Raw genomic sequence first — 283,125 nt, forward strand, 5'->3', positions numbered from 1 at the left:
TGCTGCAATCGTGGACCATAAATCTAGTTAGTTATGTGATGAGAAGGACACACTTCTCCATAATCTCATTCCAAGGGCTGTGAATTTGCACCTCTGATACATCTCAGGACCTGGCCATTGTAGAGAGTAGAAGACCTGAGCTGTACTGCCTCTGAACCTCTAGGTTTACCTATAGATTTTTTTAAATAGATCTGAAGAAGAAGGGGTTACCTTCGGAAGCTACTCATAAAATGCATTGAGTTAATCCAATAAAAAAGGTATTACCTTATTCCCTTTGTTTTATTTCTATATACTACTTTTAACAGATAAGAAATTTGAGGGCAAAAGGTAGGCCTGAATCCAAAAGAAGGGAAGCTGAGTAGGAACATGAGAGGATGATGGGAAAGGCACAGAAGTACCTTTATGATAGGTAAAGGAAAGGTAACAAGAGAGAATGAGACGCGGCAGTATAAACAGGCAGATAGGAGCCACTTGCTTCACTGTATCTGCTCAGGTTTCTAAGTTCCTGAAACTACCAACCCCTTTTATTTTCAGTGGTAATTGTGCTCTTAACACACCAAGTTAAGCTCCTTTTACCTTCTCAAAGGGTCATTTTGAGGATTGAAGGCTCGATAATTAACACTTCAGAGATGACTGCTCCAGACCCCTTTCACCCACAAAGAGCACTAAAGCAGCTTTAGATACAGACTACAAAAGCAAGTGCATGAACATTGATTTACAGGGTTAATTCTAGTGATCCCTCCTTATGAATATGTTATGAAATTGGAAGCATTTATATAGAGAACTGTAAGGTTTCCCAAATTTTGTTCTTGGGCCCTTCAAGCAAATTATGTTGTCTGTAAATCAGCTTACACTACTTAGTTGCAAGACCAGGTTCATTGACATATTTTTGATATCAGTGCTGGTGAGAGTTGGGAGGCCCTGGATTACTGTAAGGTATTAATGTTTAGAATGGCTCCGTTTTCCTGGTGATTAAGGCAGTCTGCTCTGTGCTATGTACAAAAACCTGAAACCTCAGATGCTCATAATGAGGACGATTGTTCCTTTACTGGAGATGGCTTACTTTAGTTGGTTGGTTTGACTTTATGGTGGTTATGCTGTAATCTCATATATACAGTGGTGCCTCGCATAAAGAACGCCTCGCACAGCGAACGCTGCACACAACGAACTTCATGTCATGATTCATACAACGAACTTCGTTTCACACAACGAAGTCGCCCGAGCTTCCACGATCGCTGCCGATGTATTGCATCCTTCCGCGCAGGCACTGCAGGCAGTCGTTAGTCACTGCGCTTAACGTGTTTCACATAACGAACTTTTCGCATAACAAACTTGCTCCTGGAACGAATTAAGTTCGTTGTGTGAGGCACCACTATATATATATATATATATATATAAAATAAGATTTCTGATGAAGACTGTTGGTACAGGAGCCCAGATTATTTTTCAGAAAGAGAAGGTTTTGTAAACTGAAAACACTAATATTTCTTTGGGGATTAAATGAAAGTTTTTAAAAAGGAAATTAATTTGGCTAGCAGTTTAAAACAGAACTCTTTCAAAATGTTTGTGCTAATACTGCTGATTTGAGTATCTATTATTATATTCTTAATTTATTTTACGTAATCAGGATAGTCCTAGTGAAAGAAATGCCCCTGCTGCTTTTCCATACATCTCAGATGATTATATCCTGGAGTTAATTGGAGGCATATTTTATTTCTTTCTTCCTGGGAGAGCTATGATAGATCTCGGTTTCTTTAGGGCCCTATGTAACACACTAGAAAGCTCATCCAGAAGAATTCTTCCTCTATATTTAAAAAAGGCAATAGGGATAACCCATTAGATATTTTGTAGAAAGTTGCAAGTGTTTTCAGTAACTCATAGTGGAGAGAAGCCAGAATCGACATATAGCAGTCCCCATGCTGGTCTCCATCACAGCATTCATATTCAGATGAATAAAACTTCTGTTAAATTGTGAGGTGCTGTATTATCTCCTGCGAGACATGACATGAATTTTTCTGATGGTTCAGAAAGATGATGTACCTATGACCCTAGGAAAGTCCCAAGAAACAAGTAGGCAAGTTTGCTAGGTTCTGAAGGAAGGAAATCATAAGAGGTCTTAAAAAATCTTTATTAAAGTAGGTTAAAATCCTGGGCAGTATTTAACCTACTTTAATAAAAAAACAATGTTATGACCTCTTCAACTTTGACCATGTTTGCCTCCACAGTTTCCTTCCTGTGACCATAGGAGTCCGTTCTATGATGCCAGTATTGAGGAAGCTCCATCATTGCGTCCAGGAACAGGTAGTTTGCATTGTATTGACCACCCCCCTAATAATTTTCTAATGTTGGTATCTATATGGGGCTATAACATCCTCTTCCTCTGAACTAACTGCCTGGCCCCAAATATTACAATTTTACTTGAAAGTACTTAATAGACATTGTTATCTCCATATTTTAACTGATTTTATTATCTTAATTTTTGTGCAAAATACAGCAGTTTTGTGATTCTTACAATTCAGAAGAATTAATATATATCTATATATTTATACTAATATGTACATAGGTATAGAAAAAGTATATTCATCATGTTGGCCTGTGTATCTATAGAAACCTTAGCAGTTGGTTGTATGGAGACTGAGCTCTTCTAGCAGGGACAGGAGACTGTATAGTAGGTACAGTGAATCTGCAAATGACCTGCATATGAAACTGAACAGATGTGAAAGAAAGATGTACCCAAGGGTTTTGTTTTTTTTTTTTGCTCTTTTGGGCTGTGTCTTGATTTTATCCTTTAAAAAAAAATGAAATTTTAATAGAATTTTTAAAATTAGTTAAATCATTCCATATTTGAAGAAAAAAGCATAAGTTTTATCTGTATATATGTGTTATTAATATGTAAATATTTAGATACTTTTAAATTACTCTGTTTTATGGTTTTTTTAAGGGTGTGAAAATGTAGTATAACATTGTGATATCACCAGTCCCTGGAAAAGCATATGTTAATTTGAAAGCAAAAATAATAATTGTGTGATTTAATGGAACTGTGGTAGCAATGTCATGTGTGGTATGATGTGGGTGATAGTTGATCTTTGGCTCATAGGCCAGTATTTAATGGTCTTGGTGGTAAGTTTGTGAGAGAAACAGGTGGAGGCTTTTGACTGAAAAAGGTGGGTAAACCCAATCCCTTTCCTGAGGTACAGAATCGACTATTTCAATACATTTAAAAGGAACTGGAATGTATCCTTATCAATTTTTTAAAAAAATCTTTATTTCCTTTTGTTAAATCAATAACAAAATAAAAATACATCAAAATACAAACAACAAAGTTAATATAACAGAAAAATTAGTAGTACTGATCTAGTCCACATTATTGGGGCTGTCTTGCACCTTTGCACCAAGAAATAGCAATAAAAAAGAAAAAATCCTGTCGCACCAGGCAATAATAAGGCCTAAATGCCTGATTCTTTTTTTTTAATTCTTTATTATGATTATTCATTACAATAATAATAAATATTCATGAATATCCACAAAAACTCTGTATATAAAATTATATAAGGTTATAGGGATAGTCTGGGACGACTGCTCAGGCAATGGGCCTGATGGGCCGCCGCGGGAGCGGACCACTGGGCGAGATGGACCTCTAGTCTGCCTCAGCGGAGGCAACTTCTTATGTTCTTATATATGAGGTAATAAATCAACTTGATCTAGTCCACATTACACTAGTTGCCAGAATTTAAACTAGGAAATCAACTATACATAATCTACCATCATGGACAGGCTAAATTGTGGCTTATTTTATATATCATACATCATCCTCCCAAATGAAAATAGTGATAACAGAAATTAAACTTTTAACAAAGGTTTTCCTTTAATAAAATCTTCTAGCTGGGTTGGATCAAAGAACACATATTTATCACTTCCATATGAAATAAGGCATTTGTATGGGAATTTTAAAAAGAAAGTGGCTTCCACTGCCAAAGACTTGGGATTTAGCGGAAGGAATTGCTTCCTTTTAAACTGAGTATGTCTCGAGACATCTGGAAAAATTGTCACTCGTTGACCAAAAAACAGATCTTGTTTTTTTAAAAAAAATATCATTTCAAAATAGCCTGTTTTTCAAGATCCATCTTGAAGGCCACCAACAGAGTATCCCGTTTATGAATTATATCTTTAGAAGATTCGAGAAACTGTGATACATTCAAACTATCAGGTGAAACTAATTGGTCCATATCACCTTCTTCTACTATTTCCTTAGATACTCTTGGAATGTAATAAAGGTTAATATCTACTTCAAAAGGTATCCACATTAGCATATTGTAATATATCCCTCAAATACATTTTCAAGAGTTCTATTGGAGAAAGGTAATGTGTAATAGGAAAATTTAAAAGACGAAGGTTTTTAGCCCTAATAGAATTCTCCAGTTTCTCTAATTTAGCATGTATTATCATACCATCTTTAATGTTAGAAGCAGCATTAACTTGTAAAGTATTTACTACTTGGTCTAATTTTTCCAACTTTTTTGCTGTTTCTTCAAATTTAACTTCATACTCATTCATTTTAACAGTAACATCAGATGAAAATTGACATAAATTTGACACAGTTTTTTGTAAGGATGACTCTATTCTGTTGACAACTATCCATACATTGTTTAAGGTGATCACTTTGTCTTTAGGTTGGACATCAGGGTCCGTCCCCGTAAATATCTGAATGGGAATCAACCCTTTAGTTCCCCCTAAAGATTGTCCTAAGACCTCCAATCCCGATATTGTAGATGATTGTAGGGGCGAAACTGCTCCCTCAGACTGAAGGGAAGGGTCTACTGTCCCAGGGTAAAGTAGTGGCTGAGGAGGTGGTGAAGGTTCCCCTGAGGATACTGAAGCAGCTTGAATATCTAAAGTTACCTGCTCTTCTACTTGTGGCATAACAGGGGCCACAAGGTGACGATCCATCGGACCCGTCATCGAAGTAGATGAAATTACTTTGGCCTTCCTCTTGCCCATAGCAGAAGGATTCGATATAGCTGCTCCCTGCTCCTCTTGGGCTCCGAAGGGACTCAAAAGGGGCAAATCATGCCCCTTCAGTTTGCGACCACGGGCCGCGTTCCGCGGCCGTCCGGAGATTTTAAATGGGCCAGCAAGGATCCTCTCAGCTGGCTGGGGTGGTTGGCTGCGGGACTGCCTGTCCCGGTAGAGCAGTGCTGCAAAACCCTGGCGGGAAGTCTCCTCCGCAGCCGTCCAGAGATTTTAAATGGGCCAGCAAGGATCCTCTCAGCTGGCTGGGGCGGTTGGCTGCGGGACTCCCTGTCCCGGTAGAGCAGTGCTGCAAAATCCTGGCGGTTCACCTTTGTCACCAACCTCAACATTGGTCTTCTCAAGTAAAGGTTTATCTGTAAGAAAATGTTCTAATTGAGATGGATCTACAAATATAAATTGATCTGTTCCATAAGATATTAAACATTTACATGGAAATTTAAGGAAGAAAGAAGCTCCCACAGCAAGAACCTTAGGCTTAAGCTGTAAAAACTGTTTGCTCTGAGATTGAGTCTGTCTGGCAACATCAGGAAAAACTCTCAACTGCTGATCACAAAACAAGGACTGCTTTTTAAGAAAATATAATTTCAGAATCTCTTGCTTTTCTAACTCTGTCTTAAATGTAATCAACAAAGTTGCCCGTTTAGTTATAATATCCTTAGATGATTCCAAGAACTGAGAAATATTTAAACTGTCAGGAGATACCAACTGATCCATTTCTCCTTCTTCTGCCACTCCCCTGGAGCTCCTGGGGATGTAATATAAATTATCAGGTGTAAACGATTCCACATCCTCAGGAGCTCCAAGGGGGCCAGATAATGGGAAATAGGAAAATTTAAAAATCTAAGATTTTTAGCTCTCATCAAATTTTCCATTTTTTTTCCAACTGAACATGCAACAATGTATTTTTATATTGGATATTGCTGTCCGCTGCAATGTATCCTTATCAATTTAATTCAGACTAGGCATAATTTCTTTTGTGAACTATTGAAATATTAGCTATTCCTCAGCAGTGATTTTATTTTTAATGAGTTTACCCATAACTGAGATTCTTGAGATGCCTCACAAAGCAATGTCTGCCAGTTGGTGGAAGCGAACCATGAAATCCTAGGCTATCACTTTGAGCATTAAGGCAGAATATGCTGGAAGCTTCAGTTTTAATTGAATTAGGTGTCTTCATAATCTGCTCTTAAAAGGCTAAACTCCGCTGCTATGGAAACATCACACCCAAGAAGGGAAAGCCAGTCTTCCACGCTACGAAGTAAAATATCCTTTGGTAACTTAACTGGTGCACAGTCACATCTGTTCAACCTTAGAAGATAATGACTTGTTACAGCGTGCTCTTTGGTAATCGTCAATAAATTGCAGAGTCTACTGCAGTGGAGAGTGAACCCACTTATTACTTGTATGTTAGCTTCAAGAAAGGTAAAGCTGCTTAGTGCCAATAGACTATTCCAGGCAGAAAATGCTGTCTGTTAATAATTAAACTGAGGGATCATAAGATTGCACTTACAGGACCACCGTTCAGTCCTTCTGCACTTACTCACTGCTTGAAAAAAAATTGTTTTAGTAGTTATGGCTAAAGCTTTGTATTTTGTACACAGGGTCAAGAACCACAAACTTTAATACAGAAAAGCTCCTTCCTGGAGGTGTAATTCAGTCTCACAAAAAATTGCCAATTTATTTATTTTATTTTTTTTTGCAGCTTTACTACTTTGTATAATTTTACTATGTGCAAATAGCTAACAGCCTGCTTTGCATGGTTTGTCAACTTAGTAATGTGTCTGTAGAAGTTTTGCATTCACATGCACAAAATGCAGGGGAAAATCAGCCAATTTATCCACATTATTGCATTTGCCAATGAGCTTTACAACATTGGCTGCCTGTTTTATCAGAAAAATGTAATGCGTTTAGGGCCCCTTTTACAAAGCCATGGTAGCAAGTACTGGCGCAGTTAATGCAACATAGCCCATAGGAACTGAATAGTCTGCATTGCATTTACCATGTGGGGCTCGCTACACAACTTTGTGAAAGGGGCCCTTCCTATTGTTCAATCCTGTTGTGTGTAATAATTTTGAGCTGCAGAAAGAATCTGAAAAAGGAGTGGTAGCAACCAAACCAATAAAGCAGGAGAGAATAAAACACAGTTTTATTTAAATTTGACTCAAGTTCAAGAAGTATGGTACCTAGGGTTACCATATGGCTCCAGAAAAAAGAGGACGGATAGAGACATCCAGGTTTTATTTCCTTTGAAAGCCATGGAAGTAAGGAGACAGATTGATTGATTCAATGGAAGTAAAACCCAATGTCTTCCTCCTTTTTCTAGAGCAAGGGTTACCATATGGCTCCAGAAAAAGGAGCAGCTATCGGCTATATCACTTTATTAAATAATCTACTAAGGCTAGTTATAATACACATTCATATCCGAAAAAGCCTTAGAGCAAATTTACTTAGTCCTCAGCGATGCAGCAGAATGCATACAACACTTCATGCAGATCGCATGACAGCATCAAAATCGTCATTGGTCTTATTTTAACCTTTCTTTTTATATATCTTTTTTTCTTTCTTTTGTTTTATAGTAGAATAAATCTTTATAAGAGTAGAGTAATACTCATCTTTAGTCTACGTGGAAGGGGGTCACTCTGACATAGCACTATGTTTCGCCTAAATAGGCTTTATCAAGGAAATCCCCCTTTTAGCTCAGCAGTACATGTTCCCCCGTGCCAGATACTGCCGAGCTAAAAGGGGGATTTCCTTGATAAAGCCTATTTAGGCGAAACGTAGTGCTATGTCGGGGTGACCCCCTTCCGTGTAGACTAAAGATGAGTATTACTCTACTCTTATAAAGATTTATTCTACTATAAAACAAAATAAATAAAAAAATATATATATATATAAAAAGAAAGGTTAAAATAAGACCAATGACAATTTTGATGCTGTCATGCGATCTGCATGAAGTGTTGTATGCATTCTGCTGCATCGCTGAGGTCTAAGTAAATTTGCTCTAAGGCTTTTTCGGATATGAATGTCCAGAAAAAGGAGGACAGATTGAGACATCCAGGTTTTACTTCCATTGCTTTCAATGGAAGTAAAACTCAGGATCTCAGTCTGTCCTCCTTAACTTCCATTGCTTTCAGTAGAAGTAAAACCCAGACGTCTCAATCCGTTCTCCTTTTTCTGTAGCCATATGGTAACCCTAATGGTACCAAGCTTCAAAAATGGGCTCAACAACCTTCATCAGGGGTCCTCCATAAAAATAAGTTTAAAAAATGAACAGATTACAGTCAATACACTAAATAAGAAATGTCAACCTCTGCAGAAATGCAAATCAATCCAAAAAAAGAAGCAGAACAGTCCAGGTCTTCAAATATACAGCATTTTTCACTAATTGGCTTTCAATGCTGAATGTTTGTTTCATTTCTGTGGCAAAATCACACATGTTTTTAGATCTTATGTGAGTTGATTCATTTATCAGACTCTAGCACTCCTGAGGCAGGTTGTTTAGCCGAAACACAGCACGTGTCGCGTCTTGACATTGTTTTATTCATATGATGGACATTAGATTCCCTTGTGTTTGAAGACCTTGACAGATTACAGTCAATATACGTGTAAATAATTATATGCTATATATCCAAAAACAATATCCAATGTTATTAAGCACAACCTACAGTACCTAAAGAAAAAGGAGAAAAAGCCTCAGGGTCTAATAGGGGTTCCATAAAACTTCCCACATAGACAAGCCAATCTCAAAATCACCACTTTGAGACCAGCAGACACATCCTCGGTCAAAATTAGATTATAAAATAACAGTCTTTCAATATCATCACTTATCTGAAAATGTAGTGTTCCAAATGTTCTTTGACATAATGCTGAGACGTGGAAGCATGAAAAACCCGCACAGTGGAGCAAAAGCATACAGCACAGCAGCTAAACAGTCATCACCGCTGGCATAATGTTTCCACAACATCCAACAGAGCTCCCTGTTTCACAATCAAGCTTCTTCAGGGATCTGAGCGTCAGTTAACCCGCTTCATCTCCTGTTATATGCTGACATAAAGATTTGGGGAGTGTTTGGTACAGTGGTTAGAGCTACACTATCAGCACCCTGAGGTTGTGGGTTCAAATCCCATGCAACTCCTTGTGACCCTGGCAAGTCACTGAATCCACCTGCCTCAGGTACATTAGATAGAGTGTGAGTCCACCAGTACAGATAGGGAAAATGCTTGAGAACCTGAATGCAAACCACTTAGGCTATAAGTGGTATATAAATACTAAAAATAAATAAATAATAGAGGATGAGAAAACTGTGAAGCATAAGACTAAGTGCCCCTTTTGCAAAGTCCCAAGCGGCAAATGCAATAGAGCCCTTTCAATTCCTTTGGGTTGGGTTGCATGTGCCATGCCAGGACTCGCTACTGAGGCTTTGTAAAATAAGTCCTAAGTGGTGATTGTTCAAAATGTGAACAAGTGGTTATAATCGGGCTATTGAGAATGGTCAACATAAGACCCATGAAACTTGTTTTCCAAGCAAAAGATAATATGTGAAAAGATACCAATATAGAAAGTGAACTTAAAATTCTAGGCATTACAGTTGATAATATATTATGCTTTAAACCACATCTAAAGATGGTATCAACTAGGGTGTTCTTTGGAAGTTTAGAAGGATTAAGCCCTACTTTGAATGTATTGTCTTTCAATTATTAGTGCAATCCCTTACATTAGCACATTTAAACTTATGCAATTTAATTTATGTAAGATGTAATAAGACTCTCTTAAAGAGATTACAACTATTATAAAGCATGGGGGCAAGATTAATTTGTCAAATATCTAAATTTGTTTTATAAAGCTATGAGCAGTTGCCAAAATCCCTTTTCTTCCCTAAATCAATTTTTCATATATTTTCTCAAGGTCCTTCTTAAAATGTTTTCCAGAATTAATCTTAATATGATTCAGTTTTGGAAAAATTCACTGAAGTCTCCAGAATTCAATTAGTTTAAAATTTTCAAGGTTGTTCATTACATTATAAGCTCTGCTGAGCAGGGACAGTCTTTAAATATCAAAATGTAAAGTGTTGCATATGCCTTTCAGCACTATATAAATAAGTAGTAGTAGATATATGTTTAAATACCTACGTGGCATAAATGTGCATGAGGTAAGTCTCATTTGAAAGGAAGCTCCAGAATGAGAGGACATAGGGGTTGAAGTTAAGAGGCGAGAGGCTCAGGAGTAATCTACTTTTTTTTACAGAAAAGGTGGAAGCTGCATGGAATAGTCTCCCAGTAGAGGTGGTGGAGCTCAAGACTGAGTTCATGAATGTGTGGGATCTCTTAGGGAGAGGAGACAGTGAATGCGGTGGCTGGGCTATTTGGCCTTTATCTGCAAGTTTCAAGTTTAAGTTTATTAGGATTTTATATACCGCCTATCAAGGTTATCTAAGCAATTTTTGCAATCAGGTACTCAAGCATTTTCCCTCTCTGTCCCGGTGGGCTCACAATCTATCTATCGTACCTGAGGCTATGGAGGACTAAGTGACTTGCCCAGGGTCACAAGGAGCAGCGCGGGTTTGAACCTACAACCATCTAATGTACTTGTGGCAATGGAGGGACTAAGTGACTTCCCAGGGACACAAGGAGAAACGTGGGTTTGAGCCTTCAACCTCAGGGTGCTAAGGATGTAGCTCTAACCCTGCACCACATTCTCAGACATAATATGGTAGAAGATTGCATGGTAAACATTGACAAAGATGGTAAAACATAATATGACAAAACATGGTATGGTCACAGCAAGGTGAGCAGAGTATAGGAAACATATTATTACAAAGCATAGCTAACTATAACATGACTTGGCAAAAATGGTAAGGCCAGCATGCATGACATGAGAGATTGTAGCATGGCAAACAGTATAGCAAATAGGATGTAGAGTAGGTTAAGGATGGTGAATAGCATGACAGAGTGTGGAAGACATGGTCAGACAAGATGACGAAGCACATAGTGTTAGGGACAGTAGCAAGTTGGGGCACTTTGTCAGAAGGTTTGGGGAGTTTGGATTGGGGCACTCTCATAGAGGGGTGGGGAAAATATTTTATTGCCTTCCTGAAGGGCAGTTGGCCACCTCATGATTTTATGTGGCTACTAAGTTTGTTCCAAGGAGGGGTGGGGAGAGGTAGGTAGTGCGAGTAGGATCTTTTTCTCGAGTTTTCATACAGCAATGTAAGAGTAGCCTAATGGTTAATGTGAGGGACTGGGGGCTGGTGCTCCCTGTGACCCTTGCATCTAAATGCTTAGTAGTGGTCGTACTTGTGCTCATTGCTATTTGAAGATTTGGTGCAAGAGTCTTGAGGGCTCTATGAGACTTGCACACCTCTCTCCCCTACCAAGACTTTGCTACAATGCTAGGGCGAGAAAAAGGCACAGACTGTAAGAGGATTAGGCTGTTTTCATGCAGCGCTAAACGTTAACCATAGTGCTACAGGAAAATTGGGTTAGGTGACAGAAGAGACAAGATTTTGTCGCTATCCCTGTCCTGCCTTAACTTAGCATTTGAAAGCTTCCAGGAATGGAACGTGTCATCCTCGGGCTCGTTTTGCTTTGACTGGCCGTTCCATGTCGGAGCTTTCGGCAGCGCCCCCTCCCGGTGCATTATGGGAGGTGTAGTGCCCCCCCCCCATCCCTGCCGCCAATCCCAGACTGCTTTGGGAGCTAAGTTCAAAACCAGGCCTGGCCACAGGGACTCCAGGCCGGAACGGGGTAAGCCGCCGGGTCCGCCACCGGCAGAACCTTCAGGCCTGCGGAAGGGAAGGACGTTGGGGGGGGACGCGCGCGCAAAACGGAGAGCGAAGGGCAGCCCCCACCGAGCGCGCGACAACCTCTTAAAGGGAGGTAGCGCCACTTAAAGGACCCCGGGAGGGGGAGGGACAAGGCCCTTAAAGACACTATCAGACCCCCTCCCTTTTTTTAAATCCTGAGGGGGGGGGTTGCTCTTGCGCCCCCCCCCTCAGTTCTCCTTCCCGCCTCGACTTTTCCAGTCAGGCGGCGCCGAAGGGAGCCCGGGCACGGTGCATGCTGGGAGCCTGGGAGTCCCGTTCTCCGGGGGGGAGGCCGAGAGCCCAGCGCGCGCCGGTGAGAGCCAGGTGGAGGCGGGGGCGGGAGGGGAGGGGGGAGATGTCCTCGAAGGCGCGCTTCTGGAACGAGGGACCGCGGGAGGCGCGCGCCGGTGCCGCTTTAAGGGGAGGCGGGAGAGGCAGCGCAGGGGTTAATTAAGCTTTACAACCGCCGACACTTTTCCAGGTTCTTTTGAAACCGCGGCGGGGGGGGGGGGGAGAGAGGGAGCGAGTCCGTCCTCGGGCGGCGGGGGGGGGGGGTGGGAGGGAGGAAAGGAAGCTGTTTCGCCACTTGCCCCCCCCCTCCCCCGCTCCATTTAAAGGCGGCGGCGCCCATTGAAGGTCTCCCGCCCGCCCCCCCAAGGTAGAGCTCGGGAAAGCAGGGGTTAAAGGCTGCCTGGCAGCGTTCCTCGCGCCTTCAGCTGCAGGTCAAGGGTCAAGGGCCGGTTGTGCACGTTGCCCACGTTCAATAGACGGCGCGTGAGATTTGCTCCCTTGTCTGATGCATCTGCTGAATCGCTTCTGAGAGCGAACTAGGCCTAGTTTGGGGGGAAAAAACCCTGAAACATAAGTTTCTGCTTAACGTGGAATGAAAAATGCTCTTAGCACTCCCTAGTCTTTACCAATCTATCTTATTACATAAGCAATGCCTCCGCTGGGTCAGACCCGAGGTCCATCGTGCCCGGCGGCCCAACAGGTCCAGGACCTGTGCAGTAATCCTCTATCTCTACCCCTCTATCCCCTTTCCAGCAGGAAATTGTCCAATACTTTCTTTAACCCCAGTACCGTACTCTGCCCTATTACGCTCTCTGGAAGCGCATTCCAGGTGTCCACCACACGTTGGGTAAAGAAGAACTTCCTAGCATTCGTTTTGAATCTGTCCCCTTTCAACTTTTCTGCTTCTAAACCACCTCAAACTCCACTTGGTCGGGATTTGGCAGGATTTAAGACTGTCGCATACTGTGTAGGATAACATAATATCTAAGATTGGATGGGCTGTACAAGTCTTTATCTGGTGTCATCTACTATGTTGCTCTTTTGCATTAAACATGATTTATTTTTATTTTTTTTTGGGGGGGGGTCTTCCATTATGTTTTGAAGACTACAGTGTTACAGTAGTCTACATCTGAAGGAGACACCGATGTAGTCTACAGACTCTAGAAAACTCATTCATTGTAGTGGCAGATATCGCCATACAGAAAAAAAATGTTGGACATAACAGTTATCCCAGAGTCATAAAGTATTAGCTTCTCTTTTAGAGCACATACAGATTCTATAAAACATACCTCGGGTATAATTATGAGCAAAGACTTAGATTTGATTTCTGCAGGAAAAAAAAAAAAAAAGTGCGGAGAAAATAAGAAATCTGTATAAGATCCATGCTGAGACTGCAGCTTCATTATTATAGCATATGCAATTTTGCTTGTCCATCTCATAAACGATACTGTAATACTACTAAAACTATAAGGGTAACAATATTTGCTCTACCTGAATATACACCATTTTGATAGCTTTTGGGTTAAGTGAAAAGGATATTAGACGTCTCCAGTTGATCCAGAATACAGCTGTTAAAATGATTAGGAATTCAAAGAAAATACAATCACGTCTCTCCCTTGCATTGGTTTCCCCATCGCTCATCAAATTACGTACAAAATTGCTCTCCTTACTTTCAGATCTCTAAAGTCCAATGAGCCGGCATTTCTTAATAGACTCCTGATTCCATATGAGCCTTCTAGAATTCTTAAGATCTGCTTCGGAACATTAAAATGATTGGGTCACGCCGCGCTTTCATTTTTTCTGTCAGAGCAGAACAAAAATGTAGATAAATTTAAGGGCAATTTAAAATGTTTTCTTTTTAAAGATGCTTATTAGTAATTCACCATTTGGATATGTATATATATTTTTTTAACTTACCTACTTTCCCTCCTTGATGTTATTTCCTTTTTTTGTTTTCTTCTCTTTAATTAATGGAGTTCTCCCCCCTTTTATCTTGTGTTTATATCCCATCCTATGTTACATTAGTAGATCTGTACTAAGTCATGTTTGTTTTAATATTAATTCCCCCATTTATTTTAATGTGCAACGCTTTGAATTCTATGTTTAGCGTTTAATCAAAATGTTAATAAACTATGAAACTTATAGGGAGTATAGTAAAATTTAAAAAATGCTGAAGGGGACAGAATAGATACTTTATTAAAATCTAAAAGGTTAGGGCTCTTCAGCTTACAGAAAGGGGTGGGGGTTATAAAAACATGAAACTGTTGAAAAGGTTAATAGGGAGCAGTTCATAATTCTTTCAAATAGCACTAAGGGGAATGCTTCATGAAACCGATAGCAGATTTAAAAAGACATTTAAAACAATCCTTCAGTCATGATGCTATTAAACTGTGGCTTTTGCTACTTGAGGATGGAGTTATTGTATAGCTAAATTAAAAAAGTGTGGATAAATTTCTGGAGGACACATGCATTCATGACTAGGGAATGTTGTCTCTTGCTGTTGGGAGGAAATTAATCTCCTCAGAACAACTTGGATTGGTACCGCGATAAGATGCTGGATTCAGTCTGACCATGCATGTTTTTTTTTTAAATGTTATGCATGGATACTCTTTCAGTGGATATTATTTTCTGATGCTACTATGATTTCATTTATGGTGCCTTATGTTGTATTCGCTAGGAAAGCAGTTTCTTTGAGGTTATAAAAAGAACTTAATTTTCTCTTTAAACTAAAGCTGCATCGCTTATCTGATGACTGCTCAACCGAACCTCTGAAAGGAGATACTGTAGTCATTTTCCAAAACAGTAGAAAGAGTAGGTCCCGTCCTGACTATTATACAGTACTTTTAGAGCACATACTTATTTTGGATTTACAGTTTCTTGGCTACTGTTTATAAAAATTGAAGGTTTAGGATGCTGTGGATTTATCTTTTGCATGACTGTTGGACTTAAAGTTAGAAATACATTCAGTGAAAACAAGTAAATGACGACAGGTAAAAGACCTGCGTGGTCTGTCCAGTCTGCCCAACAGTCACACTCATCAATCAAGGCAATGTTGAACCTCTATAATAGGGTTGTTCAGCATCAGCCCTCGAGGGCCGCAGTCCAGTTGAGTTTTCAGGATTTTCCTCATTAATTTACATGAGATCTGTTTCAATGCACTGCTTCCATTGTATGGAAATAGATCTCATGCATATTAATTTGGGAAAACCTGACCTGGTGAGGGCTGAGATTGGACAGCCCTGCTCTATAAGATGTCCTCCTCTCCCTCCTGTAATAGGCAAAAACTGTATTCGGATGATATGAATATGCTTTAAAATGCGCATACAAATTGGCTTCATTCTCCTTGCTTATGACCTCAGCCATGAGCTGGCAGTTGTCTGATGTCATAATCGGAGGAAACAAAGCCCAACTTGGAACGATGTTCAATTTGACTAGAAAAAGGAATAGATAAGGAACAAGGCATGGTGCATCTGTTATGAGCTGTACTATCCTATTTTCTCATAGTAGTAGTAAATGTGCATTTTTTCTATCCAAGTAGAAAGATGAAACATAGAAAGATGACGGCAGATAAGGGCTATAGCCCATCAAGTCTGCCCTCTCTATTGATCCACCCCTTTAAGTCTACTGACCCCCTTAATCATACTGCCACTCTACTGACCTGCTCCTTCAAGTCTATACCCTAGCGACCCTATTCCTTGACTTGACCCTTGTAGAGATCCCACATAGGTATCCCATTTATTCTTAAAGTCTGGGATGCTGCTGGCTTCGATCACCTGCACTGGAAGCTTGTTCCAATGCTCAATCACTCTTTCCGTGAAGAAGTACTTCCTGGTGTCTCCACGAAACTTCCCTCCCCTGAGTTTGAGCGGATGCCCTCTTGTGGTCAAGGGTCCTTTGAGAAGAAAGATATCATCTTCCACCTCAACACGTCCTGTGATGTACTTAAATGTCTCAATCATGTCTCCCCTTTCCCTACGCTCTTTGAGAGTTTAGAGCTGCAATTTGTTCAGTCTTTCTTCGTACGAAAGACCCTTGAGCCCCGAGACCATCCTGGTGGCCATCTGCTGAACCGATTCAATTCTGAGCACATCTTTACGGTAATGTGGCCTCCAGAATTGCACACAGTATTCCAGATGAGGTCTCACCATGGCTCTGTACAATGGCATTATGACTTCAGGCTTCCTGCTGACAAAGCTTTTCTTGATACAACCTATCATCTGCCGTGCCTTAGATGAAGCCTTCTCCACTTGAGTGGCAGTTTTCATGTCAGCACTGACGATCACTCCTAAATCTCATTCTGCTGTAGTCCTACAAAAATGAAAATGTCCAGTCCAACTCCATAAATATACTCATTGTAAAGCAGTTTGGAATTCAGTTGTGAAAACAGACCAGATTCATCTGGAAGTTGCCCCCACTTTTGTTCTAACGTTTGCTTTGTTCATGTTGTGATACTGACGCGTAAGCTTTTGAGAGCACCTCCTAATTGGCTGGTGCTATCGTTAAGAATCTTAGGATCTAGAATCAGAAAATAATAGTAAATAGTGAAGAGCTAAGGCTAGTACTGGGCAGACTTGCACGGTCTGTGTCTGTATATGGCTGTTTGTGCAGTAATATTTGTAAGTTTTGTTGAGCTTATTATATAATGTACAAAATTGTGAATCATTTATTGCGCATTTGTAGCTTGAAAATCAATAAAGAAAAATAAAATAAAATGCTTGTTCAAATAAATATTTTTTCAACTGTTTCTAAGGCATAAGGTTGAGCCCTCTATATAAAAAAAATCCGTGACTGATAAATCAACTGATCTTCCTCTAATTGTACCTGATGAAATGATGGAACATCCAGTAGGCGCTATCCTTGAGACCTCAATGATCTAGATGGATTACAAATTTTTAAACATAGAGATATGCAAAGGTCTTCCTTATATAAGGCCTTAAATACTGGAATCATTATTTTAAATCTGATACACCATGTGATTGGAAACCAGTGAAGTTTAATAAATTAGGGGGTAATGTGATTCATTTTAATTATTCCTCCAATCATACGGACAGCAGAATTTTGGCCCAGTGCTCACATAATTCCCAGCTGCTCCTAACTCTGTCCCTGGAACATTCGGAGCCAATATTCATCGGCACTGTTTGGTTAAGTGTTGCCAAATATCTTCCAGCCTGCTCAGTGTGGTTTAAGAGGGCATGAGCATCTCATGCCTGCTTAATCAACCCAAGATTTCACCTTCTTGAAGCATGTTTGTTTTCAAATATTTTCAGAAGTTTCACATGTTATAAATTAATTATATTGTGTTTTCTGCGGAATGAAGAGATTTATTTTTTCTATCTTTCTTTCAGGTAATGTTATTACTTTTGTAACTAGATTGATTAAATAAAAAGGGATTCTTAGTCACCCTTTACTGACAAAAGAAATAAGCTACCCATGAACTATGTCTGTTCGAGAGTCCTTTAACCCAGAAAGTTATGAGCTGGACAAGAGCTTCCGCCTCACGCGTTTCACCGAGCTGAAAGGTACAGGCTGCAAAGTTCCCCAGGATGTCTTGCAAAAGCTTCTAGAGTCCTTACAGGAAAATCACTTCCAAGAAGATGAACAGTTTCTTGGCGCTGTCATGCCAAGGCTAGGTAAGGAAAGATTTTGCTTTCTGACATATGTAGTCCGTTATCATGTGGCATCCTACGCTGCTCCTTGTGACTCTAGACGGGTCGTCTGATCCCCCATTGCCCCAGGTACATTAGATAGATTGGATACCACCTGCCTTTATAGCCTAAAAAATAGAAGGAGCTCCGCATACACTGCAGGCTTCTTCCTGAGCATTTCCCCCCCCCCCCCCCACATACAACTAGGAGAATCCTTTAGTAACTAGGCCCCTGTGTTACATTGTATAACCATTCTTTTTACTCATATCCATTTATCACTTTAAATTAGACTTTCTTCCCTAAATGCTTTTTCTGTTAAGAACAATTTGTTGAATCATCTCTAGATTCTTTTTTTTTTATTTCATTGTGTTTTTGTTACAGGAATTGAGTTTGACAGGTGAAAGTAAATTGTATAAGGATTTTTCCTTCTTATTTATTGTTTGTCACTAATTTATTATGTATGTTTTTATGTAACCTGATATAATTTTTTTAAATAAATAAATATTGGGTCAATGTAAGAATTATCACCAATATGATTTCCAGTTTTCTTCACTAAAGAGCAACTACTGTGTTTTTGTCTGGCAGTCTTCTGCATTCCTAGGATTTGGATCAGTTTCTTCCTTTAATATTTTAGGCTACCTGGCTTTACACCCTGACTTATCTATCTGTTGCTGATTCCTGTCTTTTCAGGGATTGGGATGGACACATGTGTGATTCCTTTAAGGCATGGTGGTCTGTCCTTGGTCCAGACAACAGACTACATTTATCCAATTGTAGATGACCCATATATGATGGTAAGTCAGTGGCATAGATATTGCATTTAAGTATTGTTTGATCCTCAACCAACTCTGGTACTTCTGAATTCACCGTGCTGTTGGTTTTGCATTTAATCCAGCTGTATTAACAACAAATCAGAGCCATGGTAAATACAGTGTTTTAAATTTTTATGCTATATTCCTTATGAGTACAAGGGCTTAAATCCCCCCAAAAAAGTATTCTGTTTTGTAGCATACAAAATATTTCCCTTTTGGCTCTTGAGAGGAAAAAGAATTGATACCATCATTGAGGGATGTTAAGTGGCTCTATAGAGAGAGGCATGACCAGCAGAAGAAAGGAGGTGTTGATGCCCCTGTACAAGTCAGTGAGACCCCACTTTTGAAAGATATCTCTTGCTAAGACTTGAAATGGTCCATAGGAAGAAAAATGGTATGAGCTTGTACTAAAAGACATATGAGAAGTGACTGGAAGACCTGAATTATATATACCCTAGAAGAAAGGAGGGACAGAGGATATATAATTCAAGCGTTCCTTAAAAAGTTTTCTTTATAAGGATGCATTTGAAACATAGACAGCATAATTTACCAATCACTAAATCTTTTAGACCTTAATCAATCCTACGAGTAGGTCACAAAATTATCCTTTTTATTTCTTATGTGTCCCCACCAAATGTGCTCTTCCCTAAATGTTTCTTTTCTTTCTTTAAAGATTGTATTTCATCCCCCTTGCCTTCTGTACCAGTTATGTATTAGAACGTATTTAATTTGTATTCATTGTTTTGTTTTGTCCTCCCCTTTTTAAAAAATGTTATATGATATTGTGTAGATAACAAATCTTAATAAAACTTGAAACTTGATATAGAAACGTGATGATACAGATATTTAAATATTTGAAAGTGCTTTTTAGCTCAGGCCGGCATGCTGAATTCTCTGCACTGCTCCTGACACTCATAGAGTTCCTTTTCCAGAGAAGGGAAAACAGTAAAACACTTAAGACATGAATTGAGGTTGTGGGGTGATACACTTAGGAGTAATGTCAGGACTTTCTTTTTCATGGAGAGGGTAGTTGATGCCTGAAATGTCCTCTCGAGGGAGGTCGTGGAGACAAACGATGATGGAATTCAAAAAGGCGTGGGAGTAACACAGAGGATCTCTAATTAGAAATGAACGTTATAAAAAAACAAAAAAATTGCTGCATTTGTGTTGATGTCAAGTGGTGTTTAGATGGTGGCTCTGACTGTGAAGAACTAAGGCCAGTGCTAGACAGATGTATACAGTCTGTGGCCACGATGCACAAAAAGTTTTCTGTGCCAGTAAGACTCGTTAAAGTAGTCTTACTGGCAGGAAAACCCTCCTCCCAATGCACAAAAGAGTTCTCCGTGGCTACTACTGATTGTTGTAGCAGCCACTTAGAATCCTATGCTAATGCATTACAAGAAGCCCATTAGTATTCTAATGAGCACTCCGTGTAATGCACACACCCCCCCGACAAATAAATAAAAAGAAAGGATCCTAGATCTCTTCCTCTGATCCCCTTGCAGTCATCCATAGTCCACCCCCCTCCTATGATCTCCCTGATGCTGGGCCCCTACCAAGAAACCCTGGTGGTCTAATGGCTGGGACCCCCCAGCTCACAAGAGCCCTCCCATACTGGCCAGAATTCTCTCCCTGACACCATGACTATTTAGAAGTTCATCCCCTCTCAGTGCATCCTAGAATACACTGGAAAGAGGAAGCCCTGCCATTTTAAAGAGGCGAGCTTATCAGCAGGAGGGAGTGCCAAACTTACGGTATGGGGTTGTGTTGGAGGTGTAAGCACACTAAACCACCAAGGGGGTTCTATTGGAGGACTGGGAATTAATGTGTGAAGGTGCTACCAAGAAGGAACATTACTGGTGTGGTTGACTGTGAAGATTTATAAGCATTACATTTAAGGTGCCCCAGTTATTAGTAGCAGGTCTCGGTGCATAAAATTGGACCTGTGCTAAATTAGCACAAATTAGTAAAATAGCTCTTATTGTAACGCCTTATTTAAAGGCCTGCCACAAAAAGAAGTTAGACGTCTTCAAATTATTCAGAATGCCTCTATTAAAATAATTTACAAAGCTAAAAAATTCGATCATGTCTCACCATTACTCAAGGAGGCACACTGGCTACCTGTTGCACATCGCATTTTATTTAAATTATGTTTACTTACTTTTAAATCTTTAATATTTCAAACTCCCGCTTTTATTTTTTTTATTTATTTTTATTTATTTATTTAGATTTATATCCCGTTCTCCCAGTAGCTCAGAACGGTCTACAAGTAAACATACACAGTAGAAGTAATTAGGCAAATAAGATGTACAATAGGTTTAGGTGCTTGGACATACAAAATTGTGCAGTATTTATCAGGATACAAACAATTTTTCAGAGTACAGACAATTTATCAGAGTACAGACTAAGAGAGGACTATACTGAAATTTAGGAGAAGTTAAATAGGGGAGAGAAGAGAGAGGTGGGGTTTAAGGGGGGGTGTAGACTGAGGGAGATCTTTAGTTGAAGAGGAGGGTCTTTACCATTTTACGGAATGTCAATAAAGAGTTCTGTTGCCTGAGTTGGGGGGGGGAGTTTATTCCAGAGATGTGGGATGAAGTGGCTGTAGGATCGTTTGCGGGCAGTTTCTGAGATGAGGGACCTTCCAGGGGGAATGCATAGGCGTATTTCCGATTTTGAGCGGAGGGTGCGAGTGGGGGTGTAGATGGGAAGCTTAGATTTTATGTAGGAGGGGGTGGTGGCATAAATTCTCTTGTGGGCTACTGCTAGGGCCTTGAAAGCACAGCGCTGGCTAATTGGGAGCCAGTGTTCAGCGCGGAGTGCTGGGGAGACGGGATCATGGTAGTTGAGGTTGTGTAGGAGGTGGATAGCTGCATTTTGGACACGTTGGAGGCGTTTGAGATTATTTTTGGTTAGTCCATTAAATAGGGAGTTACAGTAATCCATTCTGGAGAGGACATATGCGTAGAGGAGTTGGGCGAGGTCAGGTGTGGAGATGTAGGGTTTGATCCTTTTCAGTTGGCGGAGGTAGTAGAAGGAGGTGGAGATTACTTGGGATATGTGGGCAGAACTTTGAGATCACAAGATCAACATTTATTGGCTATTCCCACACTGAAAGTCGTTAATACAAGGCGTCATACTATTTTTTCAGTGACTGCTCCTCAGTCTTGGAATGATCTCCCACTATATATTAGACAGGAAATGAATTTAGATAAATTCAAGACTAAACTCAAAAGTTTCCTTTTTAATGATGCTTTTAGTGAATAATTAATTCTTTCATCTCTTTTTATCTCATATTTCCTTTTTTCAATTTGTCTTCCCTCCTAATGTTTTTACCCTTATTATATGAAATTTATATTTATATTGATTGTAACCTTTAAATAATTTCCCTGGTGTTTTGATATTGTATTTCTTCCTTGAGATGCTCTTTCCCTCCTTCAGTCTCTTACAACTCCCTAGTGCCCACCGATTCCACTCCCACCCTAATGGTCTCCAAACCTATCCCAGCTGACAGATCCTGGACCACCTTTGAGCGTGTATCTGAATCCCTGGTCCTCAATCTCTGCCTCAAACTGAAATCTTGTAATTGCTCCTTGGACCCATTCCCCTCCTACCTATTTGAGAACATTCCCGCTCAGGCTATTTCTTCTATCACCATTCTCATAAATTCCGCCCTTCAGTCGGGCCATTTCTTCCCAGAAATGGATCATATCGCCTTGACCCCACTACTGAAAAAATCTGACCTTGACCCTTCCATACCATCCAGCTATCACCCAATTGCAAATATCCCTCTCCTAACCAAGATGCTAGAGTCCATCATTTCTTCCCAACTCTCATCATACTTAGAGAGATTCTCTATTCTTTTACCCTATCAATATGGCTTTCGTCCTAACTTCAGCACCGAATCCCTACTGTCTTCCCTGATTTCAAGGGTTCAACAACTTCACTCTCGAAACAAGTTCGCCATCCTCCTACAATTTGACCTTTCCGCTGCTTTTGACGTTGTTCACCATGATATTCTTGTTTACCAACTGTCTGAGATAGGTATCAACTCCACAGTCCTAGGTTGGTTCTCTAAATTCCTCCGCTCTCGTTCTTACATTGTTAACATGAATGGCACCTCATCCTCCCCCTGGAAACCGAATTGTGGAGTCCCGCAAGGCTCTCCACTATCCCCTATCCTTTTCAACATCTATATGTCCTCCCTAAAACTCCTCCACCTATCCCCCCTTGAAACAATTTACACTTATGCAGACGACATCCTCGTCCTCCTCGAGACCGATTCGAACCTCACTGACCTGTCTAAGAACATATCCTCTTGTATAATGAACCTACAATCCTGGGCCCACACTGTGCAAATGAAATTGAATGAGTCCAAAACAAGACTTCTTTGGCTCGGTCCAAAACTAGATCACCTACCCACCTTCATCCCACTACCCTCTGGCTCCTCTCTGCAGCTTGAGTTCTCGAGCAAGGTCTTGGGCATCATCATTGATTCCACATTGTCCTTCAATGACCACCTCCAATCCTTGGTAAAAAAATGCTTTTTCAGCCTTCACATGCTGAGGAAAGTTAGATCCTGCTTCCATCAAAAACATTTTACCCTCCTTGTCCAATCCATCATCCTCTCCAGATTGGACTATTGCAACTCTATCTACTTAAGCCTAACTAAGAAAAACCTCCACAGACTCCAACGGATTCAGAATGCCGCAGCCAAGCTCATCTTCGCTAAAAGTAAATTTGACCATGTCTCCCCGCTCCTGGCCAAGCTCCACTGGCTTCCGATAATCGCCAGGGTCCACTATAAATGCGCCTGTTTAACTTTCAAAATCCTATATGGTATCCTCCCTCCCTTTATCCCTCTTTCTTGGAATTCCTCAAACCCTAATACCACCAGATCCTCCCAGAAATTAAAACTATCCTTCCCCTCGCTAAAAGGCATTTCCCACACAGGAAAGCTAGGGACCTCCCACCACTTCAAAATCACTGAGCTCTGGAACAACCTTACCTCCCCTCTTCGGAACTTGAGCTCTCTCCAAGTTTTCCGCAAACATCTGAAAACCTGGCTTTTCTCAAAAAATGTAAGTCTCCCTCCAACTTAGGAATCAAGGAAACTCTTATATCTTGCCATCCCAAGTCCTGTAAATTTTCTTCCCACTTCTACCTCTAACCCTCTGTTGTAGTTCCTTCCTATTTCTCCTACTGTAAACCGCGTCGAGCTCTACGAACGTGGAGATGATGCGGTATACAAACCTAAGGATTAGATTAGATTAGATTTAACTTAAATGTTTTAAGCTATGTATTAGAAACTCAATATGAAAAATTGTATGTCTGTGTATTATGTTACCCATTTTTTTATATTTTTAACAATTTGTACATCGCCTAGAATGTTGAATAGGCGATTAATCAAACTATATAATAAACTTGGAAACTTGGAAACTTTTTAACCTTAGCCCCACATTGATAACTACAGCCCTAAACAGTCTGTGCTGTTAGAGAGAGAAAAATAGGCGACTGCAAGACTACTGATCTCGATTTACATCAAATTAAATCGATAAGATTTGTTGTGAGAACTGACTGCATTCATTTCTTTGAAACCCAACGTTTTGTGTTCTGTGCATAATGTGGTGGTTAAAACACTCGATTGGGTGATTCATACGCCCCCAATCTTTTTCTCTCTTCTGCACCTAACTCGATGAAACCCCTCCAGAATTGAGAAGAATGTGCAGCACTTTGAAGTTCATTCATTTCATGTTTTCATGTGTCTTTCACCTTCTCACAAAAGTAATTAAAACAAATTACAATGACAGATTGGATTAAAATTATAAATACAGCTCAAGTAACCCCCAACAAATTACAACTTTGACTAAAATCCATGCCTAGAATGAGGAGTCTGTAAACTCCAACGTATCCCAAAAATGCCTTAAAATCCCATATCAAGACATCTAAAGTCTTTGCTTCATCTTTTGCTGGCCACATCCCCTAATTCAGGGAATTATGTAGAAACATAAACCGAGAAACTGAGAGCACCCTCCCCTCCTCCAAGGGCCCAAAGATGTTTCCAGAAAGGTTTTCAAGATACATTCTGAAACCGATTCAACATGCCTGAGGAGAGATGGATTGAAGATAAGCTCCCCAAATGGATAAAACTATCTTTTGCCCCTTCAAATGATTTTGAACCCCCAAAACCTCCCAAACCATTACAGCGTGCACTTTTTTCTCTAGTACCAAAAGGAGCCAGATTTTATTCCATGCTTGAATAAAACAAAATTGTGAGCTGTACCTGTGCTTACTGTGCCTTTTATCCTTGCAGGGCCGTATAGCCTGTGCTAATGTTCTAAGTGACCTTTATGCGATGGGTGTTACGGAGTGTGACAATATGCTGATGCTTCTGGGAATCAGTAACAAACTGACAGACAGGGTAAGAGCAGCACTAACAGTCCATCTCGTAAGGACATTTGTCCATATTTTTGTTCCAACTAAAATGCCAAGATTAAAACACATAAAGGGAGCAATTCTGTAACATCGTGCCTAAATGTTGGAATGACAAATGAGGTGTGTTTAGTGCCAATTTTATAATTAGATTAAGGTGTGCCTAATCTGTTATAGAATAGTAGTGTAAAGCCAGTTTGATGTGCTGAAACTTCTACCAGTCAATGGCAAGCACAAGCTGTGTGTTAAGTGTGTGGATCTAATAACCATTCTATTAGGTGAACATAGAAACCCAAGAAGAATGAAGGCAGATAAAGACCGTACGGCCTATCCGGTCTGCCCAACCATGCCATCTATTCTCCCTTTGAGATCCTGTGTACTTGTCCCAAGCTTTCTTGAATTTAGGTACAGAAGATCATTCCATGAATTTACCTCCCTTTCCCCCTCATTCCAGTGCTTCCTTTTAATTGAAATTGACACCTCCTATGCATTCCTGTCACTTTGATATTTAAGAATATAAGAATAGCCTTACTGAATCCATCTAGCCCAGGATCCCGTCTTCATGGAGGCCAATCCAAGTCACAAGTTCACTCGATGAAGTTACAGGGAAATACTTTTAAAACCAATAGGATGAAATATTTTTTCACTCAGAGAACGTGTTGCCAGAGGTTGTGATAAGAGCGGATAGCGTAGCTGATTTTAAGAAAGGTTTGGAGAAAGACATGGGGGAAGCCACTGCTTGCCCTGGATCGATAGCATGGAATGTTGCTACTCTTTGGGATTCCGGAATCTTGCTACTCTTTGGGATTCTGTATGGAATGTTGCTACTCTTTGGGTTTTGTCCAGGTACTAGTGACCTGGATTGGCCACTGTGATTGATGGATTGGCTACTGGGCTTGATGGACCATTGGTCTGACCCAGTATGGCTATTCTTATGTACAGCGCTTGCATTTGTAAACCGCATAGAACTGAAAGATATTGTGGTATATAAATGGCTTGTTGTGTTATTTTCTATCTGTTTGGCCACTTTTAAGGTCATCACATATGATCGCACCCATGCTTCACCTACTGGTGTAGCCCTTTTACTGTTACATGCAATGCGAATAGTGTGTCAGCTTTAGAGAATAGAGCCTAGCATATAGGCAACGCATGTACTGATGGGAATGACCCAGAGATAAGACAACTCCGGTTTACTGATGGGGTTTTGACTCAAAATTTCTCAACTTATACATGTGTATATATGGTATGCCCTCTGGGAATGCCTGAAAACAAAGTAAGTGTTAAAAGTAGGTATACTTACTTTATACATGTGTAGACCCCCATGCAGTTTTATAAAAGTCCTCTTCCACATGTCTAATAAACTATAGAATTTCCCCCATTATTTTTGTTTTTGTAAGGCATTTTGCTCTAGTTTCAAGTGATAAAGTGGAATACACTTCCCCCTCTGTATTTGCGAATTCCGTATCTACGGATTCACGATTTTTGACCAGAAATTTTTTTTTTCATTTTTAGGGCTGTTTTTAGCCCTGTAAGCCCCCCCCCCCCCTTAAGCCTTACCTGGTGGTCTAACGGGTTTTCAGGCAGGAGCGATCTTCCCACACTCCTGCCCCATGCAGATCGCTCACAGGAAATGGCTCGAGAGATTACGGGAGCTCAAGGCAGCCATTTCCTGTGAGCAATCTGCACGGGGCAGGAGCGTGGGAAGATCGCTCCTGCCTGAAAACCCGTTAGACCACCAGGTAAGGCTTAAGGGGGGGGGGCTCACAGGGCTAAAAATAGGCGGGGGATAGGGCAGAACTGGCCCGAATATTATTTGCGGTTTTCCAATATGCGCGGGCCAGCTCTGCCCCTAACCCCCGTGAATATGGAGGGGGAAGTGTACAAAAATGTCCCATTAAATTTAAATTCTCTATCCTGTTTTTGTGCTTTGATACACTGGGTTCTGAGTTACCTGCAACTCATGCGTTGTATTTTTCACAAGTAGCAGGAGAAAGTCCTGATGATGCTTAACTTGTTTGGTGTGTTTGAGCACCTTTAAATACAATAAGAACTTTGGAGACACTTGTCTGAGAGCTAAAGTTAGCATCTGCTATAAATAGTGAAAGATGGGGCAGGGTGTGCTTTCATGCAACGTGCAACAGTGACCTGTTTGTTAATCCCATACTGCAACAATGCAAGTTCAGGAAACAAAATGTTAGTTAAGGATGTAGCCCAGGGGTGGGGAACTCCGGTCCTCGAGAGCTGTATGCCAGTCGGGTTTTCAGGATTTCCCCAATGAATATGCATTGAAAGCAGTGCATGCAAATAGATCTCATGCATAATCATTGGGGAAATCCTGAAAACCCGACTGGAATACGGCTCTCGTGGACTGGAGTTCCCTACCCCTGATGTAGCCCATTCAAAGAACTGCTTTAATCTTATGCCATTGAAAAGCTTAGAGTCTAGAGGTGTAGAATCTTGGTTCAACTCCTAAATCTATTTGTAATGTTCCATATGATCCCTGGGAAGTTACAAACGAAAGCAAAAAACAGTCAGAACAAACAAAGAAAAACTGCAGACAGGGGGTACAAGATGCAGGCATTGCTTCGGCGACCAGTTACGTTTTTTTACACAGGCCTAAGTTTATCTAAGTTGCGGTTTCTTTCGATACCTTTCAAATTAGGGACCCCTGATGAAGGCATGTTAACCGAAACACGGACCGTGTCAGGTCCCCTGATTTGTAGGTGGTGACACTAATCACAACATAATTGTTTAATAAACTTTGCCTGCATCTTGTATCCCTATCTGTTTGCCCTGGGAAGTTACATCAGCATTTTGTGTCAGATTCTAGCCAGGTATCATGCTTTGTGTCTCCAGATAGGTTGACAGCTGCACACTCTCCCTCCTAGCCTGTTTCTGAAATAGGATTGGGATACTGCTAGAATAAGAACAGTTGCTATACTGGGACCGACCAAAAGATCCATCAAGTCCACTATCCTGTTTCCAACAGTGGCCAATTCAAGTCACAAGTAGCCAGCAGGATCCCAAAAGAGTAAAACAGATTTTATGCTGCTTATTATAGAAATCAGCAGTGGATCTTTCCATGTCCATTTTAGTAAATGGATTTTTCATTTAGGAAATTATGCAAATCTTTTTTTAAAATTTGCTAAGCTAACTGCTTTCATCACATTCTCTGGCAATGAACTGCAGAGTTTTACTTACACTTCGGCGCCAGAGTGAAGAAATATTTTCTCCAGTTTGATTGAAATTTACTATTGAGTGACATTCTATATTTTACATTTTGTTTCACAGGAACGAGATAAGGTAATGCCCCTAATTATCCAGGGATTCAAAGATGCAGCAGAGGAGGCAGGCACATCAGTCACTGGTGGCCAGACAGTAGTCAACCCTTGGATTGTTCTGGGAGGTGTGGCCACCACTGTTTGTCAGCCTAATGAATTCATCATGTAAGTGGGATGTCAGCTATTGTGTTCTAATGTCTCTTCCAGTGCAATAGGTGAGACATTCTATAGACAACAGGGTTATTTCCCTAGAGCACATGCTGTTGCTGAAGGAATCCACTCCGGGTTTTTCACTCTGCCTCTGTTACACTTCACTGGGCTCTCTAGTGCCTCCTGTTTTTCCATCTGCACGTGTGCCCTAGGAGTGTGTGTTCTGCTCTCCCCATTTTATTTAATTTTTTTTTAAATTCAATGTAATTTCATCCACTTTTCGGGTAATCTAGTGCTTGGAGCAAATTTGAAGCTCTGTCTGCTTGAGAATTCACATACTTTGGTCTGTAGCTGATAGGCCGATCCCACTGGGTACCTGTTAGCCAGGCTGCATAGTTTTCTCTGGAACTCAGGGCTCTCCCTGAGGTGGTCAAGGGGTCAAGCACAGACGGTTAGGCACCCTTAGGAGGCTTGGCGGTGTCTCAATGGGTGCCGGCTGTGTCGTCGTGCTTCCGCCCATACTGGTTTGTACATCCATTGGTCCGCAGGGTGGAGGTGTAGTTGGACATAGGAGTCTGACTGGCAGCCTGAAGATCAGCTTTACAAAACCATTCCCAGCACTGTGGCAGTACATTTTCTCATCATGCTACTGCAAGAGAGCGCAGGCAACAGCACAGATCCTGACAGCCTGTGAGAGGAATTGGGGGGGGGGGGGAAAGTTTGAAAAGTGGGGTTTTGAATGTTCCCCCTCCTGAAACATTCTAAAATCACTGTTTTTAGAGTTTGGGAAGTGTGAAAATTATTGCAATTTTAGCATGAATTTTTTGATGGCAGCCATCTTGGATTTTTAGCTTCTTTAAAACTGCAAAGTTTGCCTAGAAACTTGCTGGGATGGAGTCCTTGGGCTCTCTTCTTGTGGATTCATGCCAGGATTGTGCATATTTGGCATTTTTAGAGTGTTTTTGCACCGCGTGGTGCAGCTGGGAGGGGGAGGGGCGCAGCAAGGCGGCTTTTGGGGCTCAGCACGATTGGTAATTCAGGCGCCAGGCTGCGGACCCTTCACACCCTAGGAAACACAAATTTTAATCACTTTAGGGTGATACTCTGCCCCAGGAGCCAGACACGTTTTCTGAATTGATTACATTTTTTTGTGGTCTGTAGCCCAGAACCAGTGTTCTCCCCCTGCGCAGTCCCTCTCTGCCTCCACGGCGTCTCTCAGTGGTGTTGCTCCTTTGGGTACATCCTTGATTCTCCCACCCACTGTGCTTGTGCTGCCTGACCCTGATCTGGGGGATCCTGATGCAGATGATTTGCTTGCTGACCCCTTATTTTCAGGTGCAATGCTTCCCGAGGTGGAACATCAGGGACCGTGTGCTGGATCTTTGGATCCCTCTGGGGGTTTTGGAACCTGGAACTGTTCTCTCGATCCTGCACTTATTTGTCCTTATTTCTGAATCTTTGCAGGAGTTCATATTGGTCACTCAGCCGTCTCCATCCACTTCTTTCTGCTGGCCTTTTTTGGTGTGTGCTTGCAGTCTACTACCTTCCTCTGGCACCCTATTATGTGCATTCTGGTCTCGGAGCAGTTTGATTCTCTGGAGGGTGCTCTGAAAATTGCTAGAGCTATGTCACACTGGTATTCTCTGGCACAAGTGTGTCAGCAACTTTTTGATCAGTCCAGGGTGGATTTTTTTGGTGGTGCAGGTGGCTAACTGCACTTCTTCCTAGTGTGGGTGGTGTCTTGTTAGAAGATATGAGGGACCATCGTGTGGATGTGGTCCTCAGGAAACTCTTTGACGCAGCTGCTTTAGGTGCTAAAGCTGCTTAGGTGATGTTTTTTGGTGCAGGTGCCTGTCTCTCTCAAATGCACACACTGGAGAGTGAGACAGTGGTTCCTCTTCCTCAATTTTTTTTTTGGCAGCGACAGATTATATGGCGATGCATTGTATAATCTTATGCAAGATTGGCAAAGGTGTTGGCGTCCTCCTTCTCTAATCGCAGAATGCTTTGGTTCAGACAGTGGGCTGGTGATTCCACTTCCAAGGCTTCTTTGGCTAGACTGCCTTTTCAGGAGCAGTTATTGTTTGACAAAGGTCTGGACAACCTTATGGCTTCTGAGATGGTCCGTTGCCCTGAGACTCTGCCTGATAGCATGCCCAGACCCTCCTGGTGTTCTGGTTGTTCTAATTTTGTGGCTCACAGCAATTCTGACCATAGGCAAGTGCCATGTCGCAGAGATTTTCACAGGGCTACCGATGACCGTATAATGGCTATAGGCGTTCCCAGCCTTCCACTTCCAGTTCTGTGCCCCCTGCTGAAGAGGTACAATGGCGCCAGACCAAGGGGTGGTCCTCTTCAGAGAGGTCTTGGACATTATTTGGTCAAGCTACAAGCTGGAATTTATTCAACCTCTGACAGATTGGTTTGTGGACTCTCCTTCAGGTTGCCCGGACAAAGCCCTTAGGATTTAAGCCACCATTCAGCATTTGCTGGATATTCAAGCTATAGTGACCCTACTGCCCAATCTCTTGGGCTCAGGCAGTTACTCCATATACTTTATCATGCCAAAATAAGGCTCAGAAGATTGACGGCCTATTCTTAATCTTCAGCACGTGAATACGGCTCTCAAGATTCCCCGCTTCCAAATGGCGTCCGTGTGTTCAGTCATTGCAGCAGTGGCCCCAGGAGAGTTTCTTACATAGTAACATAGTAGATGACGGCAGATAAAGACCCGAATGGTCCATCCAGTCTGCCCAACCTGATTCAATTTAAATTTTTTTCTTTTTTTCTTCTTAGCTATTTCTGGGCGAGAATCCAAAGCTTTACCCGGTACTGTGCTTGGGTTCCAACTGCCGAAATCTCTGTTAAGACTTACTCCAGCCCATCTACACCCTCCCAGCCATTGAAGCCCTCTCCTGCCCATCCTCCTCCAAACGGCCATGCACATACACAGACCGTACAAGTCTGCCCAGTAACTGGCCTAGTTCAATCTTTAATATTATTTTCTGATTCTAAATCTTCTGTGTTCATCCCACGCTTCTTTGAACTCAGTCACAGTTTTATTCTCCACCACCTCTCTCGGGAGCGCATTCCAGGCATCCACCACCCTCTCCGTAAAGTAGAATTTCCTAACATTGCCCCTGAATCTACCACCCCTCAACCTCAAATTATGTCCTCTGGTTTTACCATTTTCCTTTCTCTGGAAAAGATTTTGTTCTACGTTAATACCCTTTAAGTATTTGAACGTCTGAATCATATCTCCCCTGTCTCTCCTTTCCTCTAGGGTATACATATTCAGGGCTTCCAGTCTCTCCTCATACGTCTTCTGGCGCAAGCCTCCTATCATTTTCGTCGCCCTCCTCTGGACCGCCTCAAGTCTTCTTACGTCTTTCACCAGATACGGTCTCCAAAACTGAACACAATACTCCAAGTGGGGCCTCACCAATGACCTGTACAGGGGCATCAACACCTTCTTCCTTCTACTGACTACGCCTCTCTTTATACAGCCCAGAATCCTTCTGGCAGCAGCCACTGCCTTGTCACACTGTTTTTTCGCCTTTAGATCTTCGGACACTATCACCCCAAGGTCCCTCTCCCTGTCCGTGCATATCAGCTTCTCTCCTCCCAGCATATACGGTTCCTTCCTATTATTAATCCCCAAATGCATTACTCTGCATTTCTTTGCATTGAATTTTAGTTGCCAGGCATTAGACCATTCCTCTAACTTTTGCAGATCCTTTTTCATATTTTCCATTCCCTCTTCGGTGTCTACTCTGTTACAAATCTTGGTATCATCTGCAAAAAGGCACACTTTTCCTTCTAACCCTTCAGCAATGTCACTTACATACATATTGAACAGGATTGGCCCCAGCACCGAACCCTGAGGGACTCCACTAGTCACCTTTCCTTCCTTCGAGCGACTTCCATTAACCACCACCCTCTGGCGTCTGTCCGACAGCCAGTTTCTGACCCAGTTCACCACTTTGGGTCCTAACTTCAGCCCTTCAAGTTTGTTCAACAGCCTCCTATGAGGAACTGTATCAAAGGCTTTGCTGAAATCCAAGTAAATTACATCTAGCATATGTCCTCGATCCAGCTCTCTTGTCACCCAATCAAAAAATTCAATCAGGTTCGTTTGGCACGATTTACCTTTTGTAAAGCCATGTTGCCTCGGATCCTGTAACCCATTAGATTCAAGGAAATACACTATCCTTTCTTTCAGCAACACTTCCATTATTTTTCCAACAACTGAAGTGAGGCTCACCGGCCTGTAGTTTCCTGCTTCATCCCTGTGACCACTTTTATGAATAGGGACCACATCCACTCTCCTCCAATCCCCAGGAATCACTCCCGTCTCCAGAGATTTGTTGAACAAATCTTTAATAGGACTCGCCAGAACCTCTCTGAGTTCCCTTAGTATCCTGGGATGGATCCCGTCTGGTCCCATCGCTTTGTCCACCTTCAGTTTTTCAAGTTGCTCATAAACACCCTCCTCCGTGAATGGCGCAGAATCTACTCCATTTTCTCGTGTAACTTTGCCGGACAATCTCGGTCCTTCTCCAGGATTTTCTTCTGTGAACACAGAACAGAAGTATTTGTTTAGCACATTTGCTTTCTCCTCATCACTCTCCACATATTTGTTCCCAGCATCTTTTAGCCTAGCAATTCCATTTTTTATCTTCCTCCTTTCACTAATATATCTGAAAAAATTTTTATCTCCCTTTTTTACATTTTTAGCCATTTGTTCTTCCGCCTGTGCCTTCGCCAAACGTATTTCTCTCTTGGCTTCTTTCAGTTTCACCCTGTAGTCCTTTCTGCTCTCCTCTTCTTGGGTTTTTTTATATTTCATGAATGCCAACTCTTTCGCCTTTATTTTCTCAGCCACTAGGTTGGAGAACCATATCGGCTTCCTTTTTCTCTTGTTTTTATTGATTTTCTTCACATAAAGGTCCGTAGCCATTTTTATCGCTCCTTTCAGCTTAGACCACTGTCTTTCCACTTCTCTTATGTCCTCCCATCCTAACAGCTCTTTCTTCAGGTACTTTCCCATTGCATTAAAGTCCGTACGTTTGAAATCTAGGAAAACTAATGTTAATGGGATAAAAGATGATAACGGTACAATAACAAATCAAACAGATATAATTTTAAAACAATTTCTAAAATTTTATAAAGATCTGTATTCTTCCGAGCCTTATTTGGAGAGACAAAAAGATGGTAAAAATTTTTTAGATTTAATTAATGGACCTAAAGTTCCTGATCATATAAAACGGAGTTTAGATGAACCTATATCATTAAAAGAATTAGAAACAGCATTGAGATCTCTTAGAGTTGGATCCGCTCCAGGTGGTGATGGTTATACAGTAGAATTTTATAAAACATTTCAAAATATCCTTTCCCCATATTTACTAAATTTATATCAAACACAACTTATAAAAGGTGATATTAAAGGTACTATGGCTGAATCAATAATAATTGTTCTGCCTAAGCCAAATAAAGATCCTACTTTGGTTTCGAACTACAGGCCTATATCTTTAATAAATGTGGATAATAAACTTTTGGCAAAAATTTTGGCTTTGAGATTAGCCAAAGCTCTCCCACATATTATAGATATGCATCAGACGGGTTTCGTTGCTAAAAGACATTCCTCTAATAACTCTAGATTATTGTTTCATATGTTAAATTTATCAAAAAAAATAGATGAACCGACCTTTACAGTTTCCTTGGATGCAGAAAAAGCGTTTGATAGGGTAGAATGGAATTTTATGTATCACGCTTTAGAATGGTTTGGTATAGGTTCTGGATTTATACAAATGGTAAAAACTTTGTATAGCTTCCCGATTGCAAGATTAAATATTAATAATATGATATCTGATAGATTTCAATTGCGGAGGGGAGTTAGACAAGGTTGTCCTTTATCTCCTTTGTTATTTGATGTTATATTAGAACCCTTATTGTTAGCAATACAACAAACGGGGGAGATACAGGGTATTCCATACTCAGATATGGAATATAAAATTTCGGCTTATGCTGATGATATTTTGCTTTATTTGAAAAATCCAGAATCTACCTTATCTTCTTTATTAGAATTAATTGATAAGTTTGGTAAATTTTCAGGTTATAAAATTAATTGGAATAAATCTGAAATTATACCCTTAAATGTTCATTGTGTAAAAGGAATATTTAAAGATTTTCCGTTCATATGGAAGGAAGAAGGATTTAAATATCTTGGCATTCAAGTTAAAAATACAATTGAAGATACCGTAAAAGAAAATGAAAAATTTGTATTAAAAAAAGTTACGGAATTGTGTGAGCAATGGAACCCTTTACATATTTCTTGGTGGGGGAGAGTTCAAACTATTAAAATGATGATCTTGCCTGTAGTTTGCTACCAAATGAGTATGATACCTATTTATTTTCAGGGCTATGTTTGTGCTTTAATAAAAATGATTTAAACATAAAAAGATTAATAGCATTTTAACGAAATTTCTTTGGCTTGGTAGAACACCTAGAATAGCTTTAGTAACTTTGCAAAAATCAATTAAGGAGGGAGGGGTAAATTTTCCAAATTTTTATAGGTACCATCAAGCCTATATTCTACGTCAGGGTATGTATTGGATCCTCCCAGAACTTATAGATAATGCACCAGATTGGTTATATTTGGAATGGCGCCTTATGTTTCCCCTAAATTTAGTTCACCTTCCAAGTATTAACATGCCTAGAAGATATAGAGAAAATAAAATATTAATGGATACTTGGAAAACGTTGATATTTATTAGTAAATTAACACCTATCCCAATAAACAAATCAACTAATCAATCTTTATGGATAAACTCCAAGATCAAAATTGGAGGAGCTCAAATCCTTTGGAAGAACTGGATTATTGCAGGCATTAGATCTCTAGATGACGTTATTTCAGAAGGTAAACTGCTGGATTTTTCACAATTGCAACATAGATTTGGTCTTAGTAAAACACAAAGTTTTAAATGGTTGCAATTGAAGCAGGCCATTCAGGTTGGGTTCCCTGAATGGAAAACATTGAATAATCAATATAGTTTAAAGTTCTTATGTTTTCAAGCAGACTTCCTAGGACATCAAGCCGCATTGTGGTATAAATTAATATCTGGATATTTGAATAAAAAACCAAAAAATGGTCTAAGAGATATTTGGAGCATTGAGATTGGACATCAGATTAATGCATCTCAATGGCCACTAATTTGGTCTTGGAGAATGGGATGTACAGTGTCAGCATCTATGAGACAAACTTGGTTCTTTTTATTACATAGAGCTTTTTGGACCCCTACACGTTTGCAAAAATTAGACAGTTCTAAGTCCAATAAATGCTGGCACTGTAATCTGGAACCAGGGACATTAGATCACTTACTGTATCATTGTCCCTACATTAAAACTTTTTGGAATTCAATTTGGCCACAAATTAATAAATTGATGGAAAATCATATAGCAATATCATATGATACAGTATTATTTGGAATGATGATGAGGAAAAAAAGTCAAATTTCACCAGAAAATAACAAGCTTTTATTAATAATGACAGGGGTTGCCATTCAACATATAACCAATAATTGGAAGAATTATAATAACCTAAATTATACATTTTGGTGGAATACAATATGTCATATATTTAAAATGGAAAGAACAATTGCAATACAAAGAGGGACATATACTAAATTTATAAAAATATGGGGGCCATTGACAAAATATTGCAAAGAATAAATAGTAGGATTTTTCTTCTTCTTTTCTTCTTTTAAATATCTTCTTTGTGACACACATAGAGGGGGGGTAGTGAAAATAATTTTTACATAATAGACTATAATATGATATATAATATGTAATATATGATTAAAAAATAATAGAAGGGTGGGGGAGGGAGAGGGGGAAAAATATATTTAGAATATGATGTATTAGATATAAAAGTGATATTGTGTATTTATCAATTGTATTTTAATACTTTGTACACTTTATGTAAAACTTGAAAATAAAAAGGAAAAAAAAAGAAATCTAGGACTTTAAGTATCGTGCGGCCGCTCTCCACTTTAGCCGTTATATCAAACCAAACCGTTTGATGATCGCTACTACCCAGGTGAGCACCCACTCGAACATTAGAGATACTCTCTCCATTTGTGAGGACCAGATCCAATATCGCTTTTTCCCTTGTGGGTTCCGTCACCATTTGTCTGAGCAGAGCCTCTTGAAAGGCATCCACAATCTCCCTACTTCTTTCCGATTCCGCAGACGGAACATTCCAGTCCGCATCCGGCAGGTTGAAATCTCCCAACAGCAGAACCTCCTCTTTCCTTCCAAACTTTTGGATATCCACAATCAGATCCTTATCAATTTGCTGCGATTGAGTCGGAGGTCTGTAGACTACACCCACGTAGATAGACGTTCCATCTTCTCTTTTCAGAGCAATCCATATCGCTTCTTCCTCTCCCCAGGTCCCTTGCATTTCGGTCGCTTGGATATTGATCTTTACATAGAGAGCCACTCCTCCACCTTTATGACCATCTCTGTCCTTCCTAAAAAGATTATATCCCGGTATGTTTGCATCCCATCCATGTGATTCACTGAACCATGTCTCTGTGATAGCAACAATATCTAGATCTGCCTCTAATATCAGGGCTTGCAGATCATGAACTTTGTTGCTTAGACTGCGAGCATTTGTGGTCATCGCTTTCCAGCTATTTTTCAGCGATAATCTCCTTTTTCGTATGGATTTTTGTGTCGTTTCACTTTCCGTTGCAATACTAAGAAATGAGTTGCTGATATTGCTTATGTTGCAGCCTTTACTACTATCACATCTTTTCTTACCTCTCTGGATCTCACAGAGGCATACTTGCACATTCTCATTTTTCCTGCCCGCTTCAGATTTTTGCATTTTCATGTTCTGGAACAGCATTACCAGTTATCGGCCCTGCCCTGGATTGTGGTGTTGACAGATGCCAGCCTTCGTGGCTAAGGAGTCCATTGCAGTCCTCCTGTTCAGGGGAGTCAGACGCCCTCTCAGCAAAAATCGACCGGTTGGAGCTTAGAGCCATTCGGCTAACTGTGATGAGATTGCAGAAGACTCTGGGGAGTCAAGCAGTCGGGGTCTTCTTCGACAGTGCATCGATTGTAACCTACGTCAATCGCAAGGAAGGAATTAAGTGCACTCCTCTGGCTCAGGTGGCCTGCCTGCATTTCCTTTAGGCGTAAGTTACATCAGAAGGAGGGACTTGGCAGCAAGAAGGTTCCAGTCGGAGCAGCCTTGCATGCAGGAAACGTCTAAGAGGCTGATAGGTCACCCCCGGGAGGTGCAATGGGGCCGACCCAGCCAGGAGAGTCATAGGTTTGTTTGTTTTTTTGCTTTTTTTTTGCCACCAGCCATCGGGAGGGTGGGGAGCTTCTGGACTCGCAGGAGGGGGGGATTGTTGTTGCATCCGCAAAGGGGGGGAGGGGGCTGCTGGACACGCGATTGCGCCGAGGTGGGCAGCTGACTGGGTGGGATGAGAAGGGAGCAGGAGACAACTTGTGCCATGAGGCGGTGAATGGCCTTGTCTCTACCCACGGCAACCAGTCTTTTTTTCCTCCCTGTTCCTGTGGGTTACCTGTGGGTAACAGTCATTGTGTCATTCTCTACTAGAGAGCCCAGTGAAGTATAACAGAGGCAGAGCAGCACGCGGCTATAGGGAAATCATCCTACTGTCTAGAATGTCTCACCTGTCTACTGGAAAAGAGCTTACCAGGGTAAGTACATAATCTCTTTTTGTTGGCCCCTTTGCTGATGTAGCCATATTCTTAGATTTTGGGCAAGTAGTAGTATCTTAGACTGTGAAAACACGCACACACAATATAGATATAAGTATAGACACAGGTATTTGTCTTTGTTTGCTCAGGCAACCCAATAGAATTTGTAAAACCTTGGCCTACCTTTCCAGTACCTACTTTTGCCAGAGACGAGATTCTGTACCCGGTGCCGTTGAGTGATTAACACGTAATCAGTGGCCGCTTTTAAGGCAGATGACGCTGGTTACAGAATCTGGGCCTTAGAGTCTAGATTGATGCTCTAGTTTTAAAAATTCATGAGCACAAAAAAATAAGTGGCAACGGGTGGGTTTAGGTTAGGGATCAAAAAAAAAATTAGGTTTTAACTCTGTGCACTTACAGTAAATGGCAGACTTAAATTTAGGAGTATAGAGGTCAGTATTTAAAGTAGTTTAAGTGGGTCGGAGAGGCTGCTGCCCACTTGAATTGATTGTGCAGACCCAAGTCAGTGTAAGTTCACTGTTATAATATAAAGGAGGGGGGAAGGGAAAACAAAGCATTTTGTAGCTTTCTTACTGTTAAGGATATTCTTGTTTTAAATCAAAAAAATTGCTTGTGTGGGACTCTCCATTGATATTCTGCAGCACTTAACCAGAAAGCACCATTGAATATCGGCAGTAACTAGAAAACACGTAGCTGGCGATTTTGTTTGTGGTCTTGGGACAGAATTGGCTCTTACACAGTTAAGTGCCGATGTTCAGCAAATAACGAGACAAATAGAACTACAGAAACCACAGTCCGTTAAATGCTGAATATTGTTCTTAGTGATAGCTGAACACAAAGACTCAAATAGTCAATGCTGGTGCCAGTCCGTGGCCTGGAATTGAATACTGGGGCATAAAGCCAACAGCAGCTAAAAAAATGCTCACCACTATCGGGTAAATATTTACCTCATTTTTAAGCTTCTGAATTTAGGCTGCTATGTTTGACTGGAAATAAGAGAAAATATAGGAGCCTACAGTACATTAGGAACTCTGCCTTTTTGGGGGGATATCGGGCTCTAACTGGAGAGTTCCGTGGCCTGCCCAAGGTCACAAGAAAATTTGATGGGATTTGAATCCTGGTTTCCCTGGCTCTCAGCTTCTTGCTTTAACCTTGAGGCTTTTGCTTTGCTCCAAGCCAATCGAGGAACTGACTTGGGTGTATTGTGCTGGTCAGTGAGCTGTTGGACCTGCCTACCTCAACTCTGGACATTCTCCTTTTTAGTTAACTTGCCTTCTTTTGTTGGTTTTCCCAGTTTTTCTCTTGTCCTTCTCGCTTGAGAACTACAGCAGTAATCCAAAAATCCCAACTGATGGGAAGTTTCTGCTGTCGGGGAACACGCATGCCCCTTTCTGGAAGGGTGAGAAAACATTATCCCACTGATGATCCTTGTTCCCTAGGAGTCTTGGACACTGTTTTTCCTGTCCTTTTGCAGTTTAATTTCTATTTTCTTTATGTGCAGGCCAGACAACGCAGTGCCAGGAGATGTACTTGTGCTGACTAAACCTCTGGGAACACAAGTAGCTGTAGCTGTCCACCAGTGGTTAGATATTGTAAGTATGTGGTGGTTGAAGTGTAAATCCAAATCAGTAGCAAAAATGCATAGCAAGAAAAAGGATTCTTCTTCAAAACTTGTGATTGTAATGGAGTGTGTTTAGGATTGAAGGCCAAAATTAAAGAACCCAAGAGGATCAGACTATAAATGAGTTTTCAGGTCTGTGCCTTCCTCATGAGTCCTATTTGTTTCACAATTTGAACAAATGCATTGGAGAGAAACAATATTTAGTAGCGCTTGATGCGGTGTATTGATTTCTCAAAATCAAGCCATGTGGAAGTGAGATTGGAGGGGAAGATGTGTTTGGTGGGGACAGGAAAGTGATTGAAGCTTTGCAGATTTTGCTTATAAAAAAAGCTGTAAAGAACTGGGCCAAAAACTCATCCCCATAGCATACCAGTTGTAATCTCCCTTTCCTCAGAATGACCTCCATTTACTACTATCCTCTATTGGGTCAGACCAATGGTCCATCAAGCCCAGTAGCCATTCTCACGGTGGCCAATCCAGGTCGGGGAGTGTGTGGTGCAGTGGTTAGAGCACGCTGAGGCTGTGGGTTCAAATCCCACGCTACTCCTTGTGACCCTGGGCAAGTCACTTAATCCCTCTCTTGTTCCAATTTTCAAATTCTTAGTTAGAAACAGTGATGAAGTTTTCTCATATCAGACTTATCTCTGACAATCATACACTAAGAATTTGAAAATTGGAACAATAGAGGTTTTTTGGGTTTTTTTTAAATTCTTTATTCATTTTTAACTTTCATCAAGTGTACAGAAATTCATAATAAACACAATTAATTTAATCACTTGAACATCTTATCATTATAACTTATAAATACAAATGTAACCCCCCCACCCTCCCTCAAAGCCCATAAATCATTATAACATCATATACTTGAAACCCTCCCCCCACCCAATACTAAGTGGTATATAATTAATAGAAATTAATTAATTAATAATTATAATTAATAGAGAGGTATTTTTGTAAAGACAGACATAAAGAAAGAAAGACATGCCTAAGTCTACACATCTATTCTAGCACCTGTTAATGTAATGGGCTAAAAAACTAGTAACATAATAAAACAAAAATGAGAACCTCCTGTCAACATGGCTATTAGGGTGTTGAAAGGATAGGGGAAAGCCTTCTGAAAATAAATATGCTTTAGGCTGCTTTCTATAAAGTAAAGTAAAAAATGAATCTGTTTCATAGCTTATAGTTAGATATTTTATACCGCTTAGCCACAGTGAGATCACAGCGATTTACAATATGAAAATATGAAAAAGAACTACAAGGAGTTCCAAAGGTAATGAATTCTACAACTTGGAACCTCAAGCAAACATTTGCTGACTTTAAAGCTCTCATGGGTTTATAGATTTTCAAAGTAGTAGATAAAACAGATGGAGCTTTATTCTTCAAAACCTTGAAAACAAGAGTGGAAATCTTTTTTTTTTTTTAATTTTTTATTTATAAATTTTCCATTCTTACAATATTTAAATTATACAATATATATTAATTATTACATATCTGAAATATTATCATTATTAATTCATAATATTTAAAATATAATATGAAAAAGATTATTCAATATCATATAAAATATAATTCCCTCTCCCTTTTTATATAATATGTTTCCATTAATTAATCAAATCCCACCCCATTCATATACAATTTTTATCATTGTGCTAAGAAACTAATCATTAGAATAATTTGTCAATGGTTGCCATATTTTCTTGAAATTAAGAAGATTTCCCTGTTGTATCGCTAATATTTTTTCCATTTTGTAAATATGACAAACAGAGTTCCACCAGAATGTATAATTCAATTTGGTATAGTCTTTCCAATTTTGAGTAATTTGTTGCATGGCGACTCCTGTTAGTATTAATAATAGTTTATTATTATTTGCTGAAATCGGACTCTTAGTTCTCATTGCAGTTCCAAATAATATGGTGTCATATGAGAGTCCTACGTGATTTTCTAGTAAGTTATTAATTTGGGGCCAAATTGAATTCCAAAATGCATTTACATAGGGACAGAAAAAGATTAAATGATCTAACGTCCCTATTTCCAATTTACAATGCCAGCATCTATTTGATCTAGTACTATCTATTTTTTGCAGGCGCGTTGGGGTCCAAAATACTCTATGTAATAAGAATAACCATGTTTGATTCATAGATGCTGACCTTGTAGATCTTAATCTCCAGGACCAAAATCTTGGCCATTGAGATTCAGAAATTGTCTGACCAATCTCAATACTCCAAATATCCCTAAGACCTGTTTTCTTTTTTTTATTTATAAATCCATATATTAATTTGTACCATTTTGCGGCTTGGTGACCCAAAAAATCCGTCTGGAAACATAGAGCCTGTAAACTATATTGATTATTTAGATTTTTCCATTCAGGGAACCCTACCTGAATGGCCTGCTTCAATTGCATCCATTTAAAATATTGTGTTTTATTTAGTCCAAATTTATTTTGCAATTGTGAAAAACTAAGCAGTGATCCTTCTGATATGACATCATTCAATGTTCTTATTCCTGCATTTATCCATTGTTTCCAGACGATTTTAAATCCGCCAATCTTGATCCTGGAGTTTATCCATATTGATTGATTTAGAGATTTAGCAATAGGTTCTGATGATAAATTACTGATATATCTCAATGTTTTCCAAGTGTCAAATAAAATTCTGTGATCTTTGTATCTTTTAGGCATTGTTATAGTTATTAACTGTTCTGGATATATAGGGAACAGGAGCCGCCATTCTAAATATAGCCAATCTGGTACATTTTCTAAAAGGTCTGGGAGGATCCAATACATACCCTGTCTTAAGATATAGGCTTGATGATACCTATAAAAATTTGGAAAATTTACCCCCCCTTCCACAATTGGTCTTTGTAATGATACTAAAGCGATTCTTGGTCTTTTCCCACACCAAACAAATTTTGTAAGAACATTGTTAAGTTTTTTATAAAATGACCCCTGAAAAAATATTGGAATCATACTCATTTGGTAACAAACCACAGGCAATATCATCATTTTAACTGTTTGAATTCTTCCCCACCAAGAAAGATGTAGTGGATTCCATTGCTCACACATTTCTGTTATTTTTTTTAATAAAAGTTTTTCATTCTCTTTGACTGTATCTTCAATTGTGTTTTTGATCATAATTCCTAAGTATTTTATTCCATCTTCTTTCCAAATAAATGAATATGGATCAAATAATCCCTTGGTACAATGAACATTTATTGGGAGAATTTCAGATTTGTTCCAATTAATTTTATATCCAGAAAAAGTACCATATTTTTCTATTAAATTAAGTATACATGGAATAGTAGTTTCCGGTTCTCTTAAATATAATAATATATCATCTGCATATGCTGATAATTTAAATTCAAAATCGGTAAATGATATTCCCCTTATCTCCTTAGTTTTGTTTATTGCAATTAATAAAGGTTCTAGGACAATATCAAAAAGTAAAGGAGACAAAGGGCATCCTTGTCTAACTCCCCTATGCAAGTTAAATCTGTTTGATAAATTATTATTAATATATAGTCTTGCACCAGGAGAGCTATACAATGTCTGAATCATTTTAATAAAACCGGATCCTATGCCAAACCATTGTAAAGCTTGGTATATAAAATTCCATTCCACTCTGTCAAAGGCTTTTTCTGCATCTAAAGATATTAAAAAAACTGGATCATTTATATTTTTTGCTAAATTTAATGAGTGGAATGCTAATCTAGTATTATTTGATGAATGTCTTTTAGCAATAAATCCTGTTTGATGTACATCAATAATGAAAGGGAGAGCTTTTGCCAATCTTAATGCTAATACTTTTGCCATTAATTTGTTATCCACATTCAATAATGAAATAGGCCTGTAGTTTGAAACCAGAGTAGGATCTTTGTTTGGTTTTGGTAAGACTATAATTATCGATTCTGCCATAGTACCAGAAATGTTTTCATTCTTTATTTGATATTGATATAAATTTAACAGATATGGTAATATGATATTTTGGAAAAATTTATAAAATTCAACCGTATAACCATCTCCACCTGGAGCGGATCCAGCTCTAAGAGACTTCAATGCTGTTTCTAATTCTTTTAAAGATATAGGTTCTTCTAAACTTCCTTTTATGTGATCTGGAATATTTGGTCCAATATATGAATTTAAAAAAGTTAATCCGTCTTGTTCTTTATTTTTATAAGAATTGGAAGTATATAATTCTTTATAAAAATCAAGAAATTGTGTTATAATATCTTTTGTGTTGGTATGTGTGTTACCTTGTGTATCTTTAATTGCAATAATCTTAGATTTTCTTTTCTTTGCTTTTAGAAAGTTTGCTAATAATTTCCCCGCTTTATTTGAATTTCCATAATATTGTACTTGTTTGTTGAAAATGTCTTTCCTCACAATTTGAGAAGAAATCTCATTATATTTAACTTTTAATTTTAATAATTCTTGTAGTGTATTATTTTCCCATTTTTCAATTAATTTATTTTCTAATAATTTAATTTGCTTTCCCATCTCAATAAATTGTTTTTTTTTTTGTTTATTAATAAATGTTGAATATGAAATAATATTTCCTCTCATAGTTGCTTTAAAAGCATCCCATAAGATCTCAGCATTAATATCATCTGATTCATTAAATTGAAAGAATTCTTGCATTTTTATTTTAAAGTCTTCAAGAAATTTTGAATCCGCTAATAAATCATTATTAAATCTCCAAATTAAATCAAAGTTTTCAACATCATTATTTTGAAGATTAATCCACACACCAGCATGATCTGAAATTATAATAGAATCAATTGCTGCTTTTAAAACACGCTGCGCTATATTATTAGAAACAAATATATAATCAATTCGTGAAAAAGATTTATGAACCTGAGAACAAAAAGAAAATTCCTGATCATTAAAATGAAGAATTCGCTATATATCTATTAAATCACAAGATGTTATCAAATTATCTAAGCCTAATGATTTCATAACTTTACTTGGTTTTTTATCCAAAATCGGATCCATTACAGCATTGAAATCCCCTGCTACTATTAAATTAGATGTAGCCAGTGGTAAGAGCAATTGTTGAATTTGTTTAAAAAACTCCATTTGATTCGTATTAGGAGCATACAAATTGAATAAGTTCAGGGTTGTATTTCCCAGGACCATCTCGATATGTACCCATCTACCTAAGGGGTCATAATTAATTAATTTAAAATCTGCATTACATTTTTTGTTTATTAGAACAGCCACTCCAGCTTTTTTCTTTAAAGCCGGTGCAAATAAACATTTAGAAATCCAACCTCCAGATAATTTTTTTGATTCAATTTCCGAAAGATGGGTTTCTTGAATGAAGTAAATGTCCGCATTTTGATTTTTAAGGAACGATAATAATTTCTTCTTCTTAATAGGATGATTTAAACCATTGACATTCAGCGAATACATTTTTATATCCATCTGATTAATAATTATATTTTAACCAATATTCTATGATAATTTACACGATTATCTCCTAGCACATTCATTAATAATTCATGTTCTATCCCACCCATTATTTTCCCTCCCCTCCCACCCATTATCATATTCTGATTTGGAACACGCATTGGTCATGCAAAACCTACATCTCCATCTCCAGGCAACTAATAATTCATTATATTATTACTAAAAAAAAACACATTTCAAATTCAATATATTCTTTATACTTCCACCCTTATATAATTGGAATTTATATCCATTTAATCTATAATATTTTATAAATTTACTAAGAATTATATATATTATATATATCTAATTTATAAAATTAAAATCAATATCATGCATACATATAATATTATACTCTTCATAAATAAACATATTACAATATAGCTATATTTTTCAATATATATTTATATAGATCTTCATATAAATTATATATATTCATTTTATATAAATATATATATATTAATTTTAATAAAATTTCAAATCAATCATTTTCATATATCATCTTCATAATAAATTAATTTGAATAATTAGTTGAATAAAATATACATTTTATATCAATAAATAAGTTTTATAATAAATTTATATTTTATTAATTATCAAACAATCAGTTACTTATTTTCTTATTTTTCATTATCATTTAATATGTCTGAATAATTGATTCAAATAAAAATTTTATTTTCGATATCTATTTTATTAATTAATCTTGTCAATAATCAAATTATTTCCTTGTATATATTTCATAAACTTATAATTTTCTTATACAAATTTGAAATATTGTTTTTATAATAAATTAATATATTTCATTTTTTATTCTTATTTTCAATATATCAATAATAAAATTTTCCTATAAATATTTTTAATGATAATTTCTTTGTAAATCATTTCATTATTCCTTAATCATAATAAGTTAATATGCTATATGATTGAATAAATTTTCTATTTTGTTTAAAACATGTAATTTATATAAATTTTAAATTTTTTTTTATATATATATATTTTTTTTTTTATTTATTTATTTATTTTTTTTTTATATTAATATTAATGATTGTGGATGCTAATATTTTATTAATAATTAATTTAATAAAATACTATTATATTATTGCATCCACTATATCAATAAATATGAATTATTTTTCCAGTTAATACCTTTTATTATATCTTAATTTTTATTTATATTTTTTTTTTATTAATACTCTTCTTTATTTTCCCTTTTTTCCATCTTCTTTCTTCTTTCTTCTTTCTTCTTTCTTCTTTCTTCAACTGAATTGTTCTGTTTTTTATGTAAACTTAGGTTCTTTTTGTGTCAGAAATTCTTTCAGTTTTTCCGGGTCTTGAAAGTATATGGATTTATTTCCACTGGATATTCTCATAGTGGATGGATAATATAATCCATATATGTATCCTTTTTCTTTCAGCTGCTGTCTGTATGTAAGGAATTGTTTTCTTATGTTTGCTGTATATTTAGCAAAATCTGGTACTAAAATCAGTTTTGATCCTTTATAATTCAAGTTTTTATTTGCTTTTGCCATTTTTAATATTTCTTGAGCTTGTTGATATCTTAATACCTTGAATATCAAAGGTCTTGGAGCAGTCTGATTTACTGGCTTTCTTGTTGGAATTCTGTGGGCTCTTTCAATTTCTAACGGCCATTTTGAATTGAGCTGAAGCAGTTTAGGTAAAAGATTTTCCAGGAATAACACAGGATCTTCCCCTTCAATATTTTCAGCCAGCCCCAAAATTCTGATGTTCTTTCTTTTTCCTCGGTTTTCCATGTCCACCATTTGATTTTTTAAAGCTGTTACTTCTTTTTTATCTTTGTTATATTCCTGTGTGAAGGAATCAAACCTCTCCATTTTTTCTTCCAGCACTGTCATTCTCAGTCTCTCAGTTTGGATCTCTTGTTTCATAATAAGAAGTTCTTCTTTGACTTCAGATATTTTGTTGGCGTTTTCAGTCAGCATTAATTTTATTTTGAACAATTCTGTCATAATGTCTGACTTTTCAGTGAGTTCTTCAGTCTCCATCGGGAACGGCACACTCGATGGTGACAGAGGAGTAACTTTTGTTCTTTTTGCAGAGATACCCGATGTCGAAGGTTTTTCAGCTTTCCCCTGCTTCATATTCGCTATCTCCGACGTTGTTTTATGTGTTTTTAATCGCGATTCAAAAAAGTAGAAGTTTTATTTTTATTCCGTTTGTTGCCTGGATACGGGAGCGCTGCAGTTAGGCTGCCATATCGTGCGCGCTCCAAACCACGCCCCCCAAGAGTGGAAATCTTAAATTTGCATTGAAATTGGCAACCAATGGAAAGAAGATAACACTGGAAAAATATGCTTAAATCTGGGAGTTTTGGTAACCGGGCATGCTGCAGAGTTTTGTGCCACCCGCAATGATTTCAAGGCAAATACTGAAAGACCCATTAACAACGCATTAAATGGTCAAAATGTGGAGACAAGAAGCTCTCCAATATCATCCAAAAATTAGCTGGTGTCAAAAGGTGTAATATTTAATGACAGCAGATAACATAAGAAAGAGAGAAAAAGTTTTGCTCTGATTTTGAGTCTTGCCAGTGAACCAGGAATGTTCTTGATCCTGCCTGGGAGCTATCAGCTTCTGCCGAGTTTTCTTTGTAGCAAAGCCAATGGAAGATTATGGAGAAAAAGACTTCTTAATAGTCATTTCTTCATTTTGCCTTCAGACCAGTACAGATAAAATGGGTATGTGCTATCATAAAACCTGTAGTTCACAGTCTATCTGCTGACAGGACATCACCCTATAAGGAATCTATGCAGCCCTGAACCAGCCAGTATTTCTCAGTCTCCAGCAGATGGTAGGTGAGTAGCTGTGCAGCCTAGTTCTGGTCTGGAAAGATCATTTAGGGCTTATATTCTTTTAATTAGGGTGTGCCGGAGATGACTTGATGAAAAAAATTGAAGGAGACTGAGCTGTTTGCTGGTATGGCTTGGATTGATTGGGTTAGTCCTAGGAGCCTAGATGCACAAACTATTTCCTTTCTCTCCTTCACATTTGCAGCATCTTTCCTCCCCTCTCACCTATCCTCTTGTGCAGTATCTTTCTAGTCCTCCCTCCCATCCCTTGTGAAGCAGATATTTCACAGTTTCATATATTTGTTAGTCTTGGTTGTTTTCATGCTACTGGATTTTTGATTGGGGATCAGTTCTTCCTTCGTGCTTTGTCAATAGAAATACTGGCTGGTTCATGGCTGCATGGATTCCTTAGAAGGGGATATCATAGAACCAGTAATTCTCAGTCTCCATCTGCTAGCAGGAGAGCCCATATCTACTCATCTGGACTGGTCTGGAGGGATTCAAAGAAAGAAAATTTAGTAGGTAAGATCTAATTTCTCCTCCCTTTTCATGGGTGTGTACATTGATTGTGCAGGGCATTTTCAATTTGCAGGGAGTGTGTGGCACAGTGGTTAAAGCTACAACCTCAGCAGCCTGGTGTTGTGGGTTCAAACCCATGCTGTTCCTTGTGACCCTGGACAAGACACTTAATCCCCCATTGTCCCAGGTATATTAGATAGACAGGGGAAAATGTTTGCGTACCTGAATAAATTCATGTAAACCATTCTGAGCTCCCTAGAACAGTAAAGAAAATTTGAATTAATAAATAAATAAATTTAAGATCTAGCCAAATTGCTGTGTCTGATATTCCACCTAGCTCCTTGGTATTCACTCTCAGTCCTCAAGGGATGCCAGTGAGTTTTCAGAATTCATTAGGGAGATCCTAGATGCCTGACCTGTTGCTGGCCCTTGAGGACTGGGATTAAATATCAATTACCTATCTGGTGTTAACTTTTTCCAAATTAATTTCAACAGATTGCATAATTTTGTAAGTATGCTGTGGGATATTATATATTATTCTAAGACAAGGAGGCAGCATATTTTCATATGTGGGTGACGTCATCCATGGAGCCCGGTACAGACAGAGCAAAAGTGTTCTGTCACTTTAAAAGACAGAACTCTCGAGACTTCCTGTACCACATATGCATCAATGCCTTCCTGCCTGATGTTGGCTTGTGGGACCATCAGTTCTTTGTTTTCCACGGAGCTAAGATGCTGTTTTTCTTGGCGTCTCTCCAAGCATGTCAAACTATTGACTTTTTGCCTTCCCATTTGAATTTTGTCTCATTATTTTACTTTTTATTTTGTTTTCTTTCATTCAGGTTAAAATTTTTTCATTTTTAACCAAACATTTGTTTGGGGCCTTCAGGTTCCTCTCAGCCTGTTTTCAGGCCAGAAACATCAATCCTTTTTCAGCTTAACATTCACTCGACCTCCCTCGTCCATTGAGTCCTTTGATCTTGCGTCAGCAATGTTTCCTCAATGTCAAGGGCCCCAAGCAGCTTCTGATGGTGCACTCTGTGTAATTGGATCATTTCAGCCACTGAAGCACATAGTTGGTGAACACTCTGATATTTCTTGCACCCTTTATTCTAAACTATAAAAGAGGTTGTTCAAAGCCAGACAAGTCCAATACAAAAAACATTTTCTGGATAAGGGTGGGGATAAATAAACAAAAAAAAAAAAACATTTCAGGACCACTGATATCGGCACTGAGAACATTGATTCCTCTGACAACTACTGCTTCATCTCCTTTGCCTCCATCAGGAAAAATCCATAAGAAAGTTAAGAAGCACAGACATCCTTCTCCCTCCAGGCATTCATCTTGAGCCGTCCCAAGCAACTACTCCATCAACACATTTGAAACATAGATGCACCATCTCTACAACTAGTGTCTCCTCAGAGGTGTGCATCAACATTGAGGTCACCAACTCCTCAAAACCCAGTGCAGTCTGTGCCATCTATACCGACTATAGTAGCGATACCAGCACCATCTTTACAAGACCAGATGAAATAGCTGGTACAAAAAGAATTGTCAGAGGTGCTGAAGCTTCCCACGGTGCAGGTACTACACATCACATGTCAGCCAAGTCTGAGCAGTATCCTCATCTAACATTGAAAGATTGGTCTTGGACTCCAATCCATTGATGCTATCTGTAGAGAAGGCCTGCACTTCCAGGGAGCTTAGTGTTTCCTCCCATATGAGGTGCTCATCAGGCCGACGTCGAGATAAATCTTGTTGACCATCCAGACATTCTCCTCATCAATACAGTCGATGTTCTCCACAATCTCGAAGCCCACCTCAACTTTCTCAATGCCCTTTCCAATGGTCACCATCACTGAGGATATACGACTCAGATCTGTCGAAGGATTCTTTCTCAGATTATTCAGGCCTCTCTGCTGAGGAATCTTATAGGATCCCATCATACCCATCTCCACTACCTCCTTGCAAAAGGTCTCCACCTTGTCTTGGAGGAAGGAGTGGCTTAGTGGTTAGAGCTACAGCCTCAGCACCCTGAGGTTGTGGGTTCAAACCCCACACTGCTCCTTGTGACCCTGGGCAAGTCACTCAATCCTCCATTGCCCCAGGTACATTAGATAGATTGTGAGCCTGCCAGGACAGATAGGAAAAATGCTTGAGTACCTGATTGTAAAACTTAGATAACCTTGATAGGTGATATATAAATACATAATTTTCTTAAAAAAAAATTTTTCAAGATTTATCAGGCAGATGGGCCATGCTCTCCCCATAAAAATGGAGTCTGAACAGAGCCAAGAGCTGAGTTGATGGATGATCTAGATAAAATAGCCGAGACTGTGTAAAATTATCATTTCACAATTTATTGAGAGAAACAATGCTTAGGAACTGGGAAACACAACTTCTAATTCCAGTAGCACCAAGGAAATTAGATACTTTTTTATATAGAGTCTAGTCCTGTCCAGGTTTTGACAAACCTCAGCTCCAGCATTAGTCATCTTTAACTCATCTCTTTCCAGCAGACCACTAAAACTTGTTAATTCCTTCTCTACAGTGTCGCTAAAATGTGGCTTTTCCTTTCTGAGCACACCGCCAAGACCCTCATTCACACTCTCATCACCTCTCGCCTAGATTACTGCAATGTGCTCTTCGCAGGTCTTCTGCTAAGCCATCTCTCTCCCCTTTAGTCTGTTCAGAATGCTGCTGCATGTCTCGCAATCCATGAGGGTCGTTATGTTCACGTTACCTCTCCTAAAGTTGCTTCACTGACTCCCTGTCTGTTTCCACAGACAGTTCAAAACTCCTCTTACTGACCTACAATTGCATTTACTCTGTGGCTTCTCAGTATCTCTCATCTCTCCATTGAGGATCTCTGTAAAGCAGCAACCTGGTCCTCAATTCGTACCACATCCCACTACTGTTTGGAGAATCATTCCAGACGGAATAGTTTGTTCGGTCAAGCAGTTCTACAAAATTTATTCTCCATCTAAAAGTCAACTTCCCTCTAACCCTTTTTGGCTTTACCAGGCTCGGATCTTGATCCTGGCAGCTAGGGTGTCCTTACATGTTCTTGCTTGTCCAAGGATAAACCAGTTACTTTCCTGTAACAAGTGTTATTCGAGAACAGCAGGCAGATATTATCATAACTCTCCCTCCTCCCCTAGTTGACTTCTTATCTTTCTTACTGAACTGATGGTCCCTCAAGCCAACATTGGGTGGGAAGGCACCGGCACATGCGCGGTACGGGCAGTTTTGAGACTTCTCAGTCTTTTAAAGTGACAGAACACTTTTGCACTATACGTACCAGGCTCTGTGGATGATGTCACCCACATGCCTGCTGTCCTTGGATAACACCTGTTACAGGTAAGTAACTATGCTTTCTCATATATATATATATATATATTCATTGCTTATTTAAAGTACATTGATGTAAAAAAAACTTTGCAAGGTAATAAATTGAAGTTAAAAAAATATAGTGGCACAAGAAGATTATATTGAAATTTAGCAACAAACTTCTTGTATGTTGCTAATATCCATAATAACTCCTGCACTTGCTTTGTGTTCCCACAGCCTGAAAAATGGAATAAAATCAAGCTGGTGGTAACCCAGGAAGATGTAGAACTAGCATATCAGGAGGCAATGATGAACATGGCCAGACTGAACAGAACAGGTAGGAAGAAATAGTTAAAGAAAACTTGTATTTTGATTCAAGTTAAGCAGTGCACTTTCTACATGATTGCTTCTCGTATGTAATCGGGCACCTGTCATTCATTTGTAGAGTCTGGATGTTTAGGAATTCTCAACATCCTTTAGAGGATTAGTGCATCTTGTTCTGCTATGACTTGAGGCCAGAGTTTAGGGAGCCTTTTTTCAGGAGTTTGGAAGGAAGAGGAAGGCCAAAGCACATTGGCTACCTTCTCATTTCTCAGCTAAAGTGTAAGCATGTTATATTATTTTATGTTACCGTCTTATATCTTGCCAAATCTTCCTAAGATAGAGTTCTAGGCAGGTTACAGATATTTTTAGTATTACATATGGCTTTACATATAATGCATTATGTTGATAAGATTGTTGATTTAGTACCATGTTTCCCTGAAAATAAGCCCTAGCTTGATTTTTGGGGTAGGTCTTAATATAAGCCCTACCCCCGAAAATAAGCCCTAGTCGCCAGCAGCAGCAACGCAGCAGAGGAACGCCCGGGAGATAGAAGGCCGTGAAGCAGCCTGTGTAGATTGCTGCTGACGCTGTTGTAAGGTATTCCTGTCTCGCGGTTCAGATAGGAGGGAGAGATGGGTTGGCGAGGGTGGGGGGTGCGCGGCGGGCGGATAGAAAGATGTTGCATGGGGGGATGGGAGGGATAGAAGTTGCAAGGGTTCTGCTGCACCAGGGGGATGGGAGGGAGGGAGATACTGCACAAGGGGATGGGTGAGAGAGAAGGAAAGATGCTGCACATGTTGGGGAGAGAAAGGAAATAGGAAGAATTGGGGTGGAGGACAGGAAGGAAGAGATGATCATTAAATGAAAAAAATAAGACATCCCCGAAAATAAGACGTAGTGCCTTTTTTGGGCCCCAAATTCATATAAGACTGTCTTATTTTCGGGGAAACACGGTACATTGAGTTACTTGTTATATTTTCATAAAAAACAGTAGGCTACAAAAGTATTTTCAGTGAACCAAAACCAAGAAGACAAGTAAATGCATGCTAAAGGTTTGATTTTGTATTTGGTTAAGTTGGGTTGGGTTTGGGCAGCAGCAGCATGAATCTTTATGTATAGGAGGCAGGGGAAATAGCCTTCCCTAGCACACCTGTTGCATGATGATCCTTGATCAAAAGCAACACAACATGAATCCCCTAGAACTTGGTACTGTACACTTATGCCTCTTAAGTCCTCTAGGTGTCACCATTGGATAGTATAGTAACACTAGTGTTTTAGCCCGTTACATTCGTTACAGTAATGGGTGCTAGAATAGCCCCACCAATACCCTGACCCTGACTCTGACCCCACCCATGCCCCACCTCTATCATGCTCGGACCCTGCCTCCCACTGATCCCAGTCCCACCACCTCACCTTTCACCATTTCCTTTGTACCCTTTTGGCCCTCTTGACAGGGTCTTTACTTACCCAAGGTGGCAGCAGCAGTCCTGACGTACCAACCTTTCCTCCCTCAGTGCCCCAAAGCAGCAGTGGTCCTACCATTTCCATCTCTCCCTTTCCCCCTTTCACACCCTCTACCATCTCTCTCTGACCCTGTTTCACCCCTTTTGCCATATTTCCCTTTTCTGTCCCCCTCTGTGCTTCCCCAAGACCATCTCTCTCTCCTGCCCCCTCCACACTCCCTGAAGTCTATCTCTCCCTATCCCCTACCATCTCTCCTGGTCCCCCTAGTAGCCCCTCTGTCCTTCTCATCCATCTGTCTCTGTCTTTCTCTCCTCACCTCCTGCCTCTGCGGAACTCTCGCAGCTCCTCCTCCTCCAGCCAGGCTTCAGCCATCTGCCACTGCGGCCTTCAGCCGCCCACAGCCGCCGCGGCCGACATCCATCTCGGGGGATTATCACGCATGCGCACTCCTACCTGCGGTGCCCTACAGCGCACGGAAAACGGGAGCACGCAGGTGAGAGTGCGCATGCGCGCTTAGGGCTTTATTATATTAGATAGTAGATGACAGCAAATAAAGACCTGTATGGACCATCCAGTCCAGTGGTTTCAAACTCGTAGCCTTGAGGCCCTCGGTCTGTTTATCATAATCAGAAAAGTAAAATATGTCTCTTTAGCGTGAGCGGACTGCTGGGCATGATGGACCTATGGTCTGACTCAGCAGAGGCAATGCTTATGTGCTTATATTAAGACTTAGCCAAAAGGAAAGATTTATAAACTAGAAAGAGTTTGACCTCATTCTTTAATAAGACATGAACTATTTTTTTTCTGAGGCCCTCCAGGTACCTACAAATCCCAAATGTGGCCCTGCAAAGGGTTTGAGTTTGAGACCACAGATTCAGTCTGTCCCACAAAATAAACTCATAGCATAAGGTATGATGTGATGTTACATATGCATACTTGATTGTCTGTCATTTTCAGAGCACAGACTGTAGAAGTGGTCTTGCTCTGCAACTACTGAATTTGTCATTGAAGCCCCACTCCAGCCCATCCAAATCTGTCCAGCCTTCCCAGCTCTGACCTTGTTATCCAACGTGCTGTCTTTTTTTTTTTCTGTCTCTACAGCATCCAAAAACCATGGGGTGTCAGTACTATAAGGGCAGCCCACATTCTGAAGTTCTAACTTGACAATTAAATAATAAGTCCTCTCTTTCAGCACAGTCTGTTGTCTTCATCTCCTGCAGGCGAGTTGTAAGAAGGCAGCGGATGGAGTTGGTGCATAGTATAAAGTAAAGTTCTGCCAGTATTTCAGAGATGCGCTCTTGTGGTTTTTTTTTTGGGGGGGGGGGTTTCAAATCTTTATTCATTTTAACATCAAGTGTACAATAAATATAACTCATCATAGTACATTATCACTTGAAAATTCCATAACAATACATTTCCAAAATTTTTTTTATCCCACCCCCCTCCCATATCCATACATACATATTATAATTCCTGTGTATTAATCAGTTAAAATATGCAAATAACTCTTTTGAGAGAAAAACTTCACTTGGACCTTGGGGCTTACTTATTTTTCTTGCTATCTTATCCTGATTCAATTTTGTATCTAAAGTAATGCAGCAGGTGAATGTTTGGGAAGTGCAGTTGGAGTTTGCCTTGTATGTGAGTTGAAGAACAGATCGTAAAGCCTTGTGGATAGATTGGAGTTTTCACGATAATTCTGATGCTTGTTAGAACCTGTTATTATAAGATCACTAACATGAATTTATGGTCTTTACTGAGGCAGAGATGTTTCTTCTGACAATTTACTTTTCCTGATGTTCACATACAGGACTATATCTCAATAAACAACACATGGCATTTAAAGCTTGGACCTTCTTTGTTTCAGCTGCTGGTCTCATGCATACGTTCAATGCACATGCGGCTACAGATATTACGGGATTCGGGATCTTGGGACATGCACAGAATCTAGCCAAGCAGCAGAGGAATGAAGTGTCCTTTGTTATCCATAACCTACCAGTCCTGGCCAAGATGGCTGCTGTTAGCAAAGCCTGTGGAAATATGTTTGGCCTCATGCATGGAACCTGTCCTGAAACATCAGGTAAGAACTGGCCTCCTGTACCAGTGAAACATGGCGCATGCCAGTTTTTCAGGTACAGATAGGGTCTCTAATAATCTTTAGTACTTAGGTTTGTCTTAGCCTCTCACTAATATCCCCACTCCCCCCTTCTTGGGTTCCATACACTGGCTGCAAGTAATACATGGGGTAGCCTTTGTCCCTTTAAGTATGTCACCTGTACAAAAACAATATCCAGTTTTAACTTTTTGTTCTCTTTGAACAAATAACATCTTTTTACCCCCTGAATTAAGATCTTTAGTATTTATTAAGTTCATCTTCAAATGTGGCTTTTCCTCATTGCTGAACTTCACAATCTAACTAAATTTATTTGGGACACGTAGCCAAAATCCCTTTCTAGCCCACTTATTATTATTAATTCTGTCTCCTCTCTCTTTCTGAAACCCCACCCAATCTTCTGACCCCCCTCTTCTAGCCCCTTTCCCACCTCCCTATCCTTGAACCTCCATGAGACTAGAGAATGACACGGTGACAAAATTCATCACTGTTCTTGTCCCCGCAGATAACTGTGGGAAACAATCCCTGTGTCAATCTATAGTGTCTATCTCAAACTCGGTCCTTCTACACCAGCATTCTTTAATACAAAGCTTGAGGGTCAATGGTTGTATCCATTCATACTCTGATTCTTCCCTCTCTCCTTAAAGAATGACATGGAGATCAGGGACAGGAACGGTGATGAATTTTGTCACCATGTCATTCTCTACATGAGACACCTAGCCCTCTCTTTTCCATGTAGTGGGAGCGATTTTTATTTTTCAGGCAATTCCCAGCATAATAGCATGCAAATTATCGTATTTTTCACTCCATAAGACGTACTTTTTTCCCCAAAAAATTGGTGGAAATAAGGGTGCGACTTAAGGAGCAAATAACCAAACCACCCCCCACCACCCCGGTTACCTTATTTTAATTTTGTGCCCTCCCTCGCTGGACACGGCTGCCTCTCTAGTGGCAGAGCAGTGCACAAGGCTGCGGCTGCTTCCTTTTCCCTTCTCTAGCGGCAGAGCGGCACACAAGGCTGCCATTCTCGCGGGAAGCAGCACGGGACCAGGCAGGCAGCCTTGTGAGCCGCTCTGCCGCTAGAGAAGGGAAGAGGAGTCAGCCAACCAGGCAGGCAGGCAGCCAGCCATGCACGCCGCTAGAGAGGTAGCTGGAGACAGCGATTCCTGCTTCCCACACGAGCAGCAGCTTCCCCACGGGCCAGGCACAAGCAGCAGCCATTGGAACCAGAAGCCGCTGAGAGTCCCGGCATAGTGGTGCAGCCCTGACAAGAGAGCAAGCGGATACTGCAACAGCAGTAGCTGGTTCCGGCCTCCTACTTTCCTCCCTCCCTTCCCCCATGGCAGTGCTGGGCGGCACATCCGGGCCTCAGCCGCCTCCACCGCCGCTCCTCTGACTCCCTTCGCGTTCGCCTCAGCCCCCGCAGCAGGCGGGACATGGAGGAATGGACCCATCAAGCTGCACCAGAGGAACTAAAATAAGGTATAGGGGAGAGTTCGGAGAGGGTACAGGGGTGCCCTGCCTGCCTACGTGGGGGTGGGGATGAGGTGTACAGGAGGAAGGTAATGAAGTTTGACATGGGGAGGGAAAGAGGCAGCAAAGAAATGCTGAAAGAGGAGGAATAATGCTGGAAAGGGGAGGAATAAAGATACAGAGATGTGTTATTAAATGGTACACATGGATAGTGAAGAAGAGAAGAAAGATTATGCACTTTGGGGGGCCTTGCCTGCCTGCTTGCCTCAGGGTGGGGGGCCCTGCCTATCACTAGGCCTGCCTGCCATGTGCCCTGTCCATGTCTACCACTAGACCACCAGAAGGGGGACAGGGTGCAGAGCCTGGCAGGGAGGGAAGACAGGGTGCAGAGCCTGGCAGGAAGAATTTGGTTCAGAATGTTTTTTTTCATGTTTTCCTCCTCTAAATCTAGGGTGCGTCTTATGGAGCAAAAAAATACGGTATATATATGTATGTTATTTGTACGGAGAATCGCCAGTAAAGAGCAGGAGGAACTGTGCCTGGCACTTGCTCAGAAGAGCAATCGCTAAGCATAGCTCCTCCCTTCTGTCAAAGCTTCTCTCCCTGCCCCAATCAAATGAGCCACAGGTCTTCCCCAAGTCTTGCTGGCTCAGCTGATTGACTAGCAAGGAGAGCAGCAGAGGGAAATGTTCACCATCCCTCATCTGCCGCTGCCTGCCCCCCCCCCCCCCCACACACTCTGTTCAAGATTGGCAGCAGGGATGCCCACTCCCTCCTGCTGCCGGGGTGTCCCCCCTCCCCCCATACCTTTAAGATGAAGGCTGGTGGAGGGATCCCTACTCCCTGCGGCTGGCAGGCCTTCCCCTTCCCAGTGCATCTTGGGATGCACCGAGGAGGAGCCTAAGGCTCTGATTGGCCCAGGTGCCTGAGGCCTATGGGAGAGGTCTTAGGTGCCTAGAATTTGTATATAAAAGCATGTGTACAAACCACTCAACATACAATTAAGCATTGTTAAAGTATCCTTTTTTGGGGGTGGCGTTTTGGACTTTCCATTTTTGAAAGTACACATATTGGCACATTCTAGTGCAACAGGAATATCAATCTGACCAACGGGTATTTACCCTCCTTTACTCTAGAGACCTAAATTGCATATTTTTCTGCACCTCCTCCTCTCACTCTGTGTTGTGCTGGATTTCCTCAGTCTTGCTCTCTACAGCGAAGTTGTAGGAACTTCTACTACTGCTACTATTAATTATTTCTATAGCACTACCAGACGCACGCTGTTCTGCTTCTGTTTATTTTCTTTCTCTTTTGGGATTTTCCTCTTTACGCAAGGCTTTCAGTTCCCCTCAGACATCTCTGGCTGCGAAAAGATACAGTCTGCAGAGGCCTGTAGCCCGCAGGCTCATACTTTGCATGATTCCTCTGTGGCTAGCCTTCATTAACATCCTAGAGGTTCAGGGATTGTTCCCTTGGGAGCAGGTTTGCACCAGATTTCATCCTCAGTGGGCTTGAGTACAGGCTGCATGGCTTCCATGGCACTTTTGTACCATGATCGAGGCTGACTGCATTCCTCTCCCCACGATGTCTTGCGAGCTCCCGAGGGGGTCTGAGGGTCCGGTCTGGTCCCATGGATATGCTGGACGACAGTCTGAAGAAACAAGCCAGTTTCTCTTTGTCAGGCTTGTCTGAGGCAGAAATTTTCTCATACCTTTGACTAGAGGTTCCATGTGAGCAACTCCCAGCATCAAGCATGACACAGTGAGTAAGGCCTTTGAGAAAAATCAGGGGGGGGAGGGTGGAGATTCTCAAAAGTTAGTTTCAGAGGTTTCTGAGGCTAGGGACAGGGTCTTCCACCTCCAAGAACCCCTTCCCTGAATTTTTTTTCTTTCTTTTTTGCCTCCCTGGGCCATTTTAGTAGCTAAAATTTCATGGAGGAAAAGTCCATAGTCTGTTATTGAGAAAGACATGGGGGAAGCCACTAATTGCTCTGGATCGGTAGTATGGAATGGTGCTACTCCTTGAGTTTTGGCCAGGTACTTGGGACCTGGATTGGCCACCATGAGATTGGGCTTGATGGACCATTGGTCTCACCCAGTAAGGCTATTCTTATGTTAAAATTGCTATCACGGTGGCCATCTTTGCTTTCCCAATTCAATTTTAAAAGCCTCCATATGCTTCAGAACCCCTTGGTTTTTTATTGAAAAGGGCATAGATGGACTCCTTAGGTGGAGATTCTTTGGATTTGTGGCGGATTCCTGTCCGAGAGCGGTCATTATCCCATGTGTGACGTGGCATGTGAATTGGGGTGGAGGGGGCAGGAGCTTTGGGCTTTACCCCTCCTCATAACTTGGGGGGGGGGGGATTGGAGCCCATATTTCCTGGGCCAGAAATTTGGCTGGAGCCAAAAATGGGAGAGTTTGTGTCCCTGGCAATGTGTAGTTGCATGCTGTGGATAAACCCCAGAGTGCATCACGGGAGGTCCTGCCAGGTCCTTCCAGTCAACCTGGGCAGTACTTTGCTCCCAAATTCATACATATGATATATGAAGCTTTTATAAGCTACAGAAGCCGGTCTGGCCCCTTGGGATGCATGGGTTCCCTAGTCAAAGCCATGCTTAAGTGTCAGGGACTCCAGATAGTGCAGGATTCGGACAAAGATGGTGCAGAGTCCATGCTTCTGCTTTCTTAGTTGGGGTCCTCTGTACTTGGAGATTCAGCATCTCAGCATGGTGGGCTAGACTATGATCAGATGGCAGCCCTGGACCTTGGAGAAGACTTGACAGGGCGCAGGCTGTTAAACCATCCGCACTGCAGGGAATCGTTACAGGAGCCACCCAAGATCTCTACTATGCAGTGCTCATTCATGAGCAGCACAAAGGCGCAGGTGACATGCTTTCACTCACATCCAGACATTACCAGGATGCTAACTGACCCCGGGAGGTCCCAGAAGGGCCCCTGAGGGTCGCCAAGTCTATGACCAAGCTCTACCTGTTTAATATACCAAAGGTGGATTCCCTAGGGCACAAGTTACTTAATATACCTCTCTTCCCAGTGAAGGTGGAGTGGTTCTAAAGGACTCCCAGGACCACAGACTGGACTTTGTCATTAAGAGACAATTTTGAGGCCATGACGCTAGGCCTAAAAGTGGCAGCAGCTGCATCATTTGTCGCCCGATCATGCCATTAAAGCTCAGTCGGGCAGGAGACCCAGACAACAGCAGTGACCCCAGTTCCTTTTGGCAAGTTTCTTTATTCATTGGAACAAATGGATGCACTGTATGACTTTATTAGGATCTTGAATAAGGTCTTGGTATATGCCATCACCTGCAGAATGCTCTGGATCAGGCAATGGGCGGCAGATTCAACAAATTTCCCTTTAAAGGGCAATTACTCTTTGGCAAGTGTCTAGACGATCTGATGGCCAGTGTGGCGGATCGCAAGCCAAAATCCTTACTGGACAGCAGACAGACTGCAGGCTTCACAAGGGTCCAGGCAAGGAACTTTTCTGGCTCAAGGCGTTTTCGACTTGGGAGCATCAACTTCCCAGAGGACATTTCAAGGCCTGAGACAGAGGTTCAGGAGTGTCAGGTGCCCCTAGACATCTGGATTCCCACTCCACTGTAGCCCCCAAAAAGCAGCAATGAAACCAGGTCTGTTGCCCCTCCTCGGGTGGGAGGGAGGCTGGCAGTTTTCACATGTGTGGATATGGATCTCTTCAGACCGCTGGGTGCTGGACATCTTTCGGGAAGGGTACAAGCTAGAATTCTTTCAACCCCTACCGGATTTCTTCATAAATTCTTCTGTGGGAAAGCCAAACAAAGCAGACAGAATTCTGGTGACGATACCGAGGCTCTTAGCACTAGGAGCCATAGAGGCTGTACCAGAAGGCGAATAGGGTTGGACGAATACTCAAATATACTTTTATCATGCCCAAAAGAGACTTGGATGACAGGAGACCAATCCTGGATCTGAAGTAAGTCAATGCAGCCCGGAAGATCCCCATGGAAACGGTCCGGTTAGTCATTGCAGCGGTGGCAATGGGGGAATTCCTTTCGTCCCTAGGTTTGATGGAGGCTTATCTGCATATTCCCATCTTCCCGACTCACAAAAAGTTCCTGAGGTTTCATCTGCTAGAACGTCACCTCCAGTGCTCTGCTCTTCCATTTGGACTAGCTATAGCTCCATGCACCTTCACCAAGAATAATGGTCGTTGTAGTGGCACATCTCCACAAAGCGTGGATACAGATGCACCCTTACCTGGATGAGTGGCTAATAAGGGCACCGTCTGAAGCAGAGGGAAAAACAGCTAGAAAGGATGCAGAGTTTGGTTCTGTGTACAGGCAGCAGGCTCACTTGTCTCTTCCTAGGCACTGGGAACTGTTTTGGGATGTCCCGTTGGCCAAGACTTAAATTCCTGTTGCACTAGAATGGGAGACTTGATTCTTACCTTGCTAATCTTCTTTCTTGTAAACAAGAATATCAAACTTGATGCCCCTCCCATCAGTTTGTTAGCCTGCTTTCTGTCTCAGATGTGTCATAAGAACATAAGAATAGCCATACTGTTGGGGGAACTTTTTATCTCCGTCATCCTTGCAAATGTATAGTACAATATAATTCTCAGAAATATGTTTTCTTTGAGCCGCACCAGCTAACGGTTCTTCTTTCTATATCCCCCCTGGAGAAGGAAAAGAAATGAGGGCTTTGATATTGTGAGCCTGCCGGTGCTGGGTTTTGCAAATGGTCACCGTTCAGGGCACAGTAAAGACCGACCTTGACGTGCCCTCAAAGGAAGTTGAAGGTCCTGCTGGTTCTTAATAATATAAAGAAAAAACAAATGTCAGGATTCATAAAGTGTTTCAAAAGACCTTGAGTCCAACTTTATTTCTCCGGTAGCAAAACAGCTACAGTTTAGTCTTTGCACTCAAACATAAACATAAAACTTGGGCTTACAAAAATACAGCCCACACCTTGCTTGCAGGTAAGTCCAAAATGCTTCAATTGTAGCCTTGCCCTGTCAGTCTCACAGTCAAAAAGGGCAAAATACGGCTACCGGAACACCCAGCCTTCTCACTGGTCATTCACTATGGTTTTTAAACATGTTGGAATATGCTGCCTAGGCCTGGTTTTTAACAGGCCTTCCCCAACCACTTAACAAACAGCTGGTGGGGGCGTGGCTTTGGAGCGGACGAAGATGGCTGGGTAATGGAGTAGCTCTGTGAAGGCAAGCTAACTGACAGATAATATAGTCAGGAAAAATTTCAAATTTTGCTCTGAAAAGTGAATTGGAGATTGATTATGGCTTCGGGTAAGCAAAATAAAAATTTGACAGCGGGAAGCAGCTCAGGAAGTGTGAAGTGATCAAAACTTGATACGGCTTCCCCGCTGTCAGTTCTGTTGCCGCCGGAGGATGTAGAAAATAAAGACATAATGAAGGAAATCCAGGCGGTAAAAGAAATAGTTTTAGAATGTGCTAAAAGTATAAAAGAAGTAAAGGAAGAGATGGTGTGTTTGTCAAATAAACTGCAAGTGATGGAATTGAAAGTGGACCAAATAGAGAAAAGAGTGGAAAAGTGTGAGGAGGAAAGTGTACAGCATAAGGAACACAGTAAAGAAATTGAAGCGCTGAAAAGGGAGCTGGAAGATTTATCTAATAGGGAATGAAGGAGCAATTTAAGGATGCTTGGGGTCCCAGATCCGATTGGATTTTTGCTCAATTTTTTGCCAAAGGTGCTCCCAATAAAAAATAAATTTCCATTGGAAATCGAACGCGCGCACAGGGTCCCAACGAGATTGACAAGCAGCCAGAAAGGACCACGTCCACTGATTTTTAAGCTACTGAGATATCAGCAGGTAGCTGAAATAATTAAATTGGCCAAAGATAATAAAAATTTTAAATGTCAGGACTCTAAGATTTACATCGTTCCTGACTTTGCTAGAGCAACGGCACAAAAGAGGAAGCAGTTATTAGACCTGAGACCACAGCTTAGAAGTCTGGGAGCTAGATATGGTCTCATATACCCGGCAATTATGCGGGTCACTTATAAGAATAAAACTTTGAATTTTGAATCTGCAGCAAAACTTAAGGAGTTTCTGGAGCAGTGTGAATCACCAATGGCTACTTAAGAGAAGATCTGGATGAAAGTATTTACTTTCTTGGTTGTAATGTTTATTTTTGTTTGAGAAATTCATATGTTTAAAAAAGTTAATGTGATTCTGAAGGAAGGACTGCAGTTGGATTCAAAAACATTCCACATTCCATCTTGTCAGGAGGCAAATGGAAAGTAGCCTGTAAGAGTCTATGAGATGCAATATTACAGACTTTTTAAAGGACAGTGGTTGAATAGATGGACTGAATTGACTTGCTGATTGGAAAGACAGACTGAGGAAATGTTGGAGGATTGTGGAAAACAGTTTGAAGGAGATAAGTTATATATGATACTGAGAATGAGAAAGTATATTCTACAAGCAAGAGGACATTAATTAGAATGGATCTGCAAGCAAGATGTGTGTTGGAATGTGACTTTGTATGCCTTATAATTTTTAATTGAAAAAAAAAAAGGGGAAGTCTGCTGTGATATATGGAATAATGACATTGTAATGGAAAATCCATTAATGCAGCAGAGGATTTATTAAAGATGGTTCTGATATATAGTTGGCCTGGCATTAAAATAAAAATGACAGATATTGTGGTGGTCAATAATAAAGAAACAGGGATTATATATGTATGAGGTGAAGGATTTTTGATTGACACCATAAGTCTGAAATCGTGGCCGCTGCAAATCTTTATGAAAAATAGTTTGAAGAGGAGATTTTATATGGACCAAAGGATGTGAATGAGAATGTATAAGCAGAAAGTGAGAGGACACTTGTTGGTATGGATCTGCAAGCAAGAGGAGATTTGGAATGTGACTTTATGTGGCATACAGCACCTCATTTCAAGAAGAGGAAGTTTGATATTATGTATGGACTAAGGTTTTGCATTTGCAAATCTGTTAATTAACAGTGGTTATAATACTGTAGGTTTTGCTAAAAGTTGGTCTGACTTTAATATACTTTTTGAAAAGAAAAAGTTAGGAAGGATGATTTCTAATATATATTAAATAATATTTAAAGGTGTTAATTGACTTGAGGGTATGGGGTGTAATCTGCTCTAAAAGGTGGATATGGTTTGGATGATTGTAATTTTAAAAGTTTATTTGATTATTTATTTATTACAAAGATATCTTATTTGTAATGAGTGAGTAGGGAAAAGATGGTTTATGAGAGAAAGGAAAAAAAAAAAAAAAGGAGGAGGTAATCCTTGATAAAGAAGTCTTGTTTGATAAAGTGATTTTCATTTAATATTATAATGATCTGGCTAATGGATTAGAAATTATAAATATAGCTTGTGGGGAGTTTATCTATTGCCTAGTCAAGGTGTGTGTTTCAAAGCTGGCATGTAATTTAAGGGAGGGATACAGGGGAGGGGATGGGGTCTAATAATAATTTTAAAAAGGGGAAAAGAGGATATAATATTGATGTTGGGAATATTTTGGTTTATTGGTTTGATTTGACATAATGACTCTAAAGATTCTTTCACTAAATGTTAATGGTCTCAACCATCCGATAAAAAGAAAAAAAAACATTGCTATATTTAAAAAAACTGAATGCGGATGTCTATTTCATACAAGAGACTCACCTTAATGGAGATGAATCAAAAAAATTAATTGGTAATTGGGTGAAGGATTGTTTTTTTGCACCGGCAGTGGGGAAAAAAGCTGGGGTAGCTATTTTAATAAATAAAAAATGTTCAGCAGGATTTAGTATGGTGGCTGCAGATAAATTAGGAAGGTGGGTACATGTGAACATGAGTATGGGCAATAATACCGTGGCGTTATTTAATGTGTATGTCCCTAATTCGAATCAAATTGAATATTTTAAAACTCTACAACCAATAATTTTACCACTGGCTGCTAATAATTTGATAGTTAAAGAAAAGAGCTGACTCTGTATATTAACACACCTCAAGAGCAGAAACTGCTATGCAAAAATATTTGCTCAGAGAAATGTAACTCTAAAGAGGGAGAGGAAACCCCCTCTTGGACGAAAGAGTTTTATCTTCCAATCATTGCTTAATAAATGCAAAAGCAATTCCCACTCAAGGGTGCAAATAAGTGAAAAAACTGAACTGAATAAATCTCTTAATATTGCTGTATGCTTTCAAAAACTTTCAAAAACTTTCAAACGACTTCAATTCTTGCATTTAGGTTGACACTGGACACTTTACAGTCATGAGGTTGAAAAGTAAAGATACTTATCCCAGGACAAGCAGGCAGGTATTCTCACTAGTGGGTGATGTCATCAGACAGAGCCCCGGTACGGACGTCTCACAAGCACGTGTTGCTTGTAGAAACTTAAAGTTTCTAGATGCCCGCACCGCGCATGCGCCGGTGCCTTCCTACCCGGAGATCCGGGCGTGTCTCCTCAGTTCTTTCTTTTCCGCGGAGCTGAGAAGTTCAACTTCTTCATGCGCTAGCTGAATTCAGTTAAATTTGCCTTCCTTGTCCGCGTTTTCGTTTTCTTTTAATTACAGTTAACAGTTCTTTTCTTTTTCAGTAAAAAAAAAAAAAAAAAAAGAAGATTATTTCCTCCGGCAGGTCGAACGGGCCGGCCACGTGGCTCAGGCCCACTGGCTTCGACCTAGCGGCGGAGATTTTCCGGCCTATGTCCCGGCCAATCACCGGGTTTAAAAAGTGCAGCAAGTGCCAATGCGCGATTTCACTCACGGACCCTCACCGGCGCTGTTTGCAGTGTTTGGGCCCTGACCACATCCCGAAATCGTGCGGGCCTTGCTCTACCCTTACGGCACGCTCTTTCAAGCGGCGTTGCCTATTGTGGGAATCGATGTTCAAGATGGACGCAGCTAAGGATCCCTCAGCCTCCACTTCATCTGATACCTCCCCGGTTCGGGCGAAACCGGCATCGACCACTCCTGCATCGAGTGTGGTGAAACCGGCATCGCTCACCCCGACACCATCCACGAGCTCGACGTCGGTGCCTGCCCCGGTCTCCTCTGTTCAGGTACCTCTTCCTTCCACAGTGCCACCAATGGTCATCAAAGTGCCGAAAGCTACTAAGCAGAAGCACTCGGCCTCGAAGGAGCGCGATGTCCGTGCAGGAGGACCCCCTTTCGGTGCGGATCCCTCCTTATCGGCTTCGCTACGGTCCGTGCTGGAAGCTCAATTCGTTGAGCTCATGCAGACCATCGGACCCGGGCTCATCGCTGCCATACAGGGTGACCTCCCGGTACCGGTCCAAAGGGGCGGTCCGCCCCCTCCCCCTCCCCCACACCGTTCGACCTCGACAACCGACGAGGACGAACGGGGGAGGGCGGCGATGCCCACGCGGCAAGCCTCGATTACCGATATGCCGCCATTAGAACCCATTACGCCTCCGCGCCAACATGGGACCAGACCTCCGATCGATACTCGAAGCCCTGGGCATAGTCAGGAAGAGTTCTTCCGTACTCCTTACCAGACTTGGGTAGCATCGCAAGAACCCGCATCGCAAACCCAGTTGCGATCCACTGCTTCCAGCCCTATCCACTTGGGGGCCTCGGGAGACCATGCGATGCACAGACGATCCCGATCCCCGTCCCGCCACTGAGACGGGCACCGATCGAGACACTCATCCTGGCACTCCTCACGCCATTCGGAGGTGTCACCGCAGAAAAAACTGCAACGTAGGGGATACTCCTCATCAGAGGTGTCCCCCCCGAGGGGCCCGGAGTACGAGGAGACACTGGTGCCCGATTCTTCTTGTCACTCCCCGATGTCCACGGACCTGGAGGCCTCCTCCTCCTCCAGCCCGTCCCACAGACCGACGCTGGCGGAACAATTGTCCTTCTCATCATTCCTCCGACAAATGGCGGAGGATCTGGATGTGACCCTTGACACGGGCTCCCGATACTCCAAAGAGTATCTGGACACCATGCATTTACCTAACCCTCCAACGGAGTCGCTTCGGCTCCCCTTGCATAAATTACTGGACCAGACCTTCATGCAGTGCTTCGAAACGCCGTATTCCATACCGGCGATCCCCAGCAAACTCGATGCTCGATACTGCATCGTGCACCATAAAGGGTTCGAGGGCCCTCAACTCTCCCACCAATCCCTACTGGTCGAGTCCTCCCTTAAACGCTCTCATCCCTCCCAGGTCTACGCCTCTGTACCGCCGGGCCGAGAGGGGAGAACGATGGACAAATTTGGTAGAAAATTCTACCAAAACTCCATGATGGCGTCACGGGTGCTAAACTACAACTTCTTTTTCTCTTCCTACCTGGAGTTCTTCTTGCCGGTGCTCCGCAAGTTCACTCCGTTCATAGACAACCAAGCTCGATTAGAGTTCGAGGAAGTGGTAGCCTCCCTCTCCCAATTACGCCTCCAGCTGATGCAATCCTCCTTCGATGCATTCGAACTCTCGGCACGCGCCGCCGCAAGCGCGGTAGCTATGCGTCGCCTGGCATGGCTCCGTACTATCGATATGGATCCCAACCTACAGGACAGACTCGCCAACGTACCATGTGCTGGAGCTGACCTGTTCGATGAGTCTATCGAAACTGTTACCAAGAAGCTGTCGGATCATGAAAAATCCTTTCAATCCATCCTGCGGCCCAAACCCAAACCTCAACAGTCTCGACCTTCCAGGCCACCCCTGATTTACCAGCGGCGTTACATGCCCAGACAAATGCCTGCTGCGAGACAGCCTGCGAAGAGACAACCTCCCCAGAAGTCTCAGCAAAAACCTCAGCCACCGGCGGTACCTAAGGCTCCCCAGCCCTTTTGACGCCCCCCCCGGGAGCATAACCTCGGCCTCTCCCATAGGGGGCCGCCTCCATCTTTTTTACCATCGATGGGAGGCCATAACCACGGACCTATGGGTCCTCACCATCATAAGAGAAGGATACTCTCTTCAATTCCACCGGGTCCCCCCGGACCATCCTCCAAGAGAGTATCCTTCAAGCTCGACGCAGACCGCCCTGCTTCTTCAGGAAGTCCAAACCTTACTTCAGCTTCGGGCTGTCGAGCCGGTCCCGTCAGACCAATTGAACCGAGGGTTTTACTCCCGGTACTTCCTCGTCCCGAAGAAAACGGGCGACCTGCGACCCATTTTAGACCTTCGAGCCCTCAACAAGTTCCTGGTCAAAGAGAAGTTTCGCATGTTGACTTTGGCTTCTCTATACCCCCTCCTCGAGCAGAACGACTGGTTATGCTCCCTGGATCTCAAGGAGGCCTACACTCACATCCCCATTCACCCGGCCTCCCGAAAGTTCCTCAGATTTCGGGTGGGAAATCTGCACCTACAGTATCGAGTGCTACCATTCGGCCTATCTTCGTCCCCCAGAGTCTTCACAAAGTGCCTGGTGGTAGTGGCCGCGGCACTCCGGGACAGGGGTCTACAGGTATTCCCATACCTCGACGACTGGCTCATCAAGGCCCCGTCAGCCCCAGAGGTCACTTCGGCGGCCTTGGCTACAACCTACTTCCTCCAGAATTTGGGCTTCGAGATCAACTTCTCCAAGTCTCATCTACAACCCACCCAGTCCCTCCCCTTCATCGGAGCGGTCCTGGACACCACCCGACTCCGAGCATTCCTGCCTCGGCAACGCATGGAGTCTCTTCTTCATCTCAGCCAATCGGTGTCTACTCGCCAAACCCTACCGGCGAGACAACTGATGGTGCTCCTGGGCCATATGGCCTCCACAGTACATGTGACACCCTTTGCCAGACTCCACCTCAGGATCCCCCAGTGGACCCTGGCATCACAGTGGAATCAAACGTCCGATCCACTATCCAAACGCATCTTAGTCACACCTGCTCTTCGGCAGTCTCTACTTTGGTGGATGACCTCTTCGAATCTATCCAGAGGTTTGCTGATGCACTCTCCCCCCCATCAGAAAGTTCTCACAACCGATTCGTCGAACTACGCATGGGGGGCCCACCTGGAGGGTCTCCGCACCCAAGGATTCTTGACCAGTGCGGAAAGACTACACCAAATCAATCTACTGGAACTCAGAGCCATCTTCAATGCGCTCCAAGCTTTCCAACACCTACTCCACGACATGGTAATCCTCATTCGCACAGACAATCAGGCCGCCATGTATTATATCAACAAGCAAGGAGGCACGGGCTCGGCCCTCCTTTGCCAGGAAGCTCTACGAGTCTGGGACTGGGCGGTGCGCCACAACACCCTACTCAGAGCAGTATACATCCAGGGGGAGAACAACGTCTTAGCAGACAAACTAAGCCGTCTGCTACAACCGCACGAATGGACTCTCCATTCCAGCCCCCTTCACCAAATTTTCACGCAATGGGGGACGCCCCAGATAGACCTCTTTGCGGCTCCCCACAACGCCAAACTGCCTCAGTTTTGCTCCAGGATCTACACTCCTCATCGCCTCGAGGCAGATGCTTTTCTACTGAACTGGGGGAAACTATTTCTATATGCGTTCCCACCATTCCCGCTGATCCAGAAGACTCTGGTCAAGCTGAAACTCGAACGGGCCACCATGATTCTAATAGCTCCTCGGTGGCCCAGACAACCTTGGTTCTCCCTCCTACTTCAACTCAGCAGCAGGGAACCAGTACCACTTCCAGTGTTTCCTTCACTGCTTACTCAACATCAAGGATCACTACTTCATCCCAACCTGCAGGCTCTCCACCTGACAGCTTGGTTCCTCTCAACGTAACCCCTCACCAATTCTCACAAGAAGTGAGGGAGGTCTTGGAAGCTTCCAGGAAGCCCGCCACTCGACAATGCTACTCCCAAAAATGGACCAGATTCTCCTCATGGTGTGTTTCTAAGTCAACGGAACCTCAGCGAGCTTCCTTATCCTCCGTGCTGGACTATCTCCTACACCTATCTCAATCTGGGCTCAAGTCCACATCCATACGAGTCCACCTGAGCGCTATTGCGGCGTTCCACCAGCCCCTACAAGGGAAACCCCTCTCGGCCCATCCGGTGGTCGCCAGATTTATGAAAGGACTCTTCCATGTTAACCCTCCTCTCAAACCACCCCCAGTAGTTTGGGACCTCAATGTAGTCCTTTCCCACCTCATGAAGCCCCCGTTTGAACCACTCAACAGGGCCCCTCTGAAGTATCTCACCTGGAAAGTGCTTTTCCTTGTAGCCCTTACGTCCGCTCGCAGAGTCAGCGAACTCCAGGCATTGATGGCGGACCCACCATTCACAGTATTCCACCATGACAAGGTGGTCCTCCGCACTCACCCGAAATTCCTGCCTAAGGTGGTCTCCGAATTTCATCTCAACCAATCCATTGTACTTCCAGTATTCTTCCCTAAGCCTCATTCTCACCACGGAGAATCGGCCCTTCACACTCTAGACTGCAAACGTGCCTTGGCTTTCTACCTGGATCGCACCAAGCCACACAGAACCACTCCTCAACTTTTTGTCTCCTTCGACCCTAACAAGTTGGGAAGACCCGTATCAAAGCGCACCATCTCTAATTGGATGGCGGCTTGTATCTCTTCCTGCTATGCCCAGGCTGGATTATCACTTCCTTGTAAGGTCACAGCCCATAAGGTCAGAGCAATGGCAGCCTCAGTAGCATTCCTCAGATCAACACCAATCGAGGAAATTTGCAAGGCTGCCACCTGGTCCTCGGTTCACACATTCACCTCACATTATTGTCTGGATACCCTCTCCAGACGGGATGGACAGTTTGGCCAAACAGTATTGAAAAATTTATTCTCTTAAGTCGCCAACTCCCCCTCCATCCCACTGAGGTTAGCTTGGAGGTCACCCACTAGTGAGAATACCTGCCTGCTTGTCCTGGGATAAAGCAATGTTACTTACCGTAACAGTTGTTATCCAGGGACAGCAGGCAGCTATTCTCACGTCCCACCCACCTCCCCTGGGTTGGCTTCTCAGGCTAGCTACCTGAACTGAGGAGACACGCCCGGATCTCCGGGTAGGAAGGCACCGGCGCATGCGCGGTGCGGGCATCTAGAAACTTTAAGTTTCTACAAGCAACACGTGCTTGTGAGACGTCCGTACCGGGGCTCTGTCTGATGACATCACCCACTAGTGAGAATAGCTGCCTGCTGTCCCTGGATAACAACTGTTACGGTAAGTAACATTGCTTTATCAGGGTCCCGACGCGGCCCCGTTTCAGTATCTGCTTCAGGAGACCCCGTCTGATCAAAGCTGAAAAGGGTAACAACCATAAGACAATTCCAAAAAAGTGTCTGAAATACAAGAACAATCTTGTTAAAATGCAATAGATATGGGCTGGAACATTCAAAAGCCACAAACCCATGCATATCTCATGAAAAACTTGTAGCTAGCCAAAAGGACAGGAGCACAATACAGTACGTACCGTTCTTAAGATGAAACCTCTCTGTGCAACACAGAACGCCGGCACCCGCAGCCGTATTTAAACCGGCAAAAAAGGCGGGAAACCGGACGTGCAGAACGTGATGACATCACAAAAATACAAAAAAACAACACTTATTCATCACACTTACCAATGGGCAGTTTAATACCTCAATCTTTCGTAAACCCACAGACAGAAATAATTTGTTGCAATATGACAGCTTTCATCCCAAACACTTAAGAAACAACATACCCACGGGACAATTTTTACGTCTCCGTAGATTGTGTTCCACGGTGGAGGAATATGTGCACAAGGCAGATGAATTAAAACATAGATTTCTGGTGAAAGGCTATCCTTCGTCTGTGCTCAAGAAAGCCTATAAACGTGGGTTATACGCCAACAGATCTTTATTGTTGCAGCCACAACAAAAATCTGATGCTAGTCCGTTGGTATGTGTGTTGCCTTATTCTACTTATGCATTCCAAATAAAGAAAATCATCAAACATCATTGGCCTATTTTACAGTATCATGCAGCTTTTCATGAAATCCCTAGATTTGCTTTTTCTAAACCTCCCAATTTGAAACAACAACTTACTCATTCACAATTTTTGAGTACAGCGACTTCTGATTACATTAGGGGTCAGCATTCACCATGTGGCCATTGCACATATTGTCAGTTCAGTGTTACCATTCAACAAATGTCATTACCTTCCCGATGCAAGTATACTCAGCATGCCACCAACTGTAATTCTCATCATGTGATTTACGCTATATGTTGCCCGTGTCAACTTGTGTATGTGGGGAATACTACACGCAGCTTGAAACACCGGATTGGTGAACATATGAGCCGTATACGCACCGCAGTGCAAGAAGCCCCCCTTGTACAACATTGGCAAGTTAAACACCATGCCATAACTGATTTGAGATTTACAGTTCTGGATCATTACAACAATGTCAGGGGAGGGGACATAGCCCGTGCATTGTGGAGAAAGGAACAGAAATGGATCTATGATCTCAATACTCTCCATCCACAAGGTCTCAACAATGAGATCGAGTGGGCAGCTTTCCTTTGATCATGTCTGGCACTCGTGATTTACTTTTGGAGTTTTTTGCCTTTTTTTGTATTTTTGTGATGTCATCACGTTCTGCACGTCCGGTTTCCCGCCTTTTTTGCCGGTTTAAATACGGCTGCGGGTGCCGGCGTTCTGTGTTGCACAGAGAGGTTTCATCTTAAGAACGGTACGTACTGTATTGTGCTCCTGTCCTTTTGGCTAGCTACAAGTTTTTCATGAGATATGCATGGGTTTGTGGCTTTTGAATGTTCCAGCCCATATCTATTGCATTTTAACAAGATTGTTCTTGTATTTCAGACACTTTTTTGGAATTGTCTTATGGTTGTTACCCTTTTCAGCTTTGATCAGACGGGGTCTCCTGAAGCAGATACTGAAACGGGGCCGCGTCGGGACCCTGATAAGTATCTTTACTTTTCAACCTCATGACTGTAAAGTGTCCAGTGTCAACCTAAATGCAAGAATTGAAGTCGTTTGAAAGTTTTTGAAAGCATACAGCAATATTAAGAGATTTATTCAGTTCAGTTTTTTCACTTATTTGCACCCTTGAGTGGGAATTACTTTTGCATTTATTAAGCAATGATTGGAAGATAAAACTCTTTCGTCCAAGAGGGGGTTTCCTCTCCCTCTTTAGAGTTACATTTCTCTGAGCAAATATTTTTGCATAGCAGTTTCTGCTCTTGAGGTGTGTTAATATACAGAGTCAGCTCTTTTCTTTAGCTACATTTTTTCTGACTCCTTGGTTACTTTGTCCCTGCCATAGTGGAAAAATAATTTGATAGTGGCAGGAGATTTTAATGCTGTTATGGACCCTTTATTGGATAAAAAACCTAGTAAAATTTTAAAATCTTTAGGGTTGGAAAATTTTATAAATTCTTGTAATTTAAAGGATATTTGGAGAATTCTTCATTTTAATGATCGAGATTTTTCGTTTTATTCACATGTTCATAAATCTTTTTCCAGAATTGATTATATTTTTGTTTCTGATGGGCTAATACAAGATGTTACTCAAGCCTCTATAGAACCAATAATTTTATCAGATCATGGTGGAGTGTGGATTAATTTAAATTTTAATGATCCAGATAATGTTAGGCCTGTCTGGAGATTTAATAATGCATTGCTTGCATATCCAAAATTTTGTGAAGAATTTCAATCAAAAATTGATGAATATTTTCAAAATAATATTACAGAGGAAGTGTCTTTAGAAATAATATGGGATGCTTTTAAGGCAACGATGAGAGGGCAAATTATATCATTTTCAGCCTATTCTAAAAAACAACTAAATAAGCAATTTACTGAAGTGGAACAAGAAATAAGACTTAGAATCAAAATTGGTTAATAAGTGGGAGAATTCTCCAACAACTGTTGCCGGCGTTACTGGCACCGCACCTTCCGGTACAGGACTGGTCCGAGCCTCGCACCATTCCATCGGTGTCGACCCCCTCGGTACCGCTCAACACTTTCATGCCGGTCCTCTCGGCTGAGCCACATCTTTCTCAACCTAGGGTACAGACCCGCTCTGACGCCAATCCTTCTCGGTACCAGGTACGGCACCGGTCTTCCTCTCCCGGTACCGCCTTGGTCCGCTCTGGCAAGTCTCTCTCCAAAACTCGCCATGCCGAGCCCTCCACACCGATGTCCCGCCGTGCGCACCCCGACATCAGGGACCCAGACTTATGGGAAGAATCCCCACACGGTACCAAGGAAGACGCTTCCTCCACGGACGAGGAACCTTCAGTGACTGATACCGTTTCAAAACCTGAACAGTCCTCGTTCACCAAATTCCTCAGGGAGATGTCTGCTGCTCTTTCCATTCCCTTAGAGTCCGACTCTAAAAAGTCACAGGCCTTTCTCGATGCCCTAGACTTTGAGCAACCTCCCAAGGAATTCCTCAAGTTACCCGTACATGACATCCTACGGGAAACTTTTTATAAGAACTGGGAGAACCCCCTCACTGTCCCTGGGGCCCCTCGCAAATTGGATAGCTTGTATCGGGTCATTCCCATTCCAGGGTTTGACAAGCCTCAATTGCCCCATGAATCTCTCCTGGTGGAGTCCACCTTAAAGAAAACTCAGGGCTCCAGTGTCTATGCCTCCACCCCTCCTGGCAGAGAGGGAAAAACTATGGATAAGTTTGGCAAGCGCCTTTTCCAGAATGCAATGCTGGCCAACAGGTCAAATAATTACACCTTTCACTTCTCCTTCTACATGAAGCATCTGGTGCAACAACTCTCCGCCTTACAAAAATACATCCCTGAACGTAAGGTACCTCTTTTTCAACAACAAATTTCCAGTCTGCTCCAACTCCGGAAATTCATGGTGCGCTCCATTTATGACTCATTTGAGCTAACCTCTCGAGCGTCTGCCATGGCTGTTGCCATGCGGCGTCTGGCCTGGCTGAGAGTTTCTGACCTCGACATTAACCACCAAGACCGCCTGGCTAATGCACCTTGTCTTGGTGATGAACTCTTCGGAGAGTCCCTGGACTCAACAACCCAGAAACTCTCGGCTCACAAGACCAGGTGGGACACCCTGGTGAAGCCTAAAAAGAAGACTCCGCCGGCTCGCCCCTACCGACAGCAGTCTTCCTACCAACGCAGGTTCTCGGCCAGACCTCTCAACCCGCCTCAACAGCAGCCTCGCCGACCTCGGCAACAGCATCAAACTCAGGCTCGCTCACAGTCTCACCAACCTGCCAAGCCTCTCCCTCCGTCAAAACCATCTCAGCCCTTTTGACTTCTTCCTCCAGGGCATAGCCAGTCTCCCACCATCATTGCCTCTTCCTCAGCCTATCGGAGGTCGCCTCCAAATCTTCCTCAGCCGTTGGGAGGTCATCACATCAGACCAATGGGTTCTCAACATCATTCGCCACGGCTACTCTCTCACCTTCCAGACTCTTCCACCAGACAATCCTCCCGTAGAGTCTGCTTCTCACTCCTCCCAAACCCCCCTCCTCCTGAGGGAGGTCCAATCCCTCCTTCTTCTCAATGCCATCGAAGAGGTGCCTCCGGACCAAAGGGGTCAGGGATTCTACTCCCGCTACTTCCTGGTTCCCAAGAAGACTGGAGACCTCCGTCCCATCCTCGATCTCAGGGACCTCAACAAGTGTCTGGTCAAGGAGAAGTTCAGAATGCTCTCCCTTGCCACGCTTTACCCTCTTCTCTCTCAGCACGACTGGCTATGTTCCCTGGACCTCAAAGAGGCCTACACTCACATCCCAATCAATCCGACTTCATGTCGCTACCTACTGTTTCAGATACAGCACCGTCACTATCAGTACAAAGTGCTACCTTTTGGCCTCGCTTCATCGCCCAGGGTGTTCACCAAGTGCCTTATTGTGGTGGCGGCCTTCCTCAGGTCTCACGACCTCCAGGTGTTCCCCTACTTGGACGATTGGTTGGTGAAAGCACCTACGTCTCCACTTGTGCTACAAGCCACTCATCACACCATCTCTTTCCTTCATCTCCTGGGGTTCGAGATCAACTACCCCAAGTCGCATCTGCTTCCCACACAGCGACTTCAGTTCATTGGAGCAGTTCTCGACACCACTCTGATGAGGGCGTTTCTCCCCTCCGACCGTCAACGGACCCTGCTCCACCTCTGTCGTCAGGTGCTCCTTCATCACTCCATTCCAGCCTGACAGATGATGGTCCTCCTGGGCCACATGGCCTCGACGGTCCATGTGCTTCCTCTGGCGCGACTCCACCTCAGGACACCTCAATGGGCTCTTGCCAACCAATGGTCACAGAACACGGATCTTCTTTCTCATCCCATCTCTGTGACATCGTCTCTTCAGCAATCTCTTCAATGGTGGTTGAACTCCTTAAATCTTTCCAGGGGTCTGCTCTTTCATCTACCCCCTCACTCCATGATCATAACCACGGATGCCTCCCCCTATGCATGGGGAGCTCACCTGGGAGATCTTCGCACCCAGGGACTCTGGTCCCCTCAGGAGCGTCAACATCACATCAATTTCCTGGAACTCAGAGCCATGTTCTATGCTCTCAAGGCCTTCCAGCACCTTCTCTACCCTCAGGTTCTGCTCATGTGCACAGACAACCAAGTCGCCATGTACTACATAAACAAGCAAGGCGGCACCGGATCTCCCCTCCTCTGTCAGGAGGCCATCCGCATCTGGACCTGGGCCACGGCCCACAGTCTCTTCCTCAAGGCTGTCTATATCCAGGGAGAACAGAACTCCCTGGCCGACAATCTCAGCCGCATCCTTCAACCTCACGAGTGGACTCTGGATCCTCCCACACTCCACTCCATCTTTGCCCGCTGGGGCACTCCTCAGGTGGACCTCTTTGCAGCTCCTCACAACCATCAGCTGCCCCAGTTCTGTTCCAGACTCTTCTCTCCTCATCGTCTGGCCCCGGATGCATTCCTGCTCGACTGGATGGATCGGTTTCTCTATGCCTTTCCTCCACTGCCTCTGATGTTACGGACGTTATCCAAACTCCGCAGGGACAGAGCCACCATGATTCTCATCGCTCCTCGGTGGCCTCGCCAACACTGGTTCTCCCTCCTGCTTCAGCTCAGCTCCAGGGAACCCATTCCTCTTCCTGTGTTTCCTACTCTACTTACACAGCAGCATCAGTCTCTACTGCATCCCAATCTGTCTTCGCTCCACCTGACAGCTTGGTTTCTCTCGGGCTGAGCTCTCCAGACAATCTGTCTCAGCCTGTCCGTCGTATTTTGGCTGCCTCCAGTGTTACCATCAGCAGTGGACCAGGTTCTCCTCTTGGTGTCTCCTGCATCACCACGATCCCACCTCATTGGCGGTGGAAACTGTTCTGGACTATTTGCTCTCTCTCTGTCCGACGCTGGCCTCAAGTCTACCTCAATCAGAGTCCACCTCAGTGCCATCACTGCGTTTCATGAGCCTATCCTCGGAAAACCTCTCATGGCTCATCCACTGGTTTCCCGGTTCATGAGAGGTCTCTTCAATGTCAAACCACCTCTGAAGCCTCCTCCAGTCGTCTGGGACCTGAATGTGGTTTTATCAGCCCTCATGAAACCTCCTTTTGAGCCTCTTGCCACAAATTCACTCAAATTTCTTACGTGGAAGGTGCTTTTCCTCATTGCCATCACCTCTGCCAGGAGGGTTAGTGAGCTACATGCACTGGTTGCCGACCCCCCTTTCACTGTTTTTCACCATGACAAGGTGGTTCTGCGTACCCATCCTAGATTTCTCCCCAAGGTGGTCTCGGACTTCCACCTCAACCAGTCCATTGTGTTGCCTGTCTTTTTCCCTAAGCCCCATTCTCATCCTGGGGAGCAGGCGTTACACACGCTAGACTGTAAGCGCGCCCTTGCATACTACCTTGACCATACCAGGGCACACCGCTCGTCACCTCAGCTCTTTTTGTCCTTCGACCCTAACCGTTTAGGTCGTCCTGTCTCTAAACGGACGCTTTCCAACTGGCTTGCTGCCTGCATTGCGTTCTGTTATGCTCGGGCCGGTCTCTCACTGGAAGGTGCTGTCACGGCCCACAGGGTCAGAGCTATGGCTGCTTCTGTGGCTTTCCTTCGCTCCACGCCCATCGAGGAGATCTGCAAGGCTGCCACTTGGTCCTCAGTTCACACGTTCACTGCCCACTACTGTCTGGATGCCTTCTCCAGACGGGATGGACACTTCGGCCAATCTGTGTTACAAAATTTATTTTCCTAATGGCCAACCATCCCTCCTCCCTCTCTGTTAGCTTGGAGGTCACCCATGCGTTAAGAATATGCTGCCTGCTTGTCCTGGGATAAAGCACAGTTACTTACCGTAACAGGTGTTATCCAGGGACAGCAGGCAGATATTCTTACGTCCCACCCACCTCCCCGGGTTGGCTTCTTAGCTGGCTTATCTTAACTGGGGACCACGCACTCCTCCGTCGGGCGGGAAGGCACTCGCGCTTGCGCGGTGCGGCCAACTAGAACTTTCTAGTTAAATGTCCGTACCGGGACTCCGTCGGTGACGTCACCCATGCGTTAAGAATATCTGCCTGCTGTCCCTGGATAACACCTGTTACGGTAAGTAACTGTGCTTTAAAAAAAAAACAAAAAACAGCTGGTGGGGGAGGGGAGTAGCAGAATCCACTTATTTAAAGCTTGCCAAAAATTGGCCCCACAATCCCACCCAAGGATCTTGTGTGGATTCTCCCCAGTACTACCCCTTTCACCCGGTCAGTCACAAAGAAACATCCAAACAGAGAAAAAGGCAAAATTCAAAATGTTCAAGAAAAAAACCCCACTTTTTCCACTGTCTCAGATAATAAGGCACACCTGCAGCCGTGAACCTAGCACTGCTCACGCTGCTTGCACTCGCCTGGTGCTTCCAGACAGCCCCAAAAGAAAACCAGATTCAAAAGCAAAAACAGTCAGGAAATTCCACTTAACTCTCATCCATGTGTATTTCCTCAGGTTCCATGGAGGTATCCATCAGCTCTATGGCATCCTGGCTGGCTGGCTGGTTTGCCTCAGGGACAGTAGTTGCACCCAGCATTTCAATGTCCTGGTTCTGTGGGGATTCAGGAGCCCAATCCCTCGAGCCTCCTTCCTGGGCTGACCCAGGGTAGACTGAATTGTTCTTTCTCAGCTCAGCTTCTAAAGCCCTGAGCTGGACAAGCCCTAACCTGTGAGGGGGAAGGGCAACCTGCTGCTTCTGCTGAGTCTTCTGTTTAGCCTTAATTAGGCTCAACAGCTGTGAATTCTCTGAGCTAGGAGCCTGCCTCCTAGGCTGTCCCTTTTTGCAAGGCACCTCCTGTTGCTCCTGGCTGTTGTCCCAATATTCCTCCCCTCCCCAGGGTTCTGGATCATGCTGGTTCAATTTGAACTCAGAACCTCCTTGTTTGTCTGAGTAGAACCTGTTACACTGATCAGCCCTTTTCAGGGTAAGGGTTGGATTATGAGGAGATTCACCTAGCACAAGCTTAGCCTTAAGACTGGGGTTGTGACAGTATTAGACGCCTGAATATCAGTTAACCGTGTTCCACGTATCTTAAGTTATTAATTTATTCTTATTCCGTTTATACTACATCATGGATCTTAATTGTGGACTTGAGTGATTAAGCAATATTTATGTCCTTATATAAAATTGGAAGATGTATTGTTTTTCTTTTGCTGTGATCAGTTTCTGTACAAGTTAATCTTGAATTGATAGTTGAAATTTATAAATAAATAAAATTAAATAAAAATTAAAAAAAGAATAGCCATACTGGGTCAGGCCAATGGTCCATCAAGCCCAATAGCCTGTTCTCACGGCCAATCAAGGTCACTAGTACCTGGCCAAAACCCAAAGAGTAGCAACATTCCATGCTACCGATCCAGGGCAAGCAGTGGCTTCCCCCATGCCTTTCTCAATAAGACTATGGACTTTTCCTCCAGGAACTTGTCCAAACCTTTATTTTTTTTTTAATCAGTTACATTAACTGCTCTTACCACAACCTCTGGCAATGCGTTCCAGAGCTTAACTATTCTCCAAGTGAAAAAATATTTCCTCCTATTGATTTTAAAAGTATTTCCCTGTAACTTCAAGTGTCTCCTAGTCTTTGTAATTTTTGATGGTAAGATGTCTTTTTTTTTTTTACTTCCACTGGACCTTAGGTTCAGGGAGGATTAGAAATTTTATTGCAGTAGTGTCAAATTTGGAAATTGGGTAACTTTCAAATTGAGGAATTTAGGAAACGTCTAAAAACACACTTGTTCCTAAAGCATCTAGACAACTGATCCTCTCTTTTCTCTCCCCTCTATAGTGATTAACTTATCCTATTGATCACTCTCTCCTCAACAATGAATTTTCTGTCCTATTAATTCTCTCTCTTCCTCCCCTCTTAAAGTCAATCAATTTGTTACCTTTGCTTAATCTTCTGTAAACCGCATAGAACTTCACGGTATTGCGGTATATAAGCTGTTATTATTATTATTGCACACAGGTTTCTTTTCACCTCGTTAGATGTTGCAAAATGTTATAATTAAAGCTGTTTTTTTATTGAGCAGAACAGACTTGGGTTGTCTCGGGGAGAATCCCCATGTTCCCTCTCTCTTTGTGCACACTCTAGGAATGACTAACTGCTTTGATACAGACTGAGGAAATCCAGCACAGCGCAGAGGAGGAGGAGGAACAGAAAAAATATGTAAATTAGGCTTTCTATAGCAGTGGTTCTTAAACCTGTCCTGGAGGACTCCCAGCCAGGCTGGTTTTTGATATTCCTAATGAATATACATGAGGCAGATTTGCATATAACAGGTGGCAGACATGCAAATCTGCCTCATGCATATTCATTAGAGATATCTTGCAAACTCGACTGGCTGGGGGTCCCCCAGAGCAGGTTTAATAACCACCGCTCTACAGACTTTGCTGTAAAAGAGGGTAAATACCCGTTGGTCAAGACTGATATTCCTGTTTACAAGAAAGAAGATCAGGTGCAGCTTTATGCATTTATTTGGGAAAGTATGCACCCAAGAAAGCAGCACAGTACAGGGCTGCTTTAAGAGGAATGGAACCAGTAGGTGATCTTATCTGATCTTAAGGTGGCCAAATAGGTAAGAAGAATGCTTGGACGAACAGGCAGATGAATGATGAGCAGGAAAAACAAGGTGATGCCTCTGAATAAGTCTTTGGTGTGATCAGAGCATTCTGGAATTATGGGAGACTTCACATTCCACTAGGAAGACTGGTTTGCTTTCAGACTGAGACTCATTTTCTTACTTTGGCAAAAATAAAAATTAAGGTAACAGGAAAAGCTTGCAGTAATGCAGTGTTTTAGTTCTGATCCTTGTGATTTTCAAATAGGCCTGGTGATCAAAGTTCTCAAAATATGCAGATTAACTTGTTCACTGGGGATATCCTGAAAACCAACCTAGTTAGAAGCCCTGAGAAATGGAGCTGGAATTCTGGATCAGTACCAAGTGTTGATTATGGAGTCACAAATCACAATCAGGACAGATATTGCCCCTGTGAAGAGGACCTTTGACACCAAATATTCAAAAGCAGCTACTGTGATTGGCTAGACAAGAGTCTTATTGTAAGGAGCATTCCCAATTGTACGGGACCCTACTAAGTCTGCTGAATCTGCATAACTTGCTGATTACCCAGTCAGCTTTTACTTTTATTGGATGTTAAATCAGCTTGATCTTGGAGCATGACTTTTTTATTCTTTAATGTCATTGACAGAATTAACAACTAAGTTAACTTTGTTTTTTGCAGGCGGCCTTTTAATCTGTCTACCACGTGAACAAGCAGCACGCTTTTGTGCGGAAATAAAATCTCCAAAATATGGGGAAGGTCATCAAGCCTGGATTATTGGGATCGTAGAGAAGGGCAACCGCACCGCCAGAATTATAGACAAGCCACGAATCATTGAAGTAGCACCTCAGATGGCCACTCAAAATGTAAACCCAACGCCTGGAGCTACGTCTTAATCGAGAACAATATAGCTTTTGGTTTTAAATAGACCTATTCCCTTACTACCATACAATGAAATAATTGTAAAATATATATACATATATAGATATATATATATCTCTCTTATCTCATTGTGTCTGCCCATCCGATGGCCTTAGGTCAAGTTTGTGAGTGGGTATGATGAATAAAATCCATTGCCTTTTTTTCCCTGTTACAGTGAAGAAGATGTACCCGATCTTGTGGCAGCTTCTGAGTTGAAGAATTATATTGTAATCCAATAGTGTTGATTCATTTTGAATCTTTAGACACTTATCTCTTGCCGCGTAGGCGCTTTTAAAGGTGCTTTCACTCAGCATGGACATTACCATTTGTAGTGTCAAATAGCTGTTTGTGTCCGAACATATGTATATTTATCATTATAAGTCTAACGATTTTGGATACCTACAAGCGGTTGGTGTCCGTGATATACCTAACAGAAGGTTGCATGGTTATGTTTCAAATTTTGGTTTCTAAATTTTGTTTTATGATCCAGGATCATCTATGCCCACAACGTTTACATCAGAGTGCACTCCGCTAAACACACGTGTGTTGACTTGCATGGAAAGCACTTTGGTTGAAGGAAAAATCATTTATAATTTTCAGTCTTCGTAGACCTTGATGATATTTACTGTATTATCAATAATTGTTTTCTTTACTGGCAGTTTAAAACATAACTTGCCAGTCTGCAGAGGGATGAACTGTGCTATTGAACAGCACACAAAGGAAAAAAACATTCAATATAGGATGAACGATACATGCAATTTTTAAATATCAACGATAAAAAATCTGTTCTGTGGTTCATAGTGTTTAATACGTTTTATATTTTGTATAGTGAATATCTACATTTTCTTTAAAATCAGCAGCTCTTTAGTGTAACACTTTGCATTCTTTTTCTAGGCCCAAGTCCATTTTGTGCACGTTTTTGTGATCTGTGTTAAAATCTACATTGCCAGCACTGCGGCTTGAACTTAAAACTTGTTATTCAAATAAATATTTAATTTTTTTTATTGCTCTTGTATACGTGGCTGACCTTTTTATTTTGTGCTTGGACGTGGAGGGGACCCACATAGAATTAACTGTTCTGCAGTTCAGTGAGCAAAGTATCAACTTCTTCAGAACATTTCCCTCACAGAATTCAGCTCCTCCCTATCTGTACTGCAGTTAACTCTTAGAGGGTGATGGTTTCAGTTCTTAATGATGCCCTTTTCAGCATGTGCTTTTACTTAGCCTGTTGGTTTTCTTGTATGCCGGGAAAGAAGAATTCTAAGCTTCATCGAAAGGGTTCTGTAAAGAAATGACTTCCAACCTTAAATTCTGGCTGCTCAGAATATTGGTCTACATGCAAGAAGATTCTGGCTTTGACCTTCATAGAATCCCTGTTACAAAATGTGCAACATAAATGATCACTGAGCCAGCTTCAAGCTCGTATTCCTTTATTTAAAGATTTTTCTCCCTTAATGTCAAAAAGGAGAAATAAGGGCTTACCTGACAATTTTCTTATTTTCCAGACCAGTTCAGATGCTTAGGAAATATCCAAGCTGTACCTTTCCTAGTGAGAGACTTTTCCAAGTCTGTCCTTAATTTAAAACACTGGCACCAAATGCTTCATATCTATCTTATAATGTGACCAAGAGGCTGCACTGCAAATGTCCTCTGTTCTGCCCATAATGTATCCTGGACTCAGAGTGCTCAAACTCCCTCCAGATCCTTTGAAATGTGTGCTGCTATATGGCATCCTTCACTTACCAGGGCATTGTCACCGTCAAAACTTCGCCAAACACCACAAAAGATGATCCCGTTAATGAAATGACGGTCACTTTCAAATACCATTTCACCACTCTACAAACATCCCCAAAGGCACACCTATCTCTGACTTGCCAAAAACTGCTTTGTTCAAAATCAATAAAAATACTTGGGAGAGAATTCAAGGCAGCCCCTTATCTAGTTTAAACGTGCAAAAAATAAGTAAAAACAGGGCAAATGCGTGCAGAAATCCAATATTATCTAGTCAGGTCTGCAAAAATACTAGAATTTCTAGAAGAGATGCTGAGAAAGGGCCCAGCACCTAATTCCCACATCAAGCCTTGTAAATTCATCCACCAGATGCAAACATAAGAGAGGGAGATTGATCCTATTCCAGCTTAAAGCAAGGTGGCAATAACCTAGCTAAATACCCCTGTCTCCTCAGCTGAGCCCTTTCAGGATAAACTGCAGAGACAGAATAGAGTGAGATCCAGCATCAACACCAGACCCTGATGGACGACTCCTGTGTTCCTGGGAAAATGCAGAGGAGGATCTACCTATAGCCTTACCAGATTGGCATACTGTGACCGCTTCGGCCAATGCATGGCTGCGAGCACCTCCAAACTGGAGTGACTTTCTCTTCTCTGAACGACCCTGGCCACCAGAGACCACAGAAGGAAAACAGAAAGACTGCTTTGAGACAATAGATATATTAATGAATCTAATCTTTGAAATTCCACTATTTTCTGAAGCTTGTGTTCTGGATCCAGTGTATGCTTGCATAGGAATTCCGCCTGAACATTTTCCATGCTGGTCACATGAAACTCTCCACAAGCTTAACAAAAGCAGCCTGACCTGAGTGATGTGAATGCTTCTTGTACCTACTTGTCAATTCATATAAGCCACCACAGTAGTACTGGCTGACATGATTCAGATTGGTTTCTCATGAACCATTGGGAGGAAGGCCTGAAGGACCCACCTGATTGTCTTTGCCTCTAGATTAGAAGATTAATTGTTTTGATTCTTTGGTGGACCAGCTGTCCTGTGCCACCTTGTACCCACAATGCTCTCTCCAGTCCAAAAGGCTCACATCTGTAGTGATCGTGTGACCCATTTCACAGTCTAGAAATCCACCCTGGCCAATAGGTGATCCTTCAATAGCCACAAGGCCAGGCTGTCACTTGCTCTCCCTCTCTCCCCCAGCCCCTATCGAGAAGCAAGCTGACCTGTGCTTACTATTAAAGGGATTTCCACAAAGACAATATGTGAGCTCTGGACAAAGGAACCAAGTTTACTTCTGTTGCCATTGACCTCAAAATCTTCAAATGGTCCCCAGGTCCTAGACTGGCGGGCATGGAGCAAACTCTGCTTCTGGGGAATGCAACTTGCACATCTTCTCAGTCATGAATACCTTCCCTCTGTTAGTGTTGAATTGAATCTCCAGGTACTTGAGGTCTGGGTGGGCATCACTTGACAAAAATTTTCACCCATTGAAACCTAAAGGAGGCTAATCACCCTGTTACTTTGTCCTTCTCCAGTGACTTTGACTGGGTCAATCAAACATTGAGATTTGGGTGTACAAGAGTCCTTCCTTGACTGCAGTCACAACCACATCGCCTTTGAAAATGTCCTTGGTGCTGTAGCTAGGCTGAACATTAAAGTCTGAAATTGAAAATGCCCTCCTAAATCTATGACCCTTGGGTACCTCTGATGATCTCCCCTGATGGAGATGGGAAGATAGGCATCTGTGAGATTCCAGGAAGCTAAAAACTCCCCTTGTCTCACTGCCACTATTAGTGAGCTAACAATCTCCATATGGAAACATGGAACACATAGTGAAAAGCTCCTTCCTTTTTTTGGGAAAAATAAAAGTTTATTTCATTTTATTTTTTGATATACTGCAAATCATTAAAAAAAACAAATTAAGGGTTTGCTTGGTCAAATGGAATACCTTCCATGGCCTCACTTCCTCAGGGGCATTGGTACCACCACTTCTAAGTGTTTCAACCAAGCTAGGGTCAACCAGATTACTTCCCTTTTTGGAGGAGACCAAGAAGGTGACTCAATTAAAAAAAATAAAAAGGTGCAAACCAGAGGACACAACTGCAGTCAATAGCCTGTAGCACCTACTGGTTTGAAGTAACTTGAGTCCTTGTTCTGAAGAAATGAGACAGTTGCTTCCCTATGTGTGCTTATGGAACTTCTGGATTCTCTCTCCTCCCCCCCCACCCCCTACCTTCCCAAACCTCTCATTCTCTTTCTTTCCCCTGCAAAAGGATTTACTCTTAGAGGTACCCAAGAGGTCTCCCCCTGGATGAGAAAGATCACTCAACCCTCTATGGCTTATCCTCTGGGAGCCCTTATGAATATGAACTCCTTCAAAGCCTTTACAATCTTTAAGTTTTCTCCATACTGGAGCATATCCTGAAAGGACAGCTTACTCAACTGTGTCTTGGAAGCCACATTCACTACCCAATTACTGAGGCATAGTAACTTCTGAACCACTATTTTCATGACCATGTTCATACATTTTGGATCAAATCCTACAGAGCATCAGCTAAGAAGGCTGACCCTACTTTCTTATGAGCTGTCTCCTCAGTGTAACCTGCTATCCTTCTGAAGTAGAAGATGGAGGAGGGCCTTCATTGCAGTAGGTTTATTATAGGATCCAAGTCATATCATTCTCTTACATGCATTTTAGAAGATTAGTGAAAATTTATTTGTTTAGTAAATTTGGAAAATGATCATTGTATGGTTTTAATCTATTGTAAAGTCAACAGTTAATGTGCTGGTTTTATCTTTTGTGAATCGCAAAGCACCGTGAGGAATCTGCAATTCATAAATAAAGTTTTATGTTATGTTGTTAAATCATGAGTGCATTCTGAGGAGCTGCAGAAGTACTTTCCAGAGCCAGAGTCTAGGCATTGAAATGGCAGACAAAATTTAATGTGAACAACTGCGGAGTTATGCATAGGAAAAGAATCATGACTATAGAAACACAAGACTGTCCCCATTGGAGGGAAGGGGAGAGAGGGGAGAGATGTTTAAATACCTATGTGGCATAAATGTGCATGAGGTGAGTCTCATTCATTTGAAAAGAAGCTCTAGAATGTGAGGGAATAGGATGAAGTTAAGAGGTGATAGGCTCAGGAGTAATAAAAGCGAGTACTTAAGCTCTAAGACCTCACAATGCAGGTGTGAAGAGCCTTAGCCTATAGCAGGGGTGTCAAAGTCCCTCCTCAATGGTTGCAGTCCAGTCGGGTTTTCAGGATTTCCCCAATGAATATGCATGAGATCTATTTGCATGCACTGCTTTCATTGTATGCAAATAGATCTCATGCATATTCATTGGGGAAATCCTGAAAACCCGACTGGATTGCAGCCCTCGAGGAGGGACTTTGACACCCCTGGCCTCTAGGAAGAGGAGATGCAAATGTTAAGAGTCTTAGCCAATAGAAAGAGGAGAAGATAGTGGCTGTTGCAGATGGGCACACTGGATGGGCCTTTTAGCCTTTATCTGCCATTATGTTTCTATAATCATAAAGCTCTATGACCTCACAATGCAGGTGTAAAGAGCCTTAGCCAATAGAGAGAGGCGGAGGAGATGGATGGGCCATTTGGCCTTTATCTGCCATCATGTTTCTATAATCATAAAGCTCTATGACCTCACAATGCAGGTGTTAAGAGCCTTAGCCAATAGGGAGAAGCGGAGGAGATAGTGGATGGGCCATTTGGCCTTTATCTGCCATCATGTTTCTATAATCAAAAAGCTCTGAGACAAGTTTCAAGTTTTATTTTATCTTGATGGATCGCTTATTTACTTTACTAAGCGATTTACAAATTTTAAATTGGTATATGCTTATACCTTTTTTTGTCATTAAATATAATGGGTTCAACTTACAGACTAACAGATACATAAGGTAAGAAGGGCAGAACTACAATTGTATTTATTAGAATATAAGAGAAGACATGAATGGAAAGAACAATAGGGAGGGGGGGAGAGTAAAAAATAAAAAAGGACTAAAATGAACTTTAAGCATAGTTAAAGATTAAAAGCGTCTTTAAAAAGAAAACTCTTCAGATTGCCTTTAAAGTAGAGAGTTGCACGGGGACAGAAATCCCACCCGTCCCCGTGAGGAATCCCTCCCATCCCTGTGAGGAATCCCTCCATCCCCACCCGTCCCCACAAGGAATCCCCTCCGTCCTCACCCGTCCCCGTGAGGAATCCCCTCCGTCCCCGCCCGTCCCTATAAACTTCAGAAATAGTTATTTCATTTAATTATGCTATTGAATTAAAGGCTTTGGTAGAAACCCATTTACAAATAAGCAAAGAGATTTTATTTGGAAATATTAATTGGGAAGAATACATACTTTGTAAACGGGTTTCTACCAGAGCCTCTAATGTTTATAAATTTTTATCAACACAACTAATATACTACTTTATCCTGAAGCAAAAAAAAAGAAATAGAATTATTTTCCTACCTTTGTTGCCTGGTTTCTGCTTTCCTCATGTTCTCATTCAATTCCTTCCATCCACTGTCTCTCTTCGTCTTCCATTTGCTCTGTTACTGTGCCTCTCCCTTTCTCCCTTCTTCCAAATTGGTCTGGCATCCATCTTCTTCCCTCCGCTCCCCCCATAGTCTGGCATCTCTCTCTTCTTCCCTGCCAGCGTCTTCGCCCCACTCTCTCTTCCCCATTTCCTTTCAGCGTCCTTCTCCCCCCCATCTTCCCCATGTCCTATCAGCGTCCTTCTCCTTCCTCTGTCTTCCCCATGTGCTTTCAGCATCTTTCTCCCCCCCCTCTGTCTTCCCCATGTCCTTTCAGCATCCTTCTCCCCCTCCACCGTCTTCCCCATGTCCTTTCAGCGTCCTCCTCCCCCCTCTGTCTTCCCCAGTGCTTTCAGCGTCCTTCTCTTCCCTCAGTTTTACCCATTTCCCTTAAGCGTCTTTTCCTCTCCACTCCACCTTTCCTCCCTTTCTCCCTCCCTGCCCCTTACCTTCGTGGCGCTTCCCTGCCCGACCGACAACAGAACAGGCCCGGTCCGACAAACCTCCCTGCCCTGAATCCAGCTGCTGTAAGAAGGTAATTTAGATTTGCGGCTATAGGGCAGGGAGTTTTGTTGGACCAGGCCTGTTGTCGGTCGGGGGAAAGCGCCACGAAAGTAAGGGTATCTGGCTGGCTCTGCACCCCCCCTAAGGCTGCCCCGGGGTGGATCGCCCCCCCCCCCCTTGGTATGCCACTGCCTTGAGTTTTTCCTGCCGCAGCACACAGCCGACCAGAAGTCTTCCCGATGTCAGCACTGACGTCGGAGGGAGGGAGGGCTTTGCTTAAGCCCTCCCTCCGACATCAGTACTAACATCGTGGAAGACTTCCGGGTCGGCTGTGTGCTGCGGCAGGGCAGGTAGGGAAAGAAGATGAGCCTCGCGGCTCGAGTGAATCCAACCCCGCAGGAACCCCACGATCCTAGGGGGCGTCCCTACGGGATCCCTGTGACCCGGGTCCCCGCCATCCCCGTTCCCGTGCAGCTCTCTACTTTAAAGCGACTTAAGTCATTTTCTTCTCATATATCGAGGCAAGGTATTCCATAGTTGCGGAGCCATTACTGAGAACATATCATGTCGACGAGTTCCAATTACTTTCAATGAAGGAACTGCTGTAAGTTTTTGATTAATGGACCTAAGGGAGCGTGATGTATTATGAGGAATAAGTAGTTTGTTAATAAATTGAGGTTCATTGGAAGATAAAGTTTTAAATACTAAAAGTAAGATTTTGAAAGTAATGCAGTGATTAACTGGAAGCCATTGGGATTTAATCAAAAGGGGGTAACATGATCATATTTTTTGCCTTTGTGAATCAATTTAATGGCGGTATTTTGGATTGTCTGAAGACGCCTCTTTTCTTTTTGTGTAATATTTATTAATAAAGAGTTACAGTAGTCTAGTTTAGTGATAACTAGGGAATGAATTAGTATGTTGAGTGATTTTGGCTCAAGAAACTTAGAAATTGAGCAAATCATTCGTAGCCTATAAAAGCAAGATTTAACAGTGTTACTTACATGTTCATGGTAGGAAAGCCTTTCATCAATAGTGACACCCAATGCAGGTGTAAAGAGCCTTAGCCTATAGGAAGAGGAGATGCAAATGTTAAGAGCCTTAGCCAATAGGGAGAGGAGGAGATGGTGGATGGTGCGGATGGGCCATTTGGACCTTTATCTGCCATCATGTTTCTATAATCATAAAGCTATATGACCTCACAATGCAGGTGTAAAGAGCCTTAGCCAATAGGTAGAAGAGATGCAAATGTTAAGAGCCTTAGCCAATAGGGAGAGGAGGAGACAATGGATGCTGCGGATGGGCCAGTTGGCCTTTATCTGCCATCATGTTTCTATAATCATAAAGCTCTATGACCTCACAATGCAGGTATAAAGAGCCTTAGCCAATAGGTAGAAGAGATGCAAATGTTAAGAGCCTTAGCCAATAGGGAGAGGAGGAGATGGTGGATGGTGCAGATGGGCCATTTGGACCTTTATCTGCCATCATGTTTCTATAATCATAAAGCTCTATGACCTCACAATGCAGGTGTAAAGAGCCTTAGCCAATAGGTAGAAGAGATGCAAATGTTAAGAGCCTTAGCCAATAGGTAGAAGAGATGCAAATGTTAAGAGCCTTAGCCAATAGGTAGAAGAGATGAAAATGTTAAGAGCCTTAGCCAATAGGGAGAGGAGGAGATAGTGGATGCTGCGGATGGGCCATTTGGTCTTTATCTGCCATCATGTTTCTATGTTTCTATCTTTGGAGTTGCCATTAAGACAAAGGAAGTCTTGAGTCCTTGTGCCAAAGACATGCAATATTCTGTCCGTATTCAGCATTACCACCCAGAAAAAGATGTTGGAGTCATTGTGGAAGAGATTGAAATAATTAGCTTGGGGTTAGCAGGACAGACAAATAGAATGTTAGGAGATGTTCAGAAAGAAAGAAGAAAGACCAAACAGGAAATGTAAAAATGCGGGACGGGGTAAAACGCGGACCTCGCGGATCTAAACCTGTATGGCCTTAAAAATCTGAGGTCCGTATCCGTGTCCGTGGCGCTTGTAGTTTCTGTAGCTGACAGACCTTGATGAGATTTTAGCACTGACGGATCCGTCTCAGCAAAGGGAGGGAAAAGTGGTAGGATCCGTCAGCGCTAAAATCTCTTCCAGGTCTGTCAGAGCCAGAGACTAGTGCTGGAGCGGCATTGCAGAAGCCAAGAGAGCGGGGACATAGGTTTTGGACGTGCGTTATGGAAAAGAAGTCTCCAAACTCCTGCACTAGTCTCTGGCTCTGGCAGACCTCGAAGAGATTTTTAGCGCTGACGGATCCTAACACTTTTCCCTCCCTATGCTGAGACGGATCCGTCAATGCTGAAATCTCATCAAGGTCTGTCAGCGACAGAAACTACAAGCAGCAGGGACACGGACCTCAGATTTTTAAGGCTGTACGGGTTTAGATCCGCGAGGTCTGCGTTTTACCCCTTCCCTAAAAATGCCTCTGCTGCTCTATGGTCATATTGAATTGTGCACAGAATACCAGGTAAATGTTTCACCATAGTCCCAGCCATGCTCCTAGGATATATGTGACAATGTTCATTGATCAATGTAAGCATGTCAAATGTAAACATTGTATTTACCTTTGTGGGTGAGTAGCTGCTTGGAAGGACCGACATAGGGACAGGGTAGGAGTAAAGCCAGGTTGGGAGCGATTTCCTTTTGCTGGGCTATGCACGCTAAATGTGCTGAGTATCCTGGTCAAAGAAGGGAGGAACTGTGCCTGGCGTCTGCTCAGAAAAGCAAATTAGCAGGCACAGCTCCTTCCTTCCGAGCCATGATCAGATGAGCAGGTAGGGGAGAGCAGGGCTGCTTCATATCAGTATGAAATGTAATAAACCCTAGGCTGTGAAGGATTCTTCTTTGTTTGCATCTCAGCTTGAAATAAAACAAACCCTAGACTGTACTGAGCAAGGCTGCTGGCTCTGTGTCAGATTTTTTTTTGCCTGTGTTGCCTGGGCCTGTTAGGAGCATCACATACACTCATATAACACACTCACAAGAACTATGGCAGCTCCAGATCTGCCATAAAAAAGTTCCCCGTTAAGAAGTGGGCATTCCCTCCTCTCCCCTTTTGAGCATTACAAGGAGTGGTCATTTAAATACTAATGAGCTCCTTGTAATACTTTTGGCTGCTATCACTAGAAACCCCGGAGAACCCTTTTGAACATAGGAAGTGGAGCTTCCTGGTAAGCAAGACGGTTTTAACCACTCTTACTTGCAAGGAGAAACTTTTGAGCATCTGGGCCTGGGTGCAGCTACCAGAATAAACCCCCATCGTTATGCAGAATACAGAGGAGTGGCTGCATCAGACGTTGCACCAATTTTTTCCTATTTTGTTGCTGATGTTATGATAAAGTCCTATAAAAAATATAAACCTGAAACTGAAGAAGCTCTTTTATTGCCTAATGCAAACACACTGCAGTTGCAAGCTCACATTTAGTAAATCCTTGATCTCGATACCAACCTAGCATTAATTAGCAATTTGTTTAAAGATTTTACCGCTCCCCCTTCTCAACACTGCTGTTCAGTGGCCCTAAGAACAAACTACTAGGGAGCTAACCTACCGCATGATGGGTGTACCTGCTGATTGACTCATGTCTCAGAGGTCACGTTCAGGGCTGCAGATTGGTGGCCATTGTAAAGTAACGACATGGTTCTGCATCCCAAGCAGTCAAATCATACACGTATGACGCTAAATAACAACCTTTAGTCTCATGCTAAAGTATCAGTTTCCATGATTATAAATGCTGTCCTTTTGGTCATCCCTCATCTCGAGAGACAAATATCTCTTCTACAATTATTGTTTACTTCGAAGAACTGCCCACAAATTTCTACGAATTTTGCTATTTGTTAACAGACAATCGTAGGGCTTCATTACAAAATCACAGAGGTTTCTCAGTCTCGGCTCTTTCTTTGTGGCATGTGATTCTGTATAATAGAGAGAGTTTCCAAGTTTATTAAAAACTTTCTATCCCACTCATTATGGTAAAACCTTCTCGGTGGCTTACAGTACTCAAATTAATTTTAAGGGGTGTGCCAATATAATTAAATTAGACTGAAGGTAAACATTTGAAATACATCATTTAAAAAGTAAAGATGGGGAAGGATAAAACAAGGATATGTCTTTGTCTTCCAGATTTCCTCAATTTGCTGTTTTGAATCTTTAAAATTAATTGATAAATATTAAAAAAAAATAAAAAAAAGGTTTTAAATTTCCTGCTGCTTGTGATCTTGGGCAAGTCACTTAACCCTCTGTGGTTCAGGTACAAACTAAGACAGACAGTCAGCCCTTTCCAGGAGCAGAATAATACCCTCCGACATGCTACTATTATGAATTATTTCTATAGCACTACCGGACATATGCAGCACTGTACAGAGTCACAAAGAAGACAGTCCCTGCTCCAAAGAGCTTACAATCTAAACAGACAAATAGGATGCCATGGATACAGTTAAGGGGAACGGTTAATCTGGCTTTGGGTTATGGATTGAAGGCTAAATCAAAAAGGGGGGGTTTCATGTACTTGAATATTGATAGGTTTCAAGCTTTGCAGTAGTGTATGAATATAAAAAATTAAATATTCAGGTTTCAAGTTTATTAAAAATTCAGAGCAGTTTTTACATAATATAAAACCAGAATGTAGTAAAAACATACATTAAAAACAAATTACAAACAGTGTTACAAACAATCAAACTCACTGACGAACATAAACTTACCGATACAAGGTGGAGAGGGGGAGAAATACTCGAGAGGGTTCAGAGGAGAGTGACGCGTCTGATAAAGGGGATGGAAAACCTTTCATTCGCTGAGAGATTGGAGAAACTGGGTCTTTTTTCCCTGGAGAAGAGGAGACTTAGAGGGGATATGATAGAGACTTACAAGATCATGAAGGGCATAGAGAGAGTGGAGAGGGACAGAGAGAGAGAGATAGAAAGATAGAGAAGGAGAGAGACAGAAATAGACAGAGAGAGAAAGAGAGAGATATAAAGGGAAAGAGAGAGAGAGAGAGAGAAAGATTGGAGAAACTGGGTCTCTTTTCCCTGAGAGGAGACTTAGAGGGGATATGATAGAGACTTACAAGATCATGAAGGGCATAGAGTAGAGAGGGACAGATTCTTCAAACTTTCAAAGAATATAAGAACAAGAGGGCATTCGGAAAAGTTGAAAGGGGACAGATTCAAAACGAATGCTAGGAAGGTCTTCTTTACCCAACGTGTGGGGGACACCTGGAATGCGCTTCCAGAGGGTGTAATAGGGCAGAGTCCAGTACTGGGGTTCAAGAAAGGATGGGCAATTTCCTGCTGGAAAGGGGGATAGAAGGGTATAAATAGAGGATCACTGCACAGGTCCTGGACCTGTTGGGTCTGCCGCATGAGCAGGCTGCTGGGCACGATGGACCTCAGGTCTGACCCAGCGGAGGCATTGCTTATGTTCTTATGGGAGAGGAGGAGATAGTGGAAGCTGCGGATGGACCATTTGGCCTTTATCTGCCATCTAGGTTTCTATAACCATAAAGCTCTATGACCTCACAATGCAGGTGCAAAGAGCCTTAGCCAATGGGAAGAGGAGATGCAAATGTTAAGAGCCTTAGCCAATAGGGAGAGGAGGAGATAGTGGATGCTGCGGATGGACCATTTGGCCTTTATCTGCCATCATGTTTCTAGGTTTCTATAACCATAAAGCTCTATGACCTCACAATGCAGGTGCAAAGAGCCTTAGCCTATAGGAAGAGGAGATGCAAATGTTAAGAGCCTTAGCCAATGCGCTTCCAGAGAGCGTAATAGGGCAGAGTACGGTACTGGGGTTAAAGAAAGGATTGGACAATTTCCTGCTGGAAAAGGGAATAGAGGGGTATAGATAGAGGATTATTGCACAGGTCCTGGACCTGTTGGGCCACCGCATGAGCGGGCTTCTGGGCAGATGGACTTCAGGTCTGACCCAGCAGAGGCATTGCTTATGTTCTTATGTTCTCTGTTTAAAGCACTTCCAGCCACTCTCTGCCTGGAACCTTCATTTCCCATCCTGAATAGAAGTGAAGCATTTTGCTTTCATTGCGGTGCCTTTCTCTACATCAGGCCCACAGATGCTATAAGTTTATTCAGGAATTGTGGTTTCCTAGCTCTGTTCTTTTTACATAGCAGAGGGCTGGAATGCATTTAGCTAAGTGTTAACCCACAGAGCAGTTCCCTAATCCCTTATTTGTCTGTTTTGATTAGATTGTAAGCTCTGTTGATCAGGGACTGTTTCTTATGTGTTTAGTGTAAGCTCCCCCAAATATCCTTCTCACTATACCCTTTAACCTTATTGGAGTTCCTTTCTCTTTCAACTCTTGTAAACCGTGCCGAGCTCTACGATTGTGGAGATGATGCGGTATATAAACCTAAAGTTTAGTTTAGTGTACAGCGCTGGGTATGTCTTGCAGCGCTAGGGTTACCATATGGCTCCAGGAAAAGGAGGATGGATTGAGACACCCAGGTTCTACTTCCTTACTTTCAATAGAAATAAAATCCAGATGTCAGTATCCATCCTCCTTACTTCCATTGCTTTCAATGGATGTAAAACTCGAATGTCTCAATCCGTCCTCCTTTTTCTGGAGCCATATGCTAATCCGAAGCAGCACTATAGAAATGATAAGTAGTAGTGGTAGTATATTTTTAAATAATCCATTGATTTAAAATAGGCTTTGGTGTGGAAATGCAGTACGATCACGGGCGCAGTGGTTAAAGCTAAAGCCTCAACACCCTGAGGTTGTGGGTTCAGTAGAGTGGGCAGACTTGATGGGCTATAGCCCTTTTCTGCCGTCATCTTTCTATGTTTCTATGTTTCTCCTTCTGACCCTGGGCAAGTCACTTAATCCCCCCATTGCCCCAGGTACATTAGATAGATTGTGAGAGGGAAAAATGCTTGAGTACCTGAATAAATTCATGTAAACAGTTCTGGGAGAACGGTAGAGAAAATTGAATCAATAAATAACTAATCTTCCATTTGTGAGTCGCACAAACCTTTTCAACCTCTAGGTGACTGTATAGATTATTGCAATGCCCTTTATAAGGGCATTACTAAAAAGGAAATAAAACACCTTCAGATAGAAACATAGAAAGATGACGGCAGATAAGGGCTATAGCCCATCAAGTCTGCCTACTCTATTGACCCACCCCTTTAAGTCTACAGACCCCCTTAATCATACACCCACTCTACTGACTCGCTCCTTCAAGTCCATACCCTAGCAACCCTATTCCTTGACTTGACCCTCGTAGGGATCCCATTTATTCTTAAAGTCTGGGATGCTGCTGGCCTCGATCACCTGCACTGGAAGCTTGTTCCAATGCTCAATCACTCTATCCGTGAAGAAGTACTTCCTGGCGTCTCCACGAAACTTCCCTCCCCTGAGTTTGAGCGGATGTCCCCTTGTGGTCGAGGGTCCTTTGAGAAAAAAGATATCATCTTCCACCTCGACACGTCCCGTGATGTACTTAAATGTCTCAATCATGTCTCCCCTTTCCCTACGCTCTTCGAGGTAGTAGAGCTGCAGTTTGTTCAGTCTTTCTTCGTACGTGAGACCCTTGTGCAGAATCCAGCTATCAAGCTTATCTATAGAGCTAAGAAATATGATCACGTTTCACCTCCTGTTCAACACCCACTGGCAACACACACCTGTTGAACACGGAATTAGTTACAAAGTCCTACTCTTAAGTTTTACAACACGTTCAATCAACCAGAGTTCATCGATAGACTCTTAATTCCTTACCGTCCTTCTAAATTGCTTCGTTCAATGTCACAGAATCTCCTTGTCGGACCATCACTCAAATCAATCAACACGTTGAGATCTAACAATTTTGCTGTCACTGCACCTTCTCTTTGGAATTCGCTGCCTAATCATTTGCGCATCAAATTTAAATCAAAATGAAAAACATTCTTGTTCCAGGATGGTTTTGGACAATAACTGTCCTTTTAAGGACCAAAACAAAGCTTTACAGCTTTTTTCCCTTTTACTGTGCTCTTTTCCTCAAAGATTGTAGTTCTTGCCCTTCTTCCCTATCTGTGTGAAGTAAGTTCATATATTTTGTTATGTGTTTTATTAACCTACCCTGGTCTAATTTTATTTTGTTTTTATGGAATTTTTTTGCATTGTACACCACCTAGAAATTTGATTAAGCGGTATAAAATTTTTTAAAATAAATTTGATTGGAGATCACGAGAAGGGGCAAGGGGGGGGGGGGGGAGATAGGCCTAAGCAAAAAGCATTGATCTCTGTCCTGCTCTCCAACGTGTGGATTGTGCCTTATTGTGTGACTGTTTTCTGTTTTATTTTTCCTATCAAAAATAATAGAGAGGAATAAAGGTGATATCTTTTGTATTGGACTAACAGTGCATTGTTTGATTAGCTTTCAATGGTGACCTTTCTTATTTCTATTTATTAAAAAGCGGACTAACACGGCAGCCACATCATTTCACAGCTATCAAAAATGAAATTCCGCTCTGTTCACCTCCTTGTTATGCCTTCAGAAAAGGGAGATAAGCCCTAAATCGCAACCTCTTTGCCTACCCGAAGATCATAGGCTGCAAATACAGAACCTTTCTGGATAGAACTTTCAAGCCTGGCTCGGCAACTTCACCGACAAAGCCAGGCAGACCTATGGCGCCTTTCAGAAAGAAATCAAGAGCGCTCTATTCAATAGATTTATTTCCCAGTCAGATAAACCCCCCCCCCATCCTAAAACCTTTCTCTTTATGCTGATACTTCACTTCTTCACAAATGTATTCTGTAATAGAGAATGACACGGTGACATAGTAACATAGTAACATAGTAGATGACGGCAGATAAAGACCCGAATGGTCCATCCAGTCTGCCCAACCTGATTCAATTTAAAATTTTTTTTTTTTTTTTTTTTTTTTTTCTTCTTAGCTATTTCTGGGCGAGAATCCAAAGCTTTACCCGGTACTGTGCTTGGGTTCCAACTGCCGAAATCTCTGTTAAGACTTACTCCAGCCCATCTACACCCTCCCAGCCATTGAAGCCCTCCCCTGCCCATCCTCCTCAAACGGCCATACACAGACACAGACCGTACAAGTCTGCCCAGTAACTGGCCTAGTTCAATCTTTAATATTATTTTCTGATTCTAAATCTTCTGTGTTCATCCCACGCTTCTTTGAACTCAGTCACAGTTTTACTCTCCACCACCTCTCTCGGGAGCGCATTCCAGGCATCCACCACCCTCTCCGTAAAGTAGAATTTCCTAACATTGCCCCTGAATCTACCACCCCTCAACCTCAAATTATGTCCTCTGGTTTTACCATTTTCCTTTCTCTGGAAAAGATTTTGTTCTACGTTAATACCCTTTAAGTATTTGAACGTCTGAATCATATCTCCCCTGTCTCTCCTTTCCTCTAGGGTATACATATTCAGGGCTTCCAGTCTCTCCTCATATGTCTTCTAGTGCAAGCCTCCTATCATTTTCGTCGCCCTCCTCTGGACCGCCTCAAGTCTTCTTACGTCTTTCGCCAGATACGGTCTCCAAAACTGAACACAATACTCCAAGTGGGGCCTCACCAATGACCTGTACAGGGGCATCAACACCTTCTTTCTTCTACTGACTACGCCTCTCTTTATACAGCCCAGAATCCTTCTGGCAGCAGCCACTGCCTTGTCACACTGTTTTTTCGCCTTTAGATCTTCAGACACTATCACCCCAAGGTCCCTCTCCCCGTCCGTGCATATCAGCTTCTCTCCTCCCAGCATATACGGTTCCTTCCTATTATTAATCCCCAAATGCATTACTCTGCATTTCTTTGCATTGAATTTTAGTTGCCAGGCATTAGACCATTCCTCTAACTTTTGCAGATCCTTTTTCATATTTTCCACTCCCTCTTCGGTGTCTACTCTGTTACAAATCTTGGTATCATCTGCAAAAAGGCACACTTTTCCTTCTAACATACAAAATGGGGGGAATACCACTAGGGGTTAGTAACCTGGAGAGAGACCTGGGAGTGATGGTAGACGCAACACTGAAGGCATCGGCGCAATGCGCCACAGCCTCTAAGAAAGCAAACAGAATGCTGGGTATCATTAAGAAGGGTATTACGACCAGGACGAAGGAAGTCATCATGCCGCTGTATCGTGCAATGGTACGGCCGCATCTGGAGTACTGTGTCCAGTACTGGTCGCCGTACCTCAAGAAAGACATGGCGGTACTTGAGGGAGTACAAAGAAGAGCAACCAAACTGATAAAGGGAATGGAAAATCTCCCATATACCGACAGATTGAAGCAGTTGGGACTTTTCTCCCTGGAGAAGCGAAGACTTAGAGGAGACATGATAGAAACCTTCAAGATCCTGAAGGGCATAGAAAAAATAGACAGGGGCAGATTTTTCAAATTAAGGGGCGCCACAAGTACAAGGGGGCACTCGGAGAAATTGAAAGGGGACAGGTTTAGAACAAACGCTAGGAAGTTCTTTTTCACTCAGAGGGTGGTGGATACATGGAACGCGCTTCCAGAGGCTGTTGTAGACAAGAAAACATTAAATGGTTTCAAAGAAGGTTTGGATAGATTCCTAGAAGAAAAAGGGATTGGGGGATATAGATAGGTATAGACCATTGCTCAGGCAATGGGCCTGATGGGCTGCCGCGGGTGCGGACCGCTGAGCAGGATGGACCTATGGTCTGCCTCAGCGGAGGCAACTTCTTATGTTCTTATGTTCTTAACCCTTCAGCAATGTCACTTACATACATATTGAACAGGATTGGCCCCAGCACCGAACCCTGAGGGACTCCACTAGTCACCTTTCCTTCCTTCGAGCGACTTCCATTAACCACCACCCTCTGGCGTCTGTCCGACAGCCAGTTTCTGACCCAGTTCACCACTTTGGGTCCTAACTTCAGCCCTTCAAGTTTGTTCAACAGCCTCCTATGAGGAACTGTATCAAAGGCTTTGCTGAAATCCAAATAAATTACATCTAGCATATGTCCTCGATCCAGCTCTCTGGTCACCCAATCAAAAAATTCAATCAGGTTCGTTTGGCACGATTTACCTTTTGTAAAGCCATGTTGCCTCGGATCCTGTAACCCATTAGATTCAAGGAAATACACTATCCTTTCTTTCAGCAACACTTCCATTATTTTTCCAACAACTGAAGTGAGGCTCACCGGCCTGTAGTTTCCTGCTTCATCCCTGTGACCACTTTTATGAATAGGGACCACATCCGCTCTCCTCCAATCCCCAGGAATCACTCCCGTCTCCAGAGATTTGTTGAACAAGTCTTTAATAGGACTCGCCAGAACCTCTCTGAGTTCCCTTAGTATCCTGGGATGGATCCCGTCTGGTCCCATCGCTTTGTCCACCTTCAGTTTTTCAAGTTGCTCATAAACACCCTCCTCCGTGAACGGCGCAGAATCTACTCCATTTTCTCGTGTAACTTTGCCGGACAATCTCGGTCCTTCTCCAGGATTTTCTTCTGTGAACACAGAACAGAAGTATTTGTTTAGCACATTTGCTTTCTCCTCATCACTCTCCACATATTTGTTCCCAGCATCTTTTAGCCTAGCAATTCCATTTTTTATCTTCCTCCTTTCACTAATATATCTGAAAAAATTTTTATCTCCCTTTTTTACATTTTTAGCCATTTGTTCTTCCGCCTGTGCCTTCGCCAAGCGTATCTCTCTCTTGGCTTCTTTCAGTTTCACCCTGTAGTCTTTTCTGCTCTCCTCTTCTTGGGTTTTTTTATATTTCATGAACGCCAACTCTTTCGCCTTTATTTTCTCAGCCACTAGGTTGGAGAACCATATCGGCTTCCTTTTTCTTTTGTTTTTATTGATTTTCTTCACATAAAGGTCCGTAGCCATTTTTATCACTCCTTTCAGCTTAGACCACTGTCTTTCCACTTCTCTTATGTCCTCCCATCCTAACAGCTCTTTCTTCAGGTACTTTCCCATTGCATTAAAGTCCGTACGTTTGAAATCTAGGACTTTAAGTATCGTGCGGCCGCTCTCCACTTTAGCCGTTATATCAAACCAAACCGTTTGATGATCGCTACTACCCAGGTGAGCACCCACTCGAACATTAGAGATACTCTCTCCATTTGTGAGGACCAGATCCAATATCGCTTTTTCCCTTGTGGGTTCCGTCACCATTTGTCTGAGCAGAGCCTCTTGAAAGGCATCCACAATCTCCCTACTTCTTTCCGATTCCGCAGACGGAACATTCCAGTCCGCATCCGGCAGGTTGAAATCTCCCAACAGCAGAACCTCCTCTTTCCTTCCAAACTTTTGGATATCCACAATCAGATCCTTATCAATTTGCTGCGATTGAGTCGGAGGTCTGTAGACTACACCCACGTAGATAGAAGTTCCATCTTCTCTTTTCAGAGCAATCCATATCGCTTCTTCCTCTCCCCAGGTCCCTTGCATTTCGGTCGCTTGGATATTGATCTTTACATAGAGAGCTACTCCTCCACCTTTATGACCATCTCTGTCCTTCCTAAAAAGATTATATCCCGGTATGTTTGCATCCCATCCATGTGATTCACTGAACCATGTCTCTGTGATAGCAACAATATCTAGATCTGCCTCTAATATCAGGGCTTGCAGATCATGAACTTTGTTGCTTAGACTGCGAGCATTTGTGGTCATCGCTTTCCAGCTATTTTTCAGCAATAATCTCCTTTTTCGTATGGATTTTTGTGTCGTTTCACTTTCCGTTGCAATACTAAGAAATGAGTTGCTGATATTGCTTATGTTGCAGCCTTTACTACTATCACATCTTTTCTTTTGCCGGGGGTGGTCTCTATAATTGTCCTTCGTACATACACCACCCCCACCTTCTAGTTTAAATGCCTGGAAAAATATTGTCTAAATTTCTCTGCAAGGTTTCTTTTTCCTGCTGTAGTAATATGTAGCCCATCAGTGCAATATAGCTTCTTGTCCTTCCATGTATTTCCCCATCCTCCTATGTACCTGAAGCCTTCTTGATGACACCAGGCTCTGAGCCATCTATTAAAGTCCTCTGTGTTTTTCATTCTTTGCTCTCCTTTTCCATATGCAGGCAGTATTTCAGAAAAAGCTAAAGTCTTTACAAAAGGTTTCACGCCCTTACCAAGCTCCCAAAAAGCTTTCTGTGCTGCAAGTGTAGAGTTGTTGGCCAGGTCATTTGTTCCCAGATGGATAACAACATCAGTGTTAAAATCCTTAGTTTCTTCCTTAATTATAGTCAGTATTTGCCTGGAACTCCTGGTAGCTGAGGATCCTGGAAGACATTTCACTATTTTGGACTCCTCGCCCTGTGTTCCAAGGTTAATTCATCACCGTTCCCGTCCCCGCGGATAACCACGAGAAATAATCCCATGTCATTTTCTAGTGTCTATTTCAACCTCGGTCCTTCTACACCGGCATTCTTCAAAGCAAAGCTTGCGGGTCAGTGGTTGTGGCCATTCATACTCTGATTCTTATGGGAGCCAAGGATAATGAAGCCATTGTGACATCACTGATGTGATTGGCTCTTAGGCACTGGTGGAATGAGGCATTATGACATCACAATATCTGCTCTGGATACCAGAGACTGTCATTCTGTAGTGTCTGTTTCAACCTCAGTCCTTCTACACCAGCATTCTTCAAAGCAAAGCTTGCGGGTCAGTGGTTGTGGCCATTCATACTCTGATTCTTCCCTCTCTCCTTAAAGAATGACATGAAGATGATTTACCACGGTTATCCGCGGGGACGGGAACGGTGATGAATTTTGTCACCGTGTCATTCTCTATTCTGTAACTCACTGACCATCCAGCCCCTTTGATGTAAAATGCTTAAGATTATACTTTAACCTATTTGTAACCTGTAAACACTGATTACTCAGTGACTTCCTACCTGTTCTCACCTTGTAATTTTCCTGACTGTACAGCTCTCTTTCACTGTAAACCGCCTAGAAGTCGCAAGATTATGGTGGTATAGAAAAAATAAAGTTATTATTATTATTAAACCATATTGCATGAGATAGAGAGAACCCCCCCCCCTTCAAGGGAGGCTCATTCAGGGTCCGTTTGGGTCAAATGTGCAATCTAAAAGCTAAGTTACTCAGATTTTCATATTTCAGCATTTCATATTTCAGCTTTTCACTGGTTTTCAGCATTATATCTGCTTAATTTCTCTTCTCCTCCCTGTTTCTTACTAAAAAAATATAAAAAAAAGCACAAAAAAATCCTTCTCTTTCCTCTGTTAAATCTTATTTCCTCTTCCTGCAGTTTTGTTTAAAATACTGTGTTTTAGGTGGTATAGAGCCTATATTTCTGGTGCCTGTGGCTCAGGGTGACTAAAGTAGGGAAAATCCTGTTATAAATCCTGTGTTTTAGGGTAGCACTGATAGAACCTGCAGTTTTGTTTAAAATACTGTGTTTTAGGTGGTATAGAGCCTATATTTCTGCCTTACTAGTAGTCTTACTTATAGTCCCACCAACCCCAGGGACCACTATTCATATATAGAGACCCATATAATCAGGACTTCACAACCAATCAAGATGACCTTTATTCTATGCAATCACTGTGGTGCTTTAATTCCAAGACATACTATTTGGAGGCTTAAGGCTTGCCCCATCTGTCTTCAACTTGCCAGTATTAAGGAGGAGCTCTGTAAACTTAAACAGGAATTGAATACAATTAAAGCAGCTTCCATCACTCCACAAAATCATACCAACTTACCACCTCTACCTCAAAGAATAAAACAACCCAGGAACAAATGGGTCACAGTAGGCTCAGGAAGACTGCGACATGTAACACAGAAACATCCACCTTCACTAATATTACCTCTACAGAATTCCTTCGCTCCACTAGTGCACTGCGATACTCAGGAAAACAGAAGGGAGGTGGGACTGGAACCAATGAAAGAAACTCAAGAGAACAAGAGCACCCTAAGTACAAATAAAAAAGCCAAAAACAGAAAACTATTACTGTTGGGAGATTCCATCATCAGAGGCATTAACCTTGGAACACAGGGCGAGGAGTCCAAAATAGTGAAATGTCTTCCAGGATCCTCAGCTACCAGGAGTTCCAGGCAAATACTGACTATAATTAAGGAAGAAACTAAGGATTTTAACACTGATGTTGTTATCCATCTGGGAACAAATGACCTGGCCAACAACTCCACACTTGCAGCACAGAAAGCTTTTCGGGAGCTTGGTGAGGGCGTGAAACCTTTTGTAAAGACTTTAGCTTTTTCTGAAATACTGCCTGCATATGGAAAAGGAGAGCAAAGAATGAAAAACACAGAGGACTTTAATAGATGGCTCAGAGCCTGGTGTCATCAAGAAGGCTTCAGGTACATAGGAGGATGGGGAAATACATGGAAGGACAAGAAGCTATATTGCACTGATGGGCTACATATTACTACAGCAGGAAAAAGAAACCTTGCAGAGAAATTTAGACAATATTTTTCTAGGCATTTAAACTAGAAGGTGGGGGTGGTGTATGTAGAGACCACCCCCGGCAAAAGAAAAGATGTGATAGTAGTAAAGGCTGCAACAAAAGCAATATCAGCAACTCATTTCTTAGTATTGCAGCGGAAAGTGAAACGACACAAAAATCCATACGAAAAAGGAGATTATCGCTGAAAAATAGCTGGAAAGCGATGACCACAAATGCTCGCAGTCTAAGCAACAAAGTTCATGATCTGCAAGCCCTGATATTAGAGGCAGATCTAGATATTGTTGCTATCACAGAGACATGGTTCAGTGAATCACATGGATGGGATGCAAACATACCGGGATATAATCTTTTTAGGAAGGACAGAGATGGTCATAAAGGTGGAGGAGTAGCTCTCTATGTAAAGATCAATATCCAAGCGACCGAAATGCAAGGGACCTGGGGAGAGGAAGAAGCGATATGGATTGCTCTGAAAAGAGAAGATGGAACTTCTATCTACGTGGGTGTAGTCTACAGACCTCCGACTCAATCGCAGCAAATTGATAAGGATCTGATAGTGGATATCCAAAAGTTTGGAAGGAAAGAGGAGGTTCTGCTGTTGGGAGATTTCAACCTGCCGGATGCGGACTGGAATGTTCCGACTGCGGAATCGGAAAGAAGTAGGGAGATTGTGGATGCCTTTCAAGAGGCTCTGCTCAGACAAATGGTGACGGAACCCACAAGGGAAAAAGCGATATTGGATCTGGTCCTCACAAATGGAGAGAGTATATCTAATGTTCGAGTGGGTGCTCACCTGGGTAGTAGCGATCATCAAACGGTTTGGTTTGATATAACGGCTAAAGTGGAGAGCGGCCGCACGATACTTAAAGTCCTAGATTTCAAACGTACGGACTTTAATGCAATGGGAAAGTACCTGAAGAAAGAGCTGTTAGGATGGGAGGACATAAGAGAAGTGGAAAGACAGTGGTCTAAGCTGAAAGGAGCGATAAAAATGGCTACGGACCTTTATGTGAAGAAAATCAATAAAAACAAGAGAAAAAGGAAGCCGATATGGTTCTCCAACCTAGTGGCTGAGAAAATAAAGGCGAAAGAGTTGGCGTTCATGAAATATAAAAAAACCCAAGAAGAGGAGAGCAGAAAGGACTACAGGGTGAAACTGAAAGAAGCCAAGAGAGAGATACGTTTAGCGAAGGCACAGGCGGAAGAACAAATGGCTAAAAATGTAAAAAAGGGAGATAAAAATTTTTTCAGATATATTAGTGAAAGGAGGAAGATAAAAAATGGAATTGCTAGGCTAAAAGATGCTGGGAACAAATATGTGGAGAGTGATGAGGAGAAAGCAAATGTGCTAAACAAATACTTCTGTTCTGTGTTCACAGAAGAAAATCCTGGAGAAGGACCGAGATTGTCCGGCAAAGTTACACGAGAAAATGGAGTAGATTCTGCGCCGTTCACGGAGGAGGGTGTTTATGAGCAACTTGAAAAACTGAAGGTGGACAAAGCGATGGGACCAGACGGGATCCATCCCAGGATACTAAGGGAACTCAGAGAGGTTCTGGCGAGTCCTATTAAAGACTTGTTCAACAAATCTCTGGAGACGGGAGTGATTCCTGGGGATTGGAGGAGAGCGGATGTGGTCCCTATTCATAAAAGTGGTCACAGGGATGAAGCAGGAAACTACAGGCCGGTGAGCCTCACTTCAGTTGTTGGAAAAATAATGGAAGTGTTGCTGAAAGAAAGGATAGTGTATTTCCTTGAATCTAATGGGTTACAGGATCCGAGGCAACATGGCTTTACAAAAGGTAAATCGTGCCAAACGAACCTGATTGAATTTTTTGATTGGGTGACCAGAGAGCTGGATCAAGGACATATGCTAGATGTAATTTACTTGGATTTCAGCAAAGCCTTTGATACAGTTCCTCATAGGAGGCTGTTGAACAAACTTGAAGGGCTGAAGTTAGGACCCAAAGTGGTGAACTGGGTCAGAAACTGGCTATCGGACAGACGCCAGAGGGTGGTGGTTAATGGAAGTCGCTCGAAGGAAAGGTGACTAGTGGAGTCCCTCAGGGTTCGGTGCTGGGGCCAATCCTGTTCAATATGTATGTAAGTGACATTGCTGAAGGGCTAGAAGGAAAAGTGTGCCTTTTTGCAGATGATACCAAGATTTGTAACAGAGTAGACACCGAAGAGGGAGTGGAAAATATGAAAAAGGATCTGCAAAAGTTAGAGGAATGGTCTAATGCCTGGCAACTAAAATTCAATGCAAAGAAATGCAGAGTAATGCATTTGGGGATTAATAATAGGAAGGAACCGTATATGCTGGGAGGAGAGAAGCTGATATGCACGGACGGAGAGAGGGACCTTGGGGTGATAGTGTCCGAAGATCTAAAGGCGAAAAAACAGTGTGACAAGGCAGTGGCTGCTGCCAGAAGGATTCTGGGCTGTATAAAGAGAGGCGTAGTTAGTAGAAGGAAGAAGGTGTTGATGCCCCTGTACAGGTCATTGGTGAGGCCCCACTTGGAGTATTGTGTTCAGTTTTGGAGACCGTATCTGGCGAAAGACATAAGAAGACTTGAGGCGGTCCAGAGGAGGGCGACGAAAATGATAGGAGGCTTGCGCCAGAAGACGTATGAGGAGAGACTGGAAGACCTGAATATGTATACCCTAGAGGAAAGGAGAGACAGGGGAGATATGATTCAGACGTTCAAATACTTAAAGGGTATTAACGTAGAACAAAATCTTTTCCAGAGAAAGGAAAATGGTAAAACCAGAGGACATAATTTGAGGTTGAGGGGTGGTAGATTCAGGGGCAATGTTAGGAAATTCTACTTTACGGAGAGGGTGGTGGATGCCTGGAATGCGCTCCCGAGAGAGGTGGTGGAGAGTAAAACTGTGACTGAGTTCAAAGAAGCTTGGGATGAACACAGAGGATTTAGAATCAGAAAATAATATTAAATATTGAACTAGGCCAGTTACTGGGCAGACTTGCACGGTCTGTGTCTGTGTATGGCCGTTTGGTGGAGGATGGGCTGGGGAGGGCTTCAATGGCTGGGAGGGTGTAGATGGGCTGGAGTGGGTCTTGACGGAGATTTTGGCAGTTGGAACTCAGGCACAGTACCGGGTAGAGCTTTGGATTCTCGCCCAGAAATAGCTAAGAAGAAAAAAAAAAAAAAAAATTTAAATTGAATCAGGTTGGGCAGACTGGATGGACCATTCGGGTCTTTATCTGCCGTCATCTACTATGTTACTATGTTACTATGTATCATTTGACTGGACTTCTGCTACTATTAACTATTTCTAGCTACCAGATGTACATAGTCACAAAGGAGACAATCCCTGCTCGAATGAGCTCACAATCTAATCAATCAAGGCAGATAAAGAGGATGCCAGGGTAGGGGTTAGAGTTAGTGGGGATGGCTAAACTGATGGTTCGGGAGAGGGTTAAGTGTTGAAGACAGCCTCCAAAAACTTGGGCTTTCCGTGACCTTTACATTGCAGAAAACTACCTGCTAAGTGATGCCCGTGACCTCCCCTTTGGAAGTCCTGCCCTGTGCCACTCCCTTTCCCCAATAACCCTCCAGCTGTGCCCCCCTGGTATCTCTCTCTGCCACACGAGGGCTTTGTAATCGAAGCTCAGAAGCCTGCTAAATCCTGAGCAGTCGAGCCAAGATGAATAGGAAAGAAATTCTCCTCCTGTCTGGACTGGCCGTCTTCGTTCTCCTCACCAGTAAGTTAGAATCAAGCTTAGTCTAAGAGATGAGTTAGAACTGCACAGATTAAGAAATCTTTCTGCATGGCAAGAAGGGGAAGGAGGGTGGCAGAAGCCAGTGTGAAAGAGAAAAGGAGCTGATGTGGGCAGGATGGGATGGGCAGTGGGCTGCTCTAGCTGACTGGTTTCTCTGTTTGCTCTCAGTTCTGCAGGAGGGCGAAAGTGCTGCTCTAGGACTGTCCAAAGCAGATGCAGAAAAGAACAAGCCAAGTAAGTGAGGCAAGCAGCCCAGGTGGGATCTCTGTACCAACCCTGACCAAGCAGCCGATCAGCATCTTTCTCATCTTCTCCCTCTTTAGATCCCAAGAAGAACATTTTCCTGCAAGAGTCTGAAGCCAACAACTTCTTCAAGAGGAGGAGCAAACGGTCGTACAGATCCCGGGATGAGCTCAATGGTAAGGACTCTCTGTCTCCTCTTCACATTCCACTGCCTCTTTCAGTTATTGGGAGAAATTTTGCATTCAAAATATTTGTGGTTTCATAATGTTAAACAGACATCACCTATATAGCTGCTTTTCAGAGTCTGGCCATCATTAGTCAGGTGCTCAGGAAATTCAGCAGTTTTCACCTGCTGTAAAAAAACATCCTTAAGTGTTGAGCTGGGTTCCAGGGACCAGTCCTTAGGTACCAATGAGCTAGAAACCATATCCTGCATTACTCGAGACATTTTTTAATCTTTCTACTGGTCTGCAAGTAATGCATGCAAATTAATTACCATGCATATTCACTGTGGATACCCTACAGAGCCAACTGCTTGGGACTGTTTTAACCCAATATTATTTTTCTTCTGCTTTTATTGTATTCTGCGGAGGCATTTTATAATCTTTTAACCCTCCTTTGCTCATTAGTTCTTAAACAGGATCTTTTTATAGAGTTTAACATAGTAACATAGTAGATGACGGCAGATAAAGACCCAAATGGTCCATCCAGTCTGCCCAACCTGATTCAATTTAAATTTTTTTCTTCTTAGCTATTTCTGGGCAAGAGTCCAAAGCTTTATCCTGTACTGTACTTGGGTTTCAACTGCCAAAATCTCTGTTAAGACTTACTCCAGCCCATCTACACCCTCCCAGCCACTGAAGCCCTCCCCTGCCCATCCTTCACCAAACGGCCATACACCGACACAGACCGTGCAAGTCTGCCCAGTAACTGGCCTAGTTCAATATTTAATATTATTTTCGAGTTTATAATTGCACGGTCTGCCACTGTTGATGTTCGAGTCGCTAGGACTCAAACACGAGTTGATGGCACCTAACACACATACATAGTATACATTTTCTATTAAAAAGAGTTAAATGTTGTAAATTTTCAAAAGCTTCCCTCCAGGCAGCCCTTTTGAGTCTCTTTTTGAATTTGTATTATAAAGACATTAGTTCTGCCCAGCGATTGCTGATGTGGGTGGGCACAATTAGACCTTCTGAACAGTTAATAGTCACAGAAGAAAAGTAAATTAATTTTGACTGGAGTCTATATTGCTGCTCCTTTAGCTGGTCAGGTTTTCAGAATATCTACACTGAACATGCATGAGGGAGATCTTCCCACCCTGGAGGCTTCCGAAGCACTGCTTGAAATGTCAGTCCCAGCAAGTGTGATCAGTGGAGTTTCCAGGATGTCAAAGTCCAGACTGAGCACCAACAGGCCAACCTGGCTATATTCCACAAAGCCATTATAGAAAACGGAATTGCACCTCTGTCTGCTGAAATAGTTCCAGCATTAACCCGGTGGACATTTTTCTTCCAGCTGAACACAGGAGAGAATATTACGAGGAACAGAAAAACGAATATGAGAACCATGCAGAAGAGCAACATAATGGTAAGGAAAAGGACACAATACAGAGAAGCCAAAGGGTTCTTAGTCAACTAGGAGTTTGCAAAGTCAAGTGTTTGTGGATGAAGCAGTGAAATAATGTTTTCTCTACCTCCCTGCTCTTTACTTCAAAACAAAATCCTGCATAGAAAGAGGATTGTTTTAGAGCAAAACGGAGGATCCGTGAGATGTGCTTAGCGTCCTTGCTCCTGCATACGAGGGTGGTTTGACAGGTTTGGTAAAAAGCAAGTTCCACATGAAGGGCTACACACTTAGTCAAGCGAGCTTCCAGTTTTTTCTTAAGCTATTTTTTCCCTACGAAACAAAAAAACTGGAACCTCGCTGGACTAAGTGTGTAGCCCTCCATGTGGAACTTGCTTTTCTACCAAACCACCCTCGGCAGCATCTACTCAAAAGGCAATGAACTGCCTCCACTGTCCCTGACATTTTGAGGGTCAGTTTTCCACATAGGACTCCATAGCACAAAGTGAGGGGGAGGCTGTCCCCCGAGTGCGTTTTGGGCCATGACGACCTTAATTCAGATCTACTCCCACAAGGCCGGTGCAGATGTCTCTACAAATTTGCTGCAGCTGTGGGAATCTTCTTTGGTATTTTGGGCTGGTAGATGGTTCAGTTCTATGCCTAATTTGCTGGTAATACTAGCTGCAGCTCTGGGGCTTACTGAACACCCTTTCTGTTTACTTCAGGCCAAAGCCTTTGTGGGCTTGCTTAGAGCAGAAATACTGGCACATATTCATCCTTTCATTCAATTTTCTATATCATTCTCCCAAGGAAGCTCAAAACGGTTTACATCAGGGGTATCAAAGTCCCTCCTTGAGGGCCGCAATCCAGTTGGGTTTTCAGGATTTCCCCAATGAATATGCATGAGATCTATGTGCATGCACTGCTTTCAATACATATTCATTGGGGAAATCCTGAAAACCCGACTGGATTGTGGCCCTCAAGGAGGGGCTTTGAGATCCCTGGTTTACATGAATTTATTCCCACATTTAGAGCAGTGGTTTTCAACCCAGTCCTCAGGGACCATCTGGCCAGTCGGGTTTTCAGGAGAGCCACAATGAAGATGCATCAGATAGGGATACTAAGTGTTTGCAAATCTCTCATGCATATTTATTGAAGATTTCCTGGTGGTCCCTGAGGACTGGGTTGAAACCCATTGCTCTAGAACAGCCACAGGAAGGGTGGGAGTGGGCTTCTCCCGCCACACTGACATCTCAGGCTTGCTAGGAGGACACGCACTGGCAACTATTCTGTCAGGACACCCCTAGCCAATCCGGATTTCAAGATATCCAACATGAATATATGAGATAACATTTGCATTTGTGAAAACCAGACTGGCTTGATGTTATCTCACACGTTTGAAGGATAACACAAACCACAGCACTGGACTTAACCATCTTTATAATCTGAGATCCATCAAAGCCAGCTGTCAATCACTACTCATTGCCGTAAACAATTATTCTGAGCCGAGGAGGGTGTTATAGCATTTTGCAAATTCTTGTTCTGCAGAAAAAAATGCAAATCTCACCCACTATACAAGTTAATCTGTCATTTTAGGACCTCAGCAAAATCACAGTAAGCAGATATCACAGGATCATGGATCAGATTTCTAAACCCCCCCCCCCCCCCCCCCCAGCATCAAGCAATTATTTAGCTGGAGTCACAGAAACTCTTCTTTTCTAAATTACTAGAGGTGCCACATTCAACACTGTGTCCAGGGAAGGGTAATTTATGAAGGAGCTTATTTAATATTGGGGTGCTCAGAGATGGCACATATGGCTGGATCAGGGTCGTTGCACAAGTGGAACAGTAAATGTCCCCTGGCCCTCTAATCTGCATCAGGAGAGAGTAGTTTAAATAGTGCGGTTGTCATGTTAGTCCATTTTATTTCCTGTCTGCACTCCCCACCCCCAACTTGGTCTGCAGTTTTCAGGATGAATTTAATAGCAAATGTAAGCAATTTCACAGCCTAGGGCAGGGGTAGGCAATCCGGTCCTCGAGAGCTGGAGCCAGGTCAGGTTTTCAGGATATCCACAATGAATATGTATGAGATGGATTTGCATGCACTGCCTCCTTGAGATGCAAATCTATCTCATGCGTATTTATTGTGGATATCTTGAAAACCTGACCTGGCTCCAGCTCTGGAGGACTGGATTTGCCTTCCCCTGGCCTAGGGTACCCACAATGCATAGATGGAAGAGATTTGTACGCACCGCCTCTACTCCCACAAATCTCTCTCATCCTTAGGTATTGTGGCTATGCTGAAAAGCTGACCATCTGGAAACCAGCAGTATAGAAAGGTTTTTTGTCCCCACAGAGCACCAGGAGAGAATCCAGGAACACAGGGAACAGTGGCGTCAGTGGCATTATAACAGCTACTATCCATCCTACCGTTATCGTCATTACTAATAAGCCACCAAGAAGAAAAGAAAACCTACAAAAATGGAAGACGACCTTGCTCTTTAAAAAGGACAGCGAGAAAGAAAATCTCAGGCTTGCGATAGCTGAACCCCCCGAGGCATCCAGAATTTTGACATCAACTCTGCTGCCTTCTCTAAGGCTACCTTTTACAAAGCAATTTCCCCGGCCAACGCACCAAAGCCCATTCAATTCCTATGGGCTTCGCAGGAGGATCGTTCCCAGGGCTTTGTCTCTTAGCTACTTCTCTCCTTTCGCTATGCAATCTGAGGCTTCACGGAGCACAAGCTGGACTTGATTTAGGATTTCAAGACTTTCACCTCTGTATATATGTGGATGGCACTAATATGTCAGAAATCAAAACTGTGTCTGCTTCAAAAGCTGCTTCATGCACCAGCCTACAGTTCTAGTAAAAAAAAAAAATAATAATAATAATGGCAAAGGCTTTCACTTTGTGATGCTGTAAAGTAAATGAAAGTGGTATTTAAGATCTGGGCCTTTAAATGTCTAGTTGTTTTTAGCTTTGTTTACGAGGGCTACCCCACACAATCCATCCACTTGCTACCAGAAGAAAAACAGTCCCTGCTCCAAAGAGCTTACAATCTAAACAGCTAAGACAAACACAATGTCATGTTAAGGGGAAGGTTTAATCAGCTGGCTGGGTTGGAGGGCAGAGGAACAGGGTTAAGGATTGAAAGCTATATCAAAAAGGTGGGTTTTCAGTCTGCTTTTAAACAAGGGAAGGGGCTACAGACTTTTTCCAAATTCAGACCCAGTGGGATGTTCTTTTGCATGGTTGTGAAGAAACTGAGCTCAGTGAAGACTGATAAGCGCAAACTGCAGTGGTGGTTGCTGGAGCTTGTTCCCACACGCGCTAGTGATATCCCCTTGCCCTTCAGTTGGGCTCAAGTTCCCTTTGGATTTGTATCAAAATCTCTCATCCCCCACAAACCCTGTTCTTCTAATGCTCAAATGATTCCTTTTTGATCTGTTTTCAGTATCATTTGCATCTCTCTTTCTCTTCACCTTACATGTGTTGGGTACCTTGGTATAGGCACCAGATGCAGGCTACACCTATGTAGATCTTTTTATGAGACAGATCAAGAGTGAGCAGGGACACTTCCTTGCTCTAGCACTGGCTGCTTCAGGGGCTGCTACTTAACCATGACATGAAACACCACAAGGACGTTACTGGCTCTCCGATTCCAGGTGGGAAAGGTTTCCTCTTGCTCCAGCTCCAAAACCGTGTGGAGATTCACTCATACACCCTGAATGAAGCCACTGGAACATATAAGCTGCCAGGCTGGCTTAGACTACAGGTCCATCAGGCCCAGTTTCCAACAGTCATCATGTCAGCTGCTTGGCAGTACCCCAAAAGTAATTAAAAGTTTGATGCTGCTTACAGACCATCTGAATTTTGCCAAGGTCACTAGCATTAAAGTCTTAGGAGTTAGCATTGACCAAAAGCTCACCTTTCACAACCAGATCGATGCAGTTGTCATAAATTGTTTCTACAAACTCTGGATAATTAGATCATTAGCAAAGTTCTTAGAACCAGCCTCTTTAAACATCCTGATCCATGCACTAGTCATCACGAAACTAAATTACTGTAATTCACTTTACAAAGGCATCACACAAAAAGAAATACAACAGCTCCAAATTATTAAAAATACAGCGATAAAAATAATTATGAAGGCAAAAAAAGTTTGATCATGTCACACCTCTCCTGAAGAATGCACATTGGCTCCCAATTACTCATAGGATAACGTACAAAATAGCTCTAATAATTTTCAAAACACGAGCATCCAAAGCATCTGCATTTTTATATAAACTTCTTATACCCGATTCTTCATCCAGAACACTTAGATCAAATGAACAGCACCTTTTGTCTGTCCCATCTTTGAAAGTAATCCATACTCGACGGACTAATATTTTTTCTGCTACAGCTCCACAAATCTGGAACACCTTGCCAGCTTATTTAAGGGAGGAATTAAAGGATCTCTAAAGAGCTTTCTTTTTAAAGATGCTTTTGAAACTTACGAAATTAGATTTTTTTTTTGCCTACATCTAGGTCAGTTCTATATCTCAGTCTTATAACCTTGGTTTCAATCAATACCCTTCCCTATTTCTTTTCCCCTTAGATGTTCTTGTCCTATAATTGATTGGAGTTCCTTCTCTTTTTTTTCCCTGATTGTGAAGTAAGTCTAGTGATCATCTGATTGTATTTGTTCATGTTTGTTAATTTACTCTTCTTTTTTGAATACTGTGCGCTTAGAAAATTTGATAAGCGTTTACATCAAATTTTAAATAAAACTTGAAACTTGATTTTATATTTTTGGGTTGTCTTTTTCTAACCAGAAAGAGAAGTAAAATAAGAAAGGGGTCTCCCAACAAAAAATAGTCCCAATATTTGTCCTTGCCCTACATTTTGTTCAAGACAACTCTTAGCAAGGGCGTCTCATACATGAGGCTAAAGCAAACTGCTTGCCTTCAGGGAAACAGGTCATTGTTAACACATAATCTCAGAAAACACCAGTTCAGGAACTATCATGCATGGGCAGAAAAAGACTTCTGCCCTAAGGGAGTGAAGTGTGAAGCGCTCCACGTTCAGGTCTGTCTCACTGTGAGTTCTATCTAAATTTTTCCTGCAAATATGCCACCGACTAAGAGGAAGGCTGCGGTCAAAGCTCTTCCCCTGAGACTCTTGAGGTTGAGCTCTGGAGGATTGCCGGCGTTGCTTTGCAAGGAGAGAGACTCGACGGTATCAGGAATGGATGTTTCACTCTCACCCCTAGAGAGCAATCTGCCATCTCGCCCCATGGCCCCTTCAAGTCTGGAGGGGGTTTTTTGGGTGGAAGTCGCTGAATTAGAGGCTTCCTGTGGGGATGATTTTGCAGGGGCTTTACTGGGGGCAAAGTAGAAAATCGATGGAGCAGTCTGCTATTTCCATCAGCAAGAAAATGCCTGTTAGAGAGCATATGAAATGCTCTCCAGAAACCTGATACTAAGTGGACACTTCAACCAAAGAAATATCTTCTCTTGCGAGTAAGATTGGTACTTTATCAGAAACTTTGGCAGGGACAAAACATTAATTTACCATCGTTAAAAGAAGAAATGAGAACTAGAGAATGACACGGGGACAAATTTCACCATCTCATCCCATGAGTTTTGTCACTGTTCCATTCCTGTGAGCTTTGCCTTAACCGCAAATGCCTCAAACAGAGGCTTGTGCAGATGAGGTAGAACTTGCAGGAATGGGGCAGGGACAGGAAAAGAACTCTCTGGGACAAGATGGGAAAATGAGTTCCCGCAGGGAAAAATTTGTCCCCATGTCATTCTCTAATGAGAACTTTAAAAGATGTTTCAACATCTGTAATTAAAGATATCAAGTGCTTAATAAGAAGATTGAAATGTTAGAGAATTATACTAGATTGAATCTTCATTTCCAGAACTTTCCAAAGTCTTCTGCCATTTCTCCTTTAGAGGCCTTTAAGAAATATTTGATTGAAGTTCTAAAATTTTCCTCTCAAACTATACCTAAGATGAATAAAATATACTATATTTCTCCAAAGAAGATAGGAGATTCCCTAGAAGCTAATGAGCAACGAAGATCTTAATATTTCAGAAAGCCAGGCTAGAATCTTCTTTAACAGAGAATTCTCAAAGATCAACATAATTGGTTTCATTTGTATTTGAACAAGTCGTGAATTTAATCATGAAACTATACTTTAGAAATGCCCACGTTCTTTTTTGAAGGAAGATATGGGTTTACCCAGATATGACACCACAGAAGAGCTTTTTTGGATACGAGACAAGAAATGTTGGTACTGGGGGCAAACCTTTTGATCCTTGTAAATGTCATACAAAATATTTGGGTATTATTTATGTCTATTATCAGCCAGAACATCTGCGGGCATTTATTGATTTTAAAAAGTTGTCCGCCTGAAGTTTTCAAATTAATTGCGATTGCTAATGTAAAGAATATAACAGAGCTTAATTCACATTAAAGCCTTTTTTTATAGATCTTGTTTTTTATTTCTTTTTCTCCCTTTATTATTAGAACACCTCCTCTTCTTTTTGGGGGCCTAAGGAAGAACTTTCAATTTATTTCCTAATTGTTTAATCTTTTTCTGGTCTTTATTTAGTTCTGTATTGCTTGAATAAGTATGAATTTGTGAGATTTTTACAATTTCTAAACAAAGACTTGTGCCTCCCTCCAGAAAGTTATGGGAAAATCTGACACTCGGCACTGGTACAAACCCTGTGCTAGACTGAAACAGCTTTTCCTCCAGGATCTGCCTATACTTTGTATTATTATTATTTATGTACCACTTACTATAGTCTAAGTGGTTTACATTCAGGTACTTAAGCATTTTTCCCTGTCTGTCCTGGTGGTCTCACACTATCTAATGTACCTGGGGCAATGGGGGGATTAAGTGACTTGCCCAGGGTCACAAAGAGCAGTGTGGGATTTGAACCCACAACCTCAGGGTCTGAGGCTTTGGCTCTAACCACTGCACCATGCTCTCCCCGTCTTCATAAGCCTCATTGGTTCAAAACATCCCCACCGCCATGATTTTAACAGGGTGAGACTGTTTTATGACACAGATTACTCAGTTCTTATTTTGATCTCATCAGACCACAAAATATTTATCCAGTTGAGTGTGATGTCTGCAAATTATGCACCACTTCCCATGGCCTTTTTTTTGCAATAGCTCCTTTCTTGCCATTCTCCATACAGGCCTTGCTTTAGAGTAATGGAAAAATTGTAGAACAGTTGACCAAGAGCAGGGCAGCTCCCTGTACTCCAACAGCCCTGAGATTACATTGAACAGAACTAGTGATGCCAGTACAGGGAGGGGGGGACACCCCAGTCTAAATGTTGGTTTAAAGCTCTGTTCTCTTGTTGGAAATCAGACTGAAACAAAATGAGATGAGATTTTACAAACCATTTATTATATCAAAGGCTTAAGAAAGTTCAGATTCCCCCCTCCCAACTCTCTCTCTAAAATTTGATAACATGACACTGTTTAAATATCAGTTTTCAGACATGGTAAATAGTCAAAACATGAAAATAAAGGAGTTTAAAAAGTGTGCTTCATGCACTACAGAGAAAATGAGTCCTCTGTATACTGTTCAGAAGAGGATTGGGGGGTGGGGGGTGTAACCTGCAAACAGAGCACTGCCAGCTATCTTCTGGCGTTGGCACCTTGTGGTCAGGCTCAGGATGCATGCGGACCAGGTTTCAGGGATGGGGCGTCATTTATTGCTACTGACAGAAGCCACCACTGCTGAAAACCAGAGCCTAATCTTGTTTCACAGGGGATTCTACCCTCCCCCACTGGGACAGGCACTGATTTTCCTTGAAAGCCAAAGGAAGAGGGTTAAAAACGTCTCCTGGTTTCATAAGTAACAAAACAGAACATTGGTCAGAAGAGAGAGGACGACCCTTTGTCATTCTGAAAATGGCTCAAATTCAGACTTTAGGGCTTCATTTTGTAACAAGGCAGTAGAAAGTCTTCCATGCCTTTTTAAAAACATTGGCTTTTCGATTCCGCCCCAATGGTGCACAAATGTCCGATCATAAGAAAAGTGTACATCTGACTGTGTATCCAGCCCATCACCACCTCTGTTGCAGCCAAACACCTACACCCAGTGGTTTTAGGCTTCCATGCACGCAGCTTCACAGTTTTGTAAGAACTCTTTTTTGCAAGTAAACCAGACTTTTACAAGCGGAAAAAGATTTATAAAATTATTCCCTTAATGTGCAGGCTCAGCTTTGCTAACAGTGGTATCACAATGTCCTTCTCAACCCAGGCGTTGAGCCACACCTAACTAGTCAGGTTTTCAGAATACTCAAAGTGAATAATTATGAGCTAGATTTGCATAGAATAGAAGTAGTGCATGCAAATTTGCTTCTTTTATATTCATTATCAAATTTTTTTTTTTAAAAACCAAACTGGATTAGCAATGTATGTACCAAAGGTTGGGTTGAGAATCCCTAGCCATTGAACACACAAAAAAAATCTAAAGAGAGAATTTAAAAATCTGTTTGCTTGGCGCCAGGATATGGCGAGGACTTAAGGGGTTCCCATTCAAAAAAACAGCTCCTGGGCTCCAGTGCTGCAAGTAGGCGGGGGGGGGGGGGAGGGGAAGAAAGCAGAAAGCCCTATTTTAGTCCCACCCCCACTGCTGTCCATTTTCCCCTAATCTTCGACATTCATTTTGATTCAGATTCCGTGGCAAGAAGAAAATTCAAAATGCCCTGATTTAGCAGTGATGCAGTTTACAATCTGGTGTGAAAAGGCTCAGTGCGTCCTGCAACAGGAAGCTAAGCTGATGGAAGATGAGAGATTTAGAAGGCGCTACATTTTCCAGCAGGGGGGTTGGATTTTTTACAACTTTTCCAAAAGTGATTATTTGAGACTGTTGAGAAATTTGGCATGTTCCTCGCCTCTTGGCAAAAGAGTTTCCCCACCAATCTTTGGGCCTTTCTTCTCCTAAAAAACAGAAAAACAGCATGAAAGCACAAGCTGGGTCTCATCTGCACAGCACAAACCCCTTTAATGGCAACCGACGCAACGCCAAAACCCAGAAAACTCCAGAGCTTCGGTGAATTTTGGGGCGGCCACACTGTTCCACATGTACTTAGCACAGCTAGAAGAGATGCATTTACAATTAAAAAAGAGAGAACCTAGAATAAAGTCAAGTATCTAATGGAGAAGCAATATCCATTCAAGGGAGCGGGAGGGCATGGCATTACTGCTGGCTGTGGCCCTCCCTGTTGCCCTAGAACTGGTCTCTCACACATACTAACCCAGGAGCAGGCAACTCCGGTCCAATCTAGTCGGGTTTTCAGGATTTCCCCAATGAATATGCATGAGATCTATTTGCATGCACTGCTTTCAATGCATATTCAATGGGGAAATCCTGAAAACCCGACTGGATTCCGGCCCTCGAGGACTGGAGTTGGTCACCCCTGTACTAACCTCAAAAGAGAGATTCTTTGAATGGCCACAATCTCTTCAGTATCAAAACGTGAAGAGATGCATGAAGGAATTATTCTACGTTCCATCCTGGAGTGTGAGGGAGTGTGTTGGGGGAAGGGAGAGGAGGCAGAATAAAGCTTACCTTGAGCATGCCATCCCGGCGCCATTTGTAGAGTCCACAGGTGCTAGAAACGGAATGAAAACTGTGACAGCATTGCCAAAATCTCTATAAACCAGCTCAAGTAGGTTACAGGGGCAGGGCCCAAGTCCCTTTCTGCTCTCCTGTACAGATTTACAACTCCAACAACTAACGTCTCTTAACGATATCTACCATCCTGTGGCAACGCACAAAGGAACGGCTATTCTGTGACCTTCTTGCCATTTATTTATTTATTTTCACTAAAGTTACGTGAAAGTGAAAATGTCTTGCGATTCATCTCAAATATTCTGTAAAATAGTTAAAGGGACAACCTGCTGCAAGAAAAGCAGGAACAGTTTCTTCATTTTGGAGGATGGAGGGCGGGATGTGCAAATACAGCAAGACAGATGAGATTTGACACTACTGGGTCTGACGCTAAAGAGAATGAACGTGAAAGGTTTGCATAGGGCCGCCTTACCTGCAGTGCTTTCTAGGCAGTCTGTCCAGGGAGATGCTTCGATTCCCGCATGGACACTTGAAGAAACGCTTGATTGCGTCATGCCAGTGATAATCATGCTTCTCGCTCACACACATCTCCAGCAGCTTGAAGTGGGTATAATTACACTGCCAAACACAGAAAAAAAGCTTTTAACCCTGCCTGAGAGAGGTTGAAGGCTTCTGTGCCACTTTCACCCCCTCCTTCCTAGCAAGGGAGGGCACTAAATGCCCCCCTTGGTGTTCTCTCTCTGATGGATCAAGCTGGCATTCTCCATACATTTCCAGTGCTCCTTAAATATTTCCTCTTGCAGCTAAGACGCCGTCATTCTTGACACATTAAGCAGCTCATGACATAAAGCGTCACAGGAGAACTGTATTAAAAGCCCCCCCTCCAATCCTTGTGAAAGCTACCACTTGCCAATAGCTTTCTTCTGCTGGGATCCAGTACCACTCCACTCCCAACATATCTAATCTGGTCACTGCAGCAACACTCCTGTACAAGAAACTATGCCACCCTATCCCTGGGCGTCTCCTAGAATCCTGCAATCCTGGGACGCGATCTGGCCACTAGATGTCATTCTGCAGCAATGACCATGTCTCCCTCTCCCCTAGGTAATTTCAATACTCCTCCGTAGTATCTCCAGGGAGCAAAGACCCCAAAGCCAACACTGGACTGGGAGCTTTCTGCACTGAGCCCATTTGGCATGGCTTATCCTGGGATTTGTAGTAACAAATAAGAGACACAGCACTAAATTTTGATCTTTTTTTTTTTTAATATATTTTTATTGTAGGAACAAATCACAAGAGACACAATCAGCAACCAAGCCAAAAGGAAACAACACTGTAGAAACAATGATACAGATAAGAAATCAAACAAGCAAACAAAGCTCTCTCATGAAAGTCCAAAATTTTCAATTTTTAGACAGAACAACAATAAAACAACCCTCCCACCCTATCCTAAAAACCGACCCAGCTTAGAAAGAGTTCCAGCACTCCAGATAAGCCACTGATTGCCAGCTAGTGGCACCCTTCTTGCGTTGCCTTTCCCAGACCGCCATCTGGGACATACTATGGTCCATTGTTGGAACGTAGGACACACACTCCCTACCCAGTGCTGCAAGATAAGCTTCTTAGTAAGCCCTAGAGCCAATAACACAAAGCGTTGCGAAGGCGCACTAACACCAAGCAGCAGAGTCTTGTACGACCACTCCAAGGAGCGCCCCAAAACATCTTCCAGCTCTCGAAGCACATGCACCCACAACGGCCCCACTAAAGAGCATTCCAAAAATTTTGATCTTAATCCTAGGACGCCTTTCCTTTAATGGCCCAATAGATTTCTCCCACAGTCTAGGATAATATTTTGGGCTACAAGGTAACGTATCTTATAACCTATCATTACTTTTGAATCTCCTTCAAGGTAGGGAATAAATGCTTTTTTTTTTGCTTATGAACAATCTGCTTAGCTGGAAATCTTTGTCTGCTTTTCCCTTAAAGGCACTGTTTACTTCCACCTTTGTTGCAACCTCTATTGGGATTATCTTCCCTGTTTTGGATCGTATCCTTCAAACGATACCTCTCTCCTAAGTGACTGCTGGCCTTCCCCTAGGCTCTTTCCACCCACAATGGAGAATCTGCCACATTCAGAGTGCCAGGCCCTCTTTTGCCTGGTTTAATTCATCTGCAAATGCTTCAGACTGGCAAACTGCCATCTCAGAGGCAGACGAGCACACCAGGCTGCCCCCATGGCCCCCCCAGGAGTCACTTACCGTTCTACAAGTCACTGCTCTGCATTTCTGCTCTCGGATACCCCTCATTTTCTCTTCCATTTGTTCTTTTATCACCAGGGGTTCAAAGTAACGCTCCTGCATCTCCGCTTCTGCCTGCACATGATGAGAGGGACATGGCTTTAGTTGGTCTTTGAAAACAAGATCAAGTTTATGCTTATTTGGTCTTTACATATCACCATGCAGATCAAAGTGGTCTACAAGGCCAAAAATCCAGACTACAATATTTTTAAATTCATCTCGTCTTTCCCCATCAAGTGTTTTTTGTGCCTTTTCTCCCATCCGGCATCTGTCTTCTTGCTGCTGTCCTCAACTTCCTAAGCATAGCTGTGAAACCACTGGCGCAACACCATGATCCTGCGTGTGTTGCTGCTAGGTATGGTGGTCCCACCCCCTATAATGCAATGCGTGCAGGAACGTGGTCCTGCGTCACCATCTATACACCGTACTTAGAAAGCAGAGAACAGCAACAAGAAGCTAAGCAGGAGCGAGGCAGGGAGACAAAGAGATTCTTCTGGATGGGGAAGAAAGAGAGAGATGAGATTTGGGTTAGCGAGCCTGGATTCTCAGGTGGTCCAGATTTCTGGACTCTCTAAGACAGATAAAGGACTCATTCACAACAAAGAACATATTAAGAGAGTAAGAACTCGCAATTTACAGAGCGCAGGAACTGATTAAAGCTGTCGCATTGTGGTTGTCCTTCCTCCATGGCAGCAAGGTCAAGAGTTTGCTTAGTCTGTGATGAGATGGCAAAACCACAGATTTTAAATGAGCTCTGGAGTCCTTAAACTACACCCTGGACAAACCATGCAGATGACATTTCTATTTTAATCCCTCTAAAATTTTAAACCCGATATCTTCTATTATGACTCAGATAGAACAGTGGACAAAAATTTATTTCAAACTGAAACTCAATACGGAAAAGACCAAACTTTTCTTGGCTAGTCTCAACGACAAAACAACAAAGTCATTGCTTCATCTTAATGGTCATAACTACCTGATTATTAAATCTATCAAAATTCTGGGAGTCACATTAGACCGACATTGAACATTAGCAGAACACACAAACTTAGTGGTACAAAAATGCTTTTTTACATTGTGGAAATTAAGTACCATAAAAAAATATTTTGATCTTTATCGCTCAGACTATTGGTGCAGGCATTAGTTTTATCTATTTTAGACTATTGTACCATCATCTATTTAGGAGCACCCCAAAAAATTCTAAGGAAATTAAGGATAATTCAGAATACAGCTGTTCGATTGATTTTTGGTTTAAAAAAGAACGACCCTATTAGTCCATATTATCGTTTACTTCATTGGCTGCCTTTGGAGGCAAGAGTATTATTCAGATTTTCCTATATCTGCTTTAAGCTGATATCGGGATTGTCTCCAGCTTACCTTTTTCCTCATTTTGTGTTGCATAAGACCATCAAGAGAAATTATTTGCTTATCCAAAAATTAATGGGTGTAGATACAAGACCTTCTTAGATAGGACCCTGGCATTTCAAGCTGGTAGGCAACAATCTTGGTTAGGTAAACGTATGTTCTCCTATTGCAGTTTTCGGAAATTAATTAAGACCACTTTGTTTGATAAGTTTATTACTTAATGAGAGTTTTATTATTGAAATTCTATTTTACAAATATTTGTATTTTTTACTGTATTATTGTATTTTACTGATGTCCAGCTCTTTTTAATGTAAACTGCCTAGAACTTTTGCTTATGGAGGTATAAAAGAATAAAGTTATTATTATTATTATCCTTTTCATGCTCACTTTACAGTTAGCGATTTGATGTCACACTTGAGTGTTGAATAGAGCTGGAAGGGACTGGCTTGCTCTCTGCAAAGTTTAACCAGCTAGCACAAACCTAAGACCTGAACCATGAAACTGTTCTCCTGAGTCGCAGCTTGATAGATACAGATGGAAGCCGAGACGTTGCAGACTAGAGAGCTGCACGGGAACGGGGACGACGGGAATCCCGCGGGACCCGCAGGCATCCCGCGGGTTCCCCCTTCGGGTCCCAGGGATCCATGGGGACGCCCCCGAGGGTCGCGGGAATCCCGTGGGGACGCCCGAGGGTCATGGGAATCCCGTGGGGACGCCCCCCGAGGGTCACGGGAATCCCGCGGGACTGGATGTACTCAGTCGCGCGGCTCTTCTTCTCTCTACCTGCTCTGCTTGCAGCACAGAGCCGAACAGAAGTCTTCCCGACGTCGGAGGGGAGGGAGGGCTTAAACAAAGCCCTCTCTCCCTCCGACGTCAGTGCTGACGTCGGGAAGACTTCCATTCGGCTTTGTGCTGCAGGCAGGGCAGGTAAGGAGGAGTAGCCTTGCGGCTCGAGTGGTGTACCAAGGGAGGGGGACGGTCCGCCCCAGGTGCAGCACAGCCGGCCAGGTCCCCTTACTTTTGTGGCGCTTCCCCGACCGACCGACAACAGTCCCGGTCCGACAAACCTCCCTGCCCTGTAGCCGCAAATCTAAATTACCTTCTTACAGCAGCTGTAAGAAGGTAATTTAGATTCGCGGTTAAGGGCAGGGAGGTTTGTTGGACCGGGCCTGTTCTGTTGTCGGTCGGGCGGGGAAGCACCACAAAGGTAAGGGGGCAGGGAGAGAGAAAGGGAGGAAAGGTGGAGTGGAGAGGAAAAGACGCTTAAGGGAAATGGGTAAAACTGAGGGGGGAGAAGGACGCTGAAAGCACTGGGGAAGGCAAAGGGGTGAAGAAGGACGCTGAAAGGCCATGGGGAAGACGGGGGGGGGGAGGACACTGAAAGCACATGTGGAAGACAGAGGGGGGAGAAGGACACTGAAAGCACATGTGGAAGACAGAGGGGTGGAGAAGGATGCTGAAAGGATATGGGGAAGATGGGGGGGGGTGGAGAAGGACGCTGAAAGGACATGGGGAAGCCGGGGGGGGAGAAGGACACTGAAAGCACATGTGGAAGACAGGGGGGGGGAGAAGGACACTGAAAGCACATGTGGAAGACAGGGGGGGGAGGACGCTGACAGGACATGGGGAAGACGGGGGGGGGGGGGGAGAAGGACGCTGAAAGCACATGGGGAAGACAAAGGGGTGGAGAAGGATGCTGAAAGGACATGGGGAAGATGGGGGGGGGGTGAAGAAGGACGCTGAAAGGACATGTGGAAGACAGAGGGGGGAAAAGGACGCTGACATGACATGGGGAAGATGGGGGGGAGAAGGATGCTGAAAGGAAATGGGGAAGAGAGAGTGGGGAGAAGACGCTGGCAGGGAAGAAGACAGAGATGCCAGACTATGGGGGGAGCGGAGGGAAGAAGATGGGTGCCAGACCAATTTGGAAGGGGGGAGAAAGGGAGAGGCACAGTAACAGAGCAAATGGAAGACGCAGAGGGAAGAGAGACAGTGGATGGAAGGAATTGAATGAGAACATGAGGAAAGCAGAAACCAGGCAACAAAGGTAGGAAAATAATTCTATTTCTTTTTTTTTGCTTCAGGATAAAGTAGTATATTAGTTGTGTTGATAAAAATTTATAAACATTAGAGGCTCTGGTAGAAACCCGTTTCTTCCCAATTAATATTTCCAAATTAATAAAGTCTTTTTGCTTATTTGTAAATAGGTTTCTACCAGAGCCTTTAATTCAGTAGCATAATTAAATGAAATAACTATTTCTGAAGTTTATAGGGATGGGCGGGGACGGAGGGGATTCCTCATGGGGGACAGGCGGGGATGGAGGGGATTCCTCGCGGGGACGGAGGGATTCCTCATGGGGACGGGTGGGACTTTGGCGGGAACGGATGGGGATGGGTGGGATTTCTGTCCCCGTGCAACTCTCTATTGCAGACACGACGACACCATCACCTTAGAGAACATTCTGGGTGCCATGGCGAAACTGCAGCCGTTTTTGATTGCGTAGGAAGATCGCTCCTGTCCCACTTCATCGCTAGACCACCAGGATTTAAAAGTAAGGTGAGGAGAGGTCCGGGAGGCAGGAGTGGATTCAGAGTCAGCCCTAAAAATTATTCACAATTCTTTCTTCTTCGCAAGGGGGCTATGAACCTAACCCTCGTGAATATGGAAGGGAGAGTTTAAATTATATTAGGTGACTTTGCAGCATATAAGATTGCATGAAAAATATTTTCTGTTTTATATATGTCTTATTTTTCTTGCAATAAATTGAACATTTACAAACAAACAAAAAAATCCAACTGGACTCTCCATAGGTGCATCATTATTCTATACTTCTGGGGGGAGGGGGGGTCATACAATTTTATTTGGCCTTGGACATTGAATCATAGCCACAAAAAAGGCTGGGAAGCGTTGACCTACAGTCCTTTCAAGTCTAGCATCCTTTCTCAGACTGTGCCTAATCCAGGTCACCAACACCAGCAGGATGCCAAGGAGTAGATTCACATCCTACTGTTCATACACAGAGATAACCAGGTATGAATTTTTAGATCTTCTCTACCCGTGACAAGCCCTGAGCTGCTTATTCATAAAAGGAGACGTTCCTTCCCATTGATCAGTTTAGCTGTTCTCCTCCGTACCCTTTCCTAATTCTGCTCTTATCTTTTTTGAGGCAAGGCCACCACCACAACCCTATAAAGGACATTGCAACAAATCAATAATGTCTCACTTCTTTCAGGACACCCATGTGCTTGGATTTAGCATTCAAGAGTTCTTGGAACTCCTTAGACTGCAGGTAGGCCAGCTGCTCACGTCTCTTCTTCACCAATGGAGTCTGTTCATCCTGCACTAAAGGACAAGAGGAAACAATGCTTAACCTAAGAGGAAGAAAAAAAGCTCAAGCCAGGGCTAATCCACAAAGAGAATAGCCTAAGGCTGCAACAGATTGTTATCTCAAAGTTTTAGCAGTATCAAATATTGAAGTTAGCATGCTCTAAAACAGTGGTCCTCAACCCTATCCTGGAGGACCACCAGGCCAATCGAGTTTTCAGGCTAGACCTACTGAATATGCATGACAGAGATTGGCATATAATGGAAGTGACAGGCATTCAAATCTGCTCCAGGACAGGGTTGGGAACCACTGCTCTAAGACATGCCCCACTGATATCCCACCATCTGATATTTCTACCAACAAACATTATGTTTTTCTTTTAAGCAAACAGCAACCCCAAAGCAAACTTCTCAAGACACAGCCAATTTTCTTGGCAAAAGAGCAGAAAAGGTGCAAGGGATTTCGTGCCCTAGGGGAATCTTCAGCCTTGCTCCCCAAGGTATCTTCCTGCGATTTTTATCAACTCAACCATCATGAAGATCATCTCAATGCCAAGCTTCCCAGAACAAACCTGGAAAAATGCATAATACAGGCTGATGGTCCTTCAGAATCTGTGGCTATCAGGATTACTGCTTTGCTTTCAGCTGCCCTAGGTGTCAGCCTAGTCTTGCCTAATGGTTAGGCCAGCCCTGTAGTAGAGGCATCTCAACCAAGGACTCCATGAAAATATTTAACATTATTCAGATTCCACAGGTGAGCAACAGAAAAGCACCTTAACATTTTTAAATAAATTCAGCACAAGATAATTGGTTTATCTCGGCTGAATACTCTGTTAATGGCTAAAAACCAAGCAGCTTTATCGCGTGATAACAGACAGTTTTCAGCACTGACCAGTCAAGTCGGGTCGTGTAAATAGCAATCCTATCTTTGGCTGCTATAAATTTAACCAGCCAGTGCCGAATATCTGACTTACCCACTTATGTTTATGCTGGCCAAAGATAAACCAGATAGTCAATGCCAGTCACTAGACATGGCCCGGGATGGAATATCTGCGGTCAGTGTTGACCGTGGGAGTTAGCCAGCCTGCCTCCCAAATATCAGCCTGACATTATCTTAAAACAATGTGCAATTTTTTTTTTGTAACAGATGATGACAGAAAACACCCTCCCACAGTGTTACAGATATGTTGCATGACTGTCCTGTCTCCACATCTTGGACAGATTTCTGTCATCTTTCTCTTTTGTACTCCACCCTCTTGGGAACAATTTAAATGAATTTAATTGTATATTTATAATCTTCTCCAGGCCTTGTTGGGTCAGACCGATGCCTCATGAAACCCTACAAGTTGGTTTATTATTGACAAAATCTGTACAATTCAAATATTCCATGCAAGTAGTTAATTTGGGGATGAATTCTGCTTGACGTATTACAGGTATTCTACAGTACTTCAGACAAAGGAAGGTATTTTTTAATACATTTATATATCACCTTAAGTCTAGGTGGTTTCCAGTATCAAAAACAATCATAAAATTCCATAAAATAGACAGACATTATCTACATATTAATAAGTACATGAACACGACGATCATTAAACTAATGAAAAGATTTTGGAAGTGTTACAAGGTTGGCAGGGCACAGACAGTGACGTTTAGAAGTTTACCTTCTGGAGCAAGCAGGTTTTTCTCAACAATCTGGACCATCTTCAGGGCGCTGACTGGGTTTGCTCGCTTGCGTTTTATGCTGTTAGGGTTCATCTTTGCAAGGACTTGCCCCTTTAGCTGCAGTTTCTGAAACGCCATTAACTAGACATAAAGATAAAAACACATCCATGTTCAGTTTTGATCATAAGATCAGCCTGCGAGAGAACAGCCGAGTTTTCCAAAGCCAACATCTACTACATAATAGCAAACTGATTTTTTTAGAAGCAGAGAAAGGGATTGGGACTTGGATACAGCCTTTTTGTAGTTTTACCACACTCAAAGCGGTTCACATACAGGTACGTCAAGCATTTTTCTTGTCTGTCCCGGTGGGCTCACAATCTGTCTGGTGGGTGATTAAGCGACAAGGTGCTCAGGTTTTAGCTCTAACCACTCTCCTTAAGGTGTGACCTTATCATATACGCCCCGTCTCTGCCTCTCTCTTCGGCCTCAGCTCGACCATGGGAGCTGGCATTTTTCACAATGAAAGTTATGATAGGTAGGAAGGGAAATGTTAACCCTTTGACCCTGAGCTCCTATCTTTGCACACTCTTTACAGTCAAACTTAGGCTCCCAAATATCATCTTAAAAAGATATGCTTATAAATTTGAGCTCCTGAGTTTTCTTCTGCACTTTAGAGTCTCCTCTCTTGCCATCAACTTTTACAAGTTTAGTAAAATTTGGAGTATAAAACGTAGCTACCCAGAGAGGCCAATTCATGTGCGACGTTACCACATCATTTGCCTTTACAGCACCCCAAATCTGGAACTCCCTGCCCTCCTATCTAAGGGAAGAACCAAATATTGATAAATTTAAAGGAGCATTAAAAAGCTTCCTCTACAGCAGGGTTTTCCCAATGAGTATGCATGAGATCTATTTGCATGCACTGAAAACCAGACTGGATTGTGGCTCTCGAGGAGGGACTGACACCCCTGCTCTACAGAGACACTTTTAATCCATAATCCAGGACTCTTACAATCTATGAAAAGGTAGCTCTCAACTAACTTTCTTCTGTTACCCTTAGATATTTTCTTTCCTAAAATTATTGTATTTCAGCCTCTATCCTCTTGTTTTCTGTTTGTCAGTAGATCTTGTTTTGTGTTTTGGTTCTCGTTATTTATTTTAATTTTGATCCCCTCAATTTAATTGTATTGTATATTGCCTAGAATGTTAATAGGTGAGTAATCTAATTTTTAATAAACCTTGAAACCATAAATCCTTTGAATATCGGGTCCCCTTTCTTCTCTTCAGTTTCAAAGGACTCACCTTTTTGGTTTCTGCTGAGTTGCTTAATTTCAGCGCTGGAGGTGGCAAAGTGTCATAAAAGAGAACGTCCTCCTCACTGGAGAACCCCCGACCGAGTCTGGGCGTTTGCGGTGCCGATACTTCCTGCTCCTTAGGGAATTCAGCCCCAGGTCTCGGGGATTGAAGAATGGGCTGCCTCAGGGCAGAGAAGCCAGGGAGTACCACATTCTCTTTGCTTTGAAGGAACCTTAAACAAAAACGAAAACCACCCTAAGACCAAAAGCAGAAGAGGATCTTCCTTCTCAATATCCAGATCAGAAGCTGCGGAAACTCTTACCGTCTCTGAATCTCCTCCGTTCTTTTCCTTCTGGCATCCAGCATTTGCTGTTTTTGTTGTTTAAGAAGCACAGAGGCAGATATAGACTGAAAAGCAGGCCCCGACTTCCCTATAGCCCCTGAAAACACATACAACATGGATGTTCAAAGTGAGAGTGAGAGATTCAGAGGTTGATTTGTTATATCAGAGTGCCAAGGTCAAAGTTAAGTCTGAGCCCACAAACGTCTAAGCTGGGCCCCAACCTAAAAGTCCAGAGAACTGATGAGGACAGACATTCGACCCTTTCCAAGGCAGAACTGCCCTACATTAGAAAGTTCTTCGGATGTCTAAGTTAACTGCTTTACGCAGGAATTGTATGGTCTAACTACATCTCATGGAAGGAAGGAGTGGTTCCAGAGGATGTTTGAGGAGATTACCTTGGGAGTTTCCCTATCCTTTCTTATCTGTTTGGGGTGACCAATAGTTGCCCTCTCTTAGCCTCAGGCCTGTATAAGGGGTACAGTGTCAAAAGCACGCAGTACTTTGGCGTGTTGCCAATCTCATGGTGACATTTGCGTGCAGGACATATGCGCGCCATGGTTTCCGCTGCTTTGAAGCCTTCCCATTAGCGCTGAGGAGGGGTTTGTATGGGGGGAACCCCATCAGTATATTTACAAGTCCTCGTGCTCCCGTTTGGGGGGAACCCTCCCAACTACAGTGAAAACTCCTGTTCTCCTTTCCGTTTTCATTGTTTGGGAGTTTTCAGTGTAGGGGGTGGTGGGGGTTTCCCACACACACACCCCCAACAGGAGCACAAGGACTTGTAAATGTAATGGGGGTTCCCCCCCTCAGAACGCTAACGGAAAGGCTTCAAAACGGCAGTGCACAAATGTCACCGCAGGATTGCTGGTGCGTCAAAGTCCTGTGCACTTCTATGAGGGAGGGACGGGGATGTTTTGAGTCTTTAAGTCATATGCTGAAGAGTGACAGTATGTTCAGCATCGTTGGAAACCCCATGGCTACATCTCTGGTGTGTATTATTATGTATTTGTAGTGGAGTTTGTTTTTTCTTACATTATACTTTGATATTCTTATAAGAAAAATGTATTCCAAAAGAAAAAGATGATTAACCCTCTCAGCTCCTGGAGGATTGACAATCCCAGCACTAAGAATTACCCTGTGTTGCTAATCACGTCCCTTTTGAACCTCAAGTGCCCCCACCATTTCACTCACTTCAGCAAGGGAGATGTACCTGGTGCTGTGGACTTGGCGAGGTGCTTTTTGAGGTTCAGTGCTCCGGGGGTCGGCAGCGCCATCAGTCCTTTGAATTCTTTCGAGCAGGGTAAATCTCTTCTGCTCCCCACAGCTGGAAATTCAGACAGACAAGGGTCAGAAGGAGAAAACCAGCCCCATGTACAGCAGGTGATAAAGGCTTTATCCCAGGTCTTGGTTCCCGACAGGTATGAGAGAGTTTCTAAGAGTTGTGAACTGCTCTGCTGGCACATTTCGGTCCAGCTCACTCCAGTGCCATGTTATTAACACCTGGAAATCCCTCTGCACTTAATTTCAGTACACTAACAAGATAAAGTAACTTTAGTGACAAAACTTTTCCGTTTTTGCAAGAGCGATGTCCTAAATCAACCAGCAGGACATCTCTCTTGCCTTGTTTTTGCTCTTGGTCTCTATCCCTCCTATAACGTTGTCCTGTTTATTGCAAACCACGCAAGACTGAATGCCCTGTACCTTGGGATAACAAAGGCGAGATGCAGAGCACTGCAGGTTACACAAAACGCAGCGGCATGTCCAAATATGACCATATCTCATCATATTTGAAAAAACTGCATTGGCTTCCAGTCGCCTTCAGAGTCCAATATAAAGTTGTGATGATTTGCCATCAACTTATGTATGGTAACATTCCTGAATTGCTTAAAAGTACTTAGTACTACTGAAGACGTCTAAGACTAGCAAAATGACCTTCTGTCGCGCAGGAGTTAAGTTACGGAACTTCTTAGTGGGGCAGATACAAAATTGCTGTGAAAAGGGGACCTTTAGACAATTACTAAAGACGCAGCTATTTGTTGATGCCTTTTTTTTTAGGTATTTCTGACAAAGTTGATGAACTAACCATGATCTTTTTACCCACATTATGGTATCTCTTTAAGATTGGTTTTATGTTTATTTTACTATGTTTTCAACCATTTGTTCATTTTACTGTGTCCATTTTAAATTACTGTGTATGTAAATCTTGTAAACTAATTTAAACGGTATATACATTTTTAAAATAACTAACTAACTAACTAATATGTTACATAAAATGATGTAGCAAGTTAACCAACTTGTCTATTTTTAACCAAAGTAGGAAGTACCAATTTTCTGTTTGGCCACAAGTGCAGCCTCTGCTCCTCTCACCACCAGATTTGTTAATGTTGTCTGAACGGCTTTCTTAGGAGCTGCAGGTGCCCTGCAAGGAAAGAGACCCTAAAATATTACATCGCACTGGGGAGTAAGGGGAACTCAGTACAGGCAAGGCTGTCTACTTCAGGAAGCAGGTGAAAGAAGGATCTTTACCCAGGCTTAGTCACACACACATGAGAACTACCGTATTTTCACTCATATACCGCGCACACCTGTATACTGCGCATGACGCCCCGACTCTCCCGTTGCTGCCCGACTCTCCTTTCACCCGCCCCTACTCTCCTCTCCCCCTTGAAGTTCTGTCCCCACCCTGAAAGCCTGATGCCCCTCCGACGTCTGATTCACCCCCCCCCCGCAAGACCGCTCACACCCGCACCCCGAAGGACTGCTCGCACCCCCACAGCCTCCCCGCCCCCCCACCCCCATCATGTAGAAGTTTCCTACCGTCGTCCTGCTGCTTCCTCTGCCGGCGGTCCTGCCCCTTCTCTTAGTCCTGCATCTACGTTGCTTCCTCTTCCGGCGGTCCCGCCCTTTCTCTGACGTCAGAGAAAGGGCGGGACCACCGGAAGAGGAAGCAACGAAGACGCAGGACTAAGAGAAGGGGCAGGACCGCCGGCAGAGGAAGCAGCAGGACGACGGTAGGAAACTTCTACATGATGGGGATGGGGAGGCTGTGGGGGTGCGAGCGGTCCTTCGGGGTGGGAGTGCGGGTGCGTGTTCCAGCGCAAGTGGTCCTTCGGGGTGCGGGTACGAACGGTCCTGCGGGGGGGGGGGGGGGTGAATCGGATGTCGGGGGGAACTATGTAAAAAAAAAGGGGATAACGCGCTCACGCATATAACGCGCATGGTTATACACGGTTTGTAAAATTGTGTATAACGCGCACGTTATATGCGTGAAAATACGGTAACCCTGGCTGCAAATACAGAACTCGCTTAGCCACTTTCATGTACCTTTCTGACTCCATATGCAGCTTTCTTAAGTCAGTCCCTTTATTCTGCCTATCATCACCAATCACGTTGTCTCCATCCAGAATCAAGGAACTCTCAAAGCTTTACTGACCTACTTCAGATCTAAAATGGAATGAAATATGTTCCCCCCTTTTGGAGAACCACAAAATAGAGTACCTACTGAAACCTGTAAGAGTTCTGGATTGGCCACCGTGAGAACAGGCTACTGGCCTTGATGGACCATTGGTCTGACCCAGTAAGGCTATTCCTATGTTCTCTTCAAGGCTGACCTGATCACCACTGCCTTCTGGAGACTCCATAAAAGCACTGGTTCGATAGCACACCCTTAACGAATAACTTTGAAAAACTGCAGAATGGGACTGAGATTGCTCACCATGCTCTTCTGATTATAGCCCTCCTCCCCACAAATGGACTGTTTTTGGAAAGGAATCTAGTTCACTGGGACACTGAAGGGACATCCACCCCCATGACTGCCAGGAGAGGTACAGGCTGCAGGCCATACCCCTGCTATGCTCAGCCCGCACCTCCATGAGGTGACCATGCAGCAGCCCACAGCATGCTTCTCACTAACCCTTCCCTTCATGAAATCAAGACCAGCCCACCAGTGTTGCTCTGAATGCCTCACTCACCACTTAAACAGATTAGTCTTTTTTTTGAAAGTTTATTTGAGCCAGCACTCCAAAGAATCTACCTTTGGACCCTTTCCAAAAGTAGGAGGACGACAGCGGGCACCACAGTCACATATCCCTAAAGGACTGAAAGAAAGGAGGGGGAGAGAGCGAGGGATCAAACAGCACTAGGCTCTGTGGATCAGCCTTGGCCAATTCCCCCCCCTTTTTTATTTTTTTTAAACTGTTTAGGTCTAGTCTTAGTCCTATCCTTGAAAGGATATTTGAAGCTTAGATACTCTCAAAAGGTACTGTACCATCTAAAAAGATACTGTACTTCAGGTTGGAGTCAAAGTGCTTAGGACCATCTGCTGGAGACTGAAAAATACTGCTTAGCTATGCTCAGTCTCCATCTGCTGGTACAAGAGGATAAAACCACATGTCTGGACTGGTCTGTAGGGATTTAAGGAATGCAATATGTACTTCCTTAGGAGGTGTCAAAATAGGGTAAACTGCAGAGCCCTGCCTGTCCCCATAACTTTTTAATAGAACTGAAAAGATACAATGGGAAAAAATGCAAAGATTTCAGGTCCAAGCTGAAAACTAAAATCAAGCAGCCTTTCTATAAAAAGTTAGATTGTATATGATGAGGACCAGAACTATGCCAGGAATATGGCCACAAAGTAAAAGCCCTGGAAGGAAAAAAAACCCCAACCCCCAAGATCTGACTGAAACCTCTTTAAAATCATGGGGCTGGATCAGTGGGAGGTATGGAAGTGATGTTGCTGGTTTGGAAACTCTCTCATTGCATTATATTGTGGTATAGACCTGTGTCTTTGTCATCTAATGCTTTTTGTAACATTCATTTTGCTTGGGTATGGGGAGGGGAGTGGGGGTTTGCATATTTGTTGCAAATGTAATTTTCCTATGCTCTTGTATTGTTCTTTCTTTAATCAAACAGATTTTCCATAAAATTGTGGGGCTGGTTACTTACAGAGAGGTTGCGTAAGCCGTGGAAGACACACCTCCATAGTGAAAGCCTTCATGGCACAGTCGAGACTTCAGGCTGTTTCTCTTCGGAGCGCGGCTGGAGTAACTTGACTGGAGATCCGCTCGCTTGGCGCTAAGCTTCTTATACTGTGCATGCACGTGGAACTGACAATATTCACAATCCCCCTGTGACAAGAAAGCGAATGACAGGCGAGTGAAAAGTCTGTATCCTGGGCCATTCAAATCCCCAGAATATAAATCAGCAACTCATCTGCGATTGCTAGCCAAGCTTTCATGCCCTTATCAAAAGAAAAAAAAAATACAATCAACTTTAAAACCTGAAACAAATTGATGACAATTATTCTACGCTGCTGATGTTCCATTTAGAAGGAACTCTCCAAGCTTCCCGTATGGAGGCGAGTGAATCAGAAAACCCCAACACATACACTCTTAAAGGAAAGCAGATATGGTTCACGCAGTTGCACATAGAAACATGACGGCAGATAAAGGCCAAATGGCCTGTCCAGTCTGCCCATCTGCAGCATCCACTATCTCCTCCTCTCCCTAAGAGATCCCCCACTTGCCTGTCCCATGCTTTCTTTTTTTTTTTTTTTTAATCTTTATTCCTTTTTATTTCTCTCAACAAGTGTACAATATTATTACAATTAATTCACATAACTCACTTGACATTCTTACACAATATTATTATACATGTTTTAATTCCCCCCACCCACCTCCCATCCCTTCCCATATCAATAAAATAATCTATCCAAACATATACATACTTAGACATCCCTCTTCCTTAATACAATTAATCATACTTTAACCTATCCCTCCCCCACCCTTTCTTCCTCAAACTCTTTTTTCATTTTATTATATACATTAATGCACACCAAATATATCTCATCATAGTACATATATCCCCTAATATTTCATAACAACATATTTCCAATAATTTTACCCCCTTTCCTTTTCTATTCATACATATATACCATGTTTCTTATATCCATTAATCAGTTGAAATATACCGCTATTTAATTGGATTATCCTATCCCCCCCATTTCTACAAATTATCCCCTAAGGAAAAAGAATAAACCTTAATCATTATAATATTCAATTAATGGCCTCCACACCTCCTGAAACCTTTTAAAATGCCCCCTCTGTACTGCAAGAAATCTTCCCATCTTATACATATGGCATACTGAGTTCCACCAAAAACTACAATTCAGTCTAGAACAGTCTTTCCAATTGGTCGTTATTTGCTGAATTCCCACACCAGTAAGAATCATCAGTAATTTATTGTTTGCTGCAGATATTTGGCATTTAGCCCTCATGCACATTCCAAAAACCACTGTGTCATAGGACAATGCCACATGACTCTCCATCATTAGGTTAACTTGATCCCAGATTGATATCCAAAATGCCTGAATACATGGACAACAAAATAAAAGATGGTCTAGAGTTCCAACTTCAATTTTACAATGCCAGCATCTATTAGACTTAGAGCAATCTAATTTTTGTAATCTAGTAGGGGTCCAGAATGCTCTATGCAACAAAAAGAACCATGTTTGCCTAATAGATGCCGACATCGTACCTTTAATTCTCCAAGACCAAATACATGGCCATTGAGATGCATTAATTTGATGCTTAATCTCAATGCTCCAAATATCTCTTAATCCATATTTTGGTTTCTTATTCAAATAATTAGATATAATTTTATACCACTTTGCAGCCTGGTGTCCCAGAAAATCTGCCTGGAAACATAAGAATTCTAAGCTGTAATGATCATTTAAAGATTTCCATTCAGGGAACCCCACCTGAATAGCCTGCTTCAATTGCAACCACTTATAACTTTGTTTTTTATTCAGACCATATTTATGTTGCAATTGTGAAAATTCAAGCATCTTACCATTATCAATTACTTCCGTTAAGGATCTTATACCTGCTTTAATCCAATCCTTCCAGACAACCTTAAACCCGCCTATTTGTATCTTGGAGTTTACCCAAATAGTCTGTTGTTTTGATTTTAAAATAGAATCAGTAGTTAATCTGTCTACAAATCTTAATGTTTTCCAAGTATCCATTAATACTCTATTGTCTTTACGTATTCTAGGCACTTTTATACCAAGCAGAAGATCAAGCCTAAGTAGAAAGATAAGTGATCTCTCCACCCGTAACCACTCTGGTAGTTGTTCCAAAAGCTCTGGGAGGATCCAATACATACCTTGGCGCATGATATAGGCCTGATGATACCTATAAAAATTGGGAAAATTTACCCCACCCTCCTCAATTGGTCTTTGCAAAGACACTAGAGCCACTCTTGCAATTTTACCCAGCCAAATAAATTTAACCAGAAAGCACAGTTACTTACCGTAACAGGTGTTATCCAGGGACAGCAGGCAGATATTCTTGACTGATGGGTGACGGCACCGACGGAGCCCCGGTACGGACAATTTTAGAGTGATTGCACTCTAAGAACTTGGAAAGTTCTGGCATGCCGCACCGCGCACACGCGAGTGCCTTCCCGCCCGACAGAGGCGCGCGGTCCCCAGTTATGATAAGCCAGCTAAGAAGCCAACCCGGGGAGGTGGGAGGGACGCAAGAATATCTGCCTGCTGTCCCTGGATAACACCTGTTACGGTAAGTAACTGTGCTTTATCCCAGGACAAGCAGGCAGCATATTCTTGACTGATGGGTGACCTCCAAGCTAACAAAAAGAGGGATGGAGGGAAGGTTGGCCATTAGGAAAACAAATTTTGCAAAACAGATTGGCCGAAGTGTCCATCCCGTCTGGAGAATGCATCCAGACAATAATGAGATGTAAAAGTATGAACTGAGGACCAAGTAGCAGCCTTGCAGATTTCCTCAATAGGAGTAGAACGGAGGAAAGCTACAGAAGCTGCCATTGCTCTGACTCTATGGGCCGTGACAGAACCTTCCAGTGTCAGTCCGGTCTGAGCATAACAGAATGAAATGCACGCTGCCAGCCAATTAGACAACGTACGTTTAGAAACAGGACGTCCCAATTTATTGGGATCAAAGGACAGAAAGAGTTGGGGAACTGATCTGTGGGGTTTCGTACGCTCTAGATAGTAAGCTAGAGCCCTTTTACAATCCAAAGTATGTAGAGCTTGTTCCCCAGAATGAGAATGAGGTTTTGGAAAGAAAACAGGCAGAACAATGGATTGGTTGAGATGGAATTCAGAGACAACCTTAGGGAGAAACTTTGGATGTATACGCAGAACCACCTTGTCATGGTGAAAGACCGTAAAAGGTGGATCTGCAACCAGTGCATGAAGCTCACTGACCCTCCTGGCAGAGGTAAGAGCAATAAGGAAAAGTACCTTCCAAGTGAGAAACTTGAAAGAAGCGGTAGCCAAAGGTTCAAATGGAGGCTTCATTAAGGCGAAAAGAACCACATTGAGATCCCAGATAACAGGAGGGGCTTTAATAGGTGGTTTCACATTGAAAAGACCCCGCATGAACCTGGACACCAGGGAATGAGCAGATAGAAGTTTTCCATGGATCGGCTCATGAAAAGCAGCAATGGCACTGAGGTGGACTCTGATGGAAGAGGACTTAAGGCCAGAGTCAGACAAAGAAAGCAAATAATCCAACAACGTCTCTACTGCCAGGGAAACGGGAAAGCTGGATATAGGGGAGTCCCTGGACATCGTGTACCTGGACTTTAGCAAAGCATTCGATAGCGTACCACACCGCAGGTTACTGAGCAAGATGAGTTCTATAGGATTAGGTAACACATTGACGAAATGGGTTGGGAGCTGGCTTGGGGGTAGGCTCCAAAGGGTGGTGGTGAACGGCACCCCCTCCGAAATGACGGAGGTGATTAGTGGAGTACCACAGGGCTCAGTCTTGGGCCCAATCCTATTCAACATCTTTATAAGAGACTTGGCAGAAGGGCTTCGAGGTAAAATAACATTATTCGCCGATGACGCCAAACTGAGTAATGTAGTGGGCAAATGCACAACAGACGAAGATTCAGTGCCCGACAACATGATGCACGACCTACTCCTACTGGAGCGATGGTCTAGGACATGGCAACTCAACTTCAATGCCAAAAAATGCAAAGTTATGCACCTGGGCAGCCAGAATCCATGCAAGTCTTATACCCTTAATGGCGAGATCCTAGCAAAAACGGTAGCAGAACGAGACTTGGGGGTAATCGTCAGTGAGGACATGAAGTCTGCCAATCAAGTGGAGCAGGCTTCGTCCAAGGCAAGACAAATCATGGGCTGCATACGAAGGGGTTTCGTCAGTCGTAAGGCGGAAGTCATTATGCCATTGTATAGATCCATGGTGAGGCCCCACCTGGAATACTGTGTGCAATTCTGGAGGCCGCATTATCGCAAGGATGTGCTGAGACTGGAGTCGGTGCAAAGAATGGCCACCCGGATGGTCTCGGGACTCAAGGATCTACCATACGAAAAACGGCTTGACAAATTACAGCTATACTCGCTCGAGGAGCGCAGAGAGAGGGGGGACATGATCGAGACGTTCAAGTATCTTACGGGCCGCATCGAGGCGGAGGAAGATATCTTCTTTTTCAAGGGTCCCACGACAACAAGAGGGCATCCGTTGAAAATCAGGGGCGGGAAACTACGAGGTGACACCAGGAAATTCTTTTTCACTGAAAGAGTGGTTGATCGCTGGAATAGTCTTCCACTACAGGTGATTGAGGCCAGCAGCGTGCCTGATTTTAAGGCCAAATGGGATCGGCACATGGGATCTATTCACAGGGCAAAGGTAGGGGAGGGACATTAAGGTGGGCAGACTAGATGGGCCGTGGGCCCTTATCTGCCGTCTATTTCTATGTTTCTATGTTTCTATGTAAGATGATGAAGAAGACACCAGGAAGAAAATCTCGTCCACTTCTGATGGTAACATTGCAGAGTGGCTGGTTTCCTGGAGGCATCTAGAATGGAACGAACAGGCTGAGACAAAAGCGTATCATGAGAAGTCAGCCCGAGAGATACCAAGCCATCAGGTGCAGAGACTGGAGGTTGGGATGTAGAAGGGTCTCCTGATGCTGTGTAAGCAGAGAAGGATACAGTGGAAGAAGAAAAGGTTCCCTGGAACTGAGTTGAAGTAGAAGGGAGAACCAATGTTGCCTGGGCCACCTCGGAGCAATCAGAATCATGGTGGCTCGTTCCCTCTTGAGCTTGAATAAGGTTCTCAACATGAGAGGCAGAGGAGGGAAAGCATACAGGAACAGATTGGACCAGTCGAGGAGAAATGCATCCGCTGCCAGACGGTGAGGGGAGTAGAGTCTGGAGCAGAATAGGGGCAGCTGGTGATTGTGAGGAGCTGCAAAAAGGTCTATCTGAGGAGCGCCCCATTGAGCGAAGATGGACTGTAGAGTTACAGGATCGAGTGTCCACTCGTGAGGCTGTAGAATTCTGCTGAGCTTGTCCGCTAAGGAATTCTGTTCTCCCTGAATATAGATAGCTTTCAGGAAGAGATGGTGATCTATGGCCCAAGTCCAGATCTTCTGTGCTTCCTGGCACAAGAGGCGAGAGCCTGTCCCCCCTTGCTTGTTGATGTAGTACATGGCCACTTGATTGTCTGTGCACAGCAGAAGGACCTGAGGAAAGAGAAGATGTTGGAAGGCCTTGAGGGCATAAAACATCGCTCTGAGTTCCAGGAAATTGATATGATGCTTCTTTTCCTAGGCTGTCCAAAGACCTTGAGTCTGGAACTCGTTCAAATGAGCTCCCCATGCATAAGGAGAGGCGTCGGTGGTGATGACGAGTTGATGAGGAGGTTGATGGAACAGAAGACCTCTGGATAGATTTGAGGATACCAACCACCATTGTAGAGATTGACGAAGAGATGATGTCACAGAGATGTGTCGTGAGCAAGGATCCGTCGCTTGGGACCACTGAGTAGCAAGGGTCCATTGAGGAGTTCGCAGGTGAAGACGTACGAGGGGTGCGACATGAACTGTGGATGCCATGTGACCCAAGAGTATCATCATTTGTTTGGCAGAGATAGAATGTTGAGGAAGCACCTGCTGACATAGAGACTGAAGAGTCTGAAGACGGTTGGATGGTAGGAATGCTCTCATGAGGAGTGTGTCCAATATCGCTCCAATGAATTGGAGTCTTTGAGTGGGAATGAGATGAGACTTGGGTAGATTGATCTCGAATCCCAATATTTGTAGAAACTGGATGGTTTGGTTGGTGGCCAGGAGAACTGCTGGAGCGGATGTGGCCTTGATTAACCAGTCGTCCAGGTAAGGAAATACCTGAAGGTGGTGAGAGCGTAGAAAGCACAGTTACTTACCGTAACAGGTGTTATCCAGGGACAGCAGGCAGATATTCTTAACGTATGGGTGACGTCGCCGACGGAGCCCCGGTACGGACCTTTTTAACTAGAAAGTTCTAGTTGGCCGCACCGCGCATGCGCGAGTGCCTTCCCGCCCGACGGAGGAGTGCGTGGTCTCCAGTTAAAATAAGCCAGCTAAGAAGCCAACCCGGGGAGGTGGGAGGGTCGTAAGAATATCTGCCTGCTGTCCCTGGATAACACCTGTTACGGTAAGTAACTGTGCTTTATCCCAGGACAAGCAGGCAGCATATTCTTAACGTATGGGTGACCTCTAAGCTAACAGAGAGGGAGGAGGGATGGTTGGCCATTAGGAAAATAAATTTTGTAACACAGATTGACCAAAGTGTCCATCCCGTCTGGAGAAGGCATCCAGACAGTAGTGAGTAGTGAATGTGTGAACTGAAGACCAAGTGGCCGCCTTGCAGATTTCCTCAATAGGGGTGGAACGGAGGAAAGCCACAGAAGCAGCCATAGCTCTGACCCTGTGGGCCGTGACAGGTCCTTCCAGTGACAGGCCGGCCCGAGCATAACAGAACGCAATACAGGCAGCAAGCCAATTGGACAGCGTTCGTTTAGATACAGGATGACCCAAACGATTAGGATCGAAGGTCAGAAAGAGTTGAGGAGAGGAGCGGTGAGCCCTGGTACGGTCGAGGTAGTACGCCAGGGCACGCTTACAATCCAGCGTGTGAAGAGCCTGTTCCCCAGGATGAGAATGGGGTTTAGGGAAGAAAACAGGCAGCACTATGGACTGGTTGAGGTGAAAGGCTGAAACCACCTTAGGAAGGAATTTAGGATGGGTACGCAGAACCACCTTGTCATGGTGAAAAACAGTGAACGGTGGGTCGGCGACCAGTGCATGCAGCTCGCTAACCCTCCTGGCAGAGGTGATGGCAATGAGGAAAAGCACCTTCCATGTGAGAAGTTTGAGCGAGGTAGAAGCCAGAGGCTCAAAAGGAGGTTTCATGAGGGCTGACAAAACCACGTTGAGGTCCCAGACGACTGGGGGAGGCTGAAGAGGTGGTTTGATATTGAAGAGGCCCCTCATGAACCGGGAAACCAGGGGATGAGCCGTGAGGGGTTTTCCAAGGATAGGCTCATGAAACGCAGTGATGGCACTGAGGTGGACTCTGATTGAGGTCGATTTGAGGCCAGCGTCGGAGAGAGAGAGCAAATAGTCCAGTACGGTTTCCACCGCCAGAGAGGTGGGATTGTGATGATGAAGGAGACACCAAGTGGAGAACCGGGTCCACTTCTGATGGTAACATTGGAGTGTGGAGGGTTTCCTGGAGGCATCCAAAATGCGACGGACTGGCTGAGACAGGTTTTCTGGAGAAGTCAGCCCGAGAGAAACCAAGCTGTCAGGTGGAGCGAAGACAGATTGGGATGTAGTAGAGACTGCTGTTGCTGTGTAAGAAGAGTAGGAAACACAGGTAGAGGAATGGGATCCCTGGAGCTGAGCTGAAGCAGGAGGGAGAACCAATGTTGTCTGGGCCACCGAGGGGCGATGAGAATCATGGTGGCCCTGTCCTTGCGGAGCTTGAACAGAGTCCGCAACATCAAAGGAAGTGGAGGGAAGGCATAGAGGAACCGATCCGTCCAGTCGAGTAGGAAGGCATCCGGGGTCAGACGGTGCGGAGAGTAGAGTCTGGAGCAGAACTGGGGCAGCTGATGGTTGTGAGGAGCTGCAAAGAGGTCCACCTGAGGAGTGCCCCATCGAGCAAAGATGGAGTGGAGAGTGGGAGGATCCAGGGTCCACTCGTGAGGTTGAAGGATGCGGCTGAGTTGGTCGGCCAGGGAGTTCTGTTCGCCCTGGATATAGACCGCTTTGAGAAAAAGATTGTGGGCTGTGGCCCAGGTCCAGATTCGGAGGGCCTCCTGACATAGGAGACGGGATCCAGTGCCGCCCTGCTTGTTGATGTAGTACATGGCGACCTGGTTGTCCGTGCATAGGAGGAGAACCTGAGGGCAGAGAAGGTGTTGGAAGGCCTTGAGAGCATAGAACATGGCTCTGAGCTCCAGGAAATTGATGTGATGTTGACGCTCCTGAGGGGTCCAAAGTCCCTGGGTGCGCAGATCCCCAATGTGAGCCCCCCATGCATAGGGGGAGGCGTCCGTGGTGATGATCATGGAATGAGGAGGTGGATGCAAAAGGAGGCCCCTGGAAAGATTTGCAGAGTTCAACCACCATTGAAGAGATTGCTGAAGAGATGATGTCACAGAGATGGGATGAGAAAGAGGGTCCCTGGTCTGTGACCATTGGTTGGCGAGGGTCCATTGCGGTATCCTGAGGTGGAGTCGCGCCAGAGGAACCACATGGACTGTGGAGGCCATGTGACCCAGAAGAATCATCATCTGGCGAGCTGGGATGGATGGTAGGAGGAGCACCTGCCGACAAAGGTGAAGCAGTGTCCGGTGCCGATCGGCTGGAAGGAACGCTCTCATGGAGTTGGTATCGAGAAGTGCTCCGATGAACTGAAGGCGTTGTGTGGGAAGCAGATGCGACTTGGGATAATTGATCTCGAACCCCAAGAGATGGAGGAGAGAGATGGTGTGGTGAGTTGATTGTAGCACAAGAGGAGATGTTGCTGCTGTCACCAACCAGTCGTCTAAGTAGGGGAACACTTGTAGGTTGTGGGACCTGAGACAGGCCGCTACCACAATCAGGCACTTGGTGAACACCCTGGGTGATGATGCGAGACCAAAGGGGAGCACTTTGTACTGATAGTGGAGATTCAGTATCTGGAATCGGAGGTAGCGACGTGAAGCCTGATGCATTGGAATGTGAGTGTAGGCCTCCTTGAGGTCCAGGGAACATAGCCAGTCGTGTTGAGACAGAAGAGGATAAAGCGTGGCAAGGGAGAGCATCCTGAACTTTTCCTTGACCAAACACTTGTTGAGGTTCCTGAGGTCGAGGATAGGACGAAGATCCCCTGTTTTCTTGGGTACCAGGAAGTAGCGGGAGTAAAATCCCTGACCTCTTTGGTCTGGTGGAACTTCTTCGATGGCATTGAGAAGGAGGAGGGATTGGACCTCCCTGAGGAGGAGTGGAGTTTGGGAGGAGTGAGAAGCAGACTCTATGGGAGGATGATCTGCAGGAAGAGTCTGGAACCTTAGTGAGTATCCGTGACGGATGATGTTTAGAACCCACAGGTCTGATGTGATGGCCTCCCAGCGTTGTAGGAAGATGGTGAGGCGGCCTCCTATAGGTTGAGGCAGAGGCAGCGAGGGTTGGAGACTGGCTATGCCCTGGAGAAAGGAGTCAAAAGGGCTGGGGAGGCTTGGTTTGAGGGAGAGGCTTAGCTGTCTGATGAGATTGCGAGCGAGCCTGGGAGTGTTGTTGTTGCTGTTGGCGAGGCCGACGAGATTGCTGTTGAGGTGGGTTAAGTGGCCTAGCAGAGAAACGACGCTGATAAGAAGACTGGGGTCTGTATGGGCGTGACGGCGGAGTCTTCTTCTTAGGCTTAATGAGGGTGTCCCATCTTGTCTCATGAGCCGAAAGTTTTTGGGTGGTGGTATCTAGAGACTCCCCAAAAAGTTCATCACCAAGACAGGGTGCGTTGGCAAGGCGGTCTTGGTGGTTCACTTCCAGATCAGATACCCTCAGCCAGGCCAGGCGTCGCATGGCAATTGCCAGGGCGGAGGCTCGAGAAGAGAGCTCGAAGGAGTCATAGATAGAGCGCACCATGAACTTTCTAAGCTGAAGGAGAGTGGAAATTTGTTGCTGAAACAACGGAACCTTGCGTTCAGGAATGTACTTCTGCAGAGCTGAGAGTTGTTGTACCAGATGTTTCATGTAAAAGGAGAAATGAAAAGAGTAGTTGTTGGCTCTGCTAGCCAGCATGGCATTCTGGTACAGGCGTTTTCCAAATTTATCCATTGTCTTACCTTCTCTGCCAGGAGGGGTGGAGGCATAGACACTGGAACCATGAGATTTTTTGAGAGTGGACTCTACCAGTAGGCTCTCATGTGGCAACTGGGGTTTATCGAATCCCGGGATAGGGATAACCCGGTATAAACTGTCCAGTTTCTTAGGGGCACCTGGCACAGTAAGGGGGTTCTCTAAGTTCTTATAAAATGTCTCCCGTAGAATATCATGAACGGGGAGTTTGAGAAATTCCTTGGGAGGTTGATCGAAGTCCAAGGCTTCTAAAAAGGCCTGGGACTTCTTGGAGTCGGACTCAAGTGGGATGGAAAGAGCCCCAGACATCTCCCTAAGGAATTTTGTAAATGAAGACTGCTCTGGTTTGGCGGTGGATTCAGCCATAGAGGGTTCCTCATCAGTGGAAGAGGCATCCTCCTCGGTACCGAGAGGGGATTGCTCCCATAGGTCAGGGTCTCTGACAGCCGGTTCCGCATGACGGGTCTTAGACAGGGATTTACCAGATCTCATGGATACGGTGCCGGGGGATGAAGACCGGTGCCGATCTCCATCCCTGGAGGAGTGGTGCCGATCCCGGTCCCGAGACGATCGGAGTCGATCCTGGGGTCGGGATGGGTCCTCAGCCGCGCAGGTTTGGAGCGTAGGCTGTGCCGATAAGACCGGCATCGAAGTATTCATCGGTACCGAGGGGGTGGCCACTGGCGTAGTGGTGCGGGGCTCGGGCCGGACCGGTACCGGAAGAAGCGGTGCCAGCAGGGTTGGAAGCAGTTCCTTAAGTTGGTGCTGGAGCTGTTCGTGTAATTTAGTTTGGAGGATGGCCGAGATACGGTCCTCCAATGGGGGCACCGGTACCGTTTTACTTTTCTTCGGTACCATCGGTGCTGCTCTACGCTCCGGTGATGAGGAGGCCGATGAAGAGGCACTCACCGATATCGGAGCGGAGCGCTTTCGGGATTTGCGGGACACCGGAAGGACTGGTGTCACCGCTGTAGCTGGAGGGCGCTCGAGGGAAGTGGGAGGCTTCTTAGCCGGCTTACCTGGCGCCATCGACCCCGTAGAAAGGTCAGGAGGTGTTGATGTTGACGGTGCCGATTTCGGCGGTGCCGTTGACGCCGGGGTCGGGTCCATAGCGGAAGCGGTGCCGAAGAGGAGATTCTGCTGTATTTGTCTGTTTTTAAGGGTGCGTTTTTTAAGAGTCGCGCAGCGGGTGCAGGTGTCAGCCCGATGTTCCGGACCCAAGCACTGTAGGCACCAATTGTGCGGGTCCGAAAGGGAAATCGGGCGTGCACACCGCTGGCACTTCTTAAAACCCGGCTGAGGGGGCATGAAGGGAAATACGGCCTCAGCGAAATCAAAGCCGGAGGCTTGTATGATGGCAACAGGCCCCGCCGGGGCCTGCTGAAAAATAAAGGAAAAAAGAAAGTTTTTTTTTTTTTTTTTTTTTGGATTAGAAAGAAAACAACAAACCCGAAGGAAAAAATAGAAAGAATTAGAAATAACGCGAGCGGGAAGGCAAAAAAAAGGAGTTTTCAACAGCCGTTGAAACCACATGCGTCTTCTTCGCTCCGCGGAAACGAAGAAACTGGAGACCACGCACTCCTCCGTCGGGCGGGAAGGCACTCGCGCATGCGCGGTGCGGCCAACTAGAACTTTCTAGTTAAAAAGGTCCGTACCGGGGCTCCGTCGGCGACGTCACCCATACGTTAAGAATATGCTGCCTGCTTGTCCTGGGATAAAAGCAGCTACCACGATGAGACATTTGGTGAACACCCTTGGAGAGGAAGCAAGACCGAAGGGGAGTACCTTGTACTGGTAATGACAATGATTGATCATGAAACGGAGATACTGTCTTGAGGTTACATTGATTGGTATGTGAGTGTATGCTTCTTTGAGATCGAGGGAGCATAGCCAGTCGTCTTGGTTGAGAAGAGGATAAAGAATGGCTAAGGAAAGCATCTTGAATTTTTCCTTTACCAGATGTTTGTTGAGATCGCGAAGATCTAGAATTGGTCTGAGATCGCCTGTTTTTTTGGGGACTAGAAAATAACGGGAGTAGAATCCCTGCCCCTTTTGATCTAGAGGAACTTCTTCTATAGCGTTTAGAAGAAGGAGGGATTGAACTTCCTGAATAAGGAGGGCAGATTGAGGACTGTTCAAAGCAGACTCGGAAGAGTCTGAAAGTTGAGAGAGTAGCCGTGGCGGATGATATTGAGGACCCATTGGTCCGAAGTGATAACTTCCCACCGGCTGAGGAATAGAGAGAGACGACCTCCTATAGGTTGAGGCAGGAGAGCAGATATAGGAGTACTGGCTATACTTTGGAGAAGTAAGTCAAAAGGGCTGTGTCTTCTGCTGTGGAGTTGGCTTCACAGGCTGCTGTTGCTGTTGTTGTCTGGGAGGCTGACGCTGTTGCTGTCGTTGACGCCTGGGTTGCTGAGCAGTTGTTGGCAATGGCCGAGCTGTGAAGCGGCGTTGATAGGCTGACTGTTGTCTAAAAGGCCTTGTTGAGGGAGGCTTTTTCTTATTTTTAAGAAGGGTATCCCAACGTGTCTCATGAGCAGACAGCTTTTGAGTAGTCGAATCCATGGATTCCCCAAAAAGCTCATCCCCTAGGCACGGGGCGTTGGCTAACCGATCTTGATGATTAACATCAAGTTCAGATACCCGAAGCCAGGCCAGGCGACGCATTGCCACAGACATTGCTGTCGCTCTGGAAGTAAGTTCGAAGGTGTCGTAAATGGACCTAACCATGAACTTACGTAGTTGAAACAGAGAAGACAAGCAATGGTGGAAAGATTGTTGTTTCCGTTGAGGAAGGTATTTCTCAAAGGAAGCCATGGTGGTAAGGAGATGTTTCAGATAGAAAGAAAAATGAAAGCCATAATTTCCAGCTCTATTTGCCAACATTGCATTTTGGTAGAGCCTCTTACCAAATTTGTCCATGGCTTTACCCTCTCTGCCAGGAGGTACAGAAGCATATACACTGGCTCCTGAAGATTTTTTAAGGGTGGATTCGACAAGTAAAGATTCATGAGGAAGTTGTGGTTTGTCGAACCCAGGAATGGGAATTACTTTGTACAAAAAAACGCGTCTTCTTAGCTCCGCGGAAACTAAGAAACTGGGGACCGCGCGCCTCTGTCGGGCGGGAAGGCACTCGCGCGTGCGCGGTGCGGCATGCCAGAACTTTCCAAGTTCTTAGAGTGCAATCACTCTAAAATTGTCCGTACCGGGGCTCCGTCGGTGCCGTCACCCATCAGTCAAGAATATGCTGCCTGCTTGTCCTGGGATAATACTATTTAATTTTTTATAGAAAGACCTCTGAAAAAACACTGGTATCATTCCCAATTGATAGCAAATCACAGGCAAAATCATCATTTTAACAGTTTGTACTCTTCCCCACCAGGACAAATGTAAAGGATTCCATTGCTCACACAACTCTGTTACTTTTTGTAATAAAAATTTTTCATTTATTCTCATTGTCTCTTCGAGTGTTTTATTCAGCCAAATACCTAAGTACTTTATTCCATCCTCTTTCCAAATAAAAGGGAAAGAATCAAGTATACCTTTTGTACAATGCACATTTAAAGGTAAAATCTCTGATTTAGTCCAATTTATTTTGTATCCTGAGAATTTTCCAAATGTATCTATTACCTCCAATAGACATGGAATTGTTGTTTCCGGATTCCTCAAATGAAGCAAGATATCATCTGCATAAGCGGATACTTTGTATTCCACTCCAGCACATGGAATACCCTGTATGTCCTTTGCCTGTCGAATAGCTAACAACAAGGGTTCAAGAACTATATCAAAGAGCAAAGGAGATAATGGACAACCCTGTCTAACTCCCCTCTGCAATTTAAAAGCATCTGAAAAATTATTATTTATGTATAAACGAGCAGTTGGGGAGCTATACAGTGCTTGAATCATTTGTATAAATCCGGATCCAATACCAAACCATTCCATAGCTTGATACATGAAATTCCATTCTACACGATCAAAAGCCTTCTCAGCATCTAGTGATACCGGAAAAGGCGGATCATTAATTTGTTTTGTTAAATAATACATCTGAAATGCCAGTCTAGTATTATTAGAAGAGTGTCTTTGAGCAACAAATCCAGTTTGATTCATTCCTATTATATGCGGAAGAGCTTTAGCCAATCTTAATGCTAAAATCTTAGCTAATAATTTACCATCTATATTTATTAAAGATATAGGCCTGTAGTTTGAAACCAATGTTGGATCTTTATTTGGCTTTGGCAAAACAATAGTTAAAGATTCTGCCATAGTGCCTGATATACAACCTTTATTCAGTTGATCCTGATATAATTTTAATAAATACGGTAATAGGGAAATTTGAAATTCTTTATAAAACTCTACTGTAAATCCATCTCCACCTGGAGCGGTCCCAGCTCTAAGGGATTTCAATGCCGTTTGTAATTCTTTTAGTGATATAGGTTCATCTAAACTTCTTTTTATATGATCAGGAACCTTAGGACCTTCAACTAAACTCAAAAAATCCAACCCATCTTTCTCTTTATTTAAATAAGACTCAGAAGAATACAGCGACTTATAATACTTCAAAAATTGTTTTAATATACTTCCAATTTGAGAATGAGAATTCCCTAACTCATCTTTAATTATACCTATTTTCTCCTTCCTTTTTTTTTTTTTTTTAATAATTTGCCAATAGTCTTCCAGCCTTATTTGCACTACCATAATACAACGTTTGCTGAGTAAAAATATCTTTCTTTACTAATCCAGAGGAAATCTCATTATATTCACATTTTTTTTAACAATATTTGAAATGTAGCTTGTTCCCATTTGTTAATCAATTTTAATTCTAAATTTTTAATTTTTTTTTCCAAACTTACAAATTGCTTCCTTAGTTGTTTCTTTTTATATGCAGAATATGATATAATTTGTCCTCTCATCGTTGCTTTGAAAGCATCCCATAAAATTTCAATCGACATTTCCTCTAAATCATTAAACAAAAAATAATCACTAATTTTGTTCTGAAATTCTGTGCAAAATTTAGAATCAGCAAGCAATGTATTATCAAACCTCCATACAGGTTTGGAATTATCTTGATCTACTAAGTTAACTTCTATCCACCCACCACCATGATCAGATATTACTATGTCAGCTTTTACAACTTGCTGTACCATCTGATCTGAAACAAAAATATAATCAATTCTTGAAACGATTGATGAACATGTGAACAAAATGTAAATTCCCGATCATTAAAATGAAGAATACGCCATATATCTTTTAAATTACATGATTGTATCAAATTATCTAATCCCATTGATTTCATAATTCTACTAGGCTTTTTATCCATTATTGGATCTATAACAGCATTGAAATCCCCAGCCACCACTAAATTAGTAGTAGCCAGTGGCAAAATTAATTGTTGTAGAGATTTAAAGAATTCACTTTGATTCGAATTAGGGGCATACACATTTAGTAACGCCATTGTATTATTGCCCATGCTCATGTCAACAAGTAACCACCTTCCTTGAGGATCCGCTTTAACCATATTAAATGTTGCTGGACATTTTTTATTAATTAATATTGCTACTCCTGCTTTCTTTTTTATCGCTGGTGCATATAAACATTGCTTTATCCAATTATCTGACAGCTTCATAGACTCTATTCCAGACAAATGTGTCTCCTGCAGAAAACAAATATCTATATTTTGTTGCTTAATATATGACAATACCTTTTTCCTTTTTATTGGATGATTGAGGCCATTTACGTTCAAAGAAAAAATTTTAAAACCCATTATATAAATAAAATATAATATACAAATATATCCATCTCAAACATATATTATAAACTTTTCCTTTTCCCTTAAACCAAAATACAAGCTTACCCTCCCTCCCCACCTTCTCTGTCCCTCCCAAATACCCATCCCCCTCCCTCCCCACCCCCATCATAAATGAAGACTTTGAAACACACATACTGACTGTGTAAAAGAAAAACTCCCCACAGGCAACATCATACTTAATCTACCCGCTTCCCTATAACTTCTTATTAGCAATGAAAAGACAAAAAAATATATATATATATATTTTTTTTCCTTCTTTATTCCTTTAATTTTTTTTTTTTCCTTTTTTGTATTTATTTATTTATTTTTTTAATTTCTTCCTCTTCTCCTTTTCCTCCTGTCTTTTTTTTTCCCATCTAATCCTTAGTATCTCATATAACATACAAGAAATAAAAACTTCAATCTTTTATATGTATTTCCTAAACCTTCCCCATTACTCTATAAAAAATCTATTAATAACTTATAAATAAATTTCAAAGGCATTTTTATATCCTTTATTATATTTTTTTTTCCCTTTTTTTTTTTCTTTTTCTCTTCTCCCTTTTTTTTCTCTTTCCCTTTTTTTTTTTTTCCTTCCCCTTTACTTCTTTCAAATACTATAATCCTAACTCCTATTCCCCTCCTCACTTATATAAATAACCCTTTACATTTACTCTTCAACCCCTTTCAAAAATTAGAATAATCATTTAACACATTAGTCATTTCCATTTTTCCAAGAATTAGACAGCCTTTATATATCATCATTCATATTTCTCATTTGAAGACATCAAACCTATGATCTTCTCTCTTCTATATGGATCAGCAGTCCAGACTATTCCAATTCAGACGTTCTTCATTAAACTGTCTTTACCAATCTACATCCAGCAGATCACTCAGCAACTTTCTCAATTCCATTGACCACAAAGCTCAGTCCAGAATGTTGTCAATCTCCACAGGTAAATTTCCTCTAGCTCAGTCCATTATACTGACAATCCTCATGGTTGAATTTCCTCAAACTCAGTCCAAAATGCTGCCAATCCCCACCATTGAATTGCTGCGAACTCAGACCATAACGCTGCCAATCTCCATAGTTGCATTAGCTCAATCTCAGTCCAGAATGCTTCCCATCTTCACAGTTGTATTACCATAATCACAGTCCAGAATAATGCCATTCTCCTTAATTAAATTACTTCCATCTCAAACCATAACGCTGCCAATCCCCATAGTTAAATTGCCTCGAGCTCAGTCCAGAATGTTACCAATCCCCACAGTCAACTGTCTCAAGTAATGGAAAATGACAGTTTTATATTCAAAAACAATACCCCGCTATGAATAAAGTCAAATAAACATAACCTATGCATCACACTATTAAAACATTAACAGACTTCTCATTAATATCTTCATTGTAGGTATTCATCGGGCTTTCACATTTATCTATATATTCTTTTAACTTCTCTGCTTCTTCAAAACTGAAAGTTTTGTTGTTATGAGTCACCCGCATTATAGCCGGGTATACTAATCCAAACCTGGCACCCATTGCTCTCAATTGTGGGCGTAATTCTAATAGCTGTTTTCTTTTATATGCAGTTTCCTTGGCAAAATCCGGGTCTATAAATATCTTTGCATCCTGACATTTCATATTTTTATGTTCCTTTGCTAATTTCAGGATCTCTTCTACTTGCTGATATCTAAATAGCTTACATATTAAAGGTCGCGGTCCCTTTTGGCTGCTTAATCTCTTTGCTGGAATTCTGTGCGCCCTTTCTATCTCCAACGGAAACTTATTTTGAATTGGTAGAATCTTAGGTAGGAAATTTAACAGAAAAGTAATAGGATCACCCTTCTCAATCTCCTCTGGTAATCCAAGTACCCTCAAATTGTTCCTTCTTGCACGATTGGACAAATCCACAAAATCCCTTCTTAATGCTTCAATTTCTTTATGGTCTTTTTTACACAGTACTTTTTCCTCCTCACATTTTTCCACCCGTTTTTCTAAACATTCCATTTTCAAATCCACTGCATTTAACCTTTGAGTTAAACTCACTATCTCTCCTTTCACCTCCTTTGTGTCTTTTGAATTTTCCAAAACGATATCTTTTATCGTTTGTATTTCTCTCATAAGATCTCTGTTATCAATTTCATCTGCTGGCAACGGCACCATCTGCGGGGAAGTGGAGTCAATTTTTGATCTTTTAACAGACCCTGATCCAGCTCCAGCCACGGAAGATTTACTTTGTCTGCCCGACGCCATTCTTATACTTCTTTTCTCTCACTAATTTTGTCTTTCCTTTAAACTTTTACCGCTATTTTTTACCACAGAGCTGTTTCCTCACACAGCCATCTTCGTTCGCCTCAAAGCCACGCCCCTGTCTATCCCATGCTTTCTAAAAATGTATTTACAGTGCAATACCTGTATTTCACTTAAAAAAATTTGACATGAGGGGGGTTGCAACCCTTAGATCTGTTTTCCTCTGAAAGTAATGTTACGGTAAAACATTACTTTCAGGGGAACTATCGTTTTGCTACCTGATCAAGAAATAAAGGAAACACAAACAGTACCTGTGATAAAAAGGGCACACACTTTTCATGTCTATCACTTTATAGTCAACAATTTATATGGAATCATTTTTAAAAATAATTCTGCTTAAATCCAAGTATGAAAATGAATCTTAACTAGTTGGTAAGCCTGAATATGAAGATCACAGAATGAAAACTATAGGAATTTGACAGCATTCTTTAGCTTCTGAAATTATCTAGGTGACACCTTTAAAAACTACATACATAAAGAACTGCATTCAGATTTAAATCAGGGAAACAAAAGTCCAGCTTACCAAGTTAACTACTATAAACAATTACCTGCATGATTTTAAGGTAAAGAATTAATTTTAAATAACGGGGTTGGAGGGAGGGTGGGGTGAGGGATTCTTCTATGTTTATAAGTATAATGATAAGATTTTCAAGTGATTTATTATGATAGTTTGTATTTAATGTACACTTGATGTATGTATTAAAATGAATAAAGATTTGGAAAAAAAAAAAGATATTTGTACACTTGATGAAAGGCTAAAAATAAATAAAGAATTTAAAAAAAACAAAAAAGAAATAAAGGAAAAAAAACAAAAGAAATAAAGGAAAAAAAACAAAAAAGAAATAAATAAAAAAAAACAAAAAAGAAATAAATAAAGGAAAAAAAACAAAAAAGAAATAAAGGAAAAAAACCCTCTCTTTTCTTGATCAGACCATTATATTATATATTGAATTGATTGTACTTGTAATTATGTAGGTTTCTTAGAGATGGAACAAAACATAACTGGTGTGCAGTAAACCTGATCAGATGGCAAGAGACTGACCTGGTTGACAATCTGTTTGCAGGGATCACCATTCTTCTTCCTGGCTTTACACGTTCCCATATCCATGGCCTCACCCATAAGCAAGATCTTTTGGGGATGATCGACTGACAAGCAAACCTAGAAACAGAAAGGCAAATAAAAATGATACCAGCAGCCCATAAGAGACAATCAGTGCCTCCAGCTAAGAGCCACGTGGCTGTGGAGTAGAACGGCACAAGGGGCTGCTCATATTTTCCTCTTTGAATTGCTGGCTAAAACTTTTAGGGCACTAAAGTCAGCAGGTAAGCACAGAAAGAATAAAAGAACGGAGGGACCTGGAGAAATCAAGTCTTACCTGGCAATTTTCTTTCCTATAGTCCTACCAGACCAGTCCAGAATTAAGTGGACCGTAAACCAGCAGATGGAGACAGAGCAAAGGGCTTGTGAGCCCTGCCCTGTAAGAACAGCTTGAGGTCTTCAGAATTTCAAATGACAAAGCAAAGGAGATAAGGAATTTGATCTTCTACCGATCTGAATTGAATAAAAACAAAGCCAACCCTCCTTCCACACACAGTTCATATGTAAACTTATGAAAATATTTCTGTGCAAAAGTGACTGCCAATAAACAGAAGCTTGCAATGAGAGAAGAAATTAGTTACTACTATTTATGGAAGAGTAAGAAAACAAAGTATTCAGATGGAACTAGATTGGTCTGGTCTGGTGGGACTAAAGCAAAAAAAGTTACTAGATAAGACCCAATTCCTCCTTCCTTTCTACCCTTATCAGAGCAGTCCAGAACCTATAGGATGTTGCAAAGATAGGAAATGGAAATCCATGCTTAAAGGACTTCAGCACCAAAACACTGCCTCAACATGCGCCCCCCCCCCCCATCCAGTCTATAATGCTTAGCAAATGAGTGAAGATACAACCTTGCGGCCACTATACAAATATCTACTGGAGCTACTGCACCCAGGTCCACTCAAGGAGGCTACCGTTCTCCTGGCAGAATGAGCTCGCAAACCAGTCTCCTTTTAAATCTTTAGGATGGGCAACAACGAAGGACCTCGCTCTCAAAACAGCGTTCCCCCTAGCTATCACTTCAGCATTTTCTTGTAGAGTTCCATTTCCTACCTTTACCAAAGTAGGGGCTTTAAATTAGGACAGTTCTTTTCTCCCTAAAGGAATAATCCAAAAGAAAACAAACTTTCCTTTAGTTCTTCATGATATCTTTGAACAATGGTCAAATAAGTCCACAACAAATGTATGAAATTAACGTGAGCCAACATTGGGTCTTCTTGTTTTGTGCTCCCTAAAGGAGTATCTCAATGTCATATGAATCAGAACCTTGTTCTACTATCATTCCGTAAAGAAACTGTGAAGAAGAGTTTAAATACATAGATATTCATTGAACTTATTAAATATCTAGAAGAACCCAAGGAGTTACAGAGGTTGGACAGATCTTTTCAGGGGTCCCAAAAAAAGAGTTGTAGCCTCTAAGGCACAGGTGTCAAACTCAAGGCCCACGGGGCAAATTCGGCCTGCCTGGTCGTTTTATACGGTCCGCAGTTCAATGCCCCCAGTATTACCTTGTGGCTGGCTCCCTCTTCCTCACAGCTGTAGTGGGCACGGAGCCGCATCCCACACCTCATCCAGAAGCATTCCTTCTGACGTTGCCACATCAGAGAGAAGGCTTCCAGTTCAGGTGCATGAAGTACGAGGAGCCGCTGCATGCGGCTCCGTGCACACTATGGCTGTGAGGAGGAGGGAGCCAGCCACAAGGTAACAACAGGGGGCATTGGACCGTGGGCCGCATAAAACAGCCAGGTTGGAGCCGTCCAGAAGGTTAGACACCCACTGGAGAGAGGCACAGCATGGAGGGAGGGAGACAAAGGTAGGGGGAATGATTTTATTTTCAAGTTGGTGTTTGAATTGTGTCAATTTTGAGCATTTTCATCTGCTATTTTTTGCACTGCTCAGGAAGAAATACGTTTTTCTTTTTCTCTGGGGGTTGTACTGCATGCAGAATCTTGAATCTTAGGGTGTTTAAAAAAAATATATTAGTACTTTTAGTTTTTGGCCTTGTATTTGCTTAGGGGTTATCTGTGTTCTGGTAAGAATAATGTTGAGAAGCATACGGTGTGCTTTGTGTTTAATTTTGTGGTTAACCATTAAGTGTTAAGATTATATTGTGTGTATGTGTATATATATATATACGAAAAATGAGTGGAAAAAAATGGTGTTATAATTATTACGGGGGGAGGGGGGTGGGGGGGTGTCTGCGCAGAGACTTGGTGGGGTCTGGCCTGCGACTTAGCCTGTGTTTTGGATTTCGGCCCCTTAATGTGACTGAGTTTGACTCCCCTGCTCTAAGGATACTATCACTCATTGGCTTAGATGATTTCTTCAACCTATATCCTTAGAAGCCTTGTCTGCTTCTGAATCATAAGAAGCTACGCCCTTGCAAACGTTCCGACGAGGTCATGGAGAGCATCTACCTCCAAAATGCTCAACTTTTCCATGTATTAAGAAGCATGGCTCTATTAGACTAGAAGAACTGAAGCTCTAGAAATATAGGCACTGCATGCCATCACTCAATTTCCAACACTTGTTTAGTCTTGCAGATTTTGAAGACCTCAGTTTGCCTCTACTAAAGCAGTAGAGCTTTTTGTTAACAGCTACAAACCAAGGCATTTACCTTGTATGGCACAGCCTCAGCACCCTGAGGCTGTGGGTTCAAACCCAAGCTGCTCCCTGTCACTTAATGCATATCAACACAATCTCTATTTAATTCATACCATGAATGGGACCGTTATCCCTTAATTCTTCACTTTCAAGCCTATATGCTTCTGCTAATAGGAGGAAAAAGCCTCAGATCCCCGTTTGCTGCCAGACTTAATCTTTGCTTGCAAATTGGAAAGGGAAAATGCCTCATCAGCTAAAAACCCTCCATCCTCCTACTGTTATTATACTTCTATCACATTCTTATATACTAAGCAAATTACTTAGCTTTTGCATACATACTCCTAAATTTGCTTAATGATGTCCACTGACCACCGTGATAAAGGCAAGCCCGCGTTTCGCTTCTGCCGCGTCAGGGCATGGGACTCATCAGAACTATTTGAATCGGTAGTCCATATTCCATGTGCATTCCAGAAAGAAAATGTGTCTCAAAACACACTAAAGTATCTTCAATGAACCCCTGCTTGTCCCCAAAGCATATACTCAATTTTTTTGGTAATACTTTAAACGTCTTCATTGAAGGCTCCACTCAAATATCCTTTGGCAAGCCATTCCACAGAGAAAAGCCCAAAAACATAGCTGGTACAAGCTAACCTATAATCCCCAAACACTGAAGTAACCTCCTTGGATGTGCCAATTTGGAAGGGGGGAAGGGCATTTCATTCGGCACTGGTAACCAATATGAGCAAACTGGCCAGCTGTACTCAAAAATCAAACTGCAATATTTTGAAGAGTTTGTAGCTGTTTCAAATGTGATTATTGCCGCATAGACTACATTACAATAGTCATATCTAGGCACATTTGTTGTCTCCCATCTTCTGGTTGACAGACACAAACCCACAAGTTCTGGACTGGTCTGAATGACAAGAAGCAGAACGTCAAGCCATATGAGGTGAGGAAGGCTTGCTAAGGGTTAAATGAAAGAATAAAACAGGGAAATTCAGCAGTGGGGAGCGTGATAACCAGCTGTGGAGAAGACAAGTCACTTTAAAGAGCTGATAGACTAAGGTTCTTGTCGCATTCTGTTTCTGAGAAAAAGACACCAAATCAGCACCAAGACATACATAGGTGAGCTTGCTGCCAATTCTAGAATGGTACATAAGTGCCTAAATGACAGGGGAAACAAATCCACAAAGGACAAAGTAGCAAAAATGCTGTCATTTGTCCTTGCAAGAAATGGTACATTGGTAAAACAAAACGTATGATGAAAACTAGACTTTTTTTTTTTTTTTTTTTAATATTTTTTATTCTTTTTTTAAATTCTTACATCAAGTGAAATACATGTAATACATTCAATTATGAAAAAACACTTGAAATTATTATTAAATGTTCTTACAATGTGAATTAAATAAACCCTTTATCAGAATTTTATATCATATTAATATTACAATAGTTTTCCCTCCCTACCCCTTCTATATGTTCTATACATGTGTTATTATATCTGATCAGTAGAATAATTTGTCAATGGTCCCCATATTTTATTAAATTTTTTAATATAACCTTGTTGTAATGCCAATACTTTTTCCATTTTATATATATGACAAAAGTGTAATTCAATTTAGTGTAATCCTTCCAGTTCTGAGTAATTTGCTGTATGGCGACCCCTGTTAAAATTAATAAAAGTTTATTATTGCTAGCTGATGAAAACTAGACTAATTGAACATAGGAGTTGCATCAGCAGAAATGCACAGTCCGCGCCGAGTGTTGAACATTGGTATGATAAAGGACACTGTATTGCTGATTTAAAATTTTTTATTCTGAGCGTTATTAAAACTAAATGGAGAGGAGGTAATCTTGATAATTTTCTTATAAGGGAGGAACAGCGTTTAATTCATAATTATAACACTATTAGTCCACATGGTTTAAATAATGATTTAGATCTGAAATCTTGTATGTGAGCTTTCATGTTTCCCATTATACACATGCCATATGTCAGTTTTATCTTTATTATCATGATCATTATTATTATTATTATTTTTAAATTTGACTTTTAAATATTTATATTTTTAACTATATTATATATTACATTATATATTATATATTTTTTATTATTATATATATATTTTTTTCAATATATTTATTAATCCACATTATAATTTTTGGTTCAATTTTTGTTTAATATATTTTTGTATATTTTTCAATTTCTATTTTTTGGCACTTTTTAAGTTTAACCTGAGTTTTTATTTATTTCTTTTGTATATGTTATTTTTTGGGACATTTTAAGTTTAACCTGTCATTTATGCGTTTCAGCCCTCTTTTTAGTTTGTGATGATGTCATCACGTTTTTTTGCGGTTTTTCATTTTTGCACAGCACTTTTCGACCTATTTTTTTTTTGTTATATATTTTTTCATTTTCTCATGGCACATTTTGAGTTTTATCCGAGTTTTTATATTTTTTATATGTTCATTCATGTGTTCCAGCCTTTTTTAGTTCTAGATGATGTCATTACGTTTTATGCGTTTCTTCTTTTTAAGCACAGCACTTTGCGACCATTTGTTTCGAGTTTCACTTTACTGCAAGGTCGCGGCACAAGCTCTGCATTTTGTTTTATGGTTTCATGCATTTTCCCCTCTTTTATGGCTCTTTTCTGAGATTTAGTTTTTCATTTTCTGTAAGCTTGTGGCTCCTTGTTGACTCGGTAAGCTCTACGATTAGTGTGGATCTTCCGGGGGTCTCTTTTAACCTTTTTGTGTACTTCCTCTCTTTTGGTAAGTTCTATGATTAGTATGCATCTTCCGGGGTTCTCCTCATCTATTTTGTGTGCACTTCCTTTTTTGACTTGCTCCTCACGGTGTTTTTTCTCGGTTTTTTTGTTTATTCCGGTTTGTGCTTTTTAGGCCGTTCTCATTAGCTACCTTTTTTAGCTATATTTTTATTAGTTTTTAACTCTTTTACTTCATGTTTTATTTAGACATAAATGGCATTTCAAGTGGTTTACATTATTGTTCATATACCCAAAGATCTTCAAGGTACTGTAGCTGTCCTTATATATTTCAGAGTATTATTATGGCTGTCCTGGTGCTATCCCTAATTATATATTTGTTATTCCTATATATATATATCATTCTTCATCATTTTGGTTGGTTGTTCATATATACTGATTGCTTTAATTTTCTTATATATTTTTTATACAAGTCTTATATTTATTATTTACCATGGTTTCTTCTGAGAAGGTTTTATTATTATTGAACACTGTGATTTATATATGTCATATGAGTTGTATTTACAAAATAATATAATATGTATTTTTATTTCTGTATATTTTTTTAATATATGTGTGATATTAGTTATATTTATTAAACAATATGTATTTTTGTATCCATGGAATTTATACTTATAGTTTAATTTTTTATGGAAGTAAATTGCTGTTTTTATTTATGTTTATTGTTCGTATTCACATTTTGATGCTTATTTTTTGTGCTTGTTTTTAATAATTACTATATTTCCATGTATGTTCATATGTTTTATTAATGTTTTTAAATATGACTTGTAGACTCCTGACGCAGGCCTTAGGGCCGAAACATGTACATGTCGGGTCGAGTAACTTTGGATGAATAAAGATCAATCAGATGAGTTGAAAGACACTTTTATTTATGCACCTTTCTGATTGGACAATTCCACTCATTTTTGCTTCATAAGTGCCTAAGCCATTACAGAACACTACCACAGAGCTGCATTGTTGTACCACAATTTAAACAGATTGGCGTCCAAGTGCACCGTGTAATGCATTTAATGGACAGTATTCTATAAGTTGGGTGGCAGCACTCCCACAGCCTGCCGACATCTGCCCCCCTTTGGCAGGAAAACAAACCCTTTTGTCCCATCCCACTATCTTTGTTCTTCTTTATAAAACTGAACCTACGCATGGAAAATGCCAGCTTTCTATACACTATCTGACAAATTCTATGTAGGGGCCTAACTTAAATGTTTAATGGGCTTAATTGGCACCAATAACTGGCACTTAACCCCTCCTAATTGCCTTTAATTGCTCCCAACTCAAAAACAGGCTTCTAGAAAAAGTGGGTGTGGTTAGGGGGCGGATCGTGGGGGTGTTTTCGAATTAGGCACCTAACTTGGGTTTTTTTAATACCTGCGCTTATCATAAACCGAGTGCGCCTAAAGTCAGGATGTCTAACCTTCGCTCTGTCCCAGTATGGCAATGCCTAAGCTTTTATAGGATCGTGCTTAGTGGGCACTGATTTTTTTTTAGAGGGACTATATGGAATCGGAGGGAATTTCTATAAAAGGGACCTAAAGATAGGCAGCTAAATAAATAGGTGCCCAACTTAATTAGTAAACTGGCTTCAATTATGAGCTTTAATAAGCACGAATTGGGCGATAGGCGCGATTCTACAAAAGATAATGCTGAACTCCAAAGTAGGCGTGCTTAGACAATCAAGCCTAGCGGTGCCCAAGTCCTTCTCTGCCCCTGAGGACTTAAGCACCTCTAAAGTAGTCTACAATGCAGACGCCTAAGTTCCTAAGCAAAAAAACGAGGTTGGGCCACTTGGTCAGGGTTTTGCAGAGACAGACAGAGAGACAGACAGAGAGAGAGAGAGAGAGAGAGAGAGAGAGAGAGAGAGAGAGAGAGAGAGAGCCAGAGCCAGAGAGCCAGAGCCAGAGCCAGAGAGAGAGAGCCAGAGAGAGAGAGAGAGCCAGAGACAGACAGAGAGAGAGAGAGAGCCAGAGACAGACAGAGAGAGAGAGAGAGCCAGAGCCAGAGAGAGAGCTAGAGCCAGAGCCAGATAGAGAGAGCGCCAGAGACAGAGAGAGAGGGCCAGCCCAGAATCTAGCTCTTCCTTTCCTAAAGGCAAAGAACTTGTGGCAGCTCCACCATGCCACAGGTTATCCAGGCTTTACAAGCTTTCAGAGGCCACTATTTAGCGACTCCTGTAATGCTAGTTCACTAATGACTTAGTGCATTATTTTATAAAAATACACCGGTAAAATCAATTCCTCCTTGTTCTGCCTCTGAACACATCACTGTACACTTTCACGAACTCATTTTTAAGAGCCTTTGAAAAACGTTTACGTTCCACCTGCTTGTAAATCCCCAAAGTCTCCAGAAGCCAAAATGGTTCAAGTTGCCACCTTACCTCCTGGGAGCCATCCTTGGGTTTCATGGGTGCAGCGTTGAGAAGTCCAAGAACAGTGCCTTGTTCGGTCTTCCAGTGCTCCTTGTGAACCTCACCAAACAGGAACAAGGATACACATCTGTTCAGATTTCTCAGGTCATTCAGGTACCAGATGCTAAAGGTTTTACCCTGGACAGAAATGTGCGAGATTAAAGCAGCAGCTTGTTTTCCAACTAACTGGCAGAAATTTTACATTTAAGCGATGGATTCTCAGCATGCAGAGTGAAACCTCAGTGTGGAGAAATTAGGTTCTTACCTGCTAATTTACTTTCTTTTAGCTTCTCCAGACCAGTAGAGGTTAACTTTACGAATGGGTATATATCTAATCATGACCAGCAGGTGGAGACTGAAAACAAAACTTTGGGACAGTATATACTATCCTCCCTTCTCTATTTCCCTCAGTCTGCCGAATAGCCAAGCAGAACCAAGAACTGGAAAACAGGAAGAAAACAATACTCCGAACAGGAGTAACAAATAACATACCCAAATGCTGTTGGAAAATGCAGAGGAGAAATACCCGAAGGAAAATGTCCCCACAGCTCGCCAGCTAAGCCAGCCGAGCCACAGCCGCTGTTCTTTAATTCTCCCCGGCCCTAGAAAAATACTAGAACCCGCAGCAAAAAACAAAAACTGCCCGCGAAAACAGCCCCAACAACAACAACAACAGACAGGGTGGGGACCTCTACTGGTCTGGAGAAGCTAAAAGAAAGTAAATTAGCAGGTAAGAACCTAATTTCTCCTTCTTTAGCACTCTCCAGACCAGTAGAGGTTAACTTTACGAATGGGACGTACCAAAGCAGTCCCTCTCACGGGCGGGACCCCTGAAGGGCCGATACCAGAACACGCTCACCGAACACCGCGTCCCGACGCGCCTGAACATCATCCCGATAATGTCTAACAAATGAATGCAAGGAGGACCAAACCGCAGCCTTACAAATATCCACCGGAGGCACGAGCGACGACTCAGCCCAAGAAGCCGCCTGACCCCGACCACTGGAATGAGCCTTGAGAAACTCCGGAACAGGCTGCTGTTTCAGAAGATAAGCGGAAGCAATCGTCTCCGTGATCCAGCGCGCAATAGTAGCCTTAGAAGCGCCAGCTCCCCGACGAGGACCAGCCAGGAGGACAAAGAGATGATCGGACTTCCGGAATTTCTGGGTCCGCTGCACATAAGAGCGAAGGACCCGACCGACATCCAACTTGCGCAGCTGCCGTTGCTCAGAAGAGCCCTCCCGACCACCCAAGACCGGGAGAACCACCGATTGATTGACATGAAAAGGAGAAACAACCTTCGGCAGAAAGGAAGGAACAGGCCGCAAGACAACCCGCTCCCTAGAAAACTCCAAGAAGGGAGCCCTACAAGAGAAAGCCTGCAGCTCAGAAACACGCCTAGCAAAAGTAATGGCCACCAAAAAGACCGCCTTCAAAGTAAGGTCCTTCAAAGAACAGTCGTCCAAGGGCTCGAAAGGCGGGCGCACCAAAACAGAGAGAACCAGATTAAGATCCCAAGAGGGAACCGAGGGCCGTAGGGGAGGCCTAAGCAACTTGGCCGCCCGCAGAAACCGAATCACATCAGGAAGAGCCGATAAACGCTGACCTGACACCAACCCTCGAAAGGCCGACAGGGCCGCAAGATGAACCCGGAGAGAAGACCAAGCCAGGCCTCTATCCAGGCCATCCTGCAAGAACTCTAGAATGTTAGGCAGAGAAGCGCGAAAAGAGGTCACTCCCCGCGCCCGACACCATTCCTCAAAGAGACGCCAAACCCGCACATAAGCCCGAGAGGTAGAAAGCCTCCGGGACCCCAACAGTGTAGAGATCACCTTGTCTGAATATCCCTTCTTGCTAAGGCGACCCCTTTCAAGAGCCACGCCGTAAGACAGAAGGGAGATGGGTCGAACATGGGAATGGGACCCTGCATCAGAAGGTCGTCCGAGAGAGGCAGAGGAAGAGGAACCGCCACCAGGTGCCTCACCAGATCCGCATACCACGGACGTCGAGGCCAATCCGGAGCCACCAGCACCACCAAACCCGGATGGTGAACAATGCGAAGAAGCACTCTGCCCACCAGCGGCCAAGGAGGGAACACATACAACAGCCCCTCCGTTGGCCACGGCTGGACCAGAGCATCCAGACCCTCGGCCAGCCCTTCCCTGCGACGACTGAAGAAGCGGGGCACTTTGGCGTTGCCACTCGTGGCCATCAGGTCCATCAGGGGCTGCCCCCAATCTTGCACTATCAACCGAAACGCTCCGGCGCCGAGAAACCACTCTCCTGGATCCAGGAAGTGACGACTGAGGAAGTCTGCCTGAACATTTTCTACCCCGGCTATATGAGAAGCCGAGAGGTCCAGAAGATGGGACTCCGCCCAAACCATGAGCCGAGCCGCCTCCTGCGCCACAGGAGTGCTCTTGGTGCCCCCCTGACGATTGACATAAGCCACCGCCGTGGCATTGTCCGACAGGACTCTGACCGACTTGCCCAGCAAAAGGGAGTGGAAAGCTAACAGCGCCAGCCTGACCGCTCTGGTCTCCAACACGTTGATCGACCAGGAGGCCTCCTCCGCGGACCAGGTGCCCCGAGCTGAGTGGCCCATAAACTGAGCCCCCCAACCGAGGAGACTCGTATCCGTAAGGAGCACCGTCCACTGCGGGAGATCCAGACCCACCCCCTGAACCAGGTGAGGGGTCCGGCGCCACCAGCGCAGACTGCAGCGCGCCAAGCCTCACAGGGGAACCGGAACATCCAAATCTTGCCTCCGGGGAGACCACCTCCGGAGCAGAGCATACTGAAGAGGACGCATGTGGGCCCGCGCCCACCTCACCACGTCCAGGGACGCCGCCATTGACCCCAGGACTTGGAGGAAATCTCGCGCCCGAGGACCCCGGGACGCCAAAAGCAGGCGAATCTGAGATTGCAATTTGCTCACCCGGGCCTCTGGAAGGAAGACCTTCCCCAAGGAGGTGTCGAACATAACCCCAAGGCACTCCAGACGCTGAGCCGGGACCAACCGACTCTTGGAAAGGTTGACCACCCAGCCCAGCGACCGGAGAAACTCCACCACCCGAGCCGTAACCCGGGAGCTCTCCTGCAACGACTTTGCCCGAATCAACCAGTCGTCCAGGTAGGGGTGAACCAGGATGCCCACCGACCGCAAGGCTGCTGCGACGACCACCATTACCGTGGTGAACGTCCGAGGAGCCGTGGCCAGACCAAAGGGAAGCGCACAGAACTGAAAGTGCCGCCCCAAGATCGCAAAGCGAAGGAAGCGCTGATGAGAGGCCCGAATTGGAACCTGCAAGTAGGCCTCCGTCAGATCGAGAGACGTAAGAAACTCCCCCGGCTGAAACGCCAGAATGACCGACCGCAGCGTTTCCATGCGGAAAGACGGAATCTTGAGAGCTCTGTTGACCCCTTTCAAATCCAGGATGGGCCGAAAGGTCCCCTCCTTTATGGCCACCACAAAGTAAATGGAGTACCTGCCGGTGCCCCACCCCGTAAGGGACACCGGCACCACTGCCTCGAGATCTAGCAAACGCTGAAGGGTCTGACGAAAAGCCTGCGTCTTCCATGGAGTCTGACATGGAGAAGCGAGGAAAAGGTCCGGCAGAGAGCGGGTAAACTCCAGAGCGTAACCGTCCCGCACCACCTCAAGGACCCACTGATTGGACGCGATCTCGGCCCATTTGGGGAAAAATTTGCGCAGCCGGGCCCCCACCGGAACCAAAGGGGGCGCCGGCAAGGAGTCATTGCGCAGGACGGGAAGCGGGGGAACCGGCGGAGGGATTCCCTGCCCCCCGACGGGCCCCCCGAAAGGGCTGCATGCGCTGGAAGAACCGACCCCGGGAAAAACCCTGAGCCGGGAAAGAAGCAGCCCCATGCCCCGGGCGATACTTGCGAAATTCCCGCAAACGCCCCCGGGCAGCCCCACACCTAGACGCAGGGCGGACACGGTCCTCAGGCAGACGGGGCACCTTCGAGTCCGTCAGAGTCTGAATCAACTCATCTAATTCCTCTCCAAACAAAAAGACCCCCTAAAGGGAACTTTAGTAAACTTAGCTTTGGACGCAGAATCCGCCGCCCAAGCGCGCAGCCACAAAATACGCCGCGCGGCCATGCCATAGACTTAGCCGAAATCCGCACCAAGTCATAAAGAGCATCTGAGAGAAACGAGGCAGCCATCGCAATCCTCGCTACCTCCTGATCCACTAGAGACCAGTCATCAGACTCCCGATCCAGGACACGCTCAGCCCACCGAAACACGGCACGAGCGACTAGCTCCCCACAAACAGCCGCCTGGACCCCAAAGGCAGAGACATCAAAATCATACTTAAGAAGTGTCTCTAACGCACGCGCCTCCGAGACCCTAAGAGCAGAACCGTCCATAACAGGCACGGTATGCCGCTAAGGAAGTGCCGAGACCACCGCGTTCCCCATTGGCGAAATTAAGGTAGCCCTACCTCCCTCCGGGACGGGATACCCAAGAGCCAAGGCGCACACCAAACGAAACTGCGCCCATAGGCCACTGCGCCAACACAAAATCCCGCAAATCCTGACGCACAGGAAAAGAGCGGGAAACAGGACAGACCCCCTGAAGCAGAGGGGCCCCCATACGCGGGGTCTCCGGCGGCGCCACTGCAAAAATGCAGCACCAAGGAGACCTGCTACACAGGTCTAAAAGCTCATCCCTCTGAATAAAAAAGCGCACCACGGACGCATCTGCTCTGGAAGACGGGAAACCCGCCGCCCCGCTGCCAACAGGCGTCCCCTCTAGAGGATCCTGGAAGCCCGCCAAAGCAGCCAGGTCCTCAACCAGGCCAACACGCTCCTCCGCCCACCAATTCGCAATCCAAGCCCCCCCGCGGGCGCTTGGATGAGGGAGGAGGAAGAAGAAGGGACGCCAAACGAAAAGAGGGAGGCAAAGCCATAGGGGGCGCGGAGGGAAACCCCCCCCCCGAAACCCCCCAGGCGCACGTGGGACCCCCAAAAGTCCGCACAAAGAAAGAAAATAAATTGGGGGCAAAAAACCCCTGGGGGTCCCCAGGGACTCCCTGCCCCAGCAGGGGTCCATGCTGAAACCTGCCCCTGTGGTCGCCATACAGGGGGAAGGTCACCTGAGGTTGCAGACAAAATGGAGGGGCCAGACAAAGAAAATGGCGAAGTTCCCGCCAAAAATGCTCCCTCCATGGCCTGTAGCGGCTGAGAAGACTGAACAGTCTCAGCCGCTAAGACAGGCAAGTCGGCATCAGCTGTCAAAAAATCAGCTGAGAGGGAATCCTTCGGGGAATCCCTCCGTGGGCGGTTGTGGAAGACCGGGCTTCCCCACTGCTCCAAGCCGACTCGCGAGGCACCATCGGCGGGGAGCTCTGGGCGCCTGCAGCCGCTGCCGACGGAGCTCCACCACCTCACCGACCCAAACCGTCGAGTTCAGGCCGGCCGCGAGTGCCTCGCGGCTGGACTCAATTGTGTCCTACTCCCCCGGAGAAGGGCACAATTGCTCCATACGCGACCTAGCTATAAAAAAGTGCCGGTTACATGAAAAAATACAGTAAAATACAGTTTTCTTAAAGGGAAACAACCCTTCAGACCAGCACTACCTCAGGATTTTTTTTTTTTTTTACAGAACAGACTCCACAGGCTCTCGAAGCAATATGCCTTGCTTGACTTAGGGGGCAAGGCTTACTGCTGAGGCTCCTCTAAAAAAATGTGGGGAGGTGGAGGAAGTGGGGGGAGGGACCCCGCTCGTGACCCGCCGGGTTTGACACCCCCGAGGTCGGACGGACCCCCAAACAGGGCCCGACCAAGCTCCGTCCGGCCAAAAACAGGGACAATAAACCCCTAAACAAATTCCAACAGCCCTACCAAGAGAGATGGGTACAGATCACTCAACACCTGCTGGAGACTGAAAGAAGACTGAGGGAAATAGAGAAGGGAGGATAGTATATACTGTCCCAAAGTTTTGTTTTCAGTCTCCACCTGCTGGTCATGATTAGATATATACCCATTCGTAAAGTTAACCTCTACTGGTCTGGAGAGTGCTAAAGAATAACACTTGGCTAAAAAACACCACTATGAAACCACAATTTCAGAATAAACTTATAGCTTCTGATGTGGAGAAAGGCACCGAGACGCAAGCAAACTGCCTCACTTCTATTCAGGATTAAGAGATAAGAAATAAATTGTAAGCAGTTTTGATAACTATCTTTGTGAAAGTGAAGAGCCTGCTTCCTCTCTGGGATATTTGCCTTGTTCCCCTGTTAGCTAAGAGGATCCATTCAGAGGTGCACGTGAAGGCATGTATAGCCCCCTTAACACCCAGATTCTATATATGATGCTCAGATTTGGGCATAGATCCGAGTGGTCACTAATTTGGACTTACATACGCATTTGCCTACATGCTATGCTACATCCCGTGACCCACCCCCTCGCATGGCAATGTCCACTTTTGGGTTGCACACAGACACTTTAGGCATCCAGCATTCCACCTTAGTGCTTACACTGTTTGAGCTCTGGGGGGTGATTTTCTTCACAATCACTCCAAATGTCACCCAGTCTGCGTCTTCCAGCTTCTCTGTAGCCAACCTGTCCCATAACTGTGAGAGTCTGATCAGTTTCCTTCCGCTCATTTTCCTTTCCATCTCCACGGATGACACACGAGGCTTCCTGAAGTGCAAACACCAGAAATCCACTCAGAGTCTTGAAACACTTCGGAGCCAAAGCATCCAAATCCTGCACTTCCTGACTGACCTCAGCTCACCCAACTGCACTTGGAGAACACTGGATCGGGTATTCATTCATTCATTCATTCATTTTTCTATACCGTTCTCCCAGGGGAGTTCAAATGGTTTACATAAATTAGTAGCTGTAAAAAACTTACTGACAGGCGTTTATTACTCAGTTTCAACTGAATGTTCAGATTTGGACATGCATCCAGGCTTGCAGATGTAGCAGCTGCCTGACACTCCCCACAAATTCTGTTCCCCCACCGCTTTGCACGTGCAGTATTTGTCTGCAAACAGCGAGACAGAAATAATTCATTTCTAAAGACCTAGTGGAAGAGTAGCCAACAGCTCAGCAAGCTGAGAACAAGGAAGTCGGGGCTCAAACCCCACTGTTGCCCCTCGTACCCCTCCAATGCCTCAGGTGGGAACACCTGCTGTACTGAGCTGCTATTAAATGAGAAATTCTCTTCCCTAGCTTTTTATATCTATCTATCCATCTATCTATCTATATCTAGGCAGCCAAGCACATTCTATTGAAATTTCACAAAATATCAAAAACGTTAGGGAAAACCCAGGAAAGTTAAAAGACTGTCTGCATGAGTCTAACCACCAGTTAATATGATCAAAACATTCAAAATACTGAAGGGAATAGACTTAGTAGATAAAGACAGACTGTTCACCCTCTCCAAGGTAATGAGAACGAGAGGGCACTCTCTAAAGTTGAAAGGGGATAGATTCCGTACAAACATAAGGAAGTTCTTCTTCACCCAGAGAGTGGTGGAGGGCTGGAACGCTCTTCCGGAGTCTGTTGTAGGGGAAAACACCCTCCAGGGTTTCAAGACTAAGCTGGACAAGTTCCTACTAAACTGGGACGTACGTAGTTGAGGCTGGACTCATTTAGAGCACTGGTCTTAGACCTGGGGGCCGCCGTGTGAACGGACTGCTGGTCAGGATGGACCACTGGTCTGACCCAGCAGCTGCAATTCTTATGTTCAGGTAAAAGCCTAGCTCTTCTCCCAAGCCTTTAATACTAGAAAATTCATCATTGTTCCCGTCCCTACAGATAACCATGGGAAACCATCTCCGTGTCATTCTTTAAAGCGAGAGGGAAGAATCAGAGTATGAATGGACTCGGCCACTGACCCTCAAGCCTTACATTAAAGAATGCTGGTGTAGAAGGACTGAGGTCAAGATAGACACTAAAGAATGGGACCTGGGTTGACCACTATTGGAAATAGCATACTAGGCTTGATGGATCTTCGGTCTGTCCCAGTATGGCAGCTCTTACGTGAGTCAAGTATAGGACAATCAAACCATTGTGACATCACTGCCGAGGTTGGCTCTTAGGCATTGGTGGAATGAGGCATTATGACATCACAATTTCAGCTCTGGAATGTTGCTAATCTTTAGGTTTCAGCCAGGTACTTGTAGAGAATGACACGGGGACAGAATTAGTCCCCGTCCCCACAGTTAACCATGGGAAATCATCCCCGTGCCATTCTTTAAGGAGAGAGGGAAAGAGTATGAATGGGCTCAACCACTGAACCTCAAGCCTTGCACTGAAGAATTCTGGTGTAGAAGGACTGAGGTTGAGATGGACAGTAAAGAATGATATGCGATTGTTTCCCAAAGGGACAGGAACGGTGATGAATTTGTCACCATGTCATTCTCTATTTATTATATACACTCATTTGGTTCCTATACACTAAACCAGAATTTTCTGATTTCTGCTTATTAGGTGGCAGAAGGTAGAATATCAAGTCCATGACCCTTTACTTTTTAAACCTGACTGGTTTGATCTAGTGATGAGAAATTTATCTAAATTTCCTTCTTTGTTCCTTAAGGTAGTGGCACTTTGCCCCTTCCCTGATATACTGGCACATATTTCAAATGGTGTAAAAGACACTTTAAGAGAAGGAGAAATTAGGTTCTTACCTGCTAATTTACTTTATTTTAGCTCCTCCAGACCAGTAGAGGTTAATCTTTACGAATGGGTATATATCCAATCATGACCAGCAGGTGGAGACTGAAAACAAAACTGTGGGACAGTATATACTATCCTCCCTTCTCTATTTCCCTCAGTCTGCCGAATAGCCAAGCAGAACTAAGAACTGGAAAACAGAAAGAAAACAAGACTCCGAACAGGAGTAACAAATAACATACCCAAATGCTGTTGGAAAATGCAGAGGAGAAATACCAGAAGGGCTTCCCCACTGCTCCCAGCCGACTCGCGAGGCACCATCGGCGGGGAGCTCTGGGCGCCTGCAGCCGCTGCCGACGGAGCTCCACCACCTCACCGGCCCAAACTACCAAGTTCAGTCCGGCCGCGAGTGCCTCGCGGCTGGACCGAATTGTGTCCCACTCCCCCGGAGAAGGGCACAATTGCTCTATACGCGACCTAGCTAGAAACAAAGTGCTAGTTAGATGAAAAAATACTGTAAAAAACAGTAACTGACAGGGAAGCAACCCTGCAGACCGGCACTACCTCAGGATTTTTTTTTTTTTTTTACAGAACAGACTCCACAGGCTCTCGAAGCAATATGCCTTGCTTGATTTAGGGGGCAAGGCTTACTGCTGAGGCTCCTCTAAAAAAATGTGGGGAGGTGGAGGAAGTGGGGGGAGGGACCCCGCTTGAGACCCGCCGGGTTTGACACCCCCGAGGTCGGACGGACCCCCAAACAGGGCCCGCCCAAGCTCCGTCCGGCCAAAAACAGGGACTAGAAACCCCCTAAACAAATTCCAACAGCCCTACCAAGGGAGATGGGTATAGATCACTCAACACCTGCTGGAGACTGAAAGAAGACTGATGTAAATAGAGAAGGGAGTATATTATATACTGTCCCACAGTTTTGTTTTCAGTCTCCACCTGCTGGTCATGATTGGATATATACCCATTTGTAAAGATTAACCTCTACTGGTCTGGAGAGTGCTAAAGAACACTCCTTTCACCTTCAAGGAATATACAAGTTCCTACAAACAGATGACTGAGGAAGCACGTCCAAGGAGACACCCATCTGTAGGCTGAGAGGTGTGAAGGGCCAACTGAAATGAACACAGAGAATGACAAGTGAACTCAGGCTCAAAAACTTCATGACTCCATCGTTGTGTACCTTAATCGAAGGCCAGAGAACTTTTCCACTGGAATTTGTTGATGTCTTACACCGAAAACAGCTGAATTCCCACCACTGCCTGCTCCTACTCGAGTAGGAAAAGCACTGGTTGTCACAGCGGGCATTGACCTCTGAGAGGGGCTCTTGTTGCCTATATGGAACAGACAAAGATATGAATGACAATGTAGAACTAAAGTATCAAAGCAAAAAAAGTTAATATATATATATATATACATATATATACACACTAGTATTTTAGCCTGTTACATTAACAGATGCTAGAATATATGTCTGTCTGTCTTTATTTCTGTCTCTCTTTCCCTCTCGCTGTCTTTCTTTCTGTCTGTCTCTCTCCCTGGCCCCCTTTGTCTGTCTGTCTTTCTGTGTCTCTCCTGCCCCTGTGCCTTTCTTCTTTTCTTTCTGTCTCCCTTCCTCTCGCTGTCTGTCTTTCTTTCTATCTATCTATCTGTCTCTCTCCCTGCCTCCTATGCAGCAGCATTTCTCTCCCCCCACTTCCCTGTGCAGCAGCCACAGTATTCCCTCACCCTCCATTTCCCTGTGCAGCAGCCACAGCAGCAGCATTCCCTCCCCCTCCATTTCCCTCCACCCACACCACTTCCCTGTGCAGCAGCAGCAGCGTTTCCCCTACCTCCCCTTTCTCTTCCCGCGGTGTGGCCGACTCCCTTATTGCCCCCCCTTCCCGCGGTCCCGACAAACCTGCCGATTCCAGCAGCGTGTGCAGCACTGTACACACGCTGCTTCGGGGCCTTCTACTGCTCTAATTTACTCTGGCACGTCCCTTCCACAACAGGTAATTGAAGCCAGCAGCGTGCCAGATTTTAAGAAAAGATGGGACTGGCATGTGGGATCTCTTCATGGAGGTAGTTAAGGGTGAGCCATTAGTGTGGGAAGACTACCGTATTTTCACGCAAATAACACGCACCCGTATAAAACGCGCACACGTGTATAGCGCGCAGAAATCACGATAAGCACAAAAACTTTGGTATAACGCGCTCACGATTATACCGCGCATGCTGCCCGACTCTCCGTTCACCCCCCCTGACTTCCGTGCACTGCCCCGCCTCTCCGTGCGCTGTCCCGACTCTCCGTTCACCCCCCCCTGACTTCCGTGCACTGCCCTGACTTTCCGTGCGCTGTCCCGACTCTCCGTTCACCCCCCCTGACTTCCGTGCACTGCCCCGCCTCTCCGTGCGCTGTCCCGACTCTCCGTTCACCCCCCCCTGACTTCCGTGCACTGCCCTGACTTTCCGTGCGCTGTCCCGACTCTCCGTTCACCCCCCCTGACTTCCGTGCACTGTCCCCCCTTGAAGGTCTGTCCCCATCCTGAAAGCCTGATGCCCCCCCCCCCGACGTCCGATACATCCCTCCCTCCGAAGGACCGCCGACTCCCCAACAATATCGGGCCAGGAGGGAGCCCAAATCCTCCTGGCCACGGCGACCCCCTAACCCCACCCCGCACTACATTACGGGCAGGAGGGATCCCAGGCCCTCCTGCCCTCGACGCAAACTCCCCTCCCCCCAACGACCGCCCCCCCCCCCAGAACCTCCGACCGCCCCCCCAGCCGACCCGCGACCCCCCTGGCGACCCCCCCACCCCCCTTCCCCGTACCTTTGGTAGTTGGGCCAGAAGGGAGCCAAACCCTCCTGGCCACGGCGACCCCCTAACCCCACCCCGCACTACATTACGGGCAGGAGGGATCCCAGGCCCTCCTGCCCTCGACGCAAACCCCCCCCCCCCCCAACGACCCCCCCCCCCCAAGAACCTCCGACCGCCCCCCAGCCGACCCGCGACCCCCCCTGGCGACCCCCACGACCCCCCCACCCCCCTTCCCCGTACCTTTGGTAGTTGGCCGGACAGACGGGAGCCAAACCCGCCTGTCCGGCAGGCAGCCAACGAAGGAATGAGGCCGGATTGGCCCATCCATCCTAAAGCTCCGCCTACTGGTGGGGCCTAAGGCGCGTGGGCCAATCAGAATAGGCCCTGGAGCCTTAGGTCCCACCTGGGGGCGCGGCCTGAGGCACATGGGCCCAACCCCGACCATGTGCCTCAGGCCGCGCCCCCAGGTGGGACCTAAGGCTCCAGGGCCTATTCTGATTGGCCCACGCGCCTTAGGCCCCACCAGTAGGCGGAGCTTTAGGATGGATGGGCCAATCCGGCCTCATTCCTTCGTTGGCTGCCTGCCGGACAGGCGGGTTTGGCTCCCGTCTGTCCGGCCAACTACCAAAGGTACGGGGAAGGGGGGTGGGGGGGTCGTGGGGGTCGCCAGGGGGATCGCGGGTCGGCTGGGGGGCGGTCGGAGGTTCTTGGGGGGGGGGGGCGGGCGGTGGGGGGGGGGGGGGTTTGGGTCGAGGGCAGGAGGGCCTGGGACCCCTCCTGCCCGTAATGTAGTGCGGGGTGGGGTTAGGGGGTCGCCGTGGCCAGGAGGGTTTGGGCTCCCTTCTGGCCCGATATTGTCGGGAAGTCGGCGGTCCTGCCGGGGGGGGGGGGGATGTATCGGACGTCGGGGAGTCGAACGGGCAAGAGGGCTTGGGCTCCCTCTTGCTCCGATCGTGGATGCGGGTGCGGGTGGGATCGCGTGCGAGCGGTCGTTCGGGGTGGGGGTGCGAGCGGTCCTGCTGGGGGGGTGAATCGGGCGTCGGGCGGGGTGGGAACTATGTTTTAAAACTTTTGTATACCGCGCTCACGCATATAACGCGCGAGGGGTATGCGCGGTAGGTAAAAACGCGTATAACGCGCGCGTTATATGCGTGAAAATACGGTAGATGGGCCGTGGCCCTTTTCTGCCGTCATTTTCTATGTTTCTATGTCCATGTCTATCTCCTTGGCCACTGCCTGTATTATTTTTTTCAAATCTGTCTCTCTCCTTGGAGTTGTATGTCTGTCTGTCTTTGTTTATGTCTCCTTGGCTGCTGTATGTGGATTTTTTTAATCTGTGCGTCTCTCTCTCCTTGTCCTTTTTTTTCCCCTTTCAATCTGTCTCTGTAACCCCTTGTCCTGTGTGTCTTTAACTGCCATATACCTGTGTTTGAGTGTTTCTGTCAATGTTCCTTTTTTTAAATTACAATGTCTCTCCCTGGCCCCCTGTCCTTCTATGTGTGTGTGGAGACGTCAGGTTGCTTTTGGGGGAATATGCCCCTTCTCACACCTACCTTTTTTTTGTTGTTATAATGACAAAGTTGCACAGAGTAAGTCGTTTGAAGAAATGTAGCACAGAGTATAAATCGTAGTATTAAATAGGCACAGAGTGAATTGTGTAAGTAAAACTGCCACTTGACACTCTTTTGAAAGCGAAAGTTCGCGCTCCGAACGTGTGCACGAGCAAAATTGTTATGGCAACCGTCGAACGTGCCTGCTATTACCCGGATGAGAGGTGTTTAAAGAAACTTGCTGAAAGCTTAATTTTTGATCGTTTTATGCTCCTGAGGAAAGGAGAAGTAAAAGCAGGAGTTTTAGAGCCTTCAGCTGTAAATAAAGAGGTGATGGCGTCGGGGGCTGGTGTAGGCGGGTTCTATCACCCCATTACGAAGGGAGACATGTACATATCCTGGCTGGTGTGGCTAAAGCCTTCTCTCGCAGCAGTTCAGCTTTGTAAAAGTTTAAAGTTGCCGCGGTGGCTTCTTGCACGATCCCCGCCCGCATCGGAAGCCTTTTCCGACACGGCTCGTGAGAGGAGTCCCCGCCGCGTCTTTAAACTTTTGTGGCTAAAGCCATCTCCCGTTTTGGCTGATTGCAGTAGCGCTGTATGATGTGGGAGCTGTGGCTGACGGGAGTTATGAGGTCATCGGTTGTGGGAGGTCGGTATCACATTGAGAAGGCGAGGGAATCGTCCGAGCAGGGACAGATCTTCTGAGAGGAGGGGATTGTTAAATTGGGTCTGAATAGGAGCAGTAAATATTTAGCGCAGTTCAGTTTTTTTAAAGTTGCCGCAGCGGCTCCTTGCACGATCTCCGCCTGCATCGGAAGCCTTCTCTGACGCAGGTGCGGCTCATGAGAGGAGCCGCCGCAGTGGCTTTAAACTTTAAAACAAACTTCGGCTGGTAGTGCCGTTTTTCGTTGATGGAGGTCTGCGAAAGCAGGGAGGCCAGCGCTTTCATATTTGTCTGCCCAGCGCTTTCATATTTGTCTGGCCGCCGCATACACACTCCTGCTGGCCAGGGACCTATTGATCAGAGATCATGAAAGCATGCAGGTAAGAGTGCGCATGCGCGGCTAGGGTTTTATTATATAGGAGATATATATATATCCTATATAATAAAACCCTAGCCGCGCATGCGCACTCTTACCTGCGTGCTTCCGTGATCTCTGATCTGTAGGTCTCTGGCCAGCAGGAGATATGCCAAAAATCTCACATAAAAGTCAACCATCTGCCCCTACCTTTAAAGTTCAAAGCACCAAGTACAATGGCACATTACACAAGTAACTCCACTACATAAAACCATCCAACAGCTGGGGGCAGGAGGCAGGAATAGTTGAGATATTAGGGAAGCATGCAGAGCATATGCACACTCTTTAAACATACCTCTTATATAGACATAAGAAAAGGTATAATCAAAACCCAAGGACCCAGACACGAGAACTCAGTACCTGAGACTGGAGGGGTTTTTTTCTCCACCTCTTGCTTTTGAAGAGCAGAGGATGTGAGTTGGGAAGCAAAGCTGGGGGACTCCTGGAGTGTCTTTGTAGTCCGATCTCTCAACATGCTACGGCTAACTGCGGCTAGTCAACAAAAACAGAAAAACTTTTAGTTATATAAACAGAAGAATTCTTCAAGCTTTAGTTATACTGCGAGACATCAGTAATACACCAGGGCAAATAAACGGCATATAACATAAGCATCACTGGCTGGATTTTGGGACACAATGAGGTGGATCCAGGACCTCCAACACAGGGGGCTATGCTTCAAGAGGAAAATGAAACTATCGACTATTATCTCATAACCTTGTTAAATTTTGAAATATTCCATAAAAAATAAACTCAGGAAATTAAAAAAAGTCGAGGGATAGAAGGCAATGGAACGGTTGGAGATGGAGAATATGATTAGGTGCTCCATTTTCCAGGTTGTTGGTTTCTTTTATATACATTTCAGAAGTTTAGAAATGGACTTCCAAAACCACAGACCCAGTACCTGCTTAACTGCATTGTGGATCTCTCTTAAGTCACCAATCCCTGCCCATTCTCACCGGAATCTAACTCGTCCTCACAATTAATCTCTTATATCCACACTCGTAAATAATTCCTTCAATTCCCCACCCAAATGTTTCACATTCTAACATATACAAAGGTGAAAACTGAAAGTAGTTATTTCTTAAGTTGTGTGCCGAACCTTATTCTGGTGCTCCAATAGGCTCTCTTGGTGCATTCCAAACTTCCCTATGACAGTGCCAAAGATTCGGACTACACTCCCATAAGAAACCTACAACTTTTTCCATCCCTGCGGGTTCCACGGGATTCCCAAAATCCCCATTTCCATGCAGCTATCTACTCCTTCTTTGACTAATGAATGCTAACGTGTGGAAGGCAAATCTGATATATGTAATATCTCTGCAGCTCCTGTAGAGTCCTTGAGAAGCTTTTTTGGTAAGCTGACGGCATAGCCTGGTGTGTTCTCAGAATCATATTACCTGGTCCTTTGCTCTTGGTGGGAAGCAAAATTCTTGGTTGGGCGGTGCTTGCTGGCTGCCCAAGGTCAGTCTGCTGTAACTGGTTTTGCAATTTCTTCATCTGTTCTTGCATTCGCTGCAATTCAGCTAGGACAGGAGAGAAACCCCCCCCCCCCACAAAATAATTTAGAGAGGAAAACTAAAAGAGCACTTAACAGGGAGATTCATATATAAATTCTCAAACCAAATGTAGCACAGAGGACTTAATACCTTCCAGATCATGCCGGGTTTTCTCTTGACTGAGGTTTGGTGAGTGTTTTAAACTTCCATTGTTACCATGTGTCACAGTGTCACCCTCCTCCTCTTCCTCCTCCAGGTCTTCCACATCTCCAAAAAGCATAGTGACATCATCCTTCACTCCCTCTTCCTCAGAAACGGGAACTTCCTCTGTGTAAGAGCCCTCCTCATCGGCATCAAACAGTTCGTCAAACTCATCAAGTTCTGCAGCCTCCTCAGAAGGCTCTCCGCAGCCCCCCAAAGAGTTTTCAGCTGCAGTTCTGTTCTCCTCCAACAGAGAGACCAAGAGCTCCAGGTCATCTACACCTGCAAAAGATAGTAGGGACCGTCTGTCAGTCTGCTGTGTAGGCCAACTCTTAAAGCTACAAGCAGCACCACACTACAAAGCAACAGGCCTCAGGATCTCAGATAGACGAGATACGAGGGTTCTCCAAAAAGCGTCCACGCTTTCATATTTTTGTGGGAAACAGTTGGGGGTGGGAGAAGTGGCAAAAGGGAATGTCGTACAATGTCATGCGACTAGCCAGTCAGGTAAAACAGGGCGATTATGTGGAAAAGTGATGTAATTTGCTTTTGAGATATTTAATAGTGTTGACAAAAATAAGTGTGGAAACTTTTTGAAGATCCTATATATATATTTGGTTTTTTTTTTGTAAGATTCCTTACAGGAGTAGGGTATTTTCAATCACCCTTCAGAACCAGAATTCAATTGAGCGCATTTAGGTTAATATACAATAAATGTTTACTCAAATTTTCAAAAAAGATAAGATACAAAAAAACAAACCAACCAGCAATGTTAAGTGAAATACCAGAGTGTGAACAATGCCATCATACATAGGATAACGTCCAAACATGCCCCACCTTCCACCTTTCAGCGCTATTTAAGTAATAAGTAGTAGAAGTAATGTGAGGGGAAAGGAAAAGAAAAAACTATTCAAAATCAGGATCTGACTGCATGTTATTGGGGTCAGTGTGTGCAGACGGGGCTGTCAAATAGCAACACTCGTCCGTCCCTGGCTGGAGTCCCAGTCAGATAAGCCCATTTAGGTTACAAGTAAAAGAAAAACCAGAGGGTCTCAGAAGCTGGCTGTTAAGGTTCAAAGTGCACCTTAGAAATCTTTTCAACAGAGTTGGGATTTATTAGTCATCTTTAGGAAGAGCGATTTAATATAAAAAGTACAATTTTATTAACAGCATCACAATAGTAAAATGATCAAAAATAAGCATAAATACAATTGATGAATGAGATAAACTTGGTAATAGGACCAACATGAAACATCAGAAATATACACATTTAAAGGCACTTATAGAACAATCATAACGGAAACTTGATAAATGTCAGTACAATACTATAATAGACAACCTGGAAGAGCATTCCAACTAGGTTTTCTTTAATTTGACTACAGAAGAATCCAGCAAGGTCCTAAAGTAAAGAGGAGGAGTAAGGGGTCACAAATTGCAAATCAAATAGATGGCCACCTTTATGTCTCTTTGGAGAGGAGCTTACCATCCATATCTGTCAGCAAGATAACTGCACGGTGGTAAGGATGATTGGACAGAAGCGACCCTACAGAAAGAAAACCCAAAACAAATCATTGAACTTGAATATAAAGGTAAGCAAACAGCAGTGAGCTGTGCAGGGTCTTTCCATCATATCAGGAATAAGAACCAGGCGGACTATGACTCACCTACGATAGGTAAAAAAAGCCTATTCCCAAGAGTAAACTGTTATTTGACTAGTTAATTTCTTTCACTTGCATTCAAGGACAGAACTGCAACAGTCCAAGCAGTTCTGTACTTTCAAGAGCATTCAAATCATAAGAACACTGCCCCCTCCCCAGCCAGCAGCATCATCTTTCTCACCCCTATTTCCCCCTCCCAAGCCAGCAGCATTGCCTCTTACCCCTGTTGCCCTCTCCCCAGCCAGCAGCATCGTCTCTCTCCCCCGTTGACCCCTCCCCAGCCAGCATCATCGTCTTTCTCACCCGTTACCCCCTCCCCAGCCAGCATCATCATCTTTCTCACCCCTGTTGCCCCCTCCCCAGGCAGCAGCAACACCTCTTACCCCTGTTGACCCTTCCCCAGCCAGCAGCATCGTCTCTCTCCCCCGTTGACCCCTCCCCAGCCAGCATCATCATCTTTCTCACCCGTTGCCCCCTCCCCAGCCAGCATCATCGTCTTTCTCACCCCTGTTGCCCTCTCCCCAGCCAGCATCATCACCTTTCTCACCCCTGTTGCCCCCTCCCCAGCCAGCAACATCATCTTTCTCACCCCTATTTCCCCCTTCCCAGTCAGCAGCATTGCCTCTTACCCCTGTTGCCCTCTCCCCAGCCAGCAGCATCACCTTTCTCACCCCTGTTGCCTCCTCCCCAGCCAGCAGGATCGTCTCTCTCCCCCGTTGCCCCCTCCCCAACTATAATCATTATCTTTCTCACTCATTGCCCCCTCCCCAGCCAGCATCATCATCATCTTTCTCACCTGTTGCCCCCTCCCCAGCCAGCATAATCATCTTTCTCACCCCTGTTGCCCCCTCCCCAGCCAGCATCATCATATTTCTCACCCGTTGCCCCCTCCCCAACCAGCAGCATCATCTTTCTCACCCCTGTTGCCCCCTCCCCAGCCAGCAGCATCATCTTTCTCACCCCTATTTCCCCCTCCCAAGCCAGCAGCATTGCCTCTTACCCCTGTTGCCCTCTCCCCAGCCAGCAGCATCGTCTCTCTCCCCCGTTGACCCCTCCCCAGCCATAATCATCATCATCTTTCTCAACCGTTGCCCCCTCCCCAGCCAGCATCATCATTATCATCTTTCTCACCCGTTGCCCCCTCCCCAGCCACCATCATCATCTTTCTCACCCCTGTTGCCCCCTCCCCAGGCAGCAGCAACACCTCTTACCCCTGTTGACCCCTCCCCAGCCAGCAGCATCATCTTTCTCACCCCTATTTCCCCCTCCCAAGCCAGCAGCATTGCCTCTTACCCCTGTTGCCCTCTCCCCAGCCAGCAGCATCGTCTCTCTCCCCCGTTGACCCCTCCCCAGCCAGCATCATCGTCTTTCTCACCCCTGTTGCCCTCTCCCCAGCCAGCAGCATCACCTTTCTCACCCGTTGCCCCCTCCCCAGCCAGCAACATCATCTTTCTCACCCCTATTTCCCCCTTCCCAGTCAGCAGCATTGCCTCTTACCCCTGTTGCCCTCTCCCCAGCCAGCAGCATCACCTTTCTCACCCCTGTTGCCTCCTCCCCAGCCAGCAGCATCGTCTCTCTCCCCCGTTGCCCCCTCCCCAACTATAATCATTATCTTTCTCACTCATTGCCCCCTCCCCAGCCAGCATCATCATCATCTTTCTCACCTGTTGCCCCCTCCCCAGCCAGCAGCATCATCTTTCTCACCCGTTGCCCCCTCCCCAGCCAGCATCATCATCTTTCTCACCCGTTGCCCCCTCCCCAATCAGCATTATCATCTTTCTCACCCCTGTTGCCCCCTCCCCAGCCAGCATCGCCTTTCTCACCCCTATGATTCTCCCCCCAGCCCCCAATATCTCTCACTCCCAGTCAACACATATCGCCCTCTCCTCCCCTGCCAGCATTTCTCAAACTCTCCCCATTGTCCCCCAATCCATCCCGCGTACCTCAGGGACCCTGATTGATGGCATCCGCCGCCACTTCTGCAGCCCTCCTTCCCCCTCCCGCGGTCCCGCCAGAAGAGAGAGGAAGTGACGTCATCGAGAGCGGGAACGAGGCCGAGGGAAGGCCGCCCGAATTCGTAACCAGCAGCGCTTGCAGGGAAAGAGCGCCGAAATCCCGCAGGGTCCAGTTGCGCAGAATTCGGCCACGACCAAACTCTTGGGCCTTGCGCTCTCGCTTCCAAACCGCGCTCGTGACACTCGGCAAGTTGCCTGGGCGGAGCCAGTTCCAGTCGACCACAAAGAAGTCAGGACCAGAGTGAGGCTTGGCTGATTTTGAGAGGAGCTATTGGAGCCTGAAAACGAGGCTTGCATTGTAATGAGCGAAACTATTGGAGCCCCAGAAACGAGGCTTGGATTACTGTGAGTGTAGCTCCAGAATGAGGCTTGATTTTCAGAGAGCCAGAGCCAGAGTTGCCCTGCTTGAATAGTTAATACCTCCCCAAAATACAACACGAGCTGCAAGAAGTAGCCAAGAAACCGAGGTAGGCGGGACCAGGGGAGAGGAAAACCCGGACAAACTCTCACGTCCAGACACTCCTCTGAAAAGAGGACTTGTCCGGCTAAATCCGGACCTTAGATAGAAGAGGAGGGGGATTGACGGGGGGGGGGAGGGTTCCACTGAAGGAGAAGGGAATTTTTTTATTTTTTTTTTTGGGGGGGGGGGGTCATGGAGGACGAAGAGATCCCACACCAGAGTAGAAGGGAATCTTGGAGTGTAAGGAGGATCCTACCTTGGATCAGCAGGAGGGGGGAATGTTCAGATGTGGGGTCTCCCCTGCAGAACTACAAGAGGAGGAGGAGGAACACGCATTCATGCATAACTCACATCCATGTACCAACCCACGGAAAAGCCAAGATTTTGTAGGTACAACTATAGAAAGCCCACATCTTTGTAAACTGCAGCAGTATACATTACCTGCTATTCCAGCATTTGTTTCTGTACTATAAACTCTGATTCTAGTGCAATGTGTCTAGTAGTCCTGAACGCTAGGTTATGCATCTGAACCTGCAAGTTGCTTGCAGAATGTTGTTAATCATCTTACAACTCTGCCGTCTTCCCTGGTAGCTGCACCTGCCCCCTGATTTATTTTTTTTTTGCAAGCAACTTGTCAGAACTGTTTCTGTTTTGATCTGTGGTTTTGCTATTTTCAGGTTTTTTTCTTTGTGTTCGGCTGGAAGGTCAGTGCCCAGAAGTTCTCAGGAACCTCTGCCTGGGAGAAGACGCAGACTTGCTCAGCAGAAGTCTGCTGCTAACAGGATCAGCCCTCAGAGACACCTAGCTAGCCAACCTTCATATTTTTGGAGTTCAGGGGCCATCCACTGCTTGCTTCCCTGTTTTATCAGGAGCTTGAGTGTAGGCGTTTTGGCTTCATCCTAGCTTGGCTAGGCTTAATAGTGGGCTGGCAGCATGATCATCCTCCCATGGTGTCATGAGGTTTTCCGGGGGTTGAGGTTCAGTTCAAAATTGATCCAACTGACAGCCTAAAGATCAAGTTTGTCACATGAACCTGTGGGTCAGAGTTTTTCTCCATTTGTCCCAGCTGTACTCCTAAGCTAAAGCAGGCAGGCAGAAGGCACAGTGAGTAAGGCTATTATAGCCTATGGAGTAAAGCAGGGGGGTTGTTCCAAAATTAAGATTTGAAGGTTTCTCAAGCCCAAACTAGAGTTTCCCACCTCTAAAATTTCAGTTTAATATCAATTTATAAAGCATACACTTGCAGCTGTAGGTTTTACATAAAAAAGTAAGAGAGGTAGGATGGGATAGGCGTAGGTGATTAAAACTTGGAGTCAGGATGTGGACCTGAAATAATATAAAGATTATAGGAGGTCCTATGATCTAATCACCCATAGGTATGATATGAATGTCTCTTACTGAAAATAAATTTAAGTTCAAATGATTTTATTGATGATAATATAATCATAAACAAACCAAACATATCAAAGTCGAGTAAGAGACAATGGAACAGTTTCAACAGCAGAGAGAACAGTTATCATCATGTTTTATATACATAATGCAAAATCACCTAAACAACTATTCTCCACTAACAGATCTAGGTCCAGGAACAAAAGCAAAGCACACCAGGGCTCTGGACTCTTATGGGCCCTGGAGCAGACCATCCATCATCCCCCCCCCCCCCACTCCAACCGGGAAACTGTTATATCAGAGGCATAAGGTATATTAAAAAAAGAACGCCTCCCCCCCCAAAAGTGCAGTTTCATAGCCAAATGCCAATGGACCACCACCACCCCCGAACCAATCCCCCACCCCCCCTGGTACTCTCAACCCATCCTGCCCTGTACGCTCCGCACAGTCAACTGCAAACAGCCCAAATTAGGACAACCACATTAGTATTGCACTACGGCCTCATGGGTGCAAGGACTACAAATAGGGTTCCCAGATGCTCAGGAACAAAAGCTTCCTTGACCCCCTGGCATCCCTTGCCTCCCAGGTAGCCAACTGATGCAACTGGTTCCGCCAATGCCAGAACGCCTGTGGATCCTGGACTGTCCAATATTGTAGGATACATTTACGGTCTAACAGGCTCATTTTCCAACAAAGAGTCAGTTTGCCCCGGGGCAAATGGCCATAATCACCAGGCAAATCTAGAACCAATTGGACCGGTGTACTCCTCAGAGCTCTACCAATCAAGCCGGACATGTAAGAGACTATATGTCTCCAGAAGCGCTGTATGATTGGACAGGACCAAAATGCATGTCCCAAGGTGTGCTCCCCCTGTCCATACTTGTGACAGACTGGTGTAGGGAGACTGCCACTGTAATATAATTGTGTGCGAGTATAGTAGGCTCGTAATGTCACCCTATAATACGTTTCCTGCAACCAAGCACACAGGGTCAACCCTGGCATCGCCCGAAGAGTGCGGGCAACATCCCAGTGTCCCAAATCAGGTTCATAGTCAAATGCGCGCAAGACAAACGCATGCGGACAAACGGGCAGACAAGTGGGCGCAAGACAAGTGAGCGCAAGACAATTCTGCGTGAATGATTTCTAGTAAAAAGCAAGAGCATGACATTTGAATGCAAGACAAGTGAGCGCCAAGACAAACCCAGGCAGGATGGTGGAGTCTGAGTTCTTGCGCGCTTTTTTTTTTTCCAAATCCTTCACCTATTATATAATGGACAGAAATGAGTGAGGCATGATATATATGGGATATGTTGAACATTATATTAAAGTCACAGAACAGGTTTCCTCCATGCACTGTCCATTTGAAGTATATTGCGACGTTTCCCTTTAATGGGGAACAGTAACTTTGCATTTAGAGAGAAGTACTCCGTCAAACGGAATACCGGTACTTCTCTCTCAGAGAAGTTGGGCTTTCGCCCACACACTGCTTCTTCAGAAGCCATATTCTCTGTGCATCTATGACGTTTTTGCGCAGTTTATATACCACTCACATGATTGATTGAGAGTGAATATCGTGAGATTTCCCCTTCCTGCGCTGCTAAAACACGTGTTATATGGTTAATCGTCAAGCACAGATTATATTATGTTGAAATCACGCATTGGAATAGTGAAATGCACATGTTAATTGAGTATGTGTGAATTATGAAGCATATATGTTTTGTCTTACTTTAGGGAAACACAGAATTTGCGTCAGCGAAGGGAGGGCGGGCTGTTCCGAGCACATAAAAAAGGAGCTTACGTAACGAATCACAAAGAGGCTAGCAAAATGAAGACAGGCTGTTCTGAGCACGTTCTTGGCACAGTTATTTTGCTCACTTGTCTTTGCACTCATTTGTCTGCGCTCACTTGTCTTGAGCTCACTTAGCTTTGCGCATTTGTCCGCCCACGTTTGTCTTGTGCGCATTTGACTTGCCACCCCAAATCAACCTGTACCGAAAATAAATTTATTGTTTAGAAAAAAAGATAGTACTTTTTAAAAAATATTCTTTATTCATTTTTCATCTTACAACAAGTGCGTCAGAAAATAACAGTTAAACTTATATAATATCACTTGAGTATCTATCATTATTAATTTCACAATTAAAAATAAAAACAATTGCAAAATAAATTTGGCTTAAATAAATCACAATATTTTAAATGGATGCAATTGAAGCAGGCCATTCAGGTAGGGTTCCCTGAATGGAAAAATCTTAATACTCAATATAGTCTGCAGGTTTTATGTTTCCAGGCGGATTTCTTGGGTCACCAAGCCGCAAAATGGTACAAATTGATATATGGATTTTTAAATAAAAAAAAGAAAACTGGTCTTAGGGATATTTGGAGTATTGAGATTGGACAGACAATTTCTGCGTCTCAATGGCCACGATTTTGGTCCTGGAGATTAAGATCTACAAAGTCAGCATCTATGAGTCAAACATGGATGTTTTTATTACATAGAGTGTTATGGACCCCTACGCGCTTGCAAAAGATAGATAATACTAGATCCAATAGATGCTGGCATTGTAAATTAGAAATAGGGACGTTAGATCATCTAATTTTTTTTTGTCCCTGTGTAAATGCCTTTTGGAATATGATTTGGCCCCAAATTAACAAATTACTAGAAAATCATGTAGGACTCTCATATGACACTGTATTATTTGGAACTGCAATGAGAACTCAGAGTCCGATCTCAGTAAACAATAATAAACTACTATTAATATTGACAGGAGTCGCCATGCAACAAATAACTCAGAATTGGAAAGACTATACCAAATTAAATTATAGGTTCTGGTGGAACTCTGTCTGTCATATATACAAAATGGAAAAAGTAATAGCATTACAACACGGGAACATTCATAATTTCAATAAAATTTGGCAACCATTGACTAATTATTCTAATGATTAGATTTCTTAGCACAATTATAATACTTATATAGAAAAGGGGTGGGATATGTATAATTTTTAGAATCATTAATTGAAAAAAGGGGAGGGATGTATAACTTTTGATTATATATAATATATACTGTTTATAAATTAAGTTGTATTAATGATAGATACAATGATATATAGTAATTAATTATATCACTTGAATTTCAACTATTGTAAAAATTGAAAAATTCAATAAATAAAATTAAAAAAAAAAAAAATAAATAAAATAATTTATCATTATATATTGTTGTATTGTATGCAATTTTCAAAGGAAGGGGAGAGGTTGGGTTTATAATTTGAGTAATAGTTGGTATAATTAAGTACTATATACTTTTTCAATATTATAGTAAAGGATTATATAATGATACGTTGTATTTACAGTGATGCATGAAGGAATATCAAGTGTATACTCAATGAAATTGTATAAATTTATGTGATACACTTGTTGTTATATGAAAAATGAATAAAAAAACTTAAAACAAAAAAACAAACAAACAAAAAAAATAAATCCCTCCTTCCCAATCCTATTATTACACATGTGATTACATATATATATTATTCTCTATTAATCTAACCCATCAATATATAATTAAACTTCCTCCAACCCTGTACAATTATACAAACTGGGGAAAAATGATAATTTATTCATGACAATACTCTATTAATGGTCTCCAAACCTCCTGAAAATTATTAAAATTTCCTTTCTGCAACGCTAACGTTCTTTCCATCTTATACATATGACACAGTGAATTCCACCAAAAACTGTAATTTAATCTATTCCAGTTTTTCCAATTAAATGTAATCTGCTGAATGGCAACTCCTGTCATAATAAGTAATAACTTATTATTATTTGCAGGAATTTGACTTTTCTTCCTCATTGACATTCCAAATAAAATAGTAACATAGGATAAAGCCACAGGATTTTTTAACAAACAATTTATTTGGCCCCAAATCGATCTCCAAAAAGCCAAAATGAATGGACAGTAGAATAATAAATGATCTAAAATCCCTGCTTCGAGATGAAAATGCCAACATTTATTTGACTTAGAGCTATCTAACTTTTGTAAACGATCAGGGGGTTCAGAAAGCTCAGTGCAACAGAAAAAAACAAGTTTGTCTCATAGATGCTGACATTGTACAACTCATCCTCCAAGACCAAATTCATGGCAGTAATTTGATGATTAATCTCAATGCTCCAAATGTCCCTAAGACCAGTTTTTGTTTTTTTATTCATAAATCCAGATATCAATGTATACCACTGTGCAGCCTGGTGTCCAGGAAGTCCACCTGAAAGCACAAGAACTCTAAACTAGATTGGTTATTAAGATTTTTCCATTCAGGGAACTCTGCCTGAATGGCCTGCTTCACTTGCAACCATCTATAACTTTGTGATTTATTAAGACCAAATTTGTGTTGCAGCTGTGAAAAATCAAGCAGTTTACCATTAGATATAACATCGTCCAGAGTTCTAATACCTGCCATTACCCAATACTTCCAGATGACCTTGAATCTGCCTATTTGAATCTTGGAGTTAAGCCATATAGTTTGATTTGTTGATTTATGTATAGGAACAGGTGTTAAATTATTCACAAACCTCAAAGTTTTCCATGTATATACTAACACTTTGTTTTCTTTATATATCCTAGGCATTTTGATACTAAGAACATGGTTTAATCGCAGAGGAAAAATGAGTCGCCATTCCAACCACAACCAGCCTGGAATATTTTAAATGGGCTCTGGGAGGACCCAATACATACCTTGGTGCATAATATAGGCTTGATGATACCTATAAAAATTGGGAAAATTTACCCCTCCTTCCCTAATTGACTTTTGCAAAGACACTAAAGCAATTCTAGGAATTTTACCAAGCCAAACAAATTTGTAAGAATTCTATTTAACTTTTTATAAAAGGACCCCTGAAAAAACAACTGGTATCATACCCATTTGGTAACAAACCACAGGCAGTATCATATTGACTTTATATGCGAATTGATAATATTGAGGGTAGAAACATTAAAACTTGCCTGTGTCAGGCACTTTATAGATTTCCAAAAAACATTTATGGAGACATCCATGCTAGACCCTACTCTCTGGGATTCTGCCAGGTGTTTGTGACCTGGCCATTACTGGAAACAGGATATTGGTCTCTTATATTCTTATGGAGGGATTCCTGTTCTCACTCCAGTCCCCACTGGCATTCTGCATAATGTCTTAGGCCGGAATATTTTGTGCAAACCTCAAATTATCCTAAATATATAATTTATGCAACTATTCAAGTTCTGAAGACTATTTTTAACAATGTGATAGCTTCATGTAAAAGATTTTTATTACCATGAATTAATGACATTTAAGAAAGCTGTCACTGTGTTGCCTTCTTGCATCCTTCCTCACATTTGGTTGATTCATTTCACTTTACAACCATACATAAGCTTGGGGAACTGAACAGGAAATACATTATTTAGTCAAATTCAAATACAGTATGAAAATATTAAGTCTACAATTCAATCAGTTTTCCCATTTCTGAGAAAGATTCAGCACAGTGTCTTGATTAGAATTTATTCATTTATTCTATTTATTTATTTTACAGTTTAATTCTTTCTCCTTGCACAAGACGGCCCTTAAACCTCCACACATCCTGAAAGGAAGCAAAAAAAATGGCATTGATTATTCAACAGCCCTGATTTTCTTATGTAGAAAAATAGCTGAAAACAGACAGTGACCTTCAAGAACAGAGTTTTTAATATTTGCTGTGATGCCTCCAACACTTGAAAGAACAAGGGGTAGGGAAAGTTTCTGGCACTTAGACACGGACATGATAAGAGGGCTTTGGTGGGGGGGAGAGGTGGTGAGGCATCTTCGGGGCACACCAAATACCTACGACCTACACTAACATGGGATTCCACTCTACTAACAGCAGCAGATCAAGTTCGCAGCCTGGGAGTAACCCTAGACGGACACCTATCCTTATCCAACCACATATCCCAAGTAGTCTCCACCTCCTTCTACTACCTTCGCCAACTGAAAAGGATCAAACCCTACATCTCCACACCAGACCTCGCCCAACTCCTATACGCATATGTCCTCTCCAGAATGGATTATTGTAACTCCCTATTTAATGGACTAACCAAAAATAATATCAAACGCCTCCAACGGGTCCAAAATGCAGCCATCCGCCTCCTACACAACCTCAACTACCACGATTCCATCTCCCCGGCACTCCATGCTGAACACTGGCTCCCAATTAGCCAACGCTGTACTTTCAAAGCCCTGACAATTGCCCACAAGAGAATCTACTCCACCACCCCCTCCTACATAAAATCCAAACTTCCCATCTATAACCCCACTCGCACCCTCCCTCAAAGTCAGAGATACGCCTATACACCCCCCCTGGAAGATCCTTGCTCACAGAAACTGCCCACAAACGATCCTACAGCCACTTCATTCCACACCTCTGGAACCAACTCCCCCCCCCAACTTAGACAACAGAACTCATTATTAACATTCCGTAAATCGGTAAAGACCCTCCTCTTCAATTAAAGATCTCCTCTGTCTTCTCCCCCCCTTAGGCCCCACCCTCCACTCTCCTACCACCTTCCCGAAATTCCAGTATGACCCTCTCTTACTCTATCCACTAACAAATTGTACCTATACGCTTATAACTTTCCTTAAACTAAACTACTGTATTTCCCCCTTCTCTCTCTCTGCTTACTCTCCCTGTATTTAATTCTCTCCAAAAACTAAATCCAATCACTAAACCTGTTGTACCACTTATATGTCTAGTTGCTCCCCACTGTGTATGTTCATTTGTAAACCGTTCTGAGCTATTGGGAGGACGGGATAAAAATCTAAATAAATAAATAAATAAAAATAAAATAAGAGTCCAGGGCCTCGGAGAGCCTTTCCGCTCTCTTTAATTTTGCTCACCCTATGTAGAATAGGCTGGGGGGAGGTTGGTTGATGTTACTCTTTTGTCCATGCTTGTGATAATATTATATATGATGCATCCTTGTTTGTACTGAGCACCTTTGGGGTGCCCTGGCATTGTATTTGTTGTTGTTTGCATCAATAAAAATTGTTTGAACCTAAAGTGTGCTATCATGTTATTTTGCATTAACATGCAATAAAACAATGTTACTTACCGTAACAGTTGTTATCCAGGGACAGCAGGCAGCTATTCTCACTAGTGGGTGATGTCATCCGACAGAGCCCCGATACGGACGTTTCACAAGCATGTCTTGCTTGAAGAAACTTAGAAGTTTCGAGATGCCCGCACCGCGCATGCGCCAGTGCCTTCCCGCCCGATGGTCCGGGCGTGTCTCCTCAGTTCAGGTAGCTAGCAGAGAAGCCAACCCAGGGGAGGTGGGTGGGACGTGAGAATAGCTGCCTGCTGTCCCTGGATAACAACGGTAAGTAACATTGCTTTATCCCAGGACAAGCAGGCAGGTATTCTCACTAGTGGGTGACCTCCAAGCTAACCTCAATGGGATGGTGGGAGAGTTGGCAACTTAGGAGAATAAATTTTGTAACACTGTTTGGCCAAACTGTCCATCCCGTCTGGAGAAAGTATCCAACAATAATGAGAGGTGAATGTATGAACCGAGGACCAAGTGGCAGCCTTACAAATCTCCTCAATCGGTGTCGATCTGAGGAAGGCTACAGAGGCTGCCATTGCTCTGACCTTATGGGCTGTGACCTTACAGGGAAGGGGCAGTCCAGCCTGGGCATAGCAGAAAGAGATACAAGCTGCCATCCAGTTGGAGATGGTACGCTTAGATACAGGTCGTCCCAACTTGTTCGGATCAAAGGAGACGAATAGTTGAGGAGCAGTTCTGTGTGGTTTGGTGCGATCCAAGTAGAAAGCCAAAGCACGTTTACAGTCCAGAGTGTGCAGAGCTGATTCTCCAGGATGAGAATGAGGCTTTGGAAAAAACACTGGAAGAACAATGGATTGGTTGAGATGAAATTCAGAGACCACTTTAGGCAGGAATTTAGGATGAGTGCGGAGGACCACCTTGTCATGATGGAATACAGTGAAAGGTGGGTCCGCCACCAAGGCCTGAAGCTCGCTGACCCTGCGAGCAGACGTGAGGGCCACTAGAAAAACCACTTTCCAAGTGAGAAACTTTAGTGGAGCCGTTTTCAGAGGCTCAAAAGGAGGTTTCATAAGCCGAGAAAGGACAACATTGAGATCCCAAACCACTGGAGGCGGTTTGAGAGGAGGATTGACATGAAAAAGTCCTTTCATAAATCTGGAAACCACAGGATGAGCAGAGAGAGGTTTCCCCTGTAGAGGCTGATGGAAAGCAGCAATCGCACTCAGGTGGACTCGTATAGATGTCGACTTGAGACCAGACTGAGACAGGTGTAGAAGATAGTCCAACACAGAAGATAGAGAGGCTCGCTGAGGCTCCTTAGAGTTGGAAATACACCAGGAAGAAAATCTAGTCCATTTTTGGGAGTAGCATTGACGAGTAGCAGGCTTCCTGGAAGCCTCCAAGACATCCCTCACCGCCTGGGAAAACTGGTGAGGAGTTACGTTGAGAGGAACCAAGCTGTCAGGTGGAGAGACTACAGGTTGGGATGAAGTAGAGATCCCTGATGCTGAGTAAGCAGTGAAGGAAATACTGGAAGGAGGAATGGCTCCCTGCTGCTGAGTTGAAGTAGAAGGGAGAACAAAGGCTGTCGGGGCCACCGAGGAGCTATCAGGATCATGGTGGCACGGTCGGACCTCAGCTTGACCAGAGTCTTCTGAATGAGCGGAAATGGAGAAAACGCATACAGAAAGCGGTTCCCCCAATCCAGCAGAAAAGCATCCGCCTCGAGGCGATGAGGAGTGTAGATCCTGGAGCAGAATTGAGGCAGCTTGAAATTGTGGGGAGCCGCAAAGAGGTCTATCTGAGGCGTCCCCCACTGAGCAAAGATCTGAAGAAGGAATGTGGAATGGATTGTCCATTCGTAAGGCTGGAGCAGACGACTCAATTTGTCTGCCAAGACATTGTCCTTCCCCTGGATGTATACAGCCTTGAGGAAGACGTTGTGGCGAACCGCCCAATCCCAGACTCGGAGAGCTTCCTAGCAGAGGGAGGCCGAGCCCGTGCCCCCCTGCTTGTTGACATAATACATGGCGACCTGGTTGTCTGTGCGAATGAGGACCACCATGTCGCGAAGCAGATGTTGAAAGGCTTGCAGAGCATTGAAGATTGCTCTGAGCTCCAGAAGATTGATTTGATGGAGCCGGTCCGCACTGGTCCAGAATCCCTGAGTGCGAAGACCATCCAGATGCGCTCCCCAGGCATAGGTCGAGGAATCGGTTGTGAGGACTTTCTGGTGGGGAGGAGAGTGAAAAAGCAAACCTCTGGATAGATTCGAAGAGGTCATCCACCAAAGTAGAGACTGCCGAAGAGCAGGAGTGACGATGATGTGTCGAGTCAATGGATCCGCCACCTGAGTCCACTGAGATGCCAGGGTCCACTGAGGAATTCTGAGATGGAGTCTGGCGAACGGCGTCACATGAACCGTAGAGGCCATGTGGCCCAAGAGGACCATCATGAGTCTCGCCGAGATGGACTGGCGAGAAGATACAGACTGGCAGAGATGAAGAAGGGAATCCATGCGCTGAGGAGGAAGGAACGCTCTGAGGCGGATGGTATCCAGGACCGCTCCGATGAAGGGGAGCGACTGCGTGGGCCGCAGATGAGATTTGGGAAAGTTGATCTCGAACCCCAAACTCTGCAGGAACTGAATCGTGGACAGGGTCGCCGAGATGACCCCCGATGCCGAAGGAGCCTTGATGAGCCAGTCGTCGAGGTATGGAAAAACCTGAAGACCCTGGTTCCGGAGTGCAGCAACCACCACTACCAGACACTTCGTGAAGACTCTGGGAGACGAGGACAGACCGAATGGAAGCACTCAATACTGCAGATGCAGATGTCCCACCCGAAATCTGAGGAATCTGCGGGAGGCCGGGTGAATGGGAATGTGAGTGTAGGCCTCCTTGAGATCCAGAGAGCATAACCAGTCGTTCTGCTCGAGGAGGGGGTATAGAGAAGCAAGCGTCAGCATGCGAAACCTCTCTTTGACCAGGAATTTGTTGAGGACCCTGAGGTCCAAAATGGGTCTCAGGTCGCCCGTCTTCTTCGGAACAAGGAAGTACCGGGAGTAAAACCCCTGGTTGTGTTGGTCCACAGGGACCGGCTCGGAGCCGTAGCAAAGCCTGGGCTTCCTGAAGAAGAAGGGCGGACTGAGTCAAGTTGGAAGGATACTCTCTTGGAGGGTGGTCCGGAGGGACCCGATGGAATTGAAGAGAGTATCCTTCCCTGATGATAGTAAGGACCCAGAGGTCGGTGGTTACGTCCTCCCAGCGATGATAAAAATGATGGAGGCGCCCTCCGATGGGAAAAACAGGGGGAGGCAGAACGAGACTGGTTATGCCCTCGACGAGACAGTCAAAAAGGCTGAGGAGCCTTAGGGACAGCAGACGGCTGAGACTTTTGCTGACCCTTCTGAGGAGGCTGCCGCTTCGCAGGTTGCCTCGCAGGAGGAGCTTGCCTCGGCTGATAACGCCGCTGATAAATCAAAGGCGGTCGAGAGGGTCGAGACTGCTGAGGCTTGGGCTTCGGCCTAAGAATGGACTGGAAGGATTTTTCATGATCCGACAACTTGTTCGTGACAGTCTTGATGGATTCGTCAAAAAGATCCGCCCCAGCACACGGGATGTTAGCCAGGCGGTCCTGAAGATTCGGGTCCATGTCAATGGTCCGTAACCAGGCCAAACGGCGCATTGCCACAGAGCAGGCTGCTGCTCGTGCCGAGAGCTCGAAAGCATCATAGGCAGATTGCATCAACTGAAGACGAAGCTGGGACAGCGAAGCAACCACTTCCTCAAACTCAAACCGAGCCTGGGACTCGATGTAGGGCGTGAATTTCCGAAGCACAGGCAGAAAAAATTCCAAGTAGGTGGCAAAGTGGAAATTATAATTCAGTACTCTGGACGCCATCATAGAATTCTGATAGATGCGTCGTCCAAACTTATCCATGGTCCTGCCTTCGCAGCCCGGAGGTACCGAAGCATACACCTGGCCAGGATGAGACCGCTTGAGCGAGGATTCGACCAGGAGAGACTGATGAGAAAGCTGAGGTCCCTCGAAGCCCTTATGATGCACCGTGCGGTACCGAGCATCCAATTTCCCAGGGACCGCTGGAATCGAGTAAGGGGACTCAAAGCACCTCATGAAGGTCTGATCGAGGAGCTTGTGCAGAGGCAGGCGTAAGGACTCGGCCGGAGGACGAGGGAGGTGCATGGTATCGAGGTACTCCTTGGAGTAGCGAGACCCAGCATCGAGTGTTATGTCCATGTCATCCGCCATCTGTCTGAGAAACGAGGAAAAGGACAGCTGGTCCGCCAGCGCTGGTCTTCGAGAGGGACTAGAAGAAGTCGAGGCTTCGGGCTCCACAGAAGTCTGTGAGCAACAGGACGAGTAAAACACCTCGGGGTCCTCGAACTCCGGGCCCGGAGGAGACCCCGCCGAAGCAGAATACACCAACCGAGGCAATTTCTTCTGAGGCGAGACGGTCGAGTGTCGAGAGGAATGCCTCGAAGAGTGTCTGGATCGATGCTCCTCACGATGCCTGGAAGGGGATCGAGCCCTCCTGTGAGCGTACTGGTCCCCAGAAGCCTCCAAGGAGCAGATAGGACTCGAGGCCGTCGATCTCAGAGGCGGAAGAGTAGGAGCCTCCCCAGTAGCCGCCCAGGCTTGATAGGGGGTTCGGAAGAACTCGTCCTGTTTCCTGCTATGCCCAGGTCTGGGAGGCCTCGAAGGTGGACACCACACAGTGTCATGGGGCGGGGTAATAGGCTCCAAGGGAGGCAAGTCGCTAAGGGAAGCTCTCCTCGAGGGAATAGGTTCCAAGGGAGGCATATCACTAAGGGAGGCCTTTCTCGAAGGAATTTGTTCCAAGGGAGGCATGGTACTACCCGAGGGCCGCCTCGAAGAACCGGATAACGCTCGCCGCTCCTCCTCGCCAAGCAATGAGGTCGATCGGTGCGGTGGAGGAGGAGGGGGCGGTCCGCCCCTCGGGACCGGAACTGGGAGGTCACCCTGGATCGAGGCAATCAGCCGGGGACCCATGGTAGTCATGAGTTCCACAAACTGAGCCTCCAGGATGGACTTCAGCGAAGCCGATATGGAGGGATCCGCACCAAAAGGGGGCCCTTCCGCACGGTCTCCGCACTCTTTCGGTGCCGCGTGCTTTTGCTTGCCAGCCTTCGGCACTTTAAGCACCACCGGTGGAACCATAGGGGTCGATACCTGTTCCGAGGAGACGGAGGAAGGCACCGGCGCCGATGTCGAGGCCGAAACCGGCGTGAACGAGGTCGGTTTCAGAAGGCCCGAAGCAGCCGGGGAGGCAGAGGGCTTCGCCGAAGGGGCAGGAGCACCAGTCGATGTCGAAGCTGAAGAATCCAATGAAGCTTCCATCTTGAATATGGACTCCCACAGCAGGCAGCGGCGCTTAAACGCTCGCGCCGTCAAAGTGGAGCAAGGCCGGCACGATTTCGGAAAGTGGTCCAGACGCTGTAAGCAGCGTCGATGAGGGTCCGTGAGCGAAATCGCGCGCTGGCACTTGCTGCACTTTTTAAAACCGGTTATCGGCCGGGACATAGGCCGGAAAAGTACCGCCGCAAGGTCAAAGGCGCGGGGCCCCAGCCACGCGGCCGACCCGGTATCGGAAGTAAAAATTTTTTTTTTTTTGAAAAAGAAATCAAAGAAAGAAATAAAAGTACGGGAGAGTCCAAAAGAACCCAACCTGCGGCAAGAAGAAGGCAAAAAAACAATTTCAATGGGCGCAGAATTGAAGTAAACTTCTCAGCTCCGCGGAAGAAAAAGAACTGAGGAGACATGCCCGGACCATCGGGCGGGAAGGCACTGGCGCATGCGCGGTGCGGGCATCTCGAAACTTCTAAGTTTCTTCAAGCAAGACATGCTTGTGGGACGTTCGTATCGGGGCTCTGTCGGATGACATCACCCACTAGTGAGAATACCTGCCTGCTTGTCCTGGGATAATGGAAGATTAGGTTTTTACCTTCTATATAATTTTCTTTTTGTTAGTCCCTGTAGGCCTCCATATGCTATGTGATCAATCGCAACCCACAATCTGGGAGTTGCAGAAATCCAACACTTTTCTGAGCACATACTCCTCCCCCTTAGACTGAGAGCTAGAGCCATATCCAGTTTGGTCCCAAAGCTAATTAACATACCTGAACAAATCCAGGACAAGGGGGGTACAGGGGAAGATCCCCAGCAACATAAACAATTTCTGAACTGGTCTGATCTGTAAAACATGAAACAAACAATAAAGAGGCACAAAGGCAATCCAGAAAAACATTGAGGAACAATGTAGAACCAACCTGCTGTGTGCAATGAGCACCCACATGAGACAGCCTTCAGTTAAACATACTCACAGAAGTGGAAAACTCCCCACAGGATCTGTCAACTGGCTGGAAAGTCTTCAAGCCTGCAAGGAGAATAATCAAGGCAGAAAGAAGCAGGCTATTCCAAACAACTGAGCTTATATAGAGAGGGTAGGTCATATGGAATCCTACAGGAACTAACAGAAAGATTATCGAAGGTAAAAACCTAATCTTCCATTCTGTCACATCCCTTTCAGATTCCATATGCTAGGTAACATACCAAAGCGATGGTAGCAGCTAGAGAGGGACAGAAGAGCTTGCCCTCAACATAGAGGTCCCAAAAATAGCATCCAAGCAAGCCGCCACATCAACGTGGTAAAATAGGAAAAGGTATGAAGAAAGGATGAAATGTGCGAGACTCCACCCACGATGCAACACTTCTAGTTGAAAGGTCCGTAAAAAAAACCTGTGGCTGCTTGCTGCGGGTGATGTAAGACGCGGAAAATGACCAGTCAAACTCTTTGAGCTATCAAGGAATTGAACACCAGCAGAACATGGTGAGGTGCAGCAGTCAGGACAAAGAAGTGATCAGCAAGACTCTCCTGACATCTAACTTGCGCAAGATCTGATCCTGTCGCTCTGAACCTGAGGAAGGAAACGCAGGCAAACGGACCTCTAGATTGACCTAGAAGGCAGAAACCACCTTTGGTGTAAAAGAAGGTACAGTACAGAGAACAATTCCTGCATCTGGCATATGGAGAAAAGGTTCCCTGTGAGAAAGAGCCTGGAGCACCGAAATACCCCTTGCCAAGACAATGGCGACCAGAAGGACAGTCTTGATCGTCAGATCCAGAAGAGTAGCTGCCAACAGTAGCTTGAAAGCCCTGAAGAATGATGTTAAGATTCGACAAAGGGAAACCACAAACGAATCTGGTCACAGCTGGATGAGCAGTAGGCAAACCAGAGCCTCTGTGTGCTCAGAAGCATGAAATGCCTGCACCCTGAACTTCAAGGGAGGCCACTGCTAAAACCCTCTCTACACCTGCTGGAAGAAAAACCTGGACCAATGAAATAGGAGCCTTCTCAGAGTGCACCTGATCCTTGGCACACCACTATGAAAAGTCTTCCAGGCTGTGGCATAAAAAGCCATAGTAGAGAGTGTCTTTAATTGCAAAAGTGTCGAGAAGACTACATCTGAAGAACTATGCTCTGTCAAGGCTGAATGCCCAAGAGCCATGCCATAAGAGTAAAGTGCTGTGGATGCTTGGGCACTGGTTCCAGACTGAGAAAGTAGTGATGAAGAGGGAATCTGAGCTTGCTGTCCCGCTGAAGACGGACGACATCCACAGACAATAAGATCAGTCTGGAGTAACTAGAATAAGTTTGGGATGCATCACCATCCAGTGGATGACCCAACCACCCAGAGGCCACGGAGGGAACATATAAAGAAGGATGTGAGCTGTCCAGGGCGGAAACAAGGCGTTCAGCCCTAAGCTTCTGCTCTCTGTTCTGTGACTGAAGAAGCACCTGACCTTCGCATCATCTGCTGAAGCCATCAAACTCTGCACAAACAAACGGAAAGCCGTCCATGAGAGGGATCATGCTCCCAGGTCTAGGACTGGTTGACTGAGGTAGGCTACCAGCACTTTGTCAACTCTGGCCACCGAGAGTGACAGAAGAAATGATTCTGCCCAGTAAAACAGCATAGGAGCCTGCTAGCCCAAGGGAGCACTTCTTGTGCTCCCTTGACCAGTTACATATGCCGTGGCGTTGTCAGAGAGTACTTGCATCGCTGTTCCTTCCAGAGTGGGCTGGAAAGCGATTAACTGCAGCTGAGTCACCAGGAACTCCAGATGAGTGATCGACGAACACTGTGGACAAGAAATCCACTGCCCTTAAATGGAGTGGTCCCTGCAGTGAGCATTCCAACCCAACAGGTTGGCATATATCATAAGAGACATCCACTCAGATCTTGCTCTGCCTTAGCGGAGAGCCTCCCCCTGAAGCCACCAACCCAAACTGCTGCGAGCCGGTACTGTCCAGGGGAGCAGACGCTGAAGGGGATGACGCTGCAGAGACCGCGAGAGGAGGGACTCCTGTAAAGGGCGCATGTATGCTTTGGTCCAGGGGACCACCTCCAAGCAGGCAATTGGGGACCACATCATCTGCAGACAAGGCAGGCCGCAGGAGCCGGACAGTCCAGATCTCTGCTCTGGAGTTATCGATCATATTCATGTGCCTTGGGAAGAAACACATGACCCTGCTGGTGTCGAAGAGAAGGCCCAAATACTCCAAGGACTGGGACGGTGTCAACTGGCTCTCCCAGAAGTTGATAGTCCAACCTAAAACCTATAGCAGGGACACTACTGTCTCCACCACACATTCGCACTCCTGTCAAAGCAAAGCCCGGATCAACCAATCATCCACGTAAGGAGAAAAGCCTCCACAACTACCATCACTTTGGCGAAAGCGCGGGGCACCGTTACGAGGCCAAACGACAGAGCTGTGAACTGGAAATGCTGTTGCAGAACATGGAAACACAGAAATCTGCAATGCTCCGGAAATACTGGAATATGGAGGAAAACCTCTGTGAGATTCAAAGACACTAGAATTCCCCAGAAGACAGAAGCAATGACTGCTCACAGCTTCTACTTGGAAATAAGGAATGCACAGGAAACAAGTGAATGACGAGATCCAGAACAGGCCTCCAATCATACTATGGCATGATGAATTAGAAAGAGTATCTGCCAAAGCCTGAACCATGGTCTGGAACGAGTACTAGAGCTCAGATGTCGAAGAGATGCTGCAAAATAGTGTGGACCTTTGATTCCTGTTCCGGCCGACCTGCTAGCAAGTCCACAAACAAATCCGGAGGCAGGCAAAATAAACTTTCTTGTACCCCTTCCAAATGATGTCCCACATTCATTTATTTGAGGAAACGCGAGTCCACTCCTAGTAAAACTGATGGCCCTCTGAAGGGCTGTTGTAGGAGCATTAGCTGCCAAGGATCCGGATGTCGGAGGATGGCAAGAATTGGAAAAATTGGCACAGGGACTGTATCCCTGGGAATATCTCTGGGAGGAATAGCCTGAGGATTTTTGATGAAAATGGCAGGAGGGACAAAAATTACTACCATCCCCTCCCAAAATCCAGCAAGACTTGTTCACAGGGAGAGATGTAGGGCGGCAATCAGCAACACCGGCCAGAGGTCATCCCAACCTGTTCCCAAAAAGAAGCTGATTCGTGAAAGGAAGACTGCTTAACGTGGCCTTGGAGGCAGCATCCCCAGCCCAAGGACAGATTTAAAGAAGTCAGCACATAGACACCTCATAAGTGGTAAGAACTTGAAAGAGATCAGAAAAGTCATTTGCCACATAATCCACACCGTCAGGCACTAGCTGGGGACAAATATCCACTTCCGCAGAGTACACCCTGTGCAATCTTGCGTGTCAGGAATGGTCTCTGGGTGAGATATTTCCCCCAAATCGCAGACCCAGGTCAGCTCCCCAGCCCTGAAGGTGAAGCCCAAAGTTCCCTCCCCCTCCCCCAGTGTGTTGCAGCATGCGGTATACGGTTGCAGATCCGTTGAAACCAAGGTACACATTTGACAGATTAAGGGCTATGGAATCCATCCCAAATGATTTTTTTATCAAATTGAGGGGTTTTGAGGCAGAAATAAAACTTTGAAAAAAAAATTGTTTAAAATCCAAGATGGCCGCCATTGCTGCCAGCGAATTCACACCAAAAATAAAATCTGAATGTAAAGAATAGTGATTTGGGGTCTGGGGAGGTGGGGACCTGAACCCTACCCTCAGAAACTGTGAAAAATGATTTTTACAACGTTTAACAAGCCACCCCTGAAGTTCCCATAGGAAATAATGGAGGTTTTACTCAGTCTCAGAAGTGCCAGCCTGTCAGCACTTTCACAGCAGCTGAATAGAGGAAAAGGATTTTTCTGCCTCAGAAACTAAATGACTTGAAGATCTTTGGACTGCCAGTCGGCCAGACACCGACTAACATCCGCCCCCACAGATCCTCTCCATGTGATCAGGGGTTGGAAACACAGCTTGCACCCTGAATTCCAGTGGGAGTTCGCTCCGGACATACAACCTGTGCTTAAACCTGTGACAATGTCAGTGGGCAAGCAAACTCCCAGGGTAATAGACCCCAAGTCCAAGAAGGGTGGCAAACAGCAGTCTGGCGCCAAAGATCCACCGAAGGTTCTCAGTGAAGCAGCAGTTTGGCTCTGTGGGACTACATCCTTTCCTCCAACAGGGAACCACCAGAAAGGGGTCTCAAGACACTGAAGCTACCGAAACTCCCCCCCTCAACTTTAAGTGAAAAAATAAGAAAGAAGCAGAGCAATTCAAAAGACTGCATTGATTGCTTGCAGAAATTGAAACTGGATATGTCTCTAGCTCTCAGTCTAAGGGGAGGGGGAGCATGTGCTCAGAAAAGTGTTAGATTTCTGGATTGCGGGTTGGGATTGAACACCTAGCATATGGAATCCGGAAGGGACATAACAGAATACCCATTAAACACATTTATGCCAATAGGCTTTATTTGCATAATGTAAATGGCTAATACTTTTTATAGTAAGTAGCCCATTGTTAGTACTACATAGTGAATGAAGCTGTCAAACTATTAAAATCAGACCCTGTTAATCTATTGCTTTTCTCTCTTTTTTGACATTTATATTAGCTTCTAATCTAAATCTTCAGCAGTCTTCTAATCCACTATTTTTCCTTTCAGATTCAATACAGATTACAACAAAGAGTTCCCTACATTAAGAATTATATCAATTATAATGAAAACACAAATAATTAATACAATGCTAACAAGTGTAACACTTATTAAAAAAAAGGTCTTGAGTGCCTTTTGAAAAATAACATATTACATTACATTAGAGATTTCTATTCCGCCATTACTTTGCGGTTCAAGGCGGATTACAAAAGAATTATCAAGGATGTATTACAAAAAGATATTACAAAGGTATCTGGTCATTTTCAAGGAGAGTAAGAAATGAATATGGCTAGTTGTTTTGGGTTGGGGGATTTAGTGAGAGGCGGGATTTGAAACTTGCGGTCTTATTTCTTTTTTCATGGATTTCTTGAAGAGTATAGTCTTTATTTCTTTTCTAAATGTTTTGTAGTTTGGGGATGCCGTCAATAGATTGGCGACTTGGTTGTCTAGTTTGGCTGCTTGAGTGGCTAGGAGGCCATCATATAGTTTTTTTCCGTTTAACCTCCTTGATTGGTGGGTGTGTGAATGGGGTGTGTGTTTCCCTATGCCTGGTTGAGGTGTTGTGGATGAGGCGGTTGTTCAGGTAGTTTGGGCTGTCTCCGTTATGACTCTAGCCATCTTATTTGTAAAGGAAGACTATTCCAAAGCTCAATAGCCTGATAAGGAAAAGATCATTCCAAATGGCTCTTTCTAATTATGAGGGGCTGCTGAGAAGAGAATGATGTGGAGCCATGAAACTTACAAGCTATTCCACACTTTTCTTTTCAGTGATATGAAATGAAACGGAAAAAAGTGTCAAGAAAAGAATAACTTGTAAGTTTCAAGGCTCCACATCATTCTCTCCTTGGTTAGGCTGAGAACATTTTAGCAGCCCGTCGTATTGTGATGTCATAACTTGCCGAGAAGGGACGGAGAAATTGAGTTCCTGCAGGGATGGGGAAAAATCTGTTTACGTGTCATTCTCCACTCTCTACAACCCTCGTGGCTAGCGAGAGTTTTATCCGCTGGTCAAGACTACCATTCCTGTTGCACACAAATTATTTTTATTGCGATTCTATTATAGTAACATAGTAGATGACGGCAGATAAAGACCCAAATGGTCCATCCAGTCTGCCCAACCTGATTCAATTTAAATTTTTAATTTTTTCTTCTTAGCTATTTCTGGGCAAGAATCCAAAGCTTTATCCTGTACTGTGCTTGGGTTCCAACTGCCGAAATCTCTGTTAAGACTTACTCCAGCCCATCTACACCCTCCCAGCCATTGTGTTATAATTGTTGCCCTCTCCAAGTAACCTGTGGGTGAAACATGGCCATGCTGGGCGATTCGTGTAAATAAGAACATAAGCAATGCCTCTGCTGGGTCAGACCTGAGGTCCATCATGCCCAGCAGCCCGCTCACGCAGCGGCCGAACAGGTCCAGGACCTGTGCAGTAATCCTCTATCTAATCTAATCTAATCTAATCCTTAGGTTTGTATACCGCATCATCTCCACGTTCGTAGAGCTCGACGCGGTTTACAGTAGGAGAAATAGGAAGGAACTACAACAGAGGGTTAGAGGTATCTATACCCCTCTATCCCCTTTTCCAGCAGGAAATTGTCCAATCCTTTCTTGAACCCCAGTACCGTACTCTGCCCTATTACGCTCTCTGGAAGCATATTGGCTAAGGCTCTTAACATTTGCATCTCCTCTTCCCATTGGCTAAGGCTCTTTGCACCTGCATTGTGATGTCATAGAGCTTTATGGTTATAGAAACCTAGAAACATGATGGCAGATAAAGGCCAAATGGTCCATCCGCAGCATCCACTCTCCTCCTCTCCCTATTGGCTAAGGCTCTTAACATTTGCATCTCCTCTTCCTATAGGCTAAAGCTCTTGCACCTGCATTGTGATGTCATAGAGCTTTATGGTTATAGAAACCTAGATATATTGAAAATACGTTTTGTCAGATTCAGTTATGAGCAGGGATTCATCCAGACCAAAAAAAAACATATAGATCAAGCTGACATACTAAAAATCAAAAAAGATGAAAAGGAGAAAAATAAACCTCAATTGAGGGTCGTTGGGACTACACAAGTACCCAACCATCCACTCATCATCACGGGTTTATAAAAAACTCCAAAACATGTATAAATAATCAATTCTCACATCTTTCATTCACACAAGGTCTTCTTTTTGTTATTGTTATTCTTTTTGTTATTTTTCAGTCTTTTTTATATATATAAAATTTCAATTTAAATGTCAAGCAATGAAAAAGGCCCGAATCCCAAGCTTAACCACATTAATTGGCGAGGACTACAGCTGAATGTAATCAGTATAAGCAGTTTTTAGAGATATGCAGCATATATCTGAAATCGTGAAAAAATACACTCATCTGAAATCGAGGATTTTCACCGAGAGGCTTCCAATTCAAGATCCCGACAGAAAAGACTTTCTGTTTCGCCCGACAAGGGCTACTTCAGGGGAACACTATCAACTCCAATATCTCTCTGCTTCTAATTATCTGCTGGAAATAGAGCCGACAAGGTCTTCTTTTTGTTATTGTTATTCTTTTTGTTATTTTTCACAGTCTTTTTTATATATATACGGTACCGTCTTGAGAGGAGTCGGCTCTATTTCCAGCAGATAATTAGAAGCAGAGAGATATTGGAGTTGATAGTGTTCCCCTGAAGTAGCCCTTGTCGGGCGAAACAGAAAGTCTTTTCTGTCGGGATCTTGAATTGGAAGCCTCTCGGTGAAAATCCTCGATTTCAGATGAGTGTATTTTTTCACGATTTCAGATATATGCTGCATATCTCTAAAAACTGCTTATACTGATTACATTCAGCTGTAGTCCTCGCCAATTAATGTGGTTAAGCTTGGGATTCGGGCCTTTTTCATTGCTTGACATTTAAATTGAAATTTTATATATATAAAAAAGACTGTGAAAAATAACAAAAAGAATAACAATAACAAAAAGAAGACCTTGTGTGAATGAAAGATGTGAGAATTGATTATTTATACATGTTTTGGAGTTTTTTATAAACCCGTGATGATGAGTGGATGGTTGGGTACTTGTGTAGTCCCAACGACCCTCAATTGAGGTTTATTTTTCTCCTTTTCATCTTTTTTGATTTTTAGTATGTCAGCTTGATCTATATGTTTTTTTTGGTCTGGATGAATCCCTGCTCATAACTGAATCTGACAAAACGTATTTTCAATATATTTACTATTAGTCTCACGTTTTTGCCTCAAAACAAATTATAGAAACCTAGAAACATGATGGCAGATAAAGGCCAAATGGTCCATCCGCAGCATCCACTATCTCCTCCTCTCCCATAAGAACATAAGCAATGCCTCCGCTGGGTCAGACCTGAGGTCCATCGCGCCCAGCAGTCCGCTCACGCGGCGGCCGAACAGGTCCAGGACCTGTGCAGTAATCCTCTATCTCTACCCCTCTATCCCCTTTTTCCAGCAGGAAATTGTCCAATCCTTTCTTGAACCCCAGTACCGTACTCTGCCTTATTACGCCCTCTGGAAGCGCATTCCAGGTGTAATTTGGATTGATCGGCTCTTTGGTTTTGTGTTCAGCTTGTGTCAGATCTTTGCCTCTTGTTTGTATTACACTAACACACCTATCCAGGTTGCAACTGCACAGATGAAAGTAGCAGACTGCATGAGACCGTCAATGAGACAGAGCACACACATCTAAATATGTGACTGACTGAGTGAAAGGTACCAAAAGTGGAGTATGTGACTTATTTATGAGTATACTACAAAATAGAGGGATATCCCGCCAAATTTAAGCCCCAGGTATGGACTAAGTATGTCTAAAAAATGAGAAACATTCATCAATAAAATGGATAATTAACCCCTAAAAATCACTCCCCCCCACACACACACACTTTAGGTACCTTTTAGAACACAAAAAACAAAGATATGAAAAAAAATTGCAGCCTCTGCCTCTATAGTACCGAAAACTTTCAAAGAGGAAAGCTGAAACATTCTTCATAACAATCGCTGGCAGATTGAACACACAAAGTTTAGTATCATTGAATCATCTCTTCAAACTTACTTTGAAGGCGACAGTAATTCCTTCATAGCGATTTGCTACAATTTGCTTAACTTCATTCTCTATATTTTCTTGGCTTGTGCCTCGTACATCAATGTAATCACAGTCTGAACTTGCATAGTGACAAGAAATAGCCTGCCAAAAGGAAAATATCAACCCATCAGTGTGCATATGCTTTAAAATAAAGTCTTCTCCTTTGCTAGGCTATTTTTTTTAATACGTCACCTTTCCAATTTTAACTTAAGGTAGTTTACATTTTTTCAGGTACATTAATCTCTTCCCTAATTAATTTACAATCTATGTGGTGTGACCAGGTATAAGCAAAGCAAGACTGGTTAGTCTTAGAGGCTAGTGCAGGGGTGGGCAACGAAGGCCACAATCCAGTCAGGTTTTTAGGAGTTCCCCAATGAATATGCACAAGATCCATTTGCATACAATGGGAGGCAGTGCATGCAAATAGATTTCATGCATATTCATTGGGGAAATCCTCAAAACCCGACTGGATTGTGGCCCTTGTTGCCCACCCCTTAGCATGCACACGAAAAAGAAAGAGTCCCCTTCACTTCTGCTTTAGTACAATGCAGTATTTTTATTGAGACTACAATTCAATATGTTGGTAGGGAACAAAAATGCAAAAGTTTTATTCCACTGTAAAGCTCCTTTGCTACTCTTGAGGGCTTTTAATCTCAGTTCCCTTTACTGGTCCTGGTTCCCCTGTCTTCCAGCTTCTTGTCCTTTTGGGTACTTGTTCCCAATGACTCAGCCAGAAACAGGAAGAAAAACAAACCACTACAACAAAAATATAGCTTTCAAGCCAACACCTATATTACCTGGGCAGGAATTGCACAGTCCCAAAACCTCCTGCCCTTCCTCTGCTCTAGAAGCAGGCCTCAAAATCCACAGTCTTTTAAAATTTAGGCTGCGGCCTAACACAGGCCTTTCTTATAGGCCTTCAATACTCAGGTAAATGGTGAAATCAGAATTCAAGAATTTACAACATCCATTTACACGCAAGAAAAACCTGATAAAACTACCTTTGAGCCTTTACTGCCAAGCTCAAAGGAGCGGGTTCTACTTCCCAGAATCCTGTACCCGCCCAAGAACCCTTCAGGTTTATACATTAGAATCTTTTCCTGGGTTTCATCAGAATTTACAGCTGAACCTTTCTTGGTACTAGTTGTGTCATCACAGAGGCTTGAGCTGCTTATGTTAGCCAACTCCCTTTTACACTAAATCTCCTTTATCTGCTCCTGTAGAAAGGTCACTAGTACCGTGGTGGTCAGTATAGAACAGGGATCTCAAAGTCCCTCCTTGAGGGCCGCAATCCAGTCGGGTTTTCAGGATTTCCCCAATGAATATGCATTGAAAGCAGTGCATGCACATAGATCTCATGCATATTCATTGGAGAAATCCTGAAAACCCAACTGGATTGCGGCCCTCGAGGAGGGACTTTGAGACCCCTGGTATAGAAGGTGCCACAGGATGTCTAGGGATTGGTGACCCTGATGATGAGGCACGCCTTTGAGGAGACAGAACCTGTAAAGAAGGAGAGCATGTCTCGGTGCTTAGAGTGTGTCGATGGTGTTGATGCCCAAAATGATGCAGATACATGCCTGGATGGAGAAGCATGCTTATGCTTCTTAGCTTTTTTGACAGATGACTAAGATGGTGAGGATGTTGACAACGAGCGAGGTTTCGAAGTTGGTACTATCTTTGATGCCATATCGGCACTGGAGGTTGCAGACATTTCGATACTGTTGATGTTCCCGATATCGATGCTCCCGAAGTCAATGGAAAAGGTTTGTCGAATTAGAGCAGTCTAGCTTTCAGTGATCTTTTAAAAGAAAGTGAACAGTAAGCAAGACCAAGACACTGTCACTGAAGACACCAATTATGTGGATCAGTGATTGATTATGGTCATGTTGCACTGAGTGTATCGCTTAAAAGCACTGGATGGCCTTGGCATGGAGGAAAACATGCCGATGCAAGATTGAAGGATTCAATAGTCCTAGGTCAAGTAGATGGGTCACTGAAAACAATTCAATGCTCCTGTCCTGAAAACAGGCTTCTTAGGGGATAAAGACATGAAAATTGAAATAAATTTTTTTTTTTTTTTAAATTAAAAGGGAAAAAGGAAATGAAAAATACTGAGGAAAATAAACACAAGAAGGCACCAATAAAACTCAAGTTTGATGTGCTTTGGACTGACTCCAAAGAACACAGCTTCTCATCTCCGGAAAACTAAGAACTGATGGTCTTGCGAGCCAACAACGGGCAGGAAGGCACCAGTGTATGCATAGTACTGGCAATCTCAAGACCTTCAAAAGATTTAAAGTGACAGTATACTCTTTTCATTGTCCATACCAGGCTCTGTGGATGACATCACCCACATGTGAGCATATGCTGCTTTTCAACCTTTTTAAAGCAAAGAGCCACAATGGGTAGGATAAGGGGGTTTGAGGTACAATTTTTAATGTAAAATGGGTATATATGCATAAACTGACCATGGTTGCAATTCTGAAGTGCTGCCCGTGGCTGCCTCATTGCTTTCCTTCTGCCGCAGTCCGCCCAAGAGGAAACACAGAAATTTCATCATTGGTGATGGACTGTGGTAGAAGGAAAGCAATGGGGCCACGGGCAGCACTTCAAAATCGCTGCTGTGTCAGCGGGAAAGTGACTTTTTTTGGCTCCTCTGGAAACTGTATTCTTTGGACTCAGCTCAATGCAGCCGGTGGGTGTGTCTGTTTTCTATAGCTCAGTTGCGCCAGGGGAAGGTGAGGGCGAAGTCAGATCTGCGCCGAAAGGAAAGGCATGCTGGCCCACAGGGCAGTTGACCTGTTTGCCTTCCCCTAATGCCGGCCCTGCTTCTCAGTTAGCAGCAGTAGGAATCACTGCCTGTTGAAGCAAGAGAAGAACTGCAACCACGTAGTCAAAGAGCTGTGGGTTGCCGACCCCTGTCCTAGGATAAAGATAATATTGCCTTTTATGCTGTCCCATATATGCAATTACCTTAGTAGGTTAAGTGCTGATCCCACCCCCAGAAGATGGGTTAATGGGTTAAGTATATCAAATTAAATAGGGACAAGGCACCTACTTAATCGTATCACCAAACTGTTAGATATGCCTTGTTCTTTGGAGAAACGATTAATGGGTTAAGTGCCATTGAAAATTAGCAGCTAGTCCTGAACAAGTGATTTAACCGGTCAGCAGCATTTCTGGCTGGTTAAGTGGTTTTGAATATCAACCAGGTGCTCTTTATCTACCATCATTTTCTAAGCTTCTATGTTTTTTCTTTAGACATTGTTAGCAGTTGAGATTGAGTCTATAGTAAGCTTCAGCAACATTTCTGCTACTCATCACATAACATTGCTATTAGACACAACTAATATTGCACCCAGGAGTTTGGAGGAAATCACACAGAGCAGCCCTGTTTACAACTCTAACACCAATGGTTTCACACAAAGCAGCCCTAGCTACAACTATTAGCAATATTTTCAGAAGGCACTATAGATCACCATCTTTTATTAGACAGACTTTCTTCAATCGGTATTACCGATCCAGTATTGTCTTGGTTCAAATCTTACTTTACTGAGCGTACTTCTAAAGTTATATTTAATAATTCAAACTCTAAAAGCTCATTAACTTCCCATGGTATTCCCCAAGGATCTATTCTGTCCCCCTTACTTTTTAATATCTTTCTTGCACCCCTGATGACTGTCTGCCAATCTATAGGTTTCCATGTATTTGCATACGCTGATGATATTCAACTTCTGCACCCTTTGGATCCCAATAACTCTTTGGAAATCACAGCAATTAATAATAAACTTGAACAAATCCACCAATGGTTAGATATAAATAGGTTGGCTCTTAATATTGAAAAAACAAAAACGATGCTTTTTCCATGGAAAGAAACTCCTAAACTTATCACCCCTATCACTATAAAAAATATTCCTCTGCAATTAGTTGATTCTATTAAAATCCTAGGAGTCATATTTGATAGTAAATTAACTTTTCATGAACATATAAGTAGTATCGTAAAATCTTCATTCTATAGGCTCCGTCAAATTCGCTCTCTTTCACAATATCTTTGTTCTAAATCATTAAATATTCTTATCCACTCCTTAGTAATCTATAAAATCGACTACTGCAATGCCCTTTTTAAAGGAATTGCACAGAATAAAATAAGACGGCTTCAAATAATACAAAATACTTCTATTAAACTAATAACAAAGACAAAAAAAATTTGATCATGTAACACCACTCCTTAAGAATGCTCACTGGCTTCCAGTATCCCACAGAATAACATATAAACTATGCCTACTCACTTTTAAAGCAATGCTTTTTAAAACACCTGCATTTATTTTTAATCCCTTACTCCACAAATAGAATATTGCGATCCAACGAACAGCATTTATTAACAATTCCATCTCTCAAGATCATTAATACTAGAAGACAATTTATTTTCTCTGTCACTGCTCCACAAATTTGGAATTCCCTGCCAATTTATTTAAGAAAAGAACATGATATCGATATATTCAAGATTAATTTAAAAACATTCCTTTTTAAAGATGCTTTCGATTAACATGTTTTGCCCTTGAATTCAATAAAGCAATGTTACTTACCGTAACAGTTGTTATCCAGGGACAGCAGGCAGCTATTCTCACTAGTGGGTGATGTCATCCGACAGAGCCCCGATACGGACATCTTGCAAGCATGTCTTGCTTGAAGAAACTCAGAAGTTTCGAGATGCCCGCACCGCGCATGCGCCAGTGCCTTCCCGCCCGATGTACCGGGCGCGTCTCCTCAGTTCAGGTAGCTAGCCTGAGAAGCCAACCCAGGGGAGGTGGGTGGGACGTGAGAATAGCTGCCTGCTGTCCCTGGATAACAACTGTTACGGTAAGTAACATTGCTTTATCCCAGGACAAGCAGGCAGGTATTCTCACTAGTGGGTGACCTCCAAGCTAACCCCAATGGGATGGTGGGAGAGTTGGCAACTTAAGAGAACAAATTTTGTAACACTGTTTGGCCAAACTGTCCATCCCGTCTGGAGAAAGTATCCAGACAATAATGAGAGGTGAATGTATGAACCGAGGACCAAGTGGCAGCCTTACAAATCTCCTCAATCGGTGTCGATCTGAGGAAGGCTACAGAGGCTGCCATTGCTCTGACCTTATGGGCTGTGACCTTACAGGGAAGGGATAATCCAGCCTGGGCATAGCAGGAAGAGATACAAGCCGCCATCCAGTTGGAGATGGTGCGCTTCGATACCGGTCGTCCCAACTTGTTTGGATCAAAGGAGACGAAAAGTTGAGGAGCAGTTCTGTGTGGCTTTGTGCGATCCAAGTAGAAAGCTAGAGCACGTTTACAGTCCAGAGTGTGCAAAGCAGATTCTCCAGGATGAGAATGAGGCTTTGGAAAGAACACCGGAAGCACGATGGATTGGTTGATGTGAAATTCAGAGACCACTTTAGGTAAGAATTTTGGATGAGTACGGAGAACCACCTTGTCATGATGGAATACGGTGAACGGTGGATCCGCCACTAGGGCCTGAAGCTCACTGACCCGACGAGCTGACGTGAGGGCCACTAGAAAAACCACCTTCCAGGTGAGATACTTGAGTGGAGCCGTGTTGAGAGGTTCAAACGGAGGCTTCATAAGATGAGACAGGACAACATTGAGATCCCAAACCACAGGAGGAGGTTTGAGAGGAGGGTTGACATGAAAAAGTCCTTTCATAAATTTGGAAACCACAGGATGAGCAGACAAAGGTTTCCCTTGTAGAGGCTGATGGAAAGCCGCAATAGCACTCAGGTGGACTCGTATAGAGGTAGACTTGAGGCCAGACTGGGACAGGTGTAGAAGATAATCCAATACAGAAGATAGGGAAGCTCGCTGAGGTTCCGTGGCATTGGAAATACACCAGGAAGAGAATCTAGTCCATTTTTGGGAATAGCATTGTCGAGTAGCAGGCTTCCTGGAAGCCTCCAAGACCTCCCTCACTGCTTGAGAGAACTGGTGAGGAGTTATGTTGAAAGGAACCAAGCTGTCAGGTGGAGGGACTGCAGATTGGGATGAAGTAGTGAACCTTGATGTTGAGTGAGTAGTGAAGGAAACACTGGAAGAAGTACTGGCTCCCTGCTGCTGAGTTGAAGTAGAAGGGAGAACCAAGGTTGTCTGGGCCACCGAGGAGCAATCAGAATCATGGTGGCATGGTCTAATCTCAATTTGACTAGAGTCTTTTGAATGAGAGGAAAAGGAGGAAACGCATATAGGAAACGTTTGCTCCAATCCAGCAGAAAAGCATCTGCCTCTAGGCGATGAGGAGTGTAGATCCTGGAGCAAAATTGAGGCAGCTTGAAGTTGTGGGGGGCTGCAAAGAGGTCTATCTGAGGTGTCCCCCACTGAGCAAAGATCTGATGAAGGGGGTCGGAGTGGAGCGTCCATTCGTGAGGTTGAAGTAGACGACTCAATTTGTCTGCCAAGACGTTGTCCTTCCCCTGAAAGTAGACTGCTCTGAGGAAGGTGTTGTGGCGAACCGCCCAATCCCAGACTCGAAGAGCTTCCTGACAAAGAGGGGCCGAGCCCGTGCCCCCTTGTTTGTTGACATAATACATGGCGACCTGATTGTCTGTGCGAATAAGGACCACCATGTCGTGAAGCAGATGTTGAAAAGCTTGGAGAGCATTGAAGATTGATTTGATGGAGTCGTTCCGCACTGGTCCAGAACCCCTGAGTGCGAAGACCATCCAGATGGGCCCCCCATGCATAGTTCGATGAATCGGTCGTTAGAACTTTCTGATGGGGAGGAGAATGAAACAGCAAACCTCTGGATAGATTCGAAGAGGTCATCCACCAGAGAAGAGACTGCCGTAGAGCAGGAGTGACCACAATGTGACGAGATAACGGGTCGGACACCTGAGTCCACTGAGATGCCAGAGTCCATTGAGGGATCCTGAGATGTAGTCTGGCAAAAGGCGTCACATGAACTGTAGATGCCATGTGGCCTAAAAGGACCATCATGTGTCTCGCTGAGATGGATTGGCGAGAAGACACTGACTGGCAGAGTAGAAGGAGAGCATGTAAGCGTGGAGGAGGAAGGAATGCTCGAAGTTGAATGGTATCCAGGACAGCCCCTATGAAGGGGAGAGACTGGGTGGGCTGAAGATGGGACTTTGGAAAGTTGATCTCGAAGCCCAAGCTCTGCAGAAAACAAATGGTAGTCAAGGTCGCCGAAATGACCTTGGGAGCGGACGGGGCCTTGATGAGCCAGTCGTCGAGGTATGGGAACACCTGGAGACCCATGTTCCGGAGTGCAGCGGCCACCACTACCAGACACTTCGTGAAGACTCTGGGCGACGAAGATAGGCCGAAGGGAAGCACTCGATACTGCAGATGCAGATGTCCCACCCGGAATCTGAGGAACTTGCGGGAGGCCGGATGAATCGGGATGTGAGTGTAGGCCTCCTTGAGATCCAGAGAGCATAACCAATCGTTCTGCTCGATTAGGGGATAAAGAGAGGCAAGGGTCAGCATGCGGAACCGTTCCCTGACCAAAAACTTGTTGAGGACCCGAAGGTCCAAAATGGGACGCAGATCGCCCGTCTTCTTCGGGACCAGGAAGTACCGGGAGTAAAACCCCTGGTTTTGTTGATCCACCGGTACCGGCTCGACGGCCCGAAGCCGGAGCAAAGCCTGAGCTTCCTGGAGAAGAAGAGCGGTCTGTGTGGAGTTGGAAGGATACTCTCTTGGAGGATGGTCCGGGGGGACCCGTTGGAAATGAAGAGAGTATCCCTCTCTTACGATGGAGAGGACCCAGAGGTCCGTGGTGATCGCCTCCCATCGATGACAAAAATGATGGAGGCGACCCCCTATGGGAAAATATGGGGTAGACAGAACGAGATCGGTTATGCTCCCTGGAGGAGAGTCAAAAAGGCTGAGTAGCCTTGGGAGCAGCCGGCATCTGAGGCTTTTGCTGAGTCTTCTGAGGCGGCTGTCGCTTTGCAGGCTGTCTCGCAGGAGGGGCCTGCCTCGGTTGATAACGCCTTTGGTAGATTATAGGCGGTCTAGAAGGACGAGACTGTTGTGGTTTAGGCTTAGGCCTCATGATAGACTGGAAAGATTTTTCGTGGTCTGACAGTTTTTTAGTAACAGTCTCGACAGACTCATCGAACAGATCCGCTCCCGCACAAGGCACATTTGCAAGTCTGTCTTGGAGATTCGGATCCATATCAATGGTGCGAAGCCAAGCCAGTCGACGCATGGCGACCGAGCAGGCCGCAGCACGAGCCGAGAGCTCGAAAGCATCATAGGAGGATTGCATCAATTGGAGGCGCAACTGGGACAGGGTCGCCACCACCTCCTCAAACTCAAACCGAGCCTCAGCATCGATGAAAGGTGTGAACTTGCGGAGTACCGGCAAGAAAAAATCCAAATAGGACGAGAAGAAAAAATTGTAATTGAGCACTCGAGTCGCCATCATTGAATTTTGATAAATACGTCTACCAAACTTATCCATCGTTCTCCCTTCCCTGCCAGGAGGCACGGAAGCGTAGACTTGGGAGGGGTGCGAACGTTTAAGGGAAGACTCGACTAGGAGGGACTGATGAGAGAGTTGAGCTCCCTCAAACCCCTTGTGGTGCATGATGCGGTATCGAGCATCCAACTTGCTAGGTACCGCAGGTATGGAATACGGTGTCTCCAAACACCGCATGAGAGTCTGGTCAAGTAACTTATGCAGGGGAAGCCGAAGTGTCTCCGCCGGAGGATGAGGTAAATGCATGGTGTCCAGATACTCCTTAGAGTACTTCGACCCAGTATCTAAGGCCACATCCAAGTCATCCGCCATCTGTCTGAGAAAGGATGAAAAGGAAAGTTGGTCCGCCAAGGCCGGCCGGCGAGACGGACTAGAAGACGTGGAAGCCTCCGGTTCCAGGGAGAGCTGGGAGCGGCATGGAGAGTATGAGGTAGATGGTTCTTCATACTCCGGTCCCTCTGGCTGGGATAAATCTGAGGATGAGTATCCCATACGCTGCATTTTCTTCTGTGGAGACACCTCTGAATGACGCGAGGAGTGTCTAGAAGAATGTCGAGATCGATGCCCCTCCCGATGCCGGGATGGGGAACGTGATCTTCGATGCATCGATCGATCCCTTGAAGCCTCGAAGGAATGGATTGGACTCGATGCAGTGGAGCGCATGGGAGGCAACGATGCCGACTCACGCAGTGCCACCCAAGTCTGGTATGGAGTGCGAAAGAACTCCTCCTGCGATGCAGTATGCCCAGGACTCCGATTATCAGGGGCCGATGTAGTACCCTGGTGACGTGGAGGTGTAATGGGCTCTAAAGGCGGCATGTCAGAAAGGGAAGCCCGCCTAGTGGGTTCCGCCGCCCTCCGCCGCTCCCCCTCGTCGAGCAGGGAAATCGAACGACGAGGAGGAGGAGGAGGGGGCGGACCGCTCTCCGGGACCGGGACCGTAGTATCGCCCTGAATATTAGCGATAAGCCTCGGTCCCATCGTCCGCATGAGCTCAACAAATTGAGCTTCGAGCAGGGATTTAAGCGATGCCGATATGGAGGGATCCGCACCGAAAGGGGGTCCTCCTGCACGGTCATCGCGTTCCTTCGTGGTCGAGTGCTTCTGCTTGGTAGCTTTGGGCACTTTTATGACCACGGGAGGAACAGTGGAAGGCGGTACCTGAACCGAGGAGACGGGAGCAGGAACCGATGCTGAACTCGATGCAGAAGCCGGTGTGAACGATGCTGGCTTCACGATGCTCGATGCAGGAGTCGCAGATGCAGGCTTCGAACAGACCGGTGAAACATCTGTCGAGGTCGAAGCAGATGGCTCCTTAGAAGACTCCATCTTAAACATGGACTCCCAAAGTAAGCAGCGCCGTTTAAAAGAGCGCGCTGTGAGCGTGGAACAAGGCCGGCACGATTTCGGAACGTGTTCTGGACCAAGACACTGAAGACAGCGCCGGTGTGGGTCCGTCAACGAAATCGCACGCTGGCACTTGCTGCACTTTTTAAAACCGGTGATAGGCCGGGACATAGGCCGGAAAAGTGACGTTGCTAGGTCGAAGGAGCTAGGTCGCAGCCACGAGGCCGGCCCGGCCGAACCGCCGGACGAAATAATTGTAACTTTTTTTTTTTTTTTTTTAAATAGAAATAAAAGTCAAAGAAAGTAAGTAAAACAATAAAACGCGGGGAAAGAAGGCAAAATACTGAAATTTCAGTCAGCGCAGAATTGAAGAGAACTTCTCAGCTCCGCGGAAAGAAAAGAACTGAGGAGACGCGCCCGGTACATCGGGCGGGAAGGCACTGGCGCATGCGCGGTGCGGGCATCTCGAAACTTCTGAGTTTCTTCAAGCAAGACATGCTTGCAAGATGTCCGTATCGGGGCTCTGTCGGATGACATCACCCACTAGTGAGAATACCTGCCTGCTTGTCCTGGGATAATGCTGTTTTCAACAATTCATTTGAACTCCCATCCTTATGTTTTTCCCAACCTTCTTTTCTATTATATGTTGTAGTTCATATCCCCTTTTCCTTTTTATTCATGTTTGTTAAAGTTCGTATATAGTTCATTTTATTTTAATGGTTATATATGAATTAATGTTTTATTTTTAATTTTAAAATTGTAATTTAAATATTTTCTTTTATGTATGTACATCGCTTTGAAGCAAGATTAAGCGATTAATCAAAAATTTTAATAAACTTGAAACTTGAATAAACTTGAAGGCATGGGTCTCTGCAAGACTCCCTCTGCACTTGCCTCTCCTGACACCGACTTCTTGAGTGTACACTGCTTTGGCCAAGGTTTCCTATGCCATTACTGATGCAACTTTGCTCAGAAGGGAGGGAATGAGAAACAGTACATGAATGGAGTTTTTCCTCACACTGTTGCCATCTCCAGAAAAACTGCTCTGCACACACTTTTCCTGACACCAACTTCCATAACTGAATTCTGCCTCGGGAAATTCTTCACACTATTCCTGGTATGAAAACTACCTTGAGAAGTGATGGAGCTCCCTTCTGCTGCCAGTCACTTCAGGGTATTCCCCCCTGTCACCACCTGCTGGAGACAGAGAGTACTGAAGAGTTAGTGACTGCATGGTGCCTTTTATAGGGCAGGGCTCACAGCTCTTAAGTCTCTTGTCTCCATCTTTTAGTTGAGGGGCATATATATATATCTGTAACACATTTGGCTGAACTTGACTGGTGAATGAAAAGGATTTCATAAATTAAATCTACCGTTATTGAAAGGAAGCAGACTAGGATAATACTATATCAACTAGGAAACATTAAAATTTCAGGTGAAACAAACATGCAAGTATGTGTCACTATGCCTCTCTCTGTATGTATAAGTAATGTAATCTGGCAAGGTACCTTTCTAAATCCTTCTGTTCTGTTCGTGCCAGAGCCATGGATAAGCAATGGATGGAAGAATACAGTGTCACCCTTCTCCATAACCAGGTGCACCCTGGGGAGACTTGGGTCATAGTCCTGGATTCCATGGTACATTTTATTTATACCACCCTTTAGAGAGATATAAAGGAAGTTTATTACATTTCAGATAAGACATTGTAATTATCTGCACATGGTTCCCAAAGTCCCAATAATACCGGGGTAAAGGACAAGAATTTCAAATTACACAAGATATTTGAAAATCCCTGTGTCCATAGCCACGTGATAATCTAATGGAGCAACATTATCACTGCATCAGACTTTAAAGATAGCATCGGGGCAAAATGCATAGAGTCACCATGGTTAAAACCAAACTTCAGTAAGTATGAAGAGGAGCTGATTAGATTTCATGTTGGTCTTGTAAGATGACAAGGCCTAAAATGGCCCATGAGTGGAGGAGAAGAAAACCAGTACTTTAAATAATCTAGGCATACCAGGACTGATAGAGTAGCGATAGGAAAGAGGTTAAAAGTTCGGGTAAAGGACGTAGGAAGTAGGGAGGGAAACATTAGGTTCTTACCTTGAAACTTTTCTTTCTTGTAGATCTGTCTAGTAGTTCTGAATGCTAGGGTTATGCATCTGAACCCACAAGTTTCTTGCAGAATGCAGTCAATCATCTTTGAACTCTGCCTCCTTCCCAGGCAGCTGCTCCTACCCCCTCAGTTTGTACAAAAGCAATCAAGTATCACTGTAATGACAGACAGAACTGGAAGGAGGGAAATGGGGAAAAATCCCTGACTCTACAATTTTGTTCTGCTCTGAAGGCTGCCAATCAAGTGGAGCAAGCTTCTTCCAAGGCAAGACAAATCATAGGTTGCATACGCAGGGGTTTCGTCAGCCATAAGCATGAAGTCATTATGCCTCTGTATAGATCCATGGTGAGACCCCACCTGGAATACTGTGTGCAATTCTGGAGGCCGCATTACCGTAAGGATGTGCTGAGGCTGGAATCGGTCCAGAGAATGGCCACCCAGATGGTCTCGGGACTGAAGGATCTCCCGTACGAAGAACGGTTAGATAAATTACAGCTATACTCGCTCAAGGAGCGCAGAGAGAGGGGAGACATGATCGAGACGTTCAAGTATCTCACGGGCCGCATCAATGCAGAGGAGGATATCTTCTTTTTCAAGGGTCCCATGGCAACAAGAGGGCATCCATGGAAAATCAGAGGCGGGAAACTGCGTGGTGAACCAGTGTTCCCGCTAAGCTGTGCTGGCGTGCGCTGGCGCACAAAATATTAGGTCGCAGCGCACAAGTTTCTCGTCACAGCGCAGGACCGGCAAGATTGACTCATTTGAACTTCTGCAAGATCAGCATCGGAAGCGTGCGCTGGGCCGGAGAGATCTTGGGGAGCCTCCGACAGTGGCTTTCTCCCCTCTCTGCAGCTCTCCTTTACTTCCCAGCGCAGCGATTCACGAAGGCAGCCTCGGGGCTTTTGCTGAGTCGCGGCTGCCTCTGATGATGCAACTTCCTCTTTCCTCAGAGGCGGCGCGACACAACAAAGGACCCGAGGCTGCCTTCGTGAATCGCTGCGCTGGGAAGTAAGAAGAGCTGCTGGGAGGGGAGAAAACCACTATCAGTCTGGGAAGCTGCTGGGCAGGGGAAAAAAGGGACAGCTGCTACTGGAAAGGGAGAAGGAGAGATGCTTCTGGGAGGGGAGGAGGGAAAGGAATCTGGGAAGCTGCTGGGCCAGGAAAAAAAAGGGACAGCTGCTACTGGAGAGGGAGAAGGAGAAGGAGAGATGCATCTGGGAGGGGAGGAGGGAAAGGAATCTGGGAAGCTGCTGGGCCAGGAAAAAAAAGGACAGCTGCTACTGGAGAGGGAGAAGAAGGAGAGATGCTTCTGGGAGGGGAGGAGGGAAAGGAATCTGGGAAGCTGCTGGGCAAGGAAAAAAAGGGACAGCTGCTACTGGATAAGGAGAAGAAGGAGAGATGCTTCTGGGAGGGGAGGAGGGAAAGGAATCTGGGAAGCTGCTGGGCTAGGAAAAAAAGGGACAGCTGCTACTGGAGAGGGAGAAGGAGACGGAGAGATGCTTCTGGGAGGGGAGGAGGGAAAGGAATCTGGGAAGCTGCTGGGCAAGGAAAAAAAAGGGACAGCTGCTACTGGAGAGGGAGACGGAGAGATGCTGCTGGGAGGGGAGGAAGGGAAGAGAGTTACTGCTGGACAGGAGGCTGGGAGAAAGAAAGAAAGGGGGCAGGCAGGGAAACAGAAGGAAAGAAGAGAAACAGAAAAAAAGAAAGAAAGGTCAGGGAGAGAGGAAGAAAAAGTTGGGGGAGGGAATGAGGTGTGGAGGAGAGAAAGCATACAGGCTGATAGAAGGGAAGAAAGATTGGATGCACAGTCAGAAGAAGAAAGTGCAACCAGAAATCACCAGACAAGGTAGGAAAAATGATTTTATTTTAAATTTAGCAAAGTGGAGGCAGTATTACCACAGTTTTCAAAGGAATTTGCCCAAATAACTTAATAGTTAACTGGGTAAATTCCCAGAGATGAAAACTTCCCTTCACTTACTATGCACAGTTCTGAATTTATATCTGCTGTCTATATTTTACAATATGGTCCCCTTTTACTAAACCGCAATAGTGGTTTTTAGCGCAGGGAGCCTATGAGCGTCAAGAGCAGTGCTGGGCATTCAGCGCAGCTCCCTGCGCTAAAAACTGCTATTGTGGTTTAATAAAAAGGATGGAGGGTATATTTGTCTATTTTTGTATGCTATAAAAACCAAATACAGAGAGAGACTGAGAGCTGTTGACGAAGAGCTACGTGTGTGTCTTTCTTCCATTCCAGCCAGAATATCAGCTTTGTGTTCAGCCAAACAGGCCCAGGTTTCGCACTGAATAAAGTATTTTATAATTTTTATAATTTTTATTTCATAATAAAGTAATTATAAAATACTTTCTTTGTGTTTATTTGATTCCTATTCAAGAGAATTACTTTATATATAGTCAATATAGGCAGAGAGTTAAATTTTTTAACATTTTCTAATGGTGGTGTGCCTCGTGATTTTTTTCATGAAACAAGTGTGCCTTTGCCCAAAAAAGGTTGAAAAACACTGGTCTAGAAATTGAAAGCATCAAACGTATTGTCTTCTGGACTGTTTTTAATTTACAGTTTACACATATGGATGTAACAGACATAACTACATTTGTTGTAAAACATTTATTAAGATATCATTTCATCCCTACAATTTCTGTGTTCTTAAAAATATTATTTAACGTTATTTAATTTAGCGTGTAGGCCTAAAATTCCTTTGAATACCTCGTCCTCATGTATCAGCAACTTTGACAACATATTTATTTGGCTCATAACTTGCTGGCGCCCGATATTTTTAGCTCACAGTGAAAAAAGTTTGCTCACAACACCCGCCCGCTTAGAGGGAACACTGTTTGGTGACACCAGGAAATTCTTTTTCACCGAAAGGGTGGTTGATCGCTGGAATGATCTTCCACTTCAGGTGATTGAGGCCAGCAGCGTGCCTGATTTTAAGGCCAAATGGGATCGACACGTGGGATCTATTCGCAAAGTAAAGGCAGGGGAGGGTCATTAGGGTGGGCAGACTGGATGGGCCGTGGCCCTTATCTGCCGTCAATTTCTATGTTTCTATCATTTAACATGATAACATTGAAGTAACTGATCAAAACAGATACCAAAACTATGTGCAACCAACACTAATTTTATATAGAGCTCGTAGCTACTTGCACATCCTGCTATCAAGCAGAGATTTAGACCAGAGACTTTACTTTCTTGTGTGTTGGGTTTTTTTTGTTTTTTTTGTTCAGTTTATCTGAAAGGCAGCTAAGTCTCCAAATCCAAACTGATCCTAAGGCAGAAGACAGGTGTAGCCTACTTACAGGGCGGGGCTTCAGGACTGCTAGACATCTCTAGTGCAATGTGTCTAGTGGTCCTGAACACTAGGGACATACCAAAGCAGCCCACTGAGTCTGCCTTCAAAACAGAGGACACAAAGTGGCATCTTTCCTGGCTGAAACATCTACTCTACAGAACCTGGTAAAGGTATGAAGGGTAGACCATGTAGCTTCTCTACAGATCTCCTCTCCGCCCATGAGGTAGCAATTTCTCTGTTGGAGTGCGTTTTCACTGCGATCTGTGGCTGCTTACCACAGCCCACATACGTAGAGGTAATGGCCATTTTTATCTATCTGGAAATCGAGGCCTTAGACGCTGGCCTCTCTTTCTTAGCATGATTGGTAAGAACAAAAAGTGATCAAATACGCAAAACTCATTGGTATCTTTGAGGTGCCGGAAAAGCACTCACTTGACATCCAGCATAAGCCACACTTTGTCCACTTTTCACCATAGGGAGTGTAAGAAAAAGGATAAACAGACTTCCTGATTGATGAGGAGATGCAGAGACAATTTTTTTTTTTTTTTAAAAAGGATGGAACTATGAGTAAAGAAAGTCCTGCTTCTGTATTCTTGAGAAACGGCTCCCTACAGGACAGAGCTTGAAACTTGGAGCCTCGTCTCACTGATGTAATCACCACCATAAATACCGTCTTGACCATAAGAGCCAGAAGCCTCCCGTGAGGGCTCATAAGGTGTTAAGATTCCACGATGGGAATGAGAAACACACCAGTGGGCGCAACTGAAGTGCCCCCTTTAATGAACTGGGCAACATCTGGGTGAGAGGCCAGAAAGTCTTTTTCCACCCCGAGCTTGGAAACAGAAAAGGCCTTCTAGCTGCACTTTCAGCAATCTGACTGACAGATCCTTCTGAAGTCCCTCTTGCAAAAAGTCCAAGACTATCAAAATCGGAGCTCTATATCATCCACAGCACACCAGTGTTGAAAGGACTTCCAGGCCTTAGCACAGGCTGCCACAGCCAACGGTTTCTTAGCCCTAAGCAGCATGGCGACAACCATGTCTGAGTAACCCTTGCTCATCAGAGCAGTCTGTTAAAGAGCCATGCTGTAAGCCCAAAGTGTTCCAGATTATCTATAGGGACTAGTCCCTGAGTGAGAAGATCCACTTGGACCTGCAATCTGAGGTTTTCATCCCTGTAGAGGCAAACTAGGTCTGCATACTGAGTCTGTGGATGCCACAAGTACTACCAACCCCGGATAGAAACATAGAAGATGACGGCAGATAAGGGCCATAGCCCATCAGGTCTACCCACTCTACTGACCCACCCCCATGTCTACTATCCTAGGGATCCCACTCTGGTGACAGGTTCCCTTGCCTTAACCCTCTAAGGGATCCTGTGAATGATTCACCCTAGCATGGGCTACAGGGGAAACACATACAAGAGCCCTTTCTCCAGCCACTGTTGGACTAACATGTGCAACCCTGCGCTTCTGGGCTCATATCTTCAGCTGTAAAAGTGATTTGTGCTTACTGCTAAGGCCATCAGATCCATCTGTGGATGCCCCACCACCAAACAATGGAGTTGAATGCCTGGGGTCAGTGACCATTCCCCCAGGTCAAGAGTCTGCTGACTGAGAAAGTCAGCCTGCACATTTTCCACTCCTGCCATGTGTGGTCGAGACAGCCTGCAAATGAGCATCTGCCAACTGAAAGAGGAGTCGAGCATCTAGGCGTAATGGAGTGCTACTGGTACCTCCTTGTCTGTTGACAAAGGCCATCGCTGTCAGATTGTCCAAGACCCTGACTGCCTTGCCTTCCAGAGCCTTCTCCAGTGCCTGCAATGCTAGCTGAATGGCTCAGTTCTAGGTGATTTATGGACCACTTTTGCTGAGCCAATGACCAACAACCCTGAACTGGGTGTCTTGTTGCACTGACATCCCTAACCAAAAAGGCTGGTATTGGTCGTTAGTATCTTCCAGGAGCAAATGCTGAGAGGCATGCCCCTCAAGTGGAAAGCTGCCTGCAGCCACCACCACAGGCTGTTCCTTGCTTCCAGTAACCACGGAATCAGTTGCTGAAGCAAATCCATATGAGGAGATCAGCGAGAGGAGCGTCTTGGAGAGGTCTCATGTGCGCTCTTGCTCAAGGGACCACCCTCTATGGCTGCCACCTTTCACCCCAGGACTTGCAGATAATGCAATGCCATGGAAGTCGGACTCTGAAACAGGTCTGAAATCTGCTTCTGGAGCTTCAATCTGCATGACTTTGGAAAAAAACCTGGCCCAAGGACGTGTCAAACAAAACTCCTAGGTAGCAGATTTAAAACAAACTGGAGAAAATATTTCTTCACACAAAGTACAATTAAACTCTGAAATTCGTTGCCAGAGCATGTGGTAAAAATCAGTTAGCTTAGCAGGGTTTTTAAAAAGTTTGGATAATTTCCTAATAGGAAAGTTGATAGGCCATCATTGAGATGACTTGGTGAAATCCACTGCTTATTCCTAGGATGAGCAGCATAAAATCTGTTTTACTACTTGGGATCCAGCTAGGTACTTGGCCACTAATGGTAACAGGATACTGGGCTTGATGGACCTTTGGTCTGTCCTAGTATGGCAGTTCTTATGTTTTCATTCCAGGCGCTGAGTCAGCTCCAGTTGACTTCTTGAAGTTGACTATCCATTCCATACCCTGGAGGTGTTGGACTCAAAACTGTCCATTCTCCTTCCTCCCTGGATGAGGCTCTTATTAGCCAATCCTCCAAATATGGGTGCACTTGAATTCCTGCCTTGTGGATGTGTGCTGCAACCACCACCATAACCTCAGTAAAGGTGCAAGATGCCTTTCCTAGGCCAAAGGGGAGTGCAGAGAACCAGAAATGCTGCTCCAGCACATGAAACCGCAAATACTTGCTGTGGGCCAGAAAAATGGGAATATGGAGATAGGCTTCTGTCAAATCAAGGGAGGTAAGAAATTCCCTTGACGCCACTACCACTATGACCGACCAGTCTCCATGTGGAAGTGTGGCACTTTCAGTGCAGCATTAACTGATTTGAGGTCTAGAATTAGCCTCCAGTCATCTGAACCTCTCTTTGGCATGGTAAAGTATATGGAGTATCTGCCCAAACTCAATTCTTCGTCCAGAACTGACTATAGCACAAAGATCCAGTAGCCTTTTCACTGTTGCCTGGATTTTGAGGGTTCTCACTGGCCAGGAAATATACAAAAAGGTCCAGAAAGGAAGCACAGAACTTGATTTTGTAATCTTCTCAAACAACTTAAACCCAACTGTCTGCGCCAATCTAAGCCCAGACCGACCAATAGGCCAACAGACTGCTCTCTATCTGGAGGGGTTTGATCCCTGTCATGGCATCATTGTGCTTTGTTGGAGGTTGGAGAGGGCGAGAGCCAGAGGCTTTTTTGCCTCCTGCCTCTGCTGAATCTCTGCATCGCTTGGCCTCCTTAAAAATTCCCATGTCCCAGACCCCAAACCGTCCAGGGTTTGCTGTCTGGCAAAGCATTAGGGCGACAGTTTGTAACAGTGGCCATCAGGACATCCAGACCCTTGCCAAATAGCATCTGCCCCTAAAAGATCACTAAAAATCCAAGATGGCCACCACTAAGACATTTGCACCTAAAACCATTAATGAAACACTTCCACAAAGTGTAAAAATGGTGAAAGTAGAATTTTTTTTTAGGCAGGAGAACAAAGGGGAACATGCAGAAACACTAAAAAAACAAAACAAATTCAGACATCCCCTGATTCACCTCACAGGCTGTAACAGCCTTACTCAGTTCTGAACATGAGCTGTAGCCTGCCTCAGCCCTTTACAGTAGCTGGAAAGAAGAATCACTGTCTCAAGCTGGAAATGCCTCTTTAACGCTTATCTTCGGGCTTCCAGCCGGCACAGAGCCTCATCATACCCCCACCCCCGTGGATCAACGGATGCACTTACAGAAGGAGGGAGGCGAAAAATGCAGCCAGACAATCTGAGAAACACTGCTGAGCCTCCTAAAGGTGCCCCACAGCCTGCACTTGAACCCCTGAAATTCAGTACGTGAGCAATAAACATGCGGACGGCCCCAAGCTCCAAAAATACTTGTGCAGGCTGGCTAACAGGTACCAAAAGGGACTGGTCTGTCAGTTTCAGACCAGAGCCTGCTTCTTCTCAACACAGGCAGAGCTCAAGGTGAAAGCTCTGAGCTCAGAAAACACTGAATAAAGGTTAAAAACACCAAATAAAATAATAGAGAGAGCAGAAAGAAAAAACTGCAGGTAGCAGTAGAGCTCACAGTGAAGTAGGAGGGACCCAGAAAAAATCTGAAGTCACATTAAACATGATCTGCCTCCATTCCCACTTTCTCCTTTTCTTCTCAAATATGTAACTTTTCCCCTCACTTTCAAGTTTGTCTTGTTGATATTATTTATGTTCACACCATTTATTTTAAAACGCCAATTATTTTATTTTTTTATCCTTCTTATCTTTTAAATTTTATTGTTAACCGGCCAGATATTTGTTGATGGTCGGTATATTAAAAACGAATAAACTTGAAACTTGAAACACTGCCCAGGTGGGTGGTACCTCAGTCTGACATTTCCATTGAAACCTGCCCGCCTTGGGAGGCCCTGCTGGTAGTGAAACTACCGATGGTACAGCTTTCAGCTTCTCAGATGCACGCAAGCCCCAGTGGCACAACAAGTCCCGGTAGGCACCTTAAAACTCAATTAAAAATGGCATTTTTTTACTGAGCTTGGGCACCTACCAGAGCCTTAAAAATGGGCACTGGTAAGAGAATCTGGGCCTAACTTTTAGCATAGAAACACTCACTTTCTACCCTCAAGACATGCCCCCTTAGCCAAAAAATCAAAAATACTGTATTTGCCGGCATACAGTATAGGGCGCACTTTTTCCCCCTCAAAATACACTTAAAATATGGGGTGTGTCTTATGCGCCAGTAATCAAAATTGTGAGTTGAAATAAACCAGTCTAAAACTTCTGGTTTATATTAATATACCGTCACGTTGTTTCTGCTCTTTTTCGGATGCTGCGAGGTCTGCGTCGCGTTTCTGGTTTTGAGGATGAAGATTAAAGGTACCCAACTACGGTGTTCCCTAGTTACATTTTTGGTAGACATAAATAACTATAACATTAGTGCAGTAAATCACTATGGAAATTCGTGAAAAAATGTAGAACATGATTATTTTTTTCTTAAAAAAGTTGGTGCGACATATATGCCTCTGTGTCTTATATGCCGGCAAATACGGTATAAACAGTATATTTTTATTTATAGCTTTGAAACAACAATCATAAGCATCAAACTTGTTAAAGCAATACAGAAAAGGCTCCTTTTACTAAGCTGCGTTAAGGCTTTAACGCGCGGAATAGCGCGCTCCCTAGACATAGGGAGATAACCCGCTCGTCTAGAATGACACCCCTATTGCACTGGAAAAGCAGGTTGGCTAGCTAGGTGTCCCCAAGGGCTGATCCTGCTAGCAGCAAACGTCCGCAACAAGAGTCTGCTCCTAGGCAGAGGTCCCAACAAGTGGGAACTCTGGGTAACAAGTCTCCAACCGAATACTAAAGAAAGCTACTACAGAGCAAAGCAGAAACACTTCTGAGCTGGGTTGGAACCAGTGAGTGGGAGTTACAAATCTAGAAGCTGCTCCTATCCAGATAACTCAGTCTAAAAAAATCTTTCAATTCCTGCTGCTTCTGCAAAAATTAACCAAAAGGCAGCAGCAAGATTTTACCTCCCAGGCAGGGTAGTCGTGTTGTTTCAGGGGACCCGTGTGAGTTCCTGGGAGTACAACAAGGCAGCCATTGTTCCGATCCACATGCTCCATGGCTGTCCAGGCACATACAATGAGATTGGCTGGCCTGAACGGGAAGTAATGCAAATCCTGGTGCAGTGGGTGGCGGGAAGTCATTTTACCTGAAATGAAAGCATCACTTAACTATAAAACTGCACTATGAAACACTTTACAGGTCCGAGTGCTAGAAGGGTATCCTGCAAGAGCAGCTGGCACCCACAATGAAGGTCCGAAAGACAAATGAGAGTGCAGAAGAATGAAAGTCCATAAAAGGGGATACTCTTGTACATTTATAATTGTTACATGTTTAAATACAAAGTTTTTACAATCTCTTTTCATTTCTTTTTGCCTTTTCCACAGGGATAATTGACAGATTACATTTAAAAAAATGCATACATTGTTAACGGAGGAGATGTCTGGACGTTGACACTATGGAAACAAAAACAAAAAACTGTGGATACAGATGTTCTGGAGATAATTTATTATACACTAAAAAAGTACAATGCTAAAAAATACAGTGATAAAAATCCAACCGGACCCTACACGGTCCGTGTTTCGGTGTTTTATTGCTACTTCAGCTTGTCTGCGGTGTTCTTTGCTCACACGTTTAAAGACAATAGACTGTTTTCAGTCCAATTCTTTATATGTGAGTTTGCAAACCACTGGACCCCTGAGGAAGGCGTGTTCGCAGAAACTCGGACCGTGTAGGATCCGGTTGGACTTTTATCACTGTATTTTTTATCATTGTACTTTTTTCATTGAATTTCATGTTTTTATATGTCAGTGTATAATAAATTATCTCCAGACATCTGTATCCACAGTTTTTTGTTTTCACTGTGGATCATTGGGTCTCCCCATTTTTCTTCGTTGACACTATGGAACATTTGTGGTGGACATGTCATAAAGCCCAGGCCTACTGATGATCTATACATTCTCGCTTGCAGAGTTGGATAGGGCAGCCTCTTCGGTGGCACCCTGCAATCTTTCTGTTTGGGACAATATCAATAATAATAATAATAACTTTATTTTGTATACCGCAATACCACAAGCAGTTCAGAGCGGTTTACAGAGGAAGAAACTGTACACATACAGCGATGTTACAGGAAGTATTGTCAAGTACATTGAGAGGAATATCAATTACATTAGTGGGCCGAGCGAGGTTGGATGTAACCGGAAATATGTCAGAGATACATCAGGTATATTAGTGATGTAACAAGAAATTTATCAAAGAGGTAGGTTTTTATTGATTTCCTGAAGGATTGGTAGGAGGGTGCACTTGAAATGAGGGTGGTTAGACATTTATTCCATTTGCCAGCTTGGAATGATAGTGTTCTATCGAGGAATCTCTTGTAGACACAGCCCTAAATCACTTTAACCTGCAAACAGTCCTTATTGGTTTGAGTCTTGCCATACAACCCGGCTGAATGTGGCTAAACACTGGCAGAGATGTAAACTACCATCTTTAACCTGTTGGATTACAAAACTTTGGTTCATCAGTGAGATGGAGCTCTCCACAAGCACATCTACTCCAAGTGGAAATCGATTTGGACCCCCCCCCCCCCTTTCAACTGGCACACTGTCCCCGATGCTGTGCACCACTAACAATCTTTAGGGTTTAATTGCAAGGGAGGGGATTTCTCTGTTGTTTTTCCCTTATTTCTTTTTGTAACTCCTACAAAAAAATTTTGGAAATATTTCAAGTGCTGTTATTTGAATAATTTTGTTTAACCCTGGGTGATCTGATGTTAAAGTGTTGATACTGTTACATGTTTTTTTCTAGATGCTTTTGTCTGCATTTTTTGCTTTGTTTTATTAACTCTGGGTTTCAATAAAAATTTCCTTTAGTATTAAAATAAAAAATACAATCATTGTAATATTAAATTGGACTTAGTGAAGCTAAAACAAGGTCCAGAATTTGGTAGCTAAGATTTAATGCTAAGAAATTCAAGGTCATGCATTTGGGTGGCAAAACCTTGAGGGAATGGTATAGTTTAGAGCAGGGGTGGGCAAACCTTTTGACCCATGAGCCACAATGGGTTCTTAAATTTGACAGAGGGGCCGGGTGTCTGGGGGGAGGGGGAGCACTATGAGGGGGGGCTCTGATGCTGCAGGAGGAAACAGCATTCTCACGGCTGTCAGCTGCCAAATCTTTGCAAATTTTCTTTTTGCGCATTGTGCCTCCCTCCCATGTCCTTAGTGCCCCAGTGCCTCCTTCCTATGCCCCCAGTACCTCCTTCCTCCCTCCATCCACCCCCCAAGCCAACCTGCACCAGCTGCATTTAATTACTTCCCGCCATCCCCCGAAGCCTGCCTGCCCACAAGCTGACCCGCCACCGATTCCTCCTCCCCCTCCCGGTCCGCCCTTTTGTCCGTCCACTCACTCCCTGCCCATCCGTTCACCACTGCCGCTTGCCCACTATGTTTACTTACAGCCCTGCTGGTGCCGCAACAAAGGGAAGGGCAAAGCGCGTACCCACAAGCCTTCTCCCCACGTCAATTATGTATGTTTAACCTGTAACCCGTTCTGTGCTCTTTGGGGCCAACGGGATAGAAAACGAAAGAAATTAAGCAGGTTAACATAAAATAAGCCCAGAGTTTCTCTTCCTTTTCCCCCCCTCCAGGACAAGCTCTTCTTACCTGTATCCGGGGGCTTGTTAATTAGCATGGTGTGCATGGCCATGATGTTGGGGCCTGTAAAACCCTCAACATACTTCAGGATCTAAAGAGAAGAGAGGCTGCACTAAGTGCATCTTTCTAATGATATGCTGCCATGCAACAAATTACTCAAAATTGGAAAGATTATACTAAATTAAATTATACATTTTGGTGGAATTCAGTTTGTCACATATATAAGATGGAAAAGATGATAGCGTTACAACAAGGGAATCTTCATAATTTTAAAAAAATATGGGGACCATTGACTAATTACTCTAATGATCAGATATATTAGCACATGGGTAGTATATATGTGGGATTGGGGTGGGGAATGTATATCATATGGAATTAGGAATATTGATAAAAAGGAGAAATTAGGTTCTTACCTGCTAATTTACTTTCTTTTAGCTTCTCCAGACCAGTAGAGGTTAATCTTTACGAATGGGTATATATCCAATCATGACCAGCAGGTGGAGACTGAAAACAAAACTGTGGGACAGTATATAATATACTCCCTTCTCTATTTACATCAGTCTGCCGAATAGCCAAGCAGAACTAAGAACTGGAAAACAGAAAGAAAACAATACTCCGAACAGGAGTAGCAACTAACATACCCAAATGCTGTTGGAAAATGCAGAGGAGAAATACCAGAAGGAAAATGTCCCCACAGCTCGCCAGCTAAGCCAGCCGAGCCACAGCCGCTGTTCTTTAATTCTCCCCGGCCCTAGAAAAATACTAGAACCCGCAGCAAAAAACAAAAACTGCCCGCGAAACAGTCCCAACAACAACAGACAGGGTGGGGACCTCTACTGGTCTGGAGAAGCTAAAAGAAAGTAAATTTGCAGGTAAGAACCTAATTTCTCCTTCTTTAGCACTCTCCAGACCAGTAGAGGTTAATCTTTACGAATGGGACGTACCAAAGCAGTCCCTCACACGGGCGGGACCCCCGAAGGGCTGACTCCAGAACACACACACCGAACACCGCGTCCTGATGCGCCAGAACATCTACCTGAAAGAGTCTGACAAAGGAATACAAGGAAGACCAAACCGCAGCCTTACAAATGTCCACTGGAGGCACGAGCGACGACTCAGCCCAAGAAGCCGCCTGACCCCGAGTAGAATGAACTTTGAGAAACTCCGGAACGGGCTGCTGCCCCAGAAGAGAAGCGGAAGCAATAGTCTCCTTGATCTAGCATGCAATAGTAGCCTTAGAAGCGCCAGCCCCCCTAAGAGGACCAGTCAGAAGGACAAAGAGATGATTTTATTTCCTGATCTCCTGGGTCCGCTGCACATAAGAGCGAAGGACCCGACCAACATCCAACTTGCACAGCTGTCTTTGCTCAGAAGAGCCCTCCCAACTACCCAAGACCGGGAGGACCACAGATTGATTGACATGAAAAGGAAAAACTACTTTCAGCAGAAAAAGAAGGAACAGGCCTCAAGACAACCTGCTCCCTAGAAAACTCCAAGAAGGGAGCCCTACAAGAGAAAACCTGTAGCTCAGAAACATGCCTAGCGGAAGAAATGTCCACCAAAAAGACCGTCTTCAGAGTAAGGTCCTTCAAAGAGCAGCCGCCCAACGGTTCGAAGGGCGGGTGCATCAGAATAGAGAGAACCAGACTGAGATTCCAAGAGGGAACAGAGGGCCGCACGGGAGGCCTGAGCACCTTGGCCGCCCGCAAAAAGCAAATCACATCAGGAATGGCTGTCAAACGCTGACCTGTCACAAACCCCCGAAAGGCTGACAAGGCCACAAGCTGAACCCGGAGAGAAGCCGAAGCCAGGCCTCTATCCAGGCCATCTTGCAAGAACTCTAGGATGTTAGGCACAGAAACGTGAAGAGAGACCACTCCCCGCGCCTGGCACCACCCCTCAAAGAAGTGCCAAATCCACACAGAAGCCTGAGAGGTAGAAAGCCTCCAGGACCCCAAGAGTGTAGAAATCACCCTATCTGAATACCCCTTCTTACCAAGGCGACCCCTTTCAAAAGCCAAGCCGTAAGACAGAAGGGAGACGGGACGAACATGGGAATGGGACCCTGCGTCAGAAGGTCGTCCAAGGGAGGCAGAGGAAGAGGATCCGCCACCAGAGTGTCACCAGATCTGCGTATCACGGATGTCGAGGCCAATCTGGAGCCACCAGACCCGGATGGCGAACAATGCGGAGAAGAACTCTGCCCACTAATGGCCACGGAGGGAACATGCACAACAGCCCCTCTGTTGGCCATGGTTGAACTATAGCATCCAGACCCTCGGCCAGTCCATCCCTGCGACGACTGAAGAAGCGGAACACCTCGGCATTGCCACTCGTGGCCATCAGGTCCATCAGGGACTGACCCCAAGCCTGCACTATCAACTGAAAAGCCACGGGGCTGAGACACCACTCTCTGGGATCTAAGATGTGACTGAGGAAGTTCGCCTGAACATTCTCCACCCCGGCCATGTGAGAGGCCGAGAGGTCCAGAAGGCGTGACTCCGCCCCAAAGCATGAGCCGAGCCGCCTCTTCCGCCACCTGAGCGCTCTTGGTGCCTCAACGATTGACATAAGCCACCGCTGTGGCATTGTCAGACAGGACTCTGACCGACTTGCCCATCAAGAGGGAGCGGAAGGCTAACAGCGCCAGAGGGACGGCTCTGGTCTCCAACACGTTTATCGACCAGGACGCCTCCTCCATGGACCAGGTGCCCTGAGCTGAGTGACCTAGACACTGAGCCCCCCCAACCGAGGAGACTGGCATCCGTGAGAAGCACCGTCCACTGCGATAGATCCAGACTCATCCTCTGGACCAGATGAGAGGTCTGGAGCCACCAATGAAGACTGCAGCGCGCCAAGCCTCACAGAGGGACAGGGATATCCAAACTGTGCTCTGGGGTGACCATCTACGGAGCAGAGCATACTGAAGAGACACATGTGGGCCCGCGCCCACCTCACAACATCCAGGAACGCTGCCATTGACCCCAAGACTTGGAGAAAATCCTGCGCCCGAGGACACCGGGACGCCAAAAGAAGGCGAATCTGAGATTGCAATTTGCTTACCCGGGCCTCTGGAAGGAAGACCTTCCCCAAGGAGGTGTCGGACAGAACCCCAAGGTACTCCAGATGCTGAGCGGGGACCAACCGACTCTTGGAAAGGTTGACCACCCAGCCCAGTGACCGGAGAAACTCAACCACCCGAGCCGTAACTCGAGCGCTCTCCTGCAACGACTTAGCCCGAATCAACCAGTCATCCCAGTAGGGGTGCACCAGAATGCCCTCCGACTGCAATGCCGCCGTGACGACCACCATCAACTTGGTGAACGTCCGGGGAGTCGTGGCCAGGCCCAAGGGAAGCACACAGAACTGATAGTGCAGACCCAACAGCGCAAAGCAAAGAAAGAGCTGAGGAGAGGTCCGAATGGAAACAGGCAAGTAGGCCTCCGCCAGAGCGAGAGAAGTCAGGAACTCCCCCGGCTGAACTGCCAGAAGGACAGACTGCAGTGTGTTCATGCGAATAAAAGGGAATTCTGAGAGTCCTGTTGACCTCGGTTTAAACCAAGGATGGGCCGAAAGGTCCCCTCCCTTTAGGGCCCCACAAAGGAAATGGCGTACCAGCCGATACCGCACTCCTGAGGGGACACTGGACAACTGCTTTGAGATCTAGCAAGCGCTGAAGGGTCTGGCGAAAGGCTAGCGTCTCCCATGCCACCTGACATGGAGAGGCTAGATATGATCCGGCAGAGAGCGGGCAAAATTCAAGTACATAACCACCAGGACCCACTGATCGTACGTGATCTCGGCCCACTTGGGAAACAAGTTGCGAAGCCGGGCACCCACGGGAACCAAAGGGGGCGCCGGCAAAGAGCCATCGCGCAGGACGGGCAGCAGGGGAACCGGGGGGAACTCCCAGCCCCCCGACGGGCCCCCTGAAAGGACTGCATGCGCTAAGCCAACCGACCCCGGGGAAAAACCGGAAGCCTGGAAAGAAGCAGTCCCATGCCCCAGGCGAAACCTGCGAAATTCCCGCAGACGCCCCCGGGCAATGCCAACCCGAGACGCCGGGCGGGCACGGTCCTCAGGCAGACGGGGCACCTCAGAGTCCGTCAGAGTCTGAACCACTGGATCTAAGTCCTCTCCAAACAAAAACAACCCCCGAAAGGGAAATTTTGGGAAGTTCAGTTCTGGACGCGGCAACTGCCGACCAAGCGCGAAGCCACAAGGTACAGCGTGCGGCCACCAAAAGTCCCAGACTTAGCCGCACCAAGTCACAAAGAACAACCAAGAGGAATGAGGCAGTCATCTCAATCTTCACCACCTCTTGATCCACTAAGGACCAGTCATCAGACTCACGATCCAGGACACGCTCAGACCACCGAAACACGGTGCGAGCCACCAGCCCCACACAAATAGCCGCCTGGACCCCCAAGGCAGAGACAGCAAAATTATACTTAAGAAGTGTCTCTAACGTACGCTCCTCAGAGACCCTAAGAGCAGAACCGTCCATAACAGGCACGGTATTCCGCTTAGTAAGTGCCGAGACCACCGCGTCCCCCATTGGCGAAATTAAGGTAGCCCTATCCCTCTCCGGGATGGGATACCCATGAGCCAAGGCGCACACCAAACGAAACGGCGCCCGTAGGCCACTGCGCCAGCACAAAATCCCGAAAATCCTGATGCACAGGAAAAGAGCGGGAAACAGGACAGACTCCCTGAAGCAGAGGGGCCCCCATACGCGGGGTCTCCGGTGGCGCAACTTCAAAAATGCAGCACCAAGGAGGCCTGCTACATCAGGTCTAAAAACTCATCCCTCTGAATAAAAAGCGCACCACGGACGCATCTGCTCTGGAAGACGGGAAACCCGCCGCCCCGCTGCCAGCGGGCGTCCCCTCTAGAGGATCCTGGAAGCCCGCCAAAGCGGCCAGGTCCTCAATCATGCCAACACGCTCCTCCGACCACCAATTTGCAATCCAAGCCTCCCCGTGGGCGCTTAGATGAGGGAGGAGGAAGAGGGGATGCCAAACGAAAAGAGGGAGGCAAAGCCATAGGGGGCGCAGAGGGAAACCACCCCCGAAACCCCCCAGGTGCATGTGGGACCCCCAATTGTCTGCACAAAGAAAGAAATTAAATTGGGGGCAAAAAAACCCTGGGGGTCCCCAGGGACTCCCTGCCCCAGCAGGGGTCCTTGCTGAAACCTGCCCCTGTGTTTGCAATACAGGGGGAAGGTCACCTGAGGTTGCAGACAAAATGGAGGGGCCAGACAGAGAAAATGGCGAAATTCCCGCCAAAAAAGCTCCCTCCATGGCCTGTAGCGGCTGAGAAGGCTGAACAGTCCCAGCCGCTAAAACAGGCAAGTCGGCATCAGCTGTCAAAAAATCAGCTGAGAGGGAATCCTTCGGGGAATCCCTCCGTGGGCGTTTGGGGAAGACCGGGCTTCCCCACTGCTCCCAGCCGACTCGCGAGGCACCATCAGCGGGGAGCTCTGGGCGCCTGCAGCCGCTGCCGACGGAGCTCCACCACCTCACCGTGCCAAACTACCGAGTTCATTCCGGCTGCGAGTGCCTCGCGGCTGGACCAAATTGTGTCCCACTCCCCCGGAGAAGGGCACAATTACTCCATACGCGACCTAGCTAGAAACAAAGTGCCAGTTAGATGAAAAAATACTGTAAAAAACAGTAACCTGACAGGGAAGCAACCCTGCAGACCGGCACTACCTCAGGATTTTTTTTTTTTTTTTTTTACAGAACAGACCCCACAGGCTCTCGAAGCAATATGCCTTGCTTGATTTAGGGGGCAAGGCTTACTGCTGAGGCTCCTCTAAAAAAATGTGGGGAGGTGGAGGAAGGGACCCCGCTCGAGACCCGCCGGGTTTGACACCCCCGAGGTCGGACGGACCCCCAAACAGGGCCCACCCAAGCTCTGTCCGGCCAAAAACAGGGACTAGAAACCCCCTAAACAAATTCCAACAGCCCTACCAAGGGAGATGGGTACAGATCACTCAACACCTGCTGGAGACTGAAAAGACTGAGGGAAATAGAGAAGGGAGTATATTATATACTGTCCCACAGTTTTGTTTTCAGTCTCCACCTGCTGGTCATGATTGGATATATACCCATTCGTAAAGATTAACCTCTACTGGTCTGGAGAGTGCTAAAGAAGGGGGGCATTTATTTTATCTTACAAGAATATTTGATTGTAAATACAAGTGATATGTGAAAATTGTTTTTATTATGTTTAATTCACTTGTTGTAAGATTCAAAAATGAATAAAGATTTACTAATGATATGCTGCCTAATATTCACAACAATTGATTCACCCTTCTCGGACATTACCTCTCTAGCATTTTTTGCTAGATTTAAACATGTCCAAATGTCCTCGAGAAGGACAATGTCAATCATATTTAAACTATGGTAGAGGCCTGCAATTTAAGCAGAGCCTTGCTGTTAGCTAGCAATCAACTTTTTCCTCTTAATTTTGCTTGTGTATCTACTACTTAGCCATAACAATTTGAAGTCCATCCTGTAATTTAAACATGAACGCAGAAATGACCAACAGGAGCATTTTAGACCAGTGAATTGCTAATTTCACTGATTTGGTAGTTTTATACATGGTATTACCTCCACCAGCCCACGATGCCAAATATAACTTCATGTAAAACTAGCAGACTAACATGGTATTTTTCCTCTTTAACTCCAGGACACCCAACTAGAAAATGAGTTCGGCTTTAATTCAAGCAGACATTACAGATAAAAATCCAGTAGTATAGTAGACATTATAATATGCCAAGCAATACAGCGGTCAAGCACATCCTTGAGATTCCAAAAACCACAATATTTCCACAGGCCAAGTCTTATGCTTGTAAGAATACACACAGCTGTCTCTGAACCAGAACTCAGTGCGTTACAAAAACATGTTTGCCTAGAATGTTGGTGTCTGATTTTTTATATATTTTCCTGTCCTATTTGTTCTTTTCTGACCTGATGGATATTAAAGGTTCACCAAAAAGAAAATGATAAAAAGCGTAGATGGCTTTTTGAGTTTCCTTTGTCAGATGCTGCCTTTCTGAATAAGGGACCTCTGTGGTCTCAGAATGTCCTGACAAAGTTTTCAGTAGGACTCATTTGCATTAACCCGATCTTTCAATTAGACCACAGGCAGGGCTTTTCCAAATCCTTCTTACAGTGGTCAGTGAATAAGTCTTCTCTGAAAGCTGCAGCACCTTTCATCAGATAAATGGAAAAATTATACAACGAGCTACACAAACAGGCCAGATCACATGCAACCCTTTTTCAGTTGAAACATGACACAGAATCAAACCAGAAGAATATAAAAGGGGAAAAATTAATTTTAAAATATTGTCAATTATGTCAACAATATTCAAGCCCTTTTTTGTTGTTTTCTTAACTGGAAAGTTCCGTAGACACACCATCTTTCCAATCCCAGGAGACCAATGCAGTTTCTACTTCTAGTTGGAGTTACATTACATTACTTTAGGGATTTCTATTCCACCATTACCTTGCAATTCAAGGCGGCTTACAAAAGAATTATCAAGGAAGTATTACAACAAGAACTTACAAAAAAAAAAAGAAATTTGGTCATTTTCAAAGAGAGTAAGAAATGAATATGGTTATTTATTTAGGGTAGTTGGCTTTAGTGAGAGGTGGTGTTTGAAACTTGCTGTGTTATTTCTTTTTTCAGGGAGTTCTTGAAGAGTATGGTCTTTATTTCTTTTCTAAAAGTTTTGTAGTCTAGGGATGTTGTCAGTAGATTGGTGATTTGGTTGTCTAGTTTGACTGCTTGAGTGGCCAGGAGGCCATCATATAGTTTTTCCGTTTGTGGGGGGGGGGTATGAGAATGGGGTGCGAGTTTTCCTATGTCTGGTTGATGTGTAGTTTGGACTGTCTCTGTATAAAGTCTTAAACAGAAGACAGTAGAATTTAAATTGTATTCTTGCTGGGATTGGAAGCCAATGCGATTTGAGATAAGCTTCTGTAATGTAGTCATGTTTCTTCAATGAGCAAATGACTCTTAGTGCTATGTTTTGGATAGGGGAGATAGAGGATGTTACAGTAGTCAAGTAGGCCTAGTATTAGGGACTGTACTATGAGCTGGAATTGTGTTTTCTCGAAGAATTTCCGAACTTGTCTTAAGTTTCTCATGACTGAGAATGATTTTTGTATGGTTTTATTGATTTGCAGTTGCATGGTGCAGCATCTGTCGATTGTTATTCCTAGTAATTTTAGGGTGGCTTGTATGGGGTAGTTGATTGTGTTGATTTCAATGTTGGTTATGGTTGGTATTTTGTTGTTTTCTAGGAGGATGAATTTAGTTTTATATGGGTTCAATTTCAGTTTGTGATCTTTCGTCCAGGTTGCTACTGATATTAGTGTTTGGTGTATTGTGTTTGTCATGGAGTTTTGGTTGATTGAAGGGTATAAGAATGGTAATGTCATCTGCATAGCTGTAGGAGGTTATGCCTTGTTTGTCCAGGTATGAGCTGAGAGAGGCTGTATAGAGATTGAAGAGAGTTGGGGATAGAGGGGATCCTTGGGGAACTCCGCAGGGGTTTGACCAAGGTACAGATTTTTCTTTATCTGATTTTACTCTATAGATTCTTGATTTAAGGAATCCTTCAAACCATGAGTATACTTTATCTGTGATACCTATTGTATCTAGGATTTGTAGCAGTATGTTATGGTCCACCAGGTTGAACGCACTGGTCAGGTCTAGTTGTTTGAGCATCATTTTTTTTCCTGTGCTGAGATGTTGCCTGGCTGTGTCCAAGAGAGATCCTAGGAGTGTTTCTGTGCTGAAGTTATTTCTAAAGCCGGATTGTGTGGGATGGAGTATGTTTTGGTTTTCTAGATAATTGGAAAGGAATTTGGCAACTAGTCCTTCTATTATTTTGACATAGAATGGAATAGAGGCAATGGGTCGGTAGTTGGCTGATTGGTCTATCGGTCCTTTGGGGTCTTTGAGGATCGGAGTGATGATGATTTTGCTGAGGTTGGTTGGGTAGTGGCTGTTTATGAGTGAGATTTGTATCCAATTTAGAAGAAGAGCGTGAAATTTTGTGCTGGATGTTTTTAGGAGATATGGTGGACAGTTGTTGAGGTCACAGGATGCATGGCTGTATTTTTTGTAGTATTTGTTGAATTCGGGCCATTGAATGTTGGGAAATTGAGACCATATTCTATCTGTGGGGAGAATTGAGTATTCGTTAGGATGGGTAGAGGTGTCATTCAGGGTAGCTCTTGCATTAGTAATTTTATTTTGGAAGTGTTCTAATAGAGTGGCTGAGAGGGGGAGTAGTATTGTTAGTGGTCAGTTAGGGTTTTTAGAATTTGGAAAAGTTTTTTGGTGTCTTGGGTTTCAGTGCCTATTAGGTTGGTGTAATGTGCTTTTCTCTTGTCCTTTAATTGTGAGTTACTTTTTGAGTCTCTCTGGAAGCTGACACACTTTGTTAATAACCAGCCATCCACCTAGAGGTGGCTCCATGCATACTCCTGACTTTGTACTTCATTAACTTTAGTTGGCACCATTGGTCACTGTCTGTGAGCTTTTAGTAGTTACAGAGTATCAGTATTCTTACCTGAGGTAAGCGACAGTATCTGAACAACTCTTCATCTTCCATAAAATCCTGGATTTTGCTGACCGATGTTTCTTCTGCAATATACTCAGACTTAACAAGGGATACATCTCGCATAACTATCAGTCCAGAAATGCTCACCTCCTTCTTACAGATCCTTTCAAACTCTTTTCTGTAGACACAACACTAATTAGGATTTGTAGATGCTAACCTAACAGGTTGAGTTATTGAAATCACTACAATAATGTGAAATGACTGTACCTAATGCGATCCAGGTCTTCATCTGAAACCAGTTTTTTAATGAGAAGAAAGCCATTTTTTTCATAGAAAAGCCTCTGCTCAGAAGACAGGACACCTCTATCCAATGTATAGCTGGAAGAGAATGAGTCACAAAAGGTCCCTTTGAGCTGCGTTAAGTGTCTTATTGGTCCGATAGCTCTACAGGTGTATATCAGTGTAGGCTAAGTGCCAAGTGACGCATAGGTATAAAATAGGTCATGCTAAGCTTTAGTAAAGAATCCACTAATCAAAGCATGAGGTATAAAAGGGAAGGAAAAGGATCTCAGAAACCTGCTTGGTGACAGGGAATAAACCTTAGCCAAGTCTAACAAGGTTCCACGTTTCATTCATTGATCCTGAAAATCATCCCCCTTTTGTATTTTTTCCGTTCGGCCTGTGATTTTGGTAAAATTACGCAGCAGCTTATGTGAACCCTTGACAAAGCCAGTAGATCTGGCAAAACGGGTCCCGTCGGGCTTTGGCTGACTGCAACATCTAAGATAAGTAAATCTGAAGATGTAGTCCAATCATTAATATTTTAAAGACAATTTAATTGAGAAAGTTTTAAGAAAACTTATATACGGAAATATTGTGCTCCTAGATAGCAAGAACGAGTCAATCTGACGTACCAGAATTTGGCAGGAGGGCTATCGGCGTAAATCTGTGCTGAGGTAGATACAGCTGTCTGGAACACACATTAAGGCAAAAGCTATGCAATAAAATATGAGCTCTGCCCTCTTCCTCTCCTCTCAGTGTCAATCTTACAAACTAAACCCAGAGGGGAGAGTGTGGCGCAGTGGTTAAAGCTACAGCCTCAGCACCCTGGGGTTGTGGGTTCAAACCCTGGGCAAGTCACTTAATCCCCCCATTGAACCAGGTCCATTAGATAGATTGTGAGCCCACCGGAACAGACAGGGAAAAATGCTTGAGGACCTGAATAAACTCATGTAAACCGTTCTGAGCTCCCCTGGGAGAATGATAGAGAAAATTGAAGAAATAATGCTACCACCGGTACTGCTATTATTATTTCTACTAGTGTTTTAGTCTGTTACATTTGTCACAGTAACGGGTGCTAGAATAGCCCCACCTATACCCTGACCCTTACTCTGACCCCACCCATGCCCCGCCTCTATCATGCCCGGACCCTGCCTCCCAGCGGCCGACATCCACCTCGGGGGATTCACTCCTACCTGCGGTGCCCTACAGCGCATGAAAAACGGGAGCACGCAGGTGGGAGTGCGCATGTGCGCTTAGGGCTTTATTATATTAGATAGTGCTACGGGATTTATGCAGCACTGTACAGAGTCACGAAGAAGACAGTCCCTGCTCGAAGAAGCTTACAATCTAAACAAACAGGATGTCAAGGATACAGTTAAGGGGAATGGTTAATCAGCTGGCTGGTTGGTGGGCAGTGAGGTGTAGGGTTATGGATTGAAGGCTATATCAAAAAGGTGGGTTTTCGGTCTGCTTTTAAACAAGGGAAGGGGCTTGGCGGACAAACTCGGGTAATTTATTCCAGGCATATAGCAGCTAGATGAAAGGAACGGAAGAGAACTGCCCTAGAAAAGGCATCTGCCTTCCCATCATTACCCCAAAATACCTGTTAGTCTTCACCTTTCTCTGACACACCAAAAATAAATCCCTGTAAGTGGACCCTAATCCTCCTCCCCTGCCCCATATTCCTTGAACAAGAAGCAAAAGGAGCAATACCCACTTGCTCATGCCTCCATCTTCCAAAATTATGGCACCTGACCTTGCTCGATGTACCAGGGGAATTGTGTATGCAAGATATAGATCTCCCATATCAATAAACTTTTTTTGTGTTTGGCCTAGTTGCACAAAATTTTGTTACTGCATTGGGAAGCAAAATGTTGCCGTTATGCCATGGCTTTAACACAAAGTTACTGCATTGACCCCAGAAATCAGTAACTGCTCAGAGGAATTTAAACACCTTAAAAACCTTGACTCAAATCTGACCTATTGCAATTACAAACTTGCATCAGGAAAACCAAACATTTGACATTTCTGTTTGGCATAGAGCCTGCATGCAGTTGGGCCTCCTTCTAAACTATTTTCTGTGACACCTGAGAAAAAGGAAGACAATTAACCAGCACTAAATTTCTTCCTTTTAAAAAGGAATCTGGAATTTTTTCCAGATATACCTTTCACTGGCTCACTGTAAGCATGAACTAAAGATAAGAATGTGCAGGAGTTTTGGGGACTGCACACATGACCCTTCTTCAGGCCAAGAAAGGACCTAGCACGGATAGCGCTCACCCATTGCTGGCGCTCCACTAAGATACCAGACCACAATAACCTCTTGGGACACTTGGACTATATCCAATTAATGTCCAAATCTACCTCTATTCAAAGGAATACTTTGCCTACATATCATAGAACTTGGGACTGTTTTGTAACATGGAGAGCAGACAGGGCTTCCCAGGGGAGACAGATCAAGAGTCTTTCTGCTGCTGCCTAGCCTTTTAAGATGTGTGATGATTCTGCCTGGGGAGGGGGGATGGGAATGAGGATGCATAATGTATTATAATCTGTTTTGTTTGTTTTGGTATTGGATTAACAAAAACAGAAAATAATACCATTTTATTGGATTACACGTAATACATTTTTCAATTAGCTTCCAGAGGCCAAAACATCCTTCCTTAGGTCAGTAAAGTATACTGCTGTTACAGGAAGGGGGGTTTGGTCGCTGAAAATTAGTCCATTAAAAGGATCACCTTATTTACATTTTCTGTTTATAAATGTTTATAAACACATCTCTCTCCTCCCCCCAACCATGGTCCGATATATCTCTGTCTTCTCTTCCTTTCCTTTTGTTCCCTGGCAGTGACTTAGTGAGGGTAGATGGTGACCCCCTCCTCTCTGCCCCTTCTGGGCCAACCACTCTCAATGCTCTCCTCTCCCTGCTCCTTCTGCATCACATTCATGCTCTGTCTTTCTCCCAATTCCATGCAGTATCATGCTCCTTCCCTCCACCCCACTTCTCTCTCCTTCCCTCCATCCCACTTCCATCCAGCATGTGCCCCTTCTCCCTCCACCTCCATTCAATCCAGTATCCTGCCCCTTCTATCTATCTCTTTCCACCCCATTATCCTTTCCATACAGCATCCTGATCCCTTCTCTCTTCCTCCTCCCAAATTCCACCCAGTATCCTGACTCCTCACCTCTGCTGCTTATGGTTTCCTGAATGGTAGTGAAGTTAAGCACAGCCACTGCAGAACCTTTGGGCACCTTCCTGCGGCTGCTGGCTCCGCTCTGGAGCAAGGAAGTGATGTGGGAGGGTCCGAAGGTGCCGCCATGGCCCTGTTTACGTTTACTACCGCTGCTGCTGGTTCAGGAAAGTGGTAGCGAGAGGTGGGAGGTCCCGGTGTGCTGGCTTGCTGCACTACCCCCACACCCCAAGCTTGCACCCGGAGTGGACTGCCCTCCCATTCCCCCTTGCTATTAGTATGCCACTGCCTCAGACATGTCTTCAGTCCCCACAAGTAAACTTCCTTCCCCTTTATCCAAGGTACACCTCAGACACCCCTTTACTACCTCGATGCCCCCCCCAGCAACACCCCTCTACTACCTCAATGCCCCCCCCAATAACATCCCTCTACTACGATTCCCCCATAACATCCCCTCTATTACCCCAATGCTCCTAGTAACACCCCTCTACTACTGTGATTCCCCCCGTAAGACCCTCTCTACTACCTCGATGCTCCCCCAGTAAGACCCGCCTTTACCACTTTGATGCCTTCCCCCCAAATAACCCCAGTACTTTGGTGCCTCCCCTCACTACATCGGTGACACCCCCCAGATGCCCCCCTCTACTACCTTGATGCCTCCCCCCCCAGTACTATCTCGATGCCCCCCAGTAACATCCCTCTACTACTGCGATTCCCCCCTCCGTAAGACCCCCCCTCTACTACCTTGATGCTTCCCCCAAAGCCCCCACTACTTCGGTGACACCCCCCAGATGCCCCCTTCTTCTACTACCTTGATGCCTCCCCCCCAAATGCCCCCACTACTTCGGTGCCTCCTCCCAATACCTCGGTGACACCCCCCAGATGCCCCCCAAACTACCTCGATGCTTCCCCCCCCAAAAAAAAAAAAACTCTCCTTTTTCTGGTGCCAGACACAGTCCCGTCATGATCCCCCATTGAAGAGGCTCCTGTGCCTGAACCTCTCCCCCCAGCCCGACCCCAACCCCAACCCCTCCTCGCTCTCTCCCGGAAGGATACGGGCTTCAGATGCCGCAGGAGGAGTCGGAGGCGCCGACCCCGGTTCGCTCCCGCTCGGCATTGCGGCGGCTCCATTCGAGGGAGGAGAGAGAGAGACGACGCCGACTCCGCCCCTGCCCGACGCCTAACCTTTGCCGGCCGCCACGCGCTGACGTCCCCCACCCCCCAAGGCTCGCGAGGCGGCTTCGGCTCGCGCCCTTCCAACCGCCGCCGCTTCCCATCAGCCCTAGGAAAGGCGACGCGGGTAGAAGCAGCGGCGGGGCCGAGATGGAAGGAAGGACTGAGGAGACAAAGAGGGCAAGGATGATGAGAGAGAAGATGCTGAATGGAAAAGGGGGAGAGGAGATACTGCCTAGAAGGGGGAGACGCTTGCTGGAAGGATAAGGGACAGAGAAGGAGAGAGTCCATGGAAAAGAGGGAGAGGGGAGACGGATAGAAGGATAAGGGACTGAGAAGGGGCACACCGCATAGAAAAAGGAGAGAGAAGATGCTGGATGGAAAAGGGGGAAAGGAGACGCTGGCTGGAAGGATAAGGGACAGAGAAGGGGGGACTCCATGGAAAAGGGGGAGAAGGGAGACGGATAGAAGGATAAGGGACTGAGAAGGGGACACACCGCATAGAAAAAGGAGAGAGAAGATGCTGGATGGAAAAGGGGGAGAGGAGACTGCCTAGAAGGGGGAGATACTGGCTGGAAGGATAAGGGACAGAGAAGGGGAGACTCCTTAGAAAAGGAGAGAGAAGATGCTGGACAGAAGGATGAGCAAGAGAGAAGAGGACACACTGCATAGAAATAGGAGAGAGAAGATGCTGGACGGAAGAATGAGCAACAGAGAAGGGGACACTGCATAGATAAAGGAGAGAGAAGATGTAACGAAGGATGGGCAAGAGAGAAGGGGACACACTGCTTAGAAAAGGGAGAGAGAAGATGCTGGATGGAAAAGGGGGAGAGGAGACTGCCTAGAAGGGGGAGATACTGGCTGGAAGGATAAGGGACAGTGAAGGGGAGACTCCTTAGAAAAGGAGAGAGAAGATGCTGGACAGAAGGATGAGCAAGAGAGAAGGGGACACACCGCATAGAAAAAGGAGAGAGAAGATGCTGGACGGAAGGATGAACAAGAGAGAAGGGGACACACTGCATAGAAAAAGGAGAGAAAAGATGCTGGACGGAAGGATGAGAAAGAGAGAAGGGGACACTGCATAGAAAAAGGAGAGAGAAGATGCTGGACGGAAGAATGAGCAAGAGAGAAGGGGACACTGCATAGATAAAGGAGAGAGAAGATGTACCGAAGGATGGGCAAGAGAGAAGGGGACACACTGCTTAGAAAAAGGAGAGAGAAGATGCTGGACCAAAGGATGAACAAGACAGAAGGGGACACACCGCATAGAAAAAGGAGAGAGAAGATGCTGGACGGAAGGATGAACAAGAGAGAAGGGGACACACCGCATAGAAAAAGGAGAGAGAAGATGCTGGACGGAAGGATGAGCAAGAGAGAAGAGGACACACTGCATAGAAATAGGAGAAAGAAGATGCTGGACGGAAGAATGAGCAAGAGAGAAGGGGACACTGCATAGATAAAGGAGAGAGAAGATGTACCGAAGGATGGGCAAGAGAGAAGGGGACACACTGCTTAGAAAAGGGAGAGAGAAGATGCTGGATGGAAAAGGGGGAGAGGAGACTGCCTAGAAGGGGGAGATACTGGATGGAAGGATAAGGGACAGTGAAGGGGAGACTCCTTAGAAAAGGAGAGAGAAGATGCTGGACAGAAGGATGAGCAAGAGAGAAGGGGACACACCGCATAGAAAAAGGAGAGAGAAGATGCTGGACGGAAGGATGAGCAAGAGAGAAGAGGACACACTGCATAGAAATAGGAGAAAGAAGATGCTGGACGGAAGAATGAGCAAGAGAGAAGGGGACACTGCATAGATAAAGGAGAGAGAAGATGTACCGAAGGATGGGCAAGAGAGAAGGGGACACACTGCTTAGAAAAAGGAGAGAGAAGATGCTGGACCAAAGGATGAACAAGACAGAAGGGGACACACCGCATAGAAAAAGGAGAGAGAAGATGCTGGACGGAAGGATGAACAAGAGAGAAGGGGACACACCGCATAGAAAAAGGAGAGAGAAGATGCTGGACGGAAGGATGAACAAGAGAGAAGGGGACACACCGCATAGAAAAAGGAGAGAGAAGATGCTGGACGGAAGGATGAGAAAGAGAGAAGGGGACACTGCATAGAAAAAGGAGAGAGAAGATGCTGTACCGAAGGATGAGCAAGAGAGAAGGGGACACACTGCTTAGAAAAAGAGAGAAAATCAGAATTACCATATTTGTGAAAACAGAAAAGAGGGCAAATGACTGCCAACTCTCCACCAATAGCCCCGCCCAATGCCCCCCACCTTTCACCCATTTCCTTGGCCTCCCCTTTTCATCCTCTGTACCCTTTTAGTGCTTGTATTCCTCTCCTTCCAACCCTCCCCCCCACAGGTGCTGCTTTCTCTTCTTCTAATCACTCTTGCCTGTGGGTGCTTTTTTTTTTCTCACTCTCCTTCCAACCTTCTCTCCTGCTCTCTCTCCCCATCCAGCACTGCACTACCCTATTCCACGCTCTTTTCTCCAACGCGCTCTCCTTTCCATAATGCTTCTCCAGTCCTCCTTTCTCTGACTTCCGATGCTGCTAACTTGCCCTCATGTCCTTTTTCTTCAGCTCCCGACTCCACCACCTATCTCCTCCCCAGCTTCTGTAATTGCCGACTCTGCAGCAACTTCCTGTTCTTGCTTATACGGGACCTGTAGAGAGGTGGCTTCCTGGGCAGGCAGGCCAGCAGCAGCAGGCTCACTTCATTGCCGCTGCTGGCTGCCCAAAGATTCAATTACAGTGGCTGAGGAGGAGGTAGGTGGAGGAGTTGGAAAGCTGGCTAAACTCGGACAGACTCCCCTTTTGGAAAAAAAACATCCGAACACCCAGACAGTCCTCTAAAAAGAGGACATGTCCAGGTTTTCTTGGATGTATGATAACCCTATGTAGAAACAGGTTTCAGAAGCCTGTGTAACAGTAACAAATGCATCAGTTTTTAGATATAAATGCATTCCATGTGGGTTCTCCTTTCACTATCCAGAGGTACTCCTGAGAAAATTAAAGAGTCATGGGATAGGTGGCAAAGTTCAGTTGTGGATTAGGAATTGGTTATTGGATAGAAACAGAGGGTAGGGTTAAATGGTAATTTTTCTCAATGGAGGAGAGTAAATAGTGGAGTGCCGGAGGGGTCTGTACTGGGACTGGTGCTATTTAACTTATTTACAAATGATCTGGAAATTGGAACGATGAGTGAAGTGATTAAATTTGCAGATGACATTAAACTGTTCAAAATTGTTAAAATGCATGCGGATTGTGAAAAGTTGCAGGCAGACCTTAGGAAATTGGAAGACTGGGCGTCCAAGTGGCAGATTAAAATTTAATGTGGACAAATGCAAAGTGATGCACATTGAGAAGAATAACCCGAATCACAGTTAGCAGATGCTAGGGTCCACCTTGGGGGTTAGCGCCCAAGAAAAGGATCTGGTTGTCATCATAGACAATATGATGAAACCTTCTGCCTAATGTGTGGTGGCGGCCAAAAAAGCAAACAGGATGCTGGGAATTATTAAAAAAGGGATGGTTAACAAGACTAAGAATGTTTTAATGCTCCTGTATCGCTCCATGGTGCAACCTCATCTGGAGTATTGCATTCAATTCTGCTCTCCTTATCTCAAGAAACATATAGTAGTGCTAGAAAAGGTTCAAAGAAGAGTGATCAAGATGATAAAGGGGATGGAACTCTTCTCGTATGAGGAAAGACTAAAAAGGTTAGGACTGTTCGGCTTGGAAAAGGGACAGCTGAGAGGAGATATTATTGAAGTTTACAAAATCCTGAGTGGAGTAGAACAGGTAAAAGTGGATCAATTATTCTCTACATCAAAAATTACAAAGACTAGGAGTCATTCAATGAAGTTACAGGGAAATACTTGGTCTGACCCAGTAAGGCTATTCTTATGTTCTTATTTTATGATATTAAAAACCCTTGATATTAAAAATACAGTGTAAATATACCACCAATCTCAAGATCAGCTTAATGTTGTAGTGAAAATAAATGCACCAGGCTTAACATCCAAGGGTGCTCTGCTCTAACTCTCACTGCTGCTCCTGATTTTGGGCAAGTCACTTAACCGTTTGCAGGAATTTCTTAAAGACTCTACTCTTCAAGAAATTCCCGCAAATGACTTAATACCGCTAGCTCCTTCCCACTTCCCAATACCTTCCCGATTCCCCAAAGCAACCTCATCTACTCCATATCTCCTCTAGAAATTACCAGATATCTTCTTCATGTAATACCTTTTTTGTATTCTTTTGTAATCCGCCTTGAACCGCAAGACAATGGCGGAATAGGAATCTCTAATGTAATGTAATGTAACCCTCTATTGCCTATTGCCCAGAGTCAAAGGAAGCTGCAGTGAGGGGGCGGGTTTTAATACAGTGCTAAAAAATTAAAATAAGAATAAGAACAACTAGCTATACGAGAGGCCGCTGAAAAGTTCTCAGTCCAATCAAGAAAAGAATGATATGGAGCCATGAAACTATACAAGTTATTCCACACTTTTCTTGACACTTAATTTCATATCATTGAAGCGAAAAGTGTGGAATAACTTGTAAGTTTAATGGCTCCACATCATTCTTGATAGAGGCTTACAAGATCATGAAGGGCATGGAGAAAGTGGAGAGAGACAAGATTCTTCAAACGTTTGAAAACTACAAGAACGAGAGGGCATTTGGAAAAATTAAGAGGGGACAGATTCGGAACCAATACTAGGAAGTTCTTCACCCAAAGGGTGGTGGACACCTGGAATGCGCTTCCAGAAGGTGTGGTAAGACAGAGTTCAGTTTTGGGGTTCAAGAAGGGATTAGATAATTTTGTGAAGGAAAAGGGGATAGAAGGGTATAGATAGAGGATTACTATACAGGTCCTGGACCTGATGGGCCGCCGCGTGAGCAGACTGCTGGGCATGATGGACCTCTGGTCTGATTCAGCAGAGGCACTGCTTATGTTCTTTTCTTGGTTGGACCGAGAACTTTTCAGGGGCCCCTCATAAACAGTCATAGTTTCCACAGCCTACTTCAGAGATGCACCCCCCCCTCTTCCATAGTAACATAGTAGATGACGGCAGATAAAGACCCGAATGGTCCATCCAGTCTGCCCAACCTGATTCAATTTAAATTATTATTTTATTTTTTTTTTCTTCTTAGCTATTTCTGGGCGAGAATCCAAAGCTTTACCCGGTACTGTGCTTGGGTTCCAACTGCCGAAATCTCTGTTAAGACTTACTCCAGCCCATCTACACCCTCCCAGCCATTGAAGTCCTCCCCTGCCCATCCTCCTCCAAACGGCCATGCACAGACACAGACCGTACAAGTCTGCCCAGTAACTGGCCTAGTTCAATCTTTAATATTATTTTCTGATTCTAAATCTTCTGTGTTCATCCCACGCTTCTTTGAACTCAGTCACAGTTTTACTCTCCACCACCTCTCTCGGGAGCGCATTCCAGGCATCCACCACCCTCTCCGTAAAGTAGAATTTCCTAACATTGCCCCTGAATCTACCACCCCTCAACCTCAAATTATGTCCTCTGGTTTTACCATTTTCCTTTCTCTGGAAAAGATTTTGTTCTACGTTAATACCCTTTAAGTATTTGAACGTCTGAATCATATCTCCCCTGTCTCTCCTTTCCTCTAGGGTATACATATTCAGGGCTTCCAGTCTCTCCTCATACGTCTTCTGGCGCAAGCCTCCTATCATTTTCGTCGCCCTCCTCTGGACCGCCTCAAGTCTTCTTACGTCTTTCACCAGATACGGTCTCCAAAACTGAACACAATACTCCAAGTGGGGCCTCACCAATGACCTGTACAGGGGCATCAACACCTTCTTCCTTCTACTGACTACGCCTCTCTTTATACAGCCCAGAATCCTTCTGGCAGCAGCCACTGCCTTGTCACACTGTTTTTTCGCCTTTAGATCTTCGGACACTATCACCCCAAGGTCCCTCTCCCCTTCCGTGCATATCAGCTTCTCTCCTCCCAGCATATACGGTTCCTTCCTATTATTAATCCCCAAATGCATTACTCTGCATTTCTTTGCATTGAATTTTAGTTGCCAGGCATTAGACCATTCCTCTAACTTTTGCAGATCCTTTTTCATATTTTCCACTCCCTCTTCGGTGTCTACTCTGTTACAAATCTTGGTATCATCTGCAAAAAGGCACACTTTTCCTTCTAACCCTTCAGCAATGTCACTTACATACATATTGAACAGGATTGGCCCCAGCACCGAACCCTGAGGGACTCCACTAGTCACCTTTCCTTCCTTCGAGCGACTTCCATTAACCACCACCCTCTGGCGTCTTCCCCGCTGCTTGAACGCCCCCTCCATCTCTTGAAATGTTCAGTGCAAGCATCTTCTACCTGTTGCTTGTTCTGACCTCGGCTCCCTTCTAACATCACGGCCTGGTCCTGCAACCAGGAAGTGATGTCAGAAGGGAGCTGAGGCTGGCGCAAGTGGTAAGTGGAAGATGCTGCTCTTGCCAGTGAACATAAGAGGTACCTCAGGGGCGGAGAGATGCCAGCACTGGTAGCCTGTGAAGATGGTGCCCTTGGTGGTTCCCCCACTTACTATGCCATTCGTTCTCAGCACATATTTTGTTAAATTTTGGATATGAATAATGTGAATACATGAGGTCTTTAAAGATGTGTGGCATATAAACAAGGACCTTATGAAAAATAACTCCAGTCTACTACACTCAAATAGATCTGTTTATAAGAAGGGTCATCCTGCAAGGATTCCTTTTATTTACATATTTTTGAATTGAATATTGGTTGGTAATTAAACTGATCTGTGGGATTATTCCGTTTTTGATTAATTGTCCAGTACTGGGTTGATTTATTAATTTTGGAGTACAGGAAGAAGCAAATACTGGTAAGATGTAGGAAGAAAGGCAGAGGCAATGGATGCAGGAAAAAGTGGGAAAGAGGACATGAAATAGATCCTGGGGATCTAAAGCTCAGATTAGAGTAGCTAACAGCAGGAAAATTAGTTTATTCTTGTGCCTTGCTCTCTTGCTTCCAAACCGTGCTAATGACACTCATCACATCCAATCTACCACAAAAAGTAAGCGAGGGCCAGAGTGAGGCTTGGAAGATCCTGAGAGGAGCTATTGGAGCCTCAAAACGAGGATTGCATTGTAATGAGCGAAACTATTGGGGCCCCAGAAACGAGGCTTGGATTACTTTGCGTGCAGCTCCAGAACGAGGCTTGATTTTCAGAGAGCCAGAGCCAGAGTTGCCCTGGTTGAATAATGAATGCCTCCTTGAAATACAACACGCGCTGCAAGAAGTAGCCAAGAAACCGAGGTAGGGGGGACCAGCGGAGAGGAAAACCCGGACAAACTCTCACGTCCGGACACTCCTCTGAACAGAGGACTTGTCCGGCTATATCCGGACATGTGATAACCCTAAGACTAATCCAGCCATAGGCAATAAACAATTCTAGCAATAGCAGTACACATTATAGCATGGTATGTCGTTTACAATGCCAAATGCAATATTCTTTGACATCTAAATAGACAACATAGAATGTAAGTGGGGGTAGAACACATACAAAAGAGCAACGGGGTGGGGGCAGGGCGGATACTGGTCTCTGGGATACTAAATGATGTTATTTATTGTTGGATGAGTGACGAAAGCAGATACACTGGAAATCTGGGTTGGCCACAGTTGGAAACAGGCTACTGGGCTTGATGGACCTTCGGTCTGTCCTAGTATGGCAATTCTTATGTGAGCCAAGTATAGGACAGTGAAGCCACTGTGACATCACTGCTGAGGTTGGCTCTTAGGCATTGGTGGAATGAGGCATTATGACATCACAATCTCAGCTCTGGAATGTTGCTACTCTTTGGGTTTCTGCCAGGTACTGGGGACCTGGGTTGGCCACTGTTGGAAACAGGATTCTGGGCTTGATGGACCTTCGGTTTGTCCCTGTATGGCAATTCTTATGTTCTTATGGTGGAGGAGAGAAACTGAGCACATAGTAGCTTTTAATAATAATTGCCAATCGTCTTCTGTTATATGAACAGACTCAAGATGCCTGTCTCTTGTGCTGCTTATGGTTGCAAGTCGAGATACACCTTGGAAGCAAGAGAGAAGGGGATAACCTTCCACAGGTAATAAGAGATACTGTCTGCAGAGTGAGGGCACAAATTCAGGATGTTGGCAGCAAGAATATAAATAGGTGAGCATGGGCTCAGATAACAAATAGTAACGTTATGGTATGCCACCTAGATTGGTAGATAATGCAGCTTATAAAAATGTTAAATAGTAAAATAACGCCTAGATCCTTTTCCTGGGTGGCAACTCCTAAAGTAGAACCTTGCATCTCGTAGCTATAGTTTGGGTTCCTCTTTCCCTACATTCATCACTTTGCACTTGGCTCACATTACATGTCATCTGCCATTTGGATGCCCAGTCTTGTAAGGTCAACTCTGAAAACACCAGCTTTTTTCTTCATGACATCGTCTTCAGAAAACCCTTCAACTAACAGCTTCACAAGTGAAGAATAATGGGCTTTTTTCTGCAGCCAAATTATGTCTCTCTTCCTCCATCCCCACTCCCAATCCCTTCCATCATTCTTCTCCCCTACCTCTTGTACCACATTCATTCCCCCCTTATGATTTCCTGATTCTTTTTAAGTCCCCTGTGTTCCCTATTTCCTTTAAGTTCTGCTTGTAATATATATTGTGGAAACCTTGCAAGATACCAGAGTAATACATTGAAATGTGGCAAGTTTTCCATCCTAACAGCTAACCATGCCACCTTATGTCATATTCCCCCATCTATTGTCCAAGTTTAAGGGACAACAAGATCACAAACATTCTGGCAGCCTTGTTTCTTCTTTTGTTCTCTTTGTTTTGTCTTGTCATGCTTCAGTTTTTGTTCACTGTGAAAGCCTTGGTTGTGATCCCATCCAGGAAGAAGAGACTAGATGGTATTTCAGGTCAATATTTATCAATATTTTTAATTTTTTAAATTTTGAAAAAACAACCAAACAAGATAGACGTTTTGAAAATGGAGGAATGTAATATGCCCCCCCTCCTCCATAGTTTCAAGTTTATTTAAAAATTTGATTTGATCGCAATATCATAATCCAATGCAACTTACAAATAGTGATAAAATCAGGGTAAGAAAAGAAAAAAAACCCCCAAAATCATGCAACTGTTAAAAATTAAGACAATTCACCCCCTCAAAGATGTAAATGAAACAGTACACACCTGCCTATATGCCAGCTTCAGATGTTATGGAAAGTCCTAGTGGAGAGCAAGCAGGTCTCCGGAGTAATCTGGTGGTCAGTGCAGTAGATTACACTCTTCCCTCTATATTCACGGTGGTTAGGGGCAGAGTTGGCCTGCAAATATGGAAAATTTGCAAATAACTTTTGGGCTGACTCTGACCCACCCCCGCCTCCCTCCTGCGTCCCGGACCTTACCTGGTGGTCTAGTGGTGACGCAGGACAGGAGCGATCTTCCAACACTCCTGCCCCGTGCAGAGCCATCATCGAAAATGGCTGCCGTGAGTTCCCGTTGTAGTCTCTTGACGGCTCTGCACGGGGCAGGAGTGTAGGAAGATCGCTCCTGCCCTGTGTCACCGCTAGACCACCAGGTAAGGTTGATTCACTGGGGGGGGGGGGGGGGGTCCTGGCACTAAAACCACGAATAATCGAAACCACAGATGCCGAAACCGCAAATAAAGAGGGAGGAGTGTATAGAGAAGGCCCATATCCTAACTACTACAGTTGTGGAAGGTGTGAGCCCTCCAAAAAACACCCCAAACCTATTGAACCATATATAAATGACACCTGAAGGAATAAGGGGTATTGGTGTTGTGTACAGTTGGGTCCAGTAGTGATTTGGTGGGTTTTAGATGACTCGCCATACAATATAAGGGGTTACAGTGAGCATGTGCATTTCCCTGAAGTGCCTCACCGCTCTGCTGGGATGTCAATGTGGCCAGTCTACTAAATCTGCTGTCTCCGCCTACATCCTAATGGCTTGTGTGGATTTATTTTTTTTAAAGATAGACATATCTGAACAATGGCTATTTTTAAAAAAAAAACATGATAGACATTTTGCAGTTTTGAAAATGGTTATGATTGCTTCTGGATTTTTGTGCGTCTTCTGCAAAAAGTCCAAACTCGAATTTGGATGGCATTTCAAAAACGGCCCTCCACATTTTTGAAAATCTCAACAACTCTCCTGTGGCCATAGAATTTGGATATATCTGGATGTTACTAAGTCTACCCAGGATAGGAGGAAAGTATTCTTAGCCAAGAGAGGAGACTTGGGTGCTTCTTTTCTATTAGCATATCCATGTAAATGTTTAGTTCAGTATTTGGGGTTGAAATACATTTTCTGAATTTGAAGATCATCTCCAGTGGGACTGTGACATCACCTTAATTGGCCTTAGTGAGATTGCGGGTTTATAATTAAGGCTTTTTCCTTTTTTTTTATTTAGTTCTTTTGTGTCTCCTTTTCTTAATGTCCCCTGTCTGCCTGTGATATGTGGAAAGGGTTTGTGTTGCTTTTATTTAGTTTTCTGGGAAAAAGGACTTTTTTCTGATTCATTAACTCCTGTTGTGCTGGTGCACAGTTTTTTTTACAGTTTTTTACAGGTTTTTTTTTCTTTTTTAATTTATGAATTTGAAATATACATCTTTTGAATTAATTCATATATGACTGATGGAAGGCTGGGGTAATTCACGTTTCGTATTACAGGTTTCCAAACTCGAATCCTGCTTTACTTGAGAAGTGGCGGATTGCTGTAGAAAGAGCAACCAGCACTGGTGAGCTATGGATGCCGTCACGGTACCAGCGGCTGTGTAGTCTGCACTTCGAAGAGAAATGCTTTGACACCACTGGACAGACCAAAAGGTTACGAGATGATGTCATTCCAAGCATCTTCAATTTCCCAGAGCATCCTCAGGTTGGCATGACAATTGGAAGCTTGTACATCTCTTATGGACTGATGCGTTCAGGCCAGTCTGTTTGCCACCTGAGAAAGTCAGCAATTTCAATGGTACTAAATATGCCTTGCTTTCTATTGGCCACTCTGTAAACACTTGTGATATTACTAAAAGGTTGAGGGGTAAAAGGCCATGGATTTGATATGTACAATAAATTAATTATAGATCACAAGGAAACCGTTTTGTATTCATTTATCTGGACTTAAGTCATTCATTTCGATTTATTTAAGTATAGCTATGTTTAGTCTATTTTTGTTTTCCTTTGTGATCTACAATATATTGTACATATGAAATTTATTCATTTGTTATATATTTATGTAATTTTTTTAATGTTAATGTATGTTTTGGCTCCTCTAAAAAAATGTGGGGAGGTGGAGGAAGTGGGGGGAGGGACCCCGCTTGAGACCCGCTGGGTTTGACACCCCCGAGGTCGGACGGACCCCCAAACAGGGCCCGCCCAAGCTCCGTCCGGCCAAAAACAGGGACTAGAAACCCCCTAAACAAATTCCAACAGCCCTACCAAGGGAGATGGGTACAGCTCACTCAACACCTGCTGGAGACTGGAAGAAGACTGAGGTAAATAGAGAAGGGAGTATATTATATATTGTCCCACAGTTTTGTTTTCAGTCTCCACCTGCTGGTCATGATTGGATATACACCCATTCGTAAAGATTAACCTCTACTGGTCTGGAGAAGCTAAAAGAAAGTAAATTAGCAGGTAAGACCCTAATTTCTCCTTTTACTGTATGTATTTTCTAGACCAGTGTCCCACAAACTTTTCGGCCGGTGCCACACTAAGGGCTCCTTTTACGAAGCTGTGTTAGCGGTTTAAAGCGCGTAATAGCGCGCGCTAATTTGCCGGCTGCGCTAGCCGCTACCGCCTCCTCTTGAGCAGGCGGTGGTTTTTCGGCTAGCGCAGGAGTTAGCGTGCGATAAGCGGCTTCATAAAAGGAGCCCTAAACCTGGTGCCCCGGCTGGAAGTGCGCAGAGGCCCTCTGGCCGTGACCCTGAAGCTGTCACTTTCGGTGGGGGATCCTGGAGAGAGGGGAGGTGCGGGGAGAGGAGGAAAGACGCCAGCGAAGAGGCACGTCCTATAAGCAGTCGGCGCTCCTCCTTACCGGCATCTCGTCAGGGCACACCTGGAATCTAGTGTGCCGCGATACACTGTTCTAGACTCTTGAAGCAAGCTTTCAGCCAAAACACGGGTCAACCTAATAAGTGTTCCACATCCCTTTTCTGGAGGCCTGTTGTGCTCTTTTGGTTGTTTTGTGTTTGTGCACTACTAAGATTCCTCTATTAGTTTATGCCAGGGTGCTGCTGCCTCATAGAAACATAGAAATGATGGCAGGAAAGGGCCACGGCCCATCTAGTCTGCCCACCCTAATGGCCCACCCCCTCACTACCTCCATGAAGAGATCCCACATGCCAAATAGAAACATAGAACATGACGGCAGAAAAGGGCCACGGCCCATCTAGTCTGCCCACCCTAATGGCCCACCCCCTAACTACCTCCATGAAGAGATCCCACATGCCAATCCCATCTTTTCTTAAAATCTGGCACTCTATTGGCCTCAATTACCTGTAGTGGAAGATTATTCCAGCGATCAAGCACCCTTTCGGTGAAGAAATATTTTCTGGTGTCGCCATGAAATTTCCCTCCCCTGATTTTCAACGGATGCCCTCTTGTTGCCGTGGAAGAGATCTTAAAGGACCCACGGCAACAAGAGGGCATCTGTGCCTCTGTAACATTTCCATGGCTGTGTTACTGTGGAACAAATACTGAGCAGAGAAATGACAAGGGGACAGTACTATGTGATCTTTCTCAATTTCAGATTAAAAAGGTTGGCCGGAGAGGGTTAAAAAGACATGCCCCGGCAGGTGGCCCTATATCTATTAAAGGAGAGGAATCCTTGGAACCAGCAACGCCACCTACAACCACATGTGAAAGTGATATTCAGGCACAGCTGCAGGTAAACCTCATTTGCATGGCCTGATCAGAAGGGCTTTACTGCTATATAAGCATCCTTCATTTGACAAGGGTGAGAAATCTTCACAGAGCAGTAAAGATAGACTTAGGATGGATTTTCCACTAGTCATAATGGACACCTTCCAAGGGCCCTCTGCACCAAGAGTCTGTGCAGCGCTCTTCCCTCCCTCCTGCTGAAGGCGCTGAAGATTCTTGCACTTTGGGGTGTGTTGGATATACATCTTGTCCTATTGGGCTATGTAAATCCAGTAGAGACTTGAGTTGTTAATGGTGGCCACAGCTTCAGCGATGTAAAGTCTCCAGCTTTTCTGACCTTTCCAGATATCTGTGGAAATTCCTTTCAGACACTATAGGCCATACCCCCCCCCTCCACGTTTCTCAGTACCCAGAGCATTACAAGAAGGGCACACCTTGAGAATGCCTTCTCTTCAGACTTCCGTAGTGATGGGCAGATCTTCATGGGGAAACTGGTTTACAAAATAAGATGGTGGTGGGGGGGGGGGGAGATGGGGGACCTCAGTCTCACAACTGTAATAACATCCCAAAACAGAAAGAGGTTATAATAATAAGTAAGTCCTTGCAAGTAACAAATAATGTGTTTCCCATAAGATTACAGGACTTTCTAAGGGATAAAACTCACTGTTGAGTACAAACCTCAGAGTACAAATTCAGTCATATGCCCAATCTTTTTGTGCACGGTACATTTCTGAAAGATAAAACCGAAACTACTACAAGCTGTTCTGGTAAACTCTAAAACGGTCACTTTAAATGCTATCCTGTACCCTCGAGTTTTAGAGCCTTAAATTCTAAACTGCCATTGCTGGATAAGCAGAGTAACGGCACCTCTTTAGGAGTTCAGTCAATGGAAAATTAAGTTCAAGTTTCAAGTTTATTTATTCTTAATGAATCGCCTATTTAAATTGCTAGGCGATGTACAATAATAATAACATGTATTAATGAATGAAACAAGTACAATATTAATGGTGACATAAAAACAAATTTGTTGTTAGTTAAAATTTAACACACTTAACAAACTGAGTGTAAACATAAGTTTAAAATAATTTGTGGGTAAAACATACAAGACATGTGTGGTTAAGAGGGGGAATAGTTACAATTTTTGATAGAAGAGAAGAAAAAACATAAAAGGGAAAAACAAAAAGGTAGGTTATAATGGCTGTTTTTAAAAAAATAAAAAAAATAAAAATAAAAAAAAAATAGAAAACTCGGTAATGGTTAAAAGATAATCGATTTTTCTTTGTCCTAAGATCCATACGCATCTTTAAAGAGAAAGGTTTTTAACATTTTTTTAAACAGTGTTAGGTCTTTTAGTTCTCTAATATATTGTGGTAAAAGATTCCAAGAATGTGGGGCCATAACTGAGAACATGTCTTGTCTTCTAGTTCCTATCATTTTAATAGAAGGCACTGTAAGAAGATTAAATAAGCAATTTGAACCTGGCTTCCCTCATTCTAGGTCCGGTACGCCAAACATTAGGCCTTCTCCTACATTTTGCTTTTCCTCTGTCATCATTTAGGTGACAACACTGAACTTGGGGTGATTATCCCTGACTTGTGATAAATTTATCTAACCCCCATTTTGATGCCAGTTGTTTGCATGCTTTGTATTTGGAAAAAGTCTTTGATTTTTGGCTGTTGTCAATTCCAAGGAGTCATGATGGCTGAGAGGAGGAGGAGGAGGAAGAGGCTGAGAACATAAGTAACGTTGAAACAGCTCCCTGAATCCAACCCTTTTGGACAAACAAATCCTTGGGGCTCTCCTTTACCCCTTTTCACTTGCAACGTATAAAGGGTTTTTCCTTAATTGGGAGTTACCAAAACACAAAGTCTTGCTTAACACAGAAGATCTTGAGAAAATGAGTCTGACTCACTTATTTTTTTTGTTTTTTAATCATCTCATGAGCATCAATAATTTGCATTATTTATTCACACCTCTAGGATCATCTGTACTCCACTCCTAATCTAGAGACACTGAAAAGAAAGCTTCAGGCATCGGAGGAAGCAAGGGCCCAAAAGGAGAAAGAACTAAAAAATGCCAAGGACCGAGAGAAGCGCCGAGGGAAGACCTGCCCCAGCGTCATCAAGGAACTAAGTCAGCGAAGCCTTTTGAGCCTGGAGCTGCAGGACAAGCTTCAGCCCTATGGAGGTAGAGAGACTGCAGTTATTGGCCGTTACATTGCCTGACTCCCCTCCCCCCCCACCTTGTAACCCTACCTTGTATCTCCGACATACCTCCGGATTCCCTGACCACTCCCTACTCGCTAAGCTATGCTGACTGACTTATTTGGCGATACTTGAAAGGGTTCAGAGAAGAGCGACAAAAATGATAAAAGGGACGGAGAACCTTTCTTACGCAGACAGGTTAGAAAGGCTGGGGCTCTTCTCCCTGGAAAAGCGCAGACTCAGAGGAGACATGATAGAGACTTTCAAGATCATGAAAGGTATAGAAAAGGTAGACAGGGACAGATTCTTCATCCTATTGGGAATAAGGGGGCACTCAGAGAAATTGAAAGGGGACAGGTTTAGAACCAATGCCAGGAAATTCTTTTTCACTCAGAGGGTGGTGGACACTTGGACTGCGCTTCCGGAGGTTGTGATAGGACAGAGCACCCTACCGGGCTTCAAGGAAGGATTGAATAAATTCCTGAAGGATACAGGGATTGAGGGATACAGTTAGAGGTAGAGATAGGTTATGAAAGGGCTTAGATAGAAGGATAAGGGGAGTTAAGGGTTTAGACAACGATCACCTTACAGGTCAGGGACCTGATGGGCGCCGCGGGAGCGGAGTTCTGGGCGTGATGGACCTCTGGTCTGACCCAGCGGAGGCAACTTCTTATGTTCTTATCACTGTATATGTACAGTCTCTTACTCTTTTAACCGCTCTGAACTGTTATGCTACTGCGGTATACAAAAATAAAGTTATTATTGTTATTATTACTGAAGCTACAAAAATCTGACTGTTCATTACTGGTATTCAGATGCTAAATAACCAGGTAGTACAGTGATACAGCGATATTGAAACTGGTGAGCAGCGACAACTTTTTATACTGCCTTAGCTTTAGCTGCCGCTGCTGTGAGGAAGAAGCTGTGATATGCCCCTTACTACTGCTACTACAATTTATCATTTCTATAGCGCTTGAAAGGCGTACGCAGTGCTGTACATTTGACATTTCATAGATGGTCCCTGCTCAGAAGAGCTTACAGTCTAACTTGGATGGACAGACATGACATATAAGGTTAGGGATGCTGTACATTTTGATATTTAATAGATGGTCCCTGCTCAGAAGAGCTTACAGTCTAACTTGGACAGCCCAAGAAAAGGTGTTTGCCCCACCCTAAGGGGCAAAGAGAGTTGCCCTCTCAGGCCTTTACCCCAGAGTTCATTAATCACCTCTGGTAGGCTTATGCACAAGGCAAAATCCACTAGTCAGGTCTGTGGGTGAACAGACAAGGGCGTAGGCCTCTCTGGATATGCAGAGCGCTTCTTCCCTGAGAGCCGAGTTTATTCTGGATTACGATAGTCCATCAGACAGGGACTCGGAGGACAAGGGGTCTGGTTTGAACCCTTTACTGTCCCAAAGCGAGGCTTCTCTGATGGGAGAAGCGGCCTCCCATCTAAAGGACCAGGAAGTGGTATCGGTCATAGACTAGGGAGAGTATCCCTCTGTTCTCCATCTTTGCTTTGCTAGAGATCATTACTGAGTCCCTTCGAGAACTGAAAATAGACCCCCCCAAGCACACACAAACCCCATCCTCCCAATGTTCTCTTCTGAGTGGGGTCCAGGCTCAAGCCACGTCTTTTCTGTGGTACCCGGATCCTACTTACGGAGCCCTGGGAACCCCCCCAAAGGTTCCCTAAGGGTGGCTAAAACCACGGCTAAACTGTTTCCTATGGATCAGGAATTCCAGCCAATGTTTGCTTTGCCAAAGGTGAATTCCCTGGTAACCCAGGTGACCAAATTCACTTCTCGAGCAAGCGAGGGAGGTGTGGTTTTAAAGGATGTGCAGGACTGCATTGTGGATATGGTCCTCAGGAAGCAGTTTGAGGCTGCAACTGCGACCTCCTTTGTGGCATAAGCCTGCCACATTCTAGGCTATGAAATCAGAACCTGACGGATTCCGAGTCCCTGCCTCAGCTTGTGTTGTTGAGAATAGACTACTTAGCAGATGCACATGTGATATAATCATTCAGGGGGAAAGTCTCAGCATTTTCGCTCTCTGGCCATCATTTTCTTTGAAGGAGGCAAAGGGCAGGTGATTCAACCTCTAAAGCAGGGGTGTCAAAGTCCCTCCTCGAGGGCCGGAATCCGGTCGGGTTTTCCGGATTTCCCCAATGAATATGCATTGAAAGCAGTGAATGCACATAGATCTCATGCAGATTCATTGGGGAAATCCTGAAAACCCGACTGGATTCCGGCTCTTGAGGACCGGAGTTGCCTACCCTTGTGCTAGACCAGGGATCTCAAAATCCCTCCTCGAGGGCCGCAATCCAGTCGGGTTTTCAGGATTTCCCCAATGAATATGCATTGAAAGCAGTGCATGCACATAGATCTCATGCAGATTCATTGGGGAAATCCTGAAAACCCGACTGGATTCCGGCTCTTGAGGACCGGAGTTGCCTACCCTTGTGCTAGACCAGGGATCTCAAAATCCCTCCTCGAGGGCCGCAATCCAGTCGGGTTTTCTGGATTTCCCCAATGAATATGCATTGAAAGCAGTGCATGCACATAGACCTCATGCATATTCATTGGGGAAATCCTGAAAACCCGACTGGATTCCGGCTCTTGAGGACCGGAGTTGCCTACCCTTGTGCTAGACCAGGGATCTCAAAATCCCTCCTCGAGGGCCGCAATCCAGTCGGGTTTTCAGGATTTCCCCAATGAATATGCATTGAAAGCAGTGCATGCACATAGATCTCATGCATATTCATTGGGGAAATCCTGAAAACCCGACTGGATTCCGGCTCTTGAGGACCGGAGTTGCCTACCCTTGTGCTAGACCAGGGATCTCAAAATCCCTCCTCGAGGGCCGCAATCCAGTCGGGTTTTCAGGATTTCCCCAATGAATATGCATTGAAAGCAGTGCATGCACATAGATCTCATGCAGATTCATTGGGGAAATCCTGAAAACCCGACTGGATTCCGGCTCTTGAGGACCGGAGTTGCCTACCCTTGTGCTAGACCAGGGATCTCAAAATCCCTCCTCGAGGGCCGCAATCCAGTCGGGTTTTCAGGATTTCCCCAATGAATATGCATTGAAAGCAGTGCATGCACATAGATCTCATGCAGATTCATTGGGGAAATCCTGAAAACCCGACTGGATTCCGGCTCTTGAGGACCGGAGTTGCCTACCCTTGTGCTAGACCAGGGATCTCAAAATCCCTCCTCGAGGGCCGCAATCCAGTCGGGTTTTCTGGATTTCCCCAATGAATATGCATTGAAAGCAGTGCATGCACATAGACCTCATGCATATTCATTGGGGAAATCCTGAAAACCCGACTGGATTCCGGCTCTTGAGGACCGGAGTTGCCTACCCTTGTGCTAGACCAGGGATCTCAAAATCCCTCCTCGAGGGCCGCAATCCAGTCGGGTTTTCAGGATTTCCCCAATGAATATGCATTGAAAGCAGTGCATGCACATAGATCTCATGCAGATTCATTGGGGAAATCCTGAAAACCCGACTGGATTCCGGCTCTTGAGGACCGGAGTTGCCTACCCTTGTGCTAGACCAGGGATCTCAAAATCCCTCCTCGAGGGCCGCAATCCAGTCGGGTTTTCTGGATTTCCCCAATGAATATGCATTGAAAGCAGTGCATGCACATAGACCTCATGCATATTCATTGGGGAAATCCTGAAAACCCGACTGGATTCCGGCTCTTGAGGACCGGAGTTGCCTACCCTTGTGCTAGACCAGGGATCTCAAAATCCCTCCTCGAGGGCCGCAATCCAGTCGGGTTTTCAGGATTTCCCCAATGAATATGCATTGAAAGCAGTGCATGCACATAGATCTCATGCATATTCATTGGGGAAATCCTGAAAACCCAACTGGATTCCGGCTCTTGAGGACCGAAGTTGCCTACCCTTGTGCTAGACCAGGGATCTCAAAATCCCTCCTCGAGGGCCGGAATCCGGTCGGGTTTTCAGGATTTCCCCAATGAATATGCATTGAAAGCAGTGAATGCACATAGATCTCATGCAGATTCATTGGGGAAATCCTGAAAACCCGACTGGATTCCGGCCCTCGAGGACCGACTTTGACACCTGTGCTCTAAAGCAATGCTGAGTAGGCTCTGGTTTAGGGGACAGATTCTGTTTGGCAAAGGTCTAGATCAGGGGTGTCCAATGTCGGTCCTCGAGGGCCGCCATCCAGTCGGGTTTTCAGGATTTCCCCAATGAATATGTATGAGATCTATTAGCATACAATGAAAGCAGTGCATGCAAATAGATCTCATGCATATTCATTGGGGAAATCCTGAAAACCCAACTGGATGGCGGCCCTCGAGGACCGACATTGGACACCCCTGGTCTAGATAATCTTATGGCCAGTGTTCAAGATTGCCAAGCACGATCTTTACCAGACAGCAGACCTCGAGCAGCTAGAGGTCAGTACTGGGGGTCCTTTCTTGAGTCCCAGTGCTCTCGCCAGTATTCCACAGGAGCCTCTACCCAAAGAGCCTTTCAAAGTTCCAGGCAAAAATTCTCCCAGAGCCAGTGGAACCAAGGATCAGGTTCCCGCTCTGCAGTGCCAGCCAAAAAGCCACAATGACACCAGCACTCGAGCTGTTCTTCTGAAGATTGGAGGTCAGTTCTTGGACTATCTGAAGGCTTGGGAATGGATGACATCCAACTGCTGGGTCCTGGAGATTATCAGAGAGGGATACAAGATAGAGTTCATGCACCCTCTCTCCAACTAGTTTGTGGATTTGCCGGCAGGCCAGCTAGAGAAGGCAAAAAGGGTCCAGGCAACCTTACGAAGGTTGCTAGATATTGAAGTTATAGAACCAGTCCTTTCAGAAGACTCAGGCTCCAATAGATATTCCATATACTTTGTTGTGCCCAAGCTTAATGGTTGGCTCCATAGCTAGGGTTTTACTGTCAGTCAGACTATTGGATTCTTAAGAGTCTATGTATCTGATTAAAGGGAGGAATGGTTGAGCTCCATAAATGTTCAGGCTGTTTGTTTCTTGTTTAACTTGTATTTTCTTACATTCATTGTTAATTTTTTAGCTACATTACTGTTCATTTACCGAGCAGATCAGAAACCCCTCCTTCTCCTGTCTTCTCCTATAGGGCTTTGTTACAAACTGAAGCAGAGACTCTGGAGAAGGAGGGAGAGTTGAAAAGCTATGATTGACATCTTCCGTAGTATGCTTGCAAGCACAGATGAACAACCCTATGGTTCAGCATAGCATCCCTATCAAGTGGGAAAGGTATTCTCAGGGTTAAGAAGCTAATCTCGTTTTCTCAGTGCAGTGTGTTATACAGAGCATTGTCTGATTTAAAATGATCATCATCTTTATAACCTGATCTGCTCGTTCTTTTCAGATATTCCTCTGGATCTGTTCAGAAAGCCTGAATCCAAATACTCTCTGCAGCAGCAGTACTTTGCCTTGACACTGCACTTATATAGACCAAAGGCATATGACTATCTGAAGGATGAGATAAAGTTGCCACTTCCAAGCCCTCAGGGACTTAGACAGTAAGCTTTATGACTATCTTCATTGCACAAATAACCTGTTTAAACCCCTTAGATCAGTGGTTCCCAGGCCAGTCGGGTTTTTGGGATAGTCCTAATGAATATGCATGAGAGAGATTTGCATATAATGGAGGTGAAAGGCATGCAAATCTGCCCCATGCAAACTCATTAGGGCTATCCCAGAAACCCGACTGGCCTGGTGGTCCTCCAGGACAGGGTTGGGAACCTCTGCCTTAGATGATTCCTCCAGCATCTGGAGAGGAGGAGCATCAAGTCATGTCATTGTCGGTCGATTGTCAGGGATTTTTTTTTCTCTAAATTGGGACTCAGCAGATCTTTGTCATCTAATAAGCACTGTACTGTATTTCCATGTTTTGCCTATTAATAGAATTGCCCAAACATCTTTCTAGTACAATGGATCTAGTGGTCTTGAATATTAGGATTATGCATCTGAACCTACAAGTTGCTTGTGGCAATGTGTATTACAGAGCAGAACAGAATGTAGTGTTAAGAGATTTTTCCCCGTTTCCCTCCTTCTGGTTCTGTCTTTCATCACAGTGCTACTTGATTGCTTTTGTACAAACTGTCTCGCACCCTCGTTCCCTTTTTGCTGTCACTTCTTCAGGCTCAGCTTCATGGACTCAACCTCTGTCATCCTCAAAGATTTTGTTTCCTTTCTCTCACACTTTCCCCTAGGTTATTCCCCTTTTCTCACGTCCACTTATTTTTGCAAGACACATCATGCATCCATTGCTCCCAGACTTCTAATTCCTTCCCTTCAATACTCATACTCTCTCCCTCCCTTCCTTCACTTCTTTCAACATCATCCCCTGTTCTTAATACCGACCGGTTCTGCTAAACAATCTATGCCGCCTGATCCGAGCTGATGGAAGGAGAACAGGGGTTGAGGGGTGGTAGACTCAAGAGCAATGTAAGGAAATTCTTCTTTACGGAGAGAGTGGTGGATGCCTGGAATGTGCTCCTGAGAGATGTGGTGGAGAGGAAAATGGTGACAGAGTTCAAAAAACACAGAGGATCTAGAATCGGAACATAATAGTAAATATTGAAGAACTAAGGCCAGTACTGGGCAGACTTGCACGGTCTGTGTCTAAATGGCCATTTGGTGGTAGATTGGGCTTCAGTGGCTGGGAGGGTGTAGATCAGGGGGTCTCAAAGTCCCTCCTTGAGGGCCGCAATCCAGTCGGGTTTTCAGGATTTCCCCAATGAATATGCATGAGATCGTATGTGCATGCACTGCTTTCAATGCTTATTCATTGGGGAAATCCTGAAAACCCGACTGGATTGTGGCCCTCAAAGAGGGACTTTGAGATCCCTGGTGTAGATGGACTGGAGTGAGCTTTGACAGAGACTTCAGTGGTTGGAACCTAAGAACAGTACCGGGTAGAGCTTTAAATTCTTGCCCAGAAATAGATAAGAAGAAGAAGAAAAAACCCAACAAATTTTTAGATTGAATCAGGTTGGGCAAACGAGATGGACCATTCGGGTCTTTATCTGCCATCATCTACTATGTTACTATTTAAGAGATCCTCAGGCTACTTCCTCATTCTGTTCAGTTGATGGCTGCAGTGATTTGTGACAGAATGAAGGGAAGAAAAGCGGGCCTAGGCAGGTGGTGGTAATCGGCAGTATGATGAGAGAGAGAAGCTCCTGGCTGATGACAGCAGTTGGCAACAGAGTGAGGGGGAACAGTGATGGAGAGAAGGATAGCAGTCCCTAGCTGGTGGAGGTGGTCATTAATAGGATGAAGGAGAGCAGATTCTAGAGGGGCATCAACAAAGGTCCAGGCTGGTGATTGTGAGAAAGAAGTAGCAATCCGAGATAGAACGTGAACTCGCAGGCCTTGAGCATGTGCAGATGCTCAAGGCCCAGCAGAAGAGGAGGCCGATCTTCGGGCACCAGCACCAACGCACAGGACATGCCGGTGCCGGTGCTCAGATGACGGTAAGAAGCGGCGGGGGGGTGCCCAATCATGTCAGGAGGTGGGGGTGCCGGATCGCGGCGGGGGGGGGGGGGGGGGTGCCGAATTGCGAGGGGGGGTCGGATTGCGGGGGGGAGGGTGCCGGATCGCAGGGGGGGCCTTCGGGGGGAGCAATGCCGGTTCTCGTGGGGGGGGGGAAACGTATCAAAGTGAGTTTCCATTATTTCCTATGGGGAAACTCGCTTTGATAAACGAGCATGCTTCTAGAACGGATTATGTTCGTAATCCAAGGTACCACTGTATTTGGAAACCATAAACTATTCAAGACAAACTACCGGACATGTGGTAGGCAAAGCGTGGGCATACTCAGGTGTGGCGTGCCAAGTTTGCACTTAAATTTCCACCAGAAATTGATATTATTTTTATTTAAAGTACTGTATTATAGTATTTTTTTTTTCTGGTTGCCTGAGTTCCAGTTAACAGAGAGTCTATTGTATATGGTCCTTTCAGCTGCTAGCAACAGGGACACCAGTAGAGAGCAAACTGTATCCCTGGAGCTAAAAAAGGGGTCAAGGCTCAAGTCTGGGAACTGCTGCTGTAGAAGCATTTAGACTTGTTCAAAACAAATCCCTGGCTTAGATCATATACCAAGGAAGCATTAATGGATTAACTCTTATTTCTGAACATTTACCTGTTGCCTGTGGATTCTTAACAAGAGACCAAAATTTCTTTACTCTGCAAGTAAATTGATCTGGTGAGTTTCTGCTAACAAGATGATAGTTTGCCATGATAGCAATGAGGCATATGGCGGAATTACTGTTAGAACCACATTTATCTGCAGTACTAAGGGAAACTGTGCTTTGTTTTTCTGAGGTGGTTAAAGACGGAGGAGGATGGCCCAGGGATCAACGGTGCCGTGCTGCGGGCTGTCTCGCAGAGGAAGGAAGAGAAACCTCAGAAGTACACGCGAGCCTGTCTGCTACTGGACACGGTCGCTCTGCAGCCCTGTGTGTCATTTGATGGGGCACGCAGAGAGATGGTTGGGTTCGTTGACCTGGGCAAAGGCACGGGCACTCAAGAGGTCGCCACTGAAGCCTTGCTGTTCTTGCTTGTCGGTGTTGTAAGTCACTGGAAAACGCCCATTGCTTACTTCCTGACAAATGGTGTAACTGCAGAAGCATTGAAACAGCTCGCACTCCACACCTTGCGAGAAGTCTGCGACAGTGGCTTTGAGATAGTGGCCATGGTTCTGGAGGGAAATGAGCTGAACAAGCAGATGTGTACCCTACTTGGATGTGATTTTACTAAACCCACCCAGCTGAAGACTTACTTCTCTTTACCAGGCAGTAAACAAAAGTGTTATGTCCTCTTTGATGCGTGCCATGAGCTGAAGTTGGCGTGTAATATGTTGGAGGCCTGTAGGACTGTACAGAGCCAATACGGACAGATCGAGTGGCGGCACATTGAGCTCTGGGACCTGCAGAAAGACACCAGCTTGCTGGCTGCCCTGACTTTGATTCCCAGTCTCCTACCGCTTTTCTCTCAGGTCAGGAAAGTGGCACTGGCTGTGCAGGCGCTCAGTCCTTCTATCGCAAAAGCCCTTTTGCTGCTGCATGGATCGGAGCACTTCACGGACTGTGTGGGAACTGTTTCTTATATACAGGTTGGTATTGTGTGTTTTCCAGATCCGAACTAGTCGATGAAGTTTTTAGAATGTTGATGTATTATTTATTTATTTAAACATTTCTATACCCGTATATTAACTACACAGTTTACAAAGATTACAATCATAACAAGTTAAACAACACATACAGACACAATTGCAGAACAGCTCTCATTAAAAAAAAGCCAACACAAAAAAACAACTAACAGAAGAATGCGCAAACAAACATTCAGCGTTTTCTTAAAATTCATCCTCCCAGCACAGTATCGCAAAATTCCAGGCAACGCATTGCAAAGCTTGGCACCTGCCACAGACAGCATCGCTGCACCAATCCTAACATACCTTATACCGATAAAGTTCAAAGACAACCGGAGAAACGTGATAAAAATTGGATGCATCATTGAAAGAATCTTAAAGTGAACTCTGTGCTGCATGGGTAACCAATGCAAATGTTTCCGCACTGGGACCCCAGTAATCAATCTTGCCGCAGAGTTAATCAACATCATCTTCTCTTTAGCAACTCCCAAGTATAATGACTAGTTAGACCTGGTTGAGAAAAGCCCTGCCTGGCATTTCTCAAAAAGCAACACACATGTTAGATAGTCCATCTGCCTTAACATCCCTTAACTTCAGCTCAGACAGTCAAAGGATGATTGGTTATTTTAAAAATCAAACATCATTTCTCGAGAACAGGCATGAAATAATTTTGCTTTTACTAAAGGCCTCCGTCATTCAACCGCGCCTCCACTTGCTAAAGAAGCAGCGTGGACCTCTCAGATCTCGCATAGGAGGGTCCTAGACTGGGTTACTCTACGCTTAGAAATCGTAGTGCCCAGGAATTTTCTTTCTCTTTTGCTCTTTATTGTTCTGTTTGGCCATGCTTTTAGTTTGGGACTGTTTTCTCTCTTTCCACAGGTTCTTTCTTACCTTCTGTTGCTTCAGAGTAACCTTTCTCCAACCGCTCTCCCTCCCTTCCATCTTCTTCCCTTTCTCCCATATAGGGCTGACCATGGTATTGGTCTCACTTGCAGGAACAAAAGTGGTAATGTTGCTGCTTTTACGACACCCATAAGCTAATCTTCTTGTTTTGGCCGTCCATTGGCCTCTCTTGCAGCCCCGTCAGCAGCCATTTGTTCTCTGGCTAGCCGTGCCAGAATTTCTTCCAGTGGGTACCAGCTATGGAGGCAGCAGGCTCTTGGAGGTCCAGGACTGAGGGGCAGAGAGTGGGGCATCGATACCCTGGAGTTAGAGGATTAGTTTCCTCTGACTCTACAATGCCAATATCGCTTCTAGATGAACAGCCTGGGGTACGATTCTGTCTTTCTAACCTTTTCTGCTCCTTCTTTTATTCATAGGGTTTCACTTCTCTCTGCTGGATTTTTCCTTGTCTCTCCCTGATGTCTTTGTTTCTTCTTCTTCCAGATCAGTTCTGTTTAATTTTCTCTTTAGCGAATGCTTCATTCAGTGACGTGATCAGCTTTCCAGCTTCACTCTCATCTCTTCCGTTCTTGTCGCAAATTTCTCCTCCTTTTTCCCATTTCATCAGCTTGTCTCTAATCTCACATCCTTGGGACCATCTTTTATTCTCCTTATACCTCCCCACTAGTCCTTGAGCACCTGGGCTCCCAAATCTTGTGGTTTCCATGTTAATAAGTCTCCATTGTATCCCCATCTAAGTTTCTGCTCCCCCAAGACTCACTGTCCCTCTAGGCCAGGGGTGGGCAACTCTGGTCCTCGAGGGCGGGAATCCAGTTGGGTTTTCGGGATTTCCCCAATGAATATGCATGAGATCTATTAGCACACAATGAAAGCAGTGCATGCAAATAGATCTCATGCATATTCATTGGGGGAATCCTGAAAACCCGACTGGATTGCGGCCCTCAAGGAGGGACTTTGAGACCCCTGGCCTAGCTAGTAAAAGAACAGGTGCTTTTAAGCTGCTTATCCTGCTTTCTCTCCCTCCTGTCCAGTTGAGTAATTGATAGCAACCATGTGAGAGGAAGGGGTGTACCATTGGTCCCATTCTGCTTTCTTCCAGGCTGGTTTGGGAGGGAGGAAGGATATCATCAGAAGCTACTTTTTTTTCAGCTGGGACTGGCATGACAAAAGAATCTTTCATGCCGGCTGCAGAAGCAGTGCCTAGAAAATGTATTATTACATGCTATTCCTTCTTCTTTCCTGGAGGGGGGATATAGAGAACAGAAAAGGCAAGAAGAGCAGCCCCTAGTGCTTTACTTTACCACATGCTGGATGGAGAAGTACAATATCCATTAGAATTGGGGAACAGTAGATTGTTGAATGAAAACAATAGATCTGAAGGTCCATCAAGCCCAATATCCTGTTTCCAACAGTGGCCAACCCAGGTCCCAAAGAGTAGCAACATTCCAAATCCTTAATGCTCCCCACTTCCGCCTTAACGTTCCCCTTCTCCACATTAGAAAACAGATCAAAAACTCTTCTTTGCAACAGATCAAATCCTTAATCCTCCCCTCCCCCTCCTCAACGCTTCCCACCTCTTCCTTTACTTTTTCTCCACCCTTCCAAGATTGTTGCTCCCCCCTCTCATCTAATATGCTTTGTTCCCCCTTCTCATAAATCCAATTGTATTCTCTTACAGTACATACTGTATGTGCTCTGTATTAGCCCTTCCCTCACCTAAATTGTCAATGTAAACTAGTTTTGACCTTTCGATTGCCTTGCTATGTTCTTCTTTTTTCAGTCGCACTGTATGTAATTCATGTATTTGTTGTGAACCGCCTAGAACTCCCTGGGTATGGCGGTATACAAAAAAAATAAATTATTATTATTATTATGTCATAATGCCTCATTCTTTAGCACTCTCCAGACCAGTAGAGGTTAATCTTTACGAATGGTATATATCCAATCATGACCAGCAGGTGGAGACTGAAAACAAAACTGTGGAACTGTGTTGCATATCAGGGATCCGTTAGATAAATAGAAAGGTCGACTGTTCCTAATTATGACGGGTACTGCGTAACTGGAAAAATTGGGACCGTCTTAACTTTACATTCTGGTGGGCAAATTTCTGCTTGATATACAGATATGAAAAAATGATTGCAGAATCGTTAGGGAATATAAAAATTTTCAAGCTAATATGGGGTCCATTGACGTCTTTTGTTGATCTATTGTAGATTTGATTTTTATGGATATATTATGTGCACATCCAGGGGGAGGGTGGATTTATTTTTAAATGATTCTCTGAATTCTTGTAAAATTAATATATGGGTTTCTTTATTAGTGCTTATTATCTCTTATGGATATGAAATGTATATCATAATGAGCTTTTTGAAGATTTGATTATTAAATTAAAAATTTATAATAGTTATGGGATAGGGTGGGGGGAGGGATAGAGATTGATTTGTTTCTTGAAAGAGTATTAAGTGATGTCTTAAATATAAAATGTATTTAATTTGTATTGCACTTATTGAAAATATTGAAAATGAATAAAGAATTTAAAAAAACCCAAAAAGATTAACCTCTACTGGTCAAGCTAAAAGAAAGTAAATTGGCAGGTAAGAACCTAATTTCTCCTTCCACCAATGCCTAAGAGCCAACCTCATCAGTGATGTCACAATGGCTCAACTGTCCTATAATTGGCTCACATAAGAGCTGCCATATTGGGACAGACCGAAGGTCCATCAAGCCCAGTATCCTGTTTCCAACAGTGGCCAAACCAGATCCCAAGTACCAGACAGAAACCCAAAGAGTAGCAACATTCCAGAGCTGAGATTGTGATGTCATAATGCCTCATTCCACCAATCCCTAAGCACCAACCTCATCAGTGATGTCAGTGTCTCGATTGTCCTATACTCGGCTCACATAAGAACATAACATCAGCCATACTGGGAGAGACTGAAGGTCCATCAAGCCCAGTATCCTGTTTTCAACAGTGGCTAACCCAAGTCCCAAGTACCAGACAGAAACCCAAAGAGTAGCAACATTCCAAAGCTGAGATTGTGATGTCATAATGCCTAAGAGCCAACCTCACCAGTGATGTCACAATGGCTTGATTGGCTCGCATCAGAACATAAGAGCTGCCATACTGGGATAGACCAAAGGTCCATCAAGCCCAGTATCCTGTTTCCAACAGTGGCCAACCCAGGTCCCAAGTACCTCAGAGAAACCCAAAGAGTAGCAACATTCCAGAGCTGAGATTGTGATGTCACAATGCCTAAGAGCCAACCTCACCAGTGATGTCACAATGGCTTCACTGTCCTATATTTGGCTTACATAAGAGATGCCATCAAGCCCAGTATCCTGTTTCCAACAGGGGCCAAACTAGGTCACAAGTTCTTAGCAAGATCCCAAGTAGTAAAACAGATTTTATGCTGCTTATCCTAAGGTAGAAATGTTCATCTTCAGTGCTATACCATTTATTTCCAATAACTAACAAAGGACTTCAGTTACTGACCAATTACTGAGTAGTTTCCCAAAGAGCGAGCATTTCATACATCAGGCCAATAATCTTGAATGCCAGCCTTGGGCTTATCTCCTATTGCTGAGTGGGTCTCTTCCGTTTGAGATGATGAAAGGTAAACAAGTTGACCTCAGTTTGCTGATGTTTTTATGTCGAACCTTCTAGCTTATACTTTCTCTCCACTTGTGCTTTGTTACAGATTCTCAATAGACTATTTGACATGATGAGCGGCGGAAGCTTTCACGTGCAGGGTGAGCGAATCAGCAGTGAGAACTTACCAGATAAACTCAGAGTCCTGCAGGAGACGAAGGGATATCTGTTAACTCTGACCACTGCTGACAACAAGCCCTTATATGAAAGTTCAGGGTAAAATGTCTGCTTCTCACTGCTTAAATATCCATTAATGCAGGATGGCTGATATCTGAGCTATTAGGCTGCCGAAAGATATTTTTTTGTCTCTTAACACTTGCATTGTCAGGTCATAGAAACATGATGGCAGATAAAGGCCAAATGGCCCATCTAGTCTGCCCATCTGCAGTAAACATTATCTCTTTCTCTCTAAGAGATCCCACCTGCCTATCCCACAAAAAGGAGCAAAGAAGACCAAACCTTCAAGCTGAAAATTATTCTTTAATACCAACCAAATAAATTAGGTTCAGGTTCCACTTTGTATAGTTCAGTTTTTTCGTCTTACCTCACACTGCTATACCTCTGCGGTGTTGCTATGGCCGCAGCGATTCATATTCATTGCTTGCTGTGGCCCCACATGCTTCTCTCTGTTGCGTTCATCCGGGAAGGAAAGAGGAAGTGATGTCAGCGTAGCAGGAAGTGGCAGAGAGAAGCCTGCAGGGCTACCGCAGGTGATGACTCTGAATCGCTACGGCCACAGTGACACCTCATACCAAAACCCCAAAAATTCTAAAATCTGAAATGTCTCTGGTTCTGCCAATCTTGAGCTAGTCCTGCCCAGGCGGTATGGAAGATCCAAAGAAAGGTGCTCTTATTTACATCCAGCTATACATCTGGCTGGGAGCCATTAGGGATTACTTGCAGGAAGGTCTCCATGCCCCATCCGTAACATGCTTGTTTCCATTGATCTGGTGTGGACAATAAGGAATGGCTTTATACAATGGCCAGCATAGTTCGGAGTAGAGGAATAGCCCAGAGACTGAAAACCAAAGGTTTATAGATTTGATATCCCATCCAGTGGCATAGCAAGAGTGAGGCACCTCCACCCTACACACGCTCCTTCCCTGCCCCCTCCGGCCGAGCGCATGCCACTTCCCTTACCCCGTACCTCTGTAACGTTCCTGGCACTAGCAGCCACCTTCAACCTGTTGTCACACCAGTGTCGGTTCTTTCTCTGATGTCACTTCTTAGGCCCTGATCCAGGAAGTGACATCAGAGGCATGACAGCAGGTTGGGGGGGTTTCTGCTCATGCCAGGAATGTGACGGAGGAAAGAAGCAGGGTGCACGTGCAGCAGTGGGGGAGGGGTGGAGAGGCGGACAGGTGCCTGCACCCTCACCAAGACAGCGCCTGGAGCGGACTATCCTCCCCCTTCCTATGCCACTGATATTGTCTTTCTGTGGGTGCAACCAAAGTGGTTTATGTATAGGGGATGGGACTTTCTGTGGTTCCAGTCTTGGGGCAAGGGAAGATTAGGTTCCTCGCCCAGCGTCACAAGCTGCCATGAGAATCCAACCCAGTTCCCAGCAACTGCACTAACCACTAGGTTACTACTCCGTGTATATGCAGGTACTTTTTCTGTCCCAAGCGCTCAAATCCCACGTCCCACTGATGCACCTGGGATCTTTGGGAAAGTTCCTTCAAGTTGTCTCATTTACTGAGATGATGTAATTGAACCCAGATCTTTTTTCTCTTACTATGGAAGTAATTCTGTTGAAAAAGCACCCCCATTTAGAATAAATTTCCAGAATGATGTGCATACATGCCGATGTTTGATTATGCACTATTCTCGAAAATGTCAACTCAACGCAATAACTCAGCTGCTTAGTTTGAAGGTGGATGCACTGGGCAGAGCACATGTACTCATGTAAATTACTTTAATGTGCTTTTAACCCTTTCAGGACCATAAGGATCGTAGGCCAATTTTTGTGGTTTTGACGACATTTTTATGGTAAAAAGGGCTTGCAGATGCCAAAAAATTGATTTTTTTTGTGAAATATCATTATTTTTATTTAAAAAAATCACACTTCTGGCTTATGGACAGTGTGGCAAGTGAATCTTCTCATCAATCTAGCAACGACGCTAATGAATGAATGTCGGAACCAGTTTGTTTACATAAAGGCAGTATCATATGGAATCCGTACATATCAAATTTAGAACTGTAGACTATCCCAATCAAAATTTATAGGATTTTAAAGTTATGGGACAAATATGTCCCTTGGTCCTGAAAGGGTTAAAGGGCAGTTCTGCAACCAAGGTTTTGGAATAATATCAAACACATATCTGTGCGCTTCTGGAAATAGTTATGTCTAACAGAGGTGCCCAGTTAAAGAATTGCCACCTAAATGTACAAATTGTACGAGGATAAGGAATATAGGTACTGTAGTCTAGCATGGAGGTTAAAAACCCCCAAACAAGCTAGGCTGGAACCATTACTGTCATGAACTCCCTAGACCAGTCCTGGAGGACCACCAGGCCAATCGGCTTTTCAGGCTAGCTCGGAGCAGATTTGCATGACTATCACTTCCATTCTATTGCAAATCTCTCTCATGCATATTCATTAGGGCTAGCCTGGTGGTCCTGCAGGACAGGGTTGAGAACCACTGCCCTAGACCACCAGGGCTATCAAAGGAGGCCCAGGGGTGCTAATAGGGGTGAGGGTTCTAGTCGGGAGGAGGTGTGGGCTACCAAAAGCTTTTTGGGCCACTGCCTGAAGCAGGGGGCTTCTTTTTCGTGCCCAATCTGCTCTGTTAGATATGCAGGCGCTGGCACGGAAGACTGCCAGCTCCTCCCAGATTCGCTCTGTCTGGTTTCAGTTTGTCCACTTGGTGCCAATATTCAGTATCAGTTGCCTGGTTAAGTGCCGTTCCATATTGGCAGCTGGTACACTGAGCGCAACTGAAGCGAGCAGAAGCTCTTTGGATATCGACTCCTATAACTTGGTGTCTAAATTTAGAAGGAGGGGATAGTTAGCAGAAGTGGTCCTGGGGCTGGAATTAGGGTGAGCAGTTAAACGTCCCACTTCCATTTGGTTTGAAAAAGGGAATTAAAACACTGACAAGCAGGGCAGGATTAATTCGTCGAGGACCCCTAGGCACACAAGTACGCTGGGCCCCCTGCCCTGCCCCACCCCACCATGCGCCAACAGGAAGCTGCGTCAGAGGGAAGCTTTGGGCAAGCAGCACCGCTTGCACAATTACAGTTCCCGTTGCCTTTCTTACCCGCGTTGCTTGCTTGTCTTACTTTCCGTCGATGGGGGGGCCCATCGCCATTTGGAAAAAACAATGTTGATGCCCTCCTTCATCGGGCCCCCCTGACCATTTCGGGCCCTAGGCACGTGCCTACTTGGCCTGTTGGTTAATCCTGCCCTGCTGACAAGAGTGCTGCTTTGCTTTTTGCCTTGCCTTTTTCCCCCCTGTCACCAGCCCTGACCCAGATCTCCCTTTGCCGCCAAACTTAAAAATGCATGACCTCTTTGCACCTCTCGTAAGCCCAAAAGGGTTAGGAGCGATCCCTTATTTTAGCAACTGTCAAAGCAAATGTTTATTCCTGACTTCTGGCGACTCCTCAGGACAGGGATCAATTGTCAGCAGATCTCTTCTCTTGGGAGATTTATTCCTCAGCGTCATCAATAAATCATTTTCAATTCTTTCCAGAAGCTGCATGATTGGCTCGCTTGTGAACATTACATCCATGGCATCTCTCCTCCCGAGCCTGCTGCTGGATCAGGAATATGTCGTGATGCACAGATTCAGCCAAGACCACATCCGACTCTTTTGTGAAAGCATCAGAAGATTAGGTGAAGCCCGTGGCTGTTTTATTATGCTGTAGAATGACACTCTGGGGTTCAAGAAAGGATTGGACAATTTCCTGCTGGAAAAAGGGATAGAGGGGTATAGATAGAGGATTACTGCACAGGTCCTGGACCTGTTGGGCCGCTGCGTGAGCAGACTGCTGGGCACGATGGACCTCAAGTATGACCCAGCGGAGGCATTGCTTATGTTCTGATCCGATGTCTCACTCTCAGCTCCTGACTGGTTCTATATAGAGGATACCTACTTATCAAAAATCAGTGTTTTGCTAATAGTAATTCACTTATACAATTTCCTAGATTGGGAAAGAAAGTGAAACAGTCTTTAAATCACCATTAATAAACTCAACAAGCATAGACACCAACCTAAAATGCTGTAATAATTATGCTCTCGTGGCGTACAGTGCAACTATCATAGGCTTGACCACAAACTGGAAAAAAAGATCAGCTGCAATAAAACAAAACAAAACCCTATAGGAAAAAACTCACTGCTCAAAAAAAACCAGTAAAACACCAACACCTTTCCCCATGCAGGAAATTATGACTTATTCAAAAATTGCAAAGAGTTCTTGATTATAAATCAGATCTCAACAGGGCAAAGAGTCCAAAATGTTCCTGCACAGTTCCCAGCATCAGCACCGCCGCTTCTCAAAACAGCTTCTAACTGTGGGTTTTTCCAACTTGTAGAGACTTTTCCTCCATAAACTGAACAGCAGATAACGATTTCACTTCCTCTCAACAAGGGCCTTTTGTTTCGCGGACAACCCTGCTGCATCAGGAAGAGAAGCTGAGAACATCTGCTCTAAAATAGAACGCCAATATCATCAATCACTTAAAGACCCCACACACCTATTTTAACATCTTTATTTCTTCCTTCAAGCAAAAAAATGTTAAAGTATTTTCCAATAAGTTTCAGAACAAGTAATAATTTCCTGCATGGGAAAAGGTGTTGGTGTTTTACAGTTTTTTTGAGCAACACGATTTGCGGTCAAGCCTTTGATAGTTGTCCATGAGAGCATAGCTATTGTGACATTTCAGGTCGGTGTCCATGCTTGTTGAGTCTTTGAGACTTGTTTATTAAAAGTAATTTACAGATTATTTCACTTTCTTTCCCAATCTAGGAAATTGTATAAGTGAGTTACTATTAGCAAGACACTGTTTGATTTTTGATAACTAGATATTTAAATTCTATATAGAGGATGTCATTTTACTGAAGATAGGGAAAAATACTTAAGAGTACCTGATTACTCTTCAGTGTATTATAAACCACTTTGATATCCGTGGAGGAAAGACAGCACGTCAAATAAAAATAAGCATAGCTAACTCATTTTAACAGAGATCAATTGATGTGCATGTTTTAGTCAGTGTTCAGGGCCTATAATTGGGTTGTAAGCTGATAATGGGATAGATCAGGATTCACCAGGACCTGCATAGTGGGATCACCAAAGACCTTGCTCAGTCTCTCTTCCACATCCTCGGATGGTACTAACCTAAATATTTTGCATATTTTTTTTCCAGTCTTCCTTGTTGCAGGTAGGACTGGGAAAGGGGTTGGGACTTGTATATCGCAGTTGTGAGTTTTTCAGCCACACTCAAAGTGGTTTACAAGCCTGTCTCCCTGTTGTCCTGGTGGGCTCACAATCTAATGTACCTGGGGCAGTGGAGGATTAAGTGAGTTGCCCAGGGTCACAGGGAGCAGCATGGGGTTTGAACCCACAGCATCAGGGTGCTGAGGCTTTAGCTCTTACCACTATGCCACACTCTCCTCCAATGCAATATCAGAAGTGAGCCAAGTATAGAGCATTGAAGCCATTGTGACATCACTGATGAGGTTAGTTCTTATTGGTGGAATGGGGCATTATGACATCAGGGAAATAGATTGGGTCTCTTACAACCACACTCAAAGAGGTTCACATACAGGTTCTTCAAGCATTTTCCCTATGTGTCCCAGTAGGCTCCCAATCTAAAGTACCTGGGACAGTGGAGGATTAAGTGAGTTGCCCAGGGTCACAGGGAGCAGCATGGGGTTTGAACCCACAACCTCAGGGTGCTGAGGCTGTAACTCTAACCACTATACCACACTGGGAAACAGTCCACTTAATGGCAAATAAATGTTTATTTAGTGGCCAGCCAGGCCCCTTCAGTTTCGTATCCTTTTTATAACGCTAGTTGATTTTATACAGTATCCCCTTACATTGAACCTATGGCAGGCGGTGCTTTTTGTTTTAATATACTGGCCACCATGTGCATGGAAATCCGGATCATCAGTGGCTGCCACTCTGGCTACTACCTGGTTAAAGTGGAGAGCTGCTGGTACTAAGCAGATAGTGGTGATATCCGGATAGTCTTTCGGCTGTCCTTGGCTATCCGGAGGGAGCCACTGGATAGCAGGACAAATGCTTTTGAATGTACTCGCCCCTCTGACTTTTCCCTGCCTATGTTTTTGAGCTATACTAATGATCTTTTTAACCTTTCGTGCAGGTGGGAGGACTAAGAAACCGACCGCATTGTTCTTTAAGTCTGCCGTCAGAAGACTGCTCTCCCGCTGCGGAGTACGGACAGGACAGCCGAGGAATGGCTCTGCAGAAAATGACGCTGGTTTCATTTACACGGTGGAAGATTACTCTGTCCCAGCTGACAGCACGCAGCTATTTCCTTCTGTGTTTCAGAGCAATAACCTATCAGCAGAAGGGCACGACTACTCGTCGGCCACGTTAAACCTACTGTTGCAGAATCCCGCTGTGTATGTTACTGGCTGGGTTGTGCAGAAGGCACTCGGCCAGCTCGCCTGTGATGAGTGCAGGCAGGCTTTGGTGACGGACGCCATGCCCCAGAACTTCCGAAGAACCTACCATCTCCTGCGACTAAAGCACAACTGTGGGCTGTTAGTGCCCTCAGAAGGCGCCATTAGGACAGTGCTGGCTTCGGAGCGGGCACTCCGTCACATGATTAAAACCTACAAGCCCGTGACAAAGCCTAGTGCCAGCTGGCTGCAGCTACAGCATCAGGTCCTTCTGGACATTGCCGACAGAGACATCTTTCACCTGCGCGAACACATTCTACGAACAGAGTCGGGTATTGACAACCACCACTACCAGCTGCTGCGCCTGTTGGCGTCGTCGTACTATGAGCTTCGACGCTGTTATCTGGAGAGACTGGTGAGACGAGAGCATCACAAAGCCCATCTGAAACAAATACTAACAGAATCCAATTTCTGATCAAAACGGTGCACATTACACTGACTCTGACCTTCCCAGTTACAGTCCAGTATGCTCATAATCTTGAAAGCAATTGCCCGGGTGGGGGTGGGGGCAGTGGACGGAGGGAAAATCATTGCAGATGTACTGATGAACACATTTTGTAATCGTGAGCCGCCCGCTGTCAAATGTAATCTCTTTTGTAGCTGTGGCCCTGTTAAGACCCAGCATTCAGATTGGCAGGTTCCAAAAGGGTTTGAGCTTGTCATCGACACTTATGATCATTTACATGATCCGTGCACGCTTGCACTTTTACCAAAGTGATGAAAAGTAATCTAGGTACCGAATGCAATGGGTTAGCAACAATTCAAGATAAGTCTTCACGAGGCTGAAATAGTCTCATTTATGACGATGCTATAGAACAAAGAAGCTTAGCTCAATGTTTACTTTTAGAGTTTAGGAGAATATAGGAAGAGGTTTCTTTTCTTTTCAATTAGTTCAGGGATCTCAAAGTCCCTCCTTGAGGGCCACAGTCCAGTCGGGTTTTCAGGATTTCCCCAATGAATATGCATTGAAAGCAGTGCATGCACATAGATCTCACGCATATTCATTGGGGAAATACTGAAAACCCGACTGGATTGCGGCCCTCAAGGAGGGACTTTGAGACCCCTGAATTAGTTGTACCCTTCTAGGCTATCTTTCTGTATCCAAAGTTGCATTGCCCTTCAGAATATAGACTTTGAGAACAAATGAAGATCACCAGAAAACCACAGGTTTGGCATTCCCCTGCTCCCCCCCCCCCCCCCCAGTTTGGATTTCTCTGTGCTCGCTGCAGTCTTTCAACCTCCACCACCTCCCTGGGGGGCTCTCCAGGCATCCACTGGAGAGTGTGGCATAGCGGTTAGCTTCAGCACCTTGAGGTTGTGGGTTCAAATCTTGTGCTCCTCCCTGTGACCCTGAGCAAGTCACTTAATCCTCCACTACCCCAGATTGTGAGCCCACCGGGACAGACAGGGAAAATGCTTGAAGTACCTGTAAGTAAACCGCTTTGAATGTGGTGGTAAAATAGTTTTTAAAAAAGGCAGTATACAAGTCCCAATCCCTTTGCGATGGGATATTTACTTTCCTTTCACTCCATACCTGCCCCTCGTGCCTAATTTATCTTTTGAAGTGTTTGAATGTCTCCACTTTATCCCTCTTCCTCTTCATACAAGGCATACATGATTTGTTAATTTTAAGAAGCTATTTTGGATGTTGAAATGGCCTTTTGCAAAAGTGGCCTAAACTCCTGCCATGATTGGAAGTCTTCTAGGGACCGAGAAGCTGAAGCGGAGAGATCATGTCTTTAAAGGCTAGTCCCCTGGATTTCCAGCTCTGGGCATGTAAACTAACCAGGTAATGAGTTGTTAACAATTATTGATAAAAAAAAATGGCCACTTGCAGATCTTAATGGTGCCATTTACCGAATTCCTTCAAGAGAATCACAGGCTAGTTTTGAAACTAATTCAGACTGTAGGAAGATCACAGAGAGAAAAATTAGAATTTTGTTGTTGTAATAATGCAGTTTTGAGCAAATTGCTGTGGTGTTACCAAAGAAAAAGCAGACGGGAGAGAACAGCTGTCAGCCAAAGACAGCTCTCAGGTGCTGCTTTATTAGTTAACACGGCTATGGCTTAACCATATATCATGTGAGTAAAATTACTAAAAGCTACGGTTCAGAACAAACTGGCCGAAATGAACCCTTTCAGTCCTGTGCTTGAGAGGACACTGTACACCAGGTGAAGTCTGGGTTTACCGAAACATTGTGAAATTCGCCGGTAACAACATTAAAAGATATTTTTTTGTAACTCTCCTAAAAACGGCAAGGCCTGCTTGTTACTCTTGTGTTTGTACGGATGCAATGAAAACCTAGCTTTCAAAAACAAGTTCCCAAAGTCAGTTACTAATGCAGCTGTACACAGGAGAATCCCGAGTCAAGATCATTTATTTATCTGTTTAGATTTCTCTCCCATTCTTCCAGGAGCTCAGAACGGGTTACAATTGACATTCACAATAAAGTTACAGGACAATAAAATTATAGGCATTCGAAGAAGAGGCAGATGAGAAGACGGAGAGAGAAGGGGTGGGGGAGCGGGAGGGGAGAAGGAGAGATATAAAGGAGGAGTTTGTCCATTAGCACTGTTCAATTGAAGAGATAGGTCTTCAGCGTTTTCCGTAAGGTCATCAGCGAGTCTTGTGATCTTATCTGGGCAGGCAACTGGTTCCAAAGACGGGGGATGAAGTGGCTGTATGAGCTGCTTCCATTTGGAGGGATCTTTCCGCAGGGATGTATAGTCGTTTCTCGGCTTCAGAGCGGAGTGGGCGGGAGGGAGTTTGGATGTGATGAGGTGGAATCTCTTGTCCTATGTAATATTCCAGCTTCCCCCCACCCCATCTGCTGCAGGAGAGACTGTGTGTATGGGGTGACTTTTGTGCTCCTTTTACCACACTCCGGACAGCCCTGCCTGTACAAGATCATATGACCACTGCAGAGGGCACACACATCTTTAGATGGTCTGATGAGGAGCTGTGGGTAGCTGCAGAGAAAAGAGATTTTGTAAAGCAAACCCTATGTGTCACCTAGCTGAGCTTGTCTTTGCTTTTAGGTTAGATCTGAACACTTTAATAGTTAAAAATCTCTTCTTTATACTTTGTTAGATAAGATAAGGTCCTTGTGGCAGTAATTATTAGTTTATAATTACTCTGTTCTACTGTCGACTTTCTAGTAGCAGATCTTAAACAACTTTAAGAAAGTATCTTTTCAAATCATTGCATACCTAAGATGAGGGAAGACCATGAGTACAACCGGTTAAAAACAACCCCCCCCCCCCAACATTTTAACACGTTGCTCTAGAGCAAGTCTGGTTGAGGAACGTTGTGCCATTATTAGAAGTCAACAGGGAATGGCTTTTCCTCTTAGGATGATGGATATTTCAGCCAATGTGACCCATGAAACTATCTCCTCCTCTCTCTAAATTCAGACACAATCCTAGTCTCCACTACCAATTGACATACCTGGGTGGCTTCTGGCTGTGTGGTTCATTCTTTTTGTCCTAACTCCTTTCTCTTCAGTCTCTTCCCCCCTTCCTTTTGTTCCTCAGGTTCCTCGTCCTCCCCCCCCTCCAATTCTTCTGTGTCCCGTTCCTCTCCAACTCCCCCCTTAAGTTCCCTTCTGGGTGCTTACCATCTTTTCACAGACTCCTCTTGAGCCACACCCACCAGCAGGTGGTCAGGATATCCCCAATGAATAAGCATGAGTGAAATCTTTATATAAAGAAGGTCTCATGCATATTCATTGGGAAACTCTAGAGCCCTCGAGTTAAGTGGATTTTTCCATTACAGCACATTTCACGTGCAAGCAGAAAGTTGGAAAATACATATTTTACATATGAGACAGAGGGTAAGAAAACACAGAGTTAGGGTGACACACAGGTATTAGCACAGACCCTAAATGTGGCTCCGAGGACTAAAGCTCCCATGCATACAGGATGTGAACATACACCTGCAGCTTGCAATGGTGGTTTAATGCATTAATAACAAGGCACAATGGCTCCTGGCCTACAGCAGCCTTTATTAGCTGCAGCGAGAGTGAGGAGTGCCAGGGGAGGGAATTCCCACGATTTTCCCATTACCCCAGACCTTTATCCTAACGATTCTCCCCACTTCCTCCCAGTTTCACAAACACCTTCAGTCGGCTTCTGCTGCACA

General features: G+C 44.3%; 5 protein-coding genes across 12 annotated transcripts in view; 3 read left to right on the forward strand and 2 right to left on the reverse strand.

Moving 5' to 3' along the window:
- The window catches only part of BEND7 (BEN domain containing 7), a 103,643-nt gene extending 100,450 nt beyond the window's left edge, over nt 1-3,193 (forward strand). For 5 of the 6 annotated variants that reach the window (XM_033957853.1, XM_033957851.1, XM_033957857.1 and 2 more), the window contains one exon: nt 1-1,231. This exon is cut by the window's left edge and continues 2,848 nt beyond it. Coding sequence is in view for 1 of the 6 variants with exons in the window: in XM_033957854.1 (XP_033813745.1) it covers nt 2,226-2,239 (14 nt within the window). In the remaining 5 variants the exon portion in view is untranslated. Of the gene's footprint in view, nt 1,232-2,225 lie in introns of those variants that run through there. The other variant, XM_033957854.1, reaches the window with a different exon arrangement.
- Nucleotides 3,194-11,681: 8,488 nt separating this feature from the next.
- On the forward strand, nt 11,682-83,221 carry SEPHS1 (selenophosphate synthetase 1). 2 transcript variants are annotated; one of them, XM_033958624.1, is made up of 9 exons: nt 11,682-11,774; nt 17,470-17,754; nt 18,460-18,563; nt 24,895-25,002; nt 28,305-28,459; nt 39,708-39,798; nt 52,189-52,288; nt 55,607-55,819; nt 81,967-83,221. In XM_033958624.1, exons 2-9 carry the CDS (start codon nt 17,562-17,564, stop codon nt 82,179-82,181), a joined length of 1,179 nt encoding a protein of 392 aa, XP_033814515.1. In that variant the 5' UTR covers nt 11,682-11,774; nt 17,470-17,561; the 3' UTR covers nt 82,182-83,221. The 2 variants fall into 2 exon arrangements, with proteins under 2 accessions (XP_033814515.1, XP_033814514.1); XM_033958623.1 differs by lacking the exon at nt 11,682-11,774 and adding an exon at nt 11,851-12,146.
- Nucleotides 83,222-108,279: 25,058 nt separating this feature from the next.
- UCMA (upper zone of growth plate and cartilage matrix associated) lies at nt 108,280-114,070 on the forward strand. The gene is made up of 4 exons (XM_033958828.1): nt 108,280-108,409; nt 108,499-108,594; nt 109,940-110,011; nt 112,344-114,070. The coding sequence occupies exons 1-4, from the start codon at nt 108,280-108,282 to the stop codon at nt 112,433-112,435; spliced, it is 390 nt and encodes a 129-aa protein (XP_033814719.1). The 3' UTR covers nt 112,436-114,070.
- Nucleotides 114,071-117,378: 3,308 nt separating this feature from the next.
- MCM10 (minichromosome maintenance 10 replication initiation factor) lies at nt 117,379-181,723 on the reverse strand. Of its 2 annotated transcripts, none has more exons than XM_033958162.1 (20): nt 181,421-181,723; nt 179,303-179,362; nt 177,769-178,101; nt 177,520-177,645; nt 176,483-176,614; nt 171,877-172,027; nt 168,542-168,707; nt 162,006-162,173; nt 154,191-154,307; nt 134,811-134,992; nt 132,191-132,285; nt 131,077-131,190; nt 129,846-129,963; nt 129,530-129,755; nt 128,227-128,368; nt 126,465-126,583; nt 121,837-121,950; nt 120,051-120,196; nt 119,576-119,618; nt 117,379-118,944 (listed from the first exon to the last, which is right to left on the reverse strand). In XM_033958162.1, the coding sequence occupies exons 2-20, from the start codon at nt 179,307-179,309 to the stop codon at nt 118,861-118,863; spliced, it is 2,583 nt and encodes an 860-aa protein (XP_033814053.1). In that variant the 5' UTR covers nt 179,310-179,362; nt 181,421-181,723; the 3' UTR covers nt 117,379-118,860. The 2 variants fall into 2 exon arrangements, with proteins under 2 accessions (XP_033814053.1, XP_033814052.1); XM_033958161.1 differs by having other exon boundaries at nt 179,275-179,362.
- A 6,424-nt stretch (nt 181,724-188,147) lies between these two features.
- PHYH (phytanoyl-CoA 2-hydroxylase) lies at nt 188,148-243,480 on the reverse strand. The gene is made up of 9 exons (XM_033959241.1): nt 243,348-243,480; nt 239,733-239,788; nt 239,086-239,196; nt 238,828-238,996; nt 229,245-229,326; nt 226,548-226,729; nt 216,896-217,045; nt 205,511-205,642; nt 188,148-188,943 (listed from the first exon to the last, which is right to left on the reverse strand). Exons 1-9 carry the CDS (start codon nt 243,420-243,422, stop codon nt 188,890-188,892), a joined length of 1,011 nt encoding a protein of 336 aa, XP_033815132.1. The 5' UTR covers nt 243,423-243,480; the 3' UTR covers nt 188,148-188,889.
- Between the last annotated feature and the right edge of the window lie 39,645 nt (nt 243,481-283,125).

This window comes from Geotrypetes seraphini, chromosome 9, assembly GCF_902459505.1.
Source record: "Geotrypetes seraphini chromosome 9, aGeoSer1.1, whole genome shotgun sequence".
Lineage (NCBI taxonomy): Eukaryota > Metazoa > Chordata > Amphibia > Gymnophiona > Dermophiidae > Geotrypetes > Geotrypetes seraphini.

What these genes read in the sequence shown, in the direction of transcription:
- MCM10 (XM_033958161.1), bottom strand. Translation starts at nt 179,305, where the DNA reads ATGGTAAGCTCCTCTCCAAAGAGACATAAAG. An exon ending in CGCCAAGTCCACAGCACCAG is followed by an intron (nt 129,964 to 131,076) that starts GTACATCTCCCT and finishes ATGTGTTTTCAG; the next exon opens with GGGCTATAGGGAAGTCGGGG. An exon ending in ACGGAGGAGATTCAGAGACG is followed by an intron (nt 129,756 to 129,845) that starts GTAAGAGTTTCC and finishes TTTTTGTTTAAG; the next exon opens with GTTCCTTCAAAGCAAAGAGA.
- UCMA (XM_033958828.1), top strand. Translation starts at nt 108,280, where the DNA reads ATGTGGGCAGGATGGGATGGGCAGTGGGCTGCTCTAGCTGACTGGTTT. An exon ending in TGCAGAAAAGAACAAGCCAA is followed by an intron (nt 108,410 to 108,498) that starts GTAAGTGAGGCA and finishes CTCCCTCTTTAG; the next exon opens with ATCCCAAGAAGAACATTTTC. An exon ending in ATCCCGGGATGAGCTCAATG is followed by an intron (nt 108,595 to 109,939) that starts GTAAGGACTCTC and finishes TTTTTCTTCCAG; the next exon opens with CTGAACACAGGAGAGAATAT.
- SEPHS1 (XM_033958624.1), top strand. Translation starts at nt 17,562, where the DNA reads ATGTCTGTTCGAGAGTCCTTTAACCCAGAAAGTTATGAGCTGGACAAG. An exon ending in CGCTGTCATGCCAAGGCTAG is followed by an intron (nt 17,755 to 18,459) that starts GTAAGGAAAGAT and finishes CTGTCTTTTCAG; the next exon opens with GGATTGGGATGGACACATGT. An exon ending in TAGATGACCCATATATGATG is followed by an intron (nt 18,564 to 24,894) that starts GTAAGTCAGTGG and finishes TTATCCTTGCAG; the next exon opens with GGCCGTATAGCCTGTGCTAA.
- PHYH (XM_033959241.1), bottom strand. Translation starts at nt 243,422, where the DNA reads ATGGAGCCGCCGCAATGCCGAGCGGGAGCGAACCGGGGTCGGCGCCTC. An exon ending in GAAGACCTGGATCGCATTAG is followed by an intron (nt 238,997 to 239,085) that starts GTACAGTCATTT and finishes TTGTGTCTACAG; the next exon opens with AAAAGAGTTTGAAAGGATCT. An exon ending in GAACAGAAGGATTTAGAAAG is followed by an intron (nt 205,643 to 216,895) that starts GTACCTTGCCAG and finishes TCCTTTTGGCAG; the next exon opens with GCTATTTCTTGTCACTATGC.